The 265839-nt window shown below is 30.3% G+C and overlaps 4 protein-coding genes across 5 annotated transcripts; 2 read left to right on the forward strand and 2 right to left on the reverse strand.

Annotated features, from left to right (window-relative positions):
- Positions 1–3667: 3667 nt before the first annotated feature.
- Positions 3668–42789, reverse strand: LOC142326789 (uncharacterized). The gene is made up of 9 exons (XM_075369502.1): positions 42724–42789; positions 30718–30818; positions 28534–28686; positions 25415–25486; positions 21597–21743; positions 20068–20240; positions 13645–13724; positions 10628–10840; positions 3668–9519 (listed from the first exon to the last, which is right to left on the reverse strand). The coding sequence occupies exons 2-9, from the start codon at positions 30811–30813 to the stop codon at positions 8018–8020; spliced, it is 2436 nt and encodes an 811-aa protein (XP_075225617.1). The 5' UTR covers positions 30814–30818; positions 42724–42789; the 3' UTR covers positions 3668–8017.
- Positions 42790–46438: 3649 nt separating this feature from the next.
- Positions 46439–96700, forward strand: LOC142326790 (uncharacterized). Of its 2 annotated transcripts, none has more exons than XM_075369504.1 (12): positions 46439–47029; positions 50020–50189; positions 50431–50555; positions 52821–52955; positions 56330–56545; positions 61581–62141; positions 65218–65272; positions 79998–80131; positions 84064–84272; positions 91223–91364; positions 93156–93302; positions 96134–96700. In XM_075369504.1, the coding sequence occupies exons 1-12, from the start codon at positions 46685–46687 to the stop codon at positions 96265–96267; spliced, it is 2373 nt and encodes a 790-aa protein (XP_075225619.1). In that variant the 5' UTR covers positions 46439–46684; the 3' UTR covers positions 96268–96700. The 2 variants fall into 2 exon arrangements, with proteins under 2 accessions (XP_075225619.1, XP_075225618.1); XM_075369503.1 differs by having other exon boundaries at positions 46440–47029; positions 65218–65326.
- Positions 96701–110926: 14226 nt separating this feature from the next.
- Tango1 (transport and golgi organization 1) lies at positions 110927–206574 on the reverse strand. Its single transcript, XM_075369506.1, has 17 exons — positions 206405–206574; positions 195418–195548; positions 184143–186459; positions 178935–179053; positions 174318–174428; positions 168990–169106; positions 160138–160215; positions 156028–156252; positions 152108–152233; positions 144809–144964; positions 143739–143865; positions 139683–139821; positions 137542–137643; positions 130235–130331; positions 123363–123492; positions 121437–121790; positions 110927–111064 (listed from the first exon to the last, which is right to left on the reverse strand). Exons 1-17 carry the CDS (start codon positions 206529–206531, stop codon positions 111000–111002), a joined length of 4521 nt encoding a protein of 1506 aa, XP_075225621.1. The 5' UTR covers positions 206532–206574; the 3' UTR covers positions 110927–110999.
- Positions 206575–209394: 2820 nt separating this feature from the next.
- On the forward strand, positions 209395–232135 carry LOC142326792 (post-GPI attachment to proteins factor 2-like). The gene is made up of 5 exons (XM_075369507.1): positions 209395–209656; positions 210316–210533; positions 215576–215822; positions 223827–224042; positions 231364–232135. The coding sequence occupies exons 2-5, from the start codon at positions 210339–210341 to the stop codon at positions 231489–231491; spliced, it is 786 nt and encodes a 261-aa protein (XP_075225622.1). The 5' UTR covers positions 209395–209656; positions 210316–210338; the 3' UTR covers positions 231492–232135.
- The last annotated feature ends 33704 nt before the right edge of the window (positions 232136–265839 follow it).

The following is a 265839-nucleotide window of genomic DNA, read 5'->3' on the forward strand; positions in this document are numbered from 1 at the left end:
CTTACAAATTACCAAGAATAAATAAATTTATTGATATTTGGCAACACCAATCCCTACTGCATTGATGAAACCAGAATCGATGCCTCTCTATTACTTTGTCTTATGTAATCTTACTTTGTCTTTGTCTTATGACATTCTTGCAGCTCTGCAAGAAGTTCTGATTTGTCTCAAACATTCTGGAACATCTATGCTAGCATGTATAAATGCTGCACCTTGTTCAGTTCCAGAGTCTCAGTTGAGTTGATCCTTCTTTGTTATTGAATCTGTCATGAATGTGCGAGTTGTAATTTGCATTTTAATTGCAATTCATGTATCAAATATCCACAGGAGTAGATTTATACAGAATCGTGGATAAATTTTTAAGTGGGCGTAAGCAAACTATTAAATGATAGTAAAGCATCAACAAGTGCACGAGTGAGCTTGTTTCTGAAAATATTCTTAGAATACTAATTTTGGGTTTACCAGTCTGAAGTAAATGCAGAATAAAGGCCCCTGTGTGCCATTTACTCAAAAATTTTGGCAGCAGACAGCATGAAACCTACCTAGTAAACTTAACATTTGAAAACGCTTCATAGTGAATGAATAAATTAACAAACCCCAAGAATTCTTCAAATTAAAATTAAAATAATATGAAAAGCAAGCATCATTTTTAAAAAAAACTTGTCTGTGAATGAAAAAGCTTTACTTACCTCTTTCATATAAAATAGCCAGATGTAAGAAGTCTCACACCATTGGTGAAGAGCTTATTTTACCACCTGCAATTGAGATTGTAGAAACTATGTTCAGAGGTAATTTTGCCAAACAACTGCACTCCATTCCTCTATCAAATGATTTTTTTTGCTCGTTGAATTAGTGATATAGCTGAAGATGAACAGCATCAGTTTTTCAGGAAGTTGCGTGACAAATAGTTCTCAGTTCAGCTTGATGAGGTAACAGATAGCAATAAAGATGCTTATTTCATTGCCTATGTTCGATTTTATGATGGTACGTCAGCAATAGAAGAAATAATTTTCTGTAAACTAATAGAACTCAAGTAACAGCATTTGCATTATTTGCTATCTTAAATGATTTTATGAACGGGAGTGGACAAATTATGTGGGAATCCTTTCTTTGTGATCCTTTCTTTCGCTAAATATGTAATAAAACTTTTTACAATCACCCCTTTGGCCTGGCTTTTCCAATTAACACTGAGATTGTCAACCCAAAAATATAAGGCTGACAAACTGTATCCGTGCACCTTAACTCATACTTAGCACATTTATATATCACATAAGCATCATCCAATAATTCGCATTGTGGATACATATACTAGAATATGCCAGGCCGAATTGCCTGCCACAGGGCAACACCATGCTGTTCTATCAACTTTATTTTCTCTGAAGCAACATAATGCTGTTGCCTCTCAGACGCGATCAAAACTATTGGCTTCATGCTTGTGATCACCAAGATCACTTCCAGTGAAATTGTGTAGTAACCACCTGTTACCAATATAAGGAGCTGAGCCCGTAACAAAATATCCTGATAGCTTTTAAATTTTAGCCTATCCACCCAAACAAACGTCATCACATATAACATTATTGCCTCGCACATGCCTTTATACAAGATACTAATAGTCTTAAAATTAAGACCCCAATCAGGATTGACCACACGTTGAATTCTAAAGGAATTACAGGCCTTCCCCACGATGTTTTGAAGGTGCTTCTTAAATTGCAATTTCTTATCAAGAAATACCCCAAGGGACTTCTGAACCTGAACATATCTAATATGTTGGCCTGACTTTGATATGCGGACTCACTGCCAAATGGTCTTTGAAAAGAATCATTGTGGTCTTCTCCAAGCTAAACATCATCCATCTTGTGTTGATGACTCCATAGCTCAGCTCGAACATCCTACATGCTTGAGTGGCTCTGAATTCAACCCTCCTTTGACCAGCAGGAGCATAAGCCACAATGTGATAACCACTGGACAACCTCAGCTGCAGAAGTGAATCAAACTGTGCCACCAACAATGAGGGACCCAACACACTGCCCTGTGGACAGTGTCTTCCCCACTTCATGGCTGCTCTTGTGGAGCAGCACATCCCAATAACTGAAGTAACTTTGCATAACCTGCAACTCACTCACAGTACAACCTCTTCTGTAATTGGTAGATAGCAGAAGGCCACCATAGGTTATTAAATCCCCAGAAAGTCCAAGAAAATTCCTCCCGACTGGAGGTTACCACAATCATCACATGAAGTATGGTGTCCTCAGTACCCTTTCCGGGATGAAGCCCATACTGATTATCCGTTAATAAACTGCGTGAAGTTTATTAACGATATAGCTTGACGCATCTCTGCCTCAGTAATCTCCATGGAGACTGCACCCTGCGAAACTGAACAACCTCATGCCTCACCTGCTGATGGTATACGGTCTTACCTACTGCAGTATCATCAGGCAGTAAATTGTCAAGTATTATAACAAAATTTCAGACATGTCTGAAATTACACTGAGCCAGGTCGAGAGAGTGGATGGAAGAACGCCCTTTTGTTGTTTGTGTCCCATGATCCTATAAACAACTCCCCAGGGATCCGTGTTCTTCTGTTCATACACAAAGGAATGCCAAGAATCCCTCTCTGCTGTCTGAACTTTGTGAAATTATTGAGATCTAAGATCTACATATTCACCAACAAGGATCACCAGCCATTCCAGATCACTCTCATGCTGAGATGCTCCCCACAAACGACAGACAGCCTGTTTCATGACAGTCAGTTCCCTGCTCCACCATGGAGTAAGCTCCTTTTGAACGAAACTGAACACTTGGTGGTGTCAATGAAAGCCGCCAACTTATTGCTTATTGTAGAAATTTGTGTTATTTCTTATTGCTTTTGTATTTTATTGCAAGAGTATTTATTATACTATTTTCATTTTCAACATCCTACCTTTGTGAAACCGGATTTCTGTGGTGGCTGCTTTGAAGACAAAATATAAATCTTGGCTAAATATAGAAAAAGAACTCGTCTTCTAATATTAAACCTTCCTTTGAAGAACTTTGCTCTGCAAGACAGGCCCAAGGAAATTAATTAATTAAGTTAAAACTTTTTTTCAATTTAGTATTGATAAGTTAATTATTAATAAATACATTACTCAGAACTGATACAATCCTATTTTTAAGGTGTATAATATCAGTGTGAATGTGTATTTTATTATTTATTATGTCAGAATGTATTTTGTTTTGCATTCCTTTCAGTAAAATAATACATTTTTTTACGTTAAGCTAAAGGTTAATTCTTTATTCTTCCTGTTTAGCCTCTGGTAATTACCATTCAGATAATACTTCAGAGGATGAATGAGGATAATTTGTATGAGTGTAGTCTTGTACAGTCTCAGTTTGACCATTCCTGATGTGTGGTTAATTGAAACCCAACCACAAAAGAACACCAGTATCCACAATCTAGTATTCAAATCCGTGTAAAAACAACTGACTTTACTAGGACTTACTCTTGACCTCTCAACTTCCAAATCAGCTGATTTGGGAAGACATGTTCACCACTAGACCATCCTACCTAGGTTAAACCTAACTACTGCTGTTCGATAAAATGAAAATTGTTTCAGTTTTTTTTTTTTTTAATAGAATTGATTAAGTAAAATATAAAGGGAGAAAATAAACAAATTCCCAAATTTTTCAATAAAAAGTATCATTTATTAATATAAAAGTAAGTTACACAATTAAAGATGTGTATTTATATTCAACTATGTAATATATAATTTTATTCAATAAATCTTTGCTGAGTTTATTAAAAAAAACCTTTATAACAAGTGTTTAACAATATGAAAATTAAACTACAAAAAATAATACATAACTCTCAAAATTACATTACAAAATTACATTAAAACATAACATAAACTGTAAATATGATAAAAACATTTCATTACATGATAATTGTGCAATGTGTTTATACTACATTTGCAAATATTATGCTATACCATTGGAACAGATTTCATAATTTATTTTAATATAGTATATTTAAAACTTTTAATAGTGTCATAATTTGACATTAGCAAGTAAAACTTAATGGTAAATCATAATAGTTTAATTAGCACAGATTAATTTTGTAAGGTTTTGTTACAATTTTTATAGTTTCCAGGTATAGTTTGAGCATATTTCTTATTTCACCCAAATGGTGAAGTAGGTTAAGACCAACTGTACTATACATCATCCACTAAAAGTTATAGAGTTAATTTCTTTTTTACAATTGCTTAAAACCATACTTGAACTGTCCTATCCTCAACTATTTGTCCTAATCTTGCCTATTTAGTGCCATGAAGCTTTTATCATAACACAAGCTATACTAGTATCATTAGTTATTGTTTTCAATTAAATAACATTTAATCATCAAATATGAAATGAGTGCAAGTAAAATACTTTTCTGTATTTTTTCTGAACAAAAGATGTGGAATTTGTACTCTTTAATTGGTCCACTGGTAGTGTTAACTACAAACTAGTTTGTAGTTAACAATATGCTGCACGGAAAGAAGAATATTCTGGTGGTTCTAATTTGTTTAAAATTTGTACATTAAGTAGAGTTTTGTGTATTTTAATGGGTAATGTAGCTACAAACTAAATTATCAAATTATGAGTAAATACTCAGCTAGTTATACAATAAATCTATAAAATAATTGCTATTATTGTTGTTAATACAATAATAATAATCAAATAATGATACAATAATAATCAAAACACTTTAATAAGATATTATATTGAAAGTTAAATCACTCCACTTCAGTAAACTTTTATGGACTTTTGGAATATTCAACATAGGATGACACAATCTTAAAATATAAATTACATGGTACCATTATATAGTCAATTTATACAATATTTATAAATTTAAACAACTGAAAGATAAAGGATAATTATTAAAATTAAGATAATATCAACATTACTTCATACTAGTGAATTTTAATTAAACATATTGTAATAATAGAAATAAATGTGTGAGAATAGTTAATGCCTCTCTGGAAAACTATAACTAAATTATTATATCTGTTAATTAAAAGGGACAATAAATAACTACATGTAAAGTATTATAAGTAATTTTTTTTTTTTTTTTGAACAAGTTTCAACTTCACATTAGACAGTAACTAAAATCCTGCACTACAAAATTCTTGAAAACAATGTGCACTGCTGTTCTTAATGACATGGAAAAATATAATTAAAATTAACAAAATAATTGTAATTTTATTACATTAAATCCTTGTCCTATTGCTATACTAGACTAAAATTTACAAATGAATTACGTGGACAAGTTTCATGAATTAAAAAAAAAAAACATACAAAATTAATAGAAAAAGACAAAATGGGTGGCATAGAATATTTTGGTATTACATAGATGTTGCAGCTGTAAATAGCTATGCATTACATAAAACTCTGAATATTCCATCTATTAACAAGAAAGATTTTCATAGAACTATTTCAAGATCCTTAGTGTCAAGCAGCCTATGAAGGAAATGACATTCAGTTTCTCCTCAGGCTGTATCAAAGAAGAAGAGATTTAACGTTCCAAATGATGTAAGTACCTGAACCAGCATGATGGTTCAAAATTTGGACCACCATACATTTTTTGTTTTTTTTTTATTTTTATTGAAATTTCCAATAATTTAGGTGAAATAAATATTTCCTGCAGCAAGGAACTTTTGTTCGTTCTCAACTGTGCTGGAAAGAGTTTATAGAACCAAGAAAGAAATAATGGTATAATAATAAATTAATAATTTCAATTACTCATGTTTGAAACAAAATTTAGTCTTAAACTTATCACAGAGACATAATAAAAGTTTAAAAAAAAAAATAAAATTACTTATTTTGCGTATAATGAATAAGAAAAACTAATCAGTAGATTGTTATGTTTAAAAAGTTATTGTAGTTACAATCAAATATAAAAATATTACAGATAAAGTAAATATCTGAGAAAATTAACTTCCCTAAATAACTTATCCCCAAGTCACAAATAAGATAGATATGTCCATGAAAGAATTACAACTTGCAAAAATACCTTAATTATAAATGTATAATGAATTTTGTGTAAAATTCATAAAGCTAATACAGCACTGAAATGTAGAATACATTTGATATGCAAGAAATAGTTATTACATATAAGTGTAGCTTATATGGCAGTAGAATTAATTTTAATGTACTTTTTATATTTTATAATGTTATTTAGAAGTATGTACACTCATGCAGCATAACCAGATGAATGGATATGTAGTTTTTCCTTTTTTTTTAAATGCACTAACATATTTATTATTTCACTAAAACCAAACTTAGAACACTTAGTAGAAAAATAATAATATGAGAAAAAAATGCTTATTGTATAAAATATTGCTGGAACTCATTTAGTGATGATAACATTTCACACTATGCATACATCATATTCATCAATGAAAAAAATGGTAATAAAAGTGAAGTTAATTTTTATGAAAGGCTTTAAATTTTGATGCAAAGCATTAAAGGACATAATAAAAATGTCTAAAGAGATAGGATAGTTATAAAATAAAAGGGGTGTATTAGCTATGAATGGAAAAGAAGGAAATTCCTGAAAATTGGGATTAAATCATTCATTGAAAGTGGGCAATATAATGAAAATTATACTGTGTGCATTTGTAAATTACAAGTTTTTCTAATCAAGATTTATTATTTTTTTTGTATACTAGACATAAGTTTTAAATATTTCATTTTCTGGACACTAATAAGCATGTTAGACCAGTATAAAAACTGGCATTTTCATTATAAGTGATTTATAAACTTTATGTTTGTTATACATTAGACAAAAAAATGCAATAGTTTTTAACTGAAATGAATGCTGGGTAACCTCATTTAAAAACAATGGGCTGGTAAAACTGCTTTGACACAAGATTATATTACAGTTCCATGACTGATTAAGGGGAAACATTTAATTAAGAATTTAGATAGAAATACTTTAATACATGAATGCTGTAGTTGCATGAGCCTCAAATTCAAACTAGAAACTTTGAGAAAGTTTCTTATGGAGGGGTCAAAATTATACAAATTATTCAGCAAATAATTAATGTTATGTTTATTCTTTTTCTTGCGCTATCTCTGTTAGGTTGGCAACAGGGTCTTTCAAAACTAATATTAACAACTAAATGCTAATATTACAAAATTGAATCTTACTCTTTTTTTTCTGTTTAGCTTCTGGAACAACTGTAAAATATTACCTCAGAGGATATGTATGAAAACAAACGAAGTGCAGTCTTGTACAGTCACTCCTGAGATGTGTGGTTAATTGAAAACCAACTACCAAAGGACACCAAAATCCATGATCTAAAATTCAAATCCATATAGAATCGTACACTTGTTCAAAATACCTTTCTCATTTTTGTGAATAAATTCCTTGTTTTTCTATTTTCTATCTGACTTCATTGTTAATCATTATAATTACTGATCAATTTAGGTATATTTTCCAACTCTTTCTATCAGTTCATCATGAATAAAAATTTTAACTTCAATATTTTTTACTTTGTTATATAGTAATCAAACTACTACAAACCACTAAAAAGGTCATTTAATAAAAGATAACAATTCATGAAAAAAATACAGAGCTGAAATAGGAAATGAAATTAATAACAAATAAAATTACTATGATGATAAAACAAAACTGCAAAACTGTAATTTGCAAGAAACCAGATAGCCTTGCACAACAGTAAAATGGATGTTTTTAAACTGCTTTTTTAAAATTGTTGTCTACATCCAATTACTGCATGAATTCATTATTTTAGTAGTAAAGCAATGAATGTGTGTGTAATAGTGATTTAGTGATATTTTTTCTGAAAGAAACTTATTAAGAGTCATGTATTTTAAATCCTACTTTGTAAGTAATAGAATAAAATTAATTATATGAAACACAAAACAATGATCAGACCAAAGCTGGTAACAAACGATTAAGGCTCCATGTTCTTACACTACTAACTAACATTCTTTTATTTATATATATATATATATATATAAATGAAAAAATACCTCAGTTATGTCTGTTAGAAAATTCAGTATTACCATCAGAATTAGGTGGGTTGATTGAAGATAAACCTGATATATTTCCATCTTCGGATTTATTACTATCATTACTAATTTCAGATTGCTTTGGTTTAATTTCATCTTTTGCATTGGCTTCATTAGTACATAATTTTTTATTATTGTCAGATGATCCATCCGTACTGGTATTGTTTATGTATTCAGTACTTGTCTCTATATCTTTGGTATCAGAAACTTCTAATTTGGAATTTTCATCTTTACTTAAAGAATCACTTTTAAAACTGCAAGAAATCTTATTAGGCTGTTCTGCAACCAATGTATTTACTTCATTGTTGCTTTTACTACTGGCACGACATACTTGACTACTTTCTTTAATACTATCATTATATTCCGATAATGTATTCAGTACAATATTGCTTTCTGAACTTGAACTTTTACAATGTTCTGTAACATCTTCATCTGTTATGTTATTACTGTTTTCTTCTTGGTTTTTTGAATTTTCAGAAACTTCTAATTTGGAATTTTCATCTTTACTTAAAGAATCACTTTTAAAATTGCAAGAAATCTTATTAGGCTGTTCTGCAACCAATATATTTACTTCATTGTTGCTTTTACTACTGGCACGACATACTTGACTACTTTCTTTAATACTATCATTATATTCCGATAATGTATTCAGTACAATATTGCTTTCTGAACTTGAACTTTTACAATGTTCTGTAACATCTTCATCTGTTATATTATTACTGTTTTCTTCTTGGTTTTTTGAATTTTCAGTCTGAACAAGTTTAATAAAATCTTCAGGTGTATAGATATCTGCTGAGCATGGCAAATTAGCATCAGCTACTTTATGAATTACTAAATTACTGGTATCTTCATTATCTAATGTTTTTGTTTTCACCGATACACTAGACTGATATGAAAATGAATCACAGGCACTATTATTAGGATGTGTATCATCAGAACTGACAAGCTGTATAAAATCTTCAGGAGTGTATATATCTGTTGGATCTTTCAAAGTAGCACATTCATTATCTGAAGCTTCAACTTTCTTTGGTGACAGTGTAAACGATGAACAATCATCACCGACACTTTCAGTACCACTTGTAACATCTTCCCAAGATTCATCACCATCTTCGACATCTTTTGAAACTTTAATGTTCAACATATTTTTAGGATTAACACTTTTAAATGGTGGAAGAGGTGGTCTTTGAGATTTAGCTAAATCAAATAACTTTTCACTTTCATTGACTGAAGTAACAGTATTGTGTGCAGGATTACGTTGTTCTGGCTCTCTATTCTTTTCTCGTTTATCGACTTTGCTGGCTTTGACATTTTCAAAAGTTCTTTTTAAGCCTTCATCTTCTGAATAGCTGCTCTGACTATGACTTGTTCTAGTTCTATGTTCTTTATCCATAGATCGAATTTGCTGTTGATATTTTCCTCTTCTAGATGTATGTTTAAACATTTCTTTCCCTTGGTCTAATCTTTCTGTAACACAAAAAAAAACTAAGTATAAAAATATCTTATTTTGAGATATAATTTCATATGTATTTAAAATCTTTAAAATTTGTACAAAAGAGGATGCAATCATCTTACTTAGATAACAGAGGAATGAAAACAAATTTTCCTAAATCAATAATCAATCTATTGTTTTTAACTGACACAGAACATAAAAACCAATAAATTGGGCTGTAAGCTTTTATAATAAATACCTCATATTGAATGTTAATATCAATTGACACTAACAGATGAAAGATGTCTCAAAAAAAAAATTAAAACAGACAAACAATCACCTGCTAGGTAGCATCTTGGCAAAGTAATCTAATTATCAGGGTTTTGGAAGATCTACTTCTCCCTCACAAACAAAATGAGTTCAAATATTAGGGATATTTGGATTCATATATATAAATATATCTCAAAGACAAAAGTATAAAAACCGTTTATCACCAAGAATACAGAATTCAATAATGCTTCTTACCTTATTCTTATAATTTTTTTAATAGCAGATTCTAGGTTTTCCCTCATCTTAAGTTAAACTTTTTTCTTTTTTTTTTAAATCACACATTAAATTCAAACATTAAAATTATAACTTATAAGTACAGTACTTACAGTACTGTACTCTATGTACAGTACACTACTGTATGTGTGGCTAGCCACATGAGAAATAAAAAAAATTTTATAATTTTGTAATATTTTGACTACATATTTATTTATGTTATAATTTTAATGTTTGAATCTAATGTGTGATTTGAAAAAAAACGTTTAACTGATGATGAGGGAAAAACCTTAAAAGCACTATTAAAATAATGATAAGGATAAGGTAAGAAACATTATTGAATTCTGTACTCTTGGTGGTAAACAGTTTTTATACTTTTGTCTTTGAGATATTAGTACACAGAGGAATATGGACCAATACAATAACAAAAGAATTGTTTTTGTATATATATATATATATATATATATATATATATACATACATATACATACATACATAAATACATACACACATTTATTCTTCTGCAAACATACTATTATTAATAACAAGAAAAAATATGTGTATAATAACTAATAAAGTACATGAATAGATATATTATACCTTCAGTAACATTAGGAACCACAATGTGAAAAGTATCTCCAAGATTTTTAACTATTCTTGATGAATCAGTGCTACTCCTTTCAGGTGGTGAGTACTCTGAGTATGCTTTAACTCTTCCTCTACCTCCTCTACTGCCTCTGCTATAATCACCTCTACCAAATGATCTTGCTCTAAAATTAGGTTGTTCACTAGTACTTGTGTTTTCATAATTCTCTGGAAAAAAAATACAAGACATTAGAAAGCATATAAGACATTAGACAAATATATACAAAGAAGAAAAGATTTACGCTTAAAAAACATTAAGAATATATCAATACCAGTTAGTTATTTTGTAAATTAAAAATATAATGTGTTCTAAAATAAAAGTTGTGACAAGATGAATTAGAAGAATTTTCTTAAATCAGAGGTTAGAAATGCAATACAAATTGAAAGAGATAAGAAACTGAACTTAAAAAACAAGCTTCTACTTTTAATTGATCTTGCCAATCATGTTTTGAAATAAAAAACCAACCAAATAAAAAACAGAAATTTTATTATATACATTTGAAAGGGACAAACTTAAACTATTTTTCTACATAGTCGCCATTTAAATTGAGGCACTTATCATAACGATGCACAAGCTTTTCAACTCCTTCTTTGTAGAAATCTGTCACCTTAGATTTTTGGCACCCATCTTTTTTTTTCCAGTTTAGCCTCTGGGAATCACTGTCAGGTATTACTTCAGAAGATGAATGAGTATGATAACTTAACCACCAAATAACACCGGTATCCATGATCTAGTATTAAGATCCGTATAAAAGTAACTGGCCTTTACTAGGACTTGAATGTTGGAATTCTTGACTTCAAAATCAGTTGATTTGCAAAGACGCATTCACCACTAGGCCAACCTGATGGACTGGCATCCATCTTGCACAAAACTTGTGATAACCAAGCTTCTCCGATACAATTTCATGCAGTAAACTTCATGAAATTTGGGGGAAATGTAGCAAGAGTTCTGTAATTGTAATGTGGCGATTTCATGAATTTTATCGTTGAATTTCATCATCAGTTCATCAGTCACAAGGCTAGGCCAACCATTGTAGTCCTCATCATGAACATTGGTGCGGCCATTTTAAACTGAATGCATCACTGCCTCACTCCACCATCACTCATTATTCCATCTCTGTACACCTCACAAAGTTAGCAATGAATTTCAATTGGTTTGAGGTTTTTTGCCAGTAAAACCCTAATCACTAAACACCCCTCACCTCATGGGATTTTCTATTGAAGCACACATTTCAATAATTCACAACGAACAAAATAGAAAAATCACAGTCCACCGCTAGGACAGCTTGATGCATATGGAGTAAGTAGACAGACTGCCCTTGTATTTAGATCCTAACCTTTAAGTCATCCTTGAGAAAATTCTAAATATTCATGGAATGGGCAATTTTGTTTTGATTGTGTTGGAACAAACTGAGAGGTTGTCCTTTATATGTCTTTAGTTTCCATAGAGGCAGTCACTTTTAAATGGATTTTAATACTAGATCGTGGACACTGCCGGTGTGTTCTTTGGTGGTTGGGTTTCAATTAACCACACATCTCAGGAATGATCAACCTGAGACTGTATGAAACTATACTTCATTTAGATTCATACATATCATCTTCATTCACCCTCAGAAGTAATACCTTACAGTGGTTCCAGAGGCTAAACAGAAAACGAGTTTCCATATTGATTTTGGTGATATTGCTGATCTCTTGATATATCTTGGTAAAAAACACTGGAAAGTAGGACTTGAAAAGTAGCCCCCAAAAGCCGAAAATCCTGTCTCCTGTACTCATGAAAGCTCTTCAACTTTTTAGACTCTTCATGATTCTCTGAGGAATAATAATAATTATTCAATAATTTTCAGCTCAATCTGATCATTAGTTCTTGAGATGATATATAGACAAAGAAATGAACAATCAGTCAATTATGGCAGAGAAAGAATCTTTATCTTTATGATAGAAAAAACATAAATGAATGAGTCGTTATTAACAAATAATTACTTTTAAGTAGTATAGACTGGATTCTCTCCTTAAAAAAACATCATTTTCAACTTCACATATTACCACCTACTTCTTTCAAATAAAAAAATAATGATACCAATTTTTTCTTAACCTTTAACATATCATTCATCATTGCAATCTTTTTTATTGCTGTGTGGATATTTGTTTTATTCATAAAAAATAAATTTTATGTATCTACTTAAAATTTGTGTAAATTTTTAGTCTAAAAATAAGAATATATAATTTTATAAAAGAAAATTATTTTTTTATAATTATTTTTTCCTGTAAAAATAAGAATTTATGCAGAAAATAAAAATTAATGTAAGAAAAGTTAAAAATGGTTGTGCAAGATTGTACAAAGAAAACACTTTCTACTTACATATTTAGTAAACATATTTATTTATATATTTTGTCTGTTTACTTGCAGACTGAAATAAACTGAATAAAATAGAAGAAAACATTAACACCTAAAGAACAAACCACAAAATCTAAGCGACAACTAGTTCAATGAAATGCAAAATAATAAATAAGAAACCTTTAAACTGACTCATTCTAGTTATGAAATGGTAAACATATTAGAAATACATTTGTTATACATTCCTTCAATTAACTCTATTTATTTTAATAATAAAACAAAGTAGCATATGAATGCAAATCAAAATATGTTAATTAGGTTTAATATATATATTTATTAATCCAAAAGAATTTAATAAAAACACCAAAAATTGTGAGAACAAACATATAATGTAAAAACAATGTATATTCATTAATTTTTTTTTATTGAAAAAAAAAACAAAGATATCAGTCAGAAGTCAATATATTTTCAGTTGCATAAACCTGTTTAAAAAATTTAGTTTTTACTTAAAAAAGTATTAGAATTGACAATATCATGAAATAAAAAAAGGAACAATAAATACAATTATAGATGCTACAAGCGGATAGTACCTTAAGTTATTATCAAAATGATATAAGATTTATTTCATACATACTAGGATGTTGTTTCCATTTGTCTAGTCTATGAGAAACTGAAGGTGCAACAGTGGCAGGAGGAATTCTGTCTCCAGGTAACCTAAAAGAAATAATGCATAATATATCAACAAATTTTAATTTAAATATCAACAATAATGTTATAGTACGTAATTATCAAGATATTTTAACAACTATATTTATCAATGCATAATATGACTATCTTATCTTAAGGTACATCTTACACATCAGTTCACCACATACTCAGATTTTGTTCTAGCTAAGAAAATTTGATTTTTCTACTAATATAATATAATATAATAACTGAAAAAAAAGAACTGGAATTAATAAAACTATAACTTTTTTTAAGACTATAAATAGAATAAGCTGTGTATATCGATTTTGCTGGACCAATTCCATATTCAGTTTTTCCTTTCTATCTTTCTTTATTCAAATGGAAATGTAGTGTTTCCATGAATCTCTTCCTCTTAATATGATAATCTTGTAAAGATTCTCTACCTCCTCTATGAATCATGAGACCTTGCCGTTGGTGAGGGGGCTTGAGTGCTCAGGGATACAGAGTAGCTGGACCGAAGGTGCAACCATATCGGAGAGGTATCTGTTGAGAGCCAGACTAAGGAATGATTCCTGAAAGAGGGCAGCAGCTCTTTCAGTAGTTGTTAGGGGCGTGAGTCAGGACGACTTAAACGGCCGTATCAACATCACTCAGTCCTCTGAGTACTGCGCAGCTGAAAGCAATGGAAAACTACAGCTGCTTTTTTTTCCAAGAAAATGTGGCTCTGCATTTTCACATATACAATAATGGAGGCGCCTTCCTTGGTAAAATATTCCGGAGGTAAAATAGTCCCCCGTTCGGATCTCCGGGTGGGGACTACTAAGGAAGGGGTCACCAGAAAATTAAAAAATAACATTCTACGAGTCGGAGCGTGGAATGTTAGAAGCTTAAAAAAGGTTGGTAGGCTAGAGAATTTAAAAAGGGAAATGGATAGGGTAAACGTGGATATAGTAGGAATTAGTGAGGTTCGGTGGGAAGAGGAAGGCGACTTTTGGTCGGGTGACTTTAGAGTAATTAACTCAGCGTCAAATAATGGGCAGGCAGGAGTAGGTTTCGTGATGAACAAGAAAATAGGGAGGAGAGTAGAGTATTTCAAGACGCATAGCGATAGAGTCATTGTAATAAGGATAAATTCAAAACCTAAACCGACAACGATTGTTAACGTCTATATGCCTACAAGCGCCCATGATGATGATGAGGTAGAATGTGTATACGAAGAGATTGATGAAGCAATTAAACACGTAAAAGGAGATGAAAACTTAATAATAGTTGGAGATTGGAATGCAAGCATTGGAAAAGGCAAGGAAGGAAATATAGTGGGTGAATACGGGCTGGGCAAAAGGAATGAAAGAGGGGACCGACTTATAGAGTTTTGCACGAAGTATAATTTAGTAATTGCCAACACCCAATTTAAAAATCATAATAGAAGAATATACACTTGGAAAAAGCCAGGCGATACTGGAAGGTATCAGATAGATTATATCATGGTTAAGCAAAGATTTAGAAATCAACTCGTGGACTGCAAAACTTACCCTGGAGCAGACATTGATAGCGACCATAATTTGGTGATAATGAAATGTAGATTGGGGTTTAAAAACCTGAAGAAAAGGTGTCAGATGAATCGGTGGAATTTAGAGAAGCTTGAGGAAGAGGAGGTAAAGAAGATTTTTGAGGAGGACATCGCTAGAGGTCTGAGTAAAAAAGATAAGATAGAAAATGTAGAAGAAGAATGGGAGAATGTTAAAAAAGAAATTCTTAAATCAGCAGAAGCGAACTTAGGCGGAATAAAGAGAACTGGTAGAAAACCTTGGGTTTCAGACGATATATTGCAGCTGATGGATGAACGTAGAAAATATAAGAATGCTAGTGATGAAGAAAGTAAAAGGAACTATCGGCAATTAAGGAATGCTATAAACAGGAAGTGCAAACTGGCGAAAGAAGAGTGGATTAAAGAAAAGTGTTCAGAAGTGGAAAGAGAAATGAACATTGGTAAAATAGACGGAGCATACAGGAAAGTTAAGGAAAATTTTGGGGTACATAAATTAAAATCTAATAATGTGTTAAACAAAGATGGTACACCTATATATAATACGAAAGGTAAAGTCGATAGATGGGTGGAATATATTGAAGAGTTATACGGAGGAAATGAATTAGAAAATGGTTTTATAGAGGAAGAAGAGGAAGTTGAGGAGGATGAAATGGGAGAAACAATACTGAGATCTGAATTTAAGAGAGCATTAAAAGATTTAAATGGCAGGAAGGCTCCTGGAATAGACGGAATACCTGTAGAATTACTGCGCAGTGCAGGGGAGGAGGCGATTGATAGATTATACAAACTGGTGTGTAATATTTATGAAAAAGGGGAATTTCCGTCAGACTTCAAAAAAAGTGTTATAGTAATGATACCAAAGAAATCAGGGGCAGATAAATGTGAAGAATACAGAACAATTAGTTTAACTAGTCATGCATCAAAAATCTTAACTAGAATTCTATACAGAAGAATTGAGAGGAGAGTGGAGGAAGTGTTAGGAGAAGACCAATTTGGTTTCAGGAAAAGTATAGGGACACGGGAAGCAATTTTAGGCCTCAGATTAATAGTAGAAGGAAGATTACAGAAAAACAAACCAACATACTTGGCGTTTATAGACCTAGAAAAGGCATTCGATAACGTAGACTGGAATAAAATGTTCAGCATTTTAAAAAAATTAGGGTTCAAATACAGAGATAGAAGAACAATTGCTAACATGTACAGGAACCAAACAGCAACAGTAGCAATTGAAGAACATAAGAAAGAAGCCATAATAAGAAAGGGAGTCCGACAAGGATGTTCTCTATCTCCGTTACTTTTTAATCTTTACATGGAACTAGCAGTTAATGATGTTAAAGAACAATTTAGATTCGGAGTAACAGTACAAGGTGAAAAGATAAAGATGCTACGATTTGCTGATGATATAGTAATTCTAGCCGAGAATAAAAAGGATTTAGAAGAAACAATGAACGGCATAGATGAAGTCCTACGCAAGAACTATCGCATGAAAATAAACAAGAACAAAACAAAAGTAATGAAATGTAGTAGAAATAACAAAGATGGACCACTGAATGTGAAAATAGGAGGAGAAAAGATTATGGAGGTAGAAGAATTTTGTTATTTGGGAAGTAGAATTACTAAAGATGGACGAAGCAGGAGCGATATAAAATGCCGAATAGCACAAGCTAAACGAGCCTTCAGTAAGAAATATAAGTTGTTTACATCAAAAATTAATTTAAATGTCAGGAAAAGATTTTTGAAAGTGTATGTTTGGAGTGTCGCTTTATATGGAAGTGAAACTTGGACAATCGGAGTATCTGAGAAGAAAAGGTTAGAAGCTTTTGAAATGTGGTGCTATAGGAGAATGTTAAAAATCAGGTGGGTGGATAAAGTGACAAATGAGGAGGTATTGCGGCAAATAGATGAAGAAAGAAGCATTTGGAAAAATATAGTTAAAAGAAGAGACAGACTTATAGGCCACATACTAAGGCATCCTGGAATAGTCGTTTTAATTTTGGAAGGACAGGTAGAAGGGAAAAATTGTGTAGGCAGGCCACGTTTGGAATATGTAAAACAAATTGTTAGGGATGTAGGATGTAGAGGGTATACTGAAATGAAACGACTAGCACTAGATAGGGAATCTTGGAGAGCTGCATCAAACCAGTCAAGTGACTGAAGACAAAAAAAAAAAAAAAAGTAAAGATTCTGAGAAACAGAGAAAACATTTCCTTTTTCCTTGGCATGTACTGTGTAATATAACATTTTGGACCTTCTCTTTTCTCATTTTATTTAATAATGGATTCCAAAAAAATCTTTCTATCCGACTAATTTTAAATTAAAAGTGACTGCTAGAGAACAGAAGCTGAGAAACAAAACAAAATGAGATGTATCACTGATAAAAAGATGATCTATTATTGGATCAAAATGGAAGAGAAGTCAAAGGTTGGCAACATTCAGAAAAAATGTAGAGGCTGATATTAAAAAAAGAAATCATCAAATCAAATTTTGAAATAAAAAAAAAACTGAATCAACAAAAATAATTATAATGAGGCAGAGAGAAGAAATGACAGATAGTGTCTTCATGCCAGGACTTTAAAAATGCCTTAACAATGCGAGCTTGAATTCAATCTCTCAGAAGCTTTAAAGTGAAAAAATACTATCGCCTATCATTTCACAAATTTATAATCAACAGTAGGAAAAAGATTTCAATTTCAACAAATCAGCAATGTGGATGAAATCGAAATCCCCTTAATGACTGAAGTTAATTCAAAAACAAAAATTGAATAGTAAGAAGTAAAAAATTGTCATGTGATTACATCCAGGCCATGAAAATGTAGTAAATATTTAAAAATAAAATTATTATGTAATAATAATAAAAATGAATATAATTACAAATGCAATATTTTGAATATCTAATTACTTTGAAAGATTTAAAAAACTGCAGTATTTATAATTCTCCAACAGTTTAGTATAATAATTAATCTAACTTTAATACTTTGTTAAATACAAGAATGTATGCACACATAAATTTAAATAATACTCAATTTTCAAAAAAAACATTTTAATTAAGTTTTTATTGTAATTATAAAAGCATATACAAATTAAATTAGGAATACATCATAAGTTCAATTTTGTATAAAAAATAATTATGTGCAGGCAGTTTTGGATCATTTTTACACATGCTTTACAGAAATGGTTTACATCCAAAATGTAAAATAAAAAGACCAAAGCTTATTATTATAGATTAATTCATTATCTGTATGTAAAAAGCAGAATTAGAGTGATAAATTTACAAGAAATTAACTATGAAAATTCTCTTCCAAAGAGAATTTTGGAAGAGAATTTATGTTATAAAAGCATCCAAGGAAAATCAGATGCTAAAATTTTACCAACTGATAATTATACTGTGCAAGATCAAATTTTTTCCTATATTACACCACTATAGGAAGTCAGGGAAGTTCTAGTTTGAATTTTGTCCTCCAAACTGTTTTCCTAATATGCTATTGTCCGCAATCTCATGACGTAAAACACTCATTAATTTTGTCAATGATTGTAAGATAAAATTACAATTAGTAAATGATTATAATATTTGAAAATATTATATTTAAAAAAAATATAAATCAAAACACTCAACTGACTATTGCGAACTGTTTAAATTATTTATGCTAAGAAAATTTACAAACAAGGCTGCGAGGGCAACACTAATTATAAGATGGGTCATAACAGTACAATTAAGAAAAATACAATACTGTACATACATAATAAAAAGACATTTTATAAGATCTTTAAGGCAAACCATCAAATAACTAGAATTCTATGTAATATAGTTCACCCTCATACAGGAACAAGAAGTAACTGAATACTAAGAAATGCCATTAACTCAAGGTATAATAGTGTTTCAAATTTCTACTGGGAAAATTCATACTGTTTTTATTTTTTACAAAAACAAAACACCAATTCAAAGATGTATAAAGCTGGCCAATGAAAGAAACTTTGAAGATGTAAAAAAAATTGAAGATGTTTTCACAGGATGACTAAGGGATTAACTCAAACAATTATTTTAATCAATTTTTGAAGTTTGAATACACTTTGGCAATTTCCTCAAAATATTAAATCACTGCTACAAAACAACCATATTAGATTATGTAATGTGTTTTTACTCAAACCTGATGGAAAACAAATGTAAAAAATGGGCTTGTTTTTACACTCCCTCAATGTGATCTTGCATTTTGAAATTCCAGTAAAAATGACACAGAAAAATTATAATAGTTGAAGGCTTCAACTTCTATTTGATAAAAGCTGAAAAAAAAATCAGATTAACTACTCTGTTTCAGAGAAGTGCAATAAAGCAAAAGGTTTATCTTTTGAGGAGTGAAAGTTATACTACTATTGTCAATTACTCAAGTCAAGTCTTTGTCAAAGTCATATCAAATTTCTTAGTATTGTCATCTAGAACTGGTACAAAGTAACTAATGTTTTCATATCAAGAGCCTTTAAAAAGCAAAATCAATTAAAAAAAAAAGTAGTAGAAATTGCATTAAAAAGCAAGTTGTTTGTGTAGATTTAAAAACAGGGCCAAGTTGGAGCTTTGAGGTACTTCACATTAAATTCTTGTCTATGTCTGAGAAGTATTTCTTTCCTCCCAACTACATTAACCTGTTGAAGTAAGCTTGTTGAGTATGATAGAATTCATCTCTGAAGGATATGTTTGTTAATAATTAATGTAAAAAAAAAAAATAACCACATAATAAAAAGAAAAGTAATCAACAACATAAATTTAGCAAGTTAATACTTATTAAAACATAAGTAATATCAAAGAAATTAGAGTTAAAACACAATTACTCAAAATTCATCTTTTCATTGTCCCATTCTCTTCTCCATTTTCCATCAGCTGATTTTTGTCGTCTGATACGTGCTTCATCAATTCTATATCTTTCTTCTCGCCAGGCATCATCATTTGCTGATGAGGTAACCTCATGATTTCCAGGATATATACGACCTCTCCCTCCTCTACCCTAAAATATAAATGTTTAATAATAGTACTAAAATACAATCACAATCCACAAGTTATAAACCTCAAACTATACACAACTAGTCTTAAAACACAGAAAGCATATACATATGAAAATTAACAACTCTCTGAAAGACATCACTTAATAGCATTAATGATTCTTACTATGCAGGCAGTCCCTGGAGTGAAAAGAATGATGGTATCACTTGTAAGACTGAATGTTGATGTGGGTTGGGTGATAATGGAGTGCAACACCATGTTCAGCTCAGTGAAGAAATAATGAGGTACAAAATTCAACCTTCATTTTTCATGGAAATCATACTATGTAATAATTAGTGAGAGCTAATTATCATGTTTTTAAAAGTGACTTTTATCTCACGTCAGGGCAATGTTAATTTATGTCACCTAATATATGGAAAACTAAGCATAAAAACATTATGTTCCTTTCCTTCTGAATAAAATTCTGACATATCACCTGATGGTTTGAAGGAAAATTATTTGCTCACAGCATGGAGGCTGGGTTGGGTTAATCTTTGAGTATGGCTGTTTTGTGCAATAGTTCCTCCACTGTAGGTGGATCAGGACTGTGTAGATAATTTTCCTCTCATCTCTTTTCCTAATCCCTATTCTATTCTTCCTCAGTTTAAGTTATGTGGGTCTGAGCTCCTTGATACCAATGTCTAGATTTGCTCTTGACATCAATGTTCATTTTACGAGTGAGGGGTCTGTAGAGCCAGTACACTGTTCATCTGATCTGATGATATACAGCATGCCTCTATTTATACACAGTAACATTTGTTTCTCTTTTAATGGCTGCATAATAAACAAAACAGCAGCAATAACTATTTAATAAAGAAGGATATCCTAATGCCTCTAATAAAAATTTAATGTAATGAATGAACTACAATGCTTTCAAACTTATCACCTACCTAGCAATCCAGATTTAGTAGTAAGCTACTTCATCTCTTTTTTGACTCGAAGTTTACCGAATGTGTGATTCTGATACAATGATGGGTTTAAGGAATCGAGTTAGCTAAATTCTCAATCAACAAATTCTAAGGAAGAGATATAAAATTCAACATATGGAATGTTCAAAAGTCAACATAGACAATGCAAAAAACTGAATTTCAAAACTTTTTTCAATTGAAATGAAAAATTTGTATTTTTTACAAGATTGTTCTGGCAATGTAGAAGTAAGAATGAGATAAACACAAAGAGAACATAAATCTGTATAATAAAACAATAGCATAACAGTAATGAGTTTTAGATCACATACTATTTTGCGCTGGATGATATAAAAACACATTAAGTAAAAACTAACTGTAATTAATTAACATATTTAAAAATAATAATTACTTACTCTTCTAGGGCCATCTCTTCTGAATTCTCTAGCATTTCTTCCACTGCCTCTTGCAAATGATGATTGTGATGGTGGCTCTTTTTCTGCAGAATAATCTCTTTCTGGATCAGCCAAGAAACTAACTGGATCAGGAGGAGGACCTGAGCCCTTTAATGGATATTATAACCAATTAATACTTGTACATTGCTGTGAGTAATATTGTGATTACAATAAAAGCTTATGCAACTGGATAATGAGTGATGTACTTGCCAGGAAAAAGTGTAAACAGCAAAATTAATAAACCTCTATTATGTACAGAATACCTATTATTAATGAGCCAATGATAAAAAATAATGCAGAGTCTGGAAAAATATTACGTTCACAACTTAATAAAAATTAATCTATGAATTGAATAAAAGAGTAAGGCATTAGTTTTTATAACAGAAGTGTTATATTTAGATAACTAAACACAAGCAAGAGGAGTACCTTATAATCTTGGGATTAAAAAAATAACTTTACAACTGTAAATTAAAAAAAAAAAAAAAAAATAATAGTTTTGTGTGATTTTGAATTTCCTTTGAGTAATCTACAGAGAATTCTTACATGAACTTAAGTGTTTGTGTGTGAATATGTATGTATTCAAATAACTCTTTAACTTTTTTAAATTCAGAATCAAAATTTTCAATTAGGGAAATCCTTATTTTGCAATTTTGTGAAAATTATCAGTAGATAGTAAAAATATGTGCAAAAATGTACTATTCAACACAGAAATAAATTTATAACGTTTTTATTAAAACTATAATTACCATTATTTAGAAATTTAGTATTCTTAAGAAATGTAATAAAATAATTTTTCTTCAATAAACCTGAGAAAAAAATTGTTTGAGGTGCTAATTCTATGAAGAAAAGAAAGCAATCAACACAAAAATAAACATATTAAAATTTCACCAAAATCATACAATCATTTTTGAGAATTTTAACCCAATAAGTAGTACAAATACAAAACTTAATAATTATAAATAAAAAGATTAATTTATAGTTTTTAATCCATATTACTTTACAAGTTTTAAAGATATATGATAACATTACAATATCATATAGTAATGCTTGCTATATGATAACTTTTTTTGTTGTAATATCAATCATTTTAGCGATTCTTAAAAAAAAAAATTACTCCTGTTTCCCCTCACAACTATCAGTAGACTAACCATTTATCAAGACTCTTCAGAATCTTAGTAAATGAATAAAAACTACATAACTCAAACAAAAAGCTCAATTGTCCCTAATTGTTTATTTACTACTCCCTATTTTTTCCTGTTTATACTGTATCAAAGGTATAGTTAAAATTATTACAATAATAGCTATTTTCTAATACAAATGTTTTTATAATATTCACAAAGAATGCCTTCTAATCTGAGATTGTAAGACACTAACTGTTTAAGAAGATAAATTTGAAAAATACTTTGAATGAATCCCTCTCCCTTGGAGAAGTACATCAAAACAGAAACGTTCTATGTATGATTGTGAAGTCCACTAAACAGCATGCAAAATTTTAAAATTATCAGATACAAAAGTGACTTATTTTAAAATATTGGAACTTAATTTTTTGTATGACTTTTCAGATTGTATTGTAATTTTCAGATTATAATATACAAAAACACAGGATTTAACCAAAACAGCATATTAAATAAACAAACACAGCAATGATAAATATTTAACACATTTACATATTATTCAACATACTTAAAGAGTTTCTCAAGCGTTTAAGAGAAGCACTATAAACAACAGCATTGCCAGAAAATCAACTAAAGGGCTGCTGAAAAGCTTTGAAAAGTTATATGTAAAAATAAGTTCCAGTATATTTAAAGCAAATCATTTGGTATTTAATAATAAAAAAGCATAATATTCACTCATAAAGACTTGTTTTGGTCAGTTATCATAATATTTTTATTGAATGAATTGGGACAGTAAAAACTTGACATATATATATAGGAAGTCCCTCCATCCAATATTCTTAAAATCACTACCATCAATACAAAACACTTTAAATTAGAAACAAATCTTTTTTTTAATTTTTGTAAAAATTGCCTGAAGTTGATCAATACTCAACAAATAAATTTGAGAAATTAGGTTTTAAATGTTGAGATATAATTTTGTGCCTATAATACAAAAGTAATTTGGAATTAGATTAGGCCAATTTACTTAATATAATTCTCATTGAATAAGGAATTGTGATACTTCAAAACATTATAATAGCTGTTCCTAAATGTTCTGTATTTATTTGGTGACCTTACAATTAAATAAATATTATAAAACAAATAGCTAAATCAGTATATGAATAAATATACAAGCTTTTGTAACAAGTAAGAGGGTCGTTCAAATAATTAAGACAAATGACTAGAGAAAGATTATATTATTTATTCAATGACAATGAAACTAACAATACTTTTCCAACATAATCCCCAGCTACATTTAGATACTTGTCCCGTCATTTGTGAGCTTTCTTTTTTCAGTGGTAAAGAATTGTGTACCTCAATGTCTGAGCCATTCTTGTAGTTATTCTTGATGTCACAATAGTATTCACTATTGATTGTTGTTTTTCTTCCAAATAATTATACAAAATTGGGCCTTTATAACCCCAAAACACTGTTATCATCTCTTATCGGCTGGTGCATAGGTTTTGAATTTTTCCCTGGTGGGTGAACAAGGATTTTTTATTACAAACTCTGATTTTTGGATTTCGGCTAAAAAAATGAATCCAAGTTATATACAAAAAAAATTAAGCAATCTGAAAAGAGCATCATTACTTTCATTTAAATACTGTTTATTTATAAATGTGAATTCAGCTGTCTTTGTGATTTGTGAGTCAATTTTCTTGGACCCACCTTGAATATGTTTTGTGATAATTCAGCATACATGGACAATAGAATAGACAGTGCCAATACTTGTACTATAAATATCAGCAATTCCCCAAATTTTTATGTCTCTCTTTGCATCTTTATTTTCTTTAAAATAAGAACATTAATGCTAAACATCAGTCAAAACTTCTACTGGTCATCTGCTGCAAATGAAGATCAGTGACACTAGTTCTGCTTGATTTTAACTGATCAATCAATTCATGAAAATTTGTATAATTAATACACTTTTATCATACTTTTACATTTTTACATTTGGTCAGTTTTACACCTTCAGGAAATAAAAATCTTATCATAGACATTGTTCTTCCATGTTATAGTTTCAAACAGGGCTGACATTTTGAAATAAACAAAAGATAATAATAATAATGTAAGTTCTTTTCGAACAAGTGATATTTTCTACATCAGGAGTGCTAATAACTTGATTATCAGAAGTTTTCCTTGTTGCGATTTGTCTCTTAAATTATTAATCGACCATCATACATATATATATATATATATATATATATATATAATGCTGTGCTATTTTCATAAACATGGTTTTGTAAAATAATTTTTCACAAGACTACGTTTACTCCCGCCTCAGAAGTCCACCAACTAAATACTGTTAAATACATAAAAACACAAAGTTCAATATTTAAGTTAAATTACAGATTTAAAAAATTAAAAACTCATTAAAATAACACCACATGATAGTGTTATTTTAGTCGCTAATGACTGTAATTGTTGATGCGATTATAATAAAAGCATTAAAAAAAAGACTCATTAAAAAAAATTCTATGATGGATAGAAACAACAATATTTTTCTAAAAGAAATTTCTCATTAACATACAGTTCAGACTTGAGTAAGTAACATTCATAAACTTTATACTCATAATACTGAATAAGAGTTAATATACTGATGTGTATATATATAAAACATACTCTTCCTCCCATGTCTCTACCCCTTGATGAAGGATGAGTTCTTTCCTTATTTCGATTTATTGTTTCATGCGTCTAAAAACAAACAAGAAATCAAGTTACATCAGTTAATACAATATACTATTGCTTACATCAAATATAATGAAAAATGGAGTAAAAGATGAACTATATGTCATTCCAAAAATGCAATAAGTATTAAAGTTAGTTAGTAGTTAGTCTTCTAGAACTAACTTTTTTTAATATAAAAAAAATTAAGCAACTTACGAAAATATTGCTATTATTATGTATATTAATTTGGATGTAAATATAATAAATAAGATTATGATGAAAATAATTGATAAAACTGCCTAGAAAAATAAAGCCAGCCTCCATGGCACAAGTGGTAGCAACTTGGGCTTTCATCTGGAGGTCCTGGGTTCGAATCCTGTTCAGGCATGGCATTTTTCTTATGCTACAAAAATTCCATTTCCATATCCCACATACAAGCTTCAAGCTTATAAGGCAGTATCAATCAAAGAAAAAAAAAAGTTTAAAACTTAGTAAACATTATATTACTTATGAAAAACATTTGAGAAATTCTTATATATATATATATATATATATATATATATATATGAGTATATATACACACACAGATAACAATATCTTTTACATTCACTATCTTAACAGGTTGCTTATTATTTTACTCTTCTAAGTATAAATGTCTAATTCTGGATTATTAAGTGGCAGAAGGTTAAAAGGTTTTCTAGAAATATTTAGTATATATACTACATACTAAAGCTGTAGTACACTATATTAAGATGTCTAAACTATATATGCATAAAAAGTCAAGCCTTCAGTGACTCATTTACATCTTTCAAACCTGAACATTGTACCTGAATCTGAGGATTTGAGAACTGAATATTTTGCTCCATTTACATTGTAGAGACCTAATAAGAATATTTCAAAAATTGTCTCATGAGGTCCTAAAATGGAGGATATACAAAAACTGAAAAAAATATGATGCAGAATCTTTTTCTTTTTCAACACAATAAGTTTTAAACACAGGCTCAGGCATTTACTCATCCTGTAATATTCTGCTAACTAAGGATGAGCAAATTGTCATAATTGTTCAGTAAACTAATGGTTCCCAAACCTTTTGATTCTTGGTGCTCTTGCCAAATCCAGATTTTCCCCTAACGTACCCTATATCAAGTTCTAACAAGTATGCTTTGTGAAACAGCCAATAATTTTTTGCAAGGGTTGGTAAAAATAAATAAAAAATATTTTAGATCACAAAAAAATGTAATTGAAGCAAATTAAACTAATTATAATGATCAGTGGAATGGAAGAGCATGTTGATTGCTGCCCAGTTTCTCTAACTGTGGAATTAAATTGGACACAGCCACCCTTATTTGCTTCATTATATTAATTTTCACATGATATTTAGATTTTATTACAATATCAGTTGAAAACCCAGCTTTAGACAATTAAGTAAAAAATGGAACTAAAATTCTCCTGAGCTTTACTATTTATGAGTAAATATTTATTTATATTTTACTGACATCCAAAATTCATGCTGTTAAATTTTTTTTCAACAAATTGCAACAAGGCAGCTCAATCAGATTCTTTTCTTTTGGAGCAGTAAACTCAGATGGAGTAGTGGCATTAAATGTATCATGAATCCATATAAAATTTATCAATATTATAATTACAAAAATTTTCTTAAAGTACGTGATAAACTGTGATAAGTCTTTTTCAAAAACGGATTTCATATCTCGAGAGAAATCAACCCAATTAAAAATTATTATAAGGGAAATATTCCTTGGTACCATATTTATTCATTTTTTTTTTCATGACTTAAGCTTGTTTTAAAAGCTAAAATTTTCATAATCAACTTTAAAAGGTGCATGTTACTTCCCTAAAGGGAGGGATTCAGAGCATTTGGATTTTCAAAAATGTTGAATAAATATACTAGTTTTACCAAAAAAAATCTTCATTCACAAAATGTTTGTGAATGTTTGGTATACTTGTGTTGCTCCTCTTAACCAAAAATATAAATTTCTTGTTGCAGTTCAAACTGTTGAGATAATATATACCATGAGAAAGCCATCACAAAGTGCTGTAGTGCAACAAAGTCATACGTTTAGATTCAATATTCTCACATAATTTTTTAGTTAATCTTGTCTTCAACTGCTGGGTTTTTACAGTTTACTCCATTTACTAATGTTAATAATATTATAAGGCATAGTTCTCTGTTATGAGTCACATTCTATAGCTGAAGGAGTTATTGGATAAAGGCATTGGCACTTTTGAGAGTCGCTTCCCAACAAACTCACTGATCACAATTTTACCATAACTAAAGCAGTTGACAGAATGAGTTCTGTGATTATATGGAGCTTCTTACATTTTGTGATTCCATATGGTCACTTGCCATGCACTCTGGAGTCAAAGTTTTTACAAATAGAATACATGAGGCCTCTTTTCACTACTGACTTCTGATGATGAAAAACCAAAGTCCAATTAACTGTAATCATATTTTCAATTTTTACACTTCTTCACACCTTTGTCACCCTTTTCATTTTACCCTTACTATGTTTGTTGCTCTTCAGTGAAAAATCAATCAATTTTTAAAAATTCATATGGGAAAAAATATTATAAAAACTTAATTTGGCTTGATCACAATATTAAGTTGATACAATCTTTGAAAACTTACTCAACCCTAAAATCATGCAAATCTGAAATTTATCCAAAAACACAAAAAAACAGAAAATTTAAGAAACTACAAAAACAAATGAGAGACTAGTGTTGTATCATCTAGTTATAATTTATAGGGGCTTCTGCAAACAGTAACTAAGTGGTTTGCACCAACTCTGCTAATGTTGCACCCTATAACATAGAATTGAAAATGAAATATTAATAATCAAATAATTAAATTCAGTGTTTTTTTGACTTACTAATTTTTTGGTCTTAAAAGTAACAATTATTTTAATATACATAACTGTTTTGTCACTTAAGTTTTTGCACTTCATAGCACTCCCGTGAAGTGCAATATTCTTTAATATAACTTATTTTATTGTGCGAATTCTATTTTTCAACATTTTTGATTCGTTTTATAAGAAAAAATTGATAAAAACTATTACATGTATGCCATCATTTTCCTCTTTACAATCTTTCATCTCACGCTGACTGGGTCGTAGGGCAGGTGTACGTTCACGCGGCCAATCATCTGTAGATGGTCGTAATTTTACCATTGCATTTTGTTTTTCAGCTAATCTTTTATCTTTTTCAATTTCCTAAAAACAAAAGAATAATAATTTTTACAAAATTAGTTTATTTACGTTTTATTTACTATGTTCTGACATTATTCCCAGAATTTTTTCAATTGCTGGAACTGGAATGCATTTCATGGAATAGAATATCCTTAGTGAGTTATTTTTAATCTTTTCTAACATCAGGAGATGGCATCCTTTTAGGAGAGTTTTCAGCTTCAGAAACAAAAAGCTTATAGATACATGATCAGACGATTAGGGGTCTGGGGTACAACAATTGTTATACTTTGGCAAAAATGCTTGAATTAATACCAAATAAGTGGGCTCACTATCCACGGTGAAGCATCCATGATTTGTTTGCTTACACTTCAGGTCTCTTCTTTCTCACTGCTTCCCTTAAATGCCACATTATTTGCAAATACTGTCTATATAATACTTTGTCTATATAATTCTGTGGTCCTCTGAGGGGAGGTTTTGACTCTCATTACACAGCCCTTTCCATTATTAATGTTCACTTCTTAACAGATGTTTTGTGAGCAAGATTCCAGTAGAATCAGTAATAGAGTATACAGATATCCACTAATTTTGGCATCTCTTATGAGAGATGCCAAAATTAAATAAGTGGGGATAGCTCTGCCTATTATGAATCTGATGACTGAAAAAACAGTCCAACCTTAAAGAAATTCTGGTTAACACTGGACTTCCTAATGCTTCATAATACATGCATTAAGTTGCATCAATTATAAAAACAAATTTCTGCTTGTATAAAAATGTGATAATATTAGTTTTAACAGTGTAATTATAATAGCTTATAAACACACTAATAAAAGCCAGCTTCTGTGGCACAAGTGGTAGCATCTTGGCCTTTCACCCGGAGGTCACGGGTTTGAATCCTGGTCAGGCATGGCATTTTCACACATGCTACATTCAGACGTCACACATTCATTTCATCCTCTTGAAGCAATACCTGAAGGTTAAAGAAAAAAATGCACTAATAAAAACAAAAATTCAATAACAAATTATGGAGATATCCTTATAATACTCACTCCATTATACATCAAATTTTCTCCTGAAAATAGATACATGAAATATACAAGTGTAAGTCAATTGTTATCCGCAATTTAGTTATATTTTTGTTTATGTTGGTAGTACTGTCGTGTTGCGTGGATGATGCAATTGTTATATCTGTGCAGGTTTGATGCTGCTAGGTAATTCCGTTCCTGCCGTTAACCATGGCTGCTCTGCTTTCTGTTTGCACCAAAGAAGAGCAATGTTCAATGATCCGTATTTTGGGGTCAGAAGGTGTATCAGGGGCCGTATTGAATCCGGCGCTGTGATTGGTCGGAAGGGTGTGGCGCTTTCGCGCCTACCACTGTAACGGACTTTCAAAATAGGACGCTCAACCTTAGGCCATGTTTGTCAGCTGTTCTTCAGTCGCGCGCCACACCTCGCGCCGCTACGTCAACGCACACTCGCAGCCGCGGCCGCCTACTGGTGAACGAGCCACGTCCGAGTGCTGGAGTAGCGGGTGATGCCTCCCGGTGCAACGGCCACGACCAGGAACATCCTTGAGGTACATCTAAATTTTTATTCATACACACAAACACACACATATATAATATTTCATTTTTCACAACTTATAGACAACATTTTTCACTCAATACAGAAAAAAAAGGAAATTCAACAGGGAAAAACGGAAATTCCTATGGGCAAAAAAAGGGAAATTCAAAGATGACGGGCGCCGTCATATTGGATTTGGCACCTGTACCCCTGTTTCCGTACTACGCGCTACCAACCTTCGAAATATTACTTCAATAATTTAATACATATATATAACCAGGTTGATAAAAAAAAAACAAGTTGGCAACACTGACAGGCTGCAAGCGCTACTGACGTCACATTCCAAGATGGCCGACCACCGCCATCTTCAATTTGTGACGTCATTCGTAATGGCCCCCGTATCCCCATTTCTGTACTACTAATAAATCCAAGCACAATTTATATATCTTATTTAAAAAAATTCCAAATATGAATAATTTTTTACAAATAGCATACCTGACTTCTCCGTATAATTTCTTCATTTTTCTTTCTGATTCGAGCAATTTTTTGGTCAAGAAGTTCTTCATCTTGTTTGCTTTTTCCAGATGACATCCTTTCTGTACAAATAAAAATAAACTTTATTTCCTATCCAATGGCTGGACAATAAGCCAAAATATATTTATAATTTTATAAAAATATTAAATACCTATCCCTCTCCTTAATTTTTTATGTATTTTTTTAATCTTCATTCTTTGAATAATATTAATTTAACCTTTTTATAAAAATTAGTCTTAAATAAATTGTTAAAATAAAAAACATTGTTACCTTACATAAAACAACTTGTGTAACATTAACAGTTTCAATTAAAAAAAATACTTTTTAAAAAAGAATTGTACTCTAGCAGTTAAATCTATTAATAAAATCATCTTCTTGTGTATTTCAATACTGTGACAGAGCTTTTTAATTTCATTACCTGTAATACATTTTTTATGAGTTTATTAGCTTAGACAAATTTGATTTATTTTTTCCCAAACTTTGTAATGCTGTCAATATATTTACCTACTATTACACAGAGCGAGTTAAAACTATGGAAACCCCTCAACAACTTTAAAACCATTCCAGATAAAATACTGTAACTTTCAGGACAAGGTATTAGTCAACTACTTTATTTTTGATGAGAAATGGAATTTCAATCCATTCTTGGGGGATGACCAAAGGGTTGTAATTCAAGTATTTTAATTGGCAACACCCTTTGTCTGATAAATCATTTTAAAAGTTTCTTAAGGCAAGAAAAATGGTATAAATAAAAAAATTGGCACAATGTCGGTACCCAAAATGGTGTCAAGATTTTAAAGAAAAGTTTAGATTTAAAAAAAATTTCATTGATAATTTAAGGAACTGTTATTGCAAATAATAAATTTATACAAATTTGATTAAATGGATAATATCAAATAAATCTATTTAAAAAAAAAAAAAAACAAAGTATTTATTAAGCATAACATTTGCTTATTTACTTACATTTCATTTTAATAAATGTTTGAAATGTCCTTCTGTTGTTTGTCAGTTTGCCAGTCGGTTGTAAAGAGATGACACTTCATAATTCAATGATTCCCTAATGATATTGTGTGCCGATTCTCGAATTCTATTTTGTAAATCATCGATATCTTGAGGCTTATGATAAACAATACTTTTTAAATGGCCCCATAGAAAGTAATTGAATGGTGACAAGTCGGGTGATCTCGCTGGCCATTCTATTTGACCCCTTTGGCCAATCCATCTTCCAGGAAAAAAGTATTTAAAATTTCACATACCTGAAGACCGAAATGAGGCGGGGAACCATCTTGCTGAAACCAAATGTTTTGGAAGATGGGGCCAGCAACATTTTGAATGTTGGAAGAAACGGTCGAGAAGCAAAGCCTTGTATTACACTGTTTAAACTTCCATCAATAAATATAGGCCATCAATTAATTGTCCACCAACAGTACTTTCCATATACTTATTCTGACCAGATACTGTATATGTGTTTCACGATACCAATGTGTATCAGTATCAGTCCAGTATCGATAATTATGGTAATTTACAAAACTGTGGTCTCCACTAAAAATTAGTAGTTTAATAAATTGGGGTCTGCAGAAATATTGTTCATCATAATTTTGCAATTAACTCAATTTTTTAATTGTAGTCATCTTCATTAAGTTCCTGCACCAGACAAATTTTGAAAGGTTTGAAATTTTCACTTTTTAATGTTCAAATCACTTAACTTTGGCTAATGTTATATTTTCTCGTGCTGCTGTTCTAGGAATAAGGACTCCCAATAAATTCTTGCACACTCTTTAATGCTTATTATTTGTTGCAAATTTAACTTTCCATGGTTTTCCCCTATTATTAATGATCCCTGTTTCTTCAAATTTTTTGATAGTTTTGGACACTGTATCTTTTGAAATAGGGTTACGATTATTAAATGCTACATTGAATAAGTCACAAACTTCATTATACAATGTAACTCTATCGCCAAAGCCCCTTATAATTAGAAGTGTGACCCTCTTCTGTTCACCAAGTGACGTGTTGATAGCAATGTTAGAGGTAGCATAGAAAAAATTAATTCAGTAAAAAAAAATTACAAAGGCAGAAAAGATGTAAATAACAAAAGTGACTTACAAATGTGGTAAAGGTAGACAAAACCAATTGGTCAACTGATCACAATAACTTCTCATAAGAAATTAACAGTATAGTAATGAAACACTAAGTGGACACAAAAATGAAGTACACTTCATTTTTTCAACAATGGTAAGAGACCATCAACGATCAGCTGATTAACATGATTAGGTGACAATATTTTTATTTATTTACTCATTACGATGAAACAGAAATAATTTTTTGGGTTAAAAGTAGAATTTTTTTAAAAATTTAAATTTAACTTTTAAAATAAATTTTAATTTAATTAGATTAAATTTTTATTTAAATCAGTTTTTTCTCTTTATTTAATTTTATTATTTGAACTTATTAAATTTAGTAATTTTCAAAACCAAAACTTTATCCTGCCGCGATTTTGGTTACAGACATTGTACCAACTTTTTATTTATACCATTTTTCTTGTTTTAAGAAACCATTAAAATGATTATCACACAAAAGATGTTACCATTTAAAATATTTTAGTTACAAATCCTTATATTTGAGCCATCCCCCCAAGAAGGGGTTCTCATGAAAAGGTTAAGTAGTCAACCGATACCTTATCCAGAAAGTTACATCATTCTATCTGGAATGGTTTTAAAGTTGTTGAGGGGTTTCCATACATTTCACTAACTCTATTATGTATATATATATATTTTTTTTTTCCACATAGATTTTATGACCACATAGGATCACTTTTTTCTTCAATCTATTATCCAAATTTCTTCAAACGGAATGTTCGGGCCTTGCAGTCCTCCTAGTACTTTTTCATATGTTTCAATCTCCATGCTCTTTCTGGTGTTTAAATGATCATGTTGTGAGTGTGAAACAATCGTTTTTGTTCTTGATTTTTTGTTTAATTTTCTTGTCTTTGGTATCGTTTGGTGTAAGGCCAATTTCTTTCAGATATTCTTATTTCTCTGATGCATCTGCATTCTGTATTGGTGTTTTGCAAGTTGAAAATGTACTGTAACAGCTGTTTTCAGAAGTCTCAAATCTTGCATCCTCATGATGTGTCCATAGAATCCTTGTCTCCTCTTATGCATGGTATCAGTTATGGTTTCTAATTCTTAGTACACGACTATGGTGGGCATGATCCACCACTGCACGTCTCTCTGGTACGTTTTGTTGATGCCGGTTCTTCCAATTCTTCTTTCAGAGTTTTTGGAATTTGTTGGTCTTTGATTATTTCTTCAGGTGGAAGAATGTTTCTGCAGCATATGTAGTTTCCGGTTTTATAACTGTGTTTTCATTTTTGCATTTATGGATTGCATTTTTTAGTGTAGGTGTACCAAATTAATTTTTGTGCTTTAGCTAGTTCGTTTGTTCTTGTGTGGATAGAGGTCTTTTCGTTTTGGTTGTATTATTATTTCTCTGAGGTATTTAAATTGGGTTACTATTTTGACTTTATTACAGTTTATATTTGCTTCTTTTAATTGCGTTGGTTTTTGGGGCAAAATTTTTGTCTTTTCAAATGATATTTTGAGACCAATTTTATATGCAATATTTTGAAGTTCTAATATCTGTGTTTTAGCTTCACTGATATCGTTTGTTAGCAGTGCCAAGTCATTGGTTAAACCAAGACAGTTTGTTTCGATTTTTTTGCCGATTTAATTTTTGGGGAGCATTTATTGAGCCATTCCCTCCTTACCATTTCCAGAGTGCAGTAGAAAAGTAGCAGTGAGAGTCTATCACCTTGGCACAGACCTGTTTTGATCTCAAACAGTTTCAAGCGTCTCTGGATTTTACTTTTGACTTAGTACAGGGTGATTCAAAGAAACGGGAAATTTTGAAAGTTGTGTTGGTAGCCGTGGGCGATTGGTACCACATGATAAGTGGCGCCAGCCTCTCTAACCTAACCTGCCATTTAGTTGTCATGGATCCTTGGAGTGGTGCGCAACATGCATTTGCTATCAAAGCGTTTTACAAAAACAATGACAGTGTGAAGGGAGCTCGTAGAGAATTTCGCCGTCATTTTAATCTGGGACAACACGACCGTGTTTCATCAGCACATGCAATTAAAACATGGATATCTAATTTTGAGGAAACTGGTTCAGCAATGAAAAAGAAACCTCCAGGCTGTGAGCGAACCATCCGTATAACACAGAATGTTCAAGCTTTACAAGATGCTGTCACACGAAGTCCACATCGGTCAATCCGTCGTCTCTCAGCATCTTTACAATTGCATAGTTCAAGTGTTCGAAGAATATTAGTGAAGGACTTGCAATTCCATCCGTACAAGTTGCAGATCGTCCAGGAACTGAAACCGAATGATGCATTTGTGCGAGCACAATTCTGGAATGTAATGCTTCAGAAGATAAATGATAACGAAGAGTTTGTTCACGAACTGTGGTTGTCAGACGAAGCGCATTTCCATCTCAGTGGATTTGTTAACAAGCAAAATTTCAGATACTGGGCACAAGAAAATCCTACGCAGCTAAACCAGCACCCGTTGCAGAGCCAGAAAGTGACCGTGTGGTGTGCTATGTCATCTTATGGTGTTATAGGCCCTTATATTTTTGAGGATGACAACGGTCTTGCGATTACAGTGATGTCGGCTCGTTACGTAGCCATGCTTGAAACCTTTGTTGTGGAACAACAAAAGAGATTTCCACCGATTCTTAACACAGCCTGGTTTCAAGAAGACGGAGCAACGTCACATACTGCACGAATATTGATGGCAGCTGTACGCCGATTGTTTGGGCAACGTGTCATTTCACGAAATGGTTACATTAGATGGCCTCCCAGATCGCCTGATCTCTCAGTTTGCGATTACTTTTTGTGGGGTCATCTTAAAAGCAAAGTGTTCCACAGTAGACCTGCTACAACGGAAGAACTGAAGGCTAAGATCCGAGAAGCAATTGCGGAAATCCCAGTTGAGATGTTACGTCAAACCATGAACAATTTAATGAAGAGACTTTGTGAGTGTTTACGTAGAAGGGGAGGTCACCTGGAAGATGTCATCTTTAAAAAATAAACTAAAATGTATGTATCCTAAAATGGCAACATTTGTACAGTTACATGAAATAAAATTCATTTTCTAAAAAAAAATTTTCATTAACGTTATTTAATTTTTAAAATTTCCTGTTTGTTTGAATCATCCTGTATTTATGAGGGTGGTTATCATATTTATTAATTTGGGATGTAGTCTGAGGTGTCTTAGAATTTTTAGTTGGGATTCTCTGTGAATGTAATCATATACTCTTTCGAAGTCAATTAACATTACCACCATCTCTCTGGTTCTTTTTTTGTTGTAATCCATTATTAGCTTGAAATTCATGATCTAGTTGATCACCCTCTCCAGGGTCTGAAACCTCCCTGGTATTCTCCTAGTTCTTTCTGTATTTTCCTAATTCTTTGTATTCTCCTAGTTCATACAAAGAATTTTGTATGTTGAGTCTAGGAGTGAGATTCCCCTGTAATTATTAGGGTCTCCATCCATCCTGGCCCAGTAGAGGAAGGCACCCCACCTTGTGACAATCCTGACTGCCACACGACCACCTCCGTTCCTAGCCCTGATGAGCTTTAATGGATACCATTTTCTAGACCCCAAATACCTGATTTCATATTTCAGTCATCAGTACGGCCTCTATCAGGATGGCACGAATGCAAATGCCTTGAAAGGCATTTCTGTCTGCGTTAAAACCCATCAACTAACAAAAGATATTTTTCAAACTCACTTAAACCGAGTCAAAAAACTGATAACCAAAAACCAAAATTTACAAATTGATCTGTAACAAAATACTAATCTCATAACCACACAACATCGCAATTTTGACCTACAATACCAAAGCAACCAAAATAAATAAATAAACAAACCCACAAACATAACAAATAACAACTGAGCACAATTGCTGAATGTGTCTACTCTGACAGAAAAACACCCAAATGGGTCCCTAGCCACCCAGGCTATTCTATTCTACACTAAACGCCCTCTGCAGTTCTTTCAAGTGCCAAAAACCTTAAAAATCTTTCAACAATGTGCCACTCATCTCTAACTTTACAGTTAACCTGCAGATCCAGACTCGAACCAATACCCTCAAGTTTTCTGACCACCTCTGCATGCCTAAACTCATACTTTGAGAGCAAACGTACAGCACATGACATGAATCATCCAATACTAAGCATTGAGGACACGACCTGAGTCAGTCAAGCCAAATTGAGCCAGCTTGTCCAAAAATATGCCATGCCCTGAAAGGAACTAAAAATAAAATGAGTCACATACCGGTTTGGGGAGATCAAGAGGTGACTACTAATATCCTTACATCTGGAAAGAGACCATGCTCATTCCAACTGTCCTTCCAAATACCAAGACCTTCCTTTTCTATTTCCCGTATATCCTGTGCAATCAGTTCACCAGACTTCTTCACAGCATAATGTAACTAAGCCATCAATAGAATATCGCGATAGTTTTTATACCTCATTCTGTTTGCATAAACAAGTGCTGAATAAAGCATAATCACCTTGCAAACACAATTTCATTGTTTTAAAATTTAGACCCCCGATAAGGATGGACCACCCTATCAATGCCAAAGAAGGCATTAACATGCCTTCTTAGCGACACTCTGAAAGTGCTGCTTGAATCTGAAATTCTCATCAAGGAGTATACCCAAACACCATTGCAATGAGACATATTGATGAGGATGGCTGGTCACTGAAATATGGGCTCACCAATTAGTAGCCAAATAGTCCTTCAGCAGCATCATGGTGATCTTCTCAGGGCTAAATATAATTTTGTGTTGATTGCTCCACACACCTCTAGTACTCTACAATGATGAGTTGCCTGGAATTTGACTTCATTCCAAGAGTCTCCTATGACCAGAAGCCCATCACTGGCAAAAGCAATGACATGATATCCGCTGGGCAACCTCAACCGCACGAGTCAAACTCCACGACACAAAGAAGAGGGCCCAGCACATTGTCTTGGGGACACTGCCTTGGAGATAGCATTTACTCAACTCAGTGCCACCATCATGAAGCACTACATATCAGTTACAAAAGTAACTTTGTAGCACCCCGAGCTCTTCACATGTACATACCCACTGTTGTAATTGATACAAGGCACAAGCCATCACAAGTTGTTAAATGCCCCGGATATATCCACAAAATATACCCAGGACATACACAGAATCAGAGTTAGTAATGATACAAATTGCTTTTAAAATTGCATCCTCTGTACCTTTCCCTGGTCAAAAACCATACTCATCCTCCATCACAAGAGTTTGTGGAGCCAAACTTCCATTAATCTGCAAATACAGTACCTTCACAAGCCCTAGTAGAAGTATCACAGGCCTACATGACGAACTCACATCACAACCCCGTAGGGGAAGGCACCTGCCTTGTGATGCCATTCATTCATAGCCCTGATGAGCTTTAATGGGAGTCATCTTTCGCACTCTAACTTTTTACATCTCACAGTAATAAGCCACGCTTCGTTGGGATTGCCACTGATGTAAATGCCTTGGTAGACATTTGCATCGGTGATTTTTGAACTCAGCTTTTGCCTTTGCTGTAGGCCTTGTCTAGACATTTTGAATGTCCTACATCATTTCCCTCTGAACTAGCTAACCCAGTCTGCAGAAGCATTAACCCCATGCCTAGTTCTACTTTTATTGAGCCAATTTCTAGTAAATGTCTCGAATTTGAGGCAATTTAACTACAACATACCACCAAAAAGTGTTGTTCGCAACAACAAAATTTAGTCCTAATTCCCTTAAAAACTCAACTTCAGTTCATACCCCAGACTTAGGTTAATTATGGACTCCGGTCTGGCCTACCAGGGTGAGGTGGACAGACCTCCTACTCCCATTCAGCTCCATCGCAGAGTCCCGCGTGACATTTACTTGCTTTCAACCATCGTCAAAACACTGTTACATGGCTGCATGGATTACCATGCAGCCATGACAGTGCAGTTGCCGTTCCGCTGACAGCTACAATTAGATAATTACCACAATTCTAACTAACTGTGGCTTGGTGCCAGTGCGCCTACCTTCAGCCAATCAACTGCCCAGGTGGTCCCTAGTCGCCCGGGGTGCTATTCTACTAAATCCCCTCGGCCATACTGGGCAGGCCAAGGAAGCCAGCCACAACTGTCCAGTCTCTGCGAGTCTTTCAGCTGACTCGCAGGCCAAAGAAGGAATCCACTCTCTCAAGTTCCTAACAACTCTGGTACGTTCAACTTCATACCGAGGACAGACATACAGGGCATGGCCCATAGTATCATCGACCCTACAATCCGGACACAAGCCGAAGTCACAACAAACTCACAGTAGGAGCCTTGTCACCATCTTTAAAAAGAAGCTTAATCACAAACTCTCTTTCTAACAAAGCAGAAAATAGCCAACAAAAAGCATATATTCAGATGATCAAAAATTTCCCTAATAATCAACTGCCTGTTTGATTAAATTACTTTGCTTGCTCTTTCAACATTCTCTTGGGTTCTGATCACTTCTCATTTTCAACTAATTTACAGCCATTATGATATAACTCAAACCACGTGTAAACCATCTTCATGGTTACAGCTATATTATCATCAATTAATTTTAAAAGTGTATACGCTTCATTAATTTTTTTACAGTTAAAACAGAATTTCATAATGCGTTGGGGATCCTTGATTTAAACACACCTTCTGTAGCTGTAGCTGATAACCAGCAGCCTGAACTGAACAAGTTAAAACCCGTTACGTACTCTTACTACAGATTGATGTGTTGCTTCCCATATTGAACCTAGCCTTATTGTTGGATAGCGTTCAGCATTAGCATTCACCATTTTACAATCATATCTCTTATTACCATATTTCAAACAAGGTGGCCAGACTGTGGAATTGTTCTTTGTTGGGAGGCATCTCTATTAATCTTGTGAAGATCAGGAAGGAAAAGAGAGGGTAGCTATTACATTTATCTTGTATTTATATATTGTATCTATCGATTACAACTGAATATACATACTACAACTATATACTGAATATACTCAGCAGTCTAAACTCCAAACATATGATAAGGTGGTTAAACATTTATGTTCATCTATTTTCCTCATAGAATATATGAAGAGAGCCAAAAAAACGTTTTATGTGAAGGTTTTATTCAGTTAATAATTTCACTTTTTTTCACACAGACACCCTTTTCTATCTTTTGATGTTTAAATCTGGTATACATTTAAGAAGTATTATAAATCTTGTCTCATAGAGAATATAATGCATGAAGTGAACTCATATTTTTTATTAAGAATTTGTGTTCTGATTTTGATATGTTCAAGCATCTCCACATATGTGCAGCTAAAAGTTGGCTATCACTGCTATCACAGAAGAAATTTTCAAAAAGTTGGATGACTTCTTTGCAGAAACTAGAGTTAACTGGAAGCAGTGCTGGCTTCTGTTCTAATGGTGCTTGAGCTATAATAAAAAATATATGGAGGTGTTGCCACCAAAGTAAAATCTGTTAGAGAAAATTGTATCAACTATCATTACAGAATCCATAAAGAAGCTTCAGCAGTAAAATAGAAGCCTAAACAATTTAAATATTTTCTTCAGGCCATCAAGGTTGTCAATTTGAATAAATCTTGGGCATTTAAGTCTAATTTATTTTTGAAACTGTATTCTTAAATGGGCAGTGACCATATTCAGTTTCTGTTGCACATAGAGGTGAGATGGGCTTTAAAAAAAAGGCTAAGCATGTTATTTGAGTGACATTCTGAGTTGTAGGTGTTCCTAGTAGGTACGGATTTTGAACTATGTGATTGACAAACTGTGAATCACAACACTGGCCAACTTATCAAATGTCTTTAATTGCCTCAATGACTTAAATTTATGTTTGCAAAGTGAAGCAACAAATCGATTTTAAGTAGCCAAAAAAATAAAGGCATTTATTAAAAAATGACAAATGATGAATAGTAGATTTTAAATGAAAACCTGCAGTCATTTTCTGAATTGAAAAATTTTGTGACAGTACAGAAAATTGAAATGAAAGATAATCTCATCAATAATATAAAATATCATTGTCTACTGCTTGCTGAAACTTTTGAAGATTATTTTAAAGACTATTCTAAATTCCTATGGATACGAAACCCTTTCATACTGGATATTATTCCTGGAACCCAACAACAAAACAGAATCTTTGATAGAATTATCTTGTGATGGAGGTTTGAAAATGGAATTTAATAAATTAAGAGTTATAAGAATTCTGGCAGAAGGTTAAAAATCAATATCCATTGCTGTTCAGAAAAGCATTATTTTTAATTCCATTTTTTATCACATTCCCTATTGATCTGTAATTCATATGAACAGTATGTAAAAACAAAAGGTTTGAAAACTGTGTTCTTTATTGTTCATGAAACAATAAACATTTTAATAATACAAAAGCTTTAAACATTTTTAATTACTTTATAACTAAAATTACTTTCAGTTTTTAAATTATATTATTAATATCAAAAGTCAAACATCCAATTTTAACATTCCAAATGTAGAAACATTATAAAGTAAATGACTTCTTATTTGCTGTAAAAATATTTATTTTTTACGAATTTCATGTTTTTACATAAATGGACTAGTTTCAATTAGGAGTTTTGATCAAGTGCATTTAATAGATGAATTTGGTGCTATAATATGGGCTCTTTGTATTGTTATGAAATGCAGCATCTTTGCTAAACTAGATTTCCTAGTTTATAAATTATAAACTCGTCTGCTTAGACTGTAATAAGTTCTACACAGGTTAAAGAGGATGTAGTTTTTTCACAACGATACAAAGAAGATATAAAACATTAGAGTAATTTAGTCTACAACTGAATCTATTTTTTCAAACTGCATCACTGAGAAAGTCACACATATTCAAACTTCAATAACTACATGAAAACTTTAAATAAACAATATGAATCAATTTGAAAAATTTAGGTAAACAAAAAAAATAATAATTAAAATAAATCATTCTAAATGAACAAACGTAATTTAAATTATTTGTTTTTGAACATATCAACAATAAAATATTTTGAAATACCAGTGTCACATCCAATAGCATCATAGCTACAGACCCTGAAGAGGCTTATCAAAAAGAGAATGATAATGTTTAAAATTTCATAGGTATAAAAATTCAAACTTCCAATTAAATCTCTAAATATAAAAAAAAATAAATTATATTATTTTAATAAATAATATTATATTATTATACTCTACAATGAAGACTACAAAAATAGCTCAAAAGGCTGTACAATCTACAAAATAGATATAGAATTTCTTATTGGAAGATTATTGTTACCTTAATACAATCTTAAACAAATTAAGGGCAATTTATAATATTTTGTTTAAATTTCTGTCTTAAACGACGGCTGTGAAATAATTGTTAGTTATTAAAAACTCACATAAATGTCACTGAACGTATATTTACGAAACTTTAACTGAATAACTACTTCGATATCAAATTACTTATTATTCACACGCACCATAAATTTCTGCAAAAGAGGTGAATAAAATATAACTGCCATCGTATACAACTTGGCATATTTATTTAATAATCGAAGAAAAAACAAAACACGTATTGTGTACCGCTATGATTTACTTTTCGGGCCGATATATATACACGTGTGATAAAATTTATAACATACGACCACTCAGCAAGTTACACTGCTTAATGACAACAAATTTGTACAGTTGATCACATATAAATATAAATAATGACTCATGAAATGAACAAAAAGATTTAATAAAAAGAAGGTGACAAAAATTAATTAGTCCTGGTTGAGTGAATTATTTTAAACAGAAGAAATGTTTGTAAAAAAGCAAATAATTCTACAGTTACTTAATCTAACCAATTAAAAATACAAGAGTATCAGAACTTAATAATAATAATTTAATAAACTACGCACCTCCAACAATATTACAGGTTATTTTGAAAGACTGAAGAAGTGGTGGATAGCATGATACTAAGTAGCAACGAGTGCATAACTTAGCTAATCGATTAAACTGTCATTATCGATACTTCTAAGAAAGTCGATAATTTTATATGTATAGCGCGAAAAATAAACAATATCAAAGATTTTCTAACAATCCGTTTTATTAATTTTTGAATCTCATTTTTTGTTTTTGGCAGATAGATTTAAAAAGGAAATGTTCAAATTTTATAAGTAGATTAATGTTTATAAATTAAAATCTGTAGTTATCATATGCAATAATATTATCTCATTGTTGGTCCAAAAATTCGGATTTTTGATTTTTTCATAAGTGCAGTATTAAGCTCTCGTTGAGGGATTTTCAACGTTATATTATATTTTTTGAAATATTTGGATCTTACAAGGGAAGGCACATCAGTTTCAATCCGACTTCAATTCCTTTTTCTTTCAACTTTTTTTAAATTTAATTATATCGATTTATTAAAAATTATTAACCTCTGATTGTAAAAAAAAAAAAACAATAAAAAAAAAGAAAAAATCAGAAGTTATTAGTGAAATAAAATTTTATGTACTTTTCATTTTAATAAAAATGTGTATGTGTAATTTAATAGGTGTACAAGGAAGTCATGTGGTATCCAGATCAGATTTTTTTTGTTTTACATCTTTTCCCTATATTACTGAGTGTTTCTGTTTAACAACTTAGCTTATTGTTTTCAGTGACAAATTCTTACTTGTTAAGAAACTTCTGGTTAAGATTAATAATTATTGATCTACTGACAAAGAAAATAATAATAATAAAACACTAGTGAGAAGATAGAAATAGTAATAGATACAACCCAGGTCATATGAAATTCCCTACTTTTAGAAAAGAAGGTTTTTTTGGTTTAAAATTAACAAACAAAATACACAAATCAAAAACAACACATTACTTGCACAATATTCCAAGATTACATATGATAAACTGCATTAATGCCACTTAATGCTAAATAAAAGTCAATGACATTCACTTACATATACATGAAGTCATTCAACAAAATATGTAAGTTTTTGACACGAACTGTATAAAATTTACAAATGTACCAATTTGAAAAAATTAAATAAATATGGCATTGATCAGAAACATTAATCAACCATACAATAAGAAATTTTGTAATCTTTTTAAAAATATGTGTAATTAAAAGTCAATTAATTTAAAGAAGAAGCTATGTGATTACCATCAAAATATCCTTAGAAGAATAATTTACAAGTAATTTTGAAAGTGAGTTATTTTTTATTTTTTAACAATTTTAAAGTGTGTTGAATAGCATGTTTCATCATGCTCTTCAACAAAATAATTTAATCTTCATTTAAAAATATATAAAACCATTGTTTATAAGTATTAAGTAGAAATCTTAGTTTTATAATAGGGATAGTACTATCTGAAGAATTTTGATCAAAATCTCTCTGAATTTCAATAGTAGAAATATTGTTGACTGATATTTAGTAAATTAAAATTTTAAATTCTAATTTTTCCACTTATATAAATAAATAAATGTTATTTACTTTTGCATAAAAGTTAATGGTTAAAAAACTATTTATTCCTAAAAATTAATGATTTCCACCTCTATCAAATCAGAAAACGGAACACTACATAACATTATCTAGAACTATAGTATTATTAAACTTTAGCCTGCAAAATAGGGCCTTATTATTCTTTTGTTGCCATTTTAAATAAATTAATGACTAAAAGATCTTTCCACAAATTTAAATTAATGTAAAAGTCTTTATTTAAAGAATCAATATTACTCTACTAATGAGTTTTTAAATAAACTCATTTTAAAAATTCTTAATTTTTATGTCCTTATTAGACATAATTATTGAAATTATTTAAGTTATTTTTTAAATTTGGAAATTTGGTTTTATTCATTTTAAAAAATTGCCTTAAAGTAATTTTTTTGTTTAAAATAATTGTCTTCCAAATTTTTATTTTACATTGATTTTATCTTCTTGTTTCTTGACTTTAGTTATTTCACATATTTTTTAGTTTTGTATTTGCATTTGTAATTTGATTTCTATTTTTTATTTCTTAATTTTGTGAGTTTGCTTCCATCTTGGTTTTCCTTGATCTTTCTAGGAAAATATCTGGGCGATTCCTTTCTTTATCTATCGAATAGTATACTCGTAGATGACAACATTTAAAATATTGAATATTTTATTATGTGCTGATCTGAACAAAACATTAATTAAAAAAATTTATTTCATTTTTAATTCAATTTAATCTGTTGTTTCTCAAACTACAAGGATACATTTTATATATCCTTTGTGTTTATATATACACACACATACACACACGCACACACAATATATTTTCTTAAAAAGTGGTTAAAAATGATTTTGAAATATTTAAAAGGTATAAATTTTCATTCATACAGATTTTACTTAATAAAAATCTAAAATTCTTGGTTGTCATTTTTGTTTTGCTTAACCTTTTTGTTAAATTGACACTAAAGTAATAAACAAATAACATTTACGTCCAACCAAGATAAGAGAAACTTATTAACCAATATAAATATAAATACAGTTTTGTTTTAGAAACTCAAATCATGTTTTCTTTTAGATTGCATTCTTAATATGTGTCTTCTTGATTCTAAAACAAAACTTACAGTAGTAACATCAGCTCAGCTAATGTAAAAACAATTGCAATAAACATAGCCATGATAACAAAGACAACTAAAAACATTTTCAAGTAAGCTAAAAAAAAAACATTTTATTAAACAATTAGGTTTGGTAATCATTACAAAAGGTTTAAAATTTTATAGTTATATTTAATATTGATGAAACGTTTTGTTTATATAACAGTAGAATAATACAGAAATAATCAATTTTGCAAGTGCAATTTATAAATAAAATTCTAGTGCAGCTTTTTTATTAATAATAATAATTAAAAAATGAACTTAATTTTGACATTTATTAATGCAGATTTTACAAGCTGATCTAATGATTTTTACAAGAGTAGATTTTAAAAATTGATCTAATAATAATTTATCAGGTAATTTCCTATTTTATTTTTAACTTAACAATAATTACTACTACTACCGATTAATTTATCTAATTTAGAATGAAGGTTTTTATAATATAATTTTTTTTTCATGTTTTATTAAGTATTGAATTGTATAATATAGATTAAGTATTTTTAAAATATAAAATACAGTTTTTATTTCAATTTTCAGCTTGCCTTTTAACAATAATCTGTTCTTATCAAAATTGGTCATTAATACTATACGCGAAATCGTTGTTAAGTGTTTGTATTTTAAATAAATGGTTCGACTCGTATCAATAGGTAATCAATAATAACAGTGTTTTCTGGGTACAGCGCATTTAACAGTAAGCATTAAATTTAATTAAAGAAAAGATATAAGTGAAAAATGTAACGTTTAAATTTTCCTAACAATCTGAAAGTAACCTTAACTTCTCACACGTTTTCTTTAATTCTTGATTAATTTTAGCATCTGTAAGAAAACATCAATTATTTATCGTTAGGCGATAAATGATAATCGTTAAATTTGTTTACTATGAAAACATTTTTTGTATAATCTACTTTAATTTGGTATGATTTATATCCTTAAAAACATCGTTTAACTCAAATGATTTAGGGTTGGTTCAGTGAAGTTTAAGATTATTTAATTTTTCAAAAAAAAAGATCTAACAGTAAGTTGTAAAGTAATCTAATTTAAGTTTTGTTTAAAGGGTTGTTGTTTTATCAATTTAATTGTGCACAGTATCAACTCGTAGCGTACACCTGACTACAACATTATTGATTTTCCCTTTCTTTTGGGCAGTCGTACATACATCGGATAGGAACGAGCAGCGACCATCTTTAGCTAAAGCGATGTTAACCGAGAAAAAGATAGGCTAGAGAAAAATATAATTATTCATGATAAGTTTAAATATTTAGACAATGTTGTTCAAGAATCAAGTGTTTTGTATTATAATTTTGCATTTAAGTATTATTATTGTTATTAGTGCCAGTAATTCAAAAATATTAAATGCTCCTTCCAGTGGGAAATTAAATCCCGTCCATCGTTCCTTCGATGAAAGGAAAATTTCAAAAAGACACAATGAACCTGATTTTCAAACATGCCTTGATAATTTTGAAATTTATCAGGACAAAATTATTAGGACACAAGATTCTCGGGCTATGGGAGCAAGGTACATTAATGAAAGAGATGTTGCTTCTAGAGAAGATTGTCTTCGACTTTGCTGTGAAACGCCGGATTGCGATGTATTTGTTTTTGAAGAACGCGTAAGTAGTATTTAATAAATTAAGTAAATATACTGTTTTATTTTTTAACATAATTAAACCAGAATCAATTTTCACAAGCTTCAGGTAACTTTCCGTTTACTGAATATTTATCGCGATAAAAAATGAATGTTCGATATCAATCAGACGTAACTATCAGAACAATCGTAATTATTTAGATGACAGTTATATGATAAAATAAACTTCATACTCATGAAATTTTTGAATATTTAGGTATATTAAGACTTATTCTTTTTTATTTTATATACCTTTAAATTTTTAATTAAAAATTATACGATTAGTACTATTTTAATATTATTAGCTGTAGACTTAGATATTTTGATACAATTAAGTTACCGTTGTTTACTTCCTACGGATTAATAAAATTTCTTCAGCAAACTCCGGATGTAGATTTTCAATTTTTTATTTCATCTTTTCAGAGTATATTAGCTATAGTACATTATACCAATAATGAAATCTTTCAAACAAATTTTGTCGTTTAAAAAAATAAAGAAAAAACAGGAATAACAAATGATTCTAATGTGGAAGAAAGTGCATTTTTACATGTTTTTTTGACGATTTCAAGGAAGTAAAGTAGAAAATAAATTTCTAATGGTGTTTTAAACTAATTTTTTTCATTAACTGAAGCCGTTGAGGTTGATTTTCTAAAAAAAATATTTATATATATAAAATGTGTTATAGAAATATAACTGAAATTTACCTTGGTGGTAATCTTTGATCAAATTATTAAAAAAAAATTTCTACAAATTTGTTTCAGATTGCAAGATAATAAATTTGCTTGCTTTATTTTATTAGACGCAGTAAAAGATAAAAAGACTATTTTAATCAAAATAAAAATTCAGTTTTCAATCACAACTTATTTTTGTAAATATCAATGTTGAGAAATAAAATTTTTTTTGTATTAAATTTTGTTACTTAAAAAGCCCTTCAAATTTCATTTCTGAAGGAAGTGAAAGAATACTTGCACTGTTCAACGCTAATGAGTACTTTTCTTTTGCCATAAAAGTCAAATGTTTATTGAAAAATAATGGTTAGAATATTTCAATTTTTGTCAGTTAAGAATATTTTGATGGTTTACGGCCAAAAATGTTCTCAATATTCAATTTTTACTAGCAGAAGCATTTTTGAAAAAATAATGGTTTAAATTTTATAAAGTTGATTTTTTTTAATTGAAGGATGATAGACAAGCATAATTCATGGACTTTGAACTAAGAGAAATACATCCCAATCTAAAATTAAGACTCATGTAGACTGAGATGCAATAATCCCTTATTATTATAATAATAATAATTTACTCTGCAACATTATTTTACTGGCGCTACTTCCTATGTGATATTGGTTTCAAATGAAGGCAGGAGTAACAAACAATAGTATTAACTAATTCAGTGATGCAAGTGTTTCCTAGTTAGTCATAGTTATTTATTTTCTTATATATAACTGCCATTATATTAAGATAATAGTAATAATAATACATAAAATCTTGCAGTTAGCATTAAAACACATGTACAGATTGTGTGCTCATAAAATAATAGTGGTTATAGGTTCGAAACAAAGCACTGTAGAGAGATGAACTGCAGGTTAAATGAAAAGAAACACTCCAAATTTATGTGTGTGAAAGCTATCGTGTGCACGTTATTTTTCCACTACATGCAAGCAGCATGTGCACATTAGTCATCATGTTTGCAATGCAGAGAAAGGTTTGGTGTATGTTGTGGCTTGCTACGTTAGAGTGACTTACACATGTGTGAATACTGTCTTGTGTACAATGAAGACCCCCTCATGAAAATAACATTCAGAGATGGAACAAAAAACTCAAAGAAACAGGTAGCCTACTGAAGAAAACACATCTAGGGTGGCCATCAGAGTCTGATGAATCAATTGAAGCAGTGTGAACAAGTTTTTTGCATAGCCAGAAGAAATCTATGTGGAAGTGTTCAAAACAGTTGGGCATTCCTTAAGCAACTGTTTAGAATACTTTAAAAATACAGTTTTACTATGCACAAAATTCAGGTGTTACAACAGCTTTATCCAGAGGACCTTTCTTGTAGACATTCTGGATAGATTAGAGCACAATGATGATTTTTTAAACAAGTTCATGTTCAGTGATTAAGGAATGTTTCATGTTTTAGGATGAGCACATTGGCATAATGTTCATATATGAGGTACTGGACTTACCCATGCTGTTACTGAACATCAGCGTGACAGTGAAAAGTGAATGTGTAATGTGCTATTGGACAAGACAGAACTTTTGGCCCCTTCTTTTTTGCTGAAAAAAAGGGAACATCTTCCTGGATATGTTAGAAGGGTATGCAGTGCCCCAAATACTAGAGATTCCATTTTCCAGTTAGATGGAGCTCCTCCACATTTTGCTGCAATTTTGCAGGATTTTCTAATGAACATTTCCTTGGTGATGGCTTGGACAAGAAGGGTGGATTGCCCGGACTTCACAGTCTTACCCCATCCAGCCTTACCCCTATTGATGTTTATCTTTAGTGTTATGTAAAAACAAAATATATTCCATTCAAGTTCAAAATCTGGACCATTTTAAGGAAAGGATCACTGAACTTGTTACTTCTATCATGCTGGAAGTTTTCTGCCATGTATAGCTAGAGACTGAATGGTCTTGACATCTGCAGAGAACTAAGTGAGCACACATCAAAATTTACCTGAATAGGTAAGAAACTTGGAGTATTTTTCTTTCACTTAATGTCTAGTTAATCTCTCTACAATGCTTTGTTCCAATGTTATAACCATTTAAAACCCCAAAATTATTTTACAGACACACTGTACTTAAAAGTACATTGAAATCTAAAAAACTGCATGAAACATTTAACATTTATTGTAATAACATTACTTTATTTATTTCACTGTGTGTTTGTGATTTCTAGTTAAATTTTATACTTATATAAATTCAAACAATAAGTATTCAAATATTTGACAGAATTTCATTTTCAAAAAAATTTAAATTTCAGAGTCCAGGCAGTTGTTATCTCTTCCAGTGTGGAACGCCGGAAGAATTTAAATGTAAATTTACGAAGCATAAAAACTACACAAGTGCAGTTCTTGCCATAAACAGGCATATGACAGAGTTAGAAAGTCAAATAAAGTTAACTAAACATGAACATGAGCTATCAAACTTACGGTAAGTGTGGATGATTTTATATATATATATATTAGACAAATTTTTATAAACAATTATATACATTTAGTCGATATGAAAAAAATTATTTTTTATATTATTCTGTAGATAAGCTTTAGTTTCATTCATAAAAACAAATAATTAAATAAATAAACAGAAAACTTTTTTTAGTAGATGACAATATTAAGATAAATTATGTTTAGGATACTAATTGAAGATTGAATTATTATTTCTATAATTTTAGGCAGTCAGACTCATCTCCTACTGCAATTATTCCTGTATCCATTACAGAATCAACATTACTTCCTGAAAATAAAGAAACTGAACAACTAATTCCTTCTTCACCAAACAACAATTCTGTGAATAATAGTAAGTAATTGGAGCATAACAAATATTTATAAAACCATAATGTATGTGAACCATAATTATATATTATTTTCTAATTCATTTAATTATAACAAATATATTAATTTCTTGAAGTTTTAAATTTATTTCTTTTAATTCTAATTCACTTTAATCACATTTTACTTTTTAACTTACTTATCGCAATATTTCTCTACATGTTTCTACACTACTGCAACTTCCAATCAAATGAACAGAAAATTACAAATTTTCATATAACAAGTGGTATATATTATAGTCTGCATACAAAATTCATGTAAAAAATTTCAGAAAATTTTGTTGAGCAGTTCACCTTCATTATTATTTTTTATTTGATTGTAAGCGGTTAGACATTTTTTTTTTCAATGTAGTGTTTTTCAAACTTTTTTACTTTTCAGGCATCATAGCTCTAGAGTTATGCAGCAAGAAGGAAAATTTGGTAATCAATCAAAAGATAGGGTATAGATTTTGTGCTGGGTAGTTTGAAGATTAATATCTTTTGACTGGATGAACCAATTTTGGTTAAATTTGGTACACAGTCTCGTGTATGTGGGGTAATTTGTTGTTAAAAGTATGGGGTCAGTATCTTCAAGTGGTATGATAGATAGTTTTTTTGGGGTCAATTTTCTCAAACTTTTGCAGATATAACCTCACTTTATATTCAGCATAAATGCATACATGCTTATCTAACTATTTATAAAAAAAAATTATCACTAAAATTCTCTCCCTTCTCCAAAATTGAAAAACTTTATAATTAATTTATTGCGTATGTTTTTTTAACCAAATTGCCTTTTTATCTCTTCCTACTCAAAGTTGTAGTATAAATGACCCAACAAATACTTGGGGACAATATTGGTGTAAGGAAGCCAACCAATCAAAGTTTAAAAATATCAATTTTTGGAATTTTTTAAAACTTTTTTGTTTATTTAAACTTTTAATAAATATTACAAAAACTTTCATCATAATTCACCCCCATCCCCACGCTCAAAAATGAAATCTTATGTAACTTTTTATTGGTTATACATTTTATGTAGATTTTTTTTTAGTTTCTTCCCCATTTAATATACATTAAAAAAAATTCTTGGGAGGTGCTTTTGAGGATGGGGAGTAGAAAAAAGTAAAAAAATATTGATTTTTCTTCATTTTTAAAACTTTTTTCATGTATCATTATTTTTCTGTAACAACTTTGTTGTCAGCTTTTATAATACCTAGGCAAGGTAAATTATTCAAGTAGACAAATCTAAATCATTTTTTAGTTCTGATATTGAAAGCTTCAACTAGGCGTATTATTTAAAAAAATTCTTTTAATTTTTTTTACTTAACAATAATAAATAATTTTATATTTATTGAATATTATTTGTACCAATTTACATCCATTGTATACAATATTATTTATACCATTTAATCTTTTATAATTAGAGACAACCCTATGATTGTCTCTAATTATATCTATATATTGTCTAATAGACAGATATTAAATATCTATAGAGATATTTAATATCTGTCTATTAGACTGTCCAAAGGGCATTATTTTCGTTTGTTTGATTTGTAAAAAATTGACTCCAATGCAAAAGCATTGGAGTCAAACTAATCACAAATCAATGACGGATTTTTTTCAATTTTATATAACTCAATTTATGTTACAAATGTCTAAATTGTAATATAAGATTATCAATTTATCAAATTTACAAAAAATTAAAAATTTTCAAATAAAACCAATATATGACTTACTTAAAAACAAAAATTCTGTTTTTTCAGGTTATAATTTTTATAAGTAGTATTGGTCAATACTACCTAATATATATATATAATATACCTAACATATATATACCTATATTTCTTTGCTTTGTTGTACATTTACTTCTTTTAAATACAAATACATTTTGAGGTATATATTGTATATCCCTTACAGAAATATTTCTACATGGACAAATTTTTAAATGCAAAACATCGGCAATTATCAGAAATAAAGCTGTTTTTTAATTTAAGAATATAACATATACCAACATATGGGACAAAAATCTTCTTTTTTCTGTTATATCAAATCCTAGGCATGATAAATGACAGGAGTTATTAAAGTACTTTCCATGGATACATCAAATAAATATTGTACCTACTATAGTAATATAATCAAATTACTTTACATTAATGTTATTATGTATCACAAAATGAATTAATCACTGTAATACAGCATGATATCGTCTGCTTTTTTCCAGTAAAAATAGTAGGATTGCTTTTCTAAATGATTTTCAGATCGTCATTGCAGCAGGTATCAATTTGAATGTCGAAGCTCAGAAGAATGTATTGCAATTTATAATGCATGTGATGGAATTCCTCAATGTTCAGATGGAAGTGATGAAGCTCCAGAGCTTGGTTGTCCTGCATTATGTAAGTTAAATACAAATTTCATGTTCAGTTGATTATTATAAATGAAGATTTTGATGAATAATGGTAACAATTTGAATTTTCATTCAAACAACTATGTAATATTTATTATTTTTGCCTCTAACTACATCATTCACTATTTGTGTTTTCTTTTCATTGTCATCACTATTCATTGTTTCATTATTCATCTTAATATCAACCTTCTTTTATTTATTATTTTAAATGATATTACCTATTATTGTAATCATCATTATTAATAAATACAAACAGAATGAAGTAAAACTGCTTGCATCATTGTTTAACTTTGGTGATCTATGGAACCAAGTATGATTTTACATAATATCCTTCAATTAACTGGATTTACCTGCTGAAATACTCCAGGTATTGTAGAATCATCAGATTATAAGAAAATACAGTTACCATCTTCCTTTGAGTAAGAATATAAACTGGATTTCTGCCCAACAATAAGCTCTTTATTATAGATTTAATTTTTTTGGACCAAATTATATGGAAACATTTTGTAATTATTTATTTATATTATTTTGACTTCAGTTTCTTTTTTAAAGAGTTGGAGGAACCCCATTTACGTGAGCCTGGACAGTGTTGGGCTCGCTAACAGGTTCCGCAAGATGTTATTAAATGGGTATGTGTTCCTGCACGCTACTGACTAAACCTCCAACCTTGGCTACCCACCCTTCCTGGTACAGCTGGTGTGTATTACTTCTGGAAGGGGGGAATACACTCTCACACATATTCAGACACCATACTCAACAGACACGGGCCTCACACCCACAAGATACCAAACATCAGACTTAAATCTCACCACACGCTCCATGACATCCAATCATCACTCAGAAAACATACCTCACACAATACACTCCACACATCACATCAAAGACAGTCACATCCAATCACGTAAACAAACACCTCACAGATAATTGAACACTGTAGTATACTTACTTCATAGGTCACCATCAGATGCAGGGGCAGAGTGCACATAACCTCATCACACCCAGGCTATTCCCACACATATGGGGAACCCCCTAGGCTCAGCCATGTGCCTGTCTGCCACTGCACCCTTCTTCTGCCTCTGCGAGGCTCCTCCCGGATGTACAGCTCCTCCATGATCTTCCTTGCAAACCTTGCTACACCCATCCAGTTTTCCACACTTTCCAACATGATCTGCTGCAGTTCCTCTGGGAGGAACATTTTCTTTTTATCTATGGTGTCCAATATTTCCCTCCTCACATCTTCAAATCAGGGGCAGCGAAAGAAGACATGATATGCTGTCTCTTCCTCGTTTACACACACTGGACAACCAGCAGAATAATCTAGCTCAAACCTAAAAAGGTATTTTCTGAACCCCCCATGGCCAGCTAGAAACTGTGTGAGACAGTAATCCAGTGAGCCATGGGCTCTCTCGCACCAACTTCTCAGGTCCCTAATTATGCGGCGTGTCCATCGGCTTCTATCACTAGTGTCCCACCGCATCTGCCATTCTCTCCTCATTTCTTCCATAATGGAACTAGCCACTCTCCTTTTTTTCGCAGGTGTTGATGTCCGTTGCTCTTTAATCTTCTTACGGCAGGTGATCTCCAGATTGACAGGTAATATTCCCGCCAACACTTCGACTGCCTCTTGATATGCCTCTTCTGCCTTCCCATATGTACATACTGTTTTATATTATTAAATTTATTATCCTCTTATACATGTTTTGCATACAAAATGATTTTTTCTTTTTAATGATAAATTGGATTTAAATTACAATGACGAATGCATGTCCTTTTAATTTACATCACAATGTTTTCAGCTAGCAATGTTAGTGATTTAATCACATAATGGTATGTGTTGTGGTTTAGCTGAAGTTATTGCTGTAAAAAAATAAAATGATTCATAAATTTAGGATATTTCTTTTGACATTAAAAGTATATATGATTTGAATTATGTCTGGTGATTTATATATATTTGGTTTGCTGTCAAACCTTCTTAAACAGTGTATAAAAATTATGGCAAATTTTTTAAATTAAACTTACTCATAATAATTAAAAATGTTGATTATTAATTTGAGAGGACTGAACACTTTTTAATCTCCTGATTTCAACAATAAAGATTTTGTCATTAAAAAAAATAAATAGAAATGCATAACTTTTGTTTTCAAGTTGTAAAAGAAATAAAATTTATACATTAGTACAGTCTGTTGTAATTGGTATCAGCTTGTAATTATAAGATAAATAAAGAAAAAAAGGTTGTAAAATAGTTATGAGTATTAAAAATGCAATATAATGCATGGCAATTAACAGGTAGTACTATACAAGAAGGGCTAAGATTACACTTTTGTTTCTCTTCTTCGACTTAGGTAATGTGGTAAAGTTCATTCAAGTCAATATTTTGAGTTATATTTTACTCTAAATAGATATAAAATTCTAAAAGCCTACATTTTTCAATCATGGATTGTGTATACATTTATTATAAATCAAAATCTGACAGTATCTTACAAACTTCAAAACAGGTGTAGGATTGTTTGTAAACACATTGTTGATACTAAATTAAAACTTCTCCTTGTCTGCATCTTTTTGTCTAGCAGCTAGTGAAAACAATAAACCTCAGTTTTAATGAGCAGTAAAGCTTAATGAACATCCTTGATGCTAGCTGATACTGCTTACTGGCAAAAATGACCCTTAACATTTACTTTAAGTATTAATGTAACACAATAATTATTACCTACTTAAAGCATTAAACAGTAATCTGACAAGTGTCATTAATTTTTTATTTATGCTACTTTCTTATCATCATACTTTACACATACCATACTGTATGTTATAATTTTTTTTACAGTAAATTCTGAGCTGTAAAATCTAGGTAGTAAAGTCTTGAGTTCACATATATGGTCGTGCAGATCTTGTGTGAAATAATATTAGCTTATTTGTCAGAGAACCATGTTACATAGACTACACAAATTTCATTCTTTCAAAGAGACTACCAGGATGAACAATATGCAGTAAAATATGGGTCATTCAGGTTGAAGTCAAAATGGATGCAACAGAACACCAACTGACATGGTCCTTCAACTATTTAAAAATAAAAAACGACCAAGACAAATGAAAACAACAAATTTATAAAATTTATATTAGCAACCACACTGAAAACACTATCTAAAAACTCAGAAAAGAAGGATACAACTTTTTATACAGAACCATTAACAAAATCAGCAAAATAGCAGTACAGATCGGAAACGTATTAGAAATGAAAAGGTATGACTTTTGAAGCTATTCATCATTGAGCCACTAGTGTTTTAATTATTTGTGTATTTGAAAAATAAATTATTACAACTGATCTATTAAATATTCTAATTATATTGTTAATTAATTTATTTTTAGTGACAACTATAATTCCAGCAGAGAGAATAAATCAAGAAATTCCAGAAAATATGATGCCAAGTAAGATAAATGCAGATAGTTCATTGCATGTGTTCACTTCTCCAGCCAAACATCAACATATTCATCAATCGGTTCCATCTAGTATAGAACAGCAAATTCATCATACAAGCAAAGAATATAATTCTGATTCATGGATTCAACAATCTCCAAGCTATAGTATGTTGTTAATGAATTTAATATTATGATAATATCATTCAAAATTTATTTTTAAACTTTTTAATAAGTTTAGAAATACATTAAAGAAATTTTCATTACTGAGAAAATAGAGTTTGTTCTGAACTTTATTTTTTTATCGTTATTTATTATTTCATCAAAAAACAAACTTGAGTGAAATGAAATGAGGTAAATTAAAAGTATTAATGAGGTAAATTAAGTATTAAGTAGGTGATCTACCACTGCAGTTAGTTAGTTCTTCGTTGGCACCACTGAAACATTACATTGAAATAAAATAAATAAATAAAATTACAAATGTAATCTAACCAAACTTAACCTACACTCACTAATCAAGGGAAGCGAGCGTAGGTTAAGTTGGTTAGATTATACTTATAATTTTATTATTTCAATATAGTGTTTCAATGGCATCACTAAGAACTAACTTACTGCAGCAGTAAATTGCCTACTACATAAATACCAAATTAAATATTATGGAAGCACATACAATAAGAAAAATATTTATGTATAAGGTTAACTTGTTGCATCAGTGTACATTTACAGTTTAAAAAATTGCAGAAAACCAACCAATTTTAAAAGAGGTTTTAATTTTTACATTAAAATCGCATAAAAGCTGAAAAAAATAAGAACTATTAAAGTAATAGTAAACAAGAATACAGAAGTAAAATAACTAGTGTTGTTACAAACAGAAATACAATTTTTTTTGGGGTAAAAAAAAAAATACAATGATTAGGGGTGAAAATTATTAATTTTTAATGAAAAACTAGAGCAAATTAATTTAATCTTTCATTTTTTATATGGATTTAAACATTTGATTGTGGATAGAGGTATACTTTGGTGGTTGGTTCAATTAACCACACATCGAATGACTGGCCTGAGTCTATACAAGACTACACTTCGTTTTAAAAAATACACATCATCCTTATCTCATTGAGCCAAAAATCTGTTCCCTAGTTGAACAGATTGCAATGTACACATTAGAAATAATAATACTGATAGTAAAATATTACATTTTATAAATTCATGTCAAAATGGTTGCAATAATTTTTGTGATCATCTTTAGTGAATCCATTGTCACTAAGGATGGTAAAAAAAATTAATTTGAATGAGCTTGAAAAACATTAAAGATACTTTAGGATTTACAAAATAGAGCCGGGACAAGGCTGGGTGAGCATGCAAAAGGCATCACAACTCCTCATGAAAGTCTTGAATCTGCCTCTGGATAATACTGATATAAAAATTCAGGATGTACCAGTTAGTAATTAAGATAATAAGCATCAAACATTACAAAGAATTTGAACAGCTGGTGTTTTTTAATTTTTTAATAGCATTTATTAATTCATTGATAAATGAAATGTAGTAAGCTTTTTTAAAGTAAAAATATCACATTCTCAATGTATGAAAATGTATTTCTAAAAGATTTTCAGAATTATTATGCGGGTCTTTTATTAGTAGTGCTGTTTTTGATGCCACCTGTTTTTTAAGTAGGTAGTAAAACTCCTAGTAAGTGGTCAAATAATACATTTGATCTGCTTTGTGTTTGTTTATCTAAATGTGTTTTTGTATTTTTTTATAATCAAAAACCAACTTGAACAACCCAAGTAAATGAAATGACACTTAACTTATTTTTTTTCTCTTTATTCCAATAGCACTCTCACAAGATCCCGCATAATCAGTTGTATGTAAATTATAAAAAAATTACATATCAAACATAATTTTTTTTTTTAGAATAAAAATTACTATCATACATACAAACAATGAAGTCAATTAAATAAAATAACTACATATATTTAAATATGACATCAATTAAGAATTAAATATTCAAATTAAATTTAAAAATAAAATAATTAGAAAATTTATAGCATGTAACCTGTTCAGCCAATGTTACATCACTGAGTGGATTTGAAATTATTTATATAAATTCTGATTATATCTATTTTTATCTAAAAATGTGTTGCCATTGTGTTTTTGTCGACTTCAGAATGTTTTGTAAATATCATGTTGACCTTATAGTTTTATTTGCAGTTTATAGTCAATATTTTTATGAACTTTTTTCTTTGTCTGCAATTTATATATAATAATTTTGGTTATTTAGAGATTACATGTGTTCTTTACATTTGTAATTAAATTTGGATCTAGTTTTTCTACTAGGTGTATCCAGTTTATCCATTAGATGTAGCCACTGTAATTGAATTTGTTCAATGTTTGTAATTCTTTGTTATTTATGTGTGTCATTTGACTTTGCATATTTTTTCTGGTATTGAAAGAAATATTGTGACCCTTTTTCTTGAAAAACATAAATAGTAATAATAATAATTTTAAAAGGAATAAATGTAATTATTGCATTTTATTTTGTGTTCTTTTTTAAGTTAGTGCTTAAAATTTTTTGTCACTAGGTGTGCTCTTGTTTTCATTTTGCATAACATATTAGTGAGAAGTGTAAATGAGGGAAGTGAATAAAAATCTAATTACTGGTCAAGTATAACAAATACTGTTTAAGTATAATTACTTAGAGTTAGGAAAATAACATTTTACTATTTCTGATAAGTAATAACTGAAAGGAATCAGTATTTTTGTGTAGTGTACTGAATTATGTTTAGTACTTACCGATAAAATGATTCAGTCTTACGGACTGTCTCAACATGTTTGTCAATTAAGTTTCTACATTATTATGTTTGCTGTTTATAACTGCAGTTTGTTCTTGGACTTGGAACTTGTTCCTTTATTGAAATACTGCTGTACTGACATACATATTTAATACTAGAAATGTCTAGTGACAGTGAAAGTGAAACGTAATTTGATGGATCATTAACAAAAGCAGAATGCAATAGAGCTGCATTTGTTAATTCACTAAAGAAGAATACAGTTGTTTTGAACAGATCATTGTCGATGAAAATAGTTCTAGACAAAGAAACGGCTTGGAATGAGATAAAATGTGATTATGAAAAAGTATTGGAGAAACTATTTCCATAAAAAAAATAAAGTGGATCTTAAATAACCTAAAAATCTGAAATAAAAAATAAAATAGATAAAAAGACAAAAGTAAAAATATAAAAGCATGGGTAAAAAATTTTATTGATTACTTGAAAAATAAGAAAACCCTACTGTAAATAAAATACCAGGGGTGCTTGCTGTTGGGATCGTTACAAAACAAAAATGTCACTATCAAGTGTGGCATATGAAGAATTATGAATGAGCATGTCTACTAGTTACTAGTTAATCTTCAGAAAAAGAAGGAGCTATTCAGAAAAGAAAGAAAAATAGATACAAGACTAAAGAATCAGTTGCCCTATCCACAGCTGAGTTACAGTGAATGCTTCTTATCAAAAGGCTGGAGTTGATTGGAACACAGAAGAAATACAAAGAATTTAAAATTCTTTGAAAGATGTAACTTTCTCAAGAATATCATTAAATATTTTATCAAATGTAGTATGTAAATTCTGAAATCTTCGGCAAAACCATTCTGGTACCCTGGTTCAAATAAGCATCTTAAAAATATTTCCATTTTATGCTGGGGACTTATGGCTTCTCCTCTTGTTTCATTAGTTTCTTGTAAAAACAAATTACTTAAGCATTCCACCTTGCCACATTCCACATTCTTTCCACATTCTGCCTTGTCAAAACAAACCGGTTCCTTGTACATATCTTCACTTACAGATTTATGCTCCCAGAAGGTTTTAGGTTAACATATTTTACGCAACTGAAAACTTGTATTCACTCTAAAGTATTTACTGGAAAGAATTTTATGTAGTTTCAGTAAATACTGATTAAGAGTGTAGAATGAGTTTTGTACCACGACATAATATTACCTACACAAATACCAAACAGTTCCTTTACCTTTTTTAAAATTATATGATCTCTCACTTCATGTAATCTATATGGTGCATTTTTAATCTGATTAAAATCTATAATCCATCATAATACTGATTAAGTAAAACTCTTTAATCACTTCTTCAGTATTTACTGAAAAAAGACCCAATAAAAGTAATTAGTGATTTTTATTCACTTCCCTCAATATGAGATTTACAAACATACAAAATATGAATAGAACAACATTAAACAAATAAATACAACTTCATTGTATTTATTACTTGACTATAATGTCAGAGGTTCATAACTTTCTTAAGTTTGTGCCATTAATAAAAGTACTACCAGTGGCAACACTAAAGAAGGTGCTGGGCATTATCTCTGAATGGCCCTTCAAAAGTAAACATTTCAGTTCTTTGAAACTGAGTCATTCTATATTTAATAATTTTAACTATACTGAAATTACACATCCTTATCTGATATTAATGAGCACTAAATAAAAGAGTATATTGTAAAATTATTATGAACTTTGACATTTTAAATAAGTATTTGAAAGGCAGTAGATGAAAACATTAAATGCTTGTTTAGTCATCTGCTAATTTTAAACATTATCACAATGACATATACAGTATTTCTTACAAGCATACATGCATACAAGGTTACTCATATATGAAATTAGAGTAGATATAAAGATGACAAATTCAATGCAAAATGTGTTTAAATGATGCAGCACATTTGAAAATGCAGAATGTTTAAGTAATTTGGAGTGGTTGGAGATGTTATAAAATATGTCACCTTGGTAGCTTTTTGAAAAAATCTTTTGGAATCACATTTCCAATTTAAAGTAGAAAAGAGAGTTGTTCTTTTCTACTTAAATTAATTTTTATTTTAATATTGTCTCTTTTTAAGATTTAAATAAATATTAATTTTTTTAAATTAACAGTGTAGAATGAGTTTTGTACTACTATATAATATTACCTACCACAGATGTCAAATAGTTCCTTTAGCTTTTTTAAAATTATGTGATCTTCTCTCGCTTCATATAACCTATACGGTGAATTTGATCTGATTGAAATCTATAATCCATCATAATTAATGAACTCTAGATAACTCATATTATATTCTAAATGATTTGATTATGTTTTGATAAAAATATGTGTAAATAATTTGTTTGTTTTAACAGAAATTAAGTATGATAATGAATTTTACATAGGGTCAGAGGAACAACCACATTCGCAACAACACCACCGCCATCAAGAATTACAATTGGAGGAACAGCAGAAACACAACCAACTATTACATCAACAGCAACTACAAGAACATGAGCAACAGCACCAAAAGCAACAGCAGATTCAAAGACAACAGGAGTTACAGCATCAGCAACTTTTATTACAAGAAACTCAACAACAAAAGTTACAGCAGCAAGACCAGCGTCAACAGTTAGAGCAAACAGCATTACAACCGCATGTGTCAACTGGTGGAAATTATGTACCAACAAATGGAGGAATTCAACAATCACCACAGATTTTGACGATGTCTTCACAGATTCCACAACAGCATCAACAGTTGCAACAAACACAACAATTACAACCATCACAGATTGAATCTATACAGCCCCCTCAGCAACTAATAAATCAAGCAAAACTATATGGAAGAGAAGGTGAGGGTCTTATCTATCACTCACCATCAGCTGCCGATACATTACGCTGGCCTTCAAATAGTTATCAACAAGAGCAAACGCAAGAAAACCTTCCTTATCATGTATCTAACCCTGGTAAGTTTTTCTAGTATTTTATTCATTAAATAATGTAATGTATAATGGTAAAATCTTTCTTTGTTGAAGAAACTTGGAGATTTATTGTTTGCATTAGTATAAAAAAGTAGTAGTGTGCATGCTAAAACGATTTTCATACAGATGTGATCTAGTTCATTGAGATAAAATCTCCTGTTACAGTGATTAGTATTACAATTGGTTCTTTCCTTGAAGTTATTTAATTCATATTTTAAGTTAACAACACATCACTTATGTGTACAGTTTTGTTATATTTTGGAAATTCATTTGTATTTGAATAGAGTTACAAGCATTGTAGCATTTTATACAGTAATAGTTTTATTTTTCCCCTGCTGACAAGTATATGTAATGCACTATTTCACTATAGAAAGAGACCATTAATCTGTTGCTTTACATTAATGTCCCAATCTCTCTTACAGCTAACATGCACATAAAGTACCTGAAACTACAAGAGACACCAGTCTAAGTTAGTTTTTCTAAGAGTAATGCCAGCTACTATATGGCCATTCATTGTGGCAACCCAAGACTGAAGGTTTCACCTCCAAGATAAATTTCAATGGGCCTGGCAGGTATATATTTGGGTTGGTGAGGAAGGCCATTTGGAAATGACTTAACCACTCACTTTCCTTAAAGCCTCACAGAGAATACTTGCAACTATTAAAGATAGGTAGGTTATTTTTGGGAATGACTTGTGACTCTTTGTTAGGCTAGCCTACAGTTATTACTTTTATGGCATTTTAACATATTTACTGTTTTATTTTTAAACAGTTTCTACAAATATATTAATGCAAAAAAGTATATAAATAATATAAAAAATTATTGTTCTGTTCGTTCTTTTTGTTACTATTTTATACTAGCTTCTGAGTTAGAGGACTTCAGTGGTCAAATTCTAAGCTTCTTCAGTTAAGAAAAAAATTGTAGCTATTTTTTTTTATATTAGATTACAATATAATATAAATATTATAGATGAGGCTTGAGAATTGCTTTGAATAAATTAGGTGATTTATCAAACATCATGTAATGTCAGGAAAAGAAGATGAATAATATTTATGTAACAAGTTATATTAAAATACATAATGCTTACAAAATTCCTTTTGTTTTTGATTTAGGTACACAGGCTAGAATGAGTTATTAGTTTTGCAATAGCTCAGAATGTTGAAACATATTTAGGTTATCACTTATCTATCAACTTGTTGATGATAAAGATTAGTCAGGAGTTCCTAAGTGATTAGAATTCCTCAGTCAGTTCACATAATGTATGGTTCATTTATTTTGTGTATTTCAATAAAATTACACATGTTCATACTTACCATAAAAAATTAATATAAAATGATAAGAAGGCAATATGATGAGATTATAACATACATAGCATATTCATTCATTGGATCAATCTTCAATTTCTAAGGTAGAGAAGATGTTCTGCATAGGGGATGGGGACAACTGCTTTAAAAAATATCTTAAGATAATTTTTACACATGCTTATTTGTCAATACAAATTTTGTTAGCTTAAAAACAACCGAAGAACCTTGAAAAGAGCTAAAAAAAATAAATAAGTGCACAGAATTAGTTTCTGTCTGTAATTCAGTTAGTCCACTTTCATTCTAACATACTGTTAAAAAAGCAAGCAGGAGTAAGGCAAAATTAAAAAAAAATTGTGCTGTAAAAAGTATTGTTTCAAAAGATTTATTTCTATCCTAATCAATCAAATGATTGTGTTAGTGATGATGTAGAAAATTTTCTCCTTTTCTTCACTTTCCTTGTACAAATTGACAGTGCAAGATTCAAGGTCATTCAATTTAACTTAACGTAGCAATCAGTAGGGTGAGATGTACAAAAAAAGTACTTCTTGGATAACAAAAAATACTACATCAGAATCAATGGAATTAGTCGCTTCTGATGTTGCAGCTATCTGATTAAGTTTATAAAATATCTTCTGGAAGTATAATTTCATAGTAATATGAATTTTGAGTTGTTACAGAACTGTTTAAATTACCACATTTTACATATTTATTAAAAAATGTAATAGAATTAGCTTAGTGTAAATTGACATAAAATTATGTTCAAATTATTTCCCAGCCATCCCTCTCCTACTAAGTAAACTTACTGTCATTTTTGTTTACTGACACAGCATTCATTTCTTTTTCATGCTCTAAATCTGTTGTTCTGTAGAAACCATATGAGTAGTTTTTCTGCTACCTGGTAATAATTATTTCATTTCACTAACTGACTACTGGTATTCCTTGATATTCTCAAATTTCTTTTTGTAACATTGGCAGGTATTATTATGAATAATCTTCTGTACTCTACCATGGGACTTCTTTTGTTAAGGAAGTTCCTTCACTGGTCCTTTACAAGATTTTCACACATAACTTAAGTAGAAAATTGTTTTAACAAAAAATTAGGTTGTTTTGATGAAAATTTGAAGATTTTTTTTGTCATCATTGTGTAAAATTTTATTGTTATTGTGTAGTGATGTATACCCACATGTTATTCTAATATTCAAAGAATTGGTGTAAAAATTCAAGAAAATTAGTCACAAAACTTAGGATTATTCCAGTGGGTCTAAGTTCACTGTCAGTGGCAGTCTCTTATATCAGATTTTTAAATTTACTTATTTTTGTTACGGTGTACGTTTTTTGCCTTTATGTTTCTTATGAATGATTTTTTTCAAACAGGGGTGTTTTTGTAGCCCTACCCATATTTAAAGAAAATATAAAACTAAAAAATGTAAAATAAAAAAAATAAAAAAACAGCAATAAAATTAAATTAAATTTTCAAATTTCTTTAAAATTTGACTTTTTGTTATCAGCAGATTAGTAGTTAGTAAGTAATTGGTAATCTTTAATTTTCCATCAACTTCTAAATTTAAAGAAGAGGTGAACTAACTATTTTATTTTCTGCTCTCTAGTACTATTTTTTTCTTTTTGGGTCAGTCTTATTTATTTAGAAAGTTTATTTTGTAGCAGAAAATAATGACCATTTTTGTTCTAATGAAACATACAAGTGTGTATTTATTAAAATTTTTTTCTCTTGTTTTCAATTATTATTTATTTTACAGGAATGAGTCAAATATTCAATCATAAAGGAAACAGCTTGGTATCACAGTCTGAAAGGTATAGATTACAGAACCACATGTATTTAAACAAGGCAATAGCTATGGAGGGAGGGTGAGGAGAACACAGTAAACCCATCAATTCCACTATTAATTTCACTTAGTGTACCTAAACTTATCACTCAATTTTTCTACCGTAGTGTGATTTTAATAGTAGTAGTTTACTATTAGGAAGAAGTTGTTTATCACTCTTCAAATGCTTTTTTTTATAACTTTTTTTTATATTAATAAAGAATTACAGAGTAGCAACAAAGTAATCACAAAATTTATTTTTTTCTAAAACAAAAAAATCAATGTCCATTATTTAACAGATAAAAATGTTCAGTCAATAATAGAGTAATTAAGAAAAAAATAAATACATTGATTTATGCCTTACAATTTAAAAATTGATCTGAGCTAAGTAAAATACAGAATAGTATAGGAGATATGAAATTTAGTTCTATAATTTCAATATCAATATACACCACTTTATGTGACTTAAATTGCATATAGTTTGGAAAGTAAATTTTTAAAGATTTTAAAATTTTAAAAATAAGTTTAGTTTTTGAACACATATATTGTTAGAGCTAGAAATTTACAAAATATTCCTGTAATGAATAAAAGCTGAAAGCAATCAACTAAAAGTAAAAAGCAGTTGTTTAGCCAATATCAACAATCCATGATTTGAAAGAGTTCAGGTCCATAAATAACGGGAAGTGCTACCATCCTAGAATAATAAAACATGACTGAAAGTTTTAACTTCTGGATGATAGGTAGATGCCACCACTATGCTGTGGAGCTTAGCAGTGATAGCATATTTTCCATTATGAACAAGTTTTTTCAAATTGAATAGAAATAGTTCTTTCATAAAACTTTCAGAATTAATTAGGTGTACCATCTTCAATGCAGTTATTTGTAAAGCTGTTATTAATGGTGCCTAATATATTTTATCTATATTGTGCTTGTTTAATATTTTATTTTTATCTAACTGAGCAATAAGAACTCTACACTTCATTTGACAAAAACAACATACTAAAAGAACAAACACAACATAGGTTGAATAGAATATTTACAATTACATACTGAAGGAGCTTTCTAACCTTTTTAAGAAGAGCACCATTACAGCACTATTATTGGAAACTCTGAAGAAGGTGCTGCTTACCTGTGAAAGATCTTAGAAGAACTACTTCCATACAATTTAATGAAAAGTTAGATTCTTAATTTTAGAGTCTTATCACACTTTTTCATGCTGATGAAAGTAATTTTGAGCAATATCTCAATTTTTGATTCTGCATTTATGCAAGTTCAAAAAAATTTCAGCATAAGCTGTTTTCAACTTTCTAGAATAGGGTGTAAGTATACATTTTGAGATTTTTTGACTGTATACTTTTATAAATCCTATTATTATGTCCTTTCACACAGCATGATAGCATATTTGATACCATGAAATATGTATTATAGTTGTGAGCCCACAAAAATTCATCAGTTTAAAATAATAACTTTATTTTAAGATGATACTGGATCAGAATTTTCAAATAATCTTAATTGGAAATTAATATATTTTAATTGTTAATAATGAAAACTGAATGAATTACCACTCACTTTTTCATAATCTTGCTTTACTCCATAACCATTTGAACCCCAAATGGGTTTTGGCCTCACCAGTGATCTGCCTCCATATATGTTGATCTGCAGTTATCGGCTGGTCACACCTCAGAGTTTCTATATCTACATTCACTCGGTTCCAGAATCTCAGTCCAGGACCTTTCATCCGGTCTTCCTTTCTAAACGTCATATAACAAATCCCATTACTTCCATGTCTGGTCCCTGAAGTCACCTGCACACCTACTTTTAATAACTTATTTATAAGTATTTTATATATATATATTATTTCCATAATCTTTCTCATTCTCTGCATTTTACCTTATTTTGTACATGGAAATCTTCCTTAGTACTTTATTCTCATAAGTTTTACTGGCCATCTCACTATCTAAGTTCAGCAACACACAAAGGAACTGGTTGGTTCAGACATTTACATTTTTAATTTTATACTCAGTTAATATTTTTTTTACACTAATTAATGTTTGCAAATTACTTTGCTCTTTGTCCAACATCAAGTAATATTAGATTTATTTTTCTACGTTTTTTAATATGCAGTGATATCCAGGTCATTTCATCTTTAAGCAATAATCTTTCAACTTAAATCCTCTATCTTCTAAGCCTGTTCTTTTCCAACTTTCATATATTTTGTTATGTTTTCATAATCATTACCTCACTTTCTCTCAAGTATAATTACTGTCATTCTTTTCAAGATGTTCTTTTTCTCTGCAGCGATAGTTGCATCATTTGCAAACCCCAGTACATAAAGATACTTCAAATTGGGTGACACATTCCAGCTTCATTATCTTTCACATACTTCTCTCTGTGTTATGTTGAAGAGAACAGGGAAAGACCGTCCTCTTTTCTTACTCCAAAATTTATTTAAAAATCTTCAGGCAGCCCATTTTTAACCCTTAATCTCCTGCTTGAGCCTATGATGTATACCTTTATAATCCATATAATCTATCAGGTATTCCAATTTAATTCCATAATCTTCTATAGCTTGCTCCTGATGAAACTAGCAATGCCTAATGAAAATCAATGAGCTTTTAATTACTAAAAATAAAGTAAAACACTCTTTGCTATGATAAACAACTTCAAAACTGTAGTTTATACCTTTAGTAAAACTATGGTAGAATGGTTAAACATCTTTTGTAGATTATAGAAAATGTGTTTGTTTTTCTTTAACCTATTTATCTCAATTGCATTGATGAACACTATATGCACTGTGCAATCTGTGTGCCTCCTTACCTCCATATTTTCTTTAATTAATACTATATATTGATTGTGCTTGCTTAGTAGACTAAGGTAGCCATATAGTTTGAGCTCTTTTTAAACTGTCTTTTTCCTATTATCTTCAGGTTAAGTTTTATTAGTGATATTTTCTTTTGTACAAATGTGCAGTAATAAACTGCTTGTTTATTTAGTTGTGAATTTACTTAATAGTTTCATTTAATATAATATTATTAAAGATGTACATGAAAATGTAAAAAAAAAACAAAACATAATGTTGTGTTTTCTTTTAACTAAAATAAGTAAGGATTAATTTTCTTCTTATAGCTATTTTTTTTAGTGTTTTGATTAAATTATATTACTTTCTTAAGTAGATGTATTTACATGTAAATACACTCTAAGTTCTTTTTTGGAGCTATTGTGCAGCTCTTTCAAGGTACAAAGAACACCAGTGTAACTGATACACCAATAACATGGTCACATTTTTCATATATGCTACATCACTTACTATATATTTCAGAACCATGAATTATTGAGAGGGATGTACAGTCTACCTAGTTATCACTATCTAATCAGGTTACCTTCTTTTATACTGGATAGATTTTTACTTTCATGATTTAATTATTAATAAATGTGATATATAACAACATATTTACTGATGTTAAATACATTTTATTAGTATAATGATTATATATTAGAACAGAACTATACATTCAGCTAGTGTAGGGGATTAACCACTGAAATTCTTTGTCTCTCATGACTTGCACATCTGTTGACCTATATTAACTGATAAATATCACAGATCGATTCTAATCGATAATTGTCACATTCCCTTTCCTAAGTTACATACAAGCGTCTTAACTACAAAGAAAATGATGAAACAGTACCTCAATTATGTATAAGTATAAAGGCAATTCTACATTAAAGGATAAACATTATTGTTACAAGTTACAACTCAAGACTGAATTATTTAATTTTATGACATTTTAATAAAGTATAAAATCCTTATACCTACTTGGTGTTCTAAGCACTCTACCTAATCTAGTTTTCTTAACTGTATCATTATTGCTATTAACAATATGAGTACTGTCCTTGTTATCTCTCAGTGTCTCAACCGCTTGTAAAAGATTTAACTGACCATAAACCCATTGTGTGAATTGTTCAAAAGGATATGAATAGAGTAACCCCTAGATTATGTCTAGGGGAATTATCATTAGATGACTTCTTAGATATAACTAGAATATTTACCTGGAAATCAAATGTTAGTCGCTAAATCAGAACATGGTAACTATAATGTTAAATGTTATTATCAGCAATTATAGGAACATCATCACCTGTTTCTTGAGCAGTTATGATTATAGGTTCATTATGAAAATGTTTTTACTGAATTGAATTAAGCCTAATTTTGTTTCTCTTAGAGTTTAACACAGTGTATGATTTTGAAGTATTCTTGTTTTTAATAACTAGTCCAGGCTCCCATACTCTCAATAACTACATTAGACCATGTTCTGAATAGCTACATTATCATCGGGCTGACATTCTTTCCTGCTTATAGAGGTTCTGTCATAAAATCTTTTCTCCTTAGCTTACCTGTTCCAGAAGTGGTTAACAGCATGTGTCTTAGGTATTAAGTGCATTTTAACAATGGGTAACAAATTGCATAACTCACTGGACATCAGCAATTCAGCTGGTAAAAGATTCAATCTAGAGATTGGTGTATTTCTATATTCTAATAATGCTGCTCTCACATCTATGCCTTCCTCATTAATTTTTTTTAATATACTTTCAGCAATGACTACTGCTTTTTCAGCAAGGTCATTTGACTTGGATAATGTGAGTTGAGGTAATTATTTCAAAATACTCATTAGCAAATTTGGCAAACGAATAACTACCAATGGCATATTGTTACTGACAGTAGTTTTAGAAATGTTATGATTTATTTTGAACTTCATAAGAGGAACTATTTCTTAATAAAATCATTTCAAACCACTTGGAGTAATAATCCACTATAACTAAATAAGTGTTACAACTGTAATAAAAAACATCAAAGCCAATTTTTTAAAAAGGAATATTGGGAATCTCTTGAGAAATGAAAGGTTATTTGATGTTAGACTTACTGTAATTTTCACATATTTTGCATGATATAACAAAATCAGAAAAGTCTGCATTTAATTTTGGCCAATAAAACAACTGTCTTAATCGGTTTGTAGTGTCTTCTATTCCCATATCGGTCAGTTATTACTATTTCTTTTCACAAACAATTTGGAACAGTTATTTTATGATTCAAAAAGACCATATCTTTGTAACTTGTTATGTAAGCTCTTAAGGGCTAACATGGCTGTACCACAAGGGACATTTTCATTTTACGCTCAGGCCATACATTTAAAAAAATATTCTGTAATTACACTTAAATCATTATTAGATTTAATCGCCATGTGAAACTATTTAACCTTACTCAAGGAGACTTCAACATTTATTCTATGTACTACTTCATTACATGTATCATAATCATTTGTTATACCATTTACCAGTGATCAAGATAGCAGGTCAGCTATTAACATTTGACTTCCATTTAACTAGAATATTTTTCTAGTTATAACTTATATCTAAGAAGTCGTAACTCTAACCTTTATAATTAAGGGGTTACTCTATGCATATCCTTCTGAACAATTGACAAGTGGGTTTATGGTCAGTTAAAATTTTAAAATTATTACCGCATATGAACTGGTGGAAAGTTTCATGAGCAAAACAAACTGCCAGAAACATTTTTTTTATCTGTGGATACTGCTTTTCAGTATTATTTAAGTTCCTTTACACAAACGAGATATGACAGATATGCTTCGCTTTCTATAACAGACAACGTACCCCATGCATTTTGTGATATATCAGCCTGAATTACAATAGGATGTTTGTTGAGAAAGTTTCAAAGTTAGAACATTAGCAATAACAAGTTTAATTTTTTCAATAACTGTAATTTGAAATTCTGCCCAAAGCCATTCAACATTATTTTTTTGTCAATTCTCTTAGGAGACCAGTCAGATCCAGTGCATTTGGAATGAATTTTAATAAATAATCAACTAGAAAAAGTATTTTCAGTTCTTTATTATTAGGTTTATAAATAAGTCTTTTAAAAGCTTCAATATGACTAGTATCAGGCCTAGCACCCGATGCATTAAAAATGTAATCCTAAATATTTTATTTGCTTTACCTTAAACTGCAACTTATGGGAAGGAATTAAATTTAAGATTATTCTGTTTTGTTATCATTACATTATTTAAAATCAATTTGTGTTCAGATTCATCATTAGTTGCTATGGTTAAATTAACATGAAAACACCTGGTATAACTCCAAAAATGTTCATATTAGTTCTTTGAAATACTTCTGGAGGAGTTGAAAGACCAAAAGGGAGCCTTTTATACTTATATTTACCAAAACATGTTATCACAGTACAATATCACTACTATTACCAATGAGTTTAATTTGATAAAAGAAATTTTTCATATCAAGTATTGTAAAGATTTTTTCTAGACAACCCAGCACTGAGCTCCTATATGGTAGGAGTAGAAATCTTTTCTGGTTTAAGATAATTATTTTAATGATGGGGATTAGGACATATTCATAAGGACCTACCAGACTTCTTTCTATACTATTGTGATGTTATTCAGCTAATCCGTTATATAATCTACTTTTTCAATTATCTGATATCTTCTAATTTATCTAACAATTCCTTAGGTCTAGGCTTAATAGTATTGGTACTTGTCCACATGAGTTTACAACTGGTTCAGCATTTCCTTTCAATATAATTTTATTTGCTTCAGGATAAGAACTATACTAGTAAAAATTATTTTTATTACTTTCAAGGAAATTTTCTTTCTCAACGTCAATACTATTAAGTTCAATATAGTCATCAGTTTTATTTGCATTATTTTTCAGACTATCTAACAAACTATTTTCAATATCCATCCTAACCACTAATTTCATTTTCTCACAAGCATTAAGACCTAGTATAAATTTATTTAATCAAAATGAAGCAATACAACTTAACATTCCAGTTCACATTATTCAACTTAGAATTCAATATAACAAACTTCTTACCTTTGAAGGCAAATGGGGTGAATAGTTGAAACACATGCACTAATCTATATGCTTGAATATAAATGGATGGCCCTAAGAAATCGTAAAACGTAAGATAACAACATTCCTTTATCTCCTAGAATAGTTTGCATGTTAGCCCCTAGTTTAAATTTGCAATGTAGTGACGCTTAACAGATATAATCCACAGGGATGTGGTGCACTGTTAGTTGGCAGTCAAGTGAGCACAAACTGGTGCATTTGTTTGAGTCATCAGATTTCCATGAGTGAGCCTAGTGTGCCCTATTCACAAATGGTAGATAATAACCTTTTCTAGACAGTTATTTCTGCAGGTGGAGCTCCACAGTGACATAGTGTTCTTAATTGAGTGATGTTTATTGTTCATGGTAACATTCCATTCACTTTACTACTCATTATAAACCACCCTCTTCAGGAAACAGACAAGATTTTGTTGGAAACGATACGATTGATGAAAGGAGGCTGGAAACAAGCCTCCTTTGTCACACTATCAGTGTGCTTATTGCTTGAAATCCTAATATGGCTGGGATCCAGCAGAGCCTCACAGTTGTATTACGGTTGTTCATTTGCAAAATAATACACTGAATCTCACAGACAACAGGGTGTTTGAAGTACACGTCACTAATTGCCTGTAAGACACTTATGGAATCAGAGCAAAGAAGTACATGTCAAAATGTTGGGCTAATTATATTTAGGGCCTTATGAATAACGAAGAGCTCGATGATGAAAATACTGGGGAGGCCAAATGTGTATGTTCTGTTGTCAACCACAAAAGCAAGGCCCACAGAATTAACATTTTTAGAGCCATTCAGGCTATTTTTAATATTATAAAATTTGTTTGACAGAATAACTGGATTTGTGTTCTTTTTGTTATACTACAAAGATTAAAGCAGTAATTAATGAGTGAAGGCTGCCAAGGGGGTAATAACATGAAGCAGCAGTAAAGACTGAAGATAATTGTATATTTAGAGATGAGAAAAGGCGCTGAGCTCTGATGCCTAACTGAGCAGTAGATTTTCAGTAATGATTAACATACTGGTTCGAGAATACCACATCAAAGGTTGGATGAGTTGGTTGCACTTTAATATGAACCACATAGGAGCATATCATTTGCTTCCGTCTATTACAAAGAGATGGCTCACCATTGTTTACCAGCAGACTTACCACCGAGCTCAACCGAAATGCACCTGTGTGGCAAGATGGATGTAACTAAAAGATATTTTAATAGATCCCTTCACAGGGATCTTGGTTGTTTGCTGCAGCAGGAATGTTTTGCAGTGTATTTGGTGATGGTGTACCAACTGACATGGAGTTAGATAAACCACCATCAGTTTTTCTAGCAGAAGTTACCTTCTTGCCAGAGCTCAATGCTGTAATTGCAGCTGTGAGCGACTTAACTTGTTGAGGGCCAACTTGGTCAAGGCTTGGACCAGCGTGGTCAGTTCTTTACATGTGTGTACTCATTGTCCTTTTGTACATAGTTAGAAAGAGTCTGGACAAAAGTAACATCGAGCCTAACGACCCACAGGCAAGGACACTTTCTGTTAAGTAATAATCCTTAATATTGCCTGTTCATCCTTATAAGGGGGTATTCTTGGGACCTTGCCGAATGTGAACCCTTACAATTTATACACTTTTAGGTTTCAGTACATGCACTATCATGTCCTGTACAGCTGCAACATGCACACACTTATTCCTTTGTAAATAATTTTGGTATGACCAAAATCCTGATACTGGAAGCAACGTCTAGGATTTGGTATGTATGGTAACAGATGGACATACAGTAGCCTACTTTTATTCGCTCAGGAATTGTCGAAGTAGAAAAATTTTAAATAACAGAATGTTGGCACATCAACACCATTCTCCTTCCTCATTATCCTTTGAACTGACATTACTGATTGTGGCAACAGTTCTTCTGATATCTCAGATGGATCAATATCGGCCAAGTCAAAGCAAAAGATAACCCCCTTGCTGGAATTTAGGGTTTTATGTGGTTCAACCATCATCTTAACCTTCCCTATGAACCTAAGGGGCAGTAGCTTCCGACTCTTGATTGTCATTTTTCACTACAATCAACAGGGTACCACTTTTAAGGTTTTTATTGACATTGCAGAACCACAAGCTGTAATATTTTTTTTTTGTCTTCAGTCATTTGACTGGTTTGATGCAGCTCTCCAAGATTCCCTATCTAGTGCTAGTCGTTTCATTTCAGTATACCCTCTACCTCCTACATCCCTAACAATTTGTTTTACATATTCCAAACGTGGCCTGCCTACAATGCTGTAATAACGCACTTTTAATTAAGAAAGGTGAAACCTTCGCAAATGATTTCTCTTTTTCCTTACATGTGATTACATGAAACCTTATTGATTTCTTTTTGTATTCATTATTTTATCTCTCATTCCATCATCACCAGACACATCTTCAACTGACAACATTGGTCAAAGTCTTTTTAAGCTTCTGGGGTTGTTGGTTTTTTCAAGTGGACCAGCAACCACTGAAGAAGAATTTAATGGTTCAGACATACGGTTACCATGAGTGCTGGCGATATAACAGACCACTCCAGCAGATTTTATGTGTACTAGAGCTAGAGCTAAATACAACTGGGTATGCCCAGGTGCTCAGAAGACATTGTTCAAGACTCACTACGTAGAGCCATTCACCCATCGACTTGATAGTTTCCACCTTGGGTTACAGTTGCGTTTCATAAAGTGTGGCAATACCACCATTGTGAGTGTAGAAGAATTGGTGTAGGATGTTGTTGTGTAGTTGTGAAGGGGTGTATATTGTAATTTGTGTAGTGTTCTTGATCTAGTGTATGTATGTATTGCAATGTGTTTTGCAGCTCTAAATGTAGTAGTAAGAAAAGCTGCAAAAGCTAGGGCTGTGGGAACGCAAACCCCCAAAGTCTTAAAAAAATAAGACTCTCTGTCAGGGGAGACAATGAAAGATTTTTTCAGAATCTTTAACAATTCTTGGCTCTAATATTTACCTTAGATTTTTTAACCTTTTCACAGTAAGGTCTCCATCAAATTCATTTTATCTTAAAACAGTTGCTGCACTTCTAACTTCTTAAATGTTGTGTTGTGGCTCGCAATATATCATTTTACCTCTGACCATACCATCTTGATTGGATTTAAATCAGGATGGTAAGGTGGAAACTGCAGAACTTGATTTCCACTTCTTTCCAACAATTCGTCAAATCGGTATCATTTTCTGTTACTTTTGTTCAACTTAATTAGATCATACAACTGTGGTTTAAGTATTTGAGACGAAAATGGAGTATGATGTTTCTGTAACGAAACAGTCATGTCTTGTTTTTTGGATGATGACACTGGACGTTTATCAGAAACGGTACTCTGATGTGGAGCATTGTCAATAACAGACTCAGGAGGAAGGTTAGGAACTAATTTTTCTACGGTCCTTTTCAAATAATTTTTAGTATTCATGCTATCATGGTAATCGCAACTTTTTGATTTGGCTGTCCAAGTTAACTTGTGTTTGGAATAAAGCTCATTTCACCTCCGGCGTGAATTATAATTAATCGTTCACCTTTATTTACTGGTAAATAAAGTACTGTGGTGTGCAGGACCATCCCGTTGATTGCCCGTTTACATTTTCTAAAATCATTGATTGCCTGAAATATGAAATTCTTTTTTGCCTAATATCATGTTTTTCAACTAAAATTTTCCGTTTGTTTTCTGTTTTGCTCCACTTAAAAACATAATTCTTTCAAAATTCTTCTTAAACTAGTTTCACTGCCGTTAAAATTAGTTTTAATCTTCAATTCTTTACAGAGTTTCTCCAACTTCAACTTTAGAGAGTTAATTGTTGGCAGCTCCCCTATCTTTGAGTGAAATTCATTCACAGTTCGCCTAACCATACCTTTATAAAAATCATCTAATCCGGTATCTAGTTTGGAATGTTTCTTTTTCGGAACGATGAACGAATATTCCGGCTCCTCAGATCGAAGATCTATTTTTTTTTCATTTCTTAGGCTTTGAACCTGAGTCCTGGAAGTGTTCTAGGTTTTACTGCAGTTCTCTCTTCACACTTCTGCGTAGCAATTAAATGCTTGTTATTTTTTAATTTTCCTATAGTTAAAAATTTTTTCTTCATGAAATCATATTACAATTTTGTGCGCTTGTCTCCGATGTTATTTACCTTTTACAACAGGATTAAATTCAGCCATAACTATTCGCACGTGAACGAACTATTTAAAAAAATTTGAACCGTAATCCATGAAAAAAATCGTTTACAAATTATAGTTTTGTAAATTAATTGACTATGTAACAAAGTACACAACACACACCAAAAGAACCATACTGAGAGGTAGAACCACAGAACTGAACTTTATATATATAAAAATGAAAAAGAGAAACAAAAATAAAATAAAAATATCTGTTATGTATTTGAAAATTGATGTCAGTTTATTAATACTGTAAACACAAAATACATTGCTTCGTAAACAAGAGTTGGATCACGTTTACGATACTAAGAGAAGACTAATCATGATGTGCCAGTGTTTCAGAGAAGAATAATATAGCAGTGACGTGCACGCTGATCATCCAAGCTCATCGTTACGTGGCGGCTACTGTGAAAATAGGTTGTTAATTTTGTTTAGTTTTGCACAAATAAAATAATGGATATTTTTAAGAGTCGGAAATATTATTCCCAAAAGTAATTGGGTTTCTCAACCAAGACAACTGCCATTAATTATAAATCCACCTCCAAACCCATTGACAAAGGAGCTGCATAATTAATTCATAAAGAGATGGAAGCTTCAACTCTGTGTTTAGAAAATGAGTAGCTCTTTAATTAATTAATTTTTTTTTACTTTAATTGCAGTTGTACTGACAGACACATGTAATTTATCATTTCAACAGTATCTCCATTAGAAAATGATTGTTGTAAAAAAAAACTGAACAATAAATTGATTATAAAAAAACTGTAACACTTTGAATATAATGAAATATAATATTACCACTTGCTCAACTCTTCTTCTTGGATGAGCAGTTTGCTTTACTAGTGATCAGCTATTAATTTATATTATAGGACAGTCTTTCAAGCCCATTGTTGTATAGATACTTTTAACTAAATTTTATCAATATAATTGCATAATTGCAGTATACTCTATTTATACAAGGTCAGTTACTGTAAATGTATCTAGGTTGAGACTAAATCTGACCAAATGCTGAAATTTTGGTTTTATGGTATTTTTTGAAAGTGTTAAAAATAATTTATTTTATTAGAAAAAATATTATTTATTTTAGTTTAAAGAAATGAGAAGTTTTCTGGGTGGTAATAGAATGAATTTGTAAAATAGTTAGATGATAAAAATTATAATTATATTTTGGCTAAATAATAGTTTATTGTTTAAATTTTAATAGTTTACAGGGCTAGATTTTAATTAGAGGACTTAAGTTGACACTCTGGACTAGTCTGAGACCAATAAAGTCAGTTTTCTTTATATTATTTATATACAGTAAAACCTCCCCAAAACAGAATCTGACGGGTCTAAGTAAAAATTAGTTTTGAAGAAGTTTGCGTCTTGCAGAATTTTACTAAAAATCGAGTAATTTATAGTGATGTCCTGCGCCTGAAATGGTGGAATGAATATAAAATGAAATTTTATACGACAATAATATACGTTCAGAATATTCCGGAAACTTATGTACTGCATATAGATTACATTATTCGCTAGTTTCCTGAAATAGGTTATTTTAGAGAATACATATTATACCGTCTACTGTATAAATCTTGATTTATCAGAGTGGTAGTTGTAACTCTTTTCATTAAACAGTTGCAAAGAACACAAGTTCTTTGGTACACTCAAAGTTTATAAATTCCCAAGCAAAGAAGTCCAAAGGAGTGATATCTAGAGATCTAGGTGGCCATGATCTAGGTGAGATCCTCGTCCAATCCAATATCCGCGGAAAGTGTTCACGTACGTGGTAACACTTCGATGAAAGTGTGACAGCAAAATCTTGTTGTAGCTGAAATCTGCAGGAAACTGAGGAACAGCAAAGTTCTCAAGCATGTCGATGTATGTGTGTTCTATCACAGTCGGCTCCGTGAAAAAAAAAACAGACCGATGACCCCATTTTTGTGCAGTTCTAAGCAGACTCTGACTTTTGGTGTGTTCCTTTCATTTTTGATTACTGTATGAAGGTTTAGAATTCCCCAAATTCGACAGTTGTGTCCGTTAACTTTCCCGCACGTATGAATGGAAATTGCCTCGTCACTAAGTAACAACGTATCAAGATAATTAGGACTGTTTTCGACACGGTAAATTATCTCTGCAGCAAACTGATATCGTAGGCGGCGATCATTTGGTTTGATGTAATGGAGTTGTAACTTGTACGCTTACAGCCGCTTGTGAACAATATCGTGAACAGTGGAACGAGGAATTTGCAGTTCATAACTAACCCGTCTAATTGACTTTCCAGGACTGGCAGTGAATGCATCGCGTACACGATCCACATTCTCGTCTCTGGCTGAAACTTTTGGATGATTCCCACTTTGTGAAACCAATCTTCCAGCCTCTTTAAGTCGTATTCCAATGACGAATAGACCGGGAAGTAGGAGGATCGATATTCCATTCAGTTAGTACACGTCGTTGAGCACGCAGTAACTGATAGAAACTCCGTTAACCAAAGCACACGCCTAACCTTTTTTATCTAGTCCAAATCTCTACCAATTACAATTGCTTTGCGAGACAGAAATTAGGAGCGAGTCTCTGCGTGCATATTCCGTTGACCTTAAAAGTATACAGAACAAATCTAGGAGATATTTCCCGCCATTTGGGCCTACCTTTAAGAAATTATGACGACTAGTTTTCTGAATATAGACCATTACTTTTGGATACCTTTAGCCTGGACACTCTGTATTTCACAAATACAAAACACTTATTTCTATTTTCACGTTAGTTATATTTTGAATATACTTGAAAGTTACGCTAAAAAATTAAAAAAAATGCACTTAGTCTAAAACGCAAGATGATCTAACACTGATTTTAAAATGTAATTGCTTAATAAAATAATTATCAAGTACTGTATTTTTACTCAAAATGGATATCCAACAACCAAAACGCGAAACTAGCACAACGTTAAATGCTTACGGCAAAATGAAACTGCTTCCACTTAGGTTTTCATTACACTAAATAAACTTATTCTCAATTTATACGCATAGAAATTCTAAAAAAAAAACAAAAAAACGATAGCTTGATGTCAAAATACAGTACATGTGTTGTTTACATATACTGTCACCCGCTATCTTTATTAATGACCATAGGCTCGTAGCTGGAACCATAAATGTGACGGCGTATCTGGTACTAAACAATAATTAGTATAAGTTGTTTAATTTTAGTCAATAAAACAATTAGTCTAAACAATAACTGCATTTGTTATTTTACAAATCGTGGTTTGTGTTTAATCTGTTTTTTAATCATTTTTATTTCTTTTTTAGGTTTTTATTTGCGTTTCGTCTTATGGGATAAATTTAACGCGTGAAATTATAAGTAAAATCTATATTTCTTTTCCGTTTCCGAAATACGGAGTTTTCCGTATTGAAGAGATGGAACAAAATTCTAAATTCTACTAAAATAAATCGGGAATTGGGAAACTGTACGTTTTGAAGAGGTTTCCGTTTTTAAGAGTTTCCATTTCGCGTATCAGCAATATTGATAGGAACTATACAACTAAACTAAAACTCATTGGAACTTTAACTAAGTATTTATATTCAACATGTGATTTTTTTGGTCATAGTGAATTATTTTAATTTATTTACAATAATTTTTTTTACAGAGTTGGAAATCAATATGGTGATACTATACCAAACGAGTATAGTCGTTACAATAATTATTTCGATAACTCTCAGTACAGAATGCTACCACACACTCAACAGACAGCTTGGCAAAATGCCCACAAACAAATACATGGTAAAAACATGATTAATTAATATCTTTTTCAATTGAATAATCTCACTTTATAAATTTTAATAAATTTATTTATTTATTTATTTAGCGTATGGCACCAAAACATAACACCAGTTACAGTCAAAATTACAAAGATTTAACAAACTAATATATGCTGCTGATTCTGGAGTCGCGATCAGGAAATCTTCAGGATTCCTTTCATAAGCTGTCCTAGGGCAAACTTCAGTGATGCGTCTGACAGTTTGATTTTCACCACACTCACAAAGGGGCGTCGGTGTTTTACTCCATTTATACAGGAAATAAGCGCACCTACCACGCTGAGTCCGTATTCTGTTTAGCGTTGACAATGTCTTACGTGGCAAGTCAAAACCCGGCGGGCTTTGAGTAATACATGGGATTTGGTTATTCTGCTTTGTGGTCCATTCTCGACACCAGGCGTCAGTTAGGTTAAATCCATCCTCTGTGGCGGATATATATTTTATATATATATATATAAATCTTATTCTGTTGGTGTATAATAATACATTATACAGATCATCTAGATAATAAGTATGTAGAAATTACTTCATGAATACTAAAGGAACTACATCATCTTCCTGGGTGGATCCAAGCAAACCATGGTAAAATCTTGATCAACGCATCATACAAAATTAATTATAAGAAAAAGAAAAAAGATCCGGTTAAAATTAATAATTTAAAATATAAACACATAAAATAATATTATAATAAATATATGAAGATGCTTAAGGTACAGAATAAATCACAATTCAGAAGAATTAATGAAAATTATTTGAATACATATTTACGTATGTACCAGAGGTCATCTCTAAAGTAAAGACCATTTCATTGTAAAAAAAATTGTTTTGAAAACTTTATAAATATTTTTTATTTCTCTTAAACTACATATCTTATTCTACTTCTCTATATAATCACCAGATGAATCAAGATATGTACACAAGCGTCAATATACCTTCGTCATCTTGTTCTGCCGTCAGTCCATTTAGCCACTGATTAACTGCATTTTTAAGTTCATCGTCACCCACGAATTTCTTACCATTCAAAAATTCTTTCAATTTCCCAAACAAATGGTAATCAGAAGGAGCTAAGTCCGGACTATATGGTGGGTGATCGTAATTTTCCTATCCAAATGTTCTCAGTAAATCACGTGTCGGACCCGCAACAAGTGGACGTGCATTATCGTGCAGCAGAACAACACCGTCGGTCAGCCGCCCACGTCGCCGATTTTGAATGGCGCGCCGTATCTTACGTAGAGTTTTGCTGTAGGCTTCTGCATTTACAGTCGTTCCACGTGGCATGAAATCAAACAGCAGTATGCCAAACCGATTCCAAAAGACTGTGGCCATCAGTTTGCGTCCAAATGGCTGTGGCTTGACCTTTGTTGGTCTGGTTAGTAAGGATGATGCCATTCACTCACCTGCCGTTTTCTCTCTGGCGTGTAATACGAAATCCATGTTTCATCGCCGGTAGCAAATAAATTATCCAGAAACTTATCCCCTTTTTCTGTGTAGCGCATCAAAAATTTCAAAGCATATCCGATTCAGATTTTTTTGTGACGTACTGTTAAGACGTGCGGCACCCAAAGTGCACAAACCTTTCTGAAACCTAAACCTTTCACGCCATTTTCGGACGTTTCTTTCATTCATTACATTATTACCGTACACAGCAACCAACTGTCTATGAATTTCAGCCAGCTTAACGTTTTGATGGTTTATAAAACGTATGATTCCACGTACTTCACAGTCGGCGGCAATATCAATTTTCCTGTTCATTTTATAATGTAATAACTCACACGTAATCAAAGATACTACAACGCGACAACTTAGAGACAAAAATGCATTACTAGCGTGGCCACGAACGACACACGTTTGCCAACCTTAAGGAGAGAAATTTCCCAGCGGTCTTTACTTTAGAGATATCCCTCGTATATTAATGTATTTGTAATTATTAGATGAAGTTGCAGAAAATTTAGGTTTTATTTTTTCAATTTTTGATGTTAATGTTATTTAAAAATTCATTGACAGAGTAATTTTTTCAGTAAAAGAAAGTGTTTTAATGTTAAATAAACTCGTACATAAGATTCAAGTAATTAAAAATTAATTTGAAGTTACTCTGAGGCATCTGTGCCTTAAATATAATGCCTTAATCACTTATAACTCAAAAATGAAAAGAGACATAAAAATAAAAAATATAAAGAGAAATGAAAAGAGATATTGGCATCAAATAAAACAAACATGACAAAAGTTCATTTTACTTGGTATAAAATTTTACATTTATTTTTCCACATAATCATCACTTACAGTTACAATTTCTTCCAATGATGAACCAGTTTTCTCATTCCTTCAATGAAGAAAGCTCTCAGTCTTTCCTCTATACTTTTTTCCTGATTAGCCTCCAGGAATTACCATCAGGTATTACTTCAGAGCATAGTCTTTCCTCTATCCACATCCACCATCTCATTATTTCCTTCAGTTGATCATTTTTGATGAATTGAATATCCCTTTTTAATTGTGGAAGGAAGTGAAAATTGCAGAATACCAAACAGAAATTTGGCGGTCTGTGAATATATGGTTGTTGTGTATGCAGTAGGTTCAAATTTCCACTTCATAAGAGCTTCAGTGCTTTTACATTTTATGAAAATACAAATAAATAAAATGCACAAAAAAAAATATTTTAGTAAAATATTATTAACTGTGGTAACTTAGTATAAGACTGACTATACATACATTCAATGGCACTTTGGATCAAGTTGCTAGTGTCAAGAAAAATTTTATAGAAAAGAAAATAAAAGCTAGAAGATTAAGAAGTTCTTTCTAATTGTTTTTACATTAATATAAAAAAATATTAAATCATTATTTTTATAGCATTTAACAAAATAGCAGTAATTTTAATAGAAATTTTATACAATTCAACATTGAAGTACAATTTTAGTACACTTTCAAAATTAATAAATAATTAATAAGATAAAAACTACAGAATAAAATATAATTCACTTTCAAGGTTGAATTTATAAGGTAAATTCAAGGTTGAATACTGTTGGAAAGGTTGTACTATTCAGGTAGAACAGTATTGTCTTCTATTTGACTTTTCAAGTGCCAAACTGGTTTACCTTAATTCATAATATGGTCATTATCAAAAGCAATAAAAAAAATTGAATTATTGTTAAAAACAAAGATCCTTATCTAAAGGAAGAATAAAGATAATCCTCCCCCCCAAAAAAAATTAAAACTAACAAAGTAGGATTTTGTTGTACAAATTATATCTATAATAAATAGATACTGAATTAATTTTATGTAAGCATTATAAATGATGATACACCAAATAATTAGACTATTTTTTAATTCAGTATATAAAAATTCATAAAGATCTTAAAAAAGATAAAGATTTTCTTTAAAATTTATGTGGTTATCTTCTTTAAGATTTAGGACTTATCTTCTTGATAATGATTTTAAAAACTACATAAAGATCTTAAAGAAAGCATTTCTCCTAAAAGTGTAAATTTTTGGACAAGATGAAAGGGCTACTCTTCAGTTTTTCAATTACTTAAATTTATTATATTGATATAAAAACTACGTGCAATTATTTATAAATTTTATAGCAATTAAAAGGGAAAATTTATAAATTATTTAAATGTTAATACTATCCCTTTTTATTTATAAAGTAATTAATTACAGTAATTAAAGCTAATGTTATAATATCCAGTTTTACAAATAAATTTAATTTAATTTTTAATTAAAATATTTGTTTTTATACCAAGAAAGTAAAGGTTTTTATTATAATTATTATTTAAGATAGCATGTTCAAAATTTGATATGAAACATTCCGTTTTGAAATTACTTGTAAAATCCTAAAAACATAACTAATCAATGCTATGCTGCTGTAAAATAATAAATTTGTTTTACTAATTATGTGAACAGATATGACTCCAATTGATGATGCAGTTAATGGTCCTCATGAAGGTGAATCTGCTGTTCAGCCCGGATTAAGTGTTTTAGCACCAGATTACTATTACGAAGAAAATATGAGAAATAAACTACAACAGCAGCTTTTAGCTCAACAAAGACTTGTTCCTCAAAATAATATGCCTATTGCATCTGGAGATCAACTGATACAAGTAGCAAATGTTGTAAGTTGTATGAAAAATATAAATTATTAAAAATTAACAATAAACCAAGCTTACTTTCGTAACATTTTTTATTTAAGTTAAATAAGATATGTGAATGTGATTCAAATGGAAAATGAAACATTCAATTTTGAATGATCTTATTTATATGCTGATCAATTTATGAATTAACTTACATATACCAAATAAAAAGAAAAATTTCATGGAGGTTTAGAATATCACTAATGACCTCTACAAATACTTACAACTACTTAGTATATCACCTCTACAACTACTCACAATAGTTTTCAGTTTATAAAAAAAATATAATCGATTCTATCATTTGTTTAAAGTACTTATTCCATTCAATTTTTGATACAACCCATTATGAGTTTGAGAACTTAGGGTTAGAAGCAATAGCTTAATAAAAATATTCAATGAGTAATATTCTTTCTTACCTTTTTAATGCTTGCAATATTTGTACAATATTTTTAAATCCCCTCTTTCCTCAAATTTCTAACAGAACTAGTTTTCATTAATTCTATTGTAATTTAATATATTATTGGTATAAAATATGATTTAAGTGCCTAAATCTTAATTTGATGAAAAACTCATATAAAAGTAGGTAGAGGTAACAGATTTCAGTTATTTCTCTACTTTATTAATATAGACATTATTATTAATGTAACCTAACCTTTATTAACTTATTAATAAAACTTATAATGCTTATTAATATAAACACATAGGATTTAGTGATATGGCTTCTAAATATAAGAATCTGATGCCAGTTTTGATTTAAAAATAATTTTTATGGGGTAAGATATTCCCTCCTATAAAGTTAGGAAAGTTTAGCAACTTGTTGGAATGTTTTCTATGTCATAGGTAAATTAACCAAAGACAAAATGATTATGGAAAAACTAGAACAGTACATAAAATATTAAAATAGAAGAACATAATACGCTTAAAATTGCAGAACTATAGTATTTATAGAGAAAAAACAAGCAATCGGTGAAGTAACAAATATTACCTTGTGTTAATATAAGTCAAAAAAGATATCATGAAAAAAATAAATCATTAGTTTCAAACATAAACTAAACTAAAAGAAAACAAATAAATTATATATTTTTAAGGAATTTGAACTGTGGCATTAAATATAAATATTAAAAATTAGGTGTTGAAGAACAAACTGAAAGGTCTTGAGAAGAGTTGGAGAAGTATTTGCAGAAATTTATAAAACAAATAAAGTTGGTCATTTACAAGTTAAGATATTCCAGATTAGCTGCTTGGTTGTGGAGGAAAATGTAGTGAATAAAAATTGTAAAAAAAGACAAACACTGGAGTAAATGAAACTTTTAACGGAAGATAAAATGCAGGATTTTATAGAAATTTGGTTGCTGGATGAGACAGTAAATCACATCTCTGTACAATATGATAACTCCACAATATCAGGAACTTCTTGGGGAATAATAACTAGGAAAATTAAAGCAAGTGGAGTATAAAGTGCATATTTCTGCCACCTTGTTCAACAAAGTGGTCCCAAAGAATCAGTAAAATTAAACAATATTGTACGCAGTTTCCTTATCATTTATAATCAGCTTTAAGTAAAAATAGCTATAGTTATACTAACCCACTGGGTTGGTCTAGTGAACGCATCTACCAAAATCAGCTGATTTGGAAGTCGAGAGTTCCAGCGCTCAAGTCCTAGTAAAGTTAGTTATTTTTACATGGATTTGAATGTTAGATTGTGGATACCAGTGATCTTTGATGATTGGGTTTCAATTAACCACACATTTCAGGAGTGGTCGAACAGAGACTGTACAAGACTACACTTCATTTACACTCATACATATCATCCTCTGAAGTATTATCTGAAAGGTAATTAACGGAGGATAAACAGAAAAAAGAAAGCTATAGTTATACTAGTATTAAAGTTACTAATATAAAGTATACTAAGCTTGAAGTTGAAAAAAGTACTTCATAGAGCAAAATTACATAAATAAGAAAAAGAGTATGTACAGAGTTGGATATGTGATGAGCAAAGCAGCTTTGGTACTATGTTTGGAGAGATATTATTTTGAAAAAGCAGGAAAATCATTTTGAAAAATGAAATTTAGTCACAGTGTTTGACTGTATTTGATTTTTTAAATATGTTAATGTTGTCATCGTAAAACATTATGAATAGTCCTGTGTATTATGTCAGAATGATTGTCAAAATGATTTGAGATCTTAGCGCTTCTTTATTTCAGTTACCAGAGTGTAAATAACATATTTTTTTTTGATACAATGGATTGTTAATTTTTGGGAAATATCCAAAATAGTTTTTGGTTAATTATGAAGATTAAATTTATTATTAAAAGAAAGTATAAAAACCTTATGACCTACCAATTTTTTACTTTCACCAGCGTATTTGTATCAACGAAATAAATTTAAGATAAAGATAATAAACATTGTTTATTAATATTCTTATGCTAAAAATATTGTCACTTTTAAAACCTTATTAATTATTATCAAAAGACATTTTGCAAAATTAACATCAGACTAAACTTTTAAATGTTGAATATTAAAAAATTCACCACAGTTGTTATCCTCAAACTTATTCCTCATTTCAAGATTTCTTTGTTGCCACCATCTTTATCTTTATTTGGCCATATTTGAAAATTCATTGAAACTCATTCAATAAAGCTTTATAATTTATAAAAAAATGTATACCTTTTTGTAAAGTATCCAAAAAATGTCAAAATTATATTTTAATTATTTTAGTTACAACCATGTTCAAAGATTTAAGAAATCAAATTTTTATCAGCATAAAATATCAAGTATATTACATATAGCATTCTTCATAATTTCAAATTAGAAAAAAAATTGCCAAGTACTACATGACTTTCCTGTCTACACTGGTCAAGTCATGATTACTAATTATGAATTAAATCAATCAATTTAAGCATCAAAATAAACAAATTCTGAGTGATTTTTATTTTTATTTATTTTAGGAGCTTTCTTTCTGTGTGGGAAAATTTAGAATAGGATTATATATAGAATATATATAACTATACTATATATACTTCTATATATATAACTATACTTCTATAAATATATATATATATATATATATATATATATATATATAGAAGTGATCCCTAACAATGTTACGGTAAATTCGATTAATCCAGTGAATTTGATTAATTGCCTCTAATGATGGAGAATTAAATAAGTATATAGCAATTTTTTAAACATACTGGTCATTTTACATATTCTCCATATTAACATATCTTACATATTAAAATAATAACTAGACTACAAGCAATAATTACTGAATTTGCTATTTAAATAATCAAAACACTCCCGTTAATTAGTCAAGGCTAATGAGTGAAGCAAGCATAGGTTATTAACGTTAAATATACAAATTATGTTATTCTCCAACATTGGAGGCAATTAATCAAATTCACTGATAATTACTGGATTAATTAAATTTAATGCAACATATATATATATATATATATATATATATATTTTAGAGTAAGAGTATATATATCTTTTAGAGGTGGGGAATAAGTTATTAGAAAAGATTTTCAAAAAATATTCATATCTAGGTTAAGCATAAAAAATTTGCTTAAGTAAAGTTTTCTCTAAATTATAACACCTCTTTCAGTAGAGGCTGAAATAAGGGAATGAAATTAAAAAAAAAACACTTCTGCATTTGATCTGGGGTTTATAATTTAAAAAAATTGTAGAAAATTTTTGATAGCTCTACATGTTAAGTATAAATTTTCAAAAAATATTTGAAAACTATTTAAACCAAAGGCAGATAGATAGGTAAGATAGAGCAAAAAATATATATTTCAATTTTAAGAGGTGAGGAGGGTTGATATAAAAAAAGATTTTTTTAATTACTTGTGTTTGCATTGTAGATAACAAATTTTCTTTAATAAAGTTTTGTGTAAAATACCTCAGAAGAAAATCAAAATTGTTTTTTTCATGATATCTCCATCACCTTATGAATTAAAAAAAGAATTAATAAAATCAATGCTCCCATACATAGAAATATTTGAGCTAAATTTGATTAAAATTGGTCAGTCCTAAGATAAAAGGCCAAAAGCAGTGCAACATGCATAATATATTGATGTTTTTTTGGTTTAGATCAGCGCTGTCCAACCTTTTTACAACTAGGAGCGTATCTGAATGATTACAAAGGTTGTGCGGGCGCCAGGATTTATTTCAACTATCTCCACACTACGGCTATTATTAACAAAATCAATAATTATAAATATAATAATGACGAAAACATTTGAAAAAAAAATTAATTACATTTACTCACCATGTAATTAATGTGAAATCTGACACTGCATGTTTGATGCAAGTTTAGGAAAATCTGGTGTGTAGCTGTAACAAGCTGTCTTAACGCGTCATCAAGGTGGGAGTGTCACACAGGATTGGTACTTGTTTTTGATGATGTTTACTGATAAAAATGCATCTTTACAAAGATATGTTGAACCAAAGCATGGATACATTTACAGTGCAACACTAAGGAGAATGGGGTATTTTTCTCTGCCCACCAGAGTCCATATATTGCTACACAGTACATATGAGGATTTTAAAGAAAGATATTCTTGAAAATTTAAAATTTCCATTTCTAATTCTTCAATTTATACTTTCCAAATATTTCACATACCCTATTTCCAAGTTAACTAGCATCAACGGAAGTGAATGAATTATTGACAAACCTTATCAGTGGTTCAAATACTGAAAACTGGCTAAATCTATTGTCAAATTCAAACAAGAGTTTCAAGATGCTTGGCATAAGAGGAAAGATCAGACTCACTGTCGTTTACTTTTCTAGAATTGATTTGAAATTTGGAAAGTGTGAAAGGGAATTTCTGTTTAAATGTGTAATTCATAACTTAAACGCATTTAACACTTATCATATCTGAAATATTATGATATTTCCCTTGCAATTCGAGATTTAATTCGTTTAATTTTGAGGTGATATCTTCCAGAAAATGTGAATCTAGTAGTCATGATATATCATCATTTCGTGATAATATGGTCCGGGAGATGATTTCAAAAAGTTTCTTATTTCATCTAGCAGACAACAGAATCGTTCCAGTGTTTTACCCCCACTAAGTCACCTTACATCTATATGAAGAATTACATTGCCATTCTGAGCATGTGATATATTCAAAATATTTTGAAACAATCGATGATGTGTAGAAGACAATCTGGTACAGTTCACCACACGAGTTACAACTTTCACGACATGATCAAATTTTAAAACCTTTGTGCGTAATGCTTCCTGGTGAATAATGCAATGATAAGAAATAAATTTTGGAAATGAGTCATTCGTAGCACAAAGGGATAGAAATTCATTATTGCTACCAGTCATAGAAGGTGTTATAGCACCCCATCTATTATAGCAACAAGCTTTGAAAGTGGAAAGTTACTATCTTTGGCAAGTTTGAAGAACGCATTAAATATGTCTAATCCTCTAGTTTGTCACTGAAGTGGCAACAGTTTGACAAACTCTTCCTTTGCTGTGAAATCATAGAAAACCATTCTAATAAATACACCAACTCAGCATATCAGTTCTTTCATCAAACTGAAGTGAAAAATATTCACATAATTGCAAATCCTGATGTAATTGAGATTCCAAATTATTAGAAATATGTTCAACAATTGCCAAGCAACAGTTTGGTGAGACAGTTGTAGACCGTTAAAGGAAGACATAAGTGCAGATTTATCTTTATGACCTTTGAGCAGAAATTCAGCGGTATTGATCATTGCTTCTTTTACTATTTCTCGATCGTTAAATGGTTTTTTCCTTTTAGCTAGTATGTAACAGATTTTGTCAGAAGCTTCTGTCAAGTTACTGGTGTCCTGAACAGATTTCGTAAACACGGATTGTTGCAATTGTAATTTATATTCTTTCACTTTGTGTATTCTCAGTTCAGAATTCACAGGAAATTCGTTATTAAACTGTTTGTGATCAAACAATGATCAAAATTTTTTAGTCAAAAAAATGTAGCTCTACATTACTTCCTTTAGAAACAGACATGCCAGCATTACACAATAAACACACAGGATTTCCCTTATATTCAATAAAATAATATTGGTTCTCCTATTTACTGTTAAAGCTTTAAGTTCTTTGCCTTTTAGCCACGTTAAGACTACATTGGATGTTATGTTAAAATAATATCTAATAATTTAAAGAACTTCTTTTTAAAGACACTGATAACATATCACAACAAAAGACAACGTAATAAATTGTACCAATAGAATGTAGGCCTACTTCACTTCACAACTCCCAAGTTATACTGAAGTTAAAATATGACAAGATTGGGATGGCACTCAAAGAGTCAGAATTGTTCAAATGTGTCAAATTCATCTCCTTATTGATTGGAGACTTAATTATTGGTCTAGGTGAACTAGTTGGATCCAAAAATGTAAAGATCTGCAAAAAACCTGATAACCCATTTTTGACATGATCATCAAACTCTATCTTTATATAGCTACTATTTATTGGAAAAGTAAAAGCAATACTTTGTGAATTTTTTCTAAAATTTAAAACAGGAATTTCAATTTTTCAAAATTATTTTGTTTGTTTCAACAGAAATAAAATTTTTTGTCATTGTATGTGAGTCCTTATTTCATTCACAAATATAATTGACATATTCTAATATTGAAATAAATAAAACATAAAAAAGAAAAAATGAACTGCAACAGGTATTAAGGATGAATTAGAATTTTTAAAAATTAAACACAAGTATAATAAAAAATGTATTTTATATTTTTTTATCATTAGATATAATTACAAAATTTTTTGAAGCAATGTTGGTAGAGGATTCTAGTTATCAAGGCAGATTTTTTACAAGTAGCAATCAATGATTATAAAAATTATAAATTATACTTATGAAGGTAAGGTAAGGTAAGATAATTATTTATGTAATGAAATTTTCAAATATAGCCATTTATCCTCGCAGGAAATGAAGAATCCAGTTCATGAGGAGATAACATTAGATCATGTGAATCATGAATTACAGTCAACTGGTGAAGGCACATCAGTTAAAAAAGCATCAGCTCACCACCCTTCATTGAATATTATTACTACAGAAAAACCTAAAGGTAAAAAATAAAAAAAAATAGTATTTTTACTTCATCATCAGAAGTTCAATTATGTCAGTATTGAATGCTCTACTCTGTTCGCAGAGGGATTGGTTGTAGAGTGGTCATTATTCTCAGAGAAAGTAATTTTTACAAGTGCCTCTTGAACCTTCTGTACTTTACATAGATCATAGTCTTAAGAAATACAGGGACAGATAAAACAAGAATGGCAGCATTTAATGGATATAAGTAAAGGCTCAGATATTCCAACTTCATTAATAATTCCAAGTAATAAACATTTTTCTACTTCTTCAATTTCATATTTTATACATCCTAATCTTTCTTCTGCATGTCCCTCTATCAGTAAATTAACTAATCTTTGATGTTTATCCCAGTTTGTTTTTGATTATAAATAAATCTAAATACAGTATATATTTATCTGATCTTAAAATTGATTATTCACGATAAAATAAATTTTTATATTTCATATATTAAAAATTCCATCAAATATTTTCCTATGCACAAGCTTTGAGCTTATGTGGTAAATTAATAATTTAATAACAACAAACAAAATTTGTGTGATATTGGTTAATTTCATTATTTCACTGATTTTCTGCATTTTATATCCTAGTTATAAAGAAATAAAGGTTATCAATGTTAGAAAACATCTGTAATAAATACAAGAAAGGGGTAGTTAGTCTGTTTCTTCTTTGAATGTATACTATTAACAAGCTTTCAATTTTCTTTATTTATAGATTAATAGTCGAGCAATGGATATGAATTTCAAAATTATAAATAATTTTTAGTCTAAAATTATTGTAATTTTAATAATCCCATAATTATTATGTACAGTATTATTAAATCCTGCTTCTGAGAGTATACAAAATGAATGCTAAACTGCTAGCAATATTAAAATAACACCAAGTTCTTGTAAACCTTATGTGGATTTAATTTTATTATGAATACAGAATTAATTTTAAATATACTGTTGAAGAAATTAATTATATATAATTAAATTATTATATATATTTTTTAGTTGACTAATGCACCACTTATTTTCTAGTATGTTATATTATGCAATTTATAGGAACACTTAATTTCTGTTAGATTAGCATTTCAGTACTTGTGCCATAGCTCAAATGGAAGTAATTTACATAACTTTATAAAACATCAGATTGATTTTACATTATCAACTACAATATCTGAAGTAAATCTTAGCTAGTAATGGTGAGGTAATAATAATAATAATAATAATGAATTTGCCAATTAAATAAATCACATTAAGGTACAGGAGAATACTGGTTGTACAAAATCATGGTATATACATACTGACAAATTCTGTTCTGCATCTCAACCTTTTATACATGAGCATTCGTTTCATGTAGTGTAATTATTTTAGTCAGAAGCATAGTATTTAAACTTATAAGCATGTTTTAATAAATAAGCACAATCAATTATTTGTTGTTTTGTCTTTAAATCATTTACAGTTTCTCTCATCTCTGTTTGTGTAGTGAATTAGTACTGCATTTATAACTATTCTTTATGACCTTTCTGTATTGCTTTTCTGAAAACTAATTATCATGATCTTTAAGTAGTTAACCTATAAATTATGATGACTTAAAGATATTTTTTGTCTTATATTTGAGAAAGCAAGGCTTGGAATGCATGGTGTTAAAAAGAATGATTATGCTATTTCCAGAAATGATTTGTGTCTAATATCAGGTAGCCAACAACCATTTGGTTATAGCAATTAGCAGACAATGTTGTATATCTTGTAAAAATTATTTCCTATAATTTATCCATGCATTTCAGAAGAGAAGGTACACCATTATGGACACAATTCTCACAGAAAGATGGAACAACTAACTGCAGAAGTAACATTACGTGAGACTAGTTTTGATGGAGTAGCAATACAAGATGGTGGAAGTCCAAGTGGAGCAATTCTGTCTCTTACTTTAGGTAAGTAGACTACATAAATACTACAATCTATATATTACATTTTTAACATGTTGATTAATGAACGGAATTACTTTACACAAAGAATGATTAACAAATGTTTTAGTTAATTATGTTATAATATTAAACATTTATCACCTTACACATGAGATATGAATGGAAAATCTCAGCATATTATTTATAGGAGAACCATTCTTTACTAAATTTTTTTGAGAAGTCTAATGTTATCAGTTACCTAATTTATTCATTCTTAATCAAATTGTTATATTAATTGTTTGTGGATTGCTGCACTCAGGAAGGAAAGATAAAAATCACAAAAAAATTTGTAAATATACAGTACTACATTTGTAACATTTTGATAATGTACATAAAAAAAAAAAATGGAATGATTGATAGATTTTTTGCCTGTTAATATGTATTATTAATTTGGTAATAACAGCAATTAATTAAAAATTTTAACAGCAATATTTCATAGCAACTTTTTAATATTTTTACAATTTTATATCAACATTAAGAGAAGATTTCAGAGTATAAGTACAATAAATAAGAATAAAAAAATAAGTACAATAAAATAAGTAATAAGTACAAAAAGCTACATTTTGATTATATAGCAATAGAAAACTAGCAAATTATGTTACTGTTTATATCATATATGTGGCGTATAAGTACAATTTTCTTTTGTTATGTACATGAATATGAAATAAAATTTAATTACTCTTTCACTGAGAATCCATTAAGACAATACAAACATGAAGGAATATTTATTTTCTGTATACATGTGTATAAAATGTGCCATTCTCAACAGTGAACTATAACAAACAATAGATTCTATTTTACATATGTAGTAGAACACTGTTAACCATAGGAAGGGGGGAAAGCTGTTTCAGATAATCAAAATTTTGGTTAAAAAATAAGATTCCATTTTTTAAAGTTTGAAGTAAAATAGCTGAGGGCAATGCTATCAAAATATTTTAATAAAAATTAAACTGTTAACATATCATTTTTTAACTCTAGTTTTATAATTTTTTTTTGAAAAAATCATTTAGCTTTTTGTTTTTACTTATCATATTGTTTTCTTGCAGCAATACCTTGCCATCGGTTCATTAGAAGAATGTCAGAGGGCTTTGATTCTTCATGTTGATGAAATGTAACACCGCCTGATAATATGAATAAAACACGGTGTGAAAAATGTATACTTCAAACAGCCTTATTTAATAACTCCAAATAAAGACTATTATCTCTAAGGCATTGGAAATCTCTTCAGCAGTGTAATGGTTGCTGGTCTCTGCTATGTCTTTGTCATCTGTGGTATTGTTGTCTTGTGGTTGGGGCAGTACCATGTCAGCAATGTCTTAACCATTGAAATCTAATTCTGAATCATCCCCATTGAGCCAATTATTTACTTACGTTTTGTTGATTTCTTCACGTCTTGACATTTTTTTAATTAACTCCTGAAGATACTCATCTTCAATAATATCCATTAAAAGGTTTGTTCCAACATATTGCAAAGTGGATGATGTTATTTTCTTCCAGGAGTACACCAGTAAACAGCATCTTTCATGTTAATCATTTTCAAGACTTCAAGTACAGTCATTGAGTCATTTATCTCTTGCAATAGGGATTTCAGAAAGAATGCCCAGTAATGCCTTTTAAAACATTCTATCGCCCTTGGTCTGAATCAAACGTGTTGCATTTTATGGTAACAACTTGTAAATCTTGTACCTGCTTCACCCATCATTTCGGATAAAATCTTTCAATTCAAGGTCAAAGTCTATTAATGCCATTCCCTTTGTTGTGTGAACCACAGAAATGCAGCCTTAATTACTTTCTTGTTTCGGCACGTCTTCATTGTTCTCTTGTTTGGCATCGTACAACCATACTCTTCAAATTTATTTTTCATCTTGATCCAATCAGAAATTTTAGAAACACCAAACCAAAATCAACTGCTACAGTTTTGCAAAATCTCACTATTTTAAATACTTCTAATTGGCTCTAATTTCTCTTCAATCATTATCACGACCTGTTTATGCTTTGTTGATATGATGATGAAATTATTAAACTCGGTTCATAAAAATGATCACAAAAGCCACAAACATGATCACCTAGCACAGACGGTTACTGAGTGGATGATATGAACTACTTAAAGTGCCAAAACAACCTGACCTAGGTAGCAAGCCCGTTATCCCCTTTGTCTAAAAGGTGTCTAAGAGGTAGCTGACCTGATAAGTAACCATCTACATTTGCTTTCTATTTCAAAGTAAAGAAACCTGTTTGTATTAAAGAGAGTTATTATGTAGGGCAAATCACATTTTACAAACAATGTTTACTTCATTAACAAATACTCATGGTCAAAATGAGCAATATATAATTTATTTGTCGGTTATTTTAGTCAAATGGTATTTCAGTTAACAGAAGTTCTAGTGCACATATAAAATTTATATTGTATATAAAAATATGTATGCATTTAGATTTTACTTTTAAGTATGCATCATATATTTATAACTTTATAAATGAATAGAATTTATGAGAAATTGTATAATGATCATATGCACACTTATAAAATAAACAGAACAGATATAGGGACAAAAGAATACGATGACTTATTCATAATTTCTTTAATAAGAATAAATTTTCTATTATCATACCAAGCACAATAATATTATAATATCAAGAATTTCATGATGTGTAAAAATAAAATTTAACCTTTTTAACAATCTATGACTAAGGTAACCTATTTTATTGATTTTCTACTGAACTGTGATAGTGCACTTCATTTAATAACATTTTTTAAGAAGCAAAAAACAATAATAAATTTTATAATAATTTTTTTTCAGGAATGTGTGTAACATCTGTAATGATAGTGCTGGTTGGATGTCGTATGCGTACAGTGAGAAGAAGAATGCGAAGGGGTGGTAAATCTGCATATGCACATGATGCAGATTTCTTAGTAAATGGAATGTATTTGTAAAAATAAAAAAGCAAATGATTATAAATATAATTTTTTTTTTATTGTACATAATATTTATATACAATATCGATATAAATATATACATTGTTATAGTCACTTTAATGTTAATAATTAATGTGTAATTGTGAAAAATGTAAATTTATTGTTTTTAATAATGATAAATGAATAGAAACACTGAAAATTCAGAAACAATAATTATTATTATTATAAATAGAATCAAGAAAAGCTAATGTAGAATTAATATAATTAAAATGAGTGATGAAATATAATAATGTAAGTAAATACAATTTAATAATAATATAAAAATAAACTGTTTCACTGTTAACTATTTAAAAGAAGTGTATGCTGATGCCTTCAAAATATCAGTTAGTGTACAATAAATAACTTGTGTTCCAGTGTTCATAAATAAATAAACTTATGGAACTGTTCTTAATTGTGTTTTATAAAATTAATATACAAATACCTCTTATAATCCTACTAAAATTATCTTGTATTTCAGCAATCCAGAAAAATATGGTTTTTAAATGCGAGTACACATACAATTTTAGAATTTTTATAAGCAGGTGCAAATAAGTGAAAGAGTACTGGATTATCAATCTAACATCTCATGCACTAAAATGGATCACCTCATTAATTTATAGAAGATAGAATGCTTGGTACAAGATGAAGAGCAATTTAGTTTAAGAAAAAGCATGGGTACAAGAGAGGCCATTCTGCTTCTTAACTGAAGTAAAACCATGCCAAATGTTATTTATAGTTCTTGAGAAGACATCTGATAATGAAGAATAGAACTAATTTTATAATTTTAAGGATCTTTTAAAATTTGAAGCAATAAAAGAAATCTAAGACAAACTTGAGAATTCCTTTCTTTTTTTTTTGGTCTTCAGTCATTTCACGACTGGTTTGATGCAGCTCTTCACCAAGATTCCCTATCTAAGTGACTATTCCAGGATGCCTTAATATGTGGCCTATAAGTCTGTCTCTTCTTTTAACTATATTTCTCCAAATGCTTCTTTCTTCATCGATTTCCCACAACACCTCCTCATTTGTCACTTTATCCATCCATCTGATTTTTAACATTCTCTATATAGCACCACATTTCAAAAGCTTCTAATCTTTTCTTCTCAGGTACTCCGATCGTCCAAGTTTCACTTCCATATAAAGTTACACTCCAAACATATACTTTCAAAAATCTTTTCCTGACGTTAAAATTAATTTTTGATGTAAATAAATTATATTTCTGACTGAAGGCACATTTCGCTTGAGCTATTCAGTATTTTATATCACTCCTGCTTAGTCCATCTTTAGTAATTCTACTTCCCAAATAACAAAATTCTTCTACCTCCATAATCTTTTGTCTTCTATTTTTACATTCAGTTGTCCATCTTTGTTATTTCTACTACATTTCATCACTTTCATTTTGTTCTTGTTTATTTTCATGCAGTAGTTCTTGCATAGCACTTCATCCATGCTGTTCATTGTTCCTTCTAAATCTTTTTTACTCTCAGCTGGAATTACTATATCATCAGCAAATCGTAGCATCTTTATCTTTTCACCTTGTACTGTTACTCTGGATCTAAATTGTTCTTTAACATCATTAACTGCTTGTTCTATGTAAAAATTAAAAAGTAACGGGTATATGGAACATCCTTGCTGGACTCCCTTTTTTGTATTACGGCTTCCTTCTTATGTTCTTCAATTATTACTGTTGCTGTTTGGTTCCTGTAAATGTTAGCAATCGTTCTTCTATCTCTGTATTTGAACCCTAATTTTTTTAAAATGCTGAACATTTTATTCCAGTCTACGTTATCGAACCTTTTCTAGGTCTATAAATACCAAGTATGTTGGTTTGTTTTTCTTTAATGTTCCTTCTACTATTAATCTGAGGTTTAAAATTGCTTCCCTTGTCCTATACTTTTTCTAAACCAAATTGGTCTTCTCCTAACACTTCTTCCACTCTTCTCTCAATTCTTCTGTACAGAATTCTAGTTAAGATTTTTGATGCACGGCTAGTTAAGCTAATTGTTCTGTATTCTTCACATTTATCTGCTACTGCTTTCTTCGGTATCATGACTATAACACTCTTTTTGAAGTCTGATGGAACTTCCCCTTTTTCGTAAATATTACACACCAGTTTGTATAATCTAGCAATCACTTCCTCACCTGCACTGCGCAGAAATTCTACAGGTATTCTGTCTATTCCAGGAACCGTTCTGCCATTCAAATCTTTTAATGTTCTCTTAAATTCAGATCTCAGTATTGTTTCTCCCCTTTCATCCTCTTTTACTTCCTGTTCTTCCTCTATAACACCATTTTCTAATTCATTTTCCACTCTTCTTTTGCTAGTTTGCACTTCCTGTTTATAGTATTTCTTAATTGTCAGTAGTTCCATTTACTTTCTTCATCACTAGCATTCTTATATTTTCTATGTTCTGCCTAAGTTTGTTTCTGCTGATTTAAGAATTTTATTTTTAACATTCTCCCATTCTTCTTCTTCATTTTCTACCTTATCTTTTTTACTCAGACCTCTTGTGATGTCCTCCTCAAACATCTTCTTTAACTCCTCTTCCTCAAGCTTTTCTAAATTCCATCAATTCATAAGAATTAAATTCCAAGGATTCTTAAGAATTAAAATAAGGCGGAATACTGGAACCTAATACACCATTTTGACTAGAGCAGTATATTAATTAAATTTTTGTGAAGGCTAGAATCTTAAATATTTAGAATCATTACACAAAACTAAAATCATTTTTGTCTTAAGAATTCCAAATTATCATACAAATTTATATCAGTAAGTGTCAGTATCTTAAAGAAATGCATCATTATTATACTACCTAATTTAATAATTATGCAGATAAATTTGAAAAATATAATTTTGGACACTTTAAGTGGTAAAAAATAAAATCAATATACAAAAACTTAAATTACACTAAAAAATAATACTTTCACAATTCTCTAAATTCTGACTTTTAGAAGGGGTCAAAATAAAATTTCACCTTCAATTTTCTTAACACTGACTTTAAAGAATTTGACACTGACTTTAAAATTAAGACAAAAATATAAAAAAAATATTAGTTTTTTGTAAAAGTTATTTTGAGGCTGATTCATTTCTTTACCGTAATTTTTTTTTTAGTTTTATTATTTTTTTTAATGAGGTCCACAAAAAATCTATTCACAAGAATAACAAAGATGAGAAACTTTAAACATGAGAGAAGATATAGACTCTTACTGATAATGGAAAAAAGTTCTCTGGAATATTTATTGTATTTTTATAACAAAATGAAAAGGAATGCACAGAAAGTTTATAAGGCTGCTTATAAGTATGACCTAATCACAATCCAGAGATCTGAATGCGGGAATATGTATAACTTTTAATCCTAAATTTCCAAATTTTCTGTAAAAGCCCTTTATTTTAAAAGATTATGATTAACCATAAACAGAAAGAAAGAAATATGTTTTTTATTAACCCAGCTTTGCAGGTCTTTTTTTTGTTTAACCTCTGGGATCACCTTTAGGTATTACTTTAGAGGATGAGATGAATGATTTGTAGCGTGTGTGAAAATGCCATATGTGACTGGGATTCAAACCCGGGACCTCCGGATGAAAGGTTGAGATGCTATCACTTGCGCCACGAAGGCCACTCAGGTTTCGTGGTGCAAGCTTTAAACCTGTACAGCTTTGCAGGTTAGTGAGCACTATGTTCACTCTTTCTCATGATAATTCCATAAAGCTTAATTGCCTAGATAGCAGTTTCTAAGCAGGCTTTGAGTAGAGAGTTTATTTTTTAGTTTCAGTTTACTTTTCTTTTTTTTTTTACTTATTTAGTTTATATTTATGCAATAGTATTATGATCTTAAGATAAGATTTGTAAATATTTTAGTAATATAGTGATGAAAGACCTCTTTCTTATCTTAGTTTATAAAACCCTGATTTTTTTTTTGTCTTCAGTCATTTGACTGGTTTGATGTAGCTCTCCAAGATTCCCTATCTAGTGCTAGTCGTTTCATTTCAGTATACCCTCTACATCATCCTACATCCCTAACAATTTGTTTTACATATTCCAAACGTGGCCTCCCTACACAATTTTTTCCTTCTACCTGTCCTTCCAATATTAAAGCGACTATTCCAGGATGCCTTAGTATGTGGCCTATAAGTCTGTCTCTTCTTTTAACTATATTTTTCCAAATGCTTCTTTCTTCATCTATTTGCCGCAATACCTCTTCATTTGTCACTTTATCCACCCATCTGATTTTTAACATTCTCCTAAGCACCACATTTCAAAAGCTTCTAATCTTTCTTCTCAGATACTGCGATTGTCCAAGTTTAACTTCCATATAAAGTGACACTCCAAACATACACTTTCAAAAATCTTTTCCTGACATTTAAATTAATTTTTGATGTAAACAAATTATATTTCTTACTGAAGGCTCGTTTAGCTTGTGCTATTCGGCATTTTATATCGCTCCTGCTTCGTCCATCTTTAGTAATTCTACTTCCCAAATAACAAAATTCTTCTACCTCCATAACCTTTTCTCCTCCTATTTTCACATTCAGTGGTCCATCTTTGTTATTTCTACTACATTTCATTACTTTTGTTTTGTTCTTGTTTATTTTCATGCGATAGTTCTTGTGTAGGATTTCATCTATGCCGTTCATTGTTTCTTCTAAATCCTTTTTACTCTCGGCTAGAATTACTATATCATCAGCAAATCGTAGCATCTTTATCTTTTCACCTTGTACTGTTACTCCGAATCTAAATTGTTCTTTAACATCATTAACTCCTAGTTCCATGTAAAGATTAAAAAGTAACGAAGATAGGGAACATCCTTGTTGGACTCCCTTTCTTATTACGGCTTCTTTCTTATGTTCTTCAATTGTTTGGTTCCTGTACATGTTAGCAATTGTTCTTCTATCTCTGTATTTGAACCCTAATTTTTTTTAAATGCTGAACATTTTATTCCAGTCTACGTTATCGAAAGCCTTTTCTAGGTCTATAAACGCCAAGTATGTTGGTTTGTTTTTCTTTAATCTTCCTTCTACTATTAATCTGAGGCCTAAAATTGCTTCCCTTGTCCCTATACTTTTCCTGAAACCAAATTGGTCTTCTACTAACACTTCTTCCACTCTCCTCTCAATTCTTCTGTATAGAATTCTAGTTAAGATTTTTGATGCATGACTAGTTAAACTAATTGTTCTGTATTCTTCACATTTATCTGCCCCTGCTTTCTTTGGTATCATGACTATAACACTTTTTTGAAGTCTGACGGAAATTCCCCTTTTTCATTAATATTACACACCAGTTTGTATAATCTCTCAATCGCTTCCTCACCTGCACTGCGCAGTAATTCTACAGGTATTCCGTCTATTCCAGGAGCCTTTCTGCAATTTAAATCTTTTAATGCTCTCTTAAATTCAGATCTCAGTATTGTTTCTCCCATTTCATCCTCCTCAACTTCCTCTAAAACATAATTTTCTAATTCATTTCCTCTGTATAACTCTTCAATATATTCCACCCATCTATCGACTTTACCTTTCGTATTATATATTGGTGTTCCATGAAAACCCTGATATACACAGAATTGTAGTATAACTGCTCATGCAGCTTTTATTAAGTTTTGTCATTTTTGTTCTACGATTCTTAGAATTGTAAGTGACAGTGCTTTTTCTACTAAGAAGTGTTATTATTTTGGGAAAGCTGTTAATTATATATATTTCTCATATGAGAGCAATATCCTCAAACTGAATTAAAAAAATTTCATCTGTTAATTTTCCTTCATTTTTTATTTTACAGTTAATCTACCCTATAAGAAAGTGCCTTATTAATTTCAGTTAAAACTGATAAGTAATTCACTAACTACCAACTGATATGATAAAAAAACAAGACAAAAATTATAATTTAAATCTTATGCTATCCTCATTCATTATTTAAACTATGCCAAGTTATCTGTTAATTAAATTTGTAGATAAAGGCAGTATTGCATAGATGATGCATGCGTCGTTTAATTGTTATGTCTGTGCAGGTTTGATGCTGCTAGGTTAGTTCCATTATCACTACCCTACTGTTAACCATGGCTGTTCCGCTTTCTGTTTGCAACAAAGAAGAGCAACATTCAGGGATCCATTTTTTGTGGTCGGAAGGTGTTAACAGGGGCCGAAATTCATCAAAGACTTTCGGTACAGTACGGGAAGTGTGTTGCCGTAATGGAGTGTCTATGAATGGATTAAAAAATTCAAAAATGGTCACACAAGTGTTAGCACGACGAAGGAGCCAGACGACCATTTACCGCCACAAATGAGGAAAACATTGAGCATGCACGTGACATGGTTTTCTTAGACAGATGAGTAACTATTGATGAAGTGGCACATCATCTGCAGATTAGTCACGGTTCTGCCTACGAAATAATCCACAACAGACTTGGGTTTCATAAAGTCTGTGCAAGATGGATCCCAGAACAACTCACACAGCTGCATAAACAAATGCGCTTGGACATCTTCTTAGACAGAATCATCACCGGTGATGAAACATGGATCCATCATTATGAGCCGGGTAAATGGCAGAGTATGGAATGGAAACATCCAAATTCGCCATGTAAAAAAAAGTTCAAGACCCAACCATTTGCAGAAAAACTGATGCTTATGGTTTTTTGGGACTCACAAGGCCCGGTACTGGAACATTATGACGAAAGGGACATGACAATAAACAGTGTGCGTTACAGTGAGACGCTTACTGCCAAGCTGAAGCCTGCAAACGCCAAGGACTGCTGTCGAAAGATGTTGTGTTGTTGCACGACAATGCCCATCCACATGCTGAAACACTCCAGAAACTTAACTTTGAAGTACTGGCTCATCCTCCGTACAGTCCTGATCTTGCCTCCGCTTGTTTGGTCCGCTCACAGAGGCATTAAGGGGCTGTTGATTTATGTCAGATGAAACAGTGAAAGAAGTGGTGCATTCATGGCTTGCAGCTCAACCAAAAACCTTTTTTTATGAGAAGGTAGAGGAAAAGGGGCACATTATCTGGCAGTTACAAATGGTGAAACTAATAAGGACGATGCAATGAAAACAGTTTGCCAGTTTCACAGAACTTGCAAATGAAGAAACAAGGAGTGTCTGTTTTGATTTAGAAAGGATCTTCAAAAACTGTATTACAACACAAAATGTTCGAAACAAAATAATCAAAATAGCAGATTTTTTGCACAAAGAGTAATTTTTACAATTTTTCTCTACCGTATCTGTATTTATTATGGTTTTATGATATTATTTTATTTAAGTACATTTTTTGGTATATTTTTTATTTATATAAAAGAGGGTTATTTTTTTTCAAGGTCCGATCGGTCACGAAATAAAAATCCGTGCAAAAATTAGGTGAACCTTTGTGCATATGTGTTGCGCAGCATCTCTAGTATGGCCTTCAATCACGCCGCACCACTTCATTTGGTTCTGAACACGCAGCTAGCACGTGAACATATCTACAATAGCATCTCCTGCCAAGTGTGAAGTGCGTGCGGTAATTTGATTTCTTCAGGCTGAGGGGCGTAATGCAGCTAAAATTCATAGACGAATAAGTAATGTGTACGGTGAAACTTCAATGAGTGACAGCAAAGTGCAACAATAGTGCAGGAACTTTAAAGCAGGACGTGCAGATGTTCATGATGCAGGTGGTCAGGGAATGAAGCGAGTGTCAACCGATGATCTCGTTGAGCGAGTGGATGAGGCAATTCGAGAAAATCGTCAGTTCACAATTTCTGTATTGAGTGATTCGTTTCCTTAAATTTCAAAGTCAGCTATCTAAATCATTGTGAGTGAGAGACTTCAGTACCACAAACTGTGGGCGAAATGGGTTCCCAAAATGTTGTCCGACCATCACAAAACAATGAGAATGGACGCCTCCCTAATGTTTCTCCAGTGCTACCACAATGAAGGAGAAAATTTTTTGAACAAAATTGTCAGAGGAGACGAGACATGGGTCTATTTCGAAATTGAAGAAACAAAAGAACAATCCAAACAGTGGATGCATTATCATTCTCCCAGTAAACCAAAGAAGTTCAAGCGAACCTTCTACAACAGAAAGTGTATGGCTACTGTGTTCTGGGACCGGAATGGAGTTTTCTTGGTGGAATTCATGGAACGTTGCACAACCATAACTGCAGTCTCATACTGCGTGACTCTTCAACGTCTACAAAGGACAATTCAGAATAAGCGGAGAGGAATGTTGTCATCAGGCATTGTCTTTCTCCATGACAATGCTCGGCCACACACTGCAGCTGTAACAAAGAAGCTCCTACAGTGTTTTTGTTGGGAAGTGCTTGATCACCCACCATACAGCCTGGACTTCGCTCCATCCAATTTTCACCTCTTTGTTCACATGAAACGCTGGCTAGGAGGACAACAATTTGGCACAGACATCGAGCTGCAGACCAGCGTAGAAACATGACTGAAAACACAGGCAGCTCCGTTCTATGACGAGGGTATTGGGAAGTTGGTACCACGCTATGACAAATGTCTAAATTGGAGTGGCGACTATGTAGAGAAATAGCGTAACTATGTAAGTACTTGTTACAAATAAAAATTTTTTATTTTCACTGTGGTTTTAATTTCGTGACTGATCGGACCTTGAAAAAAAAAACCCTCGTGTGTATATATATATTTGACAAACGATATTAGTACATATCTTTATATCTTCTATTTTTTAAAAATAAAAATGATATGATTCTAAATATACAGGCTCTTCAAGCAGAAGTTTAGCCATATACACCTTATCAAATTAAATTACATATTACCCAACTTATATTTATCAAAGTCTTACTTCAATTACATCAAAATTTACTGAATTTTTTTTTGTAACGTGCATGAAACATTTAAAAATAAATCAAGTAGATTTTATATAAAATTGTATATCTTGCTTTGATCATGCTGCACGTATATACATAATGTATAATAAAGTAGTTTTTCCTACATTTTGATTAATTTGTCAACTGTTCACTATGAATTTTTCACATTCTATTGTATCAACCCTTAATAAAGAATAAAGTTCATGAGAGCTTACCAGCACAAAAACTGCATGAATTAAATAAAATAGAACATTTAATTAAAATTTCAAAATCTATTGAAAACCTGCAGCACGGTGAATGTACTTTCTGTTACACAAACTGATGCTGTACAGTTAAATAATAATTAACAATTCATGCTAATGAAAAATATGGCTTCATTCTATGCTAGCCAAAAAAAAATTGAAAACTTTTTATTTAGTTTTTATAAATATTACTCCTCCTCTATGAATCATGAGACCTTGCCGTTGGTGAGGGGGCTTGAGTGCTCAGGGATACAGAGTAGCTGGACCGAAGGTGCAACCATATCGGAGAGGTATCTGTTGAGAGCCAGACTAAGGAATGATTCCTGAAAGAGGGCAGCAGCTCTTTCAGTAGTTGTTAGGGGCGTGAGTCAGGACGACTTAAACGGCCGTATCAACATCACTCAGTCCTCTGAGTACTGCGCAGCTGAAAGCAATGGAAAACTACAGCTGCTTTTTTTCCAAGAAAATGTGGCTCTCTGCATTTTCACATAGCAATAATGGAGGCGCCTTCCTTGGTAAAATATTCCGGAGGTAAAATAGTCCCCCGTTCGGATCTCCGGGTGGGGACTACTAAGGAAGGGGTCACCAGAAAATTAAAAAATAACATTCTACGAGTCGGAGCGTGGAATGTTAGAAGCTTGAAAAAGGTTGGTAGGCTAGAGAATTTAAAAAGGGAAATGGATAGGGTAAACGTGGATATAGTAGGAATTAGTGAGGTTCGGTGGGAAGAGGAAGGCGACTTTTGGTCGGGTGACTTTAGAGTAATTAACTCAGCGTCAAATAATGGGCAGGCAGGAGTAGGTTTCGTGATGAACAAGAAGATAGGGAGGAGAGTGGAGTATTTCAAAACGCATAGCGATAGAATCATTGTAATAAGGATAAAATCAAAACCTAAACCGACAACGATTGTTAACGTCTATATGCCTACAAGCGCCCATGATGATGATGAGGTAGAGTGTGTATACGAAGAGATTGATGAAGCAATTAAACACGTAAAAGGAGATGAAAATTTAATAATAGTTGGAGATTGGAATGCAAGCATTGGAAAAGGCAAGGAAGGAAATATAGTGGGTGAATACGGGCTGGGCAAAAGGAATGAAAGAGGGGACCGACTTATAGAATTTTGCACGAAGTATAATTTAGTAATTGCCAACACCCAATTTAAAAATCATAATAGAAGAATATACACTTGGAAAAAGCCAGGCGATACTGGAAGGTATCAGATAGATTATATCATGGTTAAGCAAAGATTTAGAAATCAACTCGTTGACTGCAAAACTTACCCTGGAGCAGACATTGATAGCGACCATAATTTGGTGATAATGAAATGTAGATTGGGGTTTAAAAACCTGAAGAAAAGGTGTCAGATGAATCTGTGGAATTTAGAGAAGCTTGAGGAAGAGGAGGTAAAGAAGATTTTTGAGGAGGACATCGCAAGAGGTCTGAGTAAAAAAGATAAGGTAGAAAATGTAGAAGAAGAATGGGAGAATGTTAAAAAGGAAATTCTTAAATCAGCAGAAGCAAACTTAGGCGGAATAAAGAGAACCGGTAGAAAACCTTGGGTTTCAGACGATATATTGCAGCTGATGGATGAACGTAGAAAATATAAGAATGCTAGTGATGAAGAAAGTAAAAGGAACTATCGGAAATTAAGAAATGCTATAAACAGGAAGTGCAAACTGGTGAAAGAAGAGTGGATTAAAGAAAAGTGTTCAGAAGTGGAAAGAGAAATGAACATTGGTAAAATAGATGGAGCATACAGGAAAGTTAAGGAAAATTTTGGGGTACATAAATTAAAATCTAATAATGTGTTAAACAAAGATGGTACACCAATATATAATACGAAAGGTAAAGTCGATAGATGGGTGGAATACATTGAAGAGTTATACGGAGGAAATGAATTAGAAAATGGTGTTATAGAGGAAGAAGAGGAAGTTGAAGAGGATGAAATGGGAGAAACAATACTGAGATCTGAATTTAAGAGAGCATTAAAAGATTTAAATGGCAGAAAGGCTCCTGGAATAGACGGAATACCTGTAGAATTACTGCGCAGTGCAGGTGAGGAAGCGATTGATAGATTATACAAACTGGTGTGTAATATTTATGAAAATGGGGAATTTCCATCAGACTTCAAAAAAAGTGTTATAGTTATGATACCAAAGAAAGCAGGGGCAGATAAATGTGAAGAATACAGAACAATTAGTTTAACTAGTCATGCATCAAAAATCTTAACTAGAATTTTATACAGAAGAATTGAGAGGAGAGTGGAAGAAGTGTTAGGAGAAGACCAATTTGGTTTCAGGAAAAGTATAGGGACAAGGGAAGCAATTTTAGGCCTCAGATTAATAGTAGAAGGAAGATTAAAGAAAAACAAACCAACATACTTGGCGTTTATAGACCTAGAAAAGGCTTTTGATAACGTAGACTGGAATAAAATGTTCAGCATTTTAAAAAAATTAGGGTTCAAATACAGAGATAGAAGAACAATTGCTAACATGTACAGGAACCAAACAGCAACAATAACAATTGAAGAACATAAGAAAGAAGCCCTACTAAGAAAGGAGTCCGACAAGGATGTTCCCTATCTCCGTTACTTTTTAATCTTTACATGGAACTAGCAGTTAATGATGTTAAAGAACAATTTAGATTCGGGGTAACAGTACAAGGTGAAAAGATAAAGATGCTACGATTTGCTGATGATATAGTAATTCTAGCCGAGAGTAAAAAGGATTTAGAAGAAACAATGAACGGCATAGATGAAGTCCTACGCAAGAACTATCGCATGAAAATAAACAAGAACAAAACAAAAGTAATGAAATGTAGTAGAAATAACAAAGATGGACCGCTGAATGTGAAAATAGGAGGAGAAAAGATTATGGAGGTAGAAGAATTTTGTTATTTGGGAAGTAAAATTACTAAAGATGGACGAAGCAGGAGCGATATAAAATGCCGAATAGCACAAGCTAAACGAGCCTTCAGTAAGAAATATAATTTGATTACATCAAAAATTAATTTAAATGTCAGGAAAAGATTTTTGAAAGTGTATGTTTGGAGTGTCGCTTTATATGGAAGTGAAACTTGGACAATCGGAGTATCTGAGAAGAAAAGATTAGAAGCTTTTGAAATGTGGTGCTATAGGAGAATGTTAAAAATCAGATGGGTGGATAAAGTGACAAATGAAGAGGTATTTGGAAAAATATAGTTAAAAGAAGAGACAGACTTATAGGCCACATACTAAGGCATCCTGGAATAGTCGCTTTAATATTGGAAGGACAGGTAGAAGGGAAAAATTGTGTAGGCAGGCCACGTTTGGAGTATGTAAAACAAATTGTTGGGGATGTAGGATGTAGAGGGTATACTGAAATGAAACAACTAGCACTAGATAGGGAATCTTGGAGAGCTGCATCAAACCAGTCAAATGACTGAAGACAAAAAAAAAAAAAAAAAAAAAATATTACTATTTATTAATGATACAAAAAAATTCTTCTAAATATATTTCATCAAACAGCATTTTAAAATGTATCTTTGGTGAATTAACTGCAGTAAAATTTAAAATAGACAGTACTCTAAAATTTGGTCGCTAAATAGAGATATCTTAAAAAGGTATCTATTATTTTTTTTTACTTACTGCTTAAATTTTTCTTCTATGGTTAACAGTTTTTCATTAAACATCTGAGAATAAGTTACAAAATTACTTTCCTGTTTTAATGTAATTACAATAAATTAAAAGAACTTCTTTTAATATAACATATTTAAAATTACCTTTTATTATGAACAATTTAAAAAAAAGAAGCTCATGTATACTTATGTACGCACGTAAAGTTATACTTCTCTGACATGAATAAAAAAAGAATTTTTTTTACGCATTCAAACAAATCTGAACTGAGTCAAACGATCGATAGATGTCATTAAATATCATGAATAAAAGTTTGAATAAATAATTCTTAAAAAAACAAATATATGCTGCAATATAAATAAAGTTTAATGAATATGAACAACACTTACAGTTTAAAAAACATCAGTCTTCAGAAATCCATGTATATAAATATATATTTATTATGACTTAATATCTGTTATGTTTAAAACATGTGCTTATCACTTTTAATTGCATTGAATAACTGACTGAATTAGACACTACATGCGTGTGCATATAAATTGATCTGCTTGGGCCTGTGCAAATCTTCATGGTGTGGTGTTACATTGGTGCGTGCAACTTACGTAACTTGCTGAAAATACACTGTGATCAGTTTCTCCTAATGCACCAAAAGAAGTATAACTTAAAAAAAAAAAATATGTATAATACTTCATCAATTTTGGCATCCTTGAATCTTTGGTCTTGATTTATTATAATGTACATATTATTATACTTGCAAACTCAGTAAATGAATGCTTTATTAGAAACATAGATTAATCAAAGAAATCAGACAAAAAAAAACATGTCAAGTTATCACGGGAATTTACATGACACTCTCTCACTGCTACATGGGGTTGTTCAGAGAGTTAAACATAATTTATAATAAAATAAATGCATTACTTGGTAAATTACAACAATAAAAATTGACTTCAAAATAATTAATTACTTACTGAATTACGCAGTTATAATATTTCTAAATGAATAATTTTTTTTTTTAAATTTACATTTAAAAAATTTACATAAGCAAACCACACATTGCAATTACTCCACGTATTAGAAGAATTAACAGATAAGAAAAATATGTAGGTGCTAATTTCATTTTTTGTAAAAAAAATATCATTAAAAAATAAGATAAATGAGTAAAATAAATGAAAAGTTAAAAATTAATAAAATATTACCAAATAAAATTTATATAATTAATAATAAATAACCATTTTTTTTTTGCTAAAATAAAAAAAGAAAATCATGTTGTATGATAAACTTGTTCTGAGCAATTTACAAGATAATTCCCAAAAGATTTTCAACTCGACCACAATCGACAGAAACAGATAAGGTTTTAGCTGGTATGGCCAAAACAGTCAATGTGTTAAGAAAAACCCCACTTAAAAAGAGAATTTTTTCTCCAGTCAAGAATCTCATAAGGTAAATCAATAAAAATATAATTAGTTTTTATTTATAGTCATTTATTTACAACTTATTAAATAAAAATATACATTAATATTTATATATATATATATATATTACGATTATTTTCCTAAAACACATTCATATTAAAATGATAAGGCATCATCAATTCAGAAAGAAACACTTAATATCTTACATTTTATAATACGATATAAAATATTGCTGTACATAAACAGAAGACATACTCTCGCCAGAGGCACAAAATCTGTGTTAAAATAATAACTCATCTTAGACTTTTTCAAACACAGAATGTATTTTAAAAAGAAAAGAATGGACAATCAGATTTAGTTAACATTATATGTTTCCTATAAGTAAAAGTTACGCTTTATGTTATTAATTTAATGATGCAGTTTCAATTTATGACAGCAACAGGTAACATTAATAACTGTTTTATTGTTTTAAATACAAAAACTAACTAAAGTACTTGGCAACCACCAGTGAGAGCAGCACTGGGGTATTGACATACACAGCAGCCAATATGTATTTAAAAAAAAAATACGTTCATAATTCAATGAAAATATGTAGTTTAACAATGCAATGACTAGTAAACAAATTAAAATACTATCTTTTGCTCCGTCTGCCAGTTCTTTCTTGTGATTCAGGATGTCTCGGAGGGGAAGCACGATCTGTCAACGAATAAAATAAAAATATATTAAAAGAAATCTTAAACAATTTTAAATATAATACAAAATAAAGATTGATGTCTTAAAAAAAGTTAATAAGAATAAGAATTCTAGGATTCATATAATTTAATGAAGACATATTTAAAAATTAACAAAAATAATTTTATAATATTTTCGACAAAATTTTTAAAAAGAAAACTAATTTTTCCATTAACATATGAATGTATCTTTTACAAAAGATACATCAATAGTATGGTAAAAAATACAAATTATTTTGATATTCAAAGTATTTTAAGAGAACTTAAGAAATATTGTTTCAATACTTAAGGTAAAGGTAATACATAACAGAATATGAAACCGTCATAGCAAAATTTTTTAACAGGTACTTAATATTTGTTGTTTTCTGTAGTTTTTTTTTTAAAGAAAGCTTTTGACTTGTATTATTTAAGAATGGTTTTTAGTCCCACCCATCTTTGACATATAACCACAAATATAAAATATCAGTTAAAATAAAAAGAAATAGTAAACCCAACTTCAGAAAAACCCATCAAAAATTAAAAAAAAATAATTCTGTTCCGGTTTTTATTTATTAAGTTTTGTTAAATTAAGGATTAATAAGTTCTTGGTGGAATTAAGTTAATTAGAAAATTTAGATTTAATTAGAAACTGACTTTGTAAAGTCTAAATTTAAAGATTGGGAAAATAATTTTATGTATTTTTTAAGTGAGTTTTATTACTTATTTTATTACTTCCAATCCTCTGTCATAATCATTATAATAAAACAGTGTGTTGTGCGCTTAAATGTAGTCAAAGATTAGTATCTACAATCAGAGGTTTTTGTGCACTTAACATAAAGATTAATGAGTCTGGGATGAAAAAGGCTGCTCAAAGACCAAGCATTCAAGAGAAGGAAAATTCAAAATTATCATTTAATTTAATTCTAGGTGGTATATTTATTTACTACTGGAATAAAGAATACATATTATTCAAAATAACTAGAAGTAACATTCAACACAGTCTGCAAATGCAGTTCTTTAAATAATCTGGCGATTGGTAAGAAAAAACACATGTTTAAATAGACAAGGCTTGTTTACATAAAAGAAAGTACAACTGAGGAAGATATTCAACCACCGACTTTTTAACAGAGTATATGATTAGAATCTATTGATAATAAATAAGAGTTAAATATTTTGCACCAGACATAACCACATAGTCTGTTTAAACTAATAAACTATTGCAGTCTAACCCAGCAATCATGGTAAACCACAGTTAACATTTATTTTTTAATTTTGAGATGCAAACCCTCCCATTAATTAGAGAAATTATTTGGAGTAATCCCAAAGATCATAACCAAAGACGCACGTATTAACTGCTGGAAGCGCACACTTCCAGCAGTTGATAGTAAGTGTTGTCTTGTTTGATAGTAAGTGTATGGTGATTGTTTTTTATAAAATAATACATTTTGTGAAATTCATGCCTCTTCAGTGAATTTATGCATTTTAGATTCATATTGTATTATAAAAGTATGATAAAAAATATTTCTGGGAATTTCCTTAACAAAATAAAAAACAAAATTGGAACCGTCTTTTTTTTTGTAAATCAGTTAAAACTTTATTAATAATTGGGCAGGAGTAGTGTGGGAAGATCCTTTGCTGTACTGCATACCGATTACATGCACCAAACAGAAAATTTACACTATTTATGTGTAATACTGTTCATTAATAGAAAAGATCAGTTTTTTATTTTTATCTTAAACTAATGGAGATAATATAAAAATATGTTATAAACGAGTTACATAATATAAATTCTCAATTGTCACCAGGGCAATGAATTCTTTACAACATAGATTAAACCGAGTTACAAACATTTACATGTTATTTTAACAAAAATAATACATTATACAAATTAAAAAAAGAAGCACACAATTTTATACAATTACATTAACAAATAACAAAAGAGAAATAATTATTAAAAATTTAGAAAACACTCGTACCATAAAAGTTGTATAAGTAGGTGAATTATTTGAATTTTCAAAAAAAAATTATATATGTATATAGTACATATGTAATATTTATTATGAAAATTAATTACCTAAAACATGAAAAGCTTCACAATTAAGATTAAACAAAATAATGCAAACAAAGAATTAACTAATACAAAGCACAAAATCTACTTCAAAATTCACAATGGTAAAAAGTTTATCCATAAAAAAAAATCATTTGTAAATTGTTTCTCTAAACAAGGAAGTAACAACTTATCAGATGACAATCTCAAATGTTTAAATTTCAAACATTTATTAGAAAAAACCCAAAGCAATTTAAAAATAATAAATAAATGATTTAAATCGATAATCCTGTTAAAATACTTGCGTCAAAATTTAAATTAATTTTACAAAAAAAAATTAATTTATGAAAAGATAAGTTACAAAATAGTATTTTCATAGCATATCATCACAATATTATAATAAATACTTTAATGTGTTTTAGTGATGAAAGTCAAAATTTCTTATTTTAGATCTGAAAATACTTTGTTCAAGAGTTATAGCTATTAAAAGATTTAACCAAAACTCCGAAGTGGAACTGTTGATTTTAATTTTATTAAAGTATGCTGCTAATTTTATTTTAACAATTAACTGTACAGCAATAATAAAATAAATGAAACACTTTTGATAATGAGCCTTTTTTTAGGGTTATTCTGTAACATAAACTTTTAATTTTTATTATGAGTTTATTGATAGTGTACATTTAAACTAATTTATCTGAATTTTCAATGAACCTCTACAGCTAGAATTATTAATTTTGTTCTAAATAAATATACACTACTACATTTTTACCAAGATAGCATGCTTTTACCAAAATATTTGTGCTAAATGTTTCAGTAGCCATAACTTGATCAAAAAGAGTTCTGTTTCTTTTTGAATCAATGTTTATAATAACTTTTTCTTCAACCAACAGAACATGTTCTTGAAGAATTTTTTCTATATAATGAAAAATTCTGTATAAAAATATATACACAAAAAACTCCCTAGTTTAAAAGTACAAAAAAGTAGCTATAAAAAACCTTTATATCATTCCACCGATGTCTCAAGTGAACTCCAAAACTGCCGGACTTTAGTAAATTTGTTTGATTCTTAATATGAGTAAGCATGCGTAAAAAAAAATGTAAAAAGTAATCATATTATTAAAAAGCTTAATTTTTATCAAAAGGTAAGAAAAACACATGCAAAGAAATAATGATGAAGTTTGCCTGAAAGATATCAGAATGAAAAAAAAAAAAACAACAATGAACTATCTTATCTAATCCTTGAAAGAACATGATGAACCTTTTATCATGTATAAATTTACACTAAATTATGCTAACTTACCTCAACTAACTTATACTTAAAAAAAACTCAAACTGCAGTTAATTTTGATTAAATTAAACTCATCTATGGAAAGAAAAAATAAAATTCATTACAAAAAATAAGATGGAAAAGAGACCAAAATACTGGGTGATTCAAAAAGTACTTCACAAATTTAAAAGCATAAAAAATTTATTTGTATAACTTACAAATACTTTTACAAATACTATTTGTATACTTACAAATTTGGTTTAGGTCTCTCATTTCAAAGCAAAACACACAGTTTTGTTAAAATGAATATATTTACTGGGGAGGAATGTGCTCACTGTGTGTATTTTGGTTTAACGATTTGCAGTTGGTGATGAAGGATAGAACAGCAGAAATGATATATTTTTTGTGATAAGTCAATGTTTCACATCAGTGACAAGGTGAACACCCATAACTGCTAAGTATGGGGGAGCGAAAACCTTCATGAAACTTTGCAGCACATTCATTGTGGCCCTAAGGTCAATGTTTTTTGTGCCCTAAGCAAATAAAGACTGTACAACCTGTTCTTCCAGGAGGCAACCATAAATTGTATTGTTTATCTGGACATGCTTCAAAATTTTCTAATTTTTCAGTTAGATGACGGTGACCAAGATGGATGCCATTACTATCAGCAAAACAGGGAAACACCTCACCACCACCTAGAAATTTGAGATTTTCTTGATACTCGATTCCCAGGTTGGTGGATTGGTTGTGAAGGTCCAATTGCATGGCCACCTCGCTTCCCATATTTGACCCCACTAGATCTTTTCTTGTGGAGTTTCATTAAAGATTGGGTTTATATAACACCTTTGCCTTCTGATCTTGTTGAGCTACGACTTTGAATTAATACTGCAGCGGCAGAGGTAACACTCAAATTGCTGGCTAGTCTGGGATGAAATAAACTTCAGGTGGGATTTATGTTGCATTACAAATGGACGCCATAACGAACAAAAGTGAATGCTGGGTGAAAAACTCGATGTGTTTTTCTATGAAACGAGACCTCAACTGAATCTGTGAGTTATTTAAATAAATTTTCACGTGATTTTAAATTTGTGAAGTCCTTTTTCAATCACCTAGTAATATGATTCTAGGAAATGTAAAATTAAATTCCACAACAAAACTAGTTGGTTACTAGGCTTAATGGAATAATCAAACAGTAGTTACTTGGCCCAGAAATATAAAAAATAAAAACCCAAGAATCACCTAAGTTGATGTTTATGTCAATTTATTTTTTACAATTAAAAAAAAAATTAGTTACATATAACTCCAACTGTAAAAGTATGTAGTTGTCAAATTTTTTCTTAGAAATGGGAAGAAAGTACTTTTTGAAAAATTACATTTAAAATGTGGGATCAAAGATGGGAATAAGAAAAAAATATTTAGTCTTTCTATTCATGCTTTTTTTATAATTTCATAAGAATATTTCAATTAATGAACAGAATACCAGTGATGCCTAATTGGATAAACAAAATACTTTTTTGTTTTGTTTCACAAAACAAATTACTTCAATAATGGATTGTGTTTTTAACTGATATTTATGACAATCTGATTATGTTAAGGTTAGAGATTTTATACTATGATGAATAAATTAATTATTTTTACTAACTTTTTGAAGAAAAGTTCAGTATTATTTTTGGTCATATGGTGGGAATGAGGGGGTGAAAATGAATTTTCTTTACATTTTGAGATATGAGGAGAATGAAAATGCTGTTTACTTAAATAATGAATTCCTTATATATTTATTTAAAAACCTATGAATAAAATTTTATGGCAAAAATCTTCAAAACTACTAGACCAATTTCACTGCAATTTAAATTCTCTAGTAACTCAAGTTATGCATGTGAAAATTTGATGATGAATGGTTAAGTTAGTTAGGCTCAATTTAAGGTCAAAAAAATTAGAGGGGGGCAAGTTAAAAGCATGGTTCATTATGACACTGCAAGTAGAAATGTTGAAATTTATGCAGTATCTATTTTTATTTATTAAGATCTATTACTCAGCTATAAATGAGTTTTACGTAAAATTATATGAATGTACAAGGATGTTAAAAAATTCAAAAAAGAACTTGACAACTTCTTATTTTTTATTACAGTATACCAACTTGATTTATAATAATAGATCTTATCTGATGTGATTGAGGTATAATATGTTTGAGATTGATTTTATCAGGTAATAACAATGGAAAGATTTTTCAGTTCATTATGTTGTAAAGGATGTACAGTATACTTAAATAGTACAAAAGGATGAACATGTCACTAGCAATTAGCAGAATATCATATTTAAAATTGATAACTACTTAAGTAATATAAAATGCCAAGACAGTAAAATGACAACAATCATCCAAATAAACTTTCATTTTTATTAACATTATCAATGTAAGTTTAAAAAAATACAAATATATTAAGATAATTCTGCAGAAACTATAAAAAAACAAAACTGCAATTATATTTATTGTTAATCACAATATCATTCAAATCTTTGAAAGTATATAAATATTAAAATACTTTGATAATCTCATTATAAATAAAATGTTATCTTGATTATATAATGTACGAGCATTTTTTTTTAATTTGACTGATGATACTAAACAATGAAATACATAAAATGTAAGTAAGGAACGAATAAATTTTTTTTGAATTTTGAACTAAGAAATTCTAAGACAATTCAAGAATAAAAAAGGAAGAAATTAAAATCAATTATGAATAGAATTAAAAAATAAAACTGATGTGATAAAACATCATTAGCAATTGCAATATAAATTTTATTTAAAAAAAAATCAATAGGGAATATAGGCTCAGTGGGGGTTAGGCAAATTCTATCCCTATAGGATCAGGTTAAATTAAAAGAACAAAAGATATGCTAATACGTTTCATAGAAATTTCTTTTTTGTTTTACAAGTTTGTTTTTGTAAACATTAAAAACAAAACCAGTAAGCCTAAAAATGATGTAGTAAAATTAAATTTTTAGTTTAAGACTACAGTACATTTAAGAAAATTTATTGGCTTAAAAACAATTATTATAATAAATAAAACAAAATAAGAGTGTGTAAAGGATTATTATTTAATTTAATATAAGGTGACTCATTTAAAAGCAGCTTGCTCCAATTAATTTCATAGGCCTTGATGCAGTGGAAAGAACAATAAAAATAAATAACTCTTTACAGTGCATGTTTATACTAAGAACCTTGAGCATTTATAAATCTTTGTGCTTGATCAATCAAACTGAAATAGATTTAAATTTTTGTTTGCCAAGGCCTGAAATTTGAATAGCTGTTGTATTGTTTCAGTTTGTGTGAAGAATAAGGGCTTGGATTCTCCCTTTCAAGCAACCTCATAAATAAAATTTACACATACAAATCTGGTGAATGTGGTGACAACAAATCCTTACCGACAGCTAATTCAATATAAAATCCACTAAACTCAATCAAGAGATTTATATGATGCATTGCAGCATCTTGCTGAAATTAACTGTACTTGCAATCTCAGTTAGTTCAAGTGTATAAATGTAGAATTTATCAAAAGCTTTTAATTATACGGATTATTCACTTTATTAAAAAAAAATATGTTTTTTAATAACAACCACATTACATTGATCTTTTTTCATAGTGCTGAATAACTAATAAGGGGTTTCTGTAGACTAATTTAGAATATTTTGAGAACTTAGATGACCAGAAAGAAAGCATACTTCACAGAAACTAGATATCTATAAACATGATGAATAGGTCAAACATCCTCTGCTGATACAATTTTTTAAACAGGTTTCTGAGGAATTGAAGTTATTCAACTCTTCAGAAACCTGGAAATAATAAATGTCTTGATAGTTGGTTCATCATCATTTAGAATTAAGTCACAGATACTGCTTTACACAATTTAGATACTGTCTTCTGAACGCTGTTCTTGTTCTAGACCCTACACACACACGTCTCTATTAAAGCAACTTTTAATGTAGAAAATATGGCAATTAGAAAATAAATTTTACTAAATTCTTTTACCAAAAGTATGAAAATGACTGACCAAATGCGACTTAATGCGGACAGCTACACAAACCTAACTACTACCTTGTGTACTAGTGTTGTCAGATGTTTTAGGGAATGAAGTATATAAATTGAAATGAGCTGCTTTTAAATGAATCTGCCAGCACAAGTAGGAGGTTGTTTGGTAATCAATAAAGGATTAATTTGATCTAATACATACATAAAAAAGGATTTAATTCTGTTGCAGTGAATATATTCATTTAGTAAGGTTTATACATATTATTATAAAAAGTACCTAATTCATACTTACCTTCACGTTTATATATTTCTGAAATTGAATCAAAAGAAAGAGAGGGTGAACGATTCCTCCAACAAAATTTTCTATCAGGATAAAGAGGAGGTGGTGGATCTGGTGAAAAGTATCCTACAGGAGATGATGTAATCCAGCTATCTGGGCTAGAACCCAAAAATTCAAATGAAGATGAAGGAGGTGGAGGATGAGGGAAAGATGCAGGAAAGAAAGCTGTTAAAATTAAAATAAGTAACACTATTAACCTTTTCAGAAAGAAACTGCTCTAACACAAGATTTTTATACATGGTAGGCCCACATTAAACATAACATTTAATTTTTGAATACTAATGTTAATATATCACTTTCAATGTAAAAAAAAAACATATTTTTTAAAGTAACTCTTTACACTTCTTACACTTGTCATAACTACAGTATCAGCAAAGATTTGTTTTGTAGATATTCACGAGTTAATTTACGATTTGATAATAGATTAATTAAGTAGGAGTTATAGATAGAAAAATTATGACCTGAAAATTCAGGTAAAAAGACACTTTTCAATGCAGATACTTTAAAAAAATAATTAACAGTTTACAATCTACAATCCAAAAAAAATGAATGGACAGATCACATTAATGTTTATATAAAACAAAACTGGATCTACCATGTGTAAAATAGAGGATGTAGAAAAAAAAATAATATTGGGGTTTTAAAGCTATTTAATCTCTTAACTCTGACTTACACTAATGAATTATGAATAAAATGAAAGAGTAACTCTTATAGGTTTTCCCTGAAAGTGTTCAATGTGAGCATCATGTTTCATCACAGGCTAATAACCAACCAAGTTCATCCCATACTTTAACCAGTATGTCTGGAGTAAGGGAAGTAATGGAGTAATGTCAGAAGTAAGAGTAATGGAGCTACTTCAATTCTGTGCCTCAAAATGAGCAATCAGTAGGTAGCAGAAGCACATACACAAGATTCTTCATAAAAACACATTGCGTCAAAACAGGTGACTTTGGAGGCCACTGCAAACAAGTTCTGTCATTGGCTTCAAACTGATTGATCCAGCGGTTGGGGAAAATGTCATTCAACCAATCCCGTACAAAGTTATGCTAGTGAAGAGACACATCATCTTGTTACCGAATACAATTCTGTGATCCATCTTGCTACTGAGGAAAGAGCCATATACGCAGCATATCCAAATAAGCAACTCCTGTTACGCTTACCTTAAAATAAAAGTACAGCCTGTAAACTTGCTGTACGGATATTACATAGAAAACAAGTAAATTAATCTTGGGGAGTTCCTTTTGCATTGTGATAGTTCATGGAAACTGTTCTACTAAGATGAAATGTTGATGCATCACTAAACAAAGTATGATCAAGAAAGATGTCTCTTCACGCTGCAACAACATTTCACTTAAGTAAGCATGTACAGCACAATTGGGAGGCTTCAAAGTCTGTAATGGTTGTAAATGGTATGAACACTTATGTAAGTTTCCTTAAAACATTCTACACTATCATCATCGGTATTGCTAATTTGCGGCTGGCCTTGCTAAATTCTTTAGGGTTACACAGGAAAGACTCTCTGATGTGTTCAAAATTGCCTTCAGACACCCTCAGTCGTTCTGAACCCTTCCCTTTACACAGATATTAGGTTGTTTCAAACTGATTATGCCATCCACAAATGTTATTGTCATTTGCAGAATCAAATTAAACTTTCAATGGCACACACATTAAAATGTAAATACAGATTCACATTTAGCAAACTGCAAAACACAGAAGGCTTTCTGTTCATAAGTCATCATCTTCGCTAATGGTGTGTCAAGCAGAAAGATAAGGAATTAATTTATGACGAAGCATGCAACTGTCCTTTTTTCTCTTTGATTCTAGTCTTAAATCAATACTGTACACCTCATTCAAGAGGTATAACAAATTAAAACCCAGATATTCTTTTTTGCACATCCAGTACCTTTTTATGGATACTATGTAACATATTATAAATTTACAGTTATAACTATAACATGGCAATTGCTCCTCTACTCTGAGTCTGTATAGACACTGAAGTCGAGAAATAGTTTTTTCTTACAGATTCAATTATACAAAATCAATGTGCTATTGGAATAAGTAAGTTAACAAAATTAATTTTTTTTTCACGAAGCAGCCAGGGCAGCACAGCTCCCTGGTACATCTATTAAAAGTAAATATCATAAAAAAATTGATGCTATTACTTCCACACATACATTCCGAAGTCCTTCACTATTTTTTGGTTTGATTTTTCACAGTGGAAATATAAGTACAAATAATCAATGAAATAATTTCTTTACACTTATAAGTGAAAGGTTTACACGGTGAACTAAATTTATATGAATTTGTGATATTAACACATAATTATACAAAAAATATGAGAATGATAACAAGAAATAATCCTTCTTTTAAACTTGTAAATTAAAAATGAATAGGACGTACAACAATTATGAATACTAAAAAAACCTAAGTTGACTACAGAAATTATTGAATTTAATTTGAAGATTTTTCCAAACTGGTCTTATAACAGAAACATAACAAATCAGATACGATATCAAAAAAAAACTTCACATTGAAAAATGAATAAATTAAAAAAAAAATAAAAATATTGCTAATAATCATTCAGGCAAACTTTTTTAGTTGATAAAATCATGAATAAAATAAAATTCCATGCATTCTGAAACAAAAAAAATAATTAAATAATAAAACAAAATATCACCTTTCTGATCCATTCCCATATCACGGACAGGTTTTGGCATTGGCCTGTGTGGTGGAGGAGAAGGAGAATGGTGGCTCCCGTATGGTGTAGAATCATAAAAATACGGTATAGGGGGATGCATTGAAAAATTATGATCTAAAGGAGGTGAAGATATTCGTCCTACTGGAGCTGGGCGACCTTCAGGGAATCCCAGTGGGGGTGGTGGTGGTGGGGGTAGGAATTCTGATGTTGGAGGAGGTGGAGGAGGTATGTTTCCCCCAAACATCATGAATGGTGGAGATGTTGAGGGTGGAAATATAGGTAATGTAGGAGGTGGGCTTGAAGGGTCCCCATTGGTCTCTCCCATACCAAAACCTGATAAAAAAAACACAAACATATCTGTTTAATTAAACAGTCCAGTAACTTATAATAAAATATGGTATACGTTTGTCTAAAATCAGCTGTAAAAAATAATTAGAGATTAGATTAACTGAAACACTTCATAACAAATTATAAATGGTCATTAAATCAATAACAAGAATTACTTTTACTATAGTGCCAGAGTACCATGATCTTTTATTAACGGCCTTTCTCTCTTAACATAACCCAATGCAATGGAGCAAAAGTCACATAATCCTATAGTAGAATTTGGTTACATAGAGTATTTCAGAATTTGATGCTCATAATGGTGTTTTAGCGTTTACAGAGATTGCATACATATTATTAATTTGTATAATATGTATTAATATATATTTGTAAATTGTTATATGTTATTAATTTACGTATACAACTACTTCAATCATTTTTAAAAACCTATCTTCAAAGTGATTTTAACTAATGCACCTTGTTGCTTGAAAAAAAAATGTAAACAAACAAGAAGAAACAATAAACATACTAAAAATACAATACAATTTACTAAAAAATTCCATCTTATTTCAATGAATTTTGCTTGCATTTTACAAGTTATTACAGCATATAAACAAATAAAAAAGGATATGCACTTAATTTCATTTTTTTTCTCTCATAGTTAGGAGGCATCAACTTCTGTGATTATTACCCACTAACACACGATTACTATGGAATTGCAATCTCCATTGTTCAACTTTTGTAATCTACAGAAGCTGAATTATTGTTATCAATTTTTTTTTAAACATTTTATAAGAATTTTGGAATTACTGTGAAAATTATACATTATGGAAAGAAATCTACGGCATGTTTGTAAAACTTATATTTATTAAAAATAAAAAAAACAAAGCTCCATAAAACACCAAAATTAAAGGGTTAAATTCAGATTAGTTTGTAATTAAGTTTAGATTCAATTTATTCAGCAGTAGTATCAAAACATTTTTGAGACTAATAGACGAAATCTGTAATTTAAGATCAATGATTATAAAGATTTCCACTAACTGCTAAACAGGACCAGCATTACATTGAACAGAAAGAACAAACAAATTCTTAAGACACAAGTCCTTCTTCTACTTCATCACCAAGGAATTTTTTCAACTGAATGTTCCTTTTTTTAAACAAAACTCTCAATTGTTTTGTTTGGAAAATGACAGCTTATTTTTAAGTCTTGATGCAAGCTTTTATGCACTATATGATCAGATTACTAAATAGTTTTTTTCTTTATCAGAATAATTTACCAAAGCATTTGGGGGTCATGCATATATATATTATATACATTTTTTTTAGAAAGCTACAAAAAGGGATACTTTTAAGTTGTCAGCATCACATCAATCGCTGAAAACGTTTTTTTGTAATTGCATTGATAAATATATATATATATATATATGTATACTCTGAGAATATCTATAATGTCTACTCTGATTTATCAGGTTCTACAGTATTTAAATGTCTATCATTCAAAACATACTCCTGATATGAAGGGTTAAAAATTTAAAATATGTCAGTTCATAAAATTAAAAGCAATAAAATTAATTTACTCACTCATATTTTGTTTAAGATCATCTGAACTTGAATTTGTAGCATTCTTTTCAATAAGTGTTAATCTATTACGAAGCTGTGTAGCTTCATTTTGCGTCTCCTTCAGTCTTCTTTCTAACTGACGAGATGCAAGCTAAAACAATGAAAAGAGAAAACTGGATACCTATGGGTTACATAAGAAATATTTCTATTATTTAATAATTTATTTAGTACTGTGTATATATTATGCAAGCTCTTTGTTTAACTTCATTATTAAGCTAAACAAGATGTTTACTCTAGACTTTAAGATAAAAATGATCTTACAAGTAATCTTATGTTCAGCAGACATTTAAGAATTCTGAAATATAAGCATTTTTATTTTAATAGCGGCAAAAACAATGCTGTAGAGTTAAAATGTGTACTAATGGTAACTATGAACTCAGTTGCAAGGCTTATTCATTTGCATTTTTTATTCTTAATATTCATCTTTACTATCAGTGTTTGTTTCTTTAAGATAATAATCCTCATAATATCTTTTTAGAAAAGCAATATAATAAATTTATTAAAAAAAAAAAAAAAAATCCTTTTCATGTCTTTGAAAATAATTTACAAATGATATTTGTAATAGTTTACTTTCTTTGGGAGGCTTTTGTTGTTTATTTACTTTATTTCAGAGTTAAATATAATAACATATTTCAGATGTAGTTTCTGTATAATTTAATATTTTTTTGCACATTGTGATAATTTATTTGTGAAAATTAATGTTTATTTTTTTATCAAAATAAAATAATATGAAATCAACGTTAGCAACTTGCATTAGTTTTTAATTGGTACATTACAAAAAAACTACGTAAATAATGAAAAAATACCTAAAGAAAAAATTAAGGCATGTTATTATTTAATAAAATGTAGGCTCTACTAAAATTTACAACTTTATAAAGTTGATGCAATATATTAGGTAAAAAATAAAATTTCCTGTGTTTTTCTTAGTAAGATCTGTGTGACCCCTAAAAAAAGCACTTGCTAATCTCTATGATATCAATCCGCTTACAAGATTGCAGTTTCAAGAATGTTCTTACATTTTTCAGAGCAGTAAATTTTATGCATACTTGAGAATGATTAAAACATCTGAGCACCATTATAGTATAATAGATTTTTTATTACTACCAGTAAATAACAGATTGAATTTATTAAGATTGTGAATGTTTATTAGGTAGTAGTTTTGAGATATAACATTTCTTGGGAGAAGAATTTTTCACATAAAAAAAAACAAAAATATGTTATGACAATTGGTTTAATATTTTGATTAACCATATTGTGTCTGATTTCCATTTTGACAAATCTAAGATTAGAAGGTAGTAGGAACACAAAAAAAAGTTGCGCTTACGTAAATTTGAGTCACTTATTGATTAGAAATCTGTGCCTTGATAATAATAGTAATGTTTTGCTATTAGGTTTTTATGGTGTAGATACATAACATAAAGTGTATCAATGTAACACCAAAACTACTACTTATATTTATAAAAAAATTTAAAAACTTTTTCAATCAGAGGTTTTAATGAGATGTTTAAGAAAAAAGTAATTTAAAAAAAAAGAATGAACAGTTTTAAAATTTTTGGCTGAAATAGTAGTGTAATCAAATGGTGTACAAGAATGTATATTAACACGCTCTCATTTTCTGCCTTCTAGTCAATGACTTTGACCAAATAAAAACAAATATTATTTCCAAAATCTCAGGAGTATTCTTTCTTTACCTGTGAAAACACATTACTCCATATTTATAAATATGTAGTAGTAAATTATAAATGATATACATAGAATGTCCCATGAAGAAACAGAGAAACTTTCAGGACATGTTCTGTGAAAATAATGAAAAAAGATCTTGTAAATATAGGTCTAAAAATTGCTTTGTTTTTGAGTAATGGCTAACGAAAGATTTCACCTCCTCTAATAAAAAGAAGCCCTACTGTAATTTTTGGGACACAAATTAAGGAATAAATTTGGTGTTTTCTTATGCGACTTGAGCTGGGAAATAAGATAAAAAAAGGTCCTAGAACTGTAACTCCAATCATTTTTAAGATTTTTTTTTTTTTTGTCTTCAGTCATTTGACTGGTTTGATGCAGCTCTCCAAGATTCCCTATCTAGTGCTAGTTGTTTCATTTCAGTATACCCTCTACATCCTACATCCCTAACAATTTGTTTTACATATTCCAAACGTGGCCTGCCTACACAATTTTTCCCTTCTACCTGTCCTTCCAAAATTAAAGCGACTATTCCAGGATGCCTTAGTATGTGGCCTATAAGTCTGTCTCTTCTTTTAACTATATTTTTCCAAATGCTTCTTTCTTCATCTATTTGCCGCAATACCTCCTCATTTGTCACTTTATCCACCCATCTGATTTTTAACATTCTCCTATAGCACCACATTTCAAAAGCTTCTAACCTTTTCTTCTCAGATACTCCGATTGTCCAAGTTTCACTTCCATATAAAGCGACACTCCAAACATACACTTTCAAAAATCTTTTCCTGACATTTAAATTAATTTTTGATGTAAACAACTTATATTTCTTACTGAAGGCTTGTTTAGCTTGTGCTATTCGGCATTTTATATCGCTCCTGCTTCGTCCATCTTTAGTAATTCTACTTCCCAAATAACAAAATTCTTCTACCTCCATAATCTTTTCTCCTCCTATTTTCACATTCAGTGGTCCATCTTTGTTATTTCTACTACATTTCATTACTTTTGTTTTGTTCTTGTTTATTTTCATGCGATAGTTCTTGCGTAGGACTTCATCTATGCCGTTCATTGTTTCTTCTAAATCCTTTTTATTCTCGGATAGAATTACTATATCATCAGCAAATCGTAGCATCTTTAACTTTTCACCGTGTACTGTTACTCCGAATCTAAATTGTTCTTTAACATCATTAACTGCTAGTTCCATGTAAAGATTAAAAAGTAACGGAGATAGAGAACATCCTTGTCGGACTCCCTTTCTTATTATGGCTTCTTTCTTATGTTCTTCAATTGCTACTGTTGCTGTTTGGTTCCTGTACATGTTAGCAATTGTTCTTCTATCTCTGTATTTGAACCCTAATTTTTTTAAAATGCTGAACATTTTATTCCAGTCTACGTTATCGAATGCCTTTTCTAGGTCTATAAACGCCAAGTATGTTGGTTTGTTTTTCTTTAATCTTCCTTCTACTATTAATCTGAGGCCTAAAATTGCTTCCCTTGTCCCTATACTTTTCCTGAAACCAAATTGGTCTTCTCCTAACACTTCCTCCACTCTCCTCTCAATTCTTCTGTATAGAATTCTAGTTAAGATTTTTGATGCGTGACTAGTTAAACTAATTGTTCTGTATTCTTCACATTTATCTGCCCCTGATTTCTTTGGTATCATTACTATAACACTTTTTTTGAAGTCTGACGGAAATTCCCCTTTTTCATAAATATTACACACCAGTTTGTATAATCTATCAATCGCCTCCTCCCCTGCACTGCGCAGTAATTCTACAGGTATTCCGTCTATTCCAGGAGCCTTTCTGCCATTTAAATCTTTTAATGCTCTCTTAAATTCAGATCTCAGTATTGTTTCTCCCATTTCATCCTCCTCAACTTCCTCTTCTTCCTCTATAAAACCATTTTCTAATTCATTTCCTCCGTATAACTCTTCAATATATTCCACCCATCTATCGACTTTACCTTTCGTATTATATATAGGTGTACCATCTTTGTTTAACACATTATTAGATTTTAATTTATGTACCCCAAAATTTTCCTTAACTTTCCTGTATGCTCCGTCTATTTTACCAATGTTCATTTCTCTTTCCACTTCTGAACACTTTTCTTTAATCCACTCTTCTTTCGCCAGTTTGCACTTCCTGTTTATAGCATTTCTTAATTGCCGATAGTTTCTTTTACTTTCTTCATCACTAGCATTCTTATATTTTCTACGTTCATCCATCAGCTGCAATATATCGTCTGAAACCCAAGGTTTTCTACCAGTTCTCTTTATTCCGCCTAAGTTCGCTTCTGCTGATTTAAGAATTTCCTTTTTAACATTCTCCCATTCTTCTTCTACATTTTCTATCTTATCTTTTTTACTCAGACCTTTAGCGATGTCCTCCTCAAAAATCTTCTTTACCTCCTCTTCCTCAAGCTTCTCTAAATTCCACCGATTCATCTGACACCTTTTCTTCAGGTTTTTAAACCCCAATCTACATTTCATTATCACCAAATTATGGTCGCTATCAATGTCTGCTCCAGGGTAAGTTTTGCAGTCCACTAGTTGATTTCTAAATCTTTGCTTAACCATGATATAATCTATCTGATACCTTCCAGTATCGCCTGGCTTTTTCCAAGTGTATATTCTTCTATTATGATTTTTAAATTGGGTGTTGGCAATTACTAAATTATACTTCGTGCAAAACTCTATAAGTCGGTCTCCTCTTTCATTCCTTTTGCCCAGCCCGTATTCACCCACTATATTTCCTTCCTTGCCTTTTCCAATGCTTGCATTCCAATCTCCAACTATTATTAAATTTTCATCTCCTTTTACGTGTTTAATTGCTTCATCAATCTCTTCGTATACACATTCTACCTCATCATCATCATGGGCGCTTGTAGGCATATAGACGTTAACAATCGTTGTCGGTTTAGGTTTTGAATTTATCCTTATTACAATGACTCTATCGCTATGCGTCTTGAAATACTCCACTCTCCTCCCTATTTTCTTGTTCATCACGAAACCTACTCCTGCCTGCCCATTATTTGACGCTGAGTTAATTACTCTAAAGTCACCCGACCAAAAGTCGCCTTCCTCTTCCCACCGAACCTCACTAATTCCTACTATATCCACGTTTACCCTATCCATTTCCCTTTTTAAATTCTCTAGCCTACCAACCTTTTTTAAGCTTCTAACATTCCACGCTCCGACTCGTAGAATGTTATTTTTTACTTTTCTGGTGACCCCTTCCTTAGTAGTCCCCACCCGGAGATCCGAACGGGGGACTATTTTACCTCCGGAATATTTTACCAAGGAAGGCGCCTCCATTATTGATATGTGAAAATGCAGAGAGCCACATTTTCTTGGAAAAAAGCAGCTGTAGTTTTCCATTGCTTTCAGCTGCGCAGTACTCATTTTTAAGATATCCGATGTAAAACACAAAATTCAGTGATGAAAAACAAGTTTTCTTTAGGTTTGTAGTACAATAGCTTTGTTAAATGGCTAATAAATTGGAAGATTTAGTAACAAAACTTGAAGAGAATTTAATTCTGAGAAAATTATTGTAAATACAGCCAATAAAAAATAAAAACTTTTAAAAATTCGGTTTTTTAAAGAAGCAAAACAGATGAAAAATACACAGAAAATCATATTATTCTTTCTGAACCTAATAAACATTTTTAATATAGAAAAGCAAAAAAAATAAAATTATAAATGATAATAGAATAACAAACCTGTTAACTGATCAAAATTAACTGATCAAAAGTAACTGATCAAAATTCCGTACTTCATAATGTACATAGCACTCTACATGATGTAAAATATTTCTAGTAGCTTTCCGTATCATCTCAGAATCGTTTTGTATAAATTGAATAGCATTTCGTATTTTAATGAGTAAATCTTTTTTAGTATTAACTTTTTCTTGGTATAGTATTGTTTTCATATGGCCCCAAATGAAGTTATCTAGTGGCATTAAGTCAGGTAATCGTTGTAGCCAATTAATTGGTCCATGTCCAATCTAGTTTAAGAAATTATAATTCAAGTGATTTCTAGCTGCTAAAGAAAAATGTGGCATTGCACCATCATGCTGGAAAATCATTTGCAGTCTAGTTTGTAAAGCTACATTCTCCAAAAAACCCGGAAAATTATTTTTCAAGAAACGAATGTATGCATCTCCCATAAGGAATAAGAAATTTAACCACTGGAGGTAATCTGTTGATTGCAAATTTTGAACCTTATGCAGGCAGAAAGGATAAAGATTTTCTTTACGTAGGATGCACCGGAATGTTTTTTTTACAAACCAGTGCAACGTGAAAAATTCACCTTGTACTAGTGCCTGGGCTTTGCAGAATCACACGATGCTCATCATTAACATGACAATTAACTTGGAGTACAACAGAAAACAAATACATTGAAAATGTCCCTTTCATTCATAAATGCTGTTACACCAAAGAATGTTTAAAAAAAAAGTTTATTAAGTACAGAAAGAATGGTACGATTTTCTGCCTATTTTTTGTCTGTTTTGCTTCAATAAACAATCGATTTTTAAAATTTTTTATTTACTTTTTATTGGTTGTATTTACATTAATTTCTCAGAATTAAATTCTCTATAAGTTTTTTTTAATAGATCTTCTGCATTTATTAGTCATTTAACAAAAGCTATTACACTACAAACCTAAAAAAAACTTGTTTTTTTGACACCAAATTTTGTATTTTACATTGGGTATCTTAAAAACTGTTGGAGGTACAGTTCTGGGACCTGTTTTATCCTATTTTATAGCAAATTAAAAGAAAACACCAACTTTACTCCTTAATTTGAATCCCAAGATTACAGTATGGTTTGTTTTTATTAGAATAGCTGAAATCCGGGTGAAGAAATCTTTTGCTAGTTGTAACTTAAAAACAAACTGTTTTCAGACCTGTTTATATGAACCTTTTTCATCAATTTCACCAGTAGAACATGTTCTGAAAGGTTCTTCACTTCTTCGTGAAACACTCCGTATATTAACTTTAGTAACTTGCAAAATTTTTAATAATCAGTAAGTTGCAATGAATTTTCTACTGAAAATAATGAGGAAATCACCAAACAATAAATTAAGGGATACTATTACTTAATGTAATGCAGGCTTTACTAAAATCTCTGTAATACTATAAAAGATAATAAACATACCCAATTATCATGAGCTTTCTGTTCAGTATTTGCTATTTGAATTTTAAATGCAGACTCCGATTCACAGATTTCTTTCTTGAGAGATTCATTCTGCAATCTAAAATCATACTTAAATAAATTAAAATTGACTGAACATTTCAAATCAATATAAATGTTTGATGGAATTTTCAAAGGGACTAAAGCTTATAAAAACAAGTAAAAATCTTACATCTGATGAATAAAATAAAATAATTAGTAAGCAGAATACTAAAAAGATAAAAATAAAAAGTTAATTTAGAAATATAACTGTCTTGGTAAATAAAAAAGTTATGTTAACCCTATTAAATAATAAATAATATTCACAACAGAAAAGCACAAAGTGTTCACTGACCTAATAACTGGAAGTAAAGACATTATTTTAAATAATATATGGCAATTATGTAACAAAAGAAAAACTCCACATGAATAATATTACAACTTGGTGTGATGAAGTGGTGAATTATTTTCTACTTTAGTTCACACAAAAAATATAACAGAGAAATTAAAGGTCAATTATAGTTTATATACTCAATAATTGAAACGCATGAATATGCAACTAAAATGCAAAAGCATTTTGCACTTTTTAAACTAAGAACAAATTTTAATGTTGTGTAATATGTTGAATTTAACCTTTATCCAGTATTCTAAAAAATTTAATGGAATCAAATACTTTATCTTTTCTAATAAAAAAAGTAATAGTCCTAGTAAGAGAAAATCTTTAAATAAATATTATTAAAAGTAATTATGCTCAAAAAATTTATTATAAAACATAAATAATTCGATTAAAATCTCTCTCTCCCTCTCTACATAAATGAAAACAATTGTGAGTCATTCGTAATCAATGCCCAGCAAAAACTACTTTAGAAAAATTGATGAAAATTTGTACACACTTTCTTATGGTGTATGTACACTAAGAAAGGATTTTTTGAAGTTCCAAGTTTAAAGGGTTAAAATGGAGTAATAACGAAAATTTACTATTTTTTAATTTTGCAGTAAAACACAGATATCAACTTGATTTTTGGTCTGTGTAATTTTCGTGTGAATGTCTAATTTTTTAAAATTTATCCCCTGAAAGGGGTGTAGAAAGGTAAAAAAATTTTGAACAATGATTACAAAGATTTCCCATTTCAGACTATAATTAATTAGATATTCAGTAGATCTGGGCTTGCAAGTACTCTTCATATAAATAAATAAAAATAACTTTCAGGTTTTTTAATTTTGATTTTTAAAGGGGTGCGATGGTGTACAGTATGGGAACTAAACCAGTACAACTACTGTCCCACCATAGCGGCGCTGCAGCCCCACCACTCTCAGGCTCCTATAAAAGAGCATGCATGAGATCGTCAACCACCACCTGAAGAGAAAGAAGAAGTCTCCTGGCCGGCTCAACGTGGGACCTCCCGGTGGATGCCAACATCTCCGCCAGGGCATCAGGCCTAGCCGGCCCATCGAGGGAGCTGCTGGATGCAGACACTACATTCCTGCTCCAGCTCGCTGGGCTTCAGTCAGCCTGGCCGGCCCGCTGAGAGAGCTGGCCCAGTGTGGGATCGCTCAGGGAGAACCGCCTCGGCCGTGCCGGTGAAAGACGACTGACGCCAACCTGATACTGTGGGGCACTGGAGGCCACCACTGCCACGCTGTAGTGGGGACCCACCTGTCGCTGAGGGAAAGCTCGGCAGATTTCAATGGACGAGCCGCAACTCCCCGACTTCACTGGAGACCAGCTTTCGGAAACAACAGCTCTTCTCAGAGCTAACGCTAAAAAAAAGGCCCTGAAAATGGGGCCACCGCAAGGTTATGAATTACGTGCCGTCGAAGCATTTCGGCAACAACATATATATGTATAAAGAATAACATACATATAGAATTGTACATTAGAATAATACATATATTATATTACATATAATATATATAACAAAGAACAATTAATATTTACACATACTTATATTTATTAAATGCAGTTATTTTAGCAATAACTTTTTAATATGTTGATTTGAATAATTTTTGAAAAAGCAGAAACTCTGTATATTTAAATAATGCTTGCTTGAAACTCAAACTGTTAGTGCAAATGATCCTTTATACTACTGATTTTCTTTAACTTTGATTAACAGTTTTGGATACAAATTTGCCAAGGTAAAACTGTTATCAGGCAAGCATTTCAACTAAGACTGTTGGCATATCATTCTACAATTAAATTTTTATTATGAGCAATATTTTCAGAATTGTTTTAAATAAAATTTAAAATGATTTATTTTGTATTCTTCAATAACAAGCATTTCTGAACCGCTCAAAAACTACAAGGATACTGTAAAAACCTTAATAATAAAGCATTTACTGCAAAAAGTAAATAATAAATTTTGTGATAAAAATATCTAATATATATATACACTTATAGAAGAAAATATTTAAGGAGGAATAAGATAAAATTGGGATTAAAACACTAAATAAAATACCATGAACCTCAAGTTGGAAAATGTTTGAAAGGGATAACACTAGTAATACAATAACTCAATATAATATTATCATTAACTACAATCAAATGAAAACGCAACCATGACTTACGTAACGAAAAAATGACAAAAAAATTAAACCCAACAATAAATTCTTTTTACATAAAAGTTTACTTTACTATCTATTTATTATAATATATAATGGTTAGTGAATTAACTCAATAAACTTACTAAAATAATTATCTGTCAATAAAAAAAAAAAAAAAAAAAATACTGTACAGCAAATATGACAAATAAAAAACCAAATGAACTACTGGATGATATAACTATGAAATGGAAGCTTATAAAACTCAAGCAAACTGCACAGTAATTTTGCACTTGTCTATATGCAAGTGACAACAATTTATAAATTTTACAAATAGTTGATCTAAAATATATATATATATATATATATATATATATATATATATTTTTTACTGCAGTAACAACAAAATGAACAATCAAACTTTTTTTTTAATAAAAGATTAAAATTTCTTAAAAATCACAATTTAAAGATAAAATTGTATAACGCAAACTTATTAAGTATATATTTCTATTTTCAAATATCTAAGAACTACTTGAAAGTTTCATAAGTGTCTTCTTGGAAAATATTTTGTTACAATATTTTAAAGTAAAAAAATACTTCTACAAGTGTAGACTTTTCCGATCCTGTAAATTATTGAAAAAATACACTATCTACCTTTTAGTATCATAAATAGCAAAGTTATTGAAAGTTATAAAGTAAATTTTAGATAGAGGTTAAGTTACTTTTTAGAAGGAACAAATGAGTAATTAAAATTATGAGATTGGTAAAAGCATTAAAAGGGTAATCCATGGTTACTTATTTTAAAAATGTGGTTATTTATTTTAAAAATAAATAAATAACCACAAAATTAGGAGGCAGAGTAAAGTAAAAGAGAAATACAAGCTATAGAACTTAAGTTAGAAGCAGAGATATTATAAATGAAACTTTTTTCTATACGTTATATTAAAATTAGCAGAAACGTATATTAACCACAAAACACACACGTGAACATTTACTAATAATCCAAGAAAATACTAACAAAAGAAGTAATTTAAATGATAGGTAAAAATTTATGAAGGGGTATATACAAATTATATGTACGTGATTTTCTTACCAAATAACTGCTAAAAGTAATTATTGAATACTACAAAACACTTATGTGATAAATAAATGATAAAAAAATGTAAAAAGTTATAAACACTACAAAGCTGGAGGGATTTGTTTTATTTTTCCGGATTTTTATTTATACCCTTGAATCTGTTGAACACCATTGATTTTCTTTCCTTGAACTTTTTTCTTTTTCTTCTTAGTAACACAAAGAGCAGTGTTTTGAGGTTCAACTCTATATTTATTAAAATAAAAAATAAAAAAGTTACTGAATTTTTGTAAAGCAGAGAATCAGAAAGAACCTGTTTTTTTAAAAAAAAAAAACATTTACACAATTGAATTAAAAAAAAACAAAAACATAATTTAAAATAAACAAATTAATATTATTATTCAGTTTTATTCTGAAATTACAAAAAGCACAAACTGTCAATTGACAAATAATTAAATATAATTTTATAATTGGGAATAAAAAGACAAGTCTTTACAGAGCATAAAAAATTTTAAGGCTAATCTGAGAACTGGAATATCTGTGTACTGCACTAATCTGAACATTTTCCACATTGACAAAAAGTCAATAAAATTTACCCTCACATTTCCTATTCAAAAACAATTATTTGATAAGTGAAGAATAATAATCAGCATTCCTCTATAGAATGATGCAAAATTGTACAATTCACATATAAATAATTTACTGAAAAATGTTGAAAAGAAAAAAATCAGAAAAATTTTTCATAACAAAAGCTTATCTGTACAAAAGTCTATTGAATATTTTAATAGATATTTGAATTCTATTATGCAAGTCACACCAAGTAAATTTTTGTATTAGGACACTACAATATTAAGTGTACTATATCCATAGACGTAACCCTGAATGCTATTTTCTTTATATATATATATATATATATATATATATATATATATATATATACTAAGATGAATGAATCTATAAGTGTGTGTGTGTGTGTGTGTGTGTGTGTGTAAATTACTTAAGAGATGATCAAGAAGTAGAATTTGTTTTCAATTTACAACTCATTTGGGATTCTGTATTTGTAAAACACAAAAATTTGCCCATAAAAATGTTTTGATTGTTTCTTCATGTTTTTACTGTTGGCCAAATGGATTCCTGTATGTTTCTTTAACTACTCAGTAGTAGGAAGAGATTATAACAGTATAGTGAATCATATTTTTGTACCAGTACAATTTAAAAAATGCAGTGATTTTTGTGCATTGTAAATTGTTATGGTTGAAAGTTATTCTGCATGGTAGTTTATCAGGATACTTGTTTGGAATAATTGACAAAGATTTTCAAATTTCCACATATGATTAGAATTGATAAGTCATTCTTTGCATTAAAATATCAACATAACTTGTAAGAAACATTATTGCCATTGTAGATGAGATTGATTTTGCCATAAGTAGCCTGTCAAATATGAATGATCAGCCATTACATTTTACACTAACACACATTTCTGATTCTTGTGACATCTAATCCATTTCTGCTCTACTGTTTCATGAAGTTTTTTTTTTACCCATAAAAAACAAATAATGTAATAATTTCCCAAATTATATAATTATATGAACCCCTTAGACGTAAACTAAAAAGATGTTAGTATATTTATGTTAATGTTAATACATTTTCAATCTGAACAGAAAACTTAACACCAAGGCTGACATTATGTTTTGAGAAAGCAGTTTTGGAACAAACATTACTCACTGAACAACCAAGTTGTGTTTATGTCCCAGTTATATACATATTTGCTACCTAATGCGAACATATTAAATTTCACCATCACAAATAACAGTAATGTTCTTGCCTTCTCAGTATGATACTGAATTACAATCCTTACAACTTTAAGGTTCTCCTATATCTGGGACGTTTAAGGAGTAACATAATGAAAATTGAATGAAATATCATGGAAATTGGGTTAAGTGAGGACAGAATGCCAGTGGTCGAAGACACTGATTTATTCTGGACTTCAGAATAATCACTGCCATGCAATAAACTGGCAGATATTTTCAATGGATGCTGTTAACATTTATGAGTGGCTAATGATAAAAAATCTGAGTCTTTAAAAAGAAACAATAAGATACATGGAAAAGTGAATATGAATACTTCTTGATCCATACAATAAAAGACATTTTTAAAAATAATTTACAAAGGGAACTAAACATTTATTTTATATCAGTATATATCTGTTATTAAAATACTCATAAAACAGAGACTTTAAAAATAATTTTTTTTTTATACAAAAAATTGCAATTTTTTGAATGGATAATATGGAACTAAAATTACAACTAATTTTCATCTAGCATTGAGCCCAATATAAATAACATATAAAAATTTAACCAAATCAATGAGAGTGAAAACTAATTTTGAGAAAAATAGTGCCTTCATCGTGAAATCTTATAAATCATTAAAAAAAAGGCAATTTGAGAAAAAATCAATAAAGTTGTTACTATGTTACAGATGTATGTGATGTTAAAATTGTAGAGGCTGCTTGAAGACTCAAGAGCTATAGTTCTGTGAATTGGTTTTTTCTATAAATTCATGGTCAGTATGCTTCATTCAAAAAGTGACCTTCAGTTTACTTGCATGTGTGTTCCAATCTTTGTCTCTCTTGTGTTGCAAATATGTGTAGTTTTATAAAAATTACACAGTTTGTGAAACGCTCTGTTTATCAAACGAATAATTCTTTATTGTCATTTTTTTATAATAATTTTATGATTTATATTAATCACCTTCTTAAGAACTTATTTTAAATTTTTACATCATAAATAAATGTATTTAAAATCGTAACAAAAATTAATCCAATTTAATAACTAATTTTTATGTATATTCAGTAACAAGTACTAGTTTTGGCTACTATTTTATTTTACTGAATTATGTAAATTTTTTTCCTATTATTGATGTCAATTGAAAAGATTCTAAATTTTTCTGCCTCGACTTGGAAAATATTTGAAATATCGGAACATGAATCTGATGTTCATTACATTTGATGACTTGCATGTACATTCTGATGATGTCTTATTGCAATTTGATCATTAAATGAATCAAAGACTGATATAAAAGATGTTCATACACAATTTAGAGAAGAGCTAATTAACTGACTTCCAGCTATGCATGACTTCCATGATAACTGGGCAACTGATGAGAGGAAATGGCAACAGTGTTTTTCAGAAAGAAGAGCAAGTAGTTTAAAGAGTTCTAAACCATCTGGTATGAAAAAACTGCAAAATTTTTGTAAAAATTAAATAAATTCTTGTTTAAAGGAGGCTAATCAACTGAGAAACAATCCAACCAGATGGAGTTTAACAATTTCGATTTTTACTGCTATGTTATTAAGTGAAATAATTAATTAATACAAAGCACCGATGGAAATAACAATCAACAATGAATAATAAATTTAAATTAGAAATGCCCAGAAAGTACCAAAAGATGTCATGCAGAAAATACTTCACATCTATTTATTCTAACATCATCAGAGATTCACATAAACAAGCTCAATTTACCAAATCACCAGTTTGCTACTGGGCTTTGACAGTTAGTACTTTTTTATTATTTAACTATTATTTAAAAAAAAAGAAAGTAAATTAAAATTAAACATAAGCCGTGGAAAAAATCTAAAAGTTCTTAAAAACCATAATTTAAAATAAATATAATTACTCACTTAAATTTCTCATTTTCTTCTCTTAATGATTTCATCTGTTCGTAAATAGTATGATCATCACTTTGTTTTTGCAACCACATTGATTCTTGCAGACCAAGTTCGCTGTAATTAAAAAAAAAAATAATAATTTGTGGATATGCAAATGGTAGAATTATTAAAATAAAAATAAATAATTTTGTCTACTTTTCTAATAATATGTATCAGCAGAACATGAATTTAAGTTAAGGAACGTATAATTAGAAAAGTTTTTTAAAATGCTTTTATAAACTTAAAATTTTCAGAATATTAACATTTGATAATGATCACTGAAATAAGATGGCTTTAGAAACACAAAACTTCACTTTTCAAAGTATCATTTTTCTGAGGTGTAGCTTATGATTTGGTAGGCCAGAATTCTATATCTTGCATCTGCAAAATTGAAGAGCTAATTGAAATGATGAAAGAGATAAGAGTGATATTTTTAGGACTGAGTAAGAAAAAGTGAAAAGAGCAAGGGGAAAAGGATCTCAGAGGATGAGGAAAACTGTTTTAGATGGGTCATTGAGAAAAAAGGAAAGAATGAGGTTGTAGTGATGATTGACAACAGGTAAGGATTATGGCAAGAACTGAGAAGAATAGCTGTAGAAAAAACACTGATGTTATTAAAGAAATGTACAGAGGCTACTGATGCAGAGTAACACGGAGTGGAAATACAGAATGGTGAGAAATGGACTGAAACAGGGAAGCATCTTATCCCCGGAATTTTTTAATATAGTTATGGAGGGAATGAACCACCAGGTGAGATAGTAAGACAAGGACAAAAAAAATTATATTTGCCAATGAAATCATCTTATGGGGTGAAACAGCAGACGATGTAGACCCAGTTGGATGCAATAGTCTAGTACCATGGAAAAATATGGATTTAAAATAAGTTAAGAGTGAAGTAATGGTTTTTGGAAAAGATAGGAATATAGAAAGAAATACTGAATTGAATGGTGAACCCTTGAGATTGGTTAGGATTTACCTACTTGGGAAATGAGATCTCCAAGGATGGTAGGATACATGATGAAATATCAAAAAGGATTCAAAAAGGGGGAAATTTATATAGGTGGTAAAACATATGGTATGTGATAAGAAGGTACCAGAAAAAGCTAAGAACGTTATGAATGAGTCAATACATGCCTATGCATTACGTAGTGCAGAGTCATGGAAGATGACAAAAAAGGGATTGAAATAGACTACAAGCAGGAGAGATGAAGTTCCTCAGAGAAACAAAAGCCAAAACAAGAAGGGATAGGATAAGAATGTAGATATAAGAAAGGAACTAAATATGAAGAGCCTGAGGGACAGAGTTGAAAGATGTAATGGTATGAACATGTTAAAAGAATGGGTGAGGAGAGGTTGACAAAGAAAATGGAGGGACTAGAGGAGACCAAGGGGACATCCTAGAGGTGAAGGAGGGAACTAGAGGCAGTATAGAGAAAAGAGGGGATACAGATGGCAGCAGGTCGACAATTGATGGGAAGTTTGAAGAAGATGGAGAGAACTTTTTAATACTCAGACCCAGCATTAGCTGGAATGTGACCAGAATATAGATAGTTAATAATTCCATTTATTTAGAAAGCTAACTGTGGATAACACATGAACAGAAAAGCATGCAAAGCATTTGCAATATTATGATGATTTTCAGAATTTTCTTCTGACATTCTTGAATATAAAAGCAAAAATTAAGTTCTTTGCGTAACCAATGAAATCTCCCAAAACCATCTTTTATTATTAATGCCTTACACCCAACCATTCCTTTCTTTCTTACATTAGAATTAAAAAAATTTTTTTTGCAAAAAAATTCTTTTGTCTTTTAAAAAATATTAATGAAATTTAATAAAAGAGTAAAAGATACCTTACCCAACCTACTTCTTTAATAGCATGAATTTATTACTTTTTAGATTATTTCTAACTAGCTAAAATGTGGCCTGAACATGATACTATTATTTCCCTTCTATTAATTTATAAGCTTCCACTTCTAACCTTTAAATATACTAAAAATTATAGTTCCTTAAATACATAATTATAACCAATATGATTTCTGTATTATAAAAGAAATTTGAGTAAAATTTAAAAATAAATTAGGAAAAAAATTATATATGACAATTAATACTAACTTCTGTAACTGGGTTTCTTTTTCTTTGAAGTAATTTGATAGTACTTGAAGTTTTGTTAATGCTTCTATTTTCTCTTTTTCTGCAGCTTCATAATTTTCTTTTAAAGATTTTACTTCTTGCCTAGTCATTTCAACATGATCTAAAACATAAAAAGGCATTATTAATTATTTCTCATAGATTGTTTGTAAAATTAAGTTTCAAATGTAAAGTAATCTGCTTATTTACTGATTATAATGGCATACCTTCTGTCCTAACTTTTATTTTATAGGGGAAATCTTTAGGGAATTATGCTATAGTCTTAATTGTACTTTCCATTTATTAATTCCTACAAAATTTTAACCACCATCTCTAATTTTCAACTAGCCACTATACCACTATTATTCAAAATTTTAATTTCATAGTTCTTACAATTTTTTATTAATCTCAAAAAGGAGAAACAATGCTAATGCAAATTTTTTGGTTTAATTATTAATTCTTGGGTTTTATTTATTTTTTAATTGTTTTTTTTTTATTACAATTTTTATTCTTGATGATTTCATTTTGAAATCCAACCTAGTGAGTATTTACATAAGAAATCTTTCTAGAGTAGGAAATTACACTGAACATCAAAAAAGAGATCATATTTCTTCTGAAAATATGGTTGCAGTCCTCTGCTGTTTTTATAATTAATTAAAACCTAACGAAGGTTTTGATAATAAATGTCAATGAATTAAACTTAAATGTTGATAATGAATTGACCTTAATTTCTATTAAAAATTAATGAAAGGACTGTACATCCTTTAAGAAATCACTCCCTAGTTTGATTAAAATGCAGATGGTAATAAAGCATATACTATTTGTCTAAAAAAAGAAACACAGGAAATAAAATCAAGTTGTTTTTACAATTTTAAGTAACAAACTTCATTTTTAAAGTTATTTTAAAATCATCTTAATTAAACTAACTTTATATAAACAGTATTTTGAATCTTGGTTATCTAATAACATTTAAACTATTGGAATTTATTCCAAGTCTAATTACTTGTAATAACACAAAGAAATTCTTTTTTAACCATAATTACTACTAAACCAGCTGTTCATCACAAAACTGTGAAATGCTGTATATATAGTCTGATAGTCTTTCAACGAAATCTACAGTTAAGCTGTTTAGATTAATCACTGGCCAAAACTGCTTTATTAATCATTTCTATCAATTCAAAATATTTTGGTCGTCTAATTGTTTACTATGTAATAACGAGAGGAAATGGTTTAAAAAAACATAAAATTTGTTAAATCCTGCATAAAACAGACCAACATCCAAATATAGAAAAGCTTATTCAATAATGGTACAATATCAAATACATCTCATTAAATGATGACATGTCTGATACTACAGAATGGAAAAACAGAATTAACAAATATGAAACTTTATTTTGGATGTGAAGGTATTTCTTTTTTGATATTAATATCAGAGCTAATAAAACAGTCGCATTATAAGAAACTTTTTAACTGATTAGTAATTTCCAAGTATGATTTCAATTTACTTACTCAGAAATAATAGTTCAATCTAGTGGGATAGAGATATTGACAAGGCTGAAAACACACCATTGAAAAATCTGAAATACTCGAGTGAGGCAATACTAGGCAGTGTGTTTGTTTACTCACAGTGCAAATTCCAACACACTGTGTACAGTGTTAACATACTATATAAATTCAATTCTTTAACAAGGGAACCTAGGAAATCTGTATGTTATTTCCAAAAATACAAGTCACAAATTAGGTTGTTCAGTTCTGTGCTTGTGTGATGAGGTAAGGATCAGTATTTGATTCTTCTGGAATATAATTAATATCTATTGAAATTTAGGATTCATTGGTTGAGCCTTCTGGGAATCAGAAATTTCTTTCCAAGAAGTTGGAGAGATTGTAATCTAAATCAACACCATGAAGTGCAGGTCTCGTAGCTGAATGAACAATTGGGTATGCAATACTGTTTTTATTGTTTGAATTAAAACCAGCGACATTTGTTAAACAAAAATAGCAGTCATCATTATGGTTAGTAGGCTGCCACCAAATTACAGGTATGCCAAAAGGCAAATGCTCTTTTTTTCTTTTTAACGATTGAGTTAGTTAACGTAACACTTGATGCATAATACATGTGGAGCCCAGGATTTATCTTGGTCTCCCAAGGGACAGTCAAAATAATGCTTGTATGCAGTTTTTAGCAGATTCGATACTGGTTTTTTTTTACTTTTCGTGGTGAGTTCTCTGCAAACGTAATAAAAAATATTTGGAGAATTTTACAAGCCCAATTTTTATTCATTGTAAAATTCAAAATGTTTTAACGAATGAAAGTAAACTGAAATATTATAGAAATACTTCGTTAATTATAAAAACAATTAATTAAATTTTAATTTATAAATACTTAGTTACTTAAAATACTTCATAAAATTGTTTCACCATGGATTGCAATAAAATATAGTGCAAAACACACACAATTTAACAAATCTTGATGTTCAATAAAATAATACCAAAAATTGTTCATCATAAAAATCTTTCACTAAATCTATGGCATAACTTATAAAACAATCTTTATAATATGTGTATGATAAAACCAGTACCACAACTAAAGAACACAGCAAAGCAAGTCATACCAAGAGCTGAACTCATACTGAAGAAAATTCCATCATGTTGAATTACTCATTACTTGACTCACTGACATGTCTGGTTTGACATGAAATGACATCATTCGACTGTTATGTACCAAATATAGGTCTACAGCATGCATCACAATATAGATCATGTGAATAACAAATTTACAGATGTACTAACTTATTTGTATTGTTTGTTCTATAAATGACAGAATAAATAAATTTAAGGTGTTATAACTTAAAAACGTTGCATGATGAGTTGTTTCAGAATACATATTTAGATTCAGCATATAAAATACTATATAGAACAGCTACTCCCCTATCAGTTCTAAATTTTTTGTTGACTAGTGTAATTTTTCAATAAATGTCTCAATAAAATCCTCTGTATTTTTCTTTAATGTTTCTAAACTTGAACAATCAGTTGATATCCATTGCTTAAAAGTTATTTTATCTACAGAATTTTCAACAAATATTCAATCTAATTTACACACTTTTAAGCATAAATTGTAATGATTTTTAACATCATTTTGACTTAATTATTATTTATTGCAATCATGTTATAAAACTAATAAGAAAATAAAAAAAAATTTTTTTTGCTAAAACATACATTGGCATATTTTAGAGTGAGGTTGGATTGTACATGTTCATAGGTGATGAATGAAGACAACGCCTTGTTGCTTGTTGAATAATGGTTTAATGAATTGTTGTCTTGACAGTAAATGAAATGAATTGTAATATAATGTATGATGTGACCGCCTTGGATCAGATTCGAGTGCCGAATACTAGTAACTATGAGTAACACTAATTGTCCATCTGGACGAAATGAAACATACGACCGCACTGCGTGGGATTCTAATGTAGAATGGAGCTTAACTTTCCGATGAGCACTAGCACCCACTAAATCACAGCACCGGCTCGATGTGGAATGGAACATACATATTTTATTTTTTATCTCCTGATCCCAAAGCAGTCCCAATTTCAAAATTTCTCAACTGTTTGATAGTATAATGACAAATATATATCTTTTATTAAAAAATTGAAGATGTTTTTTCTGAAACTCTAGGTCAAAGGTGTTGACATTGAAATAAAAATTTAAGTAATCATTTGCCTTTTTCCAGCAAATTTGAAGGATTCTAAAAATGAAATGGTTTATGAAAGAGATCTAAAACTCAGTATTTTCTCATAACTCTATCAACATTTAATTCATCCCAAATTTCATGAAAATCCCAGTTGGTCAGGTTGTAGGCCTTGTTAATTTACCATGAAATGACCCATTACATAACTTAAAAATGTTAAGTGTATTAGCAAGATTTTAATATATATGTAATTTTTTTCAATGAAGTACTTTTCTTGGGCAAATAAAACAATATATTACAAAAAGATCTCATAATTAAAAAATTAATAATTATCAATAACATAATCTAAAACAAACCTTCTAACAATTTACGTGCTCCTTCTTCTTCTAGAAATTTTTCTTTATAGTTGTCTCTTTCTTTCTCTGCAATGACTAATTTACTGCTTACTTTGGCTGTATCATACAATATTTCTAAATCTTCCTCCTGTAAAAACAATATATGCTTTATATATTTCTCATTATCTTCTCACAAATATTAGTGAACAACTTTTATCAGATTTAATACTAAAAATGTTTGCGTGGATTTGAAATTAACGAATGAAAACCTCATTTCATCATGAACAATATGAAAAAAATTCATACCCTTTTCTACTGCAAAGTGAAAAAAATGCATAAGCAGATGCTATTATTTGATTTTTTGTGCACATAAATTAACATTTTTGGGATCCATCTTGCACACAGTTGTTTTAGCCTAATTCTGCAGTAAAAATTCTATAAGAAATTCTATTAGAAATTCTTATAGACATTACAGCCTGTGAAGTGTGTAAAATTCAGTTGTAAGAGTGCTAAATGTAAAGTGTCAGTTTTTTAAGTTTTCTGTTCAGCTGGTCATCTTTTTGAACAATAAACCTTCCACTCTTCTCTTCATCATAAACATTTGTATTGCCTTCATTATACATATATGACACCACTACCTTACATTCTTTCTCTCCTTACTGTAGGCCAGTAAATTTTGCAAAATTCACAATGAATTTTGGAAGCATTCAAATCACACTCAAATTTCAAAACTAGCAGGTCTGTACTCTGTTGCAGCCATTATTAGTCATTGCTAATGGTAAGGCAAACTACAGACTGTTGACTGTATGGCTGATAGCTAGCTAATATGCATTTTAAGCTAACGCATTTGCATGCTTCATCATTGCTAACACTTTTTTATTAGCAACTGATCCTTACTTTTGAAATGCTCTGCATTATAAATTATTTGCCTACTAGACATACAAATGTAAACACTAAAAGTTACGGAAATCATCTCTGCATAATTATAAAAGGCTTTTATTAACATTACCAAACATTTTAATATATAACTTTTTATTACAAATATGAATAAGCAGCACACATACAAATATGAATAAGTAAAAACAAATTACCTTCTCATGCTTATTTAGTTTAGCAATGGCATCTCTTAAAGCATCAACTTCTCCTTCACAATTAGCTAGCTTTGTCTGAGTATCTTCAACAATCAAGCGCAGTCTGCTTACTTCGTTCGAAAGCTTTGATTCGATCACTGATTTTTGTTCCATTAGCTATACAGAAAATTAAAAATGTGTTTAAGGAATATGTAATCAATGTTTTTTTCATTTATATTTAAAAATAAAAATTACACACAAAAAACTTTTCAATAGGAAAATAATTTAAATGTAAATACAGAGTAAAAAATTTAATTATAGATGCTTTATATAAAACAGGATGTGATTTTGTTGAAACCTAAATAAAAAAGTATCCTATGACAGTAATTGATACATGAGGTATGGCTATTAAACAACAAGACTAATGCTGCTACAGAAGAACTGAGCATGCGCCAAATTCGAATGACCAATGTGTAGTGTGAAGCCTTCTCTTTTGATTGTTGCCACTACAGTTTCTGTAGACATATTAATCTGGCCATTGCCTTTGTTTGGATAACATCTATTTTTTTTTCTGCCGAAAATGATTGGTGTTTTATTAGAGCAAAGAATTGTCGTGAAATTTCATATGAAACTTGGAGAAACTGCTACCAAAACATATCTTTTATTAAAACATGTATATGGCAATGAATGTTTATCATGTGCACAGGGTTTTGAGTAGTTTTAAGCATTTCCAAAATGGCTGAGAAGACGTTAAAGATGATGTTTGCTCAGGTTGCCCTTCCATGTCAAAAACAGATAAAAAAATTGAAAAAATTGGTAATCTGATCTGATCTGACTGTCAGTTAACTATTCATGTGATTGCTGAAACTGTAGGAATTGAGAAAGAATGCGTGAGGCAAATTTTATATAACAGTTTTAACATGCAAAAAGTGTGCGCAAAAATGGTACCTAAAATTCTCATAATCAAACAAAAAGAAGCTTGTGAAAATGTTTGTTCTGACACTTTGAATGCAACTGAAAATGACCAAAACTTCTTGAGAAGAGTGATAAATTGAGATGAATCTCGGTTTTTCACTTATGATCCAGAAACTAAGCATCAATCTATGCATTGGAAGGCCCCTAACTTCACTGAGAGCCAAAAAAGCTCGAATGTCAAATATAACAAATCAAAATTCAAAGTGATGATGATTGTTTTATGTTTCCCAAGGTCAAATCTGCATTAAAAGGAACAAGATTTCAGATCGTTGAAGCTGTGAAAGAAAAAACGGCACATGTCATGAAAGAGCTCACAACAGAAGACTTCCAGCACTGTTTCGAACAATGGAAAATTTGCATGGGCATTATACGGATAGAGGGGTGTATATTGAAGTGGATAATAACTAAATATATATAAATTTAAAATTAAATATTTTACAGCAGTAGTCTAATTATTTAATAACCACACCTCGTAATGTAAATGAAAAATAACATTTTTAAACATTATATTCATGTCAAAATTTAAATGATTCTTGATAATCCCTGAACTTTGGCTTAATTTAAAACTTGGGAACAAGTTGGTGAAGGCAGATCAGATCAGGATAGGATGAGTGACCTGCAGTCATGTTAAGAGCTGAGGAGTGTTGCTTCAGGTGTTGGGCACCTGGTCATCATACGGTGAACTGCAAAGGTCCTGACCGAACCAAATTATGTTTTAATTGTGACAAGGAGGGACACCTAAGGAAGGACTGCAGCTAGGAGACTTTCTGTCCTATGTGCAAGATCGAGGAGCATTCCTTTGGAGAGAGGAACTGCAGGGCCTTCGCTAAGGTATGAAGACTTTTCAGATAAATTCTATCAGAAGCCTGACGGTCCAGGATAAGATAGCTGTTGTCTTGGAACGTGAGGTAAACTATGTATTGGTGTCGAAGCCAGCTAGGACCTGGCAGCTGGATGGATGCTATGTGGACAGGAGGCAGGATGTAGCCATCTTACAACAAGTTCCCACAACCCTGTTAGGAGGACTGGAGCTGAAGGTGGGTATGTCTGGGTCAAGTTGCCAGACTTGATTATAGTCAGCTGCTATTTCTTGTCCAATTTCGAGTATGAGGTCTTCCTTGAAGACATTAGATATTTTGGCAAGCGACTTTAATGCAACGCATACCCTATTCGGAAGTTCGACAATCAACAGGAAAGGTCTGGTCGAAGTCATGAGGAGTTTTGGGTTTACCAAATTAAACGATGGAGATATACCTATGTTTTGCAGGGGAGTTAGTTCCTCATAGATGTGATGTTTGTCCAGGAATTGATGCTGCATGCTGCATTAGGATCGCTGAATGAAGGGTCATTGAAGACATAAAACTCAGTGATCACACAGCAATTTTAACTGTTGTGAGAGAAGGGTGGCAAGATACCCTTGTTATACACCACGTCCAAATCTAACTTCAGAGAATAACAAATTTAAAGAAGAGTTTTTAGATAGAATAAAGAACGAGGGTCTTGTCACACTGGTGTCACTGACAATAACAATAAGAGGAGTCTTTGAGGAGGAAGTGGTGGCTACTCGCCATAGTAGTAGAAGGATGGTTTACTGTTGAGACACAAGATATTAGCTTACCGAGAGCAAACTGTATTTCAGTGAGACGAAGATACCAGAGATGCATCCAGGATGGGGATAAGAGGGACCTGTTGCACTTGGCTCATCTTGAGGCTAGAAAGGCTTTACAGTTAACAATTAGGGAGTCTAAGGGAAATAGTTTGACGAGGTTGTGCGAAGAATTAGACGATGATGTCTGGGACACAGCCTATAAAATTGTCTGTAAGAAGTATGGTAGAAAATTGCCTATCATGGGTCCTGAAATATTTAGACGAGCCATAGAGTAGCTTTTCTCCAATGGTCCACCAGTATAAGGTAAGAAATTGCAGCTACTGATATCTCCTTTTCACGGTGAAGGAGCTAACTTCAGCGAGTAGTAGGTAGAGTATACCTGGTAAGAGCCCGGGGTCTGATGGTGTCTCACGGAGCTAGTCAAGAGCCGCAGTGAAGTAACATGGGGAGAGATACTGCAGGCGTTTAACACCATCCTTTTGCAGGAACAGCTACCTAAGGAGTGGAAGACTGCAAGAATGGTGTTATAAAAGAAACAAGGGAAGCCACATGACAATCCCTCTGAACATACACCGATATGATTGCTCAATAATGCGACAAAGCTTTTTGAGTACATGTTGGTTGGGAGGTTGCAGGGGGATCTACTGGTGAGGCAGGATTAAGCCCTAGTCAGGAGCTGGACTCTCAATTGTAAACGCTATCCACAAATTAATGGCCATAGCAGATAAAACAGAATGCAAGTCACCACAGGAGGCTAATCCATGTGGTAGTACTAGTTGATGTGCGAAATGCATTCAGTAGGCTATCATGGTTGGTGACAAATGAGCTCAGGAGAAGGAAGTTTCATTCCTATCTAAGGAGGGTAGTGCAGGACTATCTCTCGGACAGGGAGGTGACAGGTGTTTGTTAGGATGGGAAGCACTGAATTAAGATATCAGGAGTGCCACAGGGATCCATCTTGGGACCTCTATTATGGAATATTTTTTACGATGGGGGTCTGGGTCTGGATTTCTTGATGAACATAACCCTGATAGTATTTGCAGACAACCTTGCATTAGTGATTGTGAAGAACGAAGATGAAGTCATGTTGGCTACCGAGGGGTCTCTTGCTATGGTCAGGTTATGGATGGTGGATAGAGATCTGGAGATGGTGATGGAAAATACCCAAGCTGTGGTAATGGCAGGTAGGAGGAAAATCAGGAAATTTCCTTTGTCATTGATGATAGGGAGGTTTCCCGCTCTCCTACAGTCAAATATTTGGGAGTTTGGCTCGACCAGAGAAGGTCTTTCAGGTCCTATATACAGGAAACTGCCTCCAACACGAATTGAGTGGTGAAGGCACAGTCCAGCATTCTTGTCAACATCAGTGGCCCACATTATTTCAGAAGAAAACTTGATGCGCACGTTTTGGACTATGTCATCCTCTATGCGGTGCCAGTCTGTTGCACGGGTTGATGGTAAAACGTGTGTGGGCCAAGCTGGGCTGTGTCCAGAGGAGGCTGGCACTGCGGATCTTTGCGGATAAAGAACAGTGCCAACGGACACCACAGTGCTGGTGGTTGCAGCGATTCTACCAATAGATCTAATTGCGAGACAACACATAGAGATGAGAGGGGCTGGAAAGAAAAGAGACCTACACCAAACTGATGGAGAGGTGGCAACAGAGATGGGTGGAGTTCCCCAGAGGTGGAGCTTGGACTAGGTGGTTAATCCGGCAAATACGGCCATCATTCGAGAGGAAATTTAGGAGGTTCGATACAAACTGACCCAGTTTCTGACCGGCCATGGATGTTTCAGAGCATATCTGAAGAGGTTTGTGTGAGCAGGGACTGATCGCTACATGTACAATCAGTTTGATGATGTGGAGCATGCAGTCCTTCAGTGTAAGAAATCCTTGCATACTGATATTATTACAGGCCAGATGCTCGAATCCAAAGGAACTGGGATTTGACTGAGGGTATGATCACGGTGATCATCAGGGGGAGGCTGGCTGATGAGTAGTGGGGGAAGGTCAGTCCTCATGGATGGGCAGTGTGGGCTTCCTTGAGTCACTGCCTGCCAATGGCCTGCGGGAACACCAGATCCTTCTGCTCAGAGGCCAACTGGATGCTAGATGCCCACAACAACAGCATAGGAACCATGTTCATGCCTCACAGCCAGGTCCAGTGCCTATGTAAAGAAAGGGGAGTTTTTTAGTTGGCGAGAGCCCAACACTATCGTTCACAGCAAGCAGATGGTGGCTGGGAAAGCTCTTTTTCCTCCTCTTACAAAAAAAAACTACCATTCATGGAATTTTTATTGAAACCGACTAATGTATATATTAACTACAATTGAAATATCAGTCAACATTTAAAATGTGATATTTTATGACAAATTTTTTTTGTTTTTGAGTTTCATTAGGTAAAGCTTATCATACAAGAACAGTATATTTTTTATTGATATATATCAATAAAAAATTCTGTATTGAAAATTTATCTTTAGCTTTTTTATTAACATGATTGGCAGTAACATTAGTTACTCCTATACAAGGATTAAAATTTAACCCTTCAGTTAAATTTTAATCCTTTATTATCCATTTTACAGATTATTAGTCCTTGTCCCCTTCCGTATTCACGTACTTTTTCCAGCAGAGTTTCCACTTTCAGCAGTCCTGGATAGCTTCATCTGAAATGGCCTTTAGCCATCACTGATTTTAATTTTGGAAATAAGAAAAAAATGGAAGGAGCCAGGTATAGCGAGTGGGGAGGCTGAGGGAGGACAGTCATCTGATTTTTAGCACAAAACTGACGAATTGCCAAAGCTGAGTGTGCAGGCGCATTGTCGTGGTGAAGGAACCATGGTTGTCTTGCCGCAATGCTTGCCTCTTTTTGCAAATTTTTTCACGTAACTGTTGTAAAACGCCTTGATAGTATACACAATTCAGTTTCATTTTGAGACAAGAATTACATTAAGATTGAAAAAACAGAGAGCATCACTTTGACACTGGATTGAGACTGATATGCTTTCTTGGGGTGTGGAGATCCTTCGCCAATCCATTGTGATGAATGAACTTCTGTCTCAATATTGTAGCCATAAACCCAGCTTTTGTCTCCCACTATGAGCCTTTGCTTTAATGTTCCACTGTCACTGGCTTGTTCAAGAAATTGCTGAAAAACGTCCACTCTATGTTTTTTCTGCTGTTTGGTCATCAAACTTTGCTGCAACTTGATGCATGTTCAATTTTTCAGCCAAAATATCATGGCATGATCCAATTGAGATGCTAACCTCTTCTGCAAGTACTCTAACAGTCAATCAGCAATTTGCATGAACTAGATTGTTGATTTTCTGAATGTGGGTGTCATCAATTGAAGTCGAAGGTCTCTCTGGTTGAGGGTCATCTTCAGTTGACTGATGACCACTTTTAAATTGTAAAGTCATTTGTAACATTGCGTATGACCCAGAGCATCTTCTCTGTAATCTTGTTACAAAAGTTAAAACAAACTGTGAAAGTTTACCCCAGTTTCATGCAAATTTTTACATTGTATCATTGCTCCAGAAAATCATACATTACAAAAATCGCTACTAACACTTTAACAAATTGCACTCACATAATAATAACATGAAAACAAAATGAGATATCAACAATCTAAAAAACTGTGGTTACAGAGAAGGTTGTGCGGAACACAATGCTGCCAACCGCACATCACTAAATATCTCCATTAGCGCGTAATTAAAATTGGTCGGCTATTTTTTGAACAGACATTGTAGAATATTGTCCAAATTATCCCACGGCTGGATAATAATGACAGTATATAAAATGGTTTACAACTTGAATTTTGACAGCAGAAGGTGGCAGATGCTTCCACTACATGGATTGGACTTTTTCCATAAAAATATTGGAACATAAATGCCCTTACCATAGAGCCACAGAATCAACATATCTTATTCAAATAAATGCATTTTAGGGATGAACATGCAAATACTTTGTTGTTAGATTGTGAAATCATCTGTCTACAGGCATATGGGTCATTCAATTGTATTCCTTGTTTAGAAAGGTTGTATTCCTTTTAGTTTACTATTTTTATTAAGGTACTGAATTATTTGGCTTTTTTATTTTGAAGTCCAGTTGGCAGAATCAGAATATTATTATTTTTATTTATATTTCTGTTTGCATTTTTGTGTTGTATGAGTATTGCAACACATCATCCAGCCAATAATTAGTATACATTCTCATTTTTTAAATGGCATAACATTATAATATACGCAATTATTTACTCTAAGCTTTCACATTCATTAAAGTAGAGAAGGATGAATGAGAGATGTCCCTTACATAAGAAAAATCCTTAAGTGGGTTTTTTTTCTGGTCTTCTTTTAGTTGCTAAACAACCAAGCAGTTATGCACTTTTTACTACTATGCAATAAATGGTTATGAATGTTTCAGATTGCACCATGAAAACAATAGGAATTTCTTTTAAATCTTTTGGGTTTTATGAGATAATTACTGCTTAAGTCCTCCATAAAGAAATGTGTCAATCCATATAGATTAACTCCTAAACTTATTACAGATGCCTGATATCTAAATAGTCAAGAGATTGTTTTCACTAATAATATGATTAGTTAATAAAAAATGCGAAACAGTAAATTCCCAATATTGAGTTTAATGACTAATAGTAAGTAGAAAACCTGAATAACTCAATTAATGCAGTAAAATATAATTTTTTCAAGAAATAAATTTCTAAAATTACAATCTAACTTACATTCTCTAGCTGAGTAGACAACTCTCTGTTTTTATCACTTAACTGAAGTACTTGTTCTTCTTTTTCTCGACTGACAGTGGTTAATTTTTCTTTTAAAACTTTAACGGTTTCTTGAAGTTTAACAATCTAGAAAAAATAAATTAACAATTAAAACTTCAAAATTTATATTAAAAAGAAAATTACTCATACAGAAAGGTTAATGGATAAGTTAAAATAATATATTCATTTATTTTAAAAAAAACAGTGAATTTATGATAAAAGAAAGAAAAAAAAATACTGAAATTGTTATAAAATTATTAGCAGAAATGAAACTTATTTGTTTATAATGACAACAATCCACTGATTAATGCAATAATTTACAAGCATATAAGTGCCCTTGTTTACACAGGCAATATTACAATCTAGATGTAATGCTTAATAATTCTGGAATCACCAAAGATGGAACTTTCCTGGGAAAAAAGTTTCAGATGATCTGACATTCCCTTTGGTACTCTACATAGAATCGATATGTATCTGTGTTGTGTATTTTATATTTGCAATTTTTTTATATTGATTGTGATAAAAACTTACATTGCATCTATCTGAAGTCACTCCATTTACTATTTCAAAAATCACAGCTGACAATGTAAAGCACTTTAAACTAAAAAAAAAATATTTTTTCAACGATGTTACAAAATTCTCTTTATTACCTAAGTATTTGTAAAAATTCCACATTTAACATATTAAAAGATTGTATGAATCTACTTCTGAAAAATCAATTTTGAAATTTATCATTTAAAAGTAAATAAATTTTTATTAATAATCTCATTTAAATTAGTTTTAAAGTTAAAAGTATGTGCAAAATAAGCTACTCTACATTATGAAATGCACTAAAATTTGATCAAAATCATAAACTGCATGAACCATTTTTAAGAAATTCAGCTGTGAAATCTCAGAATGTTGGGTCTTTTAGAGTTACTTATTATAATAATATATTATTAATATCTTTTTTTAACTTAATCACAAGAAGTGGTTTATCTTAAAATCACCAAAAATTATGAAACTTTAATAAACAATACAGTCGGCTCTTGTTAATCTGACATTCTTTAGTCTGACATCTCCAGTATCTGACAGTTTTTGTCTAATAGCTGAGACAATTCTTGTAATGCCACTATTTTTTTTTCTTTTTACTTCTAATTTTTATGCACACTGCCACATCTGATAAAACAGAGAGACGCCATGGCTGAGGGGGTGAATATGATGTTTAAAGTGAGTACGCCATGGTTATGTGGAATATTCTAATAAATTACATTACAGAACTTCTGATTGTCACTGACAACTTCATTAGCTATGTCTCTAGTTGAGTGCATGGCACGGCTGGCTGGCGACTTGTACAGTACTCAGCTCTACAAACCCTGTAGTAAAATTCTTACAGTATCTTAGTATACATCTCAGAATCACATGATTGTGTGCCATATTTAGAAGTTATATTTGTTTTAATATGTCTAGTTTTCCTTATCTTAAAGTATTTCGTATCTTTAACAGTATTCGAACATCATTGGTTTTAGTTTTGAAGATGTTGAAACCACAAAAACATAAGCACATCATGCTAACTTTATTTCAAAAAGGAAAAATTCTTAAAAGAATTGACAAAGGTGAAAAAATTGATGTTGCTTACTGTATGGAATTGGATGTGCAACGATTTATTACTTGCAAAAATATAGGGTAAAAATAGAAGTATTTGTAAAAGATAATGTCAGTGGTAAAAGTGATCTGAAAATATTAAAATCTGGCACATTCCCGTTAATGGAAGATGCACTTTATGCTTGGTTTATCCAGGAATGTTTCAACCATACTCTCTTTTTGGCAAAATCATCAAAGAAAAAGCTAAGCTTTTCTGTAAAGAAATGGTGAAGAAAGAAGATTTCTGTGCTAGTAACAGGTGGTTCAACAAATTCAAGAAGTGCTATAGAATCTGTTTACTAACCACCACACTTGAGAAACTTCCATGTAATTTTACTGTCGTTGAGCCAATTAATAAAAAAATTTATAAAGGCAGTCCAAGAAATGGGTCTTGGTCCTGAGCAGGTTTATAATGCCGATGAGAGTGGATTATTTTGAAGGCTGCTACCAAAAAAAAAAAAAAAAAAAAAAAAAAAAAAAATGCCCACTTTGCTGAAAAGAGCACTCTAGATGGCAAAATACTGAAAAACAATATTACATTTTTGCCTTGTTCAAATATAAGTGGAACTGATAAACTTGAACTGCTTGTTATAGGCAAGTTCAAAAATCATAGGGCTCTTGAAAAAGTAAAACTTCCTGTAAAATACAAAAATCAAAGATGAGTTTGGAGTCAAAGGAAATATTTTTTTAATGGTTTAATGAGCAGTTCGTGTCATCACTAAAAAAATTATTTAAACAAAGACAGTTACCAGAAAAATCATTGTTACTTTTAGACAACTGTATGAGGCACCCAGATGGGGAAGACGTAGAAAGTAAAGATGGGTTTATTTGTGTATTTCTTCTGCCAAATGTTACGACTATCATTCTGCCAATGGATCAAAATGTAATCCAGATGGTTAAAACATATTACAAAAAGAGTCTATTGTATAGTGTAATGAGTAAATCGGAAAATATGCCTATTTTAAAATATTTAAAAGAAATAAATCTTAAAATTAATTGAAATCAGTCAATTTGGTGAAAAATAACACTTCTGTCATATATAAAAAACACACCTGTCAAATTGAAAACAACTTTAATTTTTTTTTATTAAAGTAAAATATTCCAGAAAACCCTTATAAAAATGAAATCATTTTATGAAAAAATTTTAAGAAAATTCCGAAACTGAGAATATTTAAGAAATAACAGTTTTTCAATATTTTTTTGGAAATTGCTTGCAGGTGCATTTGGAAAGCCAAAAAAAAAGTAAGACTACTTTTATTTCCCTTTTCAATTACACTTGCAACACTTATTGTTTTACTATAAATCATAACCTTTTATTATTTGTTCATTGGAAGTATTGTTTCATTATCAGATGCTTGCGGTGTGTTTAAATATTAATCTAAAATGAGTGCTCATTAGTCCAATTAGATCAAGGAAGAAATACGAGCAGTAATCTGTTTCCTCAATTCAAAATAGATGAAACCGCAGATTATTCATAGAAAGCAGTAACAATATGGAGGGAGGTCTTGAATGGAAGCATGTTTACAGATTGGTAGATCAATTAAAAAGTAAAATTTCTTTCTGTGATAAACAAAAAAAAAAAAAAATAGTAGACTTTCTATTTAACCGATTATGATAATAATATTAAAGCTGTTAAACAAGTGATTCACAATAATCAATGAATTCAAGTTATGAAACTGCAAATGACTTGAACCAATCCATGCAATCACCATTCACCAACATCACCATTTTGAAAAATTCAACTTTAAAAATATGTACAATCATATTAATTTCTATCACGATGAATGTTTAGTAAGCAGCTTTCATATTCAATAAATAGATTAGTTTTAATTAACAGCAAAAAAATTACTACAAAAAGACAAAACCTTTGTTTACTAAATCACTACATGAACTTCAACTTAAATTGTGATTTTATAACAAACAAAAATGAACAATAAAGTAAAGAGCACCTTTCAAAAGGTAAAAGTTGTTTAGAAAATTAAGAATGCCATGTGATAACATGTAATGACAGTTTGTTAATGGGCTATGCATAATCAGTCCATTCAGTTTTGACCTACATATGGCGATATATGGTTCTTGACAATTCCCAGCTTTATCAGGATCAAAGTACAACTTGAATACACTACTAGCAGATATAAGGCAATTACACTGTATTAATATCCCATGTTTTTAATGAAAACAGTACATTAATAGTTACAAAACAGTAAAATTGAAACATATAAAACACACACATGCACACGATCAAACATTGTACTTACCTCTTCAGATTTTTTACTGATTAACTGATTAAGTTCTTTAATTTCACCACCTTGCCGGTCTAATTTTTCAGTTAAATTTTCAACAGTTTTTACTAGAACTTTAGAACCATCTTGTGTTGATAACGCTTCTGTCAGTAAACAATGCATTTCAAAACCTGATTCTGTAGCTGCTTCACATTCTTTCAAAACAACAGCATACTGTTCTTCTAAATCTGCCTTACTTAGCTGAAAAAAATACATTAAAAAAAAAAAACAGTTTCTTTTAAATTCATAATACAAATAGTTAATGTGGAAAAACCTCTACAGATCTGACCAGGAATGTGATGAAATACTAAGCACAGAAAAATATAAATATTTGCATATTAATTAAATTATAATTAGTCCCAAAATTGCATAATATAGTATAGTAGTAGTGGGGTCAAGACTAGTACACAATACGGTATAATTTTAATGAAAGGTCCAATAAACTGATAGATGTCAAGCATGAATCTTCTTGTTCATCTTTGCGCTGCTATGTCAAAAGCTTTTTGTTGCACTGTACACAAATTTAAATGTATATAGTATGAGTATGTATATACAGTATACGTTTTTCCAGAATTAAATAAGGGATGATTTTAAAGAAAGAGTTGTTTTGATAAAAATAAATAAATAAAATGGAAAAAACTTTATTACACTTAATAAACTTGCACAAATGTGTTATTTTTCCACATAGTCTCTATTCAGTGTAACAAGTTTCTTAGTTTTATTATCTAATCTTCAAAAAATTTCTTCATCAATGATTTTAATCAATTAATAATTGCTTCATCTTTCAATTCTTCATCATTTTCAAGCCTCTATGATGCAAGCCATTGTTTTAAACAGAGAAAAAGACAATAATTGCTAGTGCGAGGATAGTTACAGTACAGCGGATAGTTAAAAAATTGACTGGTGAAATCACTTCAATTCTTGAACCATTTGTGTTGAAGTCGACCATTGACCAGTGGAATTTTCTTTCTCTATGACAACACTGGTTAAGTGTTGTCATAGAGAAAGAAAATTCCACTGGTCAATTTACCCATGACATTTTTCTTCATAGCATAAAAAACTGTTTTACGAGTTTCACAATATGTATCAGTATTTGCAGTAAATTCAATGATCAAGAAATACAATAAGCAATATCCCTCAATTGTCCCAAAAAACAGTAACCATAAGCTTTTTATTAACATTCTTGCTTAAACTTTTTGGCCCTTGGAGGTGACGAGTGCCATCACATATCAATTACTGCTTTGTAGCAGTTCAAGTATGAGATGCTTAGTGTATGATTTAAAGTTTCACCTCTACTCACAAAGCGATTATGTAGTTCACTTCCTTCATTTACTGCAAAATGTTTTGTGCTGCAGAAAGATATTTTTTCTTTGTCCATATAGCAACAGCTTTGGTAAACAACTGGGTGCACAACCTTCGGTAATTTAGATTTTTCATTAAAATTTAAAAATTACTGAATGTAATATATTTGGAAATTCATTTGATAACTGTGAAATCTTTTATTACAGTTTTGTTTGTTCATTTTCTCCAATAAATCATTTGTGATCATAGACAAGCAACTTTGTCTTGATTTAACAACTGCCCTGCATTCTTAAATCAAATGACACCATTTTTTAATTTTATCTTCATACATAACATTTATCCATAAACATCACATACTTCAGTGTTAGATTTGCTTTTCACTGACAAGAAACAAATCCTTGAACCTCATACTTCATAAGACCATTTACTTTAGCACTCATTTCATTTATGTTAAACGTGACAACTAATATGAATATACTGTATTATTTTTGCCAACAGGTGACTACTACTAGTATACATAAAAATAGTACAAAGATGTTGTCTGTTTCTAAAGCGTGTATCAATGGCAAAGAAAGTTGAAATATCTTTTACTTAAAAACATGCCTAGCATAATTACTGCACAATTAAAACTGCCTAAGTAAATCAGCTCAATAGGTCTTTTTATTTTTTACTCTTGGAAATATACACATCCAACAATTATAAGCTTCACATACATTACATGAGAACTCAATTTAATTAATCCAGTAAGTTATGCAGCTTTATAGGCCTACAATATTGAGATTAAACATTCTCCCAACCCATTACTTGAATGAATAATTACAATAATCATTGATAGTTGAGTTGATAACAGTTTTGTGTTGCTGCAGATCTCCATTTCAAATCCAGTTACAATTAAATGAACTTGAATAATGCCTGCAAACAATTTTCTTTGGAGTTGGGTTCAATTAAGAACTTTGAATTGAAAACTATTAGACAGGAGACAGCATATTACATTTGGGCTCAAAGCCTACAGAAAGAACAATCTATTCACAGAATAGAAATAAAGTATCACTTCAATGTCTACTTTCATTCACTTGAAACTTTGTTAATTTTTAATTTAAATAAAAATGTTGTTCTATTTTAACAATTTTAATAAAAGTTGTAAAATTATTATAACTTTTCTTTTCAACTGAATAATTTAACTCTTTTTAAAATGCCTGCAGCATAAATCAATAGCTGCAAGCTACACTCCAATAATGGAAATACATTAGTGCAATGCCTTTAACTATTTTATTAAGAATTTATTAGGTAATTGGGTTTTTTATTTTTCTGTTTAGCCTCTAGAACCATCACAAGGAATTATTTCAGTGGATGAACGGGATAATATGTAGGAATGTAAATGAAATGTAGTCTTGTACAGTTTCAGGTCCTGAGATGTGTGGTTAATTGAAACCCAACCACCAAAACACACTGGTATCGACGATCTAGTATTCAAATCTATATAAAAGTAACTGCCTTTACTAGGATTTGAACCTTAGAACTCTTGACTAAGAAATCAGCTGATTTGCGATGAAGAGTTCACAAGTAGACCTACCCGGTAGGTAGAGGATTGGCTACTGAATATTAAAATTACATGTTTGCACTTTTCACAGATTTCAGTTCCTTACCAACAGTAAAACACAATAATTTAAGTGTGAGCCATTTAATAAAATGACCTTTCAATGCTAACTTTTTTCAAATTTGAAAGCTTTGACCAATATTATTTGAAGTTATAAGCATGATTGTAACGTAGAATTAAATTCTGAAATCCCTTTTTTAAATTTACGAAATAATAATATATACAAATACAGATTCACACATAAGAAATGGAATAATTTGATAATACAATAATGTGATTTAGTAATATTTTGGAATTCCCAGTACAAGGCATTTTCATTAGTATAATTCACTTCAATTTCAAATTTCTTACCACTACACTCTTTATGTAATTCTTCCAAAATGACATCATTAGCCTTATTAACAACAATGGTCACAAAGTAAAGTTCTGTAAGCTGTTGAATAAATTTCCTGCAATAGAGTTTGCAACAAATGCTATCTAACAACATTTATACAGAATACTGAATTATGTCTAAAAGCTTATATCTAACAGTTATATAAAATAACAGAAATTATGTTAATGAAAATTTTCATGGCAAGTACTTAATTGTAAAATACTTGGTAATTACTTAAATTTCTTACAAGAAATTTATTCCATAATTTTAATAAAATATTTTGGCTGATAATACTCAACTCTGATTTCTGCCTAAATTATTATAATTGTTTTATAAATATAATAAGTAGTTCATAATATTTTTCATGATATTTTCAATATCTGGATAAAACTTTGGGATGTACATTTTAGCAATTTTATCTAAAATTATTGAATAACTTTTAATAATCTGCTGTTTGCTGGATAGCATATTTTGTTTTGCAAGATATCATGCAAAATTTATTCAGATAATTCTGTGTGGATTACAATATTTTGTAATTAACTCCTGATATATTTTTATTCTCAGGAAAAACAAACATCTATTAAAATCACTACATTGTAATAACAAATATTAATTCATTAATTCCTAATGGATAAATAGATTAATTAAAAGAAAAAAATATACAAACTGATTTATGGTAGTATAATTTACCAGAATTCATTTACTGTAATTAGATAATAAATATGCCAACAGCTTAATCTGAAATAAGTAATAGAGCCATAAAAAAAAATATATCTTTCTTACAAAATCATACACGATAAAAAAAAATTCTTACTGTTATTTCTTCTAATTGTTGAGTTAGCGTTTTAATCCGTTCAATATGCTCAGACAAAGTCTCTTTATCTAAAGAAATCTGTAAATAAAATGAAATAATAAAAAAAGATCACTGAATTTATACATGAAACAATAAAATAATAAGGTGTAAATAAAAAAAAAGTACCATATCTGTAAAAATAACGATAACAAAATTCATATATAATAAATTCATTACTTCACCTTGAAGAAGTTTATTAGATGGGTATATTACAAATTTGGACAGCAGTCTTGTTGTAAACAAATAAATCTTTTACAAGAATAACAATTATGAAGTTGTCAAAAGATAAATCGATATGTCTATGCTTTTAATTTCTTCACCTGCTTTAACCCAGTCTTTAACAAATGTTTATGAATAAAAGTTACCGCCTTACAACATGTATGGTCAGTAACAAAGTGAGGTGGGGCAATCTCACTCTGAGTCAATTTACTTTCTTATTTATTGGTGCAATTGATATATTTCGTGTCAGTCACTTGTTTAAATCTTCTTTTTGTATCAACATAGTATTTATAATACTGGTTTTAATTCTATATAATGATTTTAACTTTAGTTTGTTTATAATTTCCATCACCAGTTGTCTGCATGCATTAAAACTGGATCTATATACAGTTTAAATAATAGTTAGTGCAAAAGGATGAAAAAACAATAACTTTAGCTATTTTTAATTTTAAACTGATGATTAGATGGAAAATTATATAAAATCCATAACAGAACTGAAGCAAGGTGATATGCCATGAAATGCTATTTGCATGATCAAAAGTGATCTTACTTGTACGACAACTGATGATATTGACAATTGAAAAAATACAATTTTTAGGCCACTGAAGAATTTTTAAAAGTTTACTCATAATCCACTAAGATAAATATCCTGTCCAGCTATAGATGTAATTAGGAGATTAAATATTGTAATCGTGGATTATTATTGGAACTGAGAAAATAAAAGTGTACTCTCTGAGAATGTACTAAAAACGTGGCCTTTAATATTGAAGCGCGTTCACAATATTCACAAGGAAATTTTTTTAATACGCTAACTAATTAGGAACTTTCATACAACCACCTGGACCAATATGAATTAAGCAGATGTCTGGATATCAAAATCCAGAAAAACAAGTTCATACTATATTTTATTTACAGTGGCAAACTGATTGAAATTTTATTTAGAAGAATTCTTCCAAATGACATCATTAGCCTCATTCACCATAATGGTCACAAAGTTTTTTCCTGGGTATAAAATGAAGCATCGTTATCAACACTCGGACACAATATTACTATACTAAACAATTTAAGTTTAAATCAAACCAGAATTAAAATGTGCCCTATTTGCAAATAGCAAATAATAACCTCCTCAAGATGGTTATTCCTACATGAAGAGCTCCATGACAGTGTCCTTAACTGGGTGAAGTTTATTATTGATGGTAGCATTCCATTCACTCAGCCACTCTTCAGAAAACAGACAAGACATTCAAAATGTAATTAGTCAAAGGAGGCTGAAAACAAGCTTCTTCAGTCGCATTATCAGTGTGCTCATTGCCTGAAATTCTAATATGGCTGGTATCCAGCAAAAGCTCAGTTGTGTTTTGCTGTGTCATTTAAGAAATAATAGACTGAATCTCACAGACAACAGGGTGTCTAGAGTACATGTTACTAATAACCTACAAAGCACTCATGGAATCTGAACAGAGAAGTACGTATCAAAATGTTGGGCTAATTATATTTAAGGCCTTATTAATAGTATATAGCTCTGCAAGGAAAATACTGACGATGCTGGGAATGCCAACAATGATGTTCTACTGCCAACAGAATTATTGTTTTTAGAGCCATCTGTATAAACTATAGCATGGGATTAATGCTATTTACAATATTAGAAAATTTTTCGCATAAGATAACTGGATTCATGTACTTTTTATGATATTGACAAAGAGTAAACAGCAATTTACAAGAGAAGGCTGCCAAGGGGGTAATAATATTGAGTAACAGTAAGAACGGGAGATAACTGTATATTTAGAGATAAGAAAAGGCGATGAGCTCTGTTGTTAAGCAAGGCAGTAGATCTCAGCTGTTCCTGACATTGATTAAGGTGTGGGTTGGAGAACACTGCATCATGGGTTGGATAATTTGGTGGTGCTTAAATGCAAGCTGCTAGGAGCAGATCATTTGATTTTGTCTATACCAATCAGTCAAAGAGATGACTCATCACTGTCCACTAGGAAACTTACTACAGGACTGAAATGGAATGCACCTGTAGCAACACAGATGAATGAATGATGGACTACATCGAGCATCCTAAATATGGTGACTCATGTGGATGAATAAGCCACACAGTCATAGTCCAAGCAAGAACAGACCAGAGTTCGGTAGAAGCACAACATGCATACTTGATCAGCTCCCCGAGTATTAGATAGAACTCTCTGCATGTCTAGACATTTTACCTTCAGCTCCTTTAAATGTGTTTAATGTCAGTCGTTGATCAAACCAAAATTCTAAAAATCTAAACTGCGTGCATGGTTTAACTGGTTCACCATATAAAAATAGTTGAGGGTCAACATGTTCCCTCAATAGAGAAAAGCTAATGCATTTTGTTTTCTCCAGGAAAAAGGTGATCCAGTCGTTTTACAGCATGATTCTAAACAGGTTAATGTGTTTTGGAGCAGCCTCTTGGTAGTAGCTAATGTTCTACAGGTAACGGAGATCGAAAAATCATCTATAAATAACGAATACGTAACGGGTTTCGGCACGCAGATTATTATAACATTGGCAAACAAGATAACGCTTGGAACATTTCCCTACGGTATGCCATTTTCTAGTGTGAAATTGTTGGATCCAACCCAAACTCGAAAAGAGTGACTACTTTGGAAACCTTTGATGAATGCAAGGAGATTCCCTTGTATACCTTTTCTTGGAGAGCACTTAGGTTCGCTGTTCTCCAGGCCATGTTGTATGCCTTTTGTAAATTAAAAAATGCAGCAACTAGGTATTGGTAAGGTAGAAGGCGTTTCAGATAACAGATACCAGGACAACTACATGATCGACAGATAGTCTACCTTGATGGAAGCTGCATTGCTCAGGGGGCAATAAGGGCATTTCTCTCATGGTAACACAATAGACGGTAATTTACCATTCATCCATCAACTTGCACAGGGTACTGGTTAAGGACACAGACAATAACTTGAAGGGCACGAATTACCTTTACCAGATTTCAGAATGGGAATCACCAATGCTTCTGACCAAGATTCTTGAAAAACCTGGCCAGACGATACTTTATTATAAATAGACAAAAAATGTTGTAATACAGTATCCAGGAGGTGAGATTACATACTAAGCCTGATATTATCATTTCCAAGAGAAGTGTCAAAGGATTTATTCAAAGCATACCTTAGCTCATTAAAACAAAAAGGAACGTTAAATTTATTCTGCGAGTCTCCAATAAAAAATGGAATACTTTCTTCCTCGTAAACTCAGGAGAGTATGACAATGTAAAGACTGACAAAGGAATTTTTAAATGTTCACCATGTCAACTGGCGAGATGACAAAGATGCATTGTTTAACTGGAAGTGGAGACTGCCCTGATCTACAAAAGACTCAAGCTTTTTCTCTACACAACCGATGATGGAATTGTCCACAAAATGATCATCAATATAATCCAGCCATGATTTTTAATCAGAATACCAAACCACTTGACACTCCAACCCCGTAGGGGGAAGACACCCGCCCACATTGTGATGTTACCGGTCGCCACACTACCCCCTACGTTCCAAGCACTGAGGGGCTTTACCGGAGGTCGTCTTTAGACCCTCTAACTGATTACATCTCACAGTCATCAGCCAGGCCCCGGTAAATACTTGAAAGTATACATCTCAATTGAAATACATAAAGCCCTGTGACAATCCCTTAGTGAATTCCTGCAATCTTCGTCTCACCAAGGGACAACAGGCCGCCTTGACTTTCCAGATGTTAGAGGGATAAATTCACTTGCAATATCAAGTAACAAATTTGTAAACATGGCTAGCTAGTGGACCACGCTACCACTACAGTTGTATTGGTCAAAGGAATCTTTGTATCTGATCTAATCCACTTTCCCAACCACCCATCTGCGTGGGCGACTCTGAAATAAATCACCATTTCTGACAGATAAACTGGTCTGTGATCACTTCCAAAGAAGTTTATAGACACGCACCAGGTAAGACATGGAAGTATGGATGCTGGACAAAAGGACAAATCAATGCACAAAAATGTATCTGATGAAGATGACATAATCATATATGACTCATCATTTAATTAGCAGAGCTCTAGGTTCTACCTCAGTCGATCAACTATACTAACTAGAGAAGAACATGATAATGATGAGCCCCATGAATAGTGATGGGCATTGAAATCGCCAATTTTTAGGCAGGGCAAAGGAATCTGTGATAACAGATCATCCTCACAAACATCAGAAATTGGGTGAAGGTACAAGTTGTAAATATTCATTTTAAATGGTCCCAATACTTCACTGTTACTGCAGGGATGTTTGTAGCCAATGGTATCTGCTTCTGAATAAATATCTACTTCTAAATTCTGAATATGAAATTGTCCAGTTTCCAGTGCTGGACAGCAATGATACATTTACGCTTATAGTATTATTTAAAATTTGACAATAGAAAACATTATAATTTTGAAAATATAAAAGAAAAATCATTAAAAAAATAAATTTTAATGTAATAAATATAGAATTTAATACCAACTGAAGGTGCGGAATATTACAAAAACCGATTACAGGAAATTAATATGGTAAGTTTAAGTTATCTAATAACTGCGTTTTGATGATTTATATTTTTATTTAATACATAATTATTTTATATATTAGATTTTATTAACACTGGTCAAAATGTTACTGAATTATTTGAATTAAAAAATATGCAGAATTTTTAAATTTCCCAAGCTGTATAAGTCCAATTGTCACAATTTTTTTGTTGTGTTGGTACACTTGTCCCTAACATATATTTACAATGGTAACTAAATTGGATGCTTAGTTTATTGTTGGCGATTTTTAACCTGTGCAAAAAAAATCAATTTTATTAAATTTTGCTTTAAGATTGGTATAAAGTGCAGCACTGCATTGGAAATTTTGAATGTTGCTTTTGGTGATCCTTCTACGAAAAAAGTAAGCATTTACAAGTGGGACAAACATTTCCAAGAGGGCTGTGAAGACGTTGCAGATAAGCGCCTTAGACATCCAGCATATCAACAACCAATGACAACAAAAAAGTGAAGAAAAATTATTATGGCTAATCAATGAATCGCTATCAGAGAGGTTGCTGATGATCTTGACATATCATTTGGTTCATGCCAAACAATTTTTCAGATGTTTTGGGCATGAAACATATTAGAGGAAAATTTGTTCCAAAATTGTTTAATTTTGACCAAAAGCAGTGCCAAATGAACATTGCTCAGGAGTGCTGCTGAATGAAGTGAATAATGATCAGAACTGCTCAAATGGGTCATAACTGATAATAAAACATGGATGTATGAGTATGACATTGAAACTAAAACCCAACTGTCCCAATGGAAGCTTTCTGAAGAGCCAAGACTGATAAAAGCTCATCAAGTGAATGTGAAGGTTGTGATCCCTGTGTTCTTCGATTTCAATGGCATAGCCTATTATGAATTCTTGCCACCAGAACAATGATCAATGAAGAGTATTACCTGGAAATTGTATGCTGTTTGCGTGAAACAATTCAAAGAAAATGCCTGGATTTGTGGCGAAACAATTCATAGCAATTGCACCACCACAATAATGAACCTGCTCACAGCTCACTGCTTGTTTGTGAATTTTTGGTAAAACATCATTATGATCCCTCACTCTGTATTCACTGGACATGCTCCCCTATGACTTCTCCCCAATTTCCCAAAATGAAAAGAACTATGAAGAGATGAAGACAGAATCGCCGAAGAAGCTAAGCACCATTTGCATTCTACAACTGTTTTGAAGATTGGAAAAAGCACTGGCACAAATGTATTATATCTGAAGGGGAGCAGTTTGAAGTGATAAAATCAATATTGATGAAAAATAAAATTTTTATATTTTTTGAGAAAAATAAAAATTACATGTTTTTTTTAATCAAATCTTTTATGTGTAAGCGCGCGCGCGCGCGTGTGTGTGTGTGTGTATATATATATATATATATATATATATATATATACACACATTTTGGCCACTGTGTTAGTAAAATTTAATATTATATGAAATACAAACACCAGAACACAATAATTAGATAAGTTAAAATTACCATATTAATTTCTTAAGTATCTTCAACAAGTATTAAAATTCTACATCTGTTATATTAAAACATTTTTTTAATGATTTGTCATTTTATTTGAAATTATGTTTTCTATTGTGAAATTTTAAATGATATTAGCGTACGTGTAATTTTGCTGTGCAATACTGTAATCAAAAATCAGATTCCAGAACAGATTCAAATTAAACATTATACACACACACACATCTTTTTATTTCCTATAAAAGTTTTTTTTCAGAAATAATATATTTAAGTAGACGAATCTATAGAGTTGTGCATGAAATGATCCAACATTTGTTTTGGCAAAAATTGTTTAAGTTAATAAATTATTAATGTGTTTTATGTTGGTAGAAGTGACAGCTGTTCATGAATATTAGTTTCTCCTCTTTCAGAGTGCGCTGTTTGTGTATTGTTCCAAGAAGGCTGACAAAGTAAGACTCGCTGTTGCACAGCACATAAAGACTGTGTTGTTTTTTAAATGAAACGAAAAGTGTGGTGCTTATACAAACACGGTATTGTGCAAATTTTCAAACTCTGTGGTCGCCCTCATTTAAAACAATATATAGACTTAACGAAAATTTAATAGTGATAGTTCAGTATTTGAAGCTAAGTGCAAACGGCCTGCCCATGTTTGCTGTTGCATAGAATGTTGAAGCTGTCAGAGCAGCGCTGCTGAGCAGCTCGACCAAATCAACAAGAAAAGCAGCCACACAACTTGGGATTTCTAGCTGGTCTGTACAGCAAATTTAAAAAATGCAATTGTGTCCGAAAAAAAATAACAGTGTTGTCTAAATTAACGCTTGAGAACAAACATCAAAGAATGGCATTCGCTGAATGGGCTGTGAACCAAAACATATTGTTGAACGTTTGGTTTACAGATGAGGCATTTTCAACTAGACGAAGTTGTTAATAAGCAAAATGTGTGTTTTTGGGCTTTTGAAAATCCAATGTGCTTCATGAAAAGGTGCATCATGCTCCAAGAATTATGGTATGGGCCACTATCTCAAGTGATGGGGTAATAAGCCATTTTTTTTTTTAACATTGAACATTATTTAAATATGCTGCATAATGATACTGTTGCTCAGCTTCTTGCGAAAAGGTTTCAATTAGAAAACAAGTAGTTCATGCAGGATGGAGCCAAACCAAATAACTAATGTTGTTTTAGGCTGTCTGCATGGAACTTTTAATGCAAATGTCATTTCTAACCCATTTCCTAATCGTTTTGCATGTGGACAGATCTGGCCCCCAAACAGTCCTGTTTTGAATCTGTGTGATTATTTCCTTTGGGGATTTCTAAAGGAAAAGATTTTTCCTAAGCATTCTCATACAGTGATGGAACTGAGTGCTGATCACTGAAGCATGCAACAAGATAAACTCCAAAACAAACAGGCTCCAAAACAAACTGAAACGTATACAGTGTTGTAGTGACAGAGGAGGTCATTTTCAACAGCTTTTATAAACTACTCCAGTTATTGTAATATCTGTCTATAAAATAATGAAAAAAAAATACAAAGTCATAATTAAGAAAGTATCATTATTACACTTCCATAATTCCAGTTAACTTCCCAAATGCAGTGTATTATTAATTCAAACTACAATACAGGAAACTAAATAATGAGCTAAAATGAGAAAAATAAACATGGCTTAGGAAAAATAGATAAAAGATGTATAAATAATAAGGAAATCATCTATAAAACTGGAAAACATATTTTCAAAAATAAAAACTATGAAAATTTGGTATAGATAACACAAAGCATTATATGATACAGAAAGTGATTGATGCAACATATACACAGAGGTAATCTGCCTCTGGATTGATTACCCTCTACTTATAACTTTCATTCTTTTTGTCTACAGACAGGTGCTGTATGAATTGAGTCAGTCTCTGTCCTCTCTTTTTTTTTTGTTTAGCCTCTGGAATCACCGTAAGGTATTACTTCAGAGGATGAATGAGGATGATATGTATGAATGTAAATGAAGTGTAGTCTTGTACTGTCTGAGGTCAACCGTTCCTGAGATGTGTAGTTAATTGAAACCCAACCACCAAAGGACACCAGTAGCCACAATCTAGAATTCAAATCCGTATAAAAGTAAAACTACTTGTACTAGGATTTGAACCTTAGAACTCTTGTTTTTGAAATCAACTGATTTGCAATGGCGCGTTTATCATAGACCAACCCGGTGGAGCAGTCCCTACCTGCTCCACTAGAGCATTACTCTGTCTTCACTAAATTGAAATTATTTTGTAGTATAATCTTGATCTATCTTGCAGTGTTTACATACTAATTTCTTCTAGTGGTAAGTAAATTAACTAACAAACAACACTATCAATTTTTTCCTTTTACATTTATAAATCATGTAATTATGACTTCATAAACTGTTGTAACATCTGTGTCAACATGAATTTGTGACTGCTATTAAGCTGTCTTAAACATAATGAAATTGTGTTACTAATTTAGGTTGATACAATCATGCAAGCACACGCATATCTGTGAGCATACAAAAAACATAACAAACAATGATTACAAAATGATATACCTCACTTTCTGCACTCTGTAATTTTTCTTGAAGAACTGCAGCTTTCTTCTTGGCAACAAGCAGATCCCTTTCAAGTATATTAATCTTAGCAACCAATGCACCATCTTGTCTATGATTCTACAGAACATATGGTGACACTATATATTAGGGCACTTCTTAAATAATACTATAAATAAATGAATGTAACATATAAGAACATTTATAATGGATAAAGTATGAAATTAGTTTAAAAACAAATATAATAAAAGAAATACTCCATTAAAGTATATAAAGAGTGTTTCAAAAAGGGCGCAACTCTAAGATTAAGAAGGTAGAAGTCATGCATAGGTAAATTTTATTTCTCCTACATGTCAGTTGGCAACACTATACTCAAGTAGCTTGTAACAGTAGAAATGTCCTTCTTATGCACTAGTGCTATACCAGTATAAATTTGTCTCTATTTTGTTAACTATGTCGTTTTCCAAAGACAAATGTGTTTATTATTAAGAATTATTGTGCATATAAATCTTATGAACGACGAGTTTCAGATAAAAGTTCAAATTCTTCAGTCCCTAATAAGTTGACAATATCACATATGATTAATAAATACAGGATTATCATAAAAGAATGGTGCGGTTTCAGTAATTCATAGGAAGATTGTAGGGAAATTTCTAGATGTTATATTGGTATCCCTGAAAGCCACCAACCCAAAAGTTTGTTTATCAGCAGTTGTAACCACAACGTCAGTTCTTGTATTGTTGTTGCGGTGAGTTCAGTGAGTTACTATGTTCTCTGATAAAGACAAAGCAAAGTGTGTTTTATTGATGGCTGAATTAAAATTCAGAATTTTAGTTCAACGTGTGTTTTGACGTGAATTCAGAAGAGATCCACCACACAAAAATAACAAAACATGTTGGTTCAAACAATTCAAAGAAACTCGATCGGTTAAGAAACAGAAATCAACCGGCAGACCAAGTGTACAAGACGAAACGGTTGAACTAATTAGACAATCGGCAATTAGAAGTCCTGGGAAGTCCATCCCCCGTCGAAGCATGTATTCCAAAATCAACAGTTCACAAAGTTTTACATAAAAAACTGAAATTACACGCTTATGAAATCCAGATACTGCAGGAATTGAAACCCGATGTTGGTGTAAAACGTTACAATTTCGCTGTTAAAATGTTGGACAGAATAAGTGAAAACGAATCATTTTTAGATGATATAATTTTTACAGACGAAGCTACATTCCATGTGAATGGATGTGTTAACAGACACAATTCACGAATATAGGGCTCTGAAAACCCACATGCAATTATTGTGAAACAATGCGATTCGCCTAAAGTTAATGTTTGGTGTGGTGTGATGAAAAATCATGTAATAGGGCCTTTCTTCTTTGCTGAAAAAACAATTAATGGAGTTGTGTATCTTGACATGTTAACCAATTATTGCTTTCCTCAGCCGGATGAACTCGAAAACATTCATCAACTTCATTTCCAACAAGATGGTGCTCCCCCGCACTTCAATGCATTGGTCACAGACGCTTTGAACAAAAAATTTGGAGATCGATGGATAGGCCGGCAAGGACTCGTACTTTAGCCAAGGAGTCCAGACCTGACACCTTGCGATTTTTTCTTGTGGAGGTACACCAAAAGCGTTGTTTATACACAAAAAATTCGCAACCTAAACCACTTAAAAAACAGGATTAATGTAGCAATGACAACCATTAACAAAGAAATGTTAACTAATGTTTGGAGAGAAGTTGAGTATCGTTTGGATATTTATGGAGTGACTAAGGGCGCACATATTAAAATTTATTAATTATGTAAAAAAATGATACAACAAATTTGAAAAATAAAAACATAAACTGTAAGTAATTCTATTTTAATTTAAACCATGTTCAAAACCGCACCATACTTTTATGATAACCCTGTATTGTGATACTATGAGTGTACATGATCCGAAAAGCACAGGCTGACCATTACTATTAACAGCAGAAGTTCTGGAGGAAGTGAAAGAACATTTGACTCACTCACCCAGAAAATCACTCAGAAAGTTATCTTCACAGGCTGGGCTTTCACTATCTACAGCCATCAGGGCTACTAAAAAATTACAACTGCATGCTTATCGCATCGGTGTCATTCAAGAACTGAAATAAGTAGACCTTGGAAAACATTAAAGCTATTGTCGTTGATTTCATTCTCTTATTGATGACAACAGTATTGAAATTTCGGATCATGTTTATTTCAGTGATGAAGCATGGTTCCACTTGGACAGCTACATTAATAGCCAAAACTGCCGAATATGGAGCGCTTAAAATCCTTATGCATTTCATGACCGACCATTACACATACGTAAAATTGGTATTTGGTGTGCAATCTCCCGGCATCATGTAACAGGGCCTTCATTTTTGACAAATTTGAAGATGGTATGGTTTATCGCAACTTAAGTGAATAGTTTATTGCCATGTTAGATTTACATGAATGAGAATGTTGGTTCTAGCAAAATAACGTAATGTTCATACTGCTAATGGAATTACTGGATAGGATATGTTAAAGGAATTTTTTAGCCAGTTTGATATCAAAAGGGTTGTGGCCTCCAAGATCCCCAGATCTTACACCAGCAGATGTTTTCCTTTGGGGGTGTTTAAAATGTATTTTTTTTACAAACAATCCTCATACACGACGAACTGAAAGTGAGATTTCAAACATTACTGAGCAAACATTACGAAAAGTGGCTGTAAATGTTATGAAATGTGTATAAACCTGCATTAGGATCACAGGAAGTTATTTTGAACATTTATTGTAGTTATTAAAGGTAATTTGAATATTGTTGTTTAAGTATTTTATTAAGGTTAATATTTTTGTAATAAATTCACATCGTCAAACAAAGGGGGGTTGCATCCTTTTTTAAACATTCATTAGTTTAGTTCTTAATTAAAATATGACTGTTTTAAATATAAGCTACCTGATATTAATTTGTAAGAAAATTAATTTGTAAAAGTAATTTATATAGTGAAAAGTTGCACAGAATATTTTATTATATAATCAGTAGTTAAAAAAAGGCTGACAACACACTTGTAGGACTTTCCTGTCATACGACTTACACACATAACTTAATTTAGCACCTCAGTGGTACACTAGCGCTTCTTGTGGTGACAGAGGGGTGGGTACCTACTTAGCCACTAGCTTAATGAATTTTTTGGGGTGGGGGTGTGATTTTGCAAATATTATTTTTTAATTGTTAACAATGTGCCTAAGAAAAATAAGACCTTAATTAGGCGAAATCTCGAGATACTGGGGGTGACCTTGCTCTACAGCTTCACTCCCTTGACCTTTTAAGTTGAAAATTTAATGGCACCAATGCCTGATATATAGTAAGTAATATGACCAAGTTTGGTCAAATCAGTCCAATAGTTCTAAAGATATGAGATTTAGAGTGTGACATTGAACACATACACACATACGCATGCACAAACATCCAGAAAATTTTCTTTCAGTTTTTTGGGTTATCAAAATGTCAAGATCCAGTGAAAACCGCATATGCCCAAACTGGACCAATTACAATACTTTCCCTTCTACAGCTACAGCTCTGCTATAGCACTAGACGGGAAAGTAAAAATGAAAAAAAAAAATATATATATAATTTTTTATTTTAAGGGATATATTTTCCTATCTTGTCCATACACTACTTAATTGTGCATAAAACAACGTATGTAGCAGAGATATAAAAAATGACAGAAAGGCTTTCTTCAGGCAAGCTTCAGGCTTAGATAGGTGGCTTTATGAAAGGCTTATTACTGAGAAGGTGAACATCATTTTGTCAGCTTATGCCAAATAATTTAAATGACAATATTATAATTATTCATAAACATGTTACTGATGAAAAAACAAACAACTTTGTTGTCCAAAATGGGCAATGCTAGCAACACCATCATTTATGAAAAAGGTGCTAAAATTATAACTGTGCAAACAATAGGGTACCAAAAAGTAAGGTGCACTGTAACGGTTTTCATAACAGCCGATGGTACAAAATTACCATCTTCTGTAATTATTAAAAGGAAAACTATGCCGAAAGAAAATTTACCCAAAGGAATTCATATTCGCATACAGAAAAAAGGTTGGATGGATGTAAATTTGATTTGTGATTGGGTGCGCACAGTTTGGAGCAGGCAACCTGATGCACTGCTCTGAAAGCCTTCTCTTCTTGTCTGGGACTGTTTTCATAGTCACTCAGAGGATGATACAAAACGATTTCTTACTGAGATGAAGACAGATCAGGCCATTATCCCTGTTGGTCTTACATCAGTGTTGCAATCTTTAGATGTTTTCATCAACAAGCCATTTAAAGACAACATGAGTAAGTTGTATGCAAAATGGAGGTTGAAGGAGGAACAGTTTGACACCAACCAGACAGACAAAAATATAAGTTGATTGAACAGATGTGCTCCTGGATAGTGAAGGCATGGGACGTGGTGGATCAAGCACAATTGTTGTGAGTTTTTGAAGACTGGAATTTCCAATGTGCTGGATGGCAGTGAGGACGATGCTTTGCAGCAGATAAGGAAAGTGTGGGTGGAAAAAGTGAATTAGAAAACTATAATTCTAAGGAAGAGAGCAATGATGCATAATAGACCAATGAAAGTTTCAAACAAATATAATTTTCTCACTATCACATTTTAGTTTCATTAAAAAATCTATGGAAAACTGTTTCCTTACATAAATCATGTACCTACTTTTAGATAAAAAAATGTTGGTCAAAAAAGTGTGTGAATTATGCGAGTAAATACACCATATAACTTAGTTCAGTTGAATGGTGAATAAATAGCAATGTTAAGTTACATTTGTAGTTACAGAGTATGAAAATAGGCCAAATGTAAATATTTTTATTGGAATCTGTTAATCTGTAATTTCTTGGGAATAAAATATATTTTTCTGAAGATATGCCAGAAATATATAAATAGATTTTTATTATCAATAATAAATAACTTATGAAGGCATATTTTTATACAATCTTTTTAAATAATTAAAAATATTATTTATAATTTCCAAAAATGAATTATAAAATTACAGATTAATAAAACTGATCAAGAGTAAGATTTATAACAAAATTATGTCTGAAGAAATGTCTAAATTATTAGTAAGTAGTTCTCAATAGATTATAATTAAGAATGAAAAAAAAACTTGCTCAGAATATAATTACAATGGTCATAAATATGATAATAAATAAGATGGAAACAGGTATAGTTAGGAATACATAAAATAAACAGAAGAAAGAAAGTATAAGAAAATAAATGAAAGTAAAATAATTTGTTACTTGGAGAAAGTAAATAGAAACTAAATAATAACTTACCTCAATGTAGTAATAACCAAGTGAAAATATAATGAGAGTGACAGAGGTTATAATAAGATATATCAATGAATCTGTTGAGGCTGAAATTGTCTGAGATGAAGACAAAATATACTGTAACATATCATAACCATTCATTAATGTAATCATACCTAGATTCAGATCATTTTAAAAAAATATCATTATCTATCTGCTTATTTTAAAAACAACTAAAAGTTAATAAGTATCATTTAAATAAATATAAATTAATCAAAAAAAGAAGTCTCTTAAAATTGTAATACATGATACAACAAACACTGTGGCTAATAAACTGCAAAGAGAAACTAGTTGACCTTTCCTCTTTTAAGGTGAACTAGTTTATCAACAGCACACATGATTGTATTCAAATCATTTTTAATTTTTTTTAAGTCACCAATATAAAACTGGTATCACTAAAAACTTAAAAAAAAAACAAAAATATGTTTTATTCTTATCATTATTGCTACTATAACCATTTTTCCCCTTTCAGCACAATTAATTAATCTTTAAATAGACAATGTTTAATAAGTAGATAACAGTAAATAAATAAATCAAGTTATGAATTTATATTCAAACAGCTACTATAGCACAGTGGATAAAGTAACTGCTTAATAATCATATAGTTGTGAGATCAAAACCCACAATTACTACTAAAAATGTTTTGTCTTATTAAATAATTGAACTTGCCTAAAAACAAATAACAGACTCAATCTACTTTTATAAAAAAAAAAAATTATTTTTGTTAATATAAAAACCCATTTGGTAAAGGTGGTGGCGTATTGCAGTGCATATAGGCTAATGACTGGCTTACCACGCCATAAACTACCATGACAATGTACTGCATACTATGTAAATATATGGAGCTTTACGAGATGATCTTCTAACTGTTCCACCTGTCTATCAGTCTATCTCTCTTATGCGCAATTTGCTCAGCTATAGCCACCCGCTATAAGTTTAAGTAATCTTTACTTTGTGTAAGTAAAAAGTATATAAATGTAAACCATATTTAATTCAGAAAATTAAACTAATCTTCCTTGATTACAGCTTGGTCATGCATGTGCAGTAGTGGGCAGCGAAGTATTATAAACGGAGGCGACATGTTGCACGCTGTGTGGTATGGAGGGCCACCGAGCCAGAGGATGTCCGACAACAAAATGAGGTTCCTCCAATTCAATGCAAACAGGTGTAGACAGGCCATGGACTTGTGCTGGGAGGTGGCTCAGCGAGAGGCGGTAGATGTGATCCTGGTATCTGAGCCGAACAAGGGACCTGGATCTGAGCGATGGTGGGGGGACCTCGCTGGATGGTGGATTGGACTTCCGGGGTGGCTACTGGACTCCCATCGGCTAGTGTGCCAGTGGTCGGCTGGGGGTCAGGGACTTTGTATGGGCTGACCTCACTGGCTTGGTGGTGTACAGCTGCTACCACTCGCCCAACACCGATATAGGGGATTTCCTTACCTTCTTGGATGATCTGAGTGATCACCAGAAATAGGAGCACGAGTGTACTGGTGGTGGGGGACTTTAATGCCAAGTCCCCCCGAATTTGCTGGTCGAGTAACGTGAATTAGGGGCCTTCACCTGAGTGAGCGGGTGAGTTTACCGGTCTCAGCTGCATTAATGGAGAGGACGACACGTTCCAACGGGGAGAATCAAGATCAGCCATAGACTTGACATTTGTTACAGAAGATTGTGTTGGCAACTACTGTAACTGGCAGCTGCTGGAGGAGGAATGTCTATCAGATCATAGGCTCATCATGTTTGATTCACTGACAGGTCACAGAATTGACCCTCCGGCAAGAATGGTCACCTCAAAGGTAGGCTGCATTGAGTTCTCCCGGAGAATTGGATGCCGCCTGATAGGATTTGAGTCTCCTGAGGAGTTTGCAGAGATAGTAGCGGATGAGTGGTAGCGAACCTGTGGGGCTGGGAATACTGGGTTGCAATTGGGAGGTTTGGTCAATCGTTGCCGGTTCTAACCGAGCAGCAGGTGCGAGCCAGTGTGAGGGCTGAGGGCGCTGTTCCCGAATGGTGAAGACCTCCCAACAGGAAGGGATAGTGGTTGACGACATTCCGTCCTTTTGGGTCGAGGAGCTCGTCCGGGCCAGTAGATGGATGAGACTACACAAGAGTCCTGGCCCGAATGGCATACCGGTCGAAGTAGTCCGCATCTTAGTGGAGGAGACACCAACGGAGGTCCTCCGAGTATTTAATACCATGCTACTTACTTACTTCCATGGTAGATTGGAAGTGGTCGAGGTTGGTCAAAGAAACCTGGTACAGTGGAGGCGCCCACTTCGTATAGGCCCATCTGCCTTATTAATAACCTCACAAACCTTTTCGAGAGGATGCTCGATGCCAGGCTCTGTGAGGAGATTATAGTGAACGGAGGGCTGCATGCAAGTCAATATGGCTTTCGACCAGGGTGGACGACGGTCGATGCAGTTGGCACGGTGATGAAGATTGTGGACGCAGCAGCGGCGGGCACTTGGAGGACACACAGGATTCCAATGGTGAAACTCCTCGGCATCCGAAATGCCTTTAACTCCCTCAGCTGGAACTCCATCTTCCTGGCGCTGAGGGTATGGGGTGTGAGCGGCTATTTTAGGAGGATGTTGGAAGACTATCTTAAAGATAGGAAGCTGGTATAAAAGCTTGGTGACACTGATCTCTGGTTGCCGGAACATGTGATATCCCAGTGCCCGCGGTGGGACGAGGAACGTAGCGACTGTACTGCTGTAACTGGGCATCTCGAGGTGGGGACCATCGTTGGAACGATGTTACGAAGTTCGGTAAGCTTCGACACTGTGATCTGGTTTGTGTCGGTAATACTGCAACTGAAATATAGGGAAGCGAAGGGATGAGGGACAGCTCCATACGGAACTGCCGTTCCCTCATGCTTACACGGGTTGAACGGTGGTGATGAAGTGCGGGGACTCTCGAGCCCCTGAGCTAAAATACTGAGTCCCGGCGAGGCCGTCCCTCCGGGGTGTCCCCGTTAGAGGCGAAGCACAAAGCACCGAGTCCCGGTTGCTGGGTGATGGAGGCCTGGAACGGCATAGCTGGGCCCGGCATTTCCCTCGTCTGGCGATTAGAGGCAAAGGCACCTCCTGGAACTGTGTTCATGCTTAATTAGGGGTCTGGTTCCAGGAGGTAGGGGGGAAGAAAATTTTTCTCATAATTATAAAACACTTTTTATTACTTTTTTTTTTTTAATTATGAGAAACATCAAATCAGAATTGAAAAAATGTAATGTATTACTTTCAAAGAAGAATCAAATTACTTATTAAAAGTAATAAATAATAAAATATATTGCAACACAATTTTTTATCTGACAAACACTTCTACAAGGACTTGTAATTCTAATCATAACGTTCATTCAGTGATTAAAACCTATAAATAAATAAAGTTTCCACTTCTTTAAACAAAGTAAAATTATTAATAGTAGTTGTTTAGCATGTGATTAAGCCTATCAATCCCCAATAAAAAAATTATCATACATTCCACATCAATAAGTAGGTGGCTGCAGCAGGAATCTCATGTATGACTCTCTAGTAATAAAAGGGTTAAGTGGAGTCAAACTTCACTTTTTACTGTTTAATAATCTCTTAGATAATAATGTAATTAAATTTTTGTTATTTGTCATTAAGATTTTACATAAAAATTTTGTCACAAAACATAATTTGACTATGTTGTTAATATTATTAGGATTATATGGTTAGTATTTCCATAAATTATGAGCATAATAATAGTTTATATACTCTCTTTAGTACCTACTGTAATAAATTTGAAAGCAATTTTATTACTTGCAATTAATAGGGATTGGTTTATGTTTGATTCTATAAAATGTAATCTGTTATTAGAGAATAAGATCATGAATGTTTGTATTTAGTTTTTATAGTTTTTTCTAATTAACAGAATTTAGTTTAAATTTGATTTTACATAATAAATTCAATCAATAATAGATAAGATTAAAAATTTAACATAAAACATATCAATTGTTAGTACTTAACATCGAATTCTGTTAACAATAACAAATGATTAGTTATATTGGCAAAAAGTTTTATATGAACTTATTCAAAATGCGAATTTATTTTTATATTTTTACCATATTTTTTTTTAAATTAAAATATAGAGATAAACCCGACCAAATATCAATCCAAAAAATTTTTACTCCTGTATTTTTTCCAGGAAAAAGCAACAACTGTTTATGAGACCTAGCAAAACAATACAAACATCATTTATGACTGATCAGTTAGTGATGGTGGATTTTTTATAATTAACTCATAAGTAAATGCTCATACCTATTTGATTTTTAAATGTACGATGAAGGAAATTGTAAAATAATAAAAACAAAATAAATAACAGCCTGTTTCTGCTTAATATCTAGCAGTCTATAATATTTTCAGCCTTCGCAGAATAAAATATGATATTACCAAGGAATTCAATGGTTGTTGGATATCAGAAGTAACAAGATTCTTTCATTCAACTAGTACTTTGTTATTAATGATAAAATTAATTAATTAATTAATAAAATAAATAAAAATAAAATAGTAATTCTTTCTGGATGTTACTGAATATGCCGAAAGCAAAAATTACATGCCTGGAGCACAACCCATACGTCTTCACCATCCTCCTTATTAGATAAAGGCAGACTTTCTTCCAAGTTTTGAAACTGTTTGCAAGAATCTTCCCCATTTTCATCAAGAGAACAGTACTGTTCTAAAATCAAAACAGACAAAAATTACTTATTACAGTTTTAATAATATAAAGTACTAAATATAAAGAAAAACCTGCAAGGTTGAAAAATTTCTAAAAAAAAATTATGTTCAAGGCATAAAAATAAGTTTCCAAATAGTTTTCCTTGATATTTAATAAAATTAAAATTTTCAACTTATCCATATTTATATTTATGAATGCACTATCTTTATTAAACGCAGGAAAAAAATGAATAAACACCTTTATCAAATACACAAAAGAACTATTTTTATCTAACTAGGTAAAATATTTTGTCATAAAAGAAACGAGTTTATTAATGCTGTTGTCAGTTTTAATAAATTACTCATTTAATCTCCTATAGTAATCTAGTTAAAATAAAATTTAAAACATCTATTTTTAAGAACAAATAATACTGTTAAATATTATTCAAAAACAAAAACTGTCTTTTCTTAATTACATATCTAAAATAACTTGCATTAACAAAATTACTATTCTTCATTCTTATTTTTATTACTTAGGATCTTCACACATTCACTTAATTATTATTTCACACAGAGTAAAAAACCTGTTCTGGAATGTGGTAATTAATTAGAATTGATGCTAATATAAATGTGGATTTCACTTTAGTAATAGTACATTTTTACAATACTTGGGTAATCATGCAAACAGCTAATTATGTTCTATATTAAAGCTCTATGCAGACATTTACTAAAAGAATTTGAACGAAATTCACCATGTACATGCATCTTGTGGGCAACTACAAATTAAAAAAAAAAAATTGAAACATACTTTTTTAAAAATTAATAAGCCATCAATAATTAATTAATCTTTCATCATCTTCCAATTTTTTATAAAATTTGTTTTGCTTTTACTTGAAGCATGAGGTCAAAAATAAGGACTACCATTTTTCTGTAAAATCCATGCAAATAAGATTACATTGCTTTTTTTGTGAAAACCTCTCTCTTTTCATAATTTTTCTCATTTTTATTCCACAAATACAAATTTTATAGAACAACAGTCTTCTAGTTCAGTTCTATTTTTTCCAAATAATAATTAATAAAGTTTCAAATTATACTTCCTACTACTTATTCTTGAGTGATTTTTCCCCGAATCTCCAATGTCCCTATGATTTAATGATTTATTTCTCTTCTACTGTTAACAACTTTCTTTATCTTTTAATATTTGACAATTTCCTAATGAATGTTTATTTGATCTTGATTGACTGAATGGGAACAGAAGGCTTGACTTTACTCAGCAGACACCTCAGCCACAACTTTGGATTTTAATATCATTGATAAGTCTATAGAACTTAAAAATTATACCAACAGTTTCAGTTGGTATAGAATGGTTATAACAATTTAATATTAGATTTTTTAAATGTTTATTAATTATATTTAACTTAAATATCTCTGATAAGCAATAACAACGCTAAGGTAAATAAAATACAAATTTTGATAATATATTCCTCATACTGATGTATATATTAAATTAGTGTCCGTAAAAATCAAAACACATAAGATCTGTTTGCTTTCACTCTTAGTAATACAATTTTTTTATCCAGTCTGTGTGATATTGTAATAAAAGAGTGAGCAGTTAAATCTCATCATGTCTTGTGTGTTTGAGTGAGCAGCTTCTGTTATGTATATGATGAGTTTACAATAAGATTACATTAATTAAAAATTATACCTTCAATAAAAAATGTTTGTCTTTTACACAAGATTAAAGATTAGGTAATGAGAATAAGACATGTGCATCTCATACAATATGCTCTAACTTGAATGGTCAATTAAGAGGAAGGCTAAAAGGAATAAAAGCCTTGGCTTTCATTTGATGTGTTCTTACGATTTAATGTGTACCAATATATTACAACAAATAACTTTTTTTTCTTGTTCACATTATAGTTCTGTCTGATATTTTTAAGAAAATTTGACTTAATAAAGCAAGTTCTTGGCATACAGGATTTGAGTTAATATATTCTTCATAGCTATTTGCAATTGAACTTGAAACCATATGCCAAAAGTCTGGAAAATTTATCTAATCAATACAGCAATAAAGCATATAATAATAATGATCTTGTCTGATCTCTGTAGCCAAGTGGTAGTATCCTGGCTTTTTATCTGGACTTCCTGAGTTTGAATCCCGGTCGAGAATGACATTTTCATACACTACAAAATTTCCATTTCATATTCCCACCCACAAGCTTGGAGTTTATATGGTGGTAATAAAAAAATATTGTGGAAAAAGACAATGATTTGAATTTTGAGTTATAGCCCAGAGAATAGAATCATTTTACAAGAAGATTTAAATGATTTGGGTAGAAGACTTCAATTTCAATTTTTTGTAAAATCACAATAAATTTCTGGGATCAAGTTGCAGTAATAAAATTCAGTTAAAAAAAAATACAATTTCAGGCATATAAATCAGACATAAAGATCTGTCAACATTTTTACCAATGAAAATAACTTTACTGGAAAATGTACCAAATTTGTAAAACATTCACTAATCAGCTAATGTTTCAATTAAGAAGAGGTTTATAACTCAAGAGTGGTATCTTTATAAAGATTTCTTGAAATATATAGTTTAAAAGAAAATTTTAATGATCAAATATGATTTAATAAAATTTGTTAGAGAAAAGGATTTATTATAAAAATTATAGTTGTAGTTATTTTAAAGTAATAGCTCTTTTATTGGATATGCAATTAGAAAATATACAAAGTACTTTTATTTTACTTGAAAAGGGGAACATCCAGATTTGGGATTAACAGTACGACATAAAAAAGTGAAAAAATATGAAAGCTTATTTTCAAGTGACAAAAAAAGAAATAAAAATGATTGATCCCTATCATATCAGAAGAAATATTTTACCATTACTCATGTCAAATTGAAACTAATAAATAAATTTGTAAGAGCTGTGGGCAACCCAGGATTTTTTAACATGGCAGAAATTTCCATAAATAACTGACTGAAAAATTAAATAAGATATTTTCTTCAATACAGAGATAAGGAAAACTGTTTAAAGATGAAATATTCAATTATATGTTTAGTGATGTAAAATTCACTGCTAACACTACATTTAAAAACACATGCAGAAATTTTCTGGACAGTAAATCATAAAATTATCAGAATCTTGAGTAATTAAATATTAACTGAAGAGATAATATATCCCTAAAATACCTGCATTTACAATTAGATTTCCTTCTTTAAAATCCTTGCAGCAGCAAGTACAAAATATGGTGAATATTTCTGTCATGTTATTTCAGTTGAAAACAACTATAACTATAAATTGAGTACTAATATAAAATGCTAGCAGATTACTGGATTTTAATTCAGAATACACCTGACACTACTTACAAAGGTCATTAGTTAATACATAGTTTTAATTAAATATTAATAAATGAATATGATAGAAGTTATGAATATTTTATTAATGAACAATTTCTTTAAACTACGCAAAAAATCAATACAAAGAAAGATATCTCAAGTAGATAAAAACTTAAAATTTTTGTGTAACAGTGCTTTTTGAGAACATAAGTTAAAAAATAAGAAAAATGGAGATTGTTTTAGAAATTTTAATTCCAGCTTTGAAAGTTAAAATTGAATAACTTCACAGTTGACATTCTCAAAATTGGGTAATAATTACAATACGAGTTTTAGTATCTATTGTAGACATACAAAAAATACCACGTTTGTATAAAGTTTGCTTCAATATAGTCAGAATTACAAGAAGCCCTTGATGTGGATTGACAGAAGTGCCGATTAAAAATAAAAATAAAAAAATAGTTCCCTGTACCTCTTCCTGCAATTAAATGTCTTTTGAGAGTTGTGCAGTTTTCAGCTAAAAAATCATTTCTTTACTGCAGTTTCTCACCTGCTCTTGTTTCAGTTGCAAAATCATGGCTGATGAGTGGTCACAGTTACTGTTGAAGAGTGAATGTGACACATGTTTGGAAACATGAATAAATAATGCATGGGGCTACAATAATGAATACTTTGAAGAATTCTCATAAAGCAACAATGCTTGATCGGAAGAAATGGGCATTTGCTACTGGCAGTGTTAAAGACAGGCCATACAGTGGATGAAAAGAGGTGGAGTGCAAATGTGTAATTGTCACCGATTTGGATGAGCAGTTTTCATAATTCTATTCATAAATGAGAACCATATTTAATACACCGCAGTCTACAATGCACCATCATATTAAAAAAATTGAATATGAAACCATTTAGACCAACTTCTAGGAATGAGTTGGTCAAATCTCATTCCTAGAAATGAGTTTTGACCAAACTCATTTGGTCAAAATGAGTTTGACCAATGAGTTATTGGATGGAGACATGGAACAGTGTGTTGCTGCTTGCTGTGTTTTATTAGCACCATTTTCAGGTGCTGCATCCCACACAAGAATGTTTTCTGATGAATGTGCAATATATTGCAGTTCATGAACCAGGAATGTGGTTTTCTGGGCTAGGAAAGAATTTGAAGATGGCATGTGAATGAATAAAGGTTCTTATTTGCAAATGTTGGAAATGTGATTATTTCAATTTCAGCAAAGGATATCATGAAACATGCCTGGATATAGCAAGAAAATGCTCCAGCTCATTTTGCTTTTTGAATGCGTCATTTCCAAAATGAACAATTTTCAGGCCACTGGAATGTCTTGGGTTCATAAGTTTCCCCAGCCCCATGATAATGGTCAGTACAAAGTTCCAACCTTACCACACCTGACAACTCATATAGAAATAATCAAGGCAAATGTATCTCAATAATGATATACAACAAATGAAGAATTTCTTATCAGTGTGGAGATGCCTTTCACTGTAACTCTGTTGATGCTTTGCATCAACAGTGTCAAAGTTGTGTAGGCACATAGGTCTATGTGTTCAGCAAGATGGTGGGTGCAAGATCCACTTGATAAATAATTTGTAAGCAGAAATGAAAATAAATATTCAAAATATGCACCAAGTCCACAACATATTTATTTGTCTAAGACTTCTCAGACATATTGAACAATATTGAAATGTTCGTTGCATTCAAACTATCAGATTTTCAACTAGGAGTTGAAAATCAGTAAATCTTTAGTAATTAAAAAACACCTACCTTGTTCCGAAATTAATTTTTTTTTCCCCTTCCAAATTTGATGATCAGTAAATTCTTCTAGTTTTTCTTCAGAAACTACTTCATTTGCTTCATCACTAGGTTGAGAAAACTGCTGATAGGTAGATAAGAATAAATTAGTGATTAAGTTAAAATTGAACCAGCTAACAATTCCTTCTGTTTTATTATGAATGGCTTCTTCTTCAAGATCAGATTTCTGGTCATTTGAGGCAATTCCATATTCTGATTGCTGTTGTGCATTTTCTTCTTCTTCTTTAAAGGTTTTTTTGCTTAATTTTAATGGATCCTCGGTGGGTTGCTCTACTTCAGCAGGTAATGGATGTTCAATGCCTACATATGATGCTTGTGTAGTACTTTCTATTTCATTCTGTATAGTAAAATTTTCTTTAAATGAAATATTATTAAATGCAATCTGTTTATCTTCACTGGTAACTTGAGTGGCAGGATCAGATACGCTATCATGAACTAATTCTTCATCTTTTTCAGTCATAGGTGGTGCTTCCTTCACATTATTAAATACGCTCTGTAAAATATAACCAGAACTGGGAACATATTTTGAAGTTTCTGTTACATCTGAAGAATGAATTTGTTCAACAGAAGGTTCATCTACAGGTGTCCCTTTAACATGTTCTGATCCCTTACTTTTATCAAATATTTCAGTTTTTTCTTCTTGTTCTTGGGATAAAATATTTTTTTCAATTTTATTTGATATTGGTAATTTTGAAAACGCAAGATTATTTTTATTTTCAGTAAATTGTTCTGTATTGTTTAATAAACTATCACTGGACTGTTCACTTATTTCAGTCTCTTTAACTGTTCCATTTAATTCCACGGAATTATTATAATTAGTTTTGTTAACTTCACCAGGTGTTTGCTGATCTTTTACACTTTCAACATCAGTTTCTTTCATAATTTTACTTGACTCTTCTTCAGGGGATTGCTGATCTTTTCTACTTGTATCTTCTTCATCAGTTTTTTCTGCAAATTTTAATTGAACTTCTTCAGACATCTGATGATCTTTTTTTAATATTACTTTTTGCATTTTATCGGGTGATGGATCTTCTTTATCAGTTCTTTTAACAACTTTCGAATGAGTTTTTTCGGTCAGTTGATCCTTTTCATCTTCTATATCTTCACTTTGAGATTTTTCAGGAGGCTGAAGATCTTTTACATCTTTTTTAGCTGGATCAACTGATAACAAAGTTGGATCTGAGGAATTTCTTTCACTTTTAACATTTTCTTCACTAGATACATCTTTTCTTGAAGTATTTGCATTAATTTTGTCACTAACATTTAACGGGACTTCTTCAGACATTTGATTATTTTTTAAACCTTCTACAGCAGTATTTTCTGAGATTTTTTTTATAGGTGATAGCTCTGCTTTATCAGTTGTTTTAACAACTTTAGAATGAGTTTTTTCAGGAGGCTGAAGATCTTTTACATCCTTTTTAGCTAGAACAACTGATAACAAAGTTGGATCTGAAGAAGTTCTTTCACTTTCAACATTTTCTTCACTAGATACATCTTTTCTTGAAGTATTTGCATTAATTCTGTCACTTACATCTTCATATTCACTTTCACTTTCTGAAATATAAGTGCCATCATCATCCTGTACACCATCACTATCATCTATATCTTTTTGATTAAGGTCATTTCTTCCACTCGGTACAATACTGTCAATTACTGATAATTTTTCATTCAGTTTAACTTTTCCATTGTTTACAGCTTCATCATTAGAGTGTACTTTATCTTCTGTAACATTATTTCCAGATTCTTGTGAATCATTAACATTAGAAGGTGTAACAGAACTGCTGTCATTTACTTTTTCAAACGCAGCAGTAACTTCACCATTATTAACATCAAGATCAGAATCTTTTTTATCTAATGCAGAACTATCAGAACTCAAACTTGTGCCATCTTTTCCTTCATTATTTAGAACTCCTGATGAAGTTTCTTTATTTTCTTCAGAATTTTTAAGAATATCTGCCCTTTGAGAAATATCGGAACGGTATAATTTGGTTCCGTCAATTACATCATAATTAACTGTCTTCGACTGAACATTTTGTTTAATATCGTTATTTGTAAAACTTTCTGCAACTGATCCAGGAAAAGGAAATGAACTAATAATTGATAGTTTGTTCGGTTCTTTTACTGCAACATCACATTCATGCTCTTTAAAATGAGTTTCAACAGATTTCTCTTCTTTTTTATCACTAACTATTTTCAGATGTTCACGTTTAAAAAGAATTTTTTTTTCAGTCACAAAACTTTCAGGTATAAGACCTTTCTTTCCATTGGCCTGGAAAAAAGTAATAAATGACATAATATAGAATAACAGAGAAGTTAGACAGAGGAATGTTAAGATTATACAAAGTCTCCTTAGTTTAAAAAAAAAACAGTAAAGATCACAAATATCTGATTCTAGTTAACTACTTTTTGAAAAAAAAAAAAAACTATAATGTTAAATAGCTAAGTACTAAAATTGAACATAAATAAATACAAAAGACACATGTCAATGACAATTTTCTTTTTTCCACACTAATAATCAGCAAAATTACATCCCAATCCCGTAGGAGAAGCCTTGTGATGGTGATGCTTCTGGTCACCCCCCGCCCACCGCATTCATGGCTCTGATGGGCCTTAACGGGAGTCGTCTTTCGCCCTCTAACTTTTTACATAGTAATAAGCCAGTGATTTATAAACTCAGCTTTTGCCTTCATTGCAGGCCTCATCCGGACATCTTGAATGTCCTACATTGTTGCCCTCTGAACTAGCTAACAAAGTTCACGGAAGCACGAACCCCACGCATAGTTCTACATTTAATAGAGCCAATTTGTGTGCAAATATCTCATAAATTCGAGGCAGTTGAATAATAACATACCACCAAAAATGTTATTCACAAGATTGAAATTTATTCCTAGTTCCATTAGTGAACTCAACTTCATTCATACCCCTGGCTTGGTTTCATTACGGACTCCAATCTGGCTTACCAGGGAGAGGCAGACAGACCTCCAACTCCCACTTAGCTCCATCACAGACTCCCGCATGATATTTACTTTCACTTCTACCACTGTTGAGATACTGCTACATCTTGCGGCGGCATGAGAATCCATGCACTCGGCAGTGCACAGCAAAATTACAGCAGGGTTCAGAAGGATGAGAACAAAAGCAAACAGTAACAGTTGAAAATTCACAAGTAAAATTATTTAAAAATTTATGTACACAGCTATATAACTAAATTAATTATAAAATAAAGTAATAAAAATTGTATATGTTCATTTACACTTTTTAATCAGTGTAATGAATACTAGGTGTTACTTTCATATTGAATATATTATTTTATAAATATTAACAGTTTTACATTAAAAAAAATTCACAAAGAAATTACTCATATTTCCTCAACAGTTAATGTTGTCCAGTGTCTCTGGAAACTCCCAATGTTCAAATCCTAGTAAAGGCAGTTACTTTTAAAAGGATTTGAATACTAGATCATGGATACCAGTGTTCTTTGGTGGTTGGGTTTCAATTAACCACACATCTCAGGAATGGTCAACCTGAGACTGGACAAGACTACACCATCATTTACTTTCATACACATCTTCCTCATTCATTTTCTGATGTAATACCTTACAGTGGTTCTGGAGGCTAAACATAAAAAGAAAGAAAGTGTCTCTGGAAACAAATGCTTATGAAGCCACTAAAATCTATAAGATTATTTTTGGCAATGGTTAAACCTTCTACAATCAATTAATTGTGATCAATAATTCTGTTTTGTACATTAAATAAATTTTCATTTATATCATTTATTTTCAACTCAATTTGTTAAATTCGATACAAAATAAGTCATACATTTCTGTTCACAGAACTACTGAGGATAACAAAAATGTTAACAGATTAAGACAATCAGAAAAATATTATTCTTACAAATTAAAACTGAATAAAAGACGTTGAGTTTTTTTGTTCAGTTTCATACAACAAGCATATGTTGGAGTAGTAATTATAGTGAATGATAAATGTAAAAACAAAATATATGAATACTTTCACATAGATGAGATAATGGTACAGTATGGATTAAGCCTAAGAATATGGGCCAACTTACAGTAAAAATCATATATAATTTTTTATGATAACAAGATTGCAAATAGATGTTAATGTATCATGTTGTTGTATTGACGGTGGCTAATCCTAAAATTGGTAAAGCAGTAATACCTGGTGTAGCAATCATATTTGAAGAAAAAACTGTAAATTGTAATAAACAGAACACATGTCATTTTTTTTTTTTTTTAATCAAGTCTATTTAAATCATTTTTGACCTAAAACCACACCAAAATAACAATCTAAAAAAAATTGCCTAAAACCACACCAAAATAACAAATCTTAATATAAAACTTACCACTAAATATATATATATATATATTCTTCAAATCTATGGATTCATCAATTGTAAAACTATCATTGGGCAATGTATACACTTATTATATAACTAATAAAATTCATTAATTAATCTTCTTTTGACTGTTTACTATTTTACTTAGTCTATTATCCTATTTGACATATGTGAATGCTTTTCAATATTTATAAAAATCACTACTTCCTTCATCTTTTCTATACACTCTCTTAACTAATTCTTATTACATCCTTTGTCTAACTTCCCTTCCTTTAAATCTATACTGCTCTTCTGAAACAATTTGTTCCATTTTCCTACATAGTCTTCTAATCAGAAACTAATTAAGAATTCATTTCTGGATGTGTAATAAAAATAACTGCCTTCAATCTTTATTCAATCATATTTTTTGTGGATTGGAAAGATTATTTTTTTAAAATCTGCCCTGACCCACTGTAGTAGATCTCATTGCATCATTTTACCACCTATAGCAATCTTTTTTTATTAAGACACTTAATCATTTCTACTGACAGGTAATCAACTCCAACAGATTTTTCCACCATCATAACTTTTACTGCTTGTAACTTTTTCATATTCCACTTTTTTTCTTTTTTTTAATACAACTACCACCAGTATATGACTGCTATTTATGTTGGCTTCAGTCAAGCCACATGCCTGGATATTGTTTATTTTGTTTTATTCTGCCAATTTGATATCTTTCATCGTCTGGTGGTTTTTCAGAGGTAGACTCTCCTTCAGTAGTTAGTAAACAAAGTATCTGTTAAAAATATTAATTTTCCTTACAAAAGTGAATAAGCTCTTTCATTACCTAGTCATTCCCACCAATTACCCTTTATTCCCCTACTACAGCATTCTATTCCCTCATTATCTTACAACAATGTTCACCTTCCTATGCTGTAATCTTCATTACACATTTCTTAAATTGGATCATCTTCATATGGAGCATGGTTAATATCCTTAACTTTTCCTTCCCATCTCAATCCACTTAAACCAATCATTATACCATTCTGTTTATTTTCATTTTTCTTTAAATTTTTAACTTTGCTGCTTACTGAAATGTTTTGACATTCCATGTTCCTATTCATATCTTCATTTCATCTTTTTATAGCTCTTCACTAACAGCTGATTGGCATTTCTTATGATGCTCATCCCTCAAACTAGAAATCAAAATGGAAAACGATTTTACCTCTGGAACATTTAATAGATGAAGATTATGCCATGATACTAAACATGTGAAAACATTGAAGAGTGATATTTTTTCACATTCCAATGCCACTAGTATGGCAAACTAATAATATTTGCAACTCCTTTTGATATAGAAAACAGATGCGACTCTGAAGTCACCCATGGGAAACAAATATTTCTGAAGAGTACCATTTAGTCCTGATTCTAGTAAATAGCCAAAATAATTGTTATCTCTAATAAATAACTAAGTAAACAGCCAAGCAACGGCCAACATAGCTCTCAGAATTAAAGGGGCATGCGTAAAAATGGAATCCTGAGTCTAGGTTTTGTACATTAAACTGGAATTATTCAATTTCAAATTAATGTATTCCACCTAGTTACAGTATAATTCAATACTAAAAATGAATTTACTTAAGTTGAAAGATTACTAGATTTTTTGTACAATAACCTGATCCCTAATGAGTTACGGAATGAAACTGCTACATTAGTATACAAAATATACATCCCAACCCTGTAGAGGATGACATCCGCCTTGTGACACTTCCAGTCCCCACACCACCCCCCTGCTCCTAAACCTAATGGGCTTTAACGGGAGACGTCTTTTGCCCTCTAACTTTTTACATCTCACAGTAATATGCCAAGATAGGGTGGTTTTGAATGACAACAATGAATAAGCCAGAAGACAGCTTTTCTTTAATTTACACTAAGGTAATAACTAATTTTACTTATTCACTTCAGATTTCTCTAAATTAATCAAGTACAAGTATAATCTTGGGTTTCAAGTAGAATCAATCTTGGGTTTCAAGTACAAGTAGAATCTTGGGTTTCTAAAACCCAAATCAAAATACAAGAAATTTGTATAAATTTCTTCATGTAATAGAATCAAGAATCAGTTTATTGAATCAACATATTAATACCTTGTTTATTTGTTATAATACAAAATGGATTATTTATATTACTATGCATTATGTTGTTTATACTTTCATTTTACTATAGTACCTGCATTTAATGTTTAAGTTGATTATTCCAGGAAATTGGTCATATTGTACCATGGTCTAGTCACCAGCTGGCTAAGGATAAACTAGATCCCAAACTTTCATCTATAAAAGATAGACTAAATATGTGTTTGTGCAGTGCTGTACACTTCAGGCCATTTGTCTTTCAGTGAGTTTCATCTTTCTATACTGTATATACAGTTCGATTCGTACGTTGTTTAAATCTTTTAAGTTTTCTTTTTGCATGTATTTCAACTGTTGTTAATCTTTAGTGTTACATTACTATTGTTTCACTGTGATCATTTGTGATTGTGTCAGTTTATTTTTTGTGTACAGCACAATTTTTGTGAATTTTGAAGCCATTTTGAAGCATGCTTGAAAAATATACCACTACACAGGTAATTTAAATGACACACAAATGTAAAAATTTTAATTTAAATGAAAAATTAGATGTTTTAAAAATATGATAAACTTCCTAAATGTAGTCAGCGAGAAATCGTAATGACAATGGGGCCTTCTCAGACTTCAATTTCTCAAAAGCACGAAGAATTGGAGGCTGCAGTCACCCTAAATGAGAACGTGAACAGAAAGAGGAAACGTGATGGTAAGAATAAAAATGTTGAACGTGCTTTATTCAAGTTACAGAAAAATTTGGTGATCATGATTTCAAACCAACAGATGGTCAGCTCTCTCGTTAGAAAGAGACAAACAATATTGTTTACAACAAATCATTTGGTGAAAGTTGGATACTGATCAATCTGCTGCAGACGACTGGAATAAGAACTGCATTCCCAAGATTTCGAAAAAAACTTCAAACCTGATGATATCTACAATTGCAAAGAACTAGGGTATACTTCAGAGCACTTCCTAATTTTTCATTATTTTTTAAAAAACTGATAACTCAGGTGGTAAAAAGCAGAGACTGCATAACAGTTCTCCTCACCTACAATATAATTGCACGTGATATAAACTCCTAGGTATAGGCAAATCAAAAAATCATAATGTTTCCATGGGGTTTTCTTGCCTGTACACTACAATTCAAACAAAAATGCCTGGATGATGTCTGATTTGTTTTTTTAGCTTTTGATTAAATGGAATGAAGAATTAATCAGTCAGAAAAGAAAAATAGCTTTAATTTTAGACAACTGTACAGTTAAGTTATAATTTAAAAAGCGTAGAATTATTTTTTTTACCATCAAATAAGTCTTTAATACAGCCATTAGGTCAGGGAAAAATATGAGGAAGATGATAGATAATAATGATGATAGATAATAGTGATAGATGAAGCCAGATGTGAGAAGACTGTGAATGATATAGCAAAAAAGGCTTACACTTCCAGATGCTACTCATATGTTATGCAAAGCTTAGAATGAATTAAAAATTGAAATCATTCAAAACTACTTCAAAAAAGCTAATTTTATTGAATCCAATGAGGTTCCGATAAGTTCATCAAAGATGTGGATGATGAAATTAATCAGTGGATCCCTATTGACGAAGACATTCCAGTTTGTGCTCCTGTTACTGATAATGAAATTGTGTTGAAATTATGAATGAAGGTCTGGAAGAGGACAAGATTAAAGAAGTAGAGAAAGTTTGGCCATAAGCACCATCATTTAAAGATATAACTGATGTGCATCAGATTTACTGAAAAATTTTGAATTACGCAGAGGAAGACCAGGATAGTTCTATGATTTTTAAAAGTGGAAAATGATGCCTTGGAACACTATAAAAAAAATTTACTTAAAAAAAAAGGATAAGCTTATACATGGAATTACAGAAAAACTGAAATTTGTGTAGTCTGAATGTAAGTTGTAAATTTGTTTTTTCTTAATACACTAAAACATTTTTATAAATTTAATTTTTTTAGTATTTGTACCATATCTTTTTATAATACAGTACGATATTTAATAGGATTGACTAAAAAACAAAAAAAAAAAGACAGTAAAGATAAGTTTTTCTTTTTGTTTTTTCAATAATAAATTAGTTTGTTTTAATGTATCATGTTATTTAACTAAATACTGTATCTAATACATACAGTCATTAAACTGTGTACATTATGTTTTACAATTTATTAATGTAAAATTTGGTTATGTTATAAAAGTACAGGAAAATGACCTTCGACGCTTGACTGAATCAGCCACTTTAGAGACTCACTTTTGTACAAAAGTGATTCTAATAAGCAACACCTGCTGTATTACTATCATTGATATTATGAACTCATAATTGGACAACACATATAAATCAAACTTTTGCATACTGGCGGTCTACAATGATAAGTAACTTCTCACATTTCTCCCCTCTTCTTTGATATAAACTCCCTTTTTTCATCCAAAAATAGTAAACCATCGCTATATTTAATTTATTATTAACTGACTTTGCTCTGTATTTACTTAACTCTGCCCACTGGAGTCTGGAAGTGCTGCTGTTAAAATTACACATAACATGTGACTGATAATCAATAATTATAAATATTCTTCAAAGCCCATACAATTTCCAAATATCTTCACTTCACATAAGAAATAATAATGGTTTTATTATTATAATAATCTAACAAAACTATTGCTATCATTTACATTGGAAAACAATTAATATTGAAATTTCTGAACATAAAGAAAAAATTTCTGAGAATTCATTTTCAGAAATTTGAAATTCATTTCAAATTTTTATTTTCTGAAGAGAAACACTTTTACTCTAAATGTTACATCAAATAATAAATTGAAAATATTACGAGAACACAGAATTCTGAAAGGTTGTGAACTGGAAAAGTAAGGAGATACTATTCACCTAATAATGATAAATGATTAATGTTCAAGGCTTGTAAACAAATATATTGATTAAATTTACAGAAGTGTCTAGTAACAGCATCATATTTTGAATATGTCAAAATAAAATTTGTAATAACTACAAGATAATATTAATTTGTGGGAATTTTTTAGTGTCAATTTCAAACACTATGATAAAAGGATGAAACAAAGCATTATAAATGAAATTTATAAATCATCATACAATGAAGTAATTTTACATGATATTAATATAAATATTATTGATAAACTGTGAAAATAAATTTATAATAAAAATACAATTGTTGTTATTAAATAATTACTATTATACATACTGAAATTATCTTATAAAAACCAGTTTAAAAAGCAAAATTTTTTTGTGGAATGAATTCCAAATGAAATTTTACAAAACTGTTTTTTTTTTTTCACGAACACGCACTTTTTTAATTAAATCAGATGAATTTATTTTACACTCTAGCCCTGGGCCTGAAACCATAAAATTGATTACTTTCAATTAATATTTTTTTAACCTTTTTTCTTCTTTGCAGTAAATATTACATCAGTAATACTGTAAGTTGATAAAAAAAACCTCATGACAGAAACCAGGAAATAATCTCAGGGTTAAATCACATCCTTATGAAAAAAACTTCATTTTATTTAGCTGGTGAAATCTTTAATCTTTTCAGGGGACTACATACTGTAAATCCTAGTTCATGCTTGGACTAGGTTATTTTATTAAAGTATCTTTATATAATCATTTCCCTGAATGGCTTATCACTTGACAATCACTAGGAATGAATATTATTTTAATTTATTTAAAATTAAAATTTTTTTTTTTAACAATTTTTAAGCATAATTTTTATTATAGACATAAACAAAATTAAGTCTTCCTTTGAACAAAACTAAGGCCTCATCAATTACTATATTTTGAAAAGGGTAAAACACATTTGGGACATTTTTTTCTATTTATCTAATAATTCTTGAATTTTGAAAAGATGAAAGCCGGGTAGTTGATCTTTATTATTGGCAAAATGAAGCATACTAAGAATGTTCAAATATCTGTCTAGTCATCATTTTGGAAAATACTGGTGAATGTAATAGCATGTCTGTTGACCAATACTCTTTAATAGAATTTTTCTTATTTCTTGGCATAAGCATGGTCAAATCAAAAATGTATACAGTTCATCTATGTCGGCTGGTTTCCATTATTGTAAATTTAAATGAATCAGCAAGATTGATTTGTTCCGATGCTAGGGTATAATATGTGTTTATTTCATTCACTATTTCAGGCATTATTACACCTTTAATGAGAAGAAATAAGTCTTATATACGCATGTGATGAATCGGCCATGTTTACTAACAGAGTTCAATAAAACTTATAGAATCTAGTTTTACAACATTGGTAACATGAGTTTATTCTCTCTATTTCCAGCTGTTGCTGCATCTATCAATAGTGCAAATATTTCATTTTAAAGCCAATAAAGTGCAGCATGTGTCGAAGAAAGAATTATAATAGTCATGTTAACACGATGATAGTACTCAAATGATAAAATTCTATAAGTTTACGTGACTGTAGTCTGTTGTGGATAGTTCACTGCAGTCATGTAATAGTGATGCCAGTCCCGAAAAGGTTGACAAATCTATCAACATTAAGATTTTCAAAAAAAAGATTTTGGAATAACTGGACTAACTTTAGTGACTGACACGAAACTTATTGTTATGAGAAGAGGGATAGGCTGTTTTAGTGAGCCATGTGGGAAGGGCCACCAAAATAAAATCATTTTAAATTCTATTCTATAACTCAGATCTCACAAAAATTCCTTGAAAAGGAAAGTTACAAGTATCTCATACATAAAATAATTATTCTTAAAACTGGAAAAAACTAAGCATACCTCAATAAACCATAATTTATGATTTAGACTTTTCTTAAATACTTTCACTTTACTTCCTGCTTTAATAGAAGGAATACGATTTTTTTTAGGTCCAGCATATTTTAACTGTGCTACTCCTATTGAAATTGGATCTGGAAAAAATAAAACAAGTTAGATGACAAATAATATAAGAAAATCTTCTGTAAATTATTATAATTTCTATTACTTCTCTGTAAATTAAAAACAAATACTTCTGTCAGGATTAATTGCATTGGACTGTTCTGGTGCCCATTTATCCTCAGCCAACCAGTATATTTTCTTCCAGAGAGATTATAATTCCAGGCTAAAACAAGCAGACTCTCTTTCTCCCCTGACATGTTCCTGAAGTCAGTGTTTCTCAACCTGGGGTGTGCATGCACCCCATAGGGGGCGTGATAACATAAATGGGGGTGCAAGCATATCAAGAAGAAAATATTATTAAAAAAAAGTATTAATTTACTGAAATGAAAGCAAAACAAAATAGATTCTGACATAAATAATGAAATACACATTTGCACTGTTATAATACAATTATAAATAGGATTGTATTAGTACTGCACAATGTTTTTAATAATTAACTTATCGATACTAATTAAAAACAAGTTTAATAATTATTAGTGACTCCTCCCTTGGGCCTGTCTTGCAGATCAAAGATTTCAAAGAAAGGTTTAACATTAGAAATAATAGATATTTTTGAGTACTTTTTCTATATTTAGTTGAGATCTATATTTTGTCTTCAATTCAGCCACAGCAAAAAATTTGGTTTCGCAAAGGTAGGATGTTGAAAATGGTAATAGTATATGAAATGCTCTTGTTTTCAGTTCAGAAAACTCATCATCCACCTTTGCTCAAAATTCAAAGAATGATTTATTACTAAATTGTCTTTTGATTTCGCCACTTTCTTGAAAGTCTATGAAGATTTCTTCTTAGGCAGTTGAGAGTCCTCCGGGAGTATTTTGAAATGGATCCCTAAACCACTCATAACTTGCTACAAAGTTGTCATCAGCAAGAAAATACCTTTTAAAATTCTTTGCCAGCATGGCTAAATGATTTTCAGTGGTTACAAAAAGAACTTTCACATGCTGTTTTTCAGACTTGTAACTTTTAACACATTCATCCACGCTTGCAAACATTTCTAGTTTTTTTTGCTTTAAATTTCTGCTCCACAATTCCAATTTTCTACAAAAATTATTAACTTTATCACTCGTATCCAACACATGTATATTTGCTCCTTGAAGTTGAAGATTCAAGGTATTATTTCTCGAATATGTCGATCAAGCAGCTAAATTCCATCACAAATAAACCATATCAAAACTTCTCGGCTTCTGCAGTTTTCCTGTTCTAGAAAAATGGCGATTTCATCTATTTATTCATAAAAACGTTGCAAAAATTTTCCACGTGATAACCATCTTGCCTCACAATAAAATAGTAACACTGAATGTACTGCAGCCTTGCCTTTATGAAGTGCAGAAAAGATTCTTGATTTTAGACGTCTCCTTTTTATATAATTTACTACATTTACAACTGTCAGCAAAATATTCAGACCAGGACTCATTAATTTGGAAGCCAGAGTTTCTTTGTGGATCATGCAATATGTCCAGACACACTGTGGAGATTTTTGTTTCACAAGTGCTTGTATATGTTGGAATCTTCCAGATATTGAATGAGCACTATCGGTGCAAATTCCGATGCAATTTTTCCACTCTCTGTTTACCTCATTTATAAAAACATTTAAGATAGCAAATAATGAGAGTGCTGTTGCTTTGAGTTCAATTGGTTTGCAGAAAAGTAGTTCTTCTACTGCTGACACACTATCACAAAATCAAACATAGGCAATGAAATGAGCATCTTTATTGCTATCTGTTGCCTCGACAAGCTGAATTGAAAACAATTTGTCACACAACATCCCAAAAAGCTGATGCTGTACATCTTCAGCTATATCACAAACTCGACGGGCAACAGTATTATTTGATACATGTATGGACTGCAATTGTTTGGCAAAATTATCTCCAACCATAGTTTCTACAATCTCAATTGCAGCTGGCAAAATAAACACTTCACCAATGGTGTGAGACTTTTTACATCAGACTATTTTATATGAATCTTATAAGAGGCAAGTAAAGCTTTTTCATTCGCAGACAAAGTTTTTTTTTTAAAATGATGTTTGCTTTTCATATGATTTTAATTTTAATTTGAAGAATTCTCAGGGTTTGTTAACGTACTCACTATGAAGTGTTTCCAAATGTTGTTTAAGTTTATTAGGTTTCAAGCTGTCTGCTGCCAAAAGTTTTGAGCAAATGTCACACAGGGGCCTTTCTTCTTCCTTTACTTCAGTACTGGTAAACAGTAAATTTAAGTATTCTTGAGAATATTTTCTTGATTTTATTTTCGGAACCACTGTTGATCCATGTTTTTTAGTACTGTTGTAGTCACTGCTGTGACTATTTAATACTGTGAACAGCAAATAACGTGCAGATTACAACATACACATTCACGATTGATTTGATAGCGATAGAAGGATCGACTCAACTGAGACTGGCTAGAATTGAATAAGGTGCAGCTGCAGCATTTATACACATTTGTGTAAACATTCCAGAATGTTTGAGACAAACTGGAACTTCTTGCGAAGCTGCAAGAATGTCTGATATAGTGGTTGTAAGACAGAGAGCAATAGAGAGGCATTGATTCTAGTTTTGTCAGAGCAGTGGATAGGTGCTGCCAAATATCAATAAATTTACTTATTCTTGGTAATTTGTAAGGTTTATAATTAAGGTCATAGTGTAGCTTTAACATCAAAATAACCAAAATCCATTATTATTTCATACACTGTTATTGTATGAAAGGTATTGTAGGCTTGATGAAAATTACGATTGAAAATTGGGCTGCAAATACTGAAAGGTAGTGAAATGCTGTCTGAAGCTTAACCTAACTTAATTTAGTCTTAAGTGAATTTAATCTCCTCATTCTTAACATAATTACACTGAAATTAATTTATTTTGTCCAAAAATGATGTATTTTATGTTTGTGCAATGTTGAATTATGACATTTTTGGTGAGGGTTCTGCCAATTTCTTTTATACTTCGTTACAGCATAAATAAAAATTCTACTTAATATACTGTCTGATGGTTTCATTTTATACAAAGTTCTTTTGGTACAGACTCTCCTACTTAGAAATTTCATTTCGGCAGCATAAATTTTTTATTTCCCCTCATTCATCAGGTACAGGAGCCGTACACGGTCGGGGATAGGGTAATCGGCTTCTGCGGGTTGATGTTATTCATTCTCATGAGAACGGCCGCTCTCTGCGATCGTGGTCTCTTTGTGAGTCTTCTGGATGCCTCAGTTTTCTGATGAGCAATTCACCATCGTGCGAGTCACGAGGGGTACGCTCGATGTTGTACTAGTGTCGGAATACTTCCAGCTTGGATGGAGTATCGATGACTTGTTGGCAAAGTTGGGGCGGATTCTGGACGGTCTCCCGGGCATCAGAGTGCTGGTTGCTCTGGACGCTAACGCAAAGGCTTCCACCTGGGGTTCACCACTCAGAATACAGAGGCGCTGGTCTCGCACGGTTCGTTGAAGCCAGGAACCTCTACTTGCTTAACGAGGTAGAACAAACGCCGACTTTCTCTTCCGAACAGGGGGAAAGTTACATCGACGTCACCTTGGTGACGGGCGATCTGCTTAGGTGTACAAGTAGTTGGACTGTCTGGCCCGTGTGAGTGATCATAATCTTATAACCTATGAGATCGCTTACGTTGGCGGTCCAAGAGCTCCAGAAATGGGTCGCTATAACCAAAGGGGCCTGGATCAGCACAGGCTGCGGCGCGAGTGTACGGCTGCCTTACAGGGGTTGGAATGGCGAATGGAGCACAGGGAGGAGGAGGAATTGATGGCTGAACAATTCGGCCGGGCCATCAAGACTGGCTGCGATAAGGTCCTACGGCGGCCTCGGCCAATGGACGGACCCTGAAGTAGTGGCCAGTCCGCTGATCGGAGAGTGCCTGGTGCTGCTGCTTCCGGGGAGCCGTCTGTTAAACGCAGGCGGAAACCCGGGAAAAAGTGGTGGTCCTCTGACCTTAGTGTGCTGCGCGCAAGAGCTAGGTCCGCTAGGAGAAGATACCAGCAGCGTCGCCCCCTAACGGGGATTATCGTTGATCACGTGCGCGCTGAGGGTCTGCGGATCTACCGGCGCCCCCGTAATAAATACGTTCATGCCATCAAGAAAGCCAAACTCAAGTTTTGGCAAGACTCCATGCGTGAGTTGCAGCGCAATCTCTGACAGCTCGCGAAGTCATGTTACCGGCCAAAGTCATTGCACGTACTGTCCATTGTTCGATGCGGGTTTGGTGGTCTTGACCACACTTTAACATCAGTGGCGACTTACCAGGCGTTCCTGAGACACCATTCCCTGGCGTACGGGCTGTGGACCCGTAGATATAGACCGAGTGGTTTCACGAATGTCACTGAGAAAGGCACCGGGGACTGACCAACTTGACCCGGATATTTTCTATCATCTGCTGCCTGTCATAAGGGAGCCGCTTGGCAGACTGTTCTCGGGTTGTCTAAACTGGGGTTGCTTTCCGACTTGTTGGAAGGTGCTTTTGGTGAGGGTGCTCTTAAAATCAGGAAAGGATCCGAGTGTGGTCAGTAGTTATCGACTTATCAGCCTCTTGCCGGGAATTGGCAAGTTGCTTGAAAGGCTGGTTGTGGAACGGCTCTGGGAAAGCTTCGATATGAACTCATTTCTAATTCGAGGCTAGTATGGCTTCATGAAAGGGGTTGGCATCGAGGATTGCATCTTAAATGCTCTTGCCGAGGTGGAAAGCGCCGACTGTAAATATGCTTTGGCAATTTTTATTGACATAGAGGCAGCATTTCCTTCCTTGTGTTGGAGTTCTGTCCTCTATGAATTGGAACGCCACAATGTTCCCGTAGCCCTGCAGGCCGTAGTGCGTGACTATTTGTCGGATCGCACGAATCTGTTTAAGGATGCGCACCTAGTTGTGGAAAAATCTGTCAACAGGGGAAGCCCGCAGGGTTTCATTCTCGGTCCCTTGCTGTGGAACCTGATATTCGACGGATTGTTGGGACTGACATTCCTGGAAGGGGTCACGGCCAGGGCTTTCGCTGGTGACTGTCTCCTGTTAGTTCGTGGTAATTCACGACCGCAACTAGAAGACAGAGCGCAGGCGGCTTTGTCAACCCCAGAGGGCTGGATGGACATTCAAAATTTAAGGATTTTTGTGCCCAGGACGAAGTTTATGCTTCTCTAGGGTGTAGAAAAATTATCATACAGTCGTAGCCCCCGTATTAAGTAGAAAGGCTGTGTAATCAATCAAGTTCGAATTCATAAGTACCTAGGTGTTTTGTTTAATGAGAAGTTGCTGTTTAGCAACTACATTAGGCAAGTAGCGGCGGACGCCGTCACACAAGCTTAGAAGGCTTGCTCGAAAGGATTACGGACTGTCGGGCCGTCATTTGAACATGATATACCGAGGTATCTTCGATAGTACGACCTCTTACGCGACGTCAAATTGGGCGCATAGGTTGGATAGAAATCGAGCACTTATTCAAAATTTAAGGAGTGCCCAGCGCAGAGCCTTAATTATATGTACTGGTCCTTTTAAAACAACCTCCTACAAGGCTACTACTGTATTGGGAAAGGCTCTCCCAATCAATTTGGTGGTGAAAGTTCGGGCGGCCATGTGGAAATTGCGAAGAGGCAGAGGTATTTTGGATGCGGTCTCGAGCCAGGCCAGTACCGGAGCGAAACGGTGATCTCAATGCACCGGTTTTAAATTTCAAACAGTTGCCAATTTCCCGCCTTTGGAGGAGGCTTTACAGCCTCGCGATGGAAGCATGGCAGCAAGAATGGGACGCCACGACTAAGGGAATGTCCTTGTATAGATTTATACAGGATGTGGGGGCATGGTATGCCTCTCCTTCGTTTTAAGGGCAACGGGAGCCCGAGTGCTTTCCAACCATGTAAATTTAAACCAATATTTGTTTCAATTTCACCTGGCAGCTGATTAGCTGTGCGTCTGCGGGGAGGTCCAATCAAATGAGTATATGATGTTTGACTGTCCTGCTCTTGGGGGGGGGGGGGCAGACCTGGAACTTAGAGGTCAAGGGGAAAATTGGCCGCTCATAAACGGCGAGTCAGTGTGGCGAGGGCCGCATTGTCAGACCGTGTGGGAGTTTCTCGATGAGGTTGCGTTGTTCAGCAGACATCGGTAGATTAGTTGAGGGTAAAGTATAGTGACTCCTACCGTGCTGCTGTGGGAAGCTAATCCAGAGATTATGGCTGGCCACCAGCCAGATAAAGTTCCAAGCGCTTAAATGGTGGACAGGTACTAGCTAGCATTCAGCGACTGCCGCATGACAGGAAATTGCTGTCTTTTTAATATAATAACAAGGGGTGCGCCTCCCTGGTTTAGTTTTATTGTAAGACAAGTGAGCGGTTGGGACATGGCAAGTAAGCAGGTGGTGTATGGCACCTCGCTTAGTCTGCTCACGCTGTTAGGTAAGCTCACTAGGAGCTATTAGATTATTGGTCGCTAAACTGTTTTTGAGGCCCAGTAGCCGTTTTTGGCAATGACATTTGGTCATATGCTCTAGGGCAACTGAATGGGGTGGTGGCAGGAAAAATATCAGTTAACCAACCAATTTCTCTTCATTCAAGACCCATGTCTTACTAGACAAATACATAAGTATAGGGTCTGACAGTTGAATACCCCTCTTGTTTTATTCCTCAACATCATACAGATAGTCCCAGGAGTTTAGGAAAGTAAGTAACAATTAATTGATTATCAACCTTATAATATAAAATTAAAAAGCAGGTTTAAATGGGTGCAAAAAATGTGAGAGCTGAAGGTAAAAAAATGTTGATATTCCTACAAGGCCTTACTTCAGCAGAAATCATTGGAAAAATTTAATGAATTATAAATTGCATTTGTTGGGGTTCTGAATGAAATATACTCCTAGGTAAAATATATTCTGGAGTAGGGTTCCAAATTATTTGAAATGAAAAATATTGTTGTTTAATGACTACTTTCAACAGTACATTAATGACATATCCAAGTTTCAACAGTAAAAATATCATTAAGAAATTCATTATTTATATCAATGAAGAACAAAGAGCTATATACACTGCATAAAGTAAAAGTATGTAATCCATCAATAATGAAACAGATGTGGTTCCAGAAAATACTTGATGTCACTTTCTTTGTGATCAAAAATTTACCTTTCTTTAATTTTAAAGTATTTGCATATTTTGTGTGTCGTCATTAATTGGCAAATGTCAATAGTCTTATGATGAAAAAAACAAAAACATTTTCAATATAAAAAAAAATTGGCAGTAGATGCTAGTTCACGTTGAAACAAATACAAAAAAAAATATTCCAAAAATACTAATCTTTCAAACTATGTTATGAAAAACATATTAAGGTCATAATATCAAATTATTAATTGCTTTTTACATTTCAAAATCTGTAAATATTATATTGATGCTGATCATCACTAGTTCCGATATTTCCAAACTCTCCCTGGAAGCTTTTAGATAACATATATTTCAAGAAGAAAAAAAAAGTCTCAGATATATGAAGGTTGTCTGAAAAATTTTGAGCATCAACATGAAAATGGCAGGCAGCATTCGTCAACAAAAATTAGGTAATGTATTTACACATGCGTTGAAAGGACCCCAATAAAATTTAGGCCATTTTGCATGCTCTATTGTTTGATAATCGTTCGAATAAGTCATTGAGTGCTTTTGTGAAAATGGAACCAACGAAAAGAAGGAAATATGAAGCAAGCTTCAAGTTAAAAGTCATAAAAGAGGCTAAATAATCAAACAACTGTGCTGCAGCAAGGGCTTGCGATATAACAGAGAAGATGGTAAGAGATTGGAGGAAGAATGAAGGTGTTATTAAAAAAATGTTCTATGAGAAGAGGAATAGCTTGCTGGCCAGATTTAGAAAATAACATTGCAAAATGGGTACAAGAACAGAGGCAGAATTATTATGTTGTTACAAGCAATATGATTACGGTTTACATATTTAATTGGGCATGGGCCAATCCAGAACAAGGCAAAGAATTTAAAGCAGCAGTAGGTTGGTGCAATCATTTCATGAACAGAAAAATCCGGTAATACGACAGAAAACAAAATTTGTGCAGAAATTACAAGATCTTGACCATAAAGTCATAGGTTTTCACAAGTTTATTATTGGTATGAGGCAGAAATATAACCTCCCACTATCTAATATTGGAAATATGGATGAAACACCAATTAACTTCGACATAATAAACAATAGAACTGTGGAAAAAAAAGGCATAAAGACTGTTAAAGTAAGAAGTACAGGCAATGAAAAAACCCTTTTTACAGTAGTATTACCATGTATGGTAGATGGAACAAAGTTAAAAGTCACCATCATGAGGAAAACAACTCCTAAAATAAAATTCCTGCCAAGCATTTTCATGAAAAGAGATGGATGGACGAGAATGGTGTAAATTATGGATAGAAAATGTGTGATAGAGGTGACCAGATGCTCTACGAAACCAACACAGTTTGTTGGTGTGGGATATGTTTTGCAGTCACGTAACTGAGAACACTAAAAATCAGTTAGCACGGAGCAATACTAAGATTGTGCTTTAACTTCAATGCTACAACCTTTAATGTTTCTCTGAATAACCATTCAAAGATCACATGCATGAACAATGGAATAACTGGATGATGTGTGGCAAAAGGTTGAATACGAAAGGCAGAGCTAGCTATGCGGCTGCATCACTTGATGTGCTGTGTGATTTTGTTATCAAATCAAGAGAAAAAGTGAAAGTGAAAATAGTGATGAAATCCTTCAAAATGTGTGGGATTTCTAATGCTACGGATGGCACTGAGGACAGATTTGTCATGAGATACTGATGAGGAAGCAGAAATCGACTTGCTAGGTACAGAATGGGTCCCACAAGACAAACTTCTCAACAACAGAAGTGAGGATATACTTGAGGAGCTATTTCCCTTAGATGATGAATGAAGGATTATGCAGGCTTTTAAATATATTTGTGATTTGTTTTATTTTATAATGGTTTCAATTAATATAAATTTTAATCTAATTTTTTCTGTATCTCCCCTATAAGACGACTGCGGATTTTGGGGGGCCTTTTTTTGTGATTCAATTATCGCCTTATCTGTGGAAGTATACAGTAATCATTAAAAATAAGAAGGTACGTTTTTGTAATCACACCACCACTTTTTGTGATGCAACTTCTTTATCAAAAAAACAACGTATTAAACTATGCATTAAACGTAAACTATGCAACGTACTATGCATTAAACAAAAAATATGTCTGTTAGCAAGCAAGGCAAGCATAGAATGTTTGTTTAGATTACGTTGACTCAGTGTGCAGACAAATTGCATGTATATCAACATAACCTATGCTCGCTAACCTTGTCTAATTAACACTAATAGCATATAATATGCATAATTAGTTAGCAAGCGTAGGTTGTGTTTGGTTGATTACGTTGATATATTTATGATTTGTTTGTACTCAGAGTCAACTTAATTTCAAGTTTTGTAATTTTTATTTTACATTAAAAAATGTACTTTTTCCACCTTAAATATTATTCATTTTATCATGAAATCTGAAGAAGTTGCATCAAAAAAGTGAAAAATAGTGGTGGGGCAATAAAAAACAAGTATCAATAAAAACTCAACTAAAAACAAATGGTGTAGATGTTTTGATTGTTGTAGTAGTACAAGGTTCAAACACCAGTGTACATGAAATTTTTTAACAAATTATGTTTTTTAATCACACTACATCTGGCATCTGTCAGTAACTGTCTTCAAAATCTGGTAACTGGTCAGTAATCTACCACAAACCTTTATCAAATCCAGTACAATAGCAGGATCATCTCATGTTTAATAAGAAACCTCCATAACTGAATAATAACTACTGTAAATTATGTTCTACTATTTCCTCTGTCATGTTCTTAACAACAGAAATGTAAATATACAATGTATAAAGGCTTGGGTCTGCAAATGATATCACTACTGATGACAAAATTTTTGCAAACCACACAATTGTAATGCTTGAATAGGATTGCTAGACAAATACATCTTTTGGGTTGAGATTTAATATGCCTAAGATCAAAGTAATGATGATTCAAACAACTTCCCATAACAGTGCAACCTTCAAGTTCAAATCCAGGAATTTAACTATCTCATGAGCTGGAATAGTAATGAATATCTTAAGCCAAAAATAAAAATTAATTTGCATAGAAGTGGACACAATAAAGTAATTCCATATGAAAAAATAAATTTTCATATCATGTAAGACATTAACTTTGGTTAGATCACACTTATTGTGGACTGCTGCAAGATGCATAAATAAGGACTCTAATAATGCAATTGATTTAAGCCTTTGAAATAAAAAAAATGACTCCATATTTCATTGCCATTACATATTACAAATGAATAGTTTCTAAAGTACCAGGGTACATATCAAGAAGAGAGATTTTCAATCTGAATAAATTTAATTGGTATCACTGCATGAAATCTTCACACAAAATACTACTTATTAAATCACACAAACTTTTAACAACATTAACAGTAGAACATTTTGCAAGAAAGTATTGCAAAATTTGTATATGTGGATGCATTTGCACATAGAAAAAATTTCCTTTTAACCATTTCAAAAATAATAATGGAATAGTTCAGTAGAAACATTAAGAACTATAAACAAAACAATACGTTAAGGAAAAGTATTAAAAAATATCTAAACAACTTGCATCCACGCTGTAGGTGCTTAAATGTTTTGAGATTCCTATGAATGACGTGACTAGCATATGCATGTAATACTGAAAAACCCGTTCAAACACTATCAATTTTATAGCAAGTAGGTAGTAACAAATCAGTGGATAAAAAAGGTAAGAGCTAAGGTTAGGAATAAAAACAATATATTTACAACAAACCTGAACACTGCTGATTCGCACAAAACCAGACATCCGATTCTTCTGAATTGTCGGAACTTTCGCACACCCACAAAGAAAGAATAAATATAAAAAAAGAAAAACGAAAAATGTAAATATTTTCCTTCATTTTGCAATAGGCCAACTCATCACCATCTTGTTACAACTAATGACGTAATGTTAGTTCTGGCTAGTTTAGAAGACGCTTCATTAAAAGTTTACGGATATAAATAATACAAAGTTTTAGTATGCTGCTCTCTTTTGGGTAAAGAGTGAATACAAGTATCAACTTTTTAACAGAAGATGGTAGCACTACTAAACAAGTATGCTCGTTATTCTAACTGGAATTTCATTCAAGATCATATTAAATTCAGAATTTTTTATTTTTTTAAAAAATAAGCAGGTTTTAACAATAACATGTTTATATGTGTGTTTTTGTGTGCGCGTGTGTATATATATATATATACATACATACAATTTGCATTCACGCTATAGCTGCTTAAATGTTTTATATATGTAAATGAAATTACACATTTATTTTATTTTTATTGTATAAATATAAAAATACTATCGAAGACATTACAAAATTCTTAAAATTGCTTTACTGTCTCTTACAAGATACTTCTATGGCAGGATGAGGTGAATCGAAACAAAAAGCTACTCAAAAAGGTTTTACTCGAGTTGAAGTTGAATGCGACTATTACAGATAAGAATCCTGAAGGGGTAAAGTGTTTCGAAGTAGCTCCTATAAGTTAGTTGTTCCTTGATAATGAAAATTATTTTAAATTATAATAAGATCTTAATTCTGACTATGACAGTGAAAAGCATCTCCTCGGAGCTATCAGTCGATAATCGAATCGATGGATACGAACAATAAGAAAACAGCTAAAAAAATCGGACCCAACAGTTCATTCATTCAGATGTCACACATCACCAAAATAAAATATTCCCTCGTGTAACTTAAAAGAAAGATTGCTTTACTTACTGAAGGCCTTTTTCTTTTTCCTATTTAGCCTGCGGTAATTACTTTCAGATAATATTTGAGAGGATGATATGTATTAGTGTAAATGAAGTGTACTCTTGTACAGTCCCAATTCGACCACTCCTGAGATGTGTGGTTAATTGAAACCCAACCACCAAAGAACACCGGTATCCACGATCTAGTATTCAAATCCGTGAATAACTTACTTTACTAGGACTTGAATTCTGGAACTCTCGACTACCAAATCAGCTGATTTGGAAGACGCGTTCATCACTAGACCAAGGCCTGCTCACTCACAAGCAAACCTTCAATCTTTAATTGACTTGAAAATATAAAACTCTGCGCAACAACTATAATTGAAATATACTGTAATGATTTACTGAATATTACACTTTCAAATGGATGAAAATAAAACGGTTCTTCTTGTCCAATCTTTGTTTAAATTCAGTAAATATATTGTAAAACCGTCATTACCAATTAACTAAGTGGCTCTATTGAGCTTATAAAATATTTGATTTACAATATAACTAATGCATAATCTTGATGAACAGTTTCTGGCCATTAAGCTCTGATACAAGGTTATGAGTTATTTTCAGATCATGTAACATATACTGCCTCTATCACTTCTATTTATTTAATCATCACCAAACAAGAATTTTCTTTGCATATTTCAAGTAGAAAGTTGTGATGGGTAAAATATAGATCTCAGCCAGGAATCAAATTAATGAATAACTGATTAAGAAGCTAGTACTACTGGCTGGCCAATTGTTGTTTCTTCTCCACAACAGCAATATGTCTCCATAATAGTTTCTGAAGTATTAATGACAAGTATCCAAAATGTTGTTGAATCCACATCTGCATCCAAAGCAATACTAATAAGTGATATGTATCTGTTTACTTGATCTTGTGGTATTTTATTAGAAGAAGATGGCGTCATTAATTAACATGGGTATTATATTGGAGAGTGCTTTGTATTATATTACAAAAAGATTTCTGCTGAAATTCTGGAAATAGGAAAGACCATAGAAATACAAACATAGAGTTTGTAAAAAAAATTGGCTTAGTGATTCTGCATGAATTAGTTTGAATTTAAAATAAATTTTTAATAATTTTTGACAAATCTATGATTTCTTGGATGTGTTTTAATATGGATTAGGCAAGTTTGTAGCCATATGTATCTCAAGCCTTTCAGCAAGATGTGTCGGATTGTAGGATTTCAGTTTTACTGGCCTGAAAGTAAAGTCTTCAGAGTGGATTTTTCATTGTTTTTATGTTTGAATTTAAAAATGTCTCAAACAGAGATTAGGAGTTTTTGGCTTTTATATGAGTTATGTAATTTGATTTATGACACATAATTTAAAAAATGTTTTAATGACACATCTTTTTAATTCAAGATTACTAGTGTCTTTTTCATTAAAGAATCACATCATAACTGAGTCTGTGCTGCTATCTTGTGTATTGGCTGCGAACATGAATTTGAAAAAGTTTCTCGTTTTTCCATAGACAAAAAGTAATGTAATTTCTACCGAAATTAATTTTTTAAAACAAATGTTAATCACCCATCATATAGAAATCAATGTCATCTAATTTTAGTGGGACGGTTGTCTTTTATGTTCTCAATTGAGCGTCAATAATAACTTTTATTGTTTATAATCTTTTTTTATTAAAGTTGAAATGATTTATTAAAAATTATTCCATGGCTTGTATTGAAAACAATATGGGTGTAAATATATACATATATATGTATTTACATGTAATATGGACAATATTAATTATAAAAGAGTGCAGATGCAGATCAAGAAAATTTTTTATAAAATATGATGTTAAAATAGAATAATTATTAAATGTTGAGAATATACGTTTTAGATTTAAAATATTATACTATAAGTGCAATACGAAGAATATTCCAAGAAAATAAAATTTTGTCATGAACTGTTAGTAACTGTTATTATATTCATATGTTGGCACTTCCTCAAATTGATAAGACAGTCATTCATTTGGAAAAATCAGCTGTTCAGCTAGATTTTATGTTTTCGGCTGTGATGTGTCGTACTTTTGTGTATTGAAAACATATGTTATACACGTATTTGTTATTCTAATATTCTAAAATGTATAAGTTGTAGTATAGTTATTTTATTTATTAAATTTATGTATAGAGTTTTAAAAGAAAAATGTGTCAAAGGTATCAACAAAGGTCTACTGATGGATCAATGGTTTAATATCTTGATAATAATATTAATAATTTGCCTTTAGCGTATCAACAAAGTATGAAGGTATGCCAGTATTAAAGAAAATGATATGTTAATTAATTTTAGTTTGTATAATATTGTACGCAATGCTTACGTGCTAGTTGTGAATTTACTTAAATGCCTTTTGAATGAGTTGTTTATGATTGATTTATCGATGATGGTTGTAAATAATACTAAACTTACTGGCGGGAAATTTTGAGTATAAAATTACCTACGTTGTTGTTTACATCTTGTGTTATATAAATTTGTTCAATAACATTTTTAATGTAATAGTCAAACATTATTACAAATTAAATACATACTGGTACTATTTACCACCATTTATATTGCTGTTATTTTCATGTTATTGAAAGTACTCTATGCTTTTTATTAAATTGTTTAATGTAATATTCTGCAGATTTTGTTGATTTGTTAAACAAAATATCCCTGTTGAATATATTAATGGTAAAGTGGGTATATAATTTGGCATTCCCTCCAATATTTAGTTATTTGTATTATTATTAAATAATCTAATAAAACAGTTAGTAGGATCATGAATTCAGAAGTTTTAGTACTTGAATTTGAAATAGATATTTTTTTTAATGTATGTGTTTAATTTTACCAAATTGTTTCTTAATCTGAATATTTATTTTACACAATTAATTTGTATATAATGAACTTTTTAAGTGTTTACTTTTTTACAGGTTATAAGAGTTTTTAATATGTGATGCCGAACAAACCCGTGATGATAACGTCAGGCTACTTGCCATTAAATCACCGTCAAAAAAAGGGATTTGTCTTCCGAGTGGCTATTCCTAATCTTGCATGGACAACATGTTTGCTTCCTTTATCCAGTTTTGTATTCTGTGTAGTGTGGTCTCTGTTGTATAACTTTGAAGATTCAACTTTTACACATTGCAAAGTATGACTTACTGTTTTTTGCAGTATTTTTCAACTCATTGTTATTTTTAATGTATAGTATTGCCTTAGCATTTTATAACAAAAAGACTTTAAGATGATTAAAAAGTACAAGATACATTTGTACTTAACACTTGGTAGTAATAATCTATATGTTTTCTTTTAGTGATCTAGCTTTTACATGTGTTGCTCTATTAGATGCGCAGAATATTTATAATCTTTTATATTCATTTTTAAAATCTATTATGAAAGCAGTCTTTTTCTTAATTCAGGTATTGTTGTATTTGGTATTCATGGAAAGGGGTTTGTTTATTGTAGCAAATCACACTATATACTGAAAAAATTAAGATTTTATAATCTTAAAAACAAATAATATCTTCAGTTATTCATTAGAACTAATGGGGAAAGAAACCTAACAGATTTATAATAGTTCTTTGAGGTTATTAATTTTATGCGATTTTCAGAAAAAAATGTTAAGAAATAAAAAATTTTTCCTATCATGTAGGCTGATTATTTCACACTTTATTTTTTAGTTTCATTTCATTTTTATAGAGTTATTGTAATTTTCTTTTTTATGTACATTGAGACTATACTGTTTTAGTTAATAATCAACAATTTTTATATACCAGTATCAGTCATAAATACTTAAGAATTTATATTGCAGTATTTTATCTAGTATAATCTGCATTTGTACATTTGTTCTACAAGAAATAATGCTTGCAGTATTTGAAGGACAGTTTAGCTTCTTACTATCCACTTTATAAATTGCATTAGTAGTTATCTATATATTCAGAATAAAAGTAATATAATGATTGGCTTTAATTAAATCTTCAATCATACTGATTTTATTACATTGTTGTACAGTTAACTGTTTTAAATAGTTTCTATCTTTATCTTCTATGAATCTATATATCTTCTATGAATCTATGTATCTTCTATGAATCTATATATCTTCTATGAATGTGCAGTTTGTTTTTAAGTAAATAATGATAAATTTGTAGAAAAATAATTATTTTTTAGTTGCAGATAAATTAAACCAATTTGTATGTAATATTTCCCATTTTATTTATTATAAGAAATAGATTCCATGAAATTAAATAAGAACAAACAACATTTCATTTTGTTAAAATTGGGTTTCATTAATATGATTTTTTCAATTTGCTTTTGTTAAACAATGTTATTGCTGTCAATCTCGTGGATTTGTAAAAACAAAATAAGCTGTCCTAATGGCTGTTTTGAACTATAATTTTTGCTGTAATCTATGCAAATAATTTATCTTCAGTTTTTTTAAGTATAAAAGTGTTCAGATATTTAAAAAAGTAGAATTTTTTTAACTTTGGGCTATAATTTTTATACGATTTTATAATTTTTTTTGTAAAATTTTAATTTTATAAGAAACAATTTAACAAGTGTCATCTTTAGTAATATAATACTTTATGTATTATATAAATTTTAGTTATATCTAAAATAATCATTATTAAAAATATGAACATCTATAATTATAATCCCTGGGTCTTAATTTAAATTAAATATAACTCCGGGATTATATTTATACTTTTGTTATTAATTAAATAAATTGCAAGTGGTGGTTGTATAACCCATAAGACCCAAATTATAAATATAATCTAACCAACTAACCAAACTTAACTAAAGCATAGGTTAAGTTTGTTTAAATTATATTGATAATATATATATATATATATATATATATATATAGTGGTGGTTGTATAACTCACGAGACCCATGAGATGTTTAGACCCTTATCCCTTAATCTACATTTTATCTAGCCTATATCATATGATAAAAAGAGTTTGTGAAGTTCTGGTTCTATAATTTCTTAATGCTTATTTTTAATGTTCATAACATTACGCTGTCGTCTCTTAGCTTGAGTTATAGTTACTTTTAACTAATAGTTTAAAAAAAAAAATATATATATATATATTTAATTAAAGCTGATTTTGTTTATGAAGTATTTGTCTAAGCAACAAGAAATGTGTCATTTATATAAACCTAGAAAGTAAGGTTTTTTCATTCCTTTATTTGGTATGTACAGTTTCTGATTATTTAGATTTCTTGCAGTATAAACAGTTTTTAATCCTGTGAAACAGCAGGCTTTGATTTGGTATATTTATTTTTTTTTTTGTAATTGTTATGTACATATTTAAAACTCAATCTCAATGCCTTCATTTATTAACAAAAAAATTATTACTATAGACATTTCACATTTATGTATTATGTATTTTACATTTATGGATTACAATAAACAGTATACATATGAAAATGTACTACTTTTTTTTTACATCTTTACATAAACTTTTTTCTCCTCAGATATCATCTGTCATAACCATACTTAGAAAAATATACACTCAATTTACTTGTTCTTATTATCTGTAATTGATGTGTAAATTTTTTCAGTAACAAGGTTTAACTAATTATACATTATAATTTGCTACTTTACTCAGTAATATTATAACATAGAGCTAAGCTCCATGCGTAGTATGGATATTTTTGTAATTCTTTTAATTTCCCAGAAGAAAATATTTCTTTTAACTTTTATTAGTTAAGAGTCACTCTTTTCTTTATTTACTTTCTTCTGCTGCAATGTTCTTGTTAAGAGATTGTATTTACAAAAAAGTTGTGTAATATAAGAAGTAACTACATAAATTGACAGGAGAGTTTTCATTTCATCACGTTTTCTCATTTGATTAGGTATGATTGTTTTTTGGAAACATTAAATTTTGGAGAAGTGCCATCAGTTTGTGATTTCATTAAAAAAAGTACATTTTATTGTGAAAGGTTTTTATTAATTGTTTTTTGACAGTTTGAGTGAACTTATAAAAAGATTTAGTTGAATTTAAAAACTGATGTAGAAAGTTTTCTCTAAAATTATATTTAATGTAATATATGAACAGTTTAAGTAATGCACTTAAGTTTATGATATTAACATTGCATTAAACATTAGTTTTTGTATGTTTGAAAGCCGGTGATACAACTGTTCCTCTGACTATTTTTTTGTCAATATAATATTAATTTTATTATAAAGATTATATATATATATATTTTTTTTTTTTTTTTTAATTGAAAGAATATAAAATTCTAAAAAAAAAAAAATGGTCTTGATAAAAACAGTTTTTGTATTTGTATGTTTATGAATTTATAATGAGAAGCCAAAATTATTTTATATACCTTACTTAATATTTGAGAGTATGAGATAGAATGCATGAAGTTTGTTGTTTGTAAAACTGAATCATTAAATTTAATTAAGTGCTGAATGGCAGCATTCAAGCAACAGGGTATGATCATTGTGATCACTCCTCTTGATCTCTTGGTCTTGGGTGACCTCTTGATCTCTGATGTCTGACATTTAATCTTTCTTATTGATCTAAAAAAAAAATCTGCTTTCAGTCAGAATTTCTTTATTCTTGTAATTGGTTTAGCTTGTAAATTTATATAATTTTAGAACATTGTCTTCTTAATTCTTTCTGCGTTCAGTGTTAACTTAGTTTATATTATTTTTCTTGTATCTATGTTTGTTATTAAAAATCACTGTTAAAAAATATATGTATACATGCATGCGCGTGTGCATAATTTTTTTTAGAAATTTAATAAATTATTTACTGCCATCTTTTCTTTAGCCTGAGGCTGAGTCAAATTTCTATTCTTCTTGTTTTTTTACATCACCATTGTTTTTGTGTCTATTTTCTCTTCAACTATTGTAATATTTGTTGTTTTTAAACCTTACTTTTGATCCAACATGTATCTTTTATTTACTTTTAATGATCAAGAAGTCAAGTTAGTAAGGTAATATTTGCCTACATTTTGCTTATTCATGATATTGGTTTACAGTCCTTTATCACGGAGAGGCTGTCTCCTTGTAACCATGTACTTGTTTACCATTTAATTTATTTATTAATTTATGTCTGCAGACATAATTGAATAAATAGATATAATTGAATTATGTCTGCAGATATAATTGAATAAAAGAAAGAATCTCTTAATTTTTCAGACTAAACTAGGGGCATAACTCCTCAGTCCCCTTCACAAGTTTACTCACTGGTCCAATAGTCTGGGTTGGGTATCTGACTTTCCACTGGGTTGTTCTGCTTAGCTGGGCACCTAAGTGTGTATTCTTTATGAATTCTTATTTTATGCAATAGTGGTAGTTCATTGAATTTAATCAGTTAGTAAATTATATTTTTTTCAAACATATTGAAATTATGACCCAAATATTATGTAAAAATTTTGTTATTTTTATTAATTCCGCTTTTGTATGTATTTTCTGTTTTTAAATAAGGTGATTTGCTAAGGTTGATTTTAATCGACTTTGTATGTGAGTGTATGTTCCAACAAATATGAGTGAATTTATGTTCTGGCTGCATAATGTTACATTTAGTATAGTTACTACAGTTTAATTTATGTATTCTTGAGTTTATTTGTGTGAGCACGCATACATAAAAATTATTTTTCATATAATTTTTTTAATACTTAGTTTGGTTCTTGAAACCAAGAATCATACATTTTTTATTGCATTAAATATTACTTTGAATAGGTTGGGTGCAAAATATATTAAATATAAATTTGTAAATTTTACGCAAATCGCAGGAACACCTTGATCTCAATGCACTCAAGTTGTATGATTTTTGAACATTCATGAATTTAACTTTAACATATTAAATGAAAAATTATAGTACAGTTTAAGTGTGATTTTTAACCTCATACACAAAGTTTTAAAAGTTTTACATCCTCTTCAGAACAGATGCTAATAATAACTGTACTACCTAAATACCTCTTTTGGAAGAATTGTATCTTATATACAGAATTCATTTTTTTAAATTTACAGTAAATTTAAATATTTATTTTTATTTAAACATTTCATTATGCCATTAATGAAAATGGCTTCATCAATATTTTTCTTGTATACTCTCATTTGCTTTACTTAAAATAAAATTTTACCAATTTATATAAAATATAATGTATTAATATATTTAACTTTTGAAAATATTTTTGTATTTAATTATTATTGAGAGTTATTGTTATTAATTAAAGGTACCTAACTTCCTGCCATCTATTTCTGCTGCTATTGGCAATTATAAGACTCAAAGGCTAGTATGGGGAGCGGCAATTGCTATGCATGCTATACCAAGGTTCCTGTTTACAACGATATATCGTCGGTATTATCGAGATGTTCTTAGTACCAGGGCTCAGCGATGGGCAACAGTTGCAATTGCTCTAAATATTATAGAAAATATTGCTCTTATTGGACTTACCTTTATTCCATCTGCTTATAATTATGGTATGTATATAGTACTGCTGTCTGATTTTAAAAGCTATTGTATAATTTACAGCATTATAACTATTTTATAAATAGTTTACTTTGTAAGTATATTGTGTATATATTTAATAAGACATTTCTTATGTTTCTGCCTTATAATAGTAAAATGATATAGGAACCTTTGTTATTACTCAGTTTGTTAGTTTAACATAATAATTTTTAATTAATTAATATTATATTTATTGTAGAAGTTACACAGGTGTTTACTTAAATTGATTTCAGTTGCATTTGGTTGTTTGTATTTGGCTTATAGGTGGTCACTAATTTTTTTGTTTTTAAATGTTAAGATCTATGTATGAGTAACATGGAAGATAAAGGTTCACATATATAATGGTTACTCTATACGTATATATAAAATGTAATATCAACTTTTCTTTTAAATCGGAAAAAATTATAAACTTTTTTCTTAATTGCAAAAGAGGGTGGTTTTACATTAAACTATTAACTTAATGATATTAAAATTTAATTTATTTTGAATGATTATTTTTTTAAAGTTGTAACATGATGTTAATCACTCTTGGCATTTTTTTAAAAACACTCCAGTAGTTTCAGGTCTTAAATCAGTTGGAATTTCTTTCTATTAGGAAGAAATTTATTTAGGATATTGTTGATAAGTATATTAAATTAATTTACAGGAGCTGATTAAAATAAGTTTATCATGTGTTTGTAGATTCCATTTTGTAGAATTACATTGAGGTGTGTTTCTTTTTTGTTTGAGTAGACTTTTTAAATGATTGTTTCTATTTATGATTTATTTCTATTAGGTAGTTGATAAATTTAAATTATACATGAACTGCTCCAAGTTCATTGTGGAACTTGGAGCAGTTTATTTAGTATATTCCTAAATACTTTGCTTGGTGACTCTGCTCTTTTTGTGGTGATATGTTCTACATTTTATTCTATATCCAAGATTGTCTGTATGGGGGATTTTTTTTAAGTAAGCACCATTACATTTCACTATTCATTTATACTGTGGAAATAGATAGGGCTTATTGGTTCAGTAGCATGTTATTTGTGTCAGTTAGTTATCTCTTAATTTCTCAAACATGGTACCGCTGATATATTAAATAAATCAATTAACAATTAATATGATCCACCTTACCTTATCAACATGCTGGTAAAGTGAATTATATTAATTGTTAATTCATTTAGTTATCTCTATTCAACAATAGTCCAGTTATATCCATATTAATTTCTGTGCATAACTTAATTGAAGTGAATGCTTAAATAATAGTGCGGCATAGTATGAGGTATGAACAGTAATTAATTTCCTAACTATGATAAATAAATCTGCTACTGAAATCCACAAAGAAGTTTGCAATATTAAGTAAATAAAATTATCCATGAAAACATGATTTATAGTTTCATGATCGTGTAATTTTGGTTTCAGTGATTTATGAAATTTTAATGGAAAACTGGGTTAAGAAAGTTACACTGTTGAGTCAAACTTTGTGTGCGCACAGCTGTGTTGTTACTAGCCTAACCGAAAACATCATGCTTGCTTCTATCAGCTGACACCTGTTGTATGGCTAATGTGAATTGCTAAACTAACATTTATCAAAATTAAATTACTTGATGATACACCTCATTAATATATAATTTAGAAATAATTATTATGAATTTGTTAATTAATGTATTTAGTTTGAATTTATAATGTTAAAATCAAAATATGATCTTATAATACGGTACTTTATTTATAGCATTGATTCTCAAACTTTTCGCCCACCACCCACATTCAGAATCAAAAATTTTCTAGCGTCCCCCAAAATTTTTTAACTTACCATCTGTTAAAAATAATAATTGCGATTGTTTTTTAACATGGCACATCCTATTCCTGAGTTAAAACTTAAATTTTACTTTACATTTTAGTTTAAAATATCAGGAAAACACAATTTCTGCCCTTTTTTTTAATCAGCCATCACCTTCTTAGATTGCCTGAACACTCCCAATTTTCTGTGAGCCTTCTACCACCCCCCTGAAGCCCTCCAGCACCCACAAGGGGGCATTATCACCCAATTTGAGAACGAATGGTCTAAAGTATAAACTGCACATATTATTTTAATCTCAATATATCTAATAAGATGTGAAATTATTATAAAATATGATGACCAAGTATGTTATTGTAATAAAGCTATAAAACAATTAGGTAGTGTAATATTTAAAAGTATAATTTCTGCCAATTAATTACAACTATTATGAACTATTTCATAAATTTTATTATAATAATTGTAAAAAGCGCTATTTTACTGTACTTACCCTACAATGAAATGGTTAAAAAATGTTATGGTTTTGTCTATCACTTATCAGTTAAATATTAGCACTATGTTAACAATCAAGTTATAATAAAGAAGTATTAATCAAGGCATATTTTATACAAATTGAAAAAAAACATTATTGATTATTTTCTCAAGTACCTTCACTTTTTCAACTCAAGTGGCTCAATCCCGCTAATGTCATCTGAGTCTTCATCACTGCTCTCGGAGTCAGAATTGCTTTCCAGTGAGATGACGAGACGATTCAATGAGGTTGTCGATTTTGCTTTCCTTTAATAAGTACTCATCTTCAATTTTTTCTATGTTTTCGCACTTCCTTACCCATTCTTCTTGTCCCATGCTAGCAATCTTCTCTTCGGTTAGTGTTTGAACTTGAGGGAAAATTGCAAGATGTAATTTTACTAACAATGTAGCTTTTAACATCACCCCATATGAGCTCAATTGGGTTGAGGTCTGGATGATATGGTGCCAATCTTAAGATATCATGATCCTTCTCTTGAACAACTTCATCATGGATGTAACTGCAAAATCTAGGTTTGTGCAATATTACCAGTTTGTACAGCTCGGGCACATACTTAGCATCGATGAAAGGAATTTTGCGTTTCACAAGCCAATCTTTCATATCTTGTTTTCTGCTCTTTAAGTTCGGGGCTTTATCGATTTGAAATTACAGTAAGGAGCGTTGTCTGTTACTAAAACCCACTTCTTGGCTCTAAATTTGACAGCAATTTTACTTTCATCCATTTCATAAACATATAACTGTTTACATTATTATGATAGTCCCCAGTTTGATTTGTCTCTTTCTATGTTGTCAAGGCATTTGGGATGAAACCTTTTTCACTGCCAACATGAATAATTATTAAGCTGTACTCTTTAGAGATTGAACATAGGACAGCATTATTGCAATTTGCTTATCACAATTGATTTTTAAGATGACTGCTAAGTATGTATTGATTTCTGAAATGCTTCATTACCCTCAGATAAGAAATTCTTTGTTCTTGAACGTCTGGCATTTCAATTTATAGTTTTCTGTAATTTTGAGTCTTTTTCCATTTGAAGCAAAGATCCTTCAGAATATATTTAAAATTGCTTTTCTGCCCCTAAAAGTTAATACTCTCTTAAAAAATAGAGAATACGAATGAATATAAGAATGAGTTAATACTCATGTAATAGAATTTTCATTGTAGGAAAGCAATGATTTTGCAGGTGAAAATTATAAACTGTTCGTCATACCATACATTTATTGAAGTTGTCCAGTTCTGTGATATGCCTTTTAGAAGTTGGTCGTTTACCTGGCATTGAAAAATGTTTTTTTCATTGTCATCACTATCTGTTATTTTTTTCAGTTTGCTATTAATTGTTGTCACATGCTCAAATACAAACATGCTGCAGCAGTTCTTCCTCGAGCTTTTGATAAAGGAATTGTCACAGCCTTTTTCCTTCATAAACTTGTAAAGATTAGAAATAATTTCTCTCCCTTGATTATGAATTATGCATCTTTTCAGTTTTGATGAATACCATTGTTATTTTTACATTTTTATGCAAACAAACTTTTTAATATTAAACTACTACCAACAAAACTATCATAAAATTGTTTATAAGCATAAAATCACTATCAAAATGCTAATTTCATTTATTACAGTAAGATTACTATATAAGTCTTACAATCTTACATAACTTTGCAATGTTCGGTTGAAGACTGTTAATTTATGCAATCTGTTGTAGTTTTATAAAGGAGTATTTGGGGGAGGGTTGTTTAAAAATTAATTATAACATTACTCACCAAACTATAATAATTGGTTGTTGCTACTGTTTGTTGGCATTAGTCATCGCATCAGCAAATCTTTTGATAAATATTATATACGATGACATAAAAATAATAATAATATGATAGACATATTAATATGTTAACTGTGGTGAATCATTGCTTATACAATTCAAATGAGACACTGTGAAAGTGTCATGCTGACAGAAATCAACAGAATGTTTTTGGAAAAGAAAATATATAAATATAAAAACAATTTATGATGAAAGATTATATATGTGATTAAAACTCCATATTAATTATTTAAAATATAATCACATGAGATAATGTTAAGGTAATTATATTAGATATACCTGTTTGATGATACTAATTAAAAAAAAAGTTATAAAATAATAATTATGAAATAATTTGTATTCAAAAGGCTGTATTGAAAATTATTTTGAGCATGTATTTTGATACATGTTCAACGGAATGCAGAAAATCCAGGGTTTTAAATTATCGAACAGTTGGCTGGTTTGGTGTGTTATTCCCCATTTCCTTGTGTTTGTGCTTATCTTTTAATTTTTAAATATTTATTACATCCTATGTTATCAGTTGTGTGTTTTATGTGGCTATCTGATTATTTTGTCATATTGTGAAATTCTGTTGCAAATTTCTTTACTTTCTTAGTTGTTACTGACACAAAAATTATGTCAAAATTTTAATTTGCACTACTCTTCTAATTTTCTGCATTTTCCTGTAACAATACATTTCATATGCCTCTGCTCTTTTCCTCTCTGATTTTCTTATTATCCAAGTTTCAAGAAATATTTTAGATCTATATTTGATAGTAACAGAATTCTTTCCATGCATGAAATCTCTAATTGCTTGTATGAGTCTGCTTTTGATATCTGTATCACTTTGTCCAACTGTTGCATTTTATTATATAAATAACAAAGTTCTCTAACTGCAAATCTGTTATATTCTTCTATCTTGATATCTAATTCTTTATTACATTCCTTTCTGCCACATTTCATTTTAGTTGCTGTTTTAAAGTAATTTCTTTTGAAACTAAATTTTTCTCTTAGCAATTAATCTCTAGTCTAATCTTATCCTATCCTATTTTACCCTTTTGTTATCTTATTTTTATTAATTTCATAATATTTCTTTAAACTAATTCTTTATCTTTGGTGGAAGAATAATATTATCAGCAAATTGTGATATATTTAACCTTAGATTGTTACTCTATTATTTAATTTGTCCTTAATTATTTCTTCTACATAAAAGTTAAAAAACATCAGAGCATCATCTTTGTCTCGTTTTTGATTTGCTCCTTATCTTCCTTCATCTCTTCTACACTTATAATTGCTTACTGGTACTTGTAAATAATTCTTATTTCCCTATTCACTTTAAATATTTGTTAAAATTTTAAACGCTTTATTTTATTTTCAAGTAGTTTCTTTATTCCCAAACTCTTTTTGAAATAAAAATGGTTTTCATCTTTCATCATACATCTGATTTATCTTTAAACTATCCTCTTGAGTATTTTTAATGCTTGGAATTAAAAAAAAAAATAAAAACAATACAAAAATATAAAAACATAAATGATAACTATAATTTTTTTCTTTTGAAAATAAATAACTAACAATTTACGTGTGAGTAATATTTAAAACTATACCAAATTTGTAATGTTTTTATACTATTACCAAAATGTATTTTCAGTATTGTTAAGAGGAATGTGTATATTAGATTTATATTTAGGAACTGGAAAGCCACAAATTGATATAAGTATGCTATTTTTCTTTTAAGCGTTTCAAAAATTTGAAAAATAGATGTCAAATCCATAGATATCAGATGTAAAGTTTACAGTGTGATCCTATGAAGATTGATATGTTCAATCAGAGTTAATAAAGTTTCATATCAAGATGGAATTTTATAGTGGTGAGAAAATGGTATCATGTTCAGTGAAGGAAGATTGTTGATTTAAGATAAAGTTTATTTTCAACACACCTCTTTTGTGATTAAAGAAATAAAAAAAAAATAATAATGGTGAAGTTTATTGGGATAAGTAACTATTGATGGATTACAGAGATATTTTTCTCAAGATTTCAAAGTCTCCTATATGGATTGTCAATGAACATCTCTCTTACCAAAAAAAAAATAATAAATAAAAATATTTATGTGAGTTTCTCTTGTAAGAAATTCTCTTAAGAAAAGCCTCTTATTGATTTCATGCAGAGTGGAATAACAATAAATTTATAGGCTTATTGTGAGATATTTAACGAGCTCCATTGCATTGTACAAAACAAACAAACCTTATCAAACAGGTATTGCTTTGTTCACAATAATACTTGCCAGTGCTCAGCTTTAACAACTTGAGAACTGCCTCAAAGTATTTGGCTGGAAAGTGTTATAGTATCCTTGTACAGCTTTGACTATATGTCTCCAGTGGCTTTCACTTTTTATAAACTAAGAATTCTTATGTTTGTCAGTTTAGATGATGAGCTTTAAAAAGCTGTTACTGTATGGCTAACTGAACTAGGAGTGGATTTTCTAAAACAATGAATCTAAAAATAAATGTCTATATAAGGAAACTGTACACTGTGTTATAAGTAGTTAAATGGTTATTTAAAAAAAAAAATAGTTATTTATTTTTTGAAAGTATCAAAGAAATATTTGTTATAGATATTTGTATATATTAAGCTTTTGCTACTATGTTTATAATATTTTAAATGAATGGTTCAATAAATTTTTATGTGCCTTCTATCCAAAAGTAGGTATGCGGTTTTTTCCTTTGCCGAGTCATGATCTCTAGCTCTGTTTCTTGATTAAATAATTTGTGTATATTGTAAAAAAAAAAAATCAAGAAAGAATTAAGTTTATTATTTATAGAATTTTAGCTGAAGAATTGAAAAAAAATCTAATTACTGAAAACTTTATTTTATGAAATTTACAAAATTTTATTATGTTTTTTTATAATGGATTAAAAAAAAAAGCTGATAGCAAAGTTGTTACACTTTCCTGGCATTGGTTGTTTATTCTTATGTAGCGGAAAAATAATGAATGATATGTGAAAGAAGTTAAAAAAATAAAAAAATCGATATTTTTATTTTTTTCTGCTCCCTCACCCCTAAAATCACATCTCAAGAAAATATTTTGATTTGTGTGTGTTTACTATTTAAATGGAAGAATCTAAAAACAAAAATTCCACTGAAAGATGTACAATCAATAAAAAGTTACAAAGATTTCTTTTTTGGTGAAATTTTATTGTAATATTGTTGGTTAAAATTTAAATAAACTAAAAAAAAATTTTAATTCAATTTTATAAACTTTGTTCCCCTACCCCCAACATAGCCTCTGAAGTATTTTTTTTTTTTGCCTACTTGCACTGCTACTATGCTTAGGAAGACGTAAAGAAAAATTTGGCCAAAAACTATTAAATAAATAAAAGCTTTTTTGATATTTGGGAGAGTAAGGGAGAAACTTTTTTAAAATTGTAAATTAATCGTGTTCACATATACTGAACTTAATATAAGGTGGGGTAATGTTTGCAAAATTTTGAAAAAAATTACTCCCAAAGAAACTATACCCCACCCCCTGGAGAACCCAAAATCTTGCCAAGAAATTGCTTCATATAGACGAGTCTCTGTGCCAGATTTCATCAAAATCTATTGTCCAGTCAAAAGTTATTAAGCATGCACTATATTTGTATGAACATTACTCGCCTTTTTTTTTTTTGCTTTTTGGAGTCTGAGTTATGAAATGTTAAGAAATGCAAAAAAACTGTACCTCATCTTTTGACTGATTATCATACTTTTTTTCTTGCAACATGGCTGTAGAGCTATGATGCCAGAAAAGTAAAATTAATTTATTTCAGATATTGTACAAAATTTTAACATTGCTTACATTTATGTTATACTCCTATTATTGTCTTTTTTTTTGTTTTAGCAATTCATGAAAAATGTTTCATGACATTCATGATCACTTCAGAATTGTATATGGTGTTGACTTGTGTTATATTGACAAGGTATCGTAAACAACCAGCAGACAATGTAGAAAGCCGTTCTCTTAGACTTAAATATCAATTATTAGCAATTAATATGGTATCATTTGCTCTTGCTGGATACTTCTTTATTAGACATAATCTTTATTGTGAACCAGGAGGTAAGATTATTTATATCTTATTTAAATGTATGTATTTTTATTTTTAATAAATACATGTTGACAAGGCAAAGTTCATACTCATTGAGGAGTGCAGCACTGTTGTTTTGTTTGGCTATAGACAGAGATGACAGTAAAATAATAGTTACAACAGAACACAATACACTGTACAGTCTGGATTTAGTACTATTGAACAAAGTGACTTTCTTGTCAATCCGTTCTAAACAAGAAATGTCTGTTTAAAATTAATTTATAAAATGTTGGAACCTATAATTTCTTCCTAATTAGGTAATAACAATTAAAAATATGAATTTACATTATTGTATTTCATAAATGAAATAAATTTAACCTGCAATTAATTACAATAATTTAATTCATTAAATGTTTTTACTAAAATGATATTTTAGTTCACAGCATTATATTCAAAGCTGATTGTAATAATTTGGACATACAGGCATATGAAATGCAACAAGTTGGATATAGCTGCAGAATAAAAAATAAAATATTTTTATTCTAATTTAATAAATAATTAAACGATCACTACTACCTTAATACAGTCCTTAACCAGTTTCATTTGCAATTTCCTACCTTCTGAGATAGCCCAACAACCCTTGATTTCTGAGCTTGACTTAGTTTCAATTCCACAGGAATTAATTTCCAATTCATCTTCGCTACCTGATGTCTATCATTGTCCATCCCTATATTTATGATTACGTTTTCAATGGCATTTTTCATTAACACATCTATTTTCCAGTAAAAATCCATTATCTCCTGAACTTCCAACACTGTTCTTTTCCAGTCTTCTTCAGTAAATGATAAAATTGCATCTAATTTATCGGCTCTCAGTTCTGTTAATGATATGTAGGACATATTGCGGTTTACATTTTTTTTATAACTAGATTCCAAATAAATTTAATTATGTTAAAACCTGGGTGGTAAGGTGGCAATCTAAGCACTGTATTCCTTGGTTATGTAATATTTCGTCTAATTTATATTGTGGTTCTGGGCAGTGTAGTTTGACGATTTCTAATAGTTCTTTTTTTGTTAGATCTGAGTTGTAGTTAATTTAATTTTTTGGGAGTCATTCTTGAGTATCTTTTTTCAATAAATTGGATGATGGAGCTTTATTTTCGTTTATTATGGTAAGGTGCGTTAAAAGGTGTGGCTTAAAGACAATTTTTCAGTAGTCTTGGGATCACTTGCTTTTCAATATGGTTCAAAAAATTTTCATTGTTCATCTCTATATGATAATCTTCTATTTTACTCTTGGAATCGTACATTAAAAAAAGCACCATCTCTGAATCGCATGTCCCCACCTATATTAACGATAATTAAATGGTCACCGGCACTACTGTTGACAAAAACACCTGGTACATCATACTTTACCAGCACTATTTTACCACATAATATGTGTGCACCCCAGTTTCATCTATGTATGCAACTGGTTTCTTCTGTTTGGAAGTTGCATTTTTTCTCAGATTAAGAAAGAATGCACGTTTTGTCATTATATCATCTTGTTCACATAAAATCAGTCTATTGTTTTTATAGTTTCTGAATTGAAGACCCATAGATTTTATAATTTTCATTAGTGTTTTCCTAATAATGGTAAAACTCAGTTCCTTACGACAAAAATTGTGTAATATTCATGTGTAGGTATTTCCTTATAAAATTCAAAATATTTAAGAAATTCTCTTCTAATAACACACCTATTGAAATCATTTATTTTATATTTATTATGAATATATTTCTTTTTTTCTTTGATGTTTGAATTTGAGAACCACAAGCCTCTGCATTGTTCTGATTTTCCTAGTGTCAGTTACTGTAGACCAGCTTAAGTTTAGCATTTTACAAGTGCATTCTGTCACTTTCACAAAAGGCACCAATAACCATTTTCTTCTTTGTCTATGAACTTAACAACTTTATTTACTCATATATACTTTTTTGGTATGATATATTTTCATCATGCTTGTGTTCTAAATTAAATTGACTAAGAAAACAATTGCTCTTATTACTAAATAACAGGGCAAAAGATAAAAATCATTATTTATACAAAAATAGCGTAATTAAGCAGAAGAAAAACTGATGTTTTATTGTTAAATATTGCAATTAAAATGACATCAATTAATTTATTAATATGAAATTAATATAAATAAAGTCTAATAAGTAATGTAATGTTATGTAATATAATATTACGTGTATCTGTGTCTAAACACACAGACAATAATGTTTAAAACAGCAATCTCATCTCACGGCAGAATTCACAATTACTTTACTAGTATCACTGGAACGTGACTGTAGACAATAGTAGTTTGTAAATTCTTAGAATATGCACCTTGCCTTATCAACTAAACTTTATAAGTTGTTTCTTAATTCAACCATCAAATGAATGTATTACATAGCTGTTTATCTAGTAACATTTTCATATGATTTAAAAGCACTGTTAAAATATAGTGTTTAGTAATTTGATCAATTATTGAACATAGAAGAACAATTCTTTTGTGTCTTTTTTATGATTAATAATTTTTGAGTATTTATTTATGTTTATATAGTCAAATTTTTGTGTTTGTTATAGTCAGTTAATAAGCGCAACTTTAATTTAAAAATGAACAGGGACATATTTTTTCTCTTTGACAGGTCAATATAATTTCATGTTTATTTGAAACTAAGTTTTTGAATTATTATCTAATAACATTTATTTCTATTAATGCCATTTAACGTGTATTGACCTTTATATAAAGCGTGTTGAAATTGAAAAAGTTAAAAAATAAAGATATACTGAAACAAAATATTTTTGTTGTAATACATGTCATGCATATGTATGCATGTATACTTCCTGAATTTATTTCTCAAATTCTGTGCAATTGTTTGTGTTATTTGGATTGTTGCTTATTCTAGCTCAGATTGTTCTGATACTGTCTAAACTATGTTGTTTTATTTTTTTAAGTTTTACCCAACAGCCTAATTCTTGAATATATTTTCATTTTTTGTTAAAAGAGATTTATTTATAAACTATTAAAAGTTTCTAGTGACAATTTTCAGGTGATGGACAAGAATTTTAAATTTTAATAATTTTCAGTTTATTGTAATAACATAAAAACCACACTATATTATAACAACTTATAAACCAAAATATTCAGATATACAGTATTTCATTGTAACCTTTTCAAGTAATGGTGGTCAGAACATTTATTCATTTTTATATGAAAATGTTATGGTTGTAATTGTCAATTAAAAAAAGAAAAGATTTTTCAAAGAATCCCAGTTGAAATTGTGTACTGCAGTATATTTTATGAAGATGACATCGGTTTAAAAAAAATGTTTTTTTTTTTTTTGTTGCATGCTTTCAGTAATGTCTTATAATATTTTTTTTGCGCTTATTTCAAAATGTATAATCCAAAGTTGAATGGAGAACAAGATATTTTAATAATACAATATTAAAGAAAATCGGTTTTTTAAGGAATTAATGTAGCCTTAGTATGATATTTGCTTTTCTTTAGTTTTCTCTTTATTCAGCCTCTGAAATGTCCCTTTTGTCTCTAGCAGTAATCGGCAATCATATGCATATTTGGGCTCCATTTTCCCTGGTAGCCTATTTCCATCACTGATATATCCTGGTGACTTTTCAAGTTTAGGTTGAAAAAAGTCCAAAATGAATGAAACATGTTTATTTTTTAGACATATTGCTTCCCAGTTTTTTATAGTTTTGAAGAAATTCACTCATTAATATTATAGTTATCAGCCTTCTTTTTGCTGAGGGATGATTTATCAATATTTTGAAATTATACCCACACTGCCTTTTCAGATTTGTTCAAACTCTGTTAAAGTCCTTCATTAGCTTATGTTTCTGTGATCCAACAACTCTATCTTTTTCTCTGTTTGTTTCACTGATTCAAGAAAACTTACTCTTTTGTATATAAGAAACCTTGGCCATTATCATCCATTGCTTTGACAAAATTTTTAATCAAACCCAGTTTTATGTATAAAGGGAAATATATGTTCTTTGGATTCACAAGAGCTTGACAAATAACATTATTGTGTCAAACTGTGAGTGTGTCTGTTTGGCCTGTAAAAAGTAATGTAAAAGTACAAATGTATGTAGTGTAAATAATGTAAAAGTAAAAAGTAATGTTTTTTAAAGTAATAATTTTTCCTGTCGTACTGCCCCATGTATGAGAAGCAATGTACTTAGTATAACTGAGTTAATCCTAGTAAATATTTCCACTTTTAAGTTTCCACATATGAGCAAAAATATTTTTCATACTGTATCATCGTAGTAAAAATTTCACACTGCAATATGTCTCCTTCATTTGTGCTGCATAAGCAAGAGGAATTGAAAAGAGGATGTTATTCATTTCTAATGTGAAGGAGGATGACTTTCAAACTCATTTTAGAGGAATCTATTAACAATCTTCATTCTGTAGGATTGTGATGCTGTCTTAGTAAATCCAATAAAGGATTTACATCATTGCAGTATACTATATTACCTTTTAAGGAGAACATATGCAGTAATTCTTTTCTCCTACTGCTTCTGTCTGTAATTCTTTTCTCTTACTGTTGAGAAAACAAATTTTAGTACTATTTTCAAGGAGGTTCCTGCTATTTAACTTTAAGAATGACTGTGCTGCATTTTAGGACAAATTAATATTATGAACCAGCTGATTAAGTTTTTCTTAAGTAATTTTTTAAGGTTCAGTGCTCTAACCTTAGAAATCTGGAATCTCATCTTTTTCCTTACTTTCTAAATCACCATAGCATTCATTGTCAACATTTTCTTTTGAACTCCAAGTTTTCTGGCTGAATTTGAACAGATAATTCTTCATTGTGTGGAATAGGTCTTATGGCTGAAGGAAAAGTAGATTTTGCAACAGATTTCTTGAATTTACTTGTGATGTCTTTGATTTTTGTGATAAAAAATAGTTTGTCAAGTGGTCCATAGGGTCCATACTATAGGAACAGTAAATGGAAAATATTACAGATTCCAACTTAACCAGCTGCTTAGTAAAGTCACACAAGAATTACAGCAGCTATGTCCAAGACTTGTTCTATTTTCACTTCTGACTTCTCTATTTTACACCCAAAATAGAATTTGTGTGATTTTTTTAAACAGAAGAGTAATATTTCTTCTTTGAAATTTAAAAGTTAATTCACCACACACAGCAAAAATGTTAATATAATTTTTAAAACCGAGATATTTTTATATAAATTACTAACAATACACAAAAACAATATGTTCGAAGTATAACAAAAACCATACACATCTGTATCAGAAAAGTAGGAATAAAAAAAGACTATTCCAGAGTAAAAATAGTGATTGAAATGACTAATTGGTAATGGTAATATCAATTATGATATCATTAATAAATTCTGTTAGGTTACAGAATGAGTGACAGTAGAGAGTTAGTATCGATGACATTTTATGATGCGATTCCATATTAGTTGCAGTAGTCACTCCTCCAAATTGTTCACCAAACCATTTAATATAAATGTGTGTTTTTTAAATATCTTCAGATATTCATATTTCATTAACATTGTTGACTGTCAACAAATCTTTACTAGTAAATAAAGAGTTTTAACTATTTTTATTTTTTATGAGAGACAGTTACAAAAAATGAAGCTGTTAGAATAAATTTTGAAGTCATATTTGGATTCAGCGGATAAAATTGGATAAGAATAAGCCAAAATCATCTGTTTAACAAAACTCTTGTAGACAAGTGTTATATTTATTTAATTTTTTCATGTGCAATTATGAATAGTTTCTGAGGGCAAAAAACTTTTCAAAATTTTTGGTCAGCACATAATTTAATCAGGTAGTTTCATTTACTTAATGAATTCTAACTATATAGCTTGTAGACACAATTCATCATGTGTTCAAACACCCAACACAAAAGGGTTAAGGAACTTAATGTTTAATTACACATACAAAAAAAAATAGTGAAGTGTTTCTCGACACATATTTACAGATTTTGTGTGATTTCATTTTAAGAAATTAGTTGCTAGATAACCCTGTTGGTATCCCATTCACCCCTGTAGTGCCAGCCCACTAAGTACTTCATTAACTACTATTACGGTGTCCCAGGCCTCAATTGAATCACCCAGTTCTTTTGGTATTTATTTGGATTAAGGACAAAGCAAAAGGAAAACGATTATCAATTCACAAAGGTTAAACTGTTTTCTTTTTTAAATCAAGGAGTTTACTTTCATAATAGTTAATAATATTTTGCTTTTACTTTTATAATCTAATGTCTGCTATAATTACAATCAACATTCTTTAATAAATATTTGTATTCAGTTAAATCCCTGTTATCTGAGGTGTAATATATGGTCCAAAAATATTATTTAATGTATATTTTTAGTGTTTAGTCAAATTTCATTGAATTTCCGACTAGTGCTCACAGTGGATGCCTAGACAGCTGTCAGGAATATAAAATGAATTTATTGGGACTATGCGTACTCTTGGTGCGTCAGTAAAAAAAAAAAAAATGCATTTGAATTATTAATGGGCTTATGAATTAAGAGTGTATCATTATCAGTCTGAATGAAAACATGATGATTCAATGAAATGGAAACACTCTTATTCAGTTTTATGGAAAGAATTTTAAGGTTATAACCTCAGTTGGTAAAGTTATGCCATACTGTATTGGATTTTTAAGAAACAAGGTGTTAATGTGAATACTGGTGAGTTCTTAGATGAGTACGGCTGTAAATCAAAGAAAATATTTAGTCCTACTGAATAAAGGAATATTACTCCATTGTGACAAAGCTAAACCTCATTTGGTTTGATTAATCAAATTAATTTAAAGAGGAATAATGAATCAAGATGGTAAGAGCTCCAACAGCTGCCTTACATCTGTGACTTAATTTCACATGACTTTCATCTGTTTGATCTGCTGTCCAGAGTTTTTGGCTAATGTCTCAACCTAAATAAAAATCACAGGTTTTGGGGTATTAATGAAAAAAATTGTGAGGTATATTGTGATGGTAGAGATTATGTTGAAAAAATCTCTTCCTTGAAAATAGCTAACTGAAGACTTTCTTTAATAGCCTTTTGTGATGTGCCATGACTTCAGATTTTGCTTAGGAGTCACAATAGTAGATTTCTGATTCATTTAACCTTTTTCTCCTAAGGAGTGTACATTCATGTGAGATTATTTTCTTTGTATTATAAGTGAGTTACAGTGAACTCATTATTTTACATTAGGGAAACTAGAAATGTGATGTATGGATCATGTGTAAAGTAACTTAATGCTCATTTATTTGTTTTTTTTTTTTTTAATTAAACTACAATAACAAATTGTATAAATAACTATTTTATCTTTATTTACAGTTTATTCTCTGTTTGCGTTATGTGAGTATGTAGTAGTGCTCACAAATATGGCCTTCCACATGACTGCATCTTGGGACTTTCATGGCCGAGTGGTAGTTGTCGATCAATATGGCATCGATCTCAGTTGACAGGTCCCATTACTTGGGCCTGATTTAAGATAACATACAACATCGTCCGGGTCTGATGCTTCTACTTCACCAGAAGTTAGTCCTGAATTACCGACCCGGACGTTTGACCCTATAAAAGATTATATCAGCGTAACACCGCAGCCTCCTAAGATTCAGAGTTTTCCCTCACCAAATATCTATGTGACATTTTTGGATCCTCTTAAGTCAACGTATAACATTAGCACAGATGGTGTTGATTATCAAACTGTTTACAGTACTTCTGTTGCTCCGATCGGTGTAGGTGTTGGTGAATGGTATTTTAGCGTTGATAGTCAGGCTGAAGCCTGGGTATATCCACCTGCCATGCCAGGTAAACATTTTGTAATATCTGTACTTAATTCCTGATATTCCCCTTTTTGTCGAAGAGATTTTGGGGTGGTTGTCTGACTTATCTATCTAAAATGTCAGTGACTGCTTTCGACTACTTTCTTATACTACTGTTGTGCTAAAGGTAATAATAATAAGTTAAATGTATGATACCAATGTCTGTTTTTTAAAAATTATTTCCTGTATGCAAATTTTAAGGTGACTGACATGTTATTTAAAAAGTGCTCGTTGAAGATTGTACAATTAAAAATTTATTAAACTTCTTTCCATTTTTTATTGCAATGAACATGTTTTACATTTTATTATTTTTCATGATTATTTAAAGAAAAAAAAATTACATAAAACACAAGACACTATATACATGTATAAATGATAAAAATCATTTCTGTATTATTATAAAACTTATTATTTATGTTCCTTAATGAAATATATTTAATCAATCAAGAAATATTTTCAGTTTATTGTTATTTATTTATGTGAAGGTCTTTCAGGCTAGTGTGTTTTTGTTATTTGCTTAAGATTAATATTTAATGTTGCAGTTTCATTGGAAATGTATTATATTTCATTTTTATTGTGTCATAATTAAAAATAGTGGGTTAAGTTTGAAGGTAGGTGATAGAATTATATATAAAGATTTTATAAAAATTAAAAGAATTTTATTAACTGCTTAATAATAATAATAATAAAGGTGTCTAAATTTATACATTTTTAATACAGTAAAACCCAGTTATTACAATGGGTATGATAATTTCCCATTTTTACAATATGGCAGAATTTTTCTAATATTTTGTGGTGATAGCATTTTTTGTTTTTTGCCAAGTGCTTAAAATCGTACTTCCATGAATATGCAGGTTGTGTAAGTTGTTTACCTAGAGCATAACAGTGGCAATTTGCTGTGAATATTTCATATTTTTTTCATGATGTAATACTTAAATTCTATATCAACCATTTCTGAAAACATTGTTAATAGATCATTAGTGTCTGAAGATGACTGTAACATGAGCATTCAAATCCAACTAAAACTAATTTGTATTGAACATGGGTTAATGTGAGGTTACATGGGTTAGTAATTACAAAACAGCGTAATAGTTGGCTATTATGCGTGCTCATTATATATTTTGTTAGTGAGCGATTATGTTTTATCACATGTAAAATTTATGAATTAACATTGCTTTATCTTAGGTTTTTTATAAAGCGGAAATTTTCAAATGAAAGAAAAGATTTCTCAACCAACAAAATGTTTCTAAGTTGTAGATTTCAAAAAGCCCCCCCTGGGTTTACTGACAGTTATCTCAGCCATTAGTTTATTTTTTTTGTAACCTCCAGGTATTGGATTTGCTAGCCAATGGTCAGCATTTTGCCACTGATGGAGCCAGGGTGGCACTTGATACAATTCCATGTTACCCTTTTTAAGGAAGAAGTAATTAAGGAAGGCAGAGGGAAAGAAAGGAAAGAAGTGCGGTGCAACTTCTCAGAGGGACTACCTCTGACCAGGTAGTTTATTACCATCTTGTCCTGAGCAAATATAGGATATGAGTTAGAATTATGAGGGTCATTCAATAAGTAAACTGACAAATGTGTATGGAGAGGAAAAAAGTTTGATTAATTGACTATGTGAGGACCAAAACATTATTGCGGGCCTGTGCTGTACCTTGAGTAGTTGATTGTAGTTTTCAACAATTTTGTTTAAATTGTTGAATCCATGTAAATGTGGGTGAATCATTAATAGATTGAACCTTAGCAGAGCAGCATGCAGTTATACATTTCTTGTTTTTAGGAGTAAAACTAGCTGCTTTTTTTTTTTTTTATTAATGTTTGCTCAATACAATATGAATTGCATGAACAAGGAAATTTATATGTATGGGTTCTTTTTGCATCAAACCAATCATTTGACTGATTTGATGCAGTGCTCCAAGATTCCCTATCAAGTGCTAGTCGTTTCATTTTGGTATATCCCCTACATCCTACATTCCTAACAATTTAACAATTTGTTTTACATATTCCAAATGTTGCCATCCTGCACAATATTTCCCTTCTACCTGTCTCTCCAATATTAAAGCGACTATTCCAGGATGCCTTAATATGTGGCCTATAAGTCTGTCCCTTCTTTTAATTATGTTTCTCCAAATGCTTCTTTCTTCACTTCATCAATTTGCCACAACACCTTTTCATTTGTCACTTTATCCACCCATTTGATTTTTAACATTCTCCTATAGCACCACATTTCAAAAGCTTTTAAATCTTTTCTTCTCAGGTACTCCGATCATCCAAGTTTCTCTAACATATAAAGCTACACTCTAAACATTTACTTTCAGAAATGTTTTCTGATGTTTAAATTAATTTTTGATGTAAACAAATTATATTTCTGACTGAAGGCTCGTTTCGCCTGTGCTATTCAGCATTTTATATCACTCCTGCTTCTTCCATCTTTAGTAATTCTACTTCCTAACAAAATTCTTCTAACTCCGTAATCTTTTCTCTTCCAATTTTTCATTCAGTGGTCCATCTTCATTATTTCTACTACATTTCATTACTTTCGTTTTGTTCTTGTTTATTTTCATGCAGTAGTTCTTGCATAGGACTTTATCCATGCTGTTCATTGTTTCTTCCAAATACTTTTTACTCTCAACTAGAATTACTATATCATCAGCAAATCGTCGCATCTTTATCTTTTCACCTTGTACTGTTACTCTGCATCTAAATTTTCCATGTGTATATTCTTCCATTATGATTTTTAAACTGGGTGTTGGCAATTACTAAATTATACTTCGTGCAAAACTCGGTCCCTTCTTTCATTCCTTTTGCCCAGTCCATATTCACCCACAATATATCCTTCCTTGCCTTTTCCAATGCTTGCATTCCAATCTCCAACTATTATTAAATTTTCATCAGCTTATATGTGTTTAATTGCTAAATCAATTTCCTCGTATACATACTCTATCTCATCATCATCATTGTAGGCATATGGACATTAATAGTTGTTGTCGGCTTAAGTTTTGATTTAATGCTTATTACAATGATTCTGTCACTGTGCATTTTGAAATACTGTACTCTCTTCCGTATCGTTTTGTTCATTATGAAACCTAATCAATCCTTCCTGCCCTTTATTTGAAGCTGTGTTAATTATTCTAAAATCACCTGACCAAAATTTGTTTTCCTCTTCTCACTAAACATCTCTAATTCCTACTACATCTGCATTTAATGTATTCATTTCCTTCTTTAAATTTTCTAATCTACCAACCATTTTTAGATTTCTAACATTCCATGCTTTGACTTGTAGAATGTTATTTTTTAATTTTCTGGTGACCCCTTCCTTTAGTAGTCCCCCATCTGGAAATCCAAATGGGGTACTAGTTTACCTCTAGAATATTTTACCAAGGCCTCCATCTTTGTTATGTGAAAATGCAGAGAGTTATATTTTCTTGAAAAAAAAGCAGCTGTAGTTTTTCATTGCTTTCAGCTGCGCAGTACTTAGAAGATTGAGTGATATTGATATGGCCATTTAAGTTCTCCTAACCTACGCCCTTAACAACTACTTAAAGAGCTGCTGCCCTAAGGAATCATTCCTTAGTCTGGCTCTCAACAGATACCTTTCAGATATGGTTGCACCTTCACTCCAGCTGCTCTGTGTCACTGAGCACTCGAGCCCCCTCATCATCATCATCAAGGTCTCATGATTCATAATGGGAGTATGTATGGGTAGACCAATTTAAAAATGAATAAAATGTTTTGAAGCATGTTCCAGTTGACCATTAGTATGTACAGAAATTTGGAATAATTTTCAAATTTCTGTAAAAAAAATAGTGCAGGAATATAGTGTTAGTGTTGGTGCAGTGTTTGAGATTATCCATGATGACTTGCAATTTTTTTAAGAGATGTGGTCGTTTTTTTAAGAGATGTTGCTTGCAAAAGCAATATGAAAGTTACAAATCTGTACGGAATTGAAAACTCATTTTTGTTTTTGGGTAGGTTTTTTTTTGTCAAACAGTAATCTGTGAGACATGAATACAGTATATAAACTGGAATCAAGATTACACAGTGAAGAATATAAACATGCTTGAACTATAGTAATGAAGAAATTCAAAATGCAGCCAAAACAAAATGATTCTCAATGTCTTTTGGGATCTGAGAGACTTTATTCTTTGGCATTATGTAGTTGATCAGTGAAATGTCAGCAGGAATTTTCAAAATGTTACTAACGTAACAGAGTATTTCAATTATTTTAAATTGATAAAAAAAAAGGTTTGAAACCATCTCACCAAATGATGTAGATTGCTTAGAGTAAAGGAAAATAAGACAAATGCATATCAAAAGATGGAAATTATACAGAAAAATAATGCAAATATGAATATTTATAAATCTATCTATCTAGTTATTAATCTATAATCATTTTTCTGTTTAATTATTGAATGATCCTCATGTTTTCAGTACAATCTTAGTGGTATGAATATAAAAAGAATAATGTAAATACTTAAATTACATGTTAATCTTTAAGCATTTAATATATTACATGTTGTTAAGAAGTTCACTCATAGTTTTCAGTAATATTGAAAGGAACTACCTGTTTGGTAAAACAGAAGGAAGTAAAATTTCCTGTTGTTGCATTTTTGGACATTTTTCTGCTTCCTTATAAAATGTTTTAACAGAGTTTTACTGTATTTTACATAATTTTATAAGTAATTTTATTTTATTATGTTTTTCCATTGTTTTTCTTTAAGAGTCTTATGAAATTTTTATAATACTTCATACTTTACTTTTTCACATCATTTAATGTTGGTATTAAGTTGTAATTAAGTAATTTATATGTATAAAACTATAAAATTATTTGATGAATGCATTTGAATTATTTAATGGCTTGGGGACCACAAGAGATTGTTTAATAACTGCCAAAATTTCTGTATTCATCTAAATTTTATATGCTCTCTTTAGATAAATTAAACCATTATATGATCTAATTAGATAAATTATATTTATAATTATAATATTAAGTGTAATTATAAATATTTATAATTATATAATTCAGAAACAGAAAATATTGCATTATTTGATTGTTGTCATAGGTATAATATGGCAAGTATAACAATTTGTTCCGAAATAGTTAGATAAGAAAAAGTTGTTTACCTACAGTGCTTTTAATGAAAGATGGAGCCTAGCTTTAAAACCACCAACCTTGTAATTTATAGATTATTTATTTATTTTTTTTTGATAGCTTGCAATATCCATTATATAAATTAATTAATCAATATAGTGTGATCAATATTAGTGTAATCAATATAAAAATTGTGTTTAATTACACTTGATTTTCAAACTAAATTTATAAATAATGTTTTATTAATCTGCAAAAGATTATAAAATATTGAGAAATTTTAATTTTTTTGTTATTAAATAAGTCATAGAAAAAATTATTTACTGAAAAATTAAAATAAAATAAAATTTTAATAAAATTCCTTCAGAATTAATCTTTCAAATTTAATTTAATATCTTTGAATCAGGTTGACATAGAAACTTGAAGTTTAGTAGGATAATTCATACAGAGTGACCCAAAAAGAAACTGAGAAACTTTCAGGAATGTTATACTGGTGAAAATAATGAAAAAAATTCATATTAACATAGGTCTGGAAACACTTTGTTTTTGAGTTACAGCTAGCAAAAGATTTCACCAGGATTTCAACTCTTCTAATAAAAAGTAGCCGTACTTTTTAGGGACCCTAAAAAAGTTCCCTATTTTTGAGACTCAAATTAAAGAGTAAAGTTGGTGGTTTCTTGTGTAATTTAATCCATAAAACAGGATAAAACGGGTCCCAAACTGTAACTCCAGTAGTTTTAAAGATATCCAATGTAAAATACAAAATTCAGTGTTAAAAACAATTATTTTTTTAGGTACAATAGCTTTGTTAAATGACTAATAAATGCAGAAGCTTTAGTTACAAAACTAGTGGAGAATTTAATATTGAGAAAATTGTTGTAAATGCAGCCAATAAAAGTAAATAAAAAATATACAGAAAATAAACTTTTTTCAGCACCGGATTTTGTATTTTACATCAGATATCTTAAAAATTACTGGAGTTACAGTTTGGGACCTGCTTTATCATATTTCCCAGTTCAATTTACATAAGAAACCACCAACTTTACTTCTCAATTTGTATCCAAAAAATTACTGTCGGGCTTCTTTTTATTAGAAGAGCTAAAATCCAGACAAAATCTTTCGCTAGCTGTAACTCAAAAACAAAAAAATTCCAGACTTATATTTATATGAACTTTTTTCATTTTCACCAGTAGAACATGCCCTGAAGGTCTTTCCATTTCTTTTTGGAACACTATTATTGGGAACATTGATTTTATTAAATTCTTGATAAATCTGTTAGAAGAGCTGGGAGATTTGAAGGTAGGGATTAAATATTTTTATAAAAATGTTTGATGGGTAATTTTTTTAGTCTTTTATTATTGCCTCTTTTGTACTAATATTAGCAAAAAAAAATTTTTGTTGAAAAACCACACCTTTCCTAAAATATTTCAAAAAAGAATTTTAATTATTGTTGGTATTTATTAATTTTATTGTGAGTTAATAGTTAAATGTGTGTATAAAATATGCTTTAAAGATGCTTAAGTTTCATTTATTGCTACTTCAGTAAACCAGTTAGCAGTAAACTTTCTGAAAACTTCTATTGCAGAAAACCATTCCCTCTGAAAAATATTTCAATTAAATGAATTCACTGGTTTGAATTCATATAATGGATTTAATAGAGCTGGTTTTCTCTAATTCTGTTCTAATGTAATATTTAATTACTGGTGTAAGAAGTGATTTATGAGTGTTGATTTTTTTATTTCATGAATATTTCAAAGGAATTGGAGAGGGTTTCAGTTATTGGCTATATCATTAACTTCATTAACATAAAAACTTTCAATTTGATAACATGATTCTATCTTTATGCATGAGACACTGACACTAATAAATTTTTAATATAAAAATATTTTTTGATGGGAGGAGGAAATCCCTACACAAAGTTGGGAAAGCTGTGAATTTACAATTTTTTTTCTTCATAAAACAGAAAAATTATAACTGAAATTTGTTCACTATTTAAAGCTTAGACTTAATGTTTTGAGAAACATTTTTCAAATAATTATACTAATGATATGTACATGATTTTTGTCTCTTTTTCTGTTACTTTGTAAATTATTACGTAAATTTCAGTTTCACTTCATTGTAAAATTCATCATCTACGTACTCTTCTGCTTATAAATTATATGAACTTAACCTGTCATTTTAGGTTGTACAGTATGGTATGCTATGAAAAAGAAACTGATAAAACAATTAATTTAATCTTGGGAAAAACTGCTCAAAAAATGTTTTAAAAATTTACAATGTAATCTTCTAATATTGTGTAAGAAATTAAAAATTAGGAAGATGATAAAATCATACATACTAACACGTCAACAAATTTAACCTTTTTTAAGTAACATTGATGAAAATAGTTGTATTTAAAGTATTTTGTGGCCCTAAATTAAAAAAATGATATGCAAAATACTGCAACATGTACAGTTTTTTTTTGTTTTGGTTTTTGACTAAAACCAAAAGACAAAATATTTTTGCATTGTAGTGTGTATTGAATAAAAAAATATTTATATCCAAAACATGTTAAATCTAATTAAAGGCTTTTTATTAAAGACCATATGCAATAAAACATATGAAATATTACATAAAGGTACCATATAGTGACAAAATATTTCATTCTTTTCTCTGGTGTTCAGTAATATATCTTCTCTTTTTAAAGACCAGCTGTAGTCAGCTGTCATAGATGGATCTCACCATTCCTAGTATCATGTTTACATTGTCTTGATGAAATCCCCTTTTTTTGTTTGTCTCTTAATGCACCCAAATTTTCCAGAAAAAATCTAAATGAGAATGCAAAAAATGCATTTTTAAAGACATGTGACATCCTAGTAATTCATAGGTTTTAAGAGTTCATCTATGAGGATTTCACAGTTCTCATCTTTTTTATTACTCAGAAATCCTTTCACTATACTTACAAAACAGTTCCAAGTTACCTATTCTTTGTTATTTAATTTATTGAGTAAGTTTCCTTACTCGAGATAAAGTAAAGATGCCTTCTTTTAGTTTTGCATAGTTACTTAACTGGGAAAATAGTTCTTTTAAGTAGTTGAGACCATTACCTTCTTTGTTAATAGCTTTCGCAGAATTTTTCATTAGTCCCAGTTTAATATGGTGAGGTAGGGGAACCACCTTTTTTGTTCAACAAGGGGAGGATACTTTATATCTGAAGCACCTACCTCAAAAGAAGTTGTAGGAGGCCAGTCTTTCTTAATGAAATGCTCTTGTGTTGCCCAACTGTTCCATAAGCATAAAAAACAATACTTTGTAAAACCCCCTTGAAGCCCTAGCATTATCTATCACTTTTAAATCTCTCAAATATCCTACTGATACTATTTATATTTACTTCATTTAGTATGGTAGCCAGGTTATCATAGTTTTCTTTTACTATCACTGAATGAACTAAAGGAATAGATTGTTTTTTGTTTCAGTTATGAAGAAAGTCTGGTTTTAGGCTGCATGCAGATGATTCTATGAAAATACATTGGAAGGTATATGTTCCATATTAAGTTCATTCAATAAACCAACAGTATCATAACAAATTCTAAGCGAGAACCAAGAGGTTCAGCTTTTTGTTTTGAAAAACCTAGGTCATGTACTGAACCATTTAATTTGTTTCAAGTTATTAAATGAAGCTCACTGGTAGTTGGTAAAAACATAGGATCACTGATAGTGGTCTCAGGAAGTTGTGAATCAGATCCTGATGTAGAATAAGAATCATCGGGAAAAGTAATGTCCAAGTTTAAAGACGCATTCAGCATTGGTAAATTCCTGGCTGTGAACGTAGTCCTTAGTCAATAAAGGACATTTGGATACTCAATTTTTCCCTTTTGCTTTTTTGAATACCCCTCTGTATTAGTAATGTACAAGTAGCCAGAAGGTTCTCTCCACACCATAGGAACAACAAATGGCATAGAATTTTTCTTGCCATGCATCCACTACTAAATTTTTTGTGACAACTGACACTGCAAACATGAGGAGCCCAACGTTTATCTTGATTTCCAATTTGGCACTAAAAATATAAGAAGTAGGCTTTTTTGACTTCCTGAGATATAGATCTAATCTGTCACATTAAAGTAAATCTTTCACCTATACAACAAAACTCTGGATTTTTGCAACATTGATGACTAGAATTTGCCATTTTATGTAGAATGCAACAAAATCGCTGAAAGGCACTTGATTGTATGGCAGACAGAATTAAACTAAAGTTTAAAGAAATATAAGAGTTTTTAAAAGCTTGTAGAATGTGGTGGGAATACCTAGTAAAGTCAGGTGTAAACAATTCAGTTAATTCAAAATAGGTTAACTGGTACTTGGAAATAGGACATTTGTGTGAATAGATGTAATAACTAGTAAAATAAGACTCAAAAAAGAATGTTTTTATTAATGTTATCAAAATCATGTCAACCAATAATGTAGTAGATGATGTTCTCGTAATTTGAAAAAAAACTTTTCTATGATTTAATCAATGGATATAAAGTATAAAAAAATCAATATCTATTGTCATTGTCATGTTCATAATTAAATTCTGAAGAGGTTTAATATTTAATGACTTTATCTAACAGATTTTCATGAAATTTAATCACTTTAAATTGTATATATAAAATTAGTAACTTTAAAAAGTCAACTATGCATTGATTTTTTGTATGAATTTGCCTTGGTGAGTTTATGCTTATTTAAAGTCATTAATTGCTGATATTTTTTCTTCTAATGCTTCAACAGATATTATAGTGATTTGGTTATCAAAATCTTTGGCTTTCGATCTGCATTCATTTTTTTATTGTGTATGGAATGTTTACTATCCTTTCTAATACAGTTACTATGTTCACTATGTATATATTCATTCACATTCTTATATTAGGCATACAGTAGTTCTTATTTCTCATTTCATTTTTGTGGTGATTTTGAGATGCTGTATGTTTATTTTAGATTTTCAAACTTGCTATTGGTGGATTTGTTAATCAAACCATATTTGTTTCACTGTAAAGCATTTAAGGTGATAAGATTAGTAAGTTTATCATTATTATTAAATACTTATTATTTCTATGTATGTAGCTAACTAAAATCTAGTATTACATCTTGGGGCTACATAAAAATCACAATGAGTATTAATTCATGTTAATTGGTTGCAATAAATATGATTCATTTAAAAAAGGGCCATATTAGGCTTTAGTTTTTATTTTATTTTGGAATTATGGTACTCTTAAAGCCCCAATTGTGTTCAGTTTTTGAAGTTGTACTTCTTACCAAAGCCAGGCTTCATCTTCAGTTAATTGCAATATAGCTTAGGGTGGTGGCGGATATTAATAGAACTTGTTCTGAGATATGTAACTGAAGAACACTAATACTTTAAAATTGAGATTTGAATGAATTTGTCATTCTGTTGTTTTCATGGATTCTAAATGTTTTGAAAATTATTTTTGAATTTTACAAATTTCTCATTATTGAGATCTTTCTCATTTGAATTTTATTAAAAATAAATTCTGATTATAAATCAAAATTTATTATAAAAAGTAATTAATTATGTAGTATTCATAATTGCTGAAAACTGATAATAACAACGCCACCTATGAGATAAATGAAGACCAGTAGCCTACCTGGACAACTGAAAAAGAAACTGTAAAACACTTCTGTAAAATCTACATACAAAAATTCAAAAATTGAATTAATAGAAATTCAGTTAAAAAAATGCTTTTATTCTATTTTCATTTGTATTCATGTTAAGATTATATTGTAAATTGCATTTATACTTAATAATTCAGAATATTCAGAAGAGTAACTGGATAATAGGTAGGTAGTATAATATTCGGTAAATTGTAGTTATGAACTCTATGCATTATTTTTTAATTACATTGGTTAATCACATTGATTACAGGTTGTGCAACATTCATTTTTTTATATTTAACATATCTTCTTTTAATTTATTGTACCTGATTCTTAAAACCTGGTAATTTTTAGCAATTAATCTCATTTTGAGTACAAATTTTAGTATGGTTTTTTTTTTTATTCTACCCAAGTCAATTCTTTAAAATTGAATTTTATAAGTATTTATTTAATAAGTGTAAAATTATCTTCTAATGTAAAAAACTATCCTTTTCTCAGTATTTTCATTTTAAAAATGTGACATAATTTTGTCAATGTTATTGTGATAAATTATAAACAGAAAATGTTCAAAAAAATTGAACTTTATAAACATTTAAATGTTACAATTGTTATCAATAGACAAGTGAAATTAGTAAAAGTAAATATAAAAATGAAACTTAAAAAATTGATACATATAAAAAACATTAATTTATGAAGTAAGAAAATACAATTTGTAAAACATTACAGAAATGAAACACATTTGACTTGGGCTAACCAAAATGATATGCCACATTAGTTGCAGTTATTTTATTTATTTACGATTTTTTTTTTAATATTTGCAGGGAGAATACTTTGTAGTGTGTGTTTTACAATTGTAGATTTTTGCTTATTTCATGATTAAGTAAAAATTTTGTTTTCGTGTTAAAATTCACTTTGGTTAATTCTTCACTATCTAATAATGATGTTTGTTTTACTGTCAATATAATTTATCCTAGCAAAAAGCTTTAACTTTTATAAATGACTTGTTTTTTATTTGTAATTTTACCTTGATAACTGATAAGTACAGTTCTTTCTTTACATTAGGGTTTATCAGCATTTTATGATAAAAATAGATTTTTATTTTAACTTTTAATTTTAATATTACTATCATTTAATTGTTGTCTTTTAGTTTATTACCTGAAAGAAAGTTCTAATTGTTTGGTTAAAAAGAATATTTCCAGTACATCATCTTATTTCTATGTAGTCTTATTTTTTTTTTACTAGAATGTTGTTGTTCTCCTTCTAATGCAAAGTATTGTATTAAAAAAAAAAAACAATTTTTATTTTTTGTTAGTATGAATTTTCATCAAGTAACGGCTTCAACCATTGATTATTGTTTTACTATTTCAGCAGAGTGTAACTGTGGCCTAAATTGTTTTTAATTTTGCATTTTAATAATTCATATTTTGTTACAGCAGATTTGTCACAGAGTTTATGAAATATTAGTCACATGATTTTTTTATTTTTCATTTGATGTTGCTGTAGTTGGTTGCATGTTTTGGTGACAATTTGTTTCGAACTATTGATGGTGAATATTGTGACTAATCTAAGGATTGGTTAGAAATGATGTTAGAGCCAACTCAGTAGTTTATAACTGGTTATATTTTCTTCAATTTTTTTGTTACTGGTAGTGTATACTGTTCATGAACTTTATGAATAAACCAAAGTGGTGTCAAGGTATACCTTGATAGTCATTGTTTTTGAATTTCAAATGTTCATAATATTTTTTGTTGTATTTCTTTTCAAGAATTTTTGTAGTAATTTAGAAAAAACAGAATATCATAAATTTTTAGATAGATACATTTATTAGTACAAAGAACAGCCAATTGGGACCCAATCAGATTAATTTAATCCTTAAAAATTAATTGCTAACTATAGATTAATGCTGCTGAGAGTACTTGGAAGTTTGGTATAAAATATAAAGTGCAAGTTTAAACAAACCATATTTATTCAGATATCTATAGCAGGAATATATAAAATAGAAATGTGCTTATAAACAATTAAAATGATACAAAATGGCATTAAATGTAAATTTTTCATAGCAGTAATCTTTCTGCCTTTGAGATCAAGACAATAAAAATTCTTTTAAGGAAAAATAACTTCTGTTATTATCTATTAGTAAGTGTGTAAGAAGGACGGATTTCCGGTTTTAGTTAACTTTGAAAACGTACCTGAAACACAATTTTTTTCTTCTAATTCTGGTTCCTATGAACTGATTCTCTTAAAATCAATAGGGTCTTATTTATATTAGGTTACATTTTTCTACCAAGTTTCATCAGACTGTTAAAAATTGCTCCCAGTAGAACAAAAAAAAAATGCTGAAAATTTACACAAAAACCTCATTTAACTGTAAATCCAGCTCCTGCAAACTGATTCGCTTGAAAATCAATAGGGCTCTATTCTCATTAGGTCTACAGTACTGCACCAAGTTTTATATAAATCTGTTAAGATTTGCATTTGGTAGAGCAGATGAAAAAACATACATACATGTATGTATATAAACATTGCAGAATCATGTACAGATCTCAAAACAAAGAAAGATGATCTCCCTCCTCCAACACCCCATTAGAAAATCTGATCGTATGCAGTAGTGATTTCTACAAATTCTTTGAAAATCTGTTAAAAAAAGAATAATATTTATTGTATTATTGCTTAAGTATTTAAGTTTCTAGGTTAGAATATCAAAATATTTCTAGTGGGATCTAATTAAATATTTAACTTAGTGTCTATTATCATTTACTTAAATATTAAGTATGAAAGTATAAATAAAAGTATTTTTATGCTTCACCAGTGTTTTTTTAGGCTTTGTATAGAAGAGTTGATAAGCATCAAACCAGTCCTATGTCTTAAAATAATTTATTCTTAAGAAAATAGGAAATGTAAAAAAAATTTCACCCAGTAGAATGAAAAAAAAAAAAAACAGAAAGCTGAAAATGCACCCAAAAACCCTGTTTTTTGGTTCTAACTCCAGTTTTAGTTAACCAGTTCACTTGAAAATCAGTAGAGCTCTTATTTCCAATAGGTTTACATCACCCCACAAGTTTTGTCTAAATCAGTTAAAATTTGCATCCAGTAGCAGACAAAGATCTTATATATGCATATATATGTATAGAAACATGACCAGGTGCAGTAGCACCTTCCAGTCATAGCATTCGGTATTAATTAACTCTTTTGTAGCCAGAAGCAATGGACTGCTGAGAACTGCTAGTTTATTGTATTATAAATTGTGTATTATTTTTTATTAAATCAAAGATATCATAAAAGATACATTTATTTTTCTTAATACCGTGTTTTTCAGAAAATTAAAATAAGAAAACATAAGCTTCAGGCTCTTTCATGCTTTCATCATCTCTCCTTTATAAAGCATTACTAAATTCACATAAATTATCATCAACATTGTCATTGTCATTTTGTGACATCAAGGCAGAATAAACAAAGTATAACACTTTGTAAATAAAAGTATCAGATGTTTTTTAGAATAGCATTTACAAAGTAATCTAGGAACTTTTGTCTTCTTAATTTCAATGCTAAAAAGTTTTTCAGCATGATGGTTTCAAGTTATCCATGTGAGCCTTTTGCAATGACAAGAGACCATTATATAATGGTCTCTTTAAAGTTGAAGTTTGTGATATACTCTAAGATAATATGGGTTTTAAGCCCATGCTAATGTCACATTTACTAAAAATTACTCCAGATGACTGCAGTAAGGAAAGACTGCTCGAATGAAAGAAAATCTCTATAATTTTTTTATTAGTCAAAACTCAACAGGTTTTCATTGTTCATATCCATATTAATGTACATCCAATACAATGAATCTACAGTTATTAAAGCATTTTATTACATCAGTTAGTCTAAAACAAAATGTCTAAATATGGAATGCAACCTGGTCTTACTTTGCTACAAATGAATCTAGAAAAATTTCATGTCTTATTGTACTGGAATACAAGACTTCTTTTGTTGTTTTGGGTTTACATCTAAAATTCTGAAATTATTGAATTTACTTGATAAAATCTTTATTAATGTAATTTTTTAATTGAATAGTTTTTGGCTTTCAAATGAAGCCTGTAGACTTTAGAAATAATTTTAATTACTAAAATTCATTGTAAAGCATGTTCTTTGAACACATGTAAAAGATGAACACTAAAAATGTAAGTTGTCCATTAAAAATGATGGTAATGTTATATTAAAAAATAAACAAAAACAATAAAAAACACAAAAACAAATGAAAGAACAAAGATTTTTCTTAGCTTTGCATTAATTCTAGAAATTACACAGCTGAGATAACATTACAACTGGTTACACTAGTAACTTCTATATTATCTTGTTGCATGTAACCATTATTGATATTACTTTAAATTTTAAAAGTTATTAAATCCTGAAAATCTTTCCATTTGTTTAAAATGTGTCAAACATTCCCTCATAATATTTTGTTTATATTTTTTTGAAGAAATATATTTTTAAAACTCTGAGATGTTTCCTTATAATATTTTAAAACCTCCAAAGATAAACTGATATCACGTTTATGCAGTAGTTTAAGATAGGTGATGATTGACATGCAATTGCTTTGATTCCTTTTGTTATTCTGTTTAAAGTGTTTCTGAAATGTGACTGGTGTAACTGATGTACTATTTGACATATTGTTCTTGACTTCATCTTATGTATCACGCTGATAATATTTAAAATTCAAAATAATATTGATAATGGTACTGGGTTATGTAACAAGAAAAAAGTTATTTGCTAATGGGTTGTAATGTTAAGTTGGCATTGTAATATTATTGTTGTAATGAAATGTTATGGTAATCATATTAACTTAACATGTTTCAACATTAATGAAACTCTTAGTTGTTTTATAATATTTTTTTTGTAGCTGTTTAATGGACAGGTATTTTAAACCTTTTGCAATATCTACAGGAAAAAATGTTGATTTTTTTTAAAGGTTACTCTTTTCATGTAAAAGTAAAAGAAGGTTAGCTAAGAATTTTTTTTTCATTGTATATTAGTTATACCTTTATATTTGTAACAGTTAATTTTATGAACTCTTTTACTAAATAGAAATGTATATATATATATATATATATATATATATTTTTTTTACGGGTATCCAAAAATAATGGCATATACTTAGAAAATAGTTATTGTAATCTCTTAAATGTAGGCTTAATAGATAGGAAAAATCTTCAAGATTTATTCTGTATATTTTCAAGGTCAGCAGAATACACATGCGCAGGCAAGCTGATTCACAATGCAATCGAGGACAGTAGTAGTCAGTTGAGATATGAACCCCACAACAGAAGGTTCAGTGTGTGCTTTAGTTAGCAGAGTTTCAATCAGTTGCTTGTGTTCAACGACATGTATGAACTGAATGGAATATTAATCCTACATTCCAGTCTATTCGTCAGTGGGGTATGACTTTAAGAGAGACTGGAAGCTTAGTTTCACAAACTGGAAATCATTCAAAAGTTTCAGTCAGTGACAAGGCTATGAATTATGTAAACGATGCATTCACTGACAGTCCTGGAAAGTCAATTAGGTGGACTAGTTATGAACTGCAAATTCCTTGTTCATGACATTGGTCATAAGTGGTTCCATTTGCCGCCAGGGTACAAGTTACAATTCCTTTGTCATATTAAACCAAATGATTGCCTCCTATGATATCAGTAGTAATGCACTTTGTTGAGAATAATTTTAATTATGTTCATTCATTTTTATTTAGTGATGCCCTTTCCTGCACATATGAAGATGTGCAGGAAAGTTAACAGACACAATTGTCAAATTTGGGGTACTGAAGACCACTATAAAGTAATAAAAAATTAAAGGGACACACCAAAAGTCAGTGTCTGATTAGGCTGCTCAAAAATGACATCATTGGTTTGTTTTTTAATGAGTCCATTGTGACAGGACACACATACTTTGATATGCTTGAGAACTTTACTGTTCCTCTGATTCCTGCAGGTTTCAGTTTCCAACAAGATGGTGCTCCATCATACTTTCATCAAAATGTTACCTTGTTCTTGAACACTTTCCCTAAATGTTGGATCAATGAGGAGGTCCAACTGCATAGCCCCCTAGATCTCCAGATATTACTCCTTTGGACTTTTTTGTTTGAGGATTTATAAAAGTTGTACGTACTAAAGAAAAGTTTGAGATTTGAATGATTTAAAACAGAGAATTGTTGAAAAGCTATTGGTCTTATAACACTGCAGATACTCCTAAACACCTGGCAAGAAGTAGAGTTCAATTCTAGATGTTTGTCGAGTTACAAAAGGTGCATACATTGAATTTGATTGACATAAATTAAAACTTGATGAGTTTCTGTGTTTATTAAATTATATTAGCTGGTTCTCTTAATATAAGCTGTTTCTTTTGGATACCTTTAGCCTGGACTTACTGTATATATATATATATATATATATGTTTAAATATTTAAAAACTGCTCTTAAAATCTTTTCTACAGATTTACTTCATCAATTGTCTTCAATTTCAGTGTCATTTGTGGTTGTGATTTAAAAGAAAAATGGTGCAAAAACATTGATGTTTAGTGTCAGCAAGATATATTAATTTACTCTTTATATTTTTAAATAAGCATTGATTTTGTAAGCTTCCTTTGATATAAGACTTTCATAAGATATTATATTTATTTTAATTATTTTGCTGAATTACATTTGTGAATGAGGAATATATATTTAAAATATTTTTATGAACTAGCCTGAAAGACTGAAATTTTATAAAAACAAATTTTTAAGTAAAATATTTAGTATTATAAAATTATTATGTAGGTGAACACAACTCTACTTTTAAGGCTGCACTATTCTCATTTTGTTTGTATTATAAGATTGTATATTTAATAATAACAATAATAAACAATTAAGGTAATTATTTAAAAATAAATTATGTATGGATCTGTGATTTATATTAGGTTAATACATTTTGTGCCAGGCCTAAGTATAAAAGTTCTGTATTATTATTATTTTTTTATTTTAACATTATAATTCTATTTATAATTCTTATTTGCATTATTTATAATTACAGGAAACCTCCTTTATCCGAGCCAAATCAGCAATTTCTTTTGTGATGCATATTTCTATTATACATTTTTATTTATATAATTTTTCATATGATACCTTTGTTAAAAAAGTAAATTGTCCATTATGGTTAGTCTTTTGTACTATTTAACTTAATTTTATGTTTTTAACAGTAAGTCCTTTATAAATATGATTATTATTTCTATTCTATCAGGCCTGTTTCAATGATTAAGTATTTTTAATTTTCATACCGATGTTGAATTAAAAGAGAGTATTGTATTTTTCACGGAAAGAATTATTTTTTTGGATTGATAATTTTTTTAATAATCTAAAAGTGGGTGTGTTGTGTAGTTTTTAAGAAATGGGTCTTTTCATTACCTTTTTTTCATTAAATATGTAACAATTTTTGCGATGAGTCTGTTAGTTAATAATTTGTTTCAAAGTTTTATTAAAAACTAGGTTGTTTCAATTTATTCCCCTGGTAATTTTTTCTTTTGAGATGTCCAATTTGTTTCATGCTAAAATTGAATACCAAGAAATTTAATGAAAATTAAAGAACTCTTTATGACTCTTTTGATTATAAAGATTATACAACTCGACTGTGCAATCCTTAAACAAAAGACTTGCTTTTCCACAGTACTTGCTCAGTTTGAAGATATTTGGTTTGGTTGCTTTTCAGTTATTGACAATTTACAAGTAATATTTGTTGCAGTCAGGAAGAACATTTAAAAAAATTAAATTATTTGAAACAGTTAAAAAGACTGTTCATTTTCATAACTTAAAAGTCATCACAATTTTCTTGTTTATTTTAATAAACAAATTTATAAATTTAATATTTCATGTAGCTAAGTTCAGCTTAATTTTTCTATGATTTTTTTAATTAAAATTTCATGTTGCAAGTTTAGAAGCTTCATCAGTTAGTTTGGGCAAAAGAGGTTTTGCTGTATTTAATGATTTTATATATATATATTAAAATAAATACTAGGAACAGCTAAAATATACTTAATTTATTTTTTATTTTTATTTTTTAGACTTAAAATTTAAGTAGTTTTTTAATTTTTTATTTATTTTTTTTAATGGCAGTTCTTATATTTTAGTGATGTTAACATATGACATGTGTTATTTCAGTCATATGTTTTTTTTTGTGTGAATTATTTAATTTTCATAATTATACTATTATGGCAAAGATTTCTGTCTATGTTTATTTTTGGTAATTTTATAATTTTTTAAATATTTTTATCTCCTTATACGAAGTAAAGAAATTATTGTATTCAAAAAAATTTTGATTTTGGATTTTTTCGTAACTGCAGTAATAAACCCTCATTGAGATCTTTTCAGCGATGTATCGTAATTGTAATTATTTTAATTGGTTCTAGAGTTACAGCCAAATAAAATTTTAATTATTGAAATATTTGGATCTTAACAAGGGCACATTGGTTTAAATCCAACTTCATTTCCTCTTTTTTTAACTTTTTTTTTTTTTAATTTGAATATATTGATTTATTAATAATTATTAACCTCTGATTGTAAAAATATTTTTGCAATAAATAATAATTCAATAATAACAATAAAAAAAAAGTATGAAAAGATCAGAAGTTACAACTGTAATAAAATTTTATGTACTTTTCATTTTAAAAACGTGTGTATGAGGTGTGACTATTAAATAACAAGACTAATGCTGCTACAGAAGAACTGCGCATGCACCAAATTCATATGACCAACAGCTGTGTAGCGTGAAGCTTTCTCTTTCGATTGTTGCCACTCCAGTTTCTGTAGACATATTAGTTTGGCCATGACCTTTGTTTGGATATCATCTGTTTTTTTGTTTTGCTGAATAAACCTGAAGTATTTTATTAGAGTAAAGAATTGTTGTAAAATTTGATATGAAACTTGGAAAAAACCGCTACTGAAACTTATCTTTCATTAAAAATATGTATGGTAGTGAATGTTTATCACCTGCATGGGTTTTTGATTGGTTTAACATTTATTCTGCAAATAAAAAGTATTGAATATATATTGAAAGGGATAATAACTAAATATATATTAATTTAAAATAAAATATTTTACATTATTAGTCTCGTTATTTAATAGCCAAGGAAGTCATGTCCACATTAGATTTTTTATTCGCTAATTAGCATTTATTATATACTTACGATGTTTTAGGAAAAATCTATTTTAATACAAAAACGTTTTCATTAATGAACTAATTCTCTAAAAAAAAGTAATTTTTTATTTTAAAATGTAAATTAATTTTAAATTATTTTGTTATCAGGAAACTTTTCAGTCGGTAAATTGAATTTACATTTGTTGTTGAAAAGGTATTGTTTGGTTAAAGCCTAGACAGTTTCTAACATTTATTTTAATTTCATTACTCATCGACACGGATTTTTTATTTTAAAAAATCTTTCCAAATTACCAAAAATAAAAAAAATAAATTACATAAATTTTTCATTAATGAACAACAGGTGTCTTATTAAAATTTTTAAGACATGGATCAATATTTGATAGCAAAATAGCAAATGCAATCAGTCTTCTTACTTATGCTTTAAATTGTAGAAGTTTTCCAACAAGCCCGTTTTTTGATTTTGAATTTTTTTTCAGAAAAATCTTGTTATGACTCTTTAGTAAAACATTAAAATGTTTTTATTATTTTGTCATTTTTCTTACTTAATCAATGTACCTATTTTTTATTAAAGTGACGTATTTAAAATTTTATTGGCACAGAGCAAAATTAAAGGTATTCGTAATTAGGATACTAATTTCAACTTTACATTCATTTTAATTATTACCATCACTGTTACTACTATTAAGCAAAATTCAATGAAATTTAGTAAATATATTTTTGATATTTATTAAGTAAATTTATGAAGTATCAATGAATTTTGTTTTATCTCCCTAGTTCTTTTCAAAATGTGTCTGGATATCTCATACTTACTCTGAATTTTGTTTTATCTCCCTAGTTCTTTTCAAAATGTGTCTGGATATCTCATACTTACTCAGTCATTAATCAAGGTTAGAAGAATCCCTGTCATGTAGCAATACTTCTTAATGGGAGTTTTTATTTATATAGATCAAGTTATCTCTTTATAGAGATTTTATTTTAAGTATGTGTAAAACATGTTTAAATGTATTTTTAAAGTGTATTTAATTGGATAAAGGGGAAGATTCAAGTTTCTGTTAAGTATGTCATTAAAACAAACGTTAATCTGTTTAAAAGGAGAATAATGCAAGATTTTTCTAGATGAGACAATTAAAAATTAATAACCTCTTTTTTTGGTATATTGTATTTACATATAGCTAAAAAGGTTTTCAACGATAATTTTAATTTTTAATAGTTTATAAGCTAATAATGACATTGGCATTAAAAATGTGTTTCATATTTTTAATTGCAAGACTTTTGCTAAATTTATCACTTTGTAAAAATTGTGAATTTATAGCTGGCAGTACAATATTAAAAGACCTATTTTAATCAGTTTAAAATATATTAATAACCACATACATTGCTATTTCATGTTTAATTTGAAAAAGAAAAAAAATTAAAGCAGTTACAAATAGATTATGTAAAATAAAAGTATTATGTTATTTTATAAAAAAAATTATTTCTGATGAAATAATTTAATTTCTATATTTGTAATGTTATACTATGAGATAAAAAAAGAATCTTGTCAGTTTACAGAAGTGTTTACAGAAGTGTTTATCTGTAAATATACTTGTACTTATATGTAACTTTTCAAAAATTCAAATAATAAATTTACTGACCACTGTGCCAATTAAATTCAAAAAACAGCAACCTAACCACCAAACACAGTAACAGAAAAACCAAAACAAAACTTTACTGCCATTCCAGTATGGCAGTGAAGCTATGTTGCAAATTTTGTGGTTGCTAGGGTTTATGTTTTCTGAATTTTTAGGTTTTTATTTTGTTGTTATTTGTTGATGTAATTGTAGAATTATGTACAAACTAATGGTGTGGGATTCCGTGAAAGTTGACCACATTCAGCCTATTAAAACTATTAAAGGCTTTTACTAATGTTCTAGCAGAATAAATATTTATTAGATTAAGCAATTTCTTTGGTATTTTTTCTACGATAGTAGCATATTACATCATATTTGATAAAATAACAGGATTAGTTTTGTGCATTGCCAAATGACTATAAAAACATCATTTTTTCATTACCAATTACGCACTTTACAAAGAATTGCAGATGCTTTGTGTCTATTTTTAATGCTAATCTTAAGTACTTTTCACATTATATGAAAAGTGCTCTTCTATACTCTGCATGGGAATTTTGTTGAACTGTTTACTGATAGACTGAGCCTTTTCTTGATTTGAGAATTATGGTTAAATGAATTACCTCCTCTCGCTTTTGTTTGGTCAATCCCAAGTGAATAACTATATTTCTATCAACTGTATTCAGTGAAAACTATATTTCTGTCTATGTACGTGGTATGTTCATTAAACCATTCTATAATCAGGAAAATACTTATGGAACATACTTAAATTCTGTAAATATTTTCAGTATTAGATTCTGTTTATTTAGTTTGTTGCAGTTATTACTTGTAGTAATGTTTTTGGAAGATGTTTTCATCAAAATTGTCAGAAGCCAGTAGAAAATTTTGTGTTGTAAATAATCTATTTGTATAAATTATACAAATATATACCTCGTATATTGCCAACTTACCTGATACGCTGAATTCAGTTAGCTTATGAAACAGTAAATTTCATTTTATGTTATTGTTTGTTATTTTAAAATCCACAAAAAAACAATATATCATCTTACCTCTGATTAAAATTTGGTATTACAAAATGTAAATATGTTAATGATTGTAGAAAAGCCTTATCTGAACTAGTTTGATTGAGTATATAAATACAGTGTTTTAAATAAAAATCTCCTAACTTACCATGTAATAGCTCAGATATCTATAAGCAATATACCTCAATAATTATGTACATTGGCCTTCTGGCCAGTACAGATTATGCAGTGGAAAAATTATTGATATCTGAAAGGAAGATGGTATCTCTCCTTGTTTCAAGATGTGATTAAGCCACCTGATAATTAAATTTTTACACTTTCAGGGCTGATTTGTAAAATGTAATAAAAATGTTGGTTCTCCAGATGCTTTATAAATTTTCATATTTCTTAATCATGCTTTTAATTTTTTTAGTATTATTGATTTAACCAATTTGTAATTATTTTTGCGTAGGTTTTTTTTTGCAATGTTATGGTCTACTGACTTGTCAGATGTCTTTTAGGTCCTGCCACAAGTGTGATGAATAAATATTTCATTTCTGCTTCAATCATTTGTTATTATTAATTTTGTTACATTGTTTTCTTTTTTAATGTATATAAATATATTAATGTATTTGTTTTATTGAAAATAAGGCACACTATCATTATTTTATTATTATTATATCAATATCTCTATGTTATCAGTAGAATTATATTAATGCAGATTGGTCCCAGGAATTTCATATGAAATTCTTATAAACAGGCTTTGAGGAAAGAATTGTGCACATAAATATAACTCCCTTATGAATATTGAACACTCATTTTAATCATTAAAAGCCAGTGTTTTAATGCTGTTATATATTGATTTTGTGTAAATATATAATATTGCTGTAAATAAATTTCAATAAATAATTAATTCTAATTTAATTTTCTAAAGCAAAGATAAATAATATTCTTTTCTTAAAATTCAGTTAAAGTAGTCTATTAAAAGGTTAATATTAAAAAGAAATAGGTTAAAAATATGAATATTACAACTACTGATAAAGAAAATTAGACGTCAGAGATAGATTGACTTCAATTTTGGATGAGCTAGAGCAAGAAAATACTTCCTTCAAGTTCATATTCAGATTTCTGCTGTATTTGAGAAATTAGTTAAAATTTAATAAGTGTTTCTCTATAATAGGAGAGTTGTTTATTGATAAAAATGAAAACTAATGAATTAAATTCTTTAAAATTTTAGAGTGCAGTTATTTGATTAAACAGTATACAAACAAAAATATTTTCATTTTTGTTATGTTGGTGATTAATTGATCAAATTAAATAAATTATGTAACTAAAGTGAATATGCCTAATGTAAAAAAAAAAAAAGTTTATAATTTGCTATAAATTACATATAAAGATAAACAAAAAAATATGTATTAAAAGTGATATCTATAACAGTTGTTATAAATTTAAAACATTAAATATAAAAATATATTTACTAATTTTTCAAAAAACTTAATGTTAAGAATCATTTTAAAAACGTATTGACAGAACTGTTGTGAATTAATTTTTTTTATTTAGATAATTTAATCTAAAATATACCTTGGCTTAAGAGGGATATTTAATTTTGACCAGTACTGTTTACTGGTAAATGTATAATTTTAATTCTGAAGATGAATTAAAATTTTGTAAATATATTAGAAAGTGATCTTTTTATTTTTTCTATTATTTAAACATTACATCTATTCTCACCAGTTATCAATTTCAATTAATAAATAAATTGCCTAATAGAGTAATAAAATGCCATCTTTAGTTTTGATCAAACAATCAAAATATTTAATTTAATTAAAATTTAACAATATTAAATATTTAAATTATTAATATAACAATAGTATTAGCCTTTATTAATATTAAAATTAATGTGTATTAGTAATTGCAAGATTTGTTGTATGAATCAAAATTTTCCTTGTTTATTTTTTTTTACTTTAAATAATATTACTGTATTAACAATAAATTTAATATCTTTGCATCCTTTAATGTAAGTTATAACTGAGAATCAAAAGTGAAGTTAGTTTAAATACCAAAAGACAACTTTTGTGATTTATATTTTGTTACTCTATAAGGGAATTCATTTATTACTGTTGAGATTGTAGATTATAAATTACATATGAACACACCAGCAAGCTTAATATAATACACCCTTGCTTATTTATATAAAAGTTTTTTGAATTTATAAATAAAATACTGTATTAGGTAATCCATTATCATTGTTTCTTGTAAAAACATAGTTCTCAAAATTAATTCTTTTGTATGTTGTAGGTGACTAATATGTTCATATGCATATAAATTTTGTTAATTATTATTTATTGATAGTAATAATAGTAATATATATATATATATATATATATATACATACACATACACACACACATACATAATATACTGCAAAGGTCAGCATATTTGAAATATATTGAATAATAATTTATTTATTTATTATTAGAAAAGGGTGTATTATATTGTTTTATATAATGAATTTAAGCATTAAATTCATTTTGAGAAATTATTGTAAAGTGAAGTGTTTTGTTGAGGCCAATTTTTAAAAAAAATTTTTAATTAACTGTTCATTTTGTGTATTTATAAAGGACACTAATGTGTAGTAGCTGAATGTAAACATTTGTATAAATTAGGGATTGTTGCATCATAACTTGTGGCCGTACAGTGAACCAATTTTAAAACTATAGTTAAGTTGATTCAACATATTATTTTTTAATTGTAGGTAGATATACTTAATCTGCTTATTGAAATCATTGCAGAAGAATAATGCAATAATGACTTTTTACATCATTTTAAGCATGGGATTTTCCAGTTTTTTATGGTGGTAGTCCCTCAGTGAAATGGCAGTCAAACCATCTGAAAAATTAGTCGGATATGATTAGTTTTCACTACAATTCTCAAACCAAATCTGTGATCTATGTGAATCTGACCTTGAAACTTGATATAATAAAATTCTTTATTAATAATCCATCTATTTATATGAATCAAAATTTTGTAAAAATTGGAAGTATATGTGTAATAATTATTATCTCAGAATATGTTTTTAATTAACAAATTAACTGTATAGTGAAAAAAAGAAATATAGTATATTTTTTGATTTATAAAAAATTAGAAATAATTCCTTCAAACCAATGGAAAACTATTTTTTTACTTTTTAAAATGCTTCAGTGTGGTGTCAGTGTTTGATTCTTTTAGGCTCTTTAGATACTTACTTAATCTTAGTTCATTTTTTTTATTTATTATAGATTCAATTTTGATAAAAATTTAATTTAATATTGTCTTCTTGTAAACTTTTTTCGTCAGATTCTTAAAATATCTCTCTATTATCTTATAAAAATAGTGTACTTTTAATTTTGTATTTTTTAGTTAGTATATGTTGTCAGGATGTTTTCTTTATTATTTTATATATATTTTTTTTAATCTGTCTTGTTACAACACTTGATTATTTTTTTTTTCATTTACTTTGTAGTTACCATTTTATTATCATCACAGAGTGTTATAATTGTTTCTTGTGGTCACTGATGTATGATGGGTTATTGTGTTCTATTACTATTATTATTGTGATATCCTGATTCCATTATATCAGGTATTTTAAATAAGAGTATTATCATTTAGTATTTTTATATTATTTTTTTCGAAGTTAAATAAAACACCTAACTGATTTACGTGTTTAAATTCAGAATTATTTGTTATTAGTTTACAATATTTTTTTAATATATTTAATTTATATGTTTTTTAAAGTGCATGTTTGATTTTCTTTATTTATGTTATTGACCTGGGAAAGTTATTTGCATGTATGATGAAATCTGGTTGAACACTTGATAAAAAGAAATGCTTTTTATATTTTCGGAGATCTTGTAGGAGATATGGCGTACAAAAAGTTATTACTAAATAATAGGTTATTTTTTGTAATGACAACAATAAAAAGAAATTTTTATTTACAAGTATATTTCCATTAATTTCATTTTTTATATTTGCTATAATGAATCAAAATTATTTAGGAGGAAATGTAACTGTCTAATGTTGATCCAGTTTAAAATTTTCATGTATTAGGTTTTTAATTTTATTGTTAATCTTAACTATGTTACCATTAGATTAGATTTATTTTACAGGTGTTTCCCTACGTTTTATCTTTTATATTTAAATATTCTTTTGTTTTATTGTTCATTGCTTTAACTTGATAATGTATTAAGTGTTTGACCTTAATATTAATAAATTAAAAAGTGTATGTTTAAAATGTTATGATGTATTTTTAAACTATTAGAATGTTTTTTCATTCTCAATTTTAATATTATGAAATGAAAAATGTTTAGTTCTGCTATGATTATTTATGTAACATTCCATGATTGTATTATTTGTTGTAAATATGTTTATTATAATTTATAGAAAATGTGTTTTTTAATCTCATTTATATTTCTGTTATTGTATATATTTCTTTTCATGTGTGTGATTTACTATATGAAATGAAATAAAATTCTAGTCTTCTTGTTTTTTATACTGTTACATTTGTTTTGTTTATTTCTAGATACAGTAGACTCATTCATATCTGGTCTTGACTAGATTAATCCTTGTACTGCCCATTAGAACAGAATGCTAAGCCGAATTACTAATAATAGGTTAACAGCAATTACAGATATTTTTTCAATTATTTTTTTATATCTTTTCTGTAAATTGGTGTAAATCTGATTACATTTCAGTAGTCAGTCTTACACAGTTTAAAGGTAATCAATTTTGATCCAGTGTTGCTAATTAAACCTCAATACATTGGTAACAAAGCATTCAAATTACTTTAAAAGTGTCTCTATTTTAGATTTAAAGCAAAATTTTGCAGCATCCTAGAACAGCTGATTGTTGATTACTTACCTAGCCAGTGATAGCCAATTTTTTACCAAACAGGGGTAAAATGGATTAATAATTAAATACAAAAAGAACGATTCAGTTAGTAGGATTGGTTAGTAGAAAAATTTTTATTTGAATTTTCTAAAACTGCTACTAGTAATACATACTGTCTTTGATTATTAAAAAACCGAGTTTATGTATTTATGCCAGTATTGTAGATCTATAGTATAACATAATCTTAATTCATGTGTCAATGAAATTCATTTCAAAACTAGGTGTAAGTAGGATTATGAAATTTATTATTAAAAAGAATGTTTTTTCTTTTTCAAATTTAACATTTTTTTGTAGTTTAAAATATATTTTACCAGTAACATTTATTTATTATTATTTTTCTGAATGAGTTAGGGGCCTTAATGCTATGCTAGTGACTCATTTTCTACATCTTAGGAATATGCTTCTAGAATATCAGGACTCTCTTAGTAACCTTCCCCCCCCCTCGTCTGTTTGATTATTACAAGTAGCTCTGTTATTAGTGTGCTCATCTTGTAGTTATTAGTCATTCAGTAGGTATACTTTGTCGCAATCAAATAATTTATTTCATCAACATTGTCCTTGTTGGTATAGTATATTGTTTTTTTTAACTTTTGTGCATTTGTAAATTTGACAAATAAAATTCCAGGAACAAAAATGTATTATTTGCTTATGTACTAAACTTGTTTCTTAACTGTCATATCAGCTATCTGCAATAATATTGAGGAAGAAATTGAATTATAATCTGGTAAGATATTTTGGAAATGTACATACAAAAAACATTTGTGTAAAAGGTTTTTGAGGGTTTACTTTTATAAGCTTTTTCTTTGTTTTTACAGTTATTTAAAAAGTGAGTCATAAATCTTTTGTTTTAAAATTAAGAGAAATGTAAATTAATTAGATTCTTGATAAGAACAATATTTTTTAATGACATCAGGAATTCATTGTATATCACGATCCCATTCGGCCAATGAAGTGTACACATAGGCTCTGAGTTTGTGTTTTATCTATATTACATTTGAGTGTATGTAGACTTTTTAAATTTAAAAACTTTTAAATATAATTGTTTCATTTTGAACAGCACAATTTGATTATATATATATATATTAACTTAGCAAAAACAGTTCTTTTATTATTGCAGTTGTCCATATTCCCCTCTGTACTAATATCTCAAAGACAAAAGTATAAAAATCGTTTACCATGAAGAACACAGAATTCAATAATGCTTCTTACCTTAAGGTTATTATTTTTTTTTCTAATAGCGCTTTCGAGGTTTTCTCTCATTATCAGTTAAACTTTTTCATCCAAATCACATATTGAATTCAAACCATTAAAGTTATAACATAAAAATATATAATCATAAGTATTAAAAATAAAAAATTAAAAATTTTTTTATGTGGCTAGCCACATATACAAATTTACACTTAACTCAAAGAGTACAGTACTGTATGTGTGGCTAGCTACATAATAAAAACAAAATGTGTAATTTTATATTTTTTAATATTTATGACTACATAGTTTTATATGTTATAATTTTTAATGGTTTGAATTTAATGTGTGATTTGGATGAAAGGGTTTAACTGATGATGAGGGAAAACCTCGAAAGCGCTATTAGAAAAAAATAATAAACATAAGGTAAGAAGCATTATCAAATTCTGTGCTCTTGGTTGTAAATGGTTTTTATACTTTTATCTTTGATATATATATTTAAAGCTTGCTGACATTTCAACTTGAAATTATACAAAGTTCAATAGTTAAGAAATTTAAAAAACAGAAGTTATATAAATTTATACTGTAATTAATTTGAATGATATTTACTAATATCTGCTGTGTGCTAAGGAATATTTTCCTAAGTGCACATTACTCTTTGTATTGCAAAGTTAATTACCAAATATTAGAATGAAATATATTATGTGCTGAGAATGATTTTGTTGGTGTTAAATAGATCACTAGTTTTTTCTTGTTTGAAAAATCAATAAAATTTATTCCTTTTAACTATTACAAAGATTTTGAGGGTGCTTCTATTTTCTTGTTTTCTCGACTGGTTTTTAATGCAAATTTTTAAATGAACTCTGAAATCTGCTTTCTTTAAAAATTTGAAGAATTTGGAACCTAAACTAAGCATTATCTTGCCTAGAATAATTCTTCAGTTTGAATATAATGAACATCAATAATAAGTCAGGAGAAATCAGAATGTAATTACAACTGGATTGGGTAGTCTCTTGCTTTTCTTCATCTTTCTGAGTGGGAGCTCATTGTTTAAGAAAAATAAACTATAGTTTGGATTTTTTGTTTGAGAAATGAAGTTTAAATTTATTGGTTTAAAATTTGTCAAAATAAGTTTAGCTTATGCCAATAAGTGGCTTAAAAACGGCTTGGTGTTTTAAATATAATCATGTTTTACCATTGTTGGTGTATTATAAATGAGTATGATATATAATTATGAATTATATAATCTAAACTAATGATTTGTCGTATTTTTTGTCTGAAAACAATTGAAATTGACTATTTAATTTCTTATGTATTATTTTACTTTTCCTTAGTATAATCATAATTTCCTCCTAATATCATTAAACAAATTTTATATTAGTGTGTGAAATTTAATTAAAATGTTTCCTTATGAGGGATCATACTATGAATTATTCATTTTACATGAGGTAAACATGGCTATATTCAATGCCTTCTACCAATGAAATATCATCAGAACCTCTAAGAACACACTTTACAAACAGATTTCTAAAATCATTTATAAAACTGATTTTCAAAATTGTTTTTATTTCTATTTCATAATTGATGGTGATTAATTTATTAAAACCCTCTGGCAAATCTGAAATAATAATTTGTCAAAGGTGAAACCAAGAAACTTATAGTCGCCTTTTTTATTTCATCATTATGATATTAAAATTGTATTTTATTTTTAACATTGTCTCTAGAATCTGAAGTAATAAAAATATATGAGTATTAGTTATATCTTGATAATTTGGTTATATTTTTGACACTTATAATTGGCAATTCACCTTAAGTAATTTGCCATGTTCTATTATTATTATTACACTTTTTTATTTCTTTTGTGTTTATTGTAATCTGTTCAACTAGTGAACAATAAGCAATCCCCTCCCCCCACGGCTCAATGAGGTGAGGATACGTGTGACATGTAAATCTGATGTAATCTTGAATAGACTCAGGCCGACCATTCCTGCGATGTGTGGTTAATTGAATCCCAACCATAAAAGTACACTGGTGTTCACTGTCTAGTATCCAAATTTGTATAAAAGTTATTAATTTTTACTAGGATTCGTACCTCGGAACCTTTGACTTCAAAAATCAGCTGTTAAACGATTTGCAACGACATGCTTACCACTAGACAGCTCAGTGAGCATATTATAGATGATGGCATGTTATGATTTGGTATTATGTATGACTATAAGTTTTCTTCTTTATGTCATGTTATTAATTATAAGGAAATAACTAAAATAAATATAATCTGTGTAGATTATTACTTTGGTTTCACATGATTATGCTTTGGTTAAACATGAACAATGAAAGCGAGACTAAATGGAACAAAACTGGATTAGAAAGGGTCTACTGTGGTTTATTCCTTATATTTTTTTATTTTTTTTTATGTAATTGTACACTTTAAAGTTACAGATAGATTTAGATAGGAAAATATTTTTTTTTAATCAACCTTAGTTTTTAACATTTATCTCATAAAACTGGATTTTTTTGCTGTAGCACTGACATATTTACACTTGAAATGTAATAATATCACTGAAATATGTCATAGCAGATTTGAATAACTATTTTCTGTAACCTGTCCGATTATAATTCTATGTTAGATTTGGAAATAATAGGTAAGTGCAAATAAACAAATATGAAACTGTTCACAAAAGTATAAAATTGTTTATTTTACAATTTCCAGTAGGGGATAAAAGTTATTTTCAGGTTGTCTTTTTTTCTGTCAAAATAATTTTAATATTTAAAAATGTTTGGTATAACATTTTTTTAGTTTCTGAAAGTGATTACTGTGAAAAATATTTTTTCTCTATTATCGTATCTGCTCACTTCATGTTTTGAATACTAAATTTTCTTGATAATAATGCTATAGAAAAATTAGAGAGAGCATAAAATAAATGGTTCTATGAATAATTAATTATTTTTTATCTAACATGAAGCTTATAAGGTGTTTATTGTTTAATTTGAAAATTGTTTATATCTTTCTTTCTTTTGTTAGTAAATAATTAAACTGTGTTATATATACAATTTTGTATATCAAATGTTTTTGATTTATTTGGAATCTACAGATCAAGTAAAAAATAAAACTGAAAAAAATTATAAAAAAAAATAAATCCAAAAATAAAGAAGTATGCAACTACCAAATTTAAACCATGTAGAATTCAAACTATGTATAACATGTTAAAAAAGTTAATTAATTTCATGTCAGTTTACCAAATTATTTCAGGATTTGGTTTGTAAAATATTTTATTTGTAATAAAGTATTAAAATGACAAGCGTTGTCATTTACAAAATGACAAATTAGTCAGATTAAGGACAGGCGATGGATCTCTTCACTCAGAAAGAATCTTGTTTTTTCTATCTACATAGCTTGAGTTTGTTTAAAAAAGGTGTTTTAATTTCAAATGAACCAACTTATTTATTATATATGATCCCTTTCAAATTTTCTCATTCTAGTACATTGCCTTTATTCATTTTTGCATGAATAAAAGTATGTTTCTTGTTTCAGAAAAAAAATTCTATTCCCTTTCTAGTAGTTGAGAATATTAATACTTTCAGTGCTTCTGAAAAGTAATGAAATTCACCTGATAGTTTTTTTAAAATGTTTTTAAAGTACATTTATTAATTTTAAAACTGCTAATTAAAGACTGATTTTATTATTATTTGTTTTTTATTTTTGTAAGTGGACTTAACATGATTGTTCATGCTCATGAAATAATAATTATAATCCATTGATAATGGTAGAAGTAAATTTTTGTCTTAATTAAATACGCAAGTAATTTATTATAAAATTAAGTTATACATACAAAAAAAGTTTACTACTATTTGACTTCTTTTAAAAAATAAATATAAAAGTGAATTTAAGATTTAAATTTCTATAATTACAAACTTAATCAAATTCTATAATAAAACTTTTTCAAAAACTTACTTCAAAGAGTTTTGCAACTATCCTCAGTGACTGACTATGTTGCTGTTTTACATTAATGTCAGCTTATGTTACTGCAGGTAATTAGGCAGACACATATTAAGAATGTGGTCAAAAATTGTCTGATTTGAATTGTGTCTGTTCATTTAATATATTGTTGTGTGTTTCTGTAAACACAATGTTTAACTGTGTTAAGGTGGTATTTTTTTTATACAGTTGTAGTCAAGGATGATTTTGATGAATTTGTGTTAATGAAGTAATTAGTCGTATTGACGCTTATGTTGTTGTGGAGGACTTTTAGATGTTTATTGTGTCTTTATTTAAAACTGTCCCATTTGATCAGTGTAAGAAATTGTGATGCAATCAGAACAGTTTGATTTAAAAATTCCAGGTGCATAATGCTTGTTTGCTGATTGTGACTGAGTGTGGTGCTTTCTTTAAAATAAAGTGTAACATCAGTTAACACCAATTTAAAAACAACAGAACCAGTGACTGAGAATGGCCACAAAGATGAAAAACATTTTGAAGCATGTTTTATTATACAGTTTGGTTTGGGTTGTCTTATAAAAGTTTAAACTAACATCATTATTATCAGGAACAAAAACATAGTATACATTAAAATGAATAGTTATTAAAAATTTCTATTAAGAAAATAAGAATACATTATAAGAATACTTTCTATTAAGTTAAAAACAAAACTAACAGCATGAAATTAAAACAACTGATGTCTTATGAACAGAATATTGAAATTACTAGAATAATTTAAATTAAAATTTACTAGAGCAAATTTTACTGAAGATTACGACCAATAAATTTATTAAAAAGGTCTATTCATAACTGAAAATGATTGACAAAGCATATGAATCAGAATTATAATGGTTGTAATCCTTTCAATGAAAGGCATTGCCTTTAATTAAAACAATGTGAAGACTATTGTAATACATAACTTTAAAAATTTCACTTTAAGCCAACCTGGCTTAATTTATATTACAACTATTGACCACATAATGTAGTTTTGAAGAATTGATTTGGAGGGCCCCAAAATAGATTTTGTGTAATCAAATTGTTTTTGGAGTGATCATTTTTTTATAATCACAGTGAAGATGTATAATTAATTTACTATTTATTTTTCCAAAAAGTGGATAATTTATTTATTTAATCTGTTAATTATTTGTTTATTAATTAATTTACTTATTTTTATTAATGTAATAATTTATTTTATTGGTTGGGCTAATAGTCAGTTTCCCTAATTATTTTCTTAAGAAAACAGTTAATGAAAAAGTTAAAAGTGTTTTTTATAATACCTGTTTAATACACATCAGAAGCATTTTGCCTTTAAGAATTAGTGGCAGTTGCTTAACCATTGAATTATAAAATCAGCCAAGTTTTCAATTGAAAATTGAGGGTGTTCAGGTCATTAGGATTTGAAGAAAAT

The sequence above is a fragment of the Lycorma delicatula genome, chromosome 6 (assembly GCF_047948215.1).
Source record: "Lycorma delicatula isolate Av1 chromosome 6, ASM4794821v1, whole genome shotgun sequence".
In the NCBI taxonomy this organism is placed as follows: Eukaryota; Metazoa; Arthropoda; class Insecta; order Hemiptera; family Fulgoridae; genus Lycorma; species Lycorma delicatula.

Coding starts and splice junctions, on each gene's coding strand:
- Tango1 (XM_075369506.1), bottom strand. CDS start 206,531: ATGAAGGAAAATATTTACATTTTTCGTTTTTCTTTTTTTATATTTATT. Junction 130,332..137,541: donor GAAGAAAATGAGAAATTTAA/GTGAGTAATTAT, acceptor GTATGATTTTAG/ATTGCAGAATGAATCTCTCA. Junction 121,791..123,362: donor TGATCTTAAACAAAATATGA/GTGAGTAAATTA, acceptor TTTTTTTATCAG/GTTTTGGTATGGGAGAGACC.
- LOC142326792 (XM_075369507.1), top strand. CDS start 210,339: ATGCCGAACAAACCCGTGATGATAACGTCAGGCTACTTGCCATTAAAT. Junction 215,823..223,826: donor TCCATCTGCTTATAATTATG/GTATGTATATAG, acceptor TTTTTGTTTTAG/CAATTCATGAAAAATGTTTC. Junction 224,043..231,363: donor TCTTTATTGTGAACCAGGAG/GTAAGATTATTT, acceptor CTTTATTTACAG/TTTATTCTCTGTTTGCGTTA.
- LOC142326789 (XM_075369502.1), bottom strand. CDS start 30,813: ATGTCATCTGGAAAAAGCAAACAAGATGAAGAACTTCTTGACCAAAAA. Junction 20,241..21,596: donor GAAGAGATGGCCCTAGAAGA/GTAAGTAATTAT, acceptor TTTATATTTTAG/GGTAGAGGAGGGAGAGGTCG. Junction 13,725..20,067: donor AATGAAAAGATGAATTTTGA/GTAATTGTGTTT, acceptor TATTTCTTTTAG/GTTACCTGGAGACAGAATTC.
- LOC142326790 (XM_075369503.1), top strand. CDS start 46,685: ATGTTGTTCAAGAATCAAGTGTTTTGTATTATAATTTTGCATTTAAGT. Junction 52,956..56,329: donor GCTTGGTTGTCCTGCATTAT/GTAAGTTAAATA, acceptor ATTTATTTTTAG/TGACAACTATAATTCCAGCA. Junction 91,365..93,155: donor TACTACAGAAAAACCTAAAG/GTAAAAAATAAA, acceptor CATGCATTTCAG/AAGAGAAGGTACACCATTAT.